The sequence below is a fragment of the Vanessa cardui genome, chromosome 13 (genome assembly GCF_905220365.1).
Source record: "Vanessa cardui chromosome 13, ilVanCard2.1, whole genome shotgun sequence".
Classification (NCBI taxonomy): domain Eukaryota; kingdom Metazoa; phylum Arthropoda; class Insecta; order Lepidoptera; family Nymphalidae; genus Vanessa; species Vanessa cardui.
Window position 1 is genome coordinate 6,119,748 of NC_061135.1, and position 288,358 is coordinate 6,408,105.

The following is a 288,358-nucleotide window of genomic DNA, read 5'->3' on the forward strand; positions in this document are numbered from 1 at the left end:
ATTATTTTATCTTTCGATTTTGATAGGTCTCGACAGCACCGTTGAATTACGCCATTTAGCTACCTCGCCTCCTTAACTATAAGAGTTTATCATTATATATATTTATTTATAATAGAACACACATAACCATTTTTTCCACTTTAATATTACTTCCTAAATTCCGATGACAGTTTCGTCAACGTTCAAAACGCCATTTTTCGCAACATCATAGTGAATATCATAGATTAATCAAGCTCTCAACCAATGATATCGCGTCAATTTGCTGTCAAATGCTGTTTATTAGATTTTTTCTTTTTTTCCATTTATGGTTGGAATAGATTATACGTGAAATAAGGTGTGTTAGCATGGTCACCTTATAATATGCTACAAATATAATATTAGTATATTATATAGAGAATTAAGATTTCTCAAAATCTTAAATGGCAATATTTCGCGGGGACTTTTATGATTATACGACATATTATAATTATAGGGTTATGTAATTTATTTACTCACGTGGATCATAGTTAAAAAGATTTTTTACAGATTTTTGATTCACACAACAAGTCATTTACCAGTGCATGTTTTTGTCAATTATTGTTAAAATATATTTAATTATTTAGACTTGCAACTCTAAACCTTTTGATACTTTGGTTTATTGATACCCTCGGAGGCGGTATTGTTAAAATTTTTTGGTAACAGAAACCGGCTTGAAACATAAGACAGTATCCTCTCATCTCATCCTTCATTTAAACTAAGAAAGTCAAAAATGGAATCCAGAACTACACCAGTCGTTGCAGCTAATGCTGGTAAAATTTACAAAGTTGCGAATAGAGTAGGACGAGGTATACCAGAAATAACTAAGGCTTATACGAAGAAGTGTTCTTGTCGAAGAGAGAAAACAATCGTTTTTTGTCGAGCATGTGGGTACTACTGCCACGGACGTATTCGATTGAAATGTGAAACACACCCTCGGGTAAGATCTAATAAAACAGTAAAAAATGAAGCGGTGTCATTTATTGTTTTGTTTCCATAACATTGCTTATTTTATATTCCAGGTTACATTTTTATTGGATATTGCAGAATGCCCTCGATGCCATTCTTCAGTATTTCTGGATGAATATTTTGGCGAACTGTAATTTGTTATGACTGAAATGTCACCTCTTCATTTCTTTTCATTAATATTTAAACTAAGATGTTGTTAAGTTTGAGTTATCTAAGTATGATTTGAATGACTAAAGTTTTTAAAGGTGTTGATTACCATTCTTATTTGAGTATATTTACTCGTATACTATTAAATATTTAAAACAATTAAGCTTTTATGATAAAAACTCAATTTGTTTATCAAACTTAGTGGTATATGAGTAAATATCTTTTGTTTATGTATGTTAATTAGTGATAATTAATTAGTATTAAGTTGTACCGATGTGGTTAACGGTAAATAAATGCAACATGATAAATTTAAAAAAAATTTTTTCTTGAACTAAATCCAATACCTCATTATTAGATTTATGCTTATCTTTAAATTCATTCTTTCATTCTTGTTTTTATGTATCTATAAGCAACAATATGAATTACTTCAATGACCTGACTCGACTAAATGTAAGTTGAGTCAGATTAAAGTAATTTGAATCTATATGTCATCATTTTACTTTAGAATAAATATTAAAGAAAATGATAAATTTTATAAAAATATATCATTATAGTTGTATGTTCTATTTAGAAGTTTTATTAACTTCTAAATAGAACATACAACTACTCGCCTGATAAAATGTAGACCAAATTAATGTTAACAACATGATGTTATTAATGTTTATTTTGTATATATATTAAATTTCAATTCAATTATTTCAATAACAATTTTAAGGGTTGAATGAGAAGAAAGGGTTTCATTATATTCCTTTAATATAAATAGTATTAGGATCTAATTACAACTAATTTGTTTAACAGATTTTTTATGAGTTATATAGAAAACCAGCTTGGTACATCGGATCTATCCTTGTTACGTTCTATGTAATTTTTAAATGACTTTTTGGCTTCATCTAATGTCTTCATGTCATCTTCACCATCACCTTTTTTCTTTTCAAATATATTAGGGAAATCAAATTTCATTGTTTTAGGCTGAAAATTTAAATAAAATGGTTCCTTAAAAGATGATTACAAAATTTAAATTACTTTCATTATAAGTGAAATTGCCTGTGAACAGAGTAAATAGGTTTGAACTTTGAACTGAACCAAAGCATTTTTACCCACACATGTGCTATGTATGTTTATAACTTTTAAGAAAAAAATTGTTAGTTCTTAATTATTGTATTAAATCATCATTAAAAAAATGACTAAGTAGAAACTATAAAAAGTTGGAAGAGGCAGGGTGACTTTGGTTTAGAATCAACATAAATTTAAGTTATTTTGATCAGTTTCCATATCTGCATAGACAGTGATAGCATAATAACAAGACACAAATATTTGTATTCAATTAAATAAATATTCATTTTATATTTAATACTAACTGTGCCCACGACCTAGTATGCAAATTTATATAAAAAAAATATTATTGTAGCCTAAGTTACTCCTTATTGTATTAGTTATCTGCCAGTGAAAGTCCCGTCGAAATCAGTACAGCAGTTCCCAAAATTAGGCGGAACAAATAGACTTACAGACAGACAAAAATTTTAAATATTTTTATATTATGTGTACTTACCAAAGTAACATAAGCAAATTTGACATCGTCATCTTTAACAACATAGCCCTTCCCAATGTCTTTCCGAAATCTCCCCATTGCAATTCGAGTGTGTACGTCCACTACAGGGATATTATATATTTTCTCTATATAGTTTTTAACGTCGTGTTTTGTCATTTCAATTGAGCAGTGAAATGTTACTTTGTTTGGTTGTTGTCGGCCCTCAGGGCGTACTAATTTCATCCAAAAATTTGGTAAAAATACTCTTAATTGTGGATTTCCTTTTTGGTATATAGGATACCTGTAATTCAGGAAACGTTATTTTAAAAGTGTAACTAATTGAGGCTTATTAAATAGGTAATTAGAACTTACCATCGTGTTGACATTTTTGTCGAATAATTAATTTATTTCTAGATAACTTGTAGGTTTTAAAGTAGTAACCTAGAAACACTTGACAGTTGACACTAAATACAATACAAAAGTCAACAGAGGCCAGGCTAGTAGCCACAGATCAAAATTCTCAGATGATACAAGATAGATGTAGACACCACTTAAAACTTTAAGGATGAGAACATAAAGGATAACTTTTGTCTGTACATTTTCTTATTAAATCTGTCTTATTTGGCGAGGCGAAATCCATTTTTTTATATCTTTTCTTTTCGTTAATTGTTCTTAATTTTATTACAATAACTTTTTTGTTGTTTTTATTTTCATATTTCCCTGCAAACAAATTTTAGACAGATGTAGAAAAATATACGTATTGAATGAAGCTGTAAATGTTTCACGAGTTATTCCTGAGTCAAACAACAAACAGGAACAGGACAGTAAAAAAAAATATTATGTTAAGAACATACAATAATTGTCTTTATTATCTATTTAATAGTTTTTTTTGTATTTAAATAAAGTTAAGTTAATTATTAATTGTATTTAGGCATTTACTCGTAGTAGCGAATTTAACCTTTTATAAACTATTAAAGCTATATAAAAATAAAAGATGAATACACTACTAACTGACACATGGATATTTGTCTGCTAAATAATAAGCTAAAAGAAAGGTTTTATTAAGTATTTATACCTATGTAGTATTATGGTAACATCAATTTAGGGCAAGTCAGACATCTAAAATTGTAAATATAGTAATTTTATTCTTAATCTGTAGGTTTGGGGACACTGGCAGTCATAAAGATGGCGGTGGCCTTGTCACCCGATCAAGAGTTGGTAAGTTTAATTTATAAAATGCTTTCTTTATAAAGTATTGTATTATTCTCTCTGGTTATTGTTTATTTATTTGACTTGTGTGTCTTTTAAAATTTTTGCTATTAGACTTATCATCATATTATTTTAATATTTATAGTCGCTGTACGTTTACCATGTCATCAGTGTTTGTTTTGATTTCGTTTATAGCGTTAGGATTTTGTATAAAAATACATACAATATATTTTGGTAAAAAACATTAAGATATTACAATAAAGCCGGAAAATAAGTATACTTTATAGTTAAATAAGAATGATCCTTTAATTTCATTTTTGTCATGTGTGTACAATAACAATATTAATGAAAGAAACATCTTCTGTATACTGCAATATTTCGATTCGCAGTGATTTTTTTTATGTTTCATAATTCTTGTTTAATTCATAGAAACTTTCAGGGAAGTTTGAAACAAAAATAGTGGTTTGGATATTTTAACGTCCTATTGGAATGTAATAGTATGAGGTATACAAAATAGGATTCCAATAGCCAAAAGATTGCAAAAGTTGTTCGCTTGTTCATTTATCATCTTGGTGGAGCTTAGTTTTTTAATTACTTATAAAATTTTACTTTATAAATTGTTTTCAAAAGTTTTTTTTTTATTTTCACCCAAACTTTGATTTGGATTGATCATCTCTTTATTTATCAGTACTGTTGCTCCGTGAGTTTTTATTTTAATTAGTCATTTAATTGTATGTTTATCAGTGATGTAGATTGTTATGTTTGTGTAGTGAATTTTATCAACATGCTTCAATATCGCAAGAATTAGCATACCGTTTTAATGAAAAATACTCGGGATATTATTATATATCAAAAGCATAAATTAATTGTATTATGGATAATATACATGAACTTGCAACAGAATCTTACCATTACACTTTCATCTGAGGAAAAGAAAAACAGGGATAAAGGTATTACCAAGAAGTTTTAAGAATTTCTTATTTTATTTAAATGGTATAAGCATATGTCAGAAAAATAGCAGAAATACAGAAAACCTACACCACCAGTCGAGACTAAGAGACATGTTTAATAAAACATGACAATACATTTGTTTTGTTGTCAATGAACCACTGTTTATGTCGTGATGAAATTATTTTTCGACAGTAATTTTAGAATCATGTTAAAAGGTGTGAACATGTCATGAATAATTTTTATGGCGTGTAGTTTCCTCTTTTTTGATGTAATAATTAATTTCATAATTAAATGAACAAAAAGTTTGATTATTTTTGTTATAAATATATACATACTAAAATGATATAAATTAATAGTTCTACAACATTAATGATAAAACTTTAAAATGGTTATGTAAAACAATAGCAGCCTATGATTATTCTCAACCAGAGGATGTAAATCCTCTTTTATGAATGAGACGCAGAGTTCAAAATAATAGTGAGTTCAATTTAAGACTATAGTATTAATTATAATAAAGTATCCAAAAAGGCCTATGTAAAGCTCGACCACTAGTATTTTACCATGTTGATAGTAGAATTAATGAAGATAAGCACTATTATAATTGTTAACTGTGTGAAGTAGCAGATGAAGAGAATTTCCTAAAATTTGAATATAAACTTTTTTAATTGAAACCTAATTTTAATCCTTGTTATGTGTTGAAAGTAATTGTTCAGCTCAATGTAGCCAATTCGGAAATAGAATAGACTATCGATTGAACGGTCGACGACCGGTCGCGACATCCGCCTCGCCTCTGTTTGTATCTGATGCTTAATCAGTGTTTGACGGCTCGTAGAAATTATCAAAGAAATTTATATCCTCTGAGATGTACGCGCTTCACGAGGATACAAAGACTTATGAACGTAATTGTTTACGATTGGCTCACCTTTACAAAAGGTATTAATATCATCACTGAACTTAGTTTTTCCTAATGAAGTTACTTTTTTTTCAACGTAATTATGATACAAGTTACAAACTAAATTATCTGTACGGAACGGATAAATTTAGAAATAAAATGAAAGGATACATTGGACTCCCTAGAACATATGAAAATTACTAACTATACTAACACAGGTGTCGATGGAAAATGGTAAATTTAATAAACATACATATCTAATATGTATGTTTATTAAATTTACCATCGGGTGACTTAATTGCACGAATACTTTCCTATATTTATACGATATCAGTGCGCTATAACTAATAAGAAGTATTTTATATAATTCAATAGTTTCAACAGTCAGTTTATCACGTTAAATGTTCTGTAGAATTGTTTACTTGTGGCGTATATTTAGCCACGTGCGAGTACCCCGACGTAGTCTGCCGTAAATATAATCGTTGTTTTCGAAACTTCCGTTAAATCTATTTATGAATCAAAGTCAATAAATTGCAGGTATAAGATGAAATGAAAATTACGTGGGAACGGAAACTACTCGCAATAAATCGCTTGGTTTAAGTGTGAGTGACGGTAAGAGGACGGTATTCAATCCAGTTATATTACTGACTGCATTTATCACACTATACATTTTATATTCACTTATTTTATTTTATACTTTATTAAAATGTATTCTAATTTACCGCATAACTACTTTCAATTTATTGATAACTATTTGCCTCTCGGTATAATATTGTCTGACTATCGAATTGCAATAGCATGATGATTGATGTAAGATTACTGATTACAATTCGATATCAAATAAGTGTGCTAAATGAATAATTGTGAGTGTATCTTAAATGATTCCATTGTTAAAAAATTAGGACAGTTTTTCACGCTCGTTGATAAAAGATGACAATGTGCTAATGGAAGCATGTCCGTAGCAACGGACCCGTCTCACAGGCTCGGTTTGTACCTCCCTTGTCCCACTTTATCTTCAATTCATGTCAATGACAGTTTATTAAATTTAAGTTGTGTCTCTTTATTTTAAACCATTAAATCACTTCCTTATTAATTAAACGTTTATCACACTTAATATTTTTACGTAAAGAGGATTCTAATAGACGTGAAATTGTCGTTATCATTTATCGCATTAACGTATCATAATTTCAAATGAATTTCGCATTATTTTCAATCGAATGTCGTTGCGTCATATTTCCACTCACTCCTATTGTGTACAGAAGGCGTTTCTCAGAAGAATCTACTTGTAACTAGTGGTTAACACACATTCATCAGTGATAATAATATGGAAAATTAAATGTATAGTGAAATATATATTCAATGTAACACTAATATTATAAATACGAAAGTTCACGAAAAAGTTCACTTATATATATTTTTCACATCTTAACTATAAAACCGATCGTCATGCAATTTTGCTTACATGATGGGTATGGGGGAAGGGAGTGTACAGAAAAGGACTTACTGTACCCAATACCTTCCCATTCATGCGGGCGTTTACTTTTTTTGAATTGGAACAAATTTGTTTAAGGATAAAGTTTGATCTCTTATGATCACCTACGCGGTATAACAATATTGTCGTCATCCCACGCAATAGAAGCGGGCGGGGGCGTGTCGGTTGACTCACAATATGTGTTTTTATGATATTACGATGAAGCATATTCATTTAAACTTAATATCAACTTAAGGCTTTGTTAAATTTTAAGACAGATCTAATGTAAATATTCGTTAATAATCGAAATAAATTAAAGATAACCCATGAGAAATGAATATCAAATTTAAAAATTATATTAAATAATTAGTTATTTTTAGCATAAAATTTAAATTATTTATTCAAAAGCTACCTTTAATTTTATATTACAATAAAATTAAAACATATTAAGTAAACATTATTATGATTTTGTCATTTATCTTTCGGTTCATTGTACTACTACCTACTTATTCATTACTTTCCCTTTTCATAGATTTGTGTTTAAATTAACATAATAGTGAAATTAGTTTCATTTCGTTACGTGAATAAAATCCAAGTCATTCACAAATCATTGACAAACATTTGAAGATGTCGTTTATAAGTTACAGTATTGCCCATGCCTAGAATAAATAAATATAAGTATCTGCATACACTAGAATTTAGTATATAATCTTGATATATGTGTGATGATAGATGACTAATGTTTAGTCTAGAGTATGTAAAATTTCAGATCAGTTGGTTCAAAGGATCTGGTTTGCTTGGTGTTAGAAAAGGAATTAATTTACAAGATTTGACATCGGCATACAATACAAGCTTGATGACGTAATAAAAAGACCGTATCGTAAGGTGATTTATTTTATTGATATACTCATTATTCAAAAAAAAATTTAGTTTTCTTGGCTACATTACTTTGGCTAACTACCTTCATCAATAACGACGTATTCTTGATTTAAAGTGCATTTTTATCAACATTTTTTGTATTGATATAATTTAATAATGTAATTAAATAACTTGTGTAAACGATCTATGCAGACTAAATAGGTACCACCGAAGCACTTAGAAAGAACAGATAGCATGTATTCGAAATGTTCGTCGCAGAGAGCAACATAATTACATTACATACAATTTAATTCCATAATTTTATATATCAATTTTAAAGAGAAGGTAATAAAGTTTACATGATATTATTATTAATTAAATTAATGTGTAATAATAAATATTTTATAGTTATGTCTAATAAAGAAAGTGCGTTGTTGATTTTGGACCATTTCTTGTTTACGTTCGACGTTCTGCCTCACTGGTTGATTTTTGTCTATGTTGTGACAGTTGCAATTTGTGGCCGAGTGCGCGCGATCGTGTGTCCACGTTTTAAATATTTAAAGCACATTTCGCGATATCATTATATAAACTTGTTTGTATACAAAAAATGTGTATCTTATCGAAACGTATGTCAAGGGCTGAAAGCGTATTAAAGTGTCGTTAATGTTTCATTTAAAATCTTGTATTTTATCAATTATATATATTTTAATTTCGGTTTTAATATTTAGTAATTTGATACGATGACATCGTGTTGAATAAATGAGGTTTAGTATATTAATTTAAATATTTTTTTTTTCATTTAAATCGTTACATTAAGGTCTAATATAGAAAGTAAATACATACAGTACATATACACATTTATACGGAATAAGTGCTAGAAAAATCATTGCATGTGTTTTAAAAAACCCCCAAAAATTCTTTTTTTTAATGCGTCTTAAAGGGCAATAATAAATTGAAGTAAAACAACGAATCGTATTGATTTTATTAATTATTATCTTATTTTTTTCAATTACCGTTTTTCGTATGAAAGTCGGGGTAAAACTCTCGTGTACTAATTCGTTTTATATAATCGATCGATCTGTTGTTATAATATTTTTAATTCTTACTAAATTTTCAAAAAATAGTGTCGAACCATCCTAAAACTACCACTTTTAATAGTTTTCCGAATATGTTAGTTTTATTCTTGCCTCTAGATCGTCGTTTGTCAAAACAACTCAAATGTGTTTTCTCTATCGTTACGATAAGTTTTAAAAGTTAAAGAAATACTTGTATATTTGAATCTCATTCTTTGCTTTTTTTTCACAAATTGTCATTTGTTTTAGAAGTAACTTGAAAAAGTGCGAATAGTGTCAGTACTCAAATTAGCCTTTTGCTTCTACAGAACCAACTGAGCTTTTACTTTACTTCCTTACCATTACCGTGTCCCTTTCGGTATTACCAGCCAAATAGGTTACAATTGAAGATGAATTAGTTTAGTTACTAAATAATATACTTAGTATTTCTTCTACTAGTGAACGGTTTATCTCGTCTAAACATATATAATGCAATGAGATTTGAGCATTAAAAACACAAATTATTTACTAAATTAATTTTACTATTATTATAATAAATTTATGGTACATAGGACCGTACGACACGTGAAACAATTAATCTCACACATATTTATTTTGTGTACACATGATGGAAGTAAGTAAGCGGTGTGCGACCGCTCATACTAATACGGTCACCGAACAGGATATACATCCCGGAAGAATAAGCCCCTCCCTTTACACACAGACACGTTAAGGTTAGGTTATTGTATTATACTTTAACAACTAACTGTTCCTCGCGGTTTTATTCGATTTTATTTTAAATTAATATACATTATTACAATAATATCATTACAAATTAAGGTTTATGCTTACTGATCAACTTTTTAAAGTAATTCTAGGTTTCTAAAAAAAATATATTATATGTATTATATACCTATCTATTTTTAAATACTTAAAACTTTACAATAAAACAATTTACACTTGTAATTTTGACGATTTTAAATACACAGACAAAAAGTTACCCCGTCGTATAAATAGACAAAAGGGTTTTGTAACTTGCAAATTAGCATATTATATTGACTTTGGAATGGCAGACAGGAGCTTCAATTTTATTTATATTCCCAGATAATTTAGTAATAATAAATGAGCAATGCTGGTACTAGCCCGTTATCAGATTTCTGCTACGTCTGTTGAAAATCTAAAGTAAGGCTTACATTTTTTTGTAATAGGCAGCTATATCTCAGCTCAGTTTATTAAAAGCTTTCTTTGTCATATATTATTTTTTTCATATTCCTGCTTATATTCTTAGCCTTAAAATAACAGTATAAAAGGATGCCGCGTATACTTATTTATACTCGTGTAAGAAGTATGGCTTCTTCTTTTTCATCATTATTTAAACTAGTTTTCAATTGCGTAAAAACCTATAAAATATCAACACACTTCTTATTAATAATAAAATTAAAAGTATTTTATAATGTATCTCTAATGGAAATATATCCACAGAAGATATTTGTAAGTGTTCGTGATTCTAGGGAATTCCTACCTGAGGCAACAGGAAAATAGTCTACTATAATTTCTCTGAAAGCAAAGTTCTCATTTTGTTATGATTTGGTTTTTAAATAGATGATATACATATATTAAGACCAGACCAGATCATATTTTTTTACTATTTAATTCGGTGCTGTTATTTTCGTCGCACTAAATACATTCTATATAAATTAAATTGAAACGAAAATGCTCGTTAATGCATAGTCTATGCCAACCTCAAGGGGCAAAATAAACATTTGACAGCGAATAGATACTTCACCCTTGGTCCAAGAGCTTGAATAAAATCTGTCATATTTATGGATATATATGGATTTGCGGAAAAATAGCGTTTTGAACGTCGACAAAACTGTTATCAAAGCTTTGGAAGTATAAAATCAAAGTGGCTTTATTGAGATAACTTTAATAGAGTTGTATTCATAAATAAGGATGTATTAATCAAAAACTTTTAGTCGTGCACAATATAGCTGCGTTATTTGCAATTCCGCCGCGCATCAGAAACTTAATAATAATAATTAATCAAGTAAATCAATGTCACAAATTTTATTTATATCGAGTTAATTATAACGTGTGAATATTTGTTATTAGTTCATACTTTATTTTTGGAGTAAGTAACTAAATCTGTATGTTTTCATCAACTATAGTCTAATTCCTAAATTATGTGATTTCATGACACAAATATTAAACTAATGAGTAATGACATAGTTTATAGCCATAGGCCGATACCGTAATGATCTGTTTTTGAAAAATTTAAATTAAAATTCAAGTTTTTTAGTGACAAAATATAAAGAACATAATGAACAATTTAATGCCATTTTGTAAAAAGTGTCAACTAGCCTAGTATCCAATTACGACAATCGTGTTACCTATGAAACATTGATAGTACTAATTACTAGGCAACTAGTTTATATATTTAAGGCAGTTATTTCCTTAATAATAATACAATTATAAATTTTATTATATTAAATCATATATGTGAACAATAACATTATATGAACCCATGAAATAAACAATGACATATAGAATTATAAAAGCACAAAGAATTAAAATCAAAAGCTAACAAATAAACAAACAATGTGTTATTAGTTTTCAAGAAATATAGTGCAAACGACAAACCTTGTGACGTGTATGAAAATAAGTGGATATATTATTTACTTATCCTTTGGTAATAAGTTTTATAAAAAAAAATGTTAGAGCTATTACATAGCCTCTGGTCATTCGTTTTTTAACAAGTAGCTATTATTAAAACAATAATTAAAAACTATATATTATAACTTATCATTTGATTCAAACAGTTTATGAATCAAATTATTAAAAACTCAATAGTTTTAAATTCACAAAAAACTTTAAACTCGATAAACAATATTTGTTAGTATTAAGCGAATTATGCTGCGAATTTTCATTACTTTGGTACGATTCAGCCCTACCATTCCACGATGTTCTAATTGAGAAAGTGTGACGAAATGGAGAAACCAACTGTTTACCAATAAAATAAACTTAGCATATAATAAATGCATACTTAATTATTCGCCGGCTTAAGTGCTCATGGACAGACATATTATTTTTGATATGGAACAAATGTTTCGTCGCAATTGGCTGATTTTTCTGCGGGTATTTATTTAAATATATTTTTATTTTAATCTAACAAAAAATGTGTATTTTTGGTCGTCCCATAACATTCATTCATCAGTAAGAGAGAGAGAGAGAGAGAATAATAATATTTTTAATATAATGTTATATGGAAGATTATTTAAACATAAATCATATTACACAAAATTCGAACTCATATCAATACAAAGTACTTATTGATGTATGGTGGTAGAATGAAGTAAATTAAATGTTAATTTTAGCAAGAAGCTAAGTTTTGATACCTCATTTCCAGGCGACGAAGGCGTTCCTTGACGCGTTAAGTGAAACCGGTGCATCGTGTGTTTCGCGAGCGACAGCGATCAAGTTCCTGCTCGCACGCAAGTTCGATGTGGCGCGCGCGCACACGCTGTGGCGCCAGCACGAGGCCACGCGCCGGAGGGAGGGACTCATCAAATTCGAGCCCTTCGAGGATCCGCTGAAGAGCGAACTAGAGACTGGAAAATTTACGATATTGGTATGGTTTCGTTTGAAGTATTTGTCAATTTTGTTGTGCAATAAATCGATTAATTATTAACAAAAATCAATCAAATATAACCAGCTACTTTTAATGCGACGAGCTACTAAGTTTACCGTAAATATTAATTTTAGTTGTGTAAGCATTCAACATTTACATATAGAAAGACACAGTAGGAGAGTTCTTACGGATATCCATGATAAATAAATATCCGGTAGAAATGGAACATTTGTACTAAATTGTAAAATATTAATTTAGTATTAAATTAATAAGAACAGTCCGTCGGGTACATCTTACAAAAAGGGATTGCATACACTTAAAGAGCGCCACGATTAACATCACAATACGGATTCGGTATGAAATTAGGCCGGATGTAGTGATGAAGACAGAACGTATATTTTTTTCTAAACCTGTCATATATTTTTAAAGCTTACTGGATGATATTGGTTTTTGATATTGTTTCGTTCTCGTTAGAGGCGGCGCTGCACATGATTGCATTACGCTTAGTTCAATATACATAGTATCAAAACGCTGACAAACTGTATGCGTAAATTATTACCCTGGACCTGTCCTGCGAGATCATTGCAATAGATAATAAAATATATGTCAGGTCAGTTACATGGTTATTTTTAACCAGTGCCGGCTTGAGATCGACGACGCGACCTGTATTCAAATTTTATCAGTGTTATAATTGATGAGATATTGATTTCTTTGCCTTTTTTAAATTTAGTAATTCTCCAAAATACATGATTATATTTTTTAGTATAATAAATGAAAACCGATGTGTAACGTGTTTGGTTTTCTAGCCCACTCGTGATGCGACGGGAGCAGCGATTGCAGTGTTTACGGCGAACAAGCATTTCCCAGCGCTGACCACACATCAGACAACCCTACAGGTAGTTAGCATTTTTTATCAAATAATATTTAGAGACTGATAAAAGAGGCTAAATCTAAATTACAAGATTTAGACGTTTCTTTGCTAAGCTTATATAATCAAATCGAGACAGGCTAATTACTATGAATTCTGAAAGGAAGAGCCAAAGAGCAATAATACTAATTATTTTTCGGTTTGAGCGGTAGGAAATCCGATGGTTTTTGAATTTTCTAACAGCGCCAATGTTTGAGTGGAGCAATGTGTGATTGTGGCTCGTATAAATAAATTAAATAAAAAAACACGTTTTCCAAAAAGGAAATTAATTTGAAGTATACTAAATTATATTAGGATTTTATTCTGAAGAGCAATATGACTTGCCTTTTATTAAATTTACTTTTTTGAAACTACTCTACTCCATTATCATTAATATGATTAAGAAAATGTATATTTGTATTTAGCATTATTTTCAATGTGGAGTAGTGTGTATATATAGTATAGATATATTAGTCAATCATGGGTAATTTTATATTTAATAATGAAATAGTGTGAGTCGAGATGGCCCAGTGGTTAGAACGCGTGCGTCTTAACCGATGATTGCGGGTTCAAACCCAGGCAAGCACCGCTGATTCATGTGCTTAATTTGTCTTTATAATTCATCTCGTACTCGGCGGTGAAGGAAAACATCGTGAGGAAACCTGCATGTGACAAATTTCACAAAAATTCTGCCACATGTGTATTCCACCAACCCGCATTGGAACAGCGTGGTGGAATATGTTCCAAACCTTCTCCTCAAAGGGAGAGGAGGCCTTTAGCCCAGCAGCGGGAATTTACAGGCTGTTGTTGTTGTTGTAATGAAATAGTAATATGTTTACCGGGAATGTTAGTACATAAGAACAAATTATTCACAAGTATGTGTCAGGGCGTGGTGTATCAGTTGGATGTGGCGCTGCAGTCAGTCGACACGCAGCGAGCTGGTCTCGTTTTCATATACGACATGACTGACTCCAAGTACACCAACTTCGACTACGAGCTGTCGCAGAAGATACTTACAATGCTCAAGGTGAGTCATATAATTATTATGTTTACCTCGAGGTATCCTATGAAAAAGACTACAATTGACCCGATCAATCTTTTAAAGTAAATCAAGTTAGATGAAGTATCTATGATACCAGTAAAATAATGGACGAGTCGATCTTGACGCAGACGAGTGAATGCTTATCATTTATCACTGATAACCGGCTCATTTAAAAAATACATACATTTAAAAAAATTGGCTTACGATATTTTAGTAATATTGTGGAAAGCACAAATTAAGTTAAGGGTGATGGTATGCTAACGAGCTTTATAAGATTAAAACATTTAATGAAAATTATAAGTCCTATAATGCTGAAATGTGTTTCATGGTTTTTTTTTAACCCTATATCTGACAGCTAGTAGGTTTATGCTTGGTTTTTTTTTAACAATACATAGATTTTATTATAATACAACTTTTCATTTTTTATTATTATTACGATTTAGGTACACATAAATATGAATGTAGGTAATTTAAAAATAAAACTGTTTAATCTTACTAGAAAATTTTACGGGATAAAGAGTATATTTTGTTTATAAAATTTTGTGTACATTTGGAAGAGTTTTGCATCGTTGACACGAAAATATCTAACATTTTTGTTGAAAGATAAAGAAGTGTACGCAGTCCTCGATAGATGGCGCTGTAAGGCAAAACTTCTTTAGTCTATGTAACCACGGATACCGTGGTTCTAGGTTCAAACCCAGATCGGGTTGATAAAAGTTTTTGTTATTTATATCGAAACATTTTGAATAAAAGCCCGGAGTTGAGATTTGTGTGTAAACTCATATGCCTCGGAATGTATGTATGTATGTATGTTGGCGCACGTTGGCCCGGGCTAAACTCTTTTCGGTCATGACGGAATTGTTGTCCTATTAGATTATGCGAGTGTATATTCGTAGCTGGACACTTGTGCACTAAAATGTAAAAACATGAAAATGTTCTGTGTAATTAGCTGATCCTCTTTGAGACTTGCTGCCCTAGCATTCGTCAGTCAGGACGCCAACATTTTAATAGTCTAATTTCCCTTCTTAAATTGTCATCCATAATAAGTATCTACACATACTATGGATGTGATGACCGGCTCCAGTAGATTTGAGTACAGAAATCGGAGTGATCGCAAATAGTTTTCGCTTTTTTAATCGGATATACGCAATAATAAAGTAATCAAAACCAATGATGTTGTAGTAAACAGATATGTTATTAACGCGCAAAAAGTGAAGGTTAGAAAACGTCCTAATTGAGACGTTTGCCTTTAGTTGTTTTACGTAGTAATACGTTTTGCGTAATTAAAACATCTAGTTATCCCTGTTACTTATTGTTTTTATCAAGCTATCCTTTTTACTTTTAACGAAATGTAAAAATAAACTAAAATAAACGGTCCCCGGCGCGGCACACTTTTTTCTGTTGTTTAGTATGGATATAACATATGTGTTTATTAGAATATTATTGATCAAAACGAACAACATTATAAAAATAATAAATCATGATAAATGTAAAAAATTATAATGTCGATACCTCGATATCTATAGATATAATCATATAACTATTACTATCGAAATTGTACGCCGTTTGATTTTAGCATATTAAAATGTGTAGGTACCGAACGCTCCATTGTGTTTGATGCAAATAGCCGTAATGTTGCACCAATTAGTTTGCTCGCTGCAATAATACGAATAAAATGCTTTGTAGGTCTGACATATATTATGTATGTAATGCTGTTAACTAGGGATTTATTGCTTTCAATATGTCAGCAACATTTTGCTTCACATTAATACATTTGTAACATATATGGTTTGATATTTCGTGAGCGTGAGCTTTAGTTTCTTCAAGGCATTTTGCTAGTTTTTACGATTTTTTGTTGGTGTAGAAATATTCGCAAGATAATGTTATTATTTTAACCGAAATAAATGGTCCCTATGAAAATTTAGGGCTCAAACTAAACTGTGTATTTTCTCTGCACGATAATTTAAAGTGTAATATGAATTATAATGTTTGAAAATATAAACTTGTTTCACTAAATCGTCTCAATAAATATTCACGGCATGTCGTAGAATTGTTCTAACGACTAATATTCTTGAGTCTCAATGTTTAATAAAATATTAAATAAATACAATATGGAATGTTTAATAGATATCTACTGGTTAATAAACTATAAAAAAGATTGGGACATTCGTTTGTAATTGTAGATAATTAATCATATTGACGACCTCCGTTGTCGAGTGGTGTGTACACCAGTTTTCATGGGTACGCCACTCCGAGGTCCTGGGTTCGATACCCGGCTGAGTCGATATAGATTATCATTAGTTTTCTATGTTGTCTTGGGACTGGGTGTTTGTGGTACCGTCGTTACTTCTGAATTTCCATAACACAAATGCGTTAGCTACTTAAATTGGGATCAGAGTAATGTATCTATGTGATGTTGTCTCATATTTATTTATTATTATTAATTAATTATTAATATCTACATTGGTTTTAAAACAATGCACCCATTTGATTGCTAATTATTCTCTAAAGGAAAATGCGCCAATTTCCGTTAAAAAAACGAAGATATCTGTTACGAACGACGGCTGTCTCATGACGCTAATCAATCAATCCGAATCAATTCTGCGAATCCACGAAAATTGTATACTTTTACTGATGTTTGGAAAGGATCTTCTACTCGTAATAAGTCGTCCAATTTACCACTTATCCCTTCGCCGCTGCGTTTCGTCACCGTAAATTATTCACGCTAAAGAAGTTTCTTCTTAGTTGAAGCTTTCTTTCGGATTCCGAATACAGAGTAGACTACATAAATTGTAAATCATATAAAACCAATTGATTTTCATATATATCGATGAAAAATATTGGTGTGGTGTGTTTGTACGTGTAACAGTTTATATTATTTGCAAAACACTTATTGTTTCTAATTATTGTTGTGGTAGGTACATACCTACCCGTTGTGGTACATACTTTTAAAAACAAAAAATCTGTCAAATTTCCAGTAGAGCTTTGGAAGGTCTGGTTCTTTGTCATGACAAGTTGAATATGAAATATTTTATTAAATCTTATTTTGTTACCTACTTTATTAAAATGTCTTCGATGTGACTTCCAATAATGCTCAGCTCTGAGGGTGGACATATGGACAAGTTTGCGGCGAAGGACTTGCTCGCCTACTTCGGTATTACTTTGTGAAACTTTTTGTAATGTCACCCAATTCTAATCACAATATTTTTACTCGGGTTTAGATATATTTTTTTGTTAAAGTGGCTAGCCTAATTTAAGATTATTTAATTTTTTTTTCTTTTAAAAACATGTTTAAATAAATAAAAAAAAATCCAATCCCTTATGGAAAATCCCTTACCTACCTCCAAAATTATTTTTTTCTTTTATGGTAAATAATTAATTTACTTTCAGAAAATGTTCTACTCCATTTCTAAATATTTATTTAAATTGATATCAACTTTTTACTTTTAACAATAATAAAATTGTATGGGGCATTGCGTAGTTTATCTTTTTCGGATGTATATTACCTTGTATCTAATTTAAAGTAAAAAGTCGTAGTTTGGATTTTCCGTAGCGCAGTGGGCGGATTCAGCCCTGTACGTACTCCGTAGCTGAGGCGGGCGTCCGCGTCGCGGCTCGCCTACGTCAGTCGAGCTCGCGTCCGCGGACACAGCGCACGTGTCTAACTCGCGCTAGGCCAGTCACTCCATATATGCCGATTCATATCCCGTACGGATTATATGTTAATCCGATACTGATACTGTATCTTATCACGGAAACGTAAACTGATAGTGACATTTGACGTTTCCTCTGTCATTCCTCGGATGAACGAACAGGTGGCGACGGCAATAGTGATATTTTTGGGTTTTTGCCGCTCAGTGTAGTGCTTGTGTCTAATATCAAAGTGCAAAAACTCTCCTAGTCTTTATTGTTGATGCCTATCGCCCCATTGTAACGCACTTTACGCTGAAGTGACGTCGGATCGATAGAACTAACAGCTGAGCCGATTGCAGAGTCTACACTGCTTGTAAGGTAAACTCTTGCCGAATGTTGGCTTGTTTATCTAAGAGAACAATCGCTTCGTAAAATTTAATCCGATGCAGCTCAATGTTTATGAAAAATGATTGATTGAATCTTCATCAAACAGGCAATCTTTTCTTTCCGAAATGATATTGATTCATGCAAGGAACGTAAACACAAACAAAAGGGACATTAATTTACGGACAGATTGAGTAAATAACATTAAAATATATATGGTTGAGCATTGTTCTTGACAATTTTCCGCCTTTAATAAAACGTCAAACTTGCATTACAGTCTGAGAATAATACAAAGTAAATTGTGTTTTATTACAGACGTTCTTTATAAATATCGATTTATTTAGCGAACACTGAAAACGACGTATTGTTAAAGTATATTTCGTCACTAAATTCTTGATTTTATGACAAAAAAAAAACGATATATTAATATACATAGTATTTTTGTAACAATAAATTATATTTTGCCGCACCTCTATAGCTAAATCGAGAAACATTCTATAACAAGAATAGATTATAATACAGGTAATGTATTCTCATTCATTGAATAATGCATACAAGGATAGACACGAAATCCTTATAATATAAATACACACACATGAGGCAACGTACACGTCACATGGATTTGTGCGAGGGGTGCCGTTTGAGTGAGGCAGAAGTCACCCTCACCAAATATGACATGATCGTGTCCTTTCGACCGCTAAATTTAGGATACATTTTGAATGTATTTTTTTAATTACATGAACTTAAATTGGTAGATTCCGTCATCTTTAGTACGATCTTTTTTGTTAATGACTTCCAATCGAAAATGTTATTAAATGTAAATTTATGCGACGTGCGATAATATCGTCGTAGGTAGTACATTATATTTCGATGGATGGTTCCGTGTGTGCCACTTGTCGGGTTCGGAAGTATGACGTCGTTCTGTCGTCGACCCGCATCGTGGTTATTGCCAAGACTTCTTTGGCTTAGTTCTGGACTTTTGAGGACTATAGGAGGAGAACTTCATAATTTTGAAGTGAAGTAGAAAAAACAAAACATTTTAATGAATAAACTTAGTAAATATGTTCTACAAAGTAAAACCTCTTCAGATAAAATATTGCTAGAATTTAGATTCATATTGCATTGAATGTCATCTCACGTGTTACATTGAACATCAGTAAAGATCCATGTTAAGTAATATTTTTACCAGTTTTTCATTTATATGTTGTTCTTTAATGTTACTGTATACTGGGAAGAATTTTGAGGCATTGCTAAACGCAATTAAAAATGTATAGTTCTTGTTTATGAGTTACCTTTTTTCAATCTAAAATGTTTAATTTAGCTTTGAGCTTAAGTTTTACTTTAAATATTTCGTCGGATGAAGTAAAGCGACTTCTTTGTTTATTTTCTTCAGTAGTGTTAACATAATTGCTTTTTCAGCTTCTGCGCTTGTGAAAATGTATTAAATCAAATTACAAACTGGACGAATTTTATCAATGACCATTTTTTTTTTAAGTTTATTGTTTTTGCGAGTTCCTTAATTTTCTGGTCACGATTGGGCAGGCGTTGACCTGCAGTAATATAAGTTATGAAACTCATTGTCAACGAAGGACACAAGTTCCGCATCGTAGGTTATTAAATTCCAGTCAGGATATTTCGGTTCTTTAGTGACGATACTAACGGACACTTTATTAGTAACTAAAAATGGGTACATATAATATTCCTTTAGTCTAAAGTATTTTATTATATGTATCTGATTGTTACATTTTGAAAAGAAAGAAATACAACTGTTAAGATATAAGTTCAAAGCAGAGCATTGCGCTCCGAGAAATTTCTTACAAATACATAAGTGTTGTACTTCCATTACTTCTGAAGGCGTGAACAAATTTTATACAATAGATCACTGGAAGTTATTTACTACGGAATAAGTAAACTATATTTTGTATAGCATTTGCATTTAATTAGAGAGAGGGATGTATACTTTAAGACTACAATTAATTGAATGGCTTTCGAAACCTTACTTCGACACCCCATGTGCATCGGACCACGATGATTTGCGTGACATTCGTCTGTCGGATATCGATACGGGAAGAAATCATATATGAAGTAAACCTTTCTCCATACAATTAATTTAGCCTTTAAAGTGTGTTCTAGTATAGCATATTTAATCTTATGTACGGATACAACAGAAATATACGTTTTCTTTCTAGGCGCTCTTCAGCGTTTATGTTTTTTTTGACCAACAGGAAACATTTTGTAGAAATTAATATGTAGAGTCGTAGAGTACAATTTATCGATTTTATATAAGCTTAATGTTTCACAGTGTCTGTCGTTTTCAAGCGTGACTAATTAATATTACGCTGATGAAACAAGCTACAGACTTGAGAGTTTAATCCAAGGGCGTCTGATTGGCAATTTTTCACTACGCTATCATCATCTTGGCCGGGCTGCACTATAATTACTTCATTAGATTAGCTTTCCGCGCTACTAAATTTTACTTTCGCAAGATATGTTTTGATAACAAACATTTACTTACAATGAATGACAATAAATACGTGTTTGTGTACACATTAAACAACTTTATTTAGCAATACCTATTTCTATACAAAAAATTAAATATTTATTAAATACAAACAAGTTTTCGAGATAATATGTATTTATTTAGAAAAACACATTGACTTCAATACATGAAACAGTAAATAGTATTTAGATAATAAACATGCGTCGAGTGGCCTCGGCATTTAAAATTAGACGTAACTCGTAAACGAAGTCTGAGAAAACAGGAAGTTTTGCTTATACAATCAATTTCGCGACGTGTAACACGCGGCTGCAACTCGCGTATAAATCCATTTACTCTAGAATTTCATAACGCATACATTGATTGCATGAAAGGCAAAAATTTAATCGGTCAGGTATTGATCAACATTTAAATCTAACGCTTTCGAAACATTGGATACGATTACTATTGCAAAACAATTGGATTATTTCTCGTGTGATATTTTCTAACGCTATGTACTTGTTTTCGTTGATGCATTTGTTCAGTCGGTGCGAATTACTTGACTCTATGAGCTATTTTTATGTTTTTGTTTTATTACGTTACTATTGAACGTGCTCGTGTGTGTTCATTTTCTGCTTAATAATTTTAGATCAACATGTTTGTTTATTGTTTACGGATATTTTTTATCATCAACTCAATAACTAAACTAGGATGTTATGTATATTAAGTATTGATTGTCTAGTTAAGCTGTGAAATTAAAATTTGATTCGGTTTTCTTCCAAATACTGAAGATATATTACTAAAATTTAAAAATAACATGAAAAGCTCAGTCACCCGTAGCATTCAGAATAGTCGAAAACTCGTGTATACATAAAATAAACTCGCTGCAGTGGATGTGTTAATCCTCCACAAATAAGTTGACTAGATTGCCGATGTTTAGTATATCATTATCTAAACTTTTGTAAAATTCATGATCATTGACGTAATTGTAACTCATATCTTTGAAATATTTGAACAAAATAACAAGTTAATCGTCTTTCTGAAAACTTATTTACTTGTTGTCGTCTATTTGTTATGATAAGATAACACATTTAATACCAATAGAACATTATTTATATAAAGTTTATCAATGAAATAGAAATATTTGTGAATGAGTCACGCTTTTAGTGTATTTGCAGCCTACGATACAAAAATGCGAATTTTATGTGTCGAAACGTATTAGATATTGAGAGGAGGCCGGTGTAGGCGCGGAAACCAGTCCTCAAGAGCAAGGTCAGGTCTAGAGCTCTAGATGACGGAGCCGGCTTTATTGCCCTCTTAACACTGTTTCCTGAACTATTCTATATCGGTTTCTTTATTTTTTCATATAACCTGGCTTTTCTATCGAGATATTTGCCCTTGACCGTTAACGTTGATTATTTTACATTAATTTAAAATATGTATGAGTTTTTAGTGACTGTTTACTAACAATTGATATTTTAAATTTAACGTCACCTGGCAATGTTTAATCAATCCAAATATACTTCAATTAGCGGTAAACATGTACGTGTCACATTATTTAATTTTGTATTCGCGCAAAATTTCGCCGTTTATCATTTAATATTATATTTTGAATTTATATTTGTATATAATCAATTAATTTGGTGGCTACATTTCATATCATGAAATGAGAAGTCTGTCGAAATACGAGTATTAAAATACATTTTTGTAACCGTCCTACGTGTAAAGTCCTTAACATCATATCTAATCCGAATATTCTTACTTGTATGTCACACTTAAGTTGAAAAGAATAACACGTGGTGTTCCCATAAAATTATGTACTTAATGCGTGTGAACTCAAGTTATATATTATAGAGGAGACTACGTATCATTAAGGTATTATTTCGTAAAAATAAACGCGGATGTATAATTATTTGTTTAGTAACCGGTACGCATTTTACACAATAAATCGTTTGTTCTGCGCAATATACTTATACAGTTTTGTAAATACAAGTGATATTGGCCTGAAAAGTAATTGAATAAATAAATATTATGATATTGGGTACGTAGTTTTAATGAGAATTATTTATTATTAAGGGAGAATGAGTCTGTAAGTAAAGTTGGAGGTACCTCGAAGCCTTATCCACTATTCTGCAGTATATAGTATTGCAGGATATAGTTATTGTTTACAAATTATTTTGTAAAACGATAACTTTAGTCTTACTCAAAACAAAGAACCTCAAACTGCTGTCATCCTATTCGTTACCGCAACCGGAAGCGTTTCCGGGTTGGTAAAAAATAACCCGTCCACATTGGTGTTTAGTTTTCGAATAATAGTTTTCGACAGCTAGCTTCTTGATACATAATTAGAATCAGGTATCGGATAAGTAATTCATTTTTTTAATATATCACCACTCAAATAGACTTTTGGTTTCAATTTATATCTATAATAAAATGCGTATGTTGTATAGGATCTGACGCAGTACCATTTTGTGATTCCGTATCGATTTTAAGTAAACATTGGCGTCTTCACTCTTATCTGTGGATGGCAGATGCTAGCCATTTATATCGAGGCGTTGGGCCTTAACTGTAATTCATGATATAAGTTTAGAGTATTACGACTGCGACTCAATCTTAAATGGCATTATTGGAAATACACGCAACATAAATATACCTATTGAAATTTATACCTAACTGAAATATCTTGTCTTTAAATAGCATTGCATCAGCAATGATTGTAAGAATAATGAACATCATAATTAATTTACTTGAGTTATAACTTTTACAAAGGTATATTTGGCGCCCTTGATGGTACCTCGTGGAAGTCTTTATTTGTGCCGGTCGTTCGGGCTTCACCTTGTAGTCACGTGGAACGCCGCCGTGACTCATCGCTGCGCAGCGTAGTCTGTCCTTAAGATTTGCGTTGTACAAGTCTTTTTAAGGCCATTCGTACATTGTCCGCGTAAACAATTTAATAAATAAATATTGTCATTACATCGCAGTAATGCTAGATATTTTATACAGCTCTCATAATCAATTAGTCTCAAAGTTTATATTGAGTGAAGCGGTAGTATTAAGGCTTATATAAAAGTATAAGATAAAGTATTTAATTGATTGCATGCTTGTCTGTATGTACACAACGTGGATTGCTCTTAAACCGCAATCTAGATTAGTGTTCATGGCGTTAAGTGCAGGACAAGCTCTTGTCGCACTCGGCTACTGCCACATTCTCTATTTGCTTTTAGCTTCATGCGACTAACAACAATATGCAAATATACTGCATGACTATTCATAAAGATCCTTTCGGTGCAGCTCAGTGTAAAAGGTATTCAAATATCAATGTATTCTAGATCGTTATCTGTACAAGGGCTTAATTCCATATCTGTCCATTTTTGCGCCACTAAAACTGTTTGCACTGAAAAATGAAGATTTATATAACAGACCAAGTTTAAGATCTTTATTACACAGTATTAAATATTGATTTAAATTCTTACTATCATTTAATATAAATTATTCAGAATGTGGAATAGAAAATTATTTTCTAGTAGGTAAGTTCCAAGATGAATAATCGTTTGTTTACATTGTTAATTATGAATGCTTTGCGAATCGTAGGATATAACTTCAGAATATTAATGGGAGCTATCAATTCCATTTCAATGAGTTATCATGTAGAAAATACATTTATCGCAGACGACTATAATATCCTGTCTAGTAAAAGCTATTAGTCTGCATACTACTACACGCCAGCCGAGTTTTAACTGCTCTGAAAATTAGGAAGAGGCCCCTCGCAGTTGCTTTATTGCGTACCTACTAATTCCAATTTCATACTGGAAAAATACTAATGCGAGTAATGTAATTCAGTTTTGTTAATTGATATTTTGACCGTTTTATATCGATGGTGAGGGTCGAGAAATGAACAGTCAATTTTTCTAATGTGTTACGATTATAACATTCAGTTGTAAGAAGCTGGTGACAATTAAAAACTATATTTATAATTTGTAATATAATTTATTTATAATTAAAAAATATACCTATATATATTTGTTGGACGTACCTTTAGCTAAATATATATTTTCTTATTATTTTTGCACTTAAATACAATAAATAGACTAGGATAAAACCCTATACCAGCTTCAGCTTAAACGTCGATTCCCGCATGATATGTTAAATACCCTTGTTGCGGGACAACCGCCTGCACCATCGACACTGGATGATTAATATCCGCTAGGAGAAGGTCGCGGGCGGAGCTGTGACGTCATCTCCGCAATCACTTTACTTCCGCTCGTGCCGTACGTGGACGGACTGGCGACTATCATGGAACGGTTAACGATTCAATTTAGTTTTGTCAATCGATTTACTTTTACTTTACTATTCATTGTACTATGAAAGGTGACGATTCATAATTCAGTTTCTTCAAAGCGAAATAAATATCAATTATGATTATGTTAGAAAATTATTTCGGTTTAAAATAGTGTTTGTTGATTTGATAAATATAAAAGTGATGATAAAATAGGTTGAAAGAACCTCGAAACAAAAGCTTAAAGTTTCTTTGTATTGTTTTAATTGCACTGCATAATTTCACTTTTATTTCGAACTGAAACTCTCTCGGCGCTCTTTTATGAGTGGAGTAAGCAATCATAAAATAATGTCATTATATTATGATAGTCCAGCAACAAAGTGTCGATATTTATAAGAGCGATATCTTCAAAAATCAGACCGCTTTTTGTTTCGCTGTTGTAAAATATTCGACCTTGTGCCACCGATATGTTGATATTGCCGTACGTAGAACAAAACGCGAAACAATAGGGTTGCTGCGCGTCCCATTTGTGTGCCGTATTTTGTTAGCTGACGTTCGCTTTTCATCACTCTGTCGGCATAATGAGATCGGTGCATTCATGGCTGATGCGAGAGCACTCATTGTATCAGATGACTAACGAGCGCACATAGCGAAACTTTGCTCGTATCTGCTCATTTTATAGGGGAATTATAGTAAGTAGTCTTACTTTATACTAAGCCTCGTAAACCACTATGTAAACTCTGCACAGAGACATTTTATTTAGCTCGTTTATATAGGTTAGCTACATCTGTTATTTCTGAATAGTTAATTTAGGTCGACTTGAGTATTTATATGTATGTCTGAATATGAATGTTATTTATAGCCGCATATTGTTATGTTATTTTTATCAAAGTGCCTAAATTGACATGCTAGCAAAACACGAATCTATTGTGTTTACATAACAACAATACCTATTTGTTGACCTAAAAAGTCGGATATATATGTATATGTATTAATCTGGAATACAAGTTATTTTGCATTGTTCAACTACATACTTTGAAAACAGTCGTATTTTTTACAATATTTTAAATTCGAATGTTAGTTTTGAATATAAATACGAAAATAGTCACCTTAACTCTGAGTAATAAATTGATCGCGTTCTTATATTGTAATGTTCGCTAGGGAAAGAGAGTTCTTCAAATTGAGTAATGTGAATATTGCACCTGGCCCAGTCGGAGCTGCAGCTGCCATCATTTCGTTATTTTTTTTATCCCTTATTCCACTCACCGACACAATCTCATGTTGCAATAATGCAGTGATCTTCTGACCCCATTTTACTAACAAAACATTAAGAGACTATTATAGCTGTACGGAAGTGGGTATATTTTCTACAGCTTGGCTTCTTTCCATAAAGAAATGAGCACGGGTCGCAAGCAAATCACTTTATCCAACGGAAACAGTAGACTTACTTTTTATTTAAGAAGCGCTGCTAATATTATGTTTATATCTTAAGTTAGTATTCGGATTGAATTGATGATATGATTTTAGAGTGTTCTTAAGTTTACTTACTGTGAGCTAAATCATAGCGCTAGCTCTCGGCAGAGTTCACCTGGTAGCGCGGAACGGGGATAGCTCATGGCACGCGTGACCTATATCATATTTCAAAGGGAGCCTGGGACACCGCCAACTCCATTGCTTCAAGGACTTTTTTACTTTATTAAATATAAAATGCATGCCTTTTTTTAATTTTAAATTTTAAAAGTATTTCATAGATGTATTTTCATTATTCGACGATGTGAAATGTAATTTTCTTTTCTCCCCGAATGATGCTCATAAGTTGTTTGTTAAATTGATGTCAGTGATGCGACTCTTAGACGTTGATTTGTTTCTTAATTAAATTGTGTTTTCGACTTGCAAACTTTACATAATACTGTATGTTTGATTGCTTAGGCTTGCGAAATTCAATTAAATTATAATTAATACCGCATACGTATTTGTTGTTACTTATTTTAACACAAAATGCAAACAAATTATAATTGGGTTTAATATTATATAATAATAATGCCAGTTAAACAAAGGTGTTTTATATCGTAACGCGTAATAAGTAGTTTTACTTTCTAAACTTCCAATCTTTTTTGTAACATTGTTTATCGTTTAGTTTTGAAATCCTCTTATTTAATTGTGCTTAACAGTTGTAATTGTGCTCTCGTTAGCAATGTGACCTTGTTTTCAGTAAAGCCTTAGCGATATACACAATGGCAATGGCACAAAAATGTAATCCATTCTTTTGGATATATATGTATATCATCGTATGTATTGTGAATAAGGTATAATGTAAAATGAATGTTCCGTTCATCAGTCCAAAAGTTGTATAATAAATACAAAAATTGAAAGAGGGGTCGATCGATACGATAAAAAAATATGCATAAGATTCTTGTTTTTTTAAAGACTAATGTATTATAAGTAAATCTATGCTCCCAAAGGCGCAACCCTCCACACCAAGTTATCAGTGTGCATTAATATGGGTGACCCTCGTGCTTAGATGGCTTTGATCCTGAGATGATTAATATATGATTAAAGACTGCGAAAATAAATACAAATTAGATTATGTTTGTTAATGCATGTCGATAATTTAACGAAGGGCGCGGCTTCTTTAGTGAACAGATCTATATTACATTATCATTAAATCATCCTGAGTTATTTTCATAGAGATCGATCGTGCGAAACAAATATGTATTATTTTTTAATTTAAGTCTTAAAAGGTTTACTGACTGCCCTGTGTGTCAGCGACAAATCGGAACTTGGTATTCAAATTTAATATCGACGATCGTCAATAACGCTGCTTGGTCTGCTCTCCAGCCATGTTCTATATTCACAAAGTAATGCCTACTTACGTCACAGCAGAATCGCTCTCGAAGATTTTATTTGTCATCACTTTTTATACGACATGCTCTCGTTATTAGACGTACGTTCTAGTAATTACTTTCGTTGGATATAATATAAAATTCTAGTATTATTAACCCAAAAGACTGAGTTTAAATTTGTGTTACACAATCGTACGATTATTCGTTTATAGTGTTTAATTAAATTCTTAATGTTATGTAATCAACGCAAAAAAAATATAAAACACATTTTTTTTATTATTTTTAATTTGTGCTATTTTGAAAAGCCATGTTTATAAATAGATATGACTTGCTAAGTATTTGTAAGTAAAGACGCAAGATCAGCTAGTACTTAGCTAATGTAACCAATACGACTTATTATCTTCTAACCCTGAAGGCTAATGTCTCAATCTTATCGTTTGAACTAAATTATCGCTGACCATCAGTTTGTTACAACGATGTGTATCGTTATTTAGGTCAAACAACTGTTACCTTATACTCACGTTTTACCTTATTCTCAATTTCGGTGTGACGATGAAGGAAACATTGCATATCCATCAGATTGCATTAACTAGCAGTAACTACATTGCAGCACCGTTTGAGTAATTATGTAAAAAAAAAAACATTTAATTAGTACTGTACCAAAGATCTTGATCTTTCTCAAATTGGCACTACATTCTTAGCCAATCATAAAGCGAAGGCCCCATGTCTACTTGAAAGGTATAGCTATAGCCATAGCCTTTGATCTAAGATCAAAGGTGAGCAATTACCATAAAATATTATGTACATTATGTGTATTTTTAAAATACTTATCTGAACTACCTCAGTAGTTGTGGTTTTGGGGTAAAATTTTATGATCTAGCCAACACAAGTTTGGGCTTTTCGATTAAGACTATACGAGTGACAAAAAGGAGATACCACCAATTAATCTTTAATATTAGAAACCAAGACAAATTTTCTATTATATAATTGTCGTATAATTATATTATTTAATAATTGTTGTATTTATTCTAAGTTATCAAGTAATTTCCAAGAACACATAACAAAAACGTTAACAGTTGGACATAATATCTTATGTCTGACATAATAGCTGGACTCGCTTATTATTACCTCAGCACACATTTGTGACCTCGCCCTAAAACACTTGCTAGACATTACCATATATGACGTAATTGAAAGTTACGTGTATAACCTTGATATTGTGTTATAATTTAATACTATCTAACAAAAGTGTTGTTTTGTAAATCGATAATAATCGCATGTATTTATTATCAGCTATGTTCTCAATATTATTATCGTAAGGATGTAAATTATAAACGAACAAATATTAATTTTATTTCGTACTAAGTATAACGTAAATTAATTTCAATTAATCATCTTATTTTATTGTTTCGAGGTTAAACCGGTTACGTTTAGCGAACCCTCCTCAAACTATAACCTTGAATTTAGATAATCTGCTACGGTTTTCCCTCGTAATTAAAACTTGTTGTTTTCCTCGGAAGCAACTGCCTTTTGATGGCTATCATATTTTTTTAATATATCCTTTTGTTATTTTTTTAAATATATTTTTTTACATTTTTAAAATATATTCGTCGAAATAAAAAATATTTCCGTCTGAAATAGAATGACAAAATGTTCAAAATTAGACAATATGAAAATATTAAATATCAAGGCGCCATATATGTAAAGCAGTCATGCGAGCTAACAGTGTGTTGATAGAACATCGTATTCATCGCTCAGCAAAATTCTCAGCGGGATACAGTTGCCACAAACTGTGCAGAGTTACTTAAAATGCAATTCGGTGGTTCCTAGTTCCTACTCATTCGCTACATCCCCGGATTTTAGCTAGAAAAATGTGGTGCCCGTTCAAAATGATTAAGTTTCAGTAAATATTTTATAAGATGATCTCTTTTTTACGATAAAATTGCGCATTACTATTGAAAGATAATTATTTTCATTAATAATAATATGTGTATGAAATGTGAGTAATTAGCAGAATAAATGAATAAGATAAGATAAATATTCAAAGTCATAATATTAGTATAATAAAAGTGCTCAAAATATTTATCATAAAGTTGAAATAGTTATTTTTCGAGGAATTAGTGTTATACTATAGACATAATTATATAGAACACGCGCTTACACACCCTGACACTCGCGACAAGGATTTTATTTATGTATTGGGAACAGTCCGCCTGTTCAACGACCAGTAACATGAGTTACGTCGTTTGCTATTGAGAGCACAGATTTTATAGACGCACATTATATAACCTGATAATACTTATGATTATTTTGTAAACTAAGGGAAATTTTGTGAAATTTAGAAATATTAATTTCACTTTCCATCTGATAGAACCCTTTTTATATTTGTTGTTTTTGATTTACTTATTGTTGTTGTATTTTTATAAAGTATGTAGGCAAATTGGCCACATTATGTCAAGTTGTTCCCGACGCCCCAAAAACGTTGTAAGACATTTTATTATTTTTTTATGTGTCGAATACCTCGCTAACCATGGGTACAAAGTTATTATGTCCCTTGTGCCTGTTCTGCACTGGCTCAATAACTCTTCAAACTGGAACATAAAAATAAAAAGTATTTCTGCTTGGCGATAGGATACACGATGAGTCGTTGGTTGTTTAACCCAGACGGGCCCTACCACCGGGTAAAGCTATCATGTGCCCTTTTTTTGTTAAATGTTTTGTCAAATTTACTACTCATTCCAGTTTTTAAGTGCTATGTCACCGTTACCTAATGTATTTATTATATCTTTGACCTCCAAAAATCATTCATACAAAAACATTTTTTGCCGGGCCTTTTAACGGTTAATGTCCTTAATTGTTTAATTCTTTATACTTACCTGCTTAAATTATTTTTTCACATTTAGTTAATATGAAAAACATTTTTACCTATTTATAGTATGCTACTTAATTTACGTGCATTGACAAGACTAATATTGTTAGCTACGCTCGCCAATAAAACTATTTTGTTTACATCTAATCACAACGTACAGTGCATCTTTAATTACCATTTTATTTTTGTATGCTTGACCTCGAAATGACAACTACCAAGTAAATAAAATGATTCATGTAAAATTATATTTAATGAGTTAGTAATCTAAATTTTCAAAAATTAATAAATATATTTTACAAATCAGGATAAATTCAATGTTCGAAATGTAGATTCTTCTGAAAAAAATATGCATGAAGCTCAGTAGTTCCTGTTGCGATATATGTAATGATCATAATTACGTACAATGACTCCGTATGAAAATTATGTACAATGACTCCGTATGAAAATTAACGAATGCTCCAAGTGTTTTTATCATCAATATAATCTTGTACTGAATAATACGCCTTATTAATGTATTCAACATACATACGTAGATTATTTGCGGTTGATTTTATCGTATATCGAATTGTTAATGTTAACATATCAGAATCGATAAATCGAATCAACTCCTCCGTGTTTACAATTATTCGTAGGCGCTGCGCTAATAAAATCGAACTCTCTGACATTTGACTTAAAGGTCAACGTTGTAATTGGAAATTGAGTGATGTTCGGTCGACGGACCACACGATGACTTTTATAACTAAGAATAAAGGTAAGCTTCAAATGTCGTCGGTCATCTTTACTGCGGTCTCGTTATAAAAATAAACGTGAGAGTTTTAAATTGTAACAGACGGATAAATCGGTGTATATATGTAGGCGAATCGTATGTATAATAAGAAGTGTTATTCTTCCTAATACATAGGTATATAGTAAATCTAATATTTGAATTTGAGTATGGTAAATAAAATAAGATAGAAAAATAAATTTGAGTCCATGTGTTAATGATTCAGTCAGGGGTTTAAACATCGATAATCATGACTTTATTCTAAACGATGTATTTTAGGAGAAGTAAAATTTCGCAAGTGAAATACCATTATTCCAGTATCGGTTGGAACTCGGCCAACGTAGTCTTTGTGACACTTTGCTATTGGCTTAATAACTTCATCAACTTCGATGAAATCTCTTTGACACTGTAATCAGCAAATAGCTAAGAGTTTTAGCTGTCTCTGCATTTTATAAAAAAAAGGTAATTCTGTTTTTCTGATAAACGTTGCTCACACTTGGCTTAAAAGATAATATTTCTTAGTTAAAAAAATATTCAGATTGCTACTGAGCGATTTGAGATGGCACGTCTACCTCCTTTTTCTTGAAGTAGCAGTGTCAAACTTTTTCTGCGACTAGTTGCTATGTACACGAGCACAAGGATCTCATTTAAAGCATGAATGCCTTCATTTTTGTCGCTGAAATGGGATATGACGAACTCCTTTTACCCTTTGACGCTCTTAAGTGGGTGCTTTTACAGAACTATATCATGCCTTGAAGTATATCGCGTTGTTTAAAAATAGGCCATAGAACAGTTTTAAAACAAATTCTATTATTTTATAAAGTTATGAGACAAGGCTGTCAAAATGTTTTCTTTTATTTTTTACTGAGTGGCTTTTGTTTAAAAACGTTAAATATTTAATCCGTATGACTTCAAAATGTTGAAATGAAATGTGTTAAAATTAAAAGGTATGTAAAAGAACCCTGAAAATGCGCTCGTTTCTAATTGTAATCTGAAATCTATAAACGATACTGATTTATTTGTGTACGTAGGTACTATAGATTAAGACTAAAATGGCTGGTGGTATTGTAAGGCATAAATGTTGGCGGAAGAGCATCATTTTGTATAGAAGCACAGCTGCAACGGATTGAATGAATGTGGGTATTTAAAGTGCACACCCTTTTTGAAATAGCGAGCGCTTCGCTCTCGTGATTTTTCTTATTTCTTCATTCTCAGCACCTGCATTAATACTTGAACTTGTATCTGTACAGATAATAATTGTATCACAAAGTTGAAAATAATAACGTAATCGTATTGGTCGCAGATAGAATTATTTATTAATGTAGTAGGTACGGGTGAATTTCGGAACAGGAAATAAAAATGGATACTAGAGATTTGTGAACATGGTACTGCATTAAATTTTTATTTTACACAAGCCCTGCCATTCTACCTCAGGCTATTCTTCGTGGAGTAATGCTTTATATTATTCATTCATTAAATGAGATTTTAAATTTGAGTACTGACGGATACTTAAATAATATATTTCTTTGTCTGTGATGTGCATAAACAAATTATAGTCCTGAAATGGAAAATTTAAGACAAGAGCGAGGTTAAGGGGGTCAGGTTGTTAGGATTTATTATCCTTATCAGCCATCTTGAGGTGTCCTCTTGAATCTAATTTACCTAATAATAACATCAATCAAAAGTTGAAAGTATATGTTTTTAATACTATAATTTCATTCTAATAATATTCACCTAATATTTTTAGTTTAAGTTTTTAAATTAAAAAATATTTAGGTAATTCATAGACAAAAAAATACTCACAAAAATACTACGGAACGAATTTACTGAACCCTTAGTAAAATAAACAAAGTTCAAAGCTATGGCCCGACAGAGTATTAATAGATATTTAAATGAAAATAATACTATCGTCTACATTGCCGTCATCGGGGGATGTCTAGACTGCAGTCTGCCCAACGCGGAAGACTCGGGCCAACGCACTTAACGAATAGGTAAAGTGCATGTTGTTTAACTTCATAACCATATCATCAACCGAAACTTGTACATAACAATTAGTATTTAGTTAAGTAATGGATATGCGATTATTCAATTTACAGTTTTTTTATCCTACTAAAATTATACAATCTCTTAGTTATTTCATCTATTCCATAACAATTGCGTATTACGTTAAATGTTATTTCCGCATGTGCTTAAAATAATTAGTGTTAGTTTTTTTTGTCATTATTACTTAAAATAATTTCTATATAAGATTTGACCAGATATATATTTCATTTTATACAGGACATTTTGAAAGTAACTAGACATGATTTCATACGTAGAGCATAGCGTAATACTGAGGTCATTGACCTGGCACCCCTACCTTTCTTAACATCCCGAGCCTGTCTGACTTCACCCCGAAAGTTTCTTGGGTATATTCCATTTTATTGACCTTAAATGGGTTTTATATCTTGCACGATTTATCTCATTTTCGCTTGGTTCATTTGGTAAAGCTTTGTGTTGTTGCTAAGATTTTTTCCTTAAAATTCAAGGTCACCTATGCGCCTACGGATTTTTACAAAAAATAAACTTTCCGGCTATTTAACATATAATAATATTGGATCGGAGACATCAATATAACAACAAAGACTATATTGCCTGGATAATAATAGTTATATACTTTTTATTTTTTTTGATTTTTTCGCAGTTTTATATTTCGTCTCTTATTTATTATTTTCATATTTATTTTATTCTGTTTTGTGGTAACTCAAATCTACTTTATAGTGCTCTTTAATGATTTGCTTGCTTATCCATGTTTAATAATTCGATACGCTTTACACGTTATAAGTAGCTTTACAGTTAAAAACACTCTTCACTAAAACCAGCTTTTACTCAAATTAAATATAAATTATGAATAAAAATATAATAATGATTAAATGACAAAAAAATATGACTTCAGTTAATAATCATTATTTACGATAGATTAGACTTAGTTTGTTTCAAGAGAGCACGCGGGTCCTTTATTTAAATTATGCGTAGACATGTTTGGGCTGCGTTGACACTTGAAAAATATACTTCTAATTAATTTGATTACATGCTTTGAAGTCTGTACACAGAGACTGACATGTCAGTCACATAAAACAGCCCCCGTTCGAATAGATTCGTATTCCAAAAAAGATCATTTACCCTCGACCGATCGGCGGCATCGTCGAGCGTGAATATTTATGAGCATGGCCCGCTGCTATGGAAGATTCATTACGAACTCTTGAAGCTGATCAACCGCATTCAAGTTTCAAATTGATTTAATTAAATAATGTGATTTCGTTATGAGTACAATAATGTTGTACAGGTTCATGGTTTTCTATATGATAATTATTGTTAAAAGATAGTGTTGTGTCTGTTCTTGTAATAAGTGAGCTCATGAATGCTTCACATAGAATAGCGTAGTATTGCGAAAGCGTACTCACTACGACACCGATCGCAATTGTTTAATAACGTGCTCGTAATATTTATTTTAGAAAGTATCAACAATAATGTCGTATATCATTATGTTGGCTTCTAGTATTTGAATTGAGTTATCGACATTCGAATAGCATAATGCCTTTTTGGCTAACAATAATAGATCAGCTCGTGGCTAGGTTGGGTTTTACGTACGTGAGGTACGATGCTAAAATAATTTTGCCTATTTTAATTAATACTATGTAGTTATATAATACGATTGCCGCGGTTGTAATAAGAGGTAATTAATTACATTTAATATTCTTTCGCATCTGCGCTATTTTGTACATAATAAATATAGAAAACAAATGTATAAAATTGATGATTATCATATTTTATATCATACTTTTGGAAAACTGGAGGACGTTAGAAAGTTTTTTTTTTTAAATATTAAAAATTCTTCAGACAACAATCTGAAGATTTTTTAAATATTTATAAAGTAGCTTGTCAAAATATTGTTATTTCCCATTAGAAACCTTTTGCTACTGTGTTTTTTTTTTCTAGATAAATCGTGGTCTGTAGTAGATACACAAACAATAATCTGTCATTGTCATTCATTAGTCATACGTAAGTTTCCATTCAGACGTAATAACTAATAGACTATTGGTTGTTTATTGTTGTTTCCTCCTATACAGTTTATTAATATATAATTATTAAGTTATTTATAGTTCATGTCTAATATAAGTAGCCTCAAGCTTCACTCGAAATCATATGAACTATTACCTCGTAAAGAGAACTCTAAGAAGAAACCACATCGCTTTATAAAAGCATTTCTAAGAAAGATATCCGACGTGGAACATGAGATTTTCCTTTGCTGACGTATTTGGTACGACGCAACTCCACATTTCCTTTGGAGATCGGAGCTAGATAGCAGCCAGTTCTTTAACTACCTTTTCAAAGTCTGCCAAAGATTACTTTCAATTGGAGCGTAGATTTATAGATTTATTTTATTATATCTATTGGTTTTTAGATGTCCCGTTATAAATTATATATAAATGCTTCTAAATATTTTTCATCCATAATGATTTTTATTAAATACTTGAATAATAATTTTAATATTTCTGTTATTTATTCAACTTGATCAAATAAATCACGGGTAATTTATTTTTAAGTACTTACTCATTGTTTATCGTTTTGTCTTGCGACCATTTTGAATTAAATAATAAAATAAGCTTACAATGTCGTATAACTGTCGAAGTAATTGTAACTCGGCTAATACCTATTTCAATTTATCAAAGAGATAAATAAGTGCTATACATTTATCATCTTTACACACAATTCTGTAAATAAATCCGTGAAGTACAGTAGAAGTTAATATTTTGTTTGATATTATCTATATGATTTGTTCTAGGGTGGTTATCCAGCCAAATTAAAGAAGGTGCTCATAGTGACAGCGCCGCTGTGGTTCAAGGCGCCGTTTCGAATTCTTCGATTGTTTGTGCGTGAGAAGTTACGCGAGCGCGTACACACGGTGAGCGCGCCACAGTTGGGCGTGCACGTGCCGCGCGCGAGCCTTCCGCGACAACTGGGCGGACACCTGGAGCCCGACCACAGCGCCTGGTAACCTCACCACCTATATATGTCATCAACTGTGACGACCAACTCCCAAAAATAATACATTTTATTAGCCAGTCACATTTTTGAATTTGAATAAAACTGTTTCCAATTTATCCTCCTACAATTAACATAATTGGAAATTGGAATACGCCTACGCAACAGACCCCACCATTATCTTCTAATAACGACCTGTTATCATTGTAATTAAATAGGAAGTGCTTGTTCGTAAAAGGAAAAATGAGATCCAGCCTGCAATGAATAAAAGGGTTATAATATTTTAATAATGGTCGAATTTTAGTTAGTAAAGCCAAATTAGTAAATTTGCTATAAAGTATTTTGTAAATTCTCTGTAAGTAACGAGTAAGTGTAATTCTATATCAAAATAAAAGTCACTGCACACTGGGTGTAATTTTGATGATGTATGTCCATAGAGGGCCAAGTTTGTAAGCCGTAGTTGTGAAGCCGGTTGCATCTCCTTTCCTTAATGCGATGTGTACAAACGCTTCGCTCAAACTATATATTTGAACGTTGCACAGTTTCTGTTTTGTCCACGAACTTCAAACTTTGCCAAATCGTACCAAATGACCTAGATAGAAATTTCCAACACATTTTTATTTTCATAACCAACTTATGTTTATCAGTTTCGTCGAAAAATTGTGTGAAAAAATCGATGGCTCTTGTACCGACATGAAAATGAGGTTCGAACTTGACCCCGTTGGTCTATTGTCGTAACCACTTCTAGCACAGCCTTAACACTTGATTGGAAAATACGAATATTAAAAACTTTGCGCTACGAACGGTAGTGCTTCGTGAAAACTCGTCTGGGTAGGTACAACCCGCAAATCGGTCAGCTGACATTGTATTTTCCAATTCTGATACTGGATTCGCATAAAATATTATCAACAGGAAAATCTCTTGTGTCTATAGTGTGCGTGTGTATTGTTGGAATGTAAACACTATTCCATCCATATTAGGTAAAATTATAAAATTTATTTCTATGATAGAAGTCTATTTATGAGTGAACAATTTCCCATCTATGTACTCGTATTTGCTGTAGGCATACTGAGTGTATGAGTTTGATGTTTTGTTATATTATAACATGTATGGGTTTTCTGCAATATCAAGTTGCGGCAAAAATTTTGGCTTCTATATTTATGATAATAACGCACTGTTAGTTGGTGTGGGTTGCAATTGAATTTTAAGTTTGATCCAACCGATTTATCTGAAATATCGGTAGTAGTATAATATTCAATAAATCTTTTAGATCATTAATCGAATAATGTCTATTTTTAAAAACTTTATTCTCTTAAATTTAAATATTTCTTTACTACGTGTATATACTGTTTCGCATTTCACTTTCGATAATGAAATGATATGTATAATGATTAGTTTTTGCAGGTAATACAAAAATCTATTTCCACAAATCGAAACGATTAGCCCCCAGCGCCTAAACGACGTTCGTTAGTGCGAGTTGATCGAATTAAGGACGCTTCGATAAACTTTCAGGTTGGAGTTTTGCAGGAACTGCTACACGAACAACCTGAATACCAAGTTGGACGGCGTCATAGACGACTATGTGATAAGTAATCACATACCTCACGTCAAAACGCAAAATGGTAAGTTTGAACTTCGACCGAGCTACATACATATAGTACGACACAACTTAGATGTCGCATCGGCAAAATTCGTAAAACCGATCACATGCGAATTGAGTACGCTATCCCAAATTATCAATATTTATTTCTCACGCGAATATAATCTTTGCACAAACGTAATAACTTGTAATATCATATGACCTAATATATTCGTCAATTTGACGCGTCGATTTACATGCACTTGCTTTCTCTGACGCGTGAATCTATAGCGACGAATAGCGTCGAATGGCGCGATAGGGAGCTATTTCTATTGGTTGTGTAAATTGGCAGTAATCGGTTTTATTTTCATTCCATTGCATTTTCCGATGCTACATCTAATTTGTGTCTTACTATACGTATCGAGCGTAATTATACAAAGTACGTAATTTGGCGAGCTTGAGCATTTATGGTATTTATTATACTTAGTGTTCGGGCTTTGTGCATGCCCGCTTGGGTAGGTACCACCCACTTATCAGTTATTCTACCGTCAAATTACAGTACTCAGTATTGTTGTGTTCCGATTTGAAGGGTGAGTGAGCCAGTGTAACTGCAGGCACAAGGGACATAACATCTTAGTACCCAAGGTTGGTGGCACATTGACGATGTAAGGAATAGTTAATATTTCTTACAGCGTCATTGCTTATGGATGATGGTGACCACTTACCATTAGTTGGCCCATATGCTCGTCCGCCTACCTATAAAATACAAAACAAAAAAAAATTATAATACCTTTTGTGTAAAAAAATTCCAACTATGAATTACTTTTATAAGTTACACATATAAAGCATTGTATTAAAGTGACGCGCGAATTAAGCTTAGAATTTGTTTCCTACCATATTTTGTAATTTGGCTTTTAAATGCAGTTCTTTAGATGAAAATACTGTAATGTACATTCATGTTCTGTACGAGCAGCTTAATGAATTTAATAACAAAGAATATATTGAAAGTAACCTAAAAGATTAACTAAATTCTTGCATACAATATAATTAGACAATTTTCATTTTCGCTCGCCAAGATTATCACGAAAGCTACTTAAAAATATAGACTATATTATTAAGTAGGTTTCGTGATATGATTTAAGTATATCAACGGATCGCTACGAATTTATCTATTTAAATTATCTAATTAAATAGAAGCGATTTAAACAAATATTGAGATATATTTTTGCCTTGTTGTATGTATATTTCAACGTTACGTAATAATCGGCCCTAAAATACGAGACGAAGATCGATAGTGTCAATGATGTTTTAGTAAACAGATATGTTATTAACGCGCAAAAAGTGAAGACTAGAAAACGTCCTAATTGGGACGTTTGACTTTAGACGTTTTACGTAGTAATACGTTATAGTGCATCATAATTACGTAGTAATACGTTTTGCGTAATTAAAACATCTAGTTATCCCTTTTACTTATTGTTTTTATCAAGCTATCCTTTTTACTTTTAACGAAATTTAAAAATAAACGGTCCCCGGCGCGTCACACTTTTTTCTGTTGTTTAGTATGGATATAACATATCTGTTTATTAGAATATCATTGGATAGTGTACTCGGCGTTGAAAGCAAATATGGCGTCAGGTTTAATAGATGCGGAGGCGCCGTGTGACATGACAAAGCTCGACAACGGCTCCGACATCATGCACATCAGCGACCCGCCCTACGCCTGCGACCCCAGCCCTCTCAGGTAAGCCTCGGCCTTCGCCCCTCTGCGCCATCGTGACCGTGCCTCATACAAACACGGCACTCCATATGTTACAAATAATGCCTAACCTAACCTACGTGCTTTTATGATGTGCTTTACATATTGATTAAAGGTTTTAATAAATATTGCATGTTCTAGAAAAGAGAAATGAATGATTAGTGTTGTGTAATTTAACTGGAACTAATTAGAAATTGATTTTATAGATAGCAATTATCAATGATTCAAGTTATAATTATATTATTAACTAAACGTGAAGTTACGAATTGTTGATTTAATCGAGAATACGACGGTAATTGCTGATACTAAATATACTACAGAATGTATTACAATGTTCACAGATTTTCAGTAATTCTCTACTATATTGTGTATGTATTATATATGTATGTCAACCTTCCTCTTGAATCACATGATCAATTAAAAAAACTCTTTTAAAATCCGTTGTGTAATTTTATAAATCTAAGCATACATAGGGACAAACAGCGGTAAACGACTTTGTTTTATACTATGTAATGATGATACATAACACGTGTATATATAACACGTATATACACAACACGTATAATATATAATCTATTCAATTAAACGGATAAATCCGCATTAGTAAGAAAGATTCATATTTATTATAAAGTAAAAAAAAAAACTTGAACAACCTATAATATCTTTTGAGAAGATAATTCCTTTGAAAGACCGCCTCCTGAGTATACTTGATGTAATTCACTCATACAGATCCCTTTCCAGCTCTATATCGGGTGAGGGTCACTGGAAATTGTTATAAATAATATTACTTTTTTTCAGACACACACACGGCTACAATGGCGACATGAAAGCCGGACACATCAACTCTGGAGACGAAGACGATATAGACTTAATAAGTAAGTAAAGTATTTATACTCGTATTGATGTACAGTCGTACCTCGATTATCCGGCCTAATTGCGACCGAGATTTATTCGGATAATCGAAATGTCGATACTTTGGGAAACTCTATTATAATTGCAGTGTATATTTGCCTTTTTCCAATAATGATTAGAACAATAAAAATCGATGTAGTCTAGTTAATTAAAGTCCTATGTGTTTTTTGAGTGGCAGTGCTTGAAAATTTAAAAGTGTAATTAATTGATTGATTTATTTATTTATTCATAGGTACACAAACATAATACAATCAGAACATGCATTAAAATTACGAAATTACACAATTTTGAGCTAGATTTACCCATAACGATATGCCGATACGTTATTCTTCTTATGCCTATGACCCTGATCCCCTTAAAACTATCGAAAATCCAGAAATTATTTTTGTCACGCGACGTAGATGTGAAAGATATAAATAACTAGCTTTTGCCCGCGACTTCGTTCGCGTATACTTCTAGTCTAGTAATCGCTTAAAATCGCTTCGTAAATAAGTCATTATTTCTCGTACAAAGTAAAGGATAAAAAATGGTTATTGTGGGTTATTCCTAAGAGATAAACATATACCATCACGGACTTTTTTATAGATCTTTTTAAGTTGTACAATACTGTAGTACATCGTTTTGATCTATCTTGTAGGATTCAGTCAGCGTTTGCAATGTAAGCGCAAAAAATGTGGTTTTTTTACGACCTCACATTAGAAACCTCAAAAATTGTAGCCTATGTGTTATTCTGATGTATAAGCTATATTGTGGTAAAGTTTCATTCAAATCAATTCAGTAGGTTTTACGTGAAAGAGTAACAAACATCCATACATACAAACTTTCGCCTTTATAATAGTATAAATAATTAAGTTTTGGGTGTAGAATATACTTATGGTAGTAGTTTCCATTCGACTACCTAAAAACGTTTTTCCGTGACTGTCTTTAGACTGTACATAATAAAAAGGACGTAGTATACGAATATCTGAAGTACGTTACTCAGAATTTGAATTACGTTACCCAATGTTTGAATTACGCTTTTGAAGTCGCTCCTATCTTACTTTAATTATGTCCATTGACATTTTGGTCGCTAGCTCCCTAAATATAATATCTGTCAGCAATATGCCGCACACAATCTCAATGTCATTATTCGTGGTATAGAATTGTATTCTATTGCATTTCATGAATGTATATAACATTCTATTTAGATTATATACAAAATAATTATCTAAATATTGAGTATATAAAAGGTATACGATTATTTATATAGAAGTTGAACGTCAAGTGTTAGGTGTTAGGAAAAATATCTTTCCTTAAACTTGCTTTGTATGAAATTTTATCAAAACCTGGTCAGTCATTCTGCAGTGAAACTGTAGGGGAATATTATTTTTCTATTTATAATGTCAGTAGAGATTCTTACTGCCTAATGCGTTAAACAGTAAAAGAAAGCGCGCTGGCGCCTGTCTCACAGGTTCGGATACAATTTTTGTAGCTATGTATTTTGCTTCTTATATACAATTTAGGAGTCAAAGTATACACGTTGATTTAGTTGATTTATGTTATTATTATTTATTAAAAGTAATGAATATAATTGTCGATTGTTAATATTAAGGAAATTATAAATGTATTGATATATAAAAGTTTTCTTCAATACTGGTCGACTAAATACTTTTTAAATAAAATCTCAATTTGACATTTTAAAAAGTTTACAGTTGTCAGTAAGATAACAAGATGAAATTATTTTTGGTATTGATAAATTTTATAAATGAATTTGGAAACAACTAATACGGGTATGTCAACAAACATTGCAATGCAAACGTTTCAGCAGTTTGTTTGTGTAATATATTAATGGGACGGTATCAAAGTAGACAAAGAGCGGCTCCCGGTAATGAAGTTCCACACTCGTAACTTATATAACATGATTTTTATTATATCGTGAAATAGTTTTGCAAGACATTTTATGCGTTGATATATTATAACTTGTTGCTTGTTTCGAAACAAAAGTTGATACCTTTTATTTGGAATTTGAATTTAATTCACTTAACACGTTTTTTGAATGTTTCGTACTGTTCTTATGATGTTTTTATTAAACACTTTTCATGTAGGTATGTTATAATATTATATAATCAATTTGTTTTGTAGATCAGTTTATGTTTTCTGTTATTTTATTTATTTCTTTTGGGTAATAATTGTTTTTTTTTTTTATCTTACGCATGTAAGATTTAGTTCAGTAGTATAGTTTTCAGAGTATTTTACTGAATTACCCGATGAATACTGGCCTCTGTGATTTGTAACGTTTTATATACAGTTCGTATCGTGTTAAAGTTGCTCTTAATACGGCTGACGACATAATATCCTGTGCATCGAGCTCAATAGACAAGGGGTTTATTGTAGAGCAATCTAATATGGTACATAATGAGTGGTGCGTTTCAGCCCGCGGCACGTGGTCGTCGGGCGAGGCGTCGCCCGGGCTGTCGGACGAGGAGTGCGGCGGCGGCGGCGCGGGCGAGGCGCCGGCCGCGCTGCTGGCCCGCGTGCGCGCGCTGGGCCGGCGCGGGCTGGCCGCCGAGTACGAGGAGATTCGCGCGCGCCCGCCCGCCGGCACCTTCCACCACGCCAAGTACGTGCGCGCTCGCTTACTCACTCCGAAAACCACTGCCCGCCCCTTTTTTTTTTTTTTTCTTTCGAATTGTCTGTTACTGTTGGCCAGAGTGGCCTCTACAGCGTCACCGGGCGGGGTTGCAAGTCACAGAAGACTCTGTCGGATGCCCGCCCCTATCCGCCACGCGCCATTATATACCGGCCGCTTCTCTGCCGCAGGCTGCCGAGCAACCTGGCCAAGAACAGGTACACGGACGTGCTGTGCTACGACCACTCGCGCGTGCTGCTGTCGCAGCTGGACGACGACCCCAGCTCCGACTACATCAACGCCAACTACGTGGACGGCTACAAGCAGCGGAACGCTTTTATCTGTACGCAGGGTGAGTGCGAGTCGCCTTTAATTAAGGAAAAAAATATTACATTTAGTACGAGATCGTTAGTAAATTTGAATGACTGCGCCATTTAAATCGATTAAAAAGAAAATCGTAGACATTTGCGCAATGAAGAATAAATGTGTTCATAGAAATATCAAAAAAATAAATTCCACGTTCAACTTATTATTTGTTCATCAGCTTTAATGAATATTAATTCGTTGCAAAATTTACTGCTTCTGCGAATATGTAATGTAAACTATACAATAATTTCGCGGAAGGTCGTAGCGGAACGCCTACACATGCAGCGAACTGAAATATACTCTTATTGCTGGAAACGGATTTACGGTGAAGTTACTGTTTCTGTGAATACTGTTGTGACCTTCCGACGATATATTAGAAACGATAAAATAGATTCGTGTTTATTTAAAGGTATACGTAGTATAAAAGTCTTGATAATGTGTTTTCTTTTAAAACTTAAGTAATTTATGATGTGATTAGCTCCATATTATTTGAAAATTTCAATTGGTGCCGTTGTCGTGTCGAACTTGCGTTTTCTATTGAATTTTCCGCTCTGACGTCTTGCTCATTCGATAGTTGGCGCAGCGCCAAAAGAGTTTGAAATATCGTCTAGTGCTCTTGGCTACGGAGAAAGTTTGGCACTTTTACAAACTAAAAAAATGGAGTTCAACTCAAATGTTGCTGCTCTTTTTATTTTACTTTTACCTTATATTATTTTCATTTAAGGATATTATTTTAGATTAGTTTATGTTGTTCCGGTATATGGCGGTTTCAGAGATCACTTAAAAAAATAAGTATATAAAACTCTTATAAGAAGCAATTTCACCCAGGCCCGCTACCGAAGACCTTCGGCGACTTCTGGCGCATGGTGTGGGAGCAGGGCAGCCTCGTGGTGGTGATGACGACGCGCACGGTGGAGCGCGGCCGCGTCAAGTGCGGCCAGTACTGGCCCGCCGCGCCCGGCCAGCGCGCTGTGCACGCCGGGTTCGCCGTCAGCACCGAGGCCGTCGACGTCGACGACGACTACACCGTGTCGCACCTGCTGCTCACCGACCTCAGGGTGAGCCCGCCCGCGCGAGTCGCATACACCCCCCCCCCCTCCCCCCTCCCCCTCCCCCGCCCCCGCCGGAGCGCCGCTAATGTGCCGTGTGCCCGCAGACGGAGCAGCGGCGGCGCGTGTGGCACGGCCAGTACACGCGCTGGCCGGACTACGGCGTGCCGGGCGGCGGCCGCGCGGCGCCCGTGCTGCGCTTCCTGGCGCTCGTGCGGCGCGCGCAGCACCGCGCGCGGCAGGAGTACGTGCGCCCGCCACATCTACACGCTAATACAAAAACACATTTTATTCACAAATTATTTAAAAATCGAATCACAAATATATACGTTTGTATTGAAGTACTTCAAAACACTCACCTTTCTTATCACACGCTCAATTGTATATATATATTTGATGTAGTTTCTTATATTTTCCTCCGGTTTCAGATTGGGTGACGCGTGGGCGGGCCACAGTAGAGGTCCACCGATCGTCGTGCACTGCTCGGCCGGCATCGGGCGCACAGGTGCGTGGCTGCCCGGGCGGGGCGTGTCGCGCTGTGTGTGTGCGTGTGCGTTACAGTGTGTGTGTGTGCAGGCACGTTCCTGACGCTGGACACGTGCACGTCGCGGCTGGCGGCGGAGGGCGTGGCGGACGTGCGCGGCGCGGTGGAGCGCATCCGGCAGCAGCGCGCGCACTCCATACAGATGCCCGACCAGTACGTGTTCTGCCACCTGGCGCTGCTCGAATACGCGGTCAGTATTTGCTTATATTACGCTAGTACGTGAACAAATAGAAGACTTGTTTTAATACATTGCCTTTTAAGATGTCAGTTCTGGTATAACATTGTCTTAGCCATGTATGGGTCTTTTATTACAGTTGTTTTTAAAAAGGTTACATACACTATCACGTGTAGTAGTGTCATTGAACAGTAGGGACTGGCCCTGTTAACAATAGAACTTAGTGAACATATTTCTCCGGTATCTTTCGTAGTCTATACTATGCCCCTATAATAAGTTCAGGTAAGTTTTCTCCTACCGGGCCTCCTTTCAATTTAATAAAAAAAGATAACAAATAACGAAATGTACGATGACACCGCCCACCCGTGAAGAAGCGTAGCCAAAATGACCATTTTTTGTACTTCTTATTTAGTAATCGAAGAATAATAATTGATTATAACGAATTCGGTTTCAGGTAATGCACGGCTACTTAGAGTCGGCCGACTTGTCCGGCTTCGACGAGGAAAACGAAGAGGAGTCGGAATGAAGACTGTCGCGAGGTGTCTGCAGCTTGCTGTGAAACACGTGTCCACTTGAACCAGCCCCTAGCGCTAAGTCTCCTAGTGTCTACTTAAACGTGTAAATGAAAACGTTCCTTTAGTAAGAGTAAGGACTGACTAGATCACCCGTCGTCTATTTATTTTTCACGTGCGAGACATCCGTAACCAAAAAGTATAACCTTAATCGTTTAGGTGTACTCTCTATGTTATTTATTTATGTATAAGAAGTATGGCTGTGTGAAGATTTTTCGTCTTTAATTTATGTAGATGTTTATACTTTATTATGAAGTAATTCGGTCGGTAATTGCGCAATCGCACTCGTCGCTCGGCGCCCCTTTCGACGAGCCCGATGTATTTAATGTGTTGAGGTGCTGGTAGGTTAAATCATTAGTGTCTCGAACGGTCGATTCTTCCATTCGTCGTGGCGTCTTGATGTAATTGTCATTTTTATAACGAATTATCATGTAAATGCGCTTATATAAGACAGGATAATAACAGAACGCAAACAAGAATCGAGTTCAACGTATAAATAAATATTATAATATTAATGGTTATAGACTGAATACTGTTAATTTCTCTAAATTTTTATCGACTCCAACGTCGCTATGAAATCGTAAAGTTATAATAACAGGAACACAAGTAAGTAATTGTATAATTATAGGCCCCTGATAAATAGAAAATACATTATAATAGTTACAAATTATATAAATATATAAAATACAAGCTAGTGAAATGTTAGTTAGAAGTCCTTGACTTGTGAAGTTGAAGCAGATATGAATGTTTATTTTTCAACGGATGTATGTATTAGCGACATATCGTATCACAGATGTATATTTTTAATCGCCGTCCTTTCGTACAATTTACATATCGCATAACGCCTCATTATTCCACGATATTTGTTTACGATCGCTTGTAAGATACGCTAATATATCTATTAAAGCATACCAGCTGTCACGTGACGTGCTTCATCTTCAGAGCTCTATATGTTTTGCAAGCTTGTACGATAAATAGACATTTGTGTTCCCATAATCTTAAAACGGGCTTCAGTAAACTTACCGCTTTGAACTGAGAAGTAAATTATAGTATTATAACATTTCATGATAGAAATAAATTAAAGTAATATATCGGTCCGGTTAGCCAAGACTACGCGTACAATAACACGGTATACTTACTGGCTTGCGGACCGTGTGCAGTGCTGCCATCTATCGATCATATCGTTCCTGTACCAACTACTACAACAGGCAGAACACTTAGCACTTTTACGCAATCTATAATGATTTATTTAAGTAATAAACTCAAAATAATTTACTATCCGAAAGTGTAATTAGACTTTGAAAAGTATAAATCTTGAGTTATAAAGCCATGTTTATATTAACGCATATGGTTATCAGTCATCTAAAGTTGTATTCGATATCTTCATATTAAACCAATGTTAACATTAAAATCATTTAATATTTTCTGATATGAACTCGTATGCAATAACAGGAAATAAAAAAAAAACAAATTCAAAATAAACTTTATTTAAGTAGGCTTTTACAAGCACTTTTGAATCGTCATTTAACAATTAAGTAAAGCTACCATCGGCTCGGAAAGTAGAAAAGAAGAACCGACACGAAATGAAAATGTACAAGTAATTCAAAATAAATTTGTGACGATTCACTTGTGTGCGTTTTTATACATATGGCCTTATTTAGCACAAATCTGATACGTGAAGCCCGATTAAGATTTACTGCTTTAACTATTTTTTAACTCGATTGATCTTAATTTTTCATAACATTATGCATTAATATTATATATATAAAACCTCAATCCGCCTCAGCAAGACAGAATTATGTACTTTTTTTCACACTAACCTTATTCCAATCCTTACTGTTTGCACTCTTGAAATAAATATAAAGATGTATATCAATTGAGATGTATAAATTTCTTTAACAATATCTTGTAAGGGTGTAAACAGAAGAATACATACATAGCTTACAAACCCTGCCCCAATCCATAGCTGTAGTGTTTGAATAGTTGCAGAATATATTAATTTATAAGATATTCACAAAAATAGATAAATAATAATGAATAGGAAAATATTTTTCACTTAGCGTACAAATTTTTTTGCCACGATAAGAAAACTTGTAAATATACGACACATAATATCGAATGTAGTTTTATATCATCGCTCGCTTTTGTTACAAGGAAACCAAATTTCTAATCTTTTCGATATTTTCATGTTATTTTGTAATCTTTTAATGAAATTGTTGGTCTGGAACGCCTGTTGGTTCTTGCGTCTGTAAATATATTATCATTTTATGTTAAAATCGTAAATTAAAAATTGTGAAATATGTGTGAAATAAAGAAATACTTGTAATATATTGAAAACGAATTTATTCATTGTTTTTTTCTCTACATATAGTAACTTGCCTGTAAACATTTTTTCCTCAGAAGTATTCATAGTATTTCAATTTACAAAAATAACCAGAGAGGATACACACTTTGAAAGGAAAATCACATCAAATCCATTTTTTTGTCAAACCATACTGCATGAATGTAGTACACTTTTACGAAGCTGAATTAAACTAAATTTTACCATGACATTGAAAATCCAATCATATTAACAATTTTATTACATATTTGGTTAATATGCTATACAACGTTATTTTATATAGAGAGCTTAATACTTCACAAGAGCATTGACCAACTTGCTATAAATCAATATAACAATATGAAAATGTTTGATTATTTATCAGTCTATCAGTGTTCATATTTTATTATTATGTTACAATTGGATGCCATAATTTTTCGGCTAAACATATGTAAACTTCGCTTAGCGAACAACTCGTCACTGTCATGACGAAGTGAAGGACAAATCAGTGGAGGCGACTTGCCGAGTCCAGCCTTTGATTTGTGGGCGAGCAAGCAATCCTGAGTACTGGGCAAAGCAATCAAACGAACTGTTTTGCAACCGTCGTCTGCCAAGGCCCATATCGGCGCAGTGAGGACGAAAATCGGCGAATCTCAACAAATCTATCAATATTTTGTTACATCCCTTCGCTGGGCGAGGCTGTCCACGTAATATGTTATGTTTTAAAAATCCTTATTTGACTACGAAAAAGTATACTCTATAAAAAGCAATATACTTTTTAACAATGTCTAAATTTATTTTGTTAGTATTATTAGCCAAGAACAGTCTCGTCGTTTCCCCTCACGAAAAGTACGGGTGGCAAATCTTTGCTCAACACCTCAAGCCACGACATGTAAAGTGTAGCGGATACCGATCCCTGGCAAAAGAAATATAATGATTATTCGCGCTTATACCAAAGTAAAAACAGTAAAACTGTCAGTTGTCTTGTAATTAAATTTGTTATGTTAATCTTTCAATATTCTATTCAAAGTATTTCTTTACAGAAAATTTCAATGTTGGTTGCGATCCTGTAAATAAAGACATACGAAGCTCTTTTGGGCTATAAACTCGAGGACAATGATATTCTAATAAACAGATATGTTATATCCATACTAAAAAGCAGAAAAAAGTGTGCCGCGCCGGGGACCGTTTATTTTAGTTTATTTTTACATTTCGTTAAAAGTAAAAAGGATAGCTTGATAAAAACAATAAGTAAAAGGGATAACTAGATGTTTTAATTACGTAAAACGTATTACTACGTAATTATGACGTACCTATTATAATGAATTATTACGTAAAACAAAGGCAAACGTCCCAATTAGGACGTTTTCTAGTCCACTTTTTGCGCGTTAATAACATATCTGTTTACTACAACATCATTGCTCGAAGACAACACAAAAATCTTAAGCAACAACCTCTTACAATTAAGTTTATATATTCATTGCGTAATAAAGCCGAGTCGTCCTCCATCTGATACTGTTTGAAACATTATAAGTGTAATTTTCGATGTACTATTCAAATAAATCTAACCAATCTCGGATAGGGAAGTGTGAGAACAATGAAGGAGGCCATGTACGAGTGTTCTATGAGCAACTCTCGCAGTCGCAGGTGACGGTTGGTCTTGTTGCTCAAGCGCTCCAGCTCTGCATCCGATATTAGAATGTCTGTAAATACCGTTCCCTTAAACATACTATAGGCACATATAAATGACAGGTTTTTTTTTATCAATCGAAGAAGAAGTAAAAAAAATACTGTGAAAAGTACAAAAACTTTCGTGAGATTTGCATATTGCTTCCTATATAATGCACTCCGGACAGGTAGGTGCTTTAGTTGTTGTAGGTATATACAATTAAATGAAAAATGTTTCCATTACTTAATAGTGCCTACTAAGATACAAGTGCAAGTCTTATGACTTGCATCGGGACATTATTGTCATTATTGTGGATCGAAATTCGTTCATACAAGATTTTTTTTTTCTTGAAAAAATCCTTTGTTTACTAACCACTTCGTTTTGGACTACTAACCACTTCCGAAATCAGTTCTAAATTTTTTAATCAGCTGATTAAAGTATTCCACGCTAGCTCTTAGAGGAGGTTCGTTGATGCCTTGAATCATGATTAGTGATGAATATTCGATACGAAATTTTTGCAGCAAAGCCTTTATTCTGGAATAAATAATAAAAAATAAATTCAATGATTAATTATTATTACTCTTATTTATATGTACCTAACGATATGTTTGATTTTGTTTTTTGCGTTTCCGACGTTAACGATGCGTTCAACTGAAGTTAAAAGTTTGTACAGTTGTTGTCACTTGCGTGAATATAATCGGTTCGTATCGGATAATAGCGTACGGTATAAAAATATTTATTTATTGTTAGCTGCTATGCGAAGCGAACCGATTTGTTGTATGGTGCTTTAAACAAACGAAACAAAATGTTAAGCTAGCCTTATTTTTATGTGGCTCGGCCTCGGCCATTTAAAAATGTATATTTATTTTTCATGAATACCTCTAAAGAATTTTTAAATTGTATTATATTTGTTTTATACTAACTGTTCTTCAGAATCTTGAACACCGTTACAGTCACGTGTAAGCGCGAAAATCCTTAGCGGCATTTTCTCTGCGAAGCCACGACGTGCTATGATATACGGTAGCAAGATATTTAGGCCTCCGTCATCATACAGCCACCAGGCGTCCAAATCGTTGTCCTTAAGATATAAGTTTCATGAATCCATCAATATAAATAAATAAATGTAAGTAAACTTGAGCTCTGTAAAACTCATGTGGAAAGGAGGTGGACTCTTTCGATTTACATTGTCTCTTTTGTCCGAGGAATTCTTTTACGATACAATGACAAGGGCCCTTGCCACCATCGACGTTACTGAACTTACTGAGCCTCGTGGAATCGTACCGATGGTGTAATACTGTTGGACAGGAACAAAGACGGTCCTAGTGTGGGACGCTATATGCATTGACACTCTAGCCCCGTCTCATTTTCGAGAAACAATTAAGACCCTCTGTGGAAAAAGCTGAAACGAATAAATGATCCAAATATTCGTCTTTATCAAATTATTTTTTGACCATATGCTGTTAAAACACAAAAAGAAAAGTATAACATCTCGGTAGAAAATAAGGATTTTCTCCACTAGTGATGGGAGGGCTGATTCGTTCTTTAGCCAGAAGATGTGAATTGTGATTGAAGCGAGGAAAGACTGCTAGCATTCTTACCACCATTCCACGCGGTCGAGATATATATATATCCATTACTTAAGGACTTAATGTTAATATTATGTTTCGATATATCGGACACATGATTATGGGCCATCGGTACATAAAAAAAGTTAATAAACCTTTTACATAGACAAATTCACAATTGTCAGTCATTATATACTGTCATATCATAATCCATTTAATTACAATTTAAGACATAAAAAAAATTATGTAATCGATTGGAATTAAATATTAAATACATATTTTATACTCACCGGACTAAACGTTAAAGGTTTGTACACTCCAGATTTTCTCATCGAAAGACTCGAAACTGGAGCGTGTTTGTTAGGATCGCTGTCATGAAAAGAAGCGACGTTTTCCTTGACAACTATTCCCAGTTCTGGGTGACTACTTTGAGGTTCTTCTAAATTATATAACCAAAAAAAATCCTGTTAGTAAACTTATATGATATTGTAGTTGTAAATTCAAATAGTAAGCCTGTGGCTTATGACTATTATGATATGAAACATATTTCCTCTTGAATTTCTTTAACCTGTGATTCTAAGAAACGTAAAATTGTATGTAATCTTAAGTCAATATTTAGCATAGTTTATTTACATTACGTGCCAGTGCTTAGGACTTTACATTTTGGTAGATACTTACTACCTATCTGGTTTATGGACGTGGTCCTATACGAGCATGAAATCAATCATTTGACAATATATTATTCAATATTCATAGAATTCGGTCTTCTTCGATGTTTAAAACATTAAATATTGCGTATGAATGATATCTGTATTTCGATAGCTAATAATATTTTCAGAATATTTCATCATCGTTTTAGAGAGATTTAACTAAGTAATTGTGCTCGAGAGGGTTTTAAAAAGATTTTTAATCTTAGAATTTATTAAAGAATATAAAATTTGAATGGGAGTTATTAGCGTCAGCTATTTTCATTGTTTATCACGACATGAGTGTAAAGTAAAGTAAAAAAGTAAAGTAACAGCCTGTAAATTTCCCACTGCTGAGATAAGGCCTCCTCTTCCATTAAGGAGAGAGATTGGAACATATTCCACCACGCTGTTCCAATGCGGGTTGGTGGAATGCACATGTGACAGAATTTCGATGAAATTAGACACATGCAGGTTTCCTCACGATGTTTTCCTTCACCGCCGAGCACGAGATGAATTATAAACACAATTAAGCACATATATATAGTGGTGCTTGCCTGGGTTTGAACCCGCAATCATCGGTTAAGATGCACGCGTTCTAACCACTGGGCCATTTCAGCTCTTATACATGAGTGTAATAGGTTCACTAGTCACCGCTAAACCGCTCATTGTCGTTACGCGGCATGTCTGCGTCGGAGTCGGCGAACAGCAAGTCCTGCACCTGGTGGTGCGCGCGCAGCTCGTGCGCGTTGCACGTGTCGTGCGCCTTCACCGGCCGCGCCGTTTCCGGCACGCGGAGGATAGACACTCCGAGTTGTTCTTCGAACGCTAACCTGTTTACATTCAGGACCGAATTGAATTGCAGCGCGAGTTAATTCTTTTAAAGCAAGTCTAAATATTTATTGTTTAATAATGTTTCACTTAGGTTTAAACTATTAAAAAAAAACTTTTGTCCCCAATGCGCTACTGCTGTCATTATGTTTATTTGTATTTTATTTACTCATCCCAGTCAAAAGAAACACACCAAATAAAAAGTCCAATAGATAGAACAGATACGACATGGGTACCTTCAAGAAAAGAGCATACACCTTTCTTAAAGGGCGGCAACGCACCTGCAAGCCCCCTGGTGTTGCAGATGTCCATGGGCGGTGGTAGTCACTTTCCATCAGGTGAGCCTCCAGCTCGTTTACCACCTATATCATAAAAAAAAGATTGTCTTTCAGTTGCTTACTGAAGAACTCGTACATATGTTCTAACACTAGTGACTGCACATCTTGCCCATCTGTTCATATAGCCGATGAGCATAATGTTCGGCCTTAGACTGCCTAAACCAGTTGATTTAATGACAGCCTGTACGCCCACCTCGAAGGGCAAACCGTCTAAAACTACGTAGAAGCCACGATCTTTCCGTGACTGTAGCCAATCTTCGCCAGCTTGAATTCGACCAACTCGTTCTATTTGTGAAATAGGTGCCTGCAACAAACCATGTTTGTTTTTTTCGAATTCACTCAAATGACGAGATGTCTTATAATTAAAAGAGTCAAATCTTAATCTATGATTGCGAGTTCAAACCAAGAATTCAATGAATTTTCATGTGCTTAATTGGTGATTATAATTCATCTCATGCTCGGTGGTGAAGATAAACACTGATCAGCTTCATATTTAAGATCAAAGTCTTCCATATCTATATACGTTCCGCATTGAAGCGTGATGAGATACACTCCAAGGTTAAAACGTAAAGATATTTATGAGCTGTTATTTTAGTCAAAACCAGGAATTAATCGGATTAGGAAATCTAATTGCTTAACATAATGATGGTTTATAATGTCAGGACGAAAATAAGGTATGCACAGAGTACGTTTGTGTTGTCGATATACTAGCTGCTTAAGATAGATACAGGTAACTTATTCCGTAAATCAATATTGGACATACAGTCAAAATTTTCTATTATATCTACCTCGTTGACATCCGCGACCATCATGAACGAACCCAGTTTTGTGATGAGATGACCCATATCGAGCAAGGCGGGTCTATTGTTGGGTCTCCCGGCTAAGACCAACAATTGAGGGTTATATGATTTGATGTTTTCATGCATGTGGGACATCTGTATCAGAGCTGACACCGTGTCCTTGTATCGTTGTGCGTCTGTACTGCTGCCCCAATTTACATCTGAAACCATTTTATTTTACTGCACATACTAAATAAAACCTTATTATAAACAAATATATTATTATTTTAAGAATAAAAAAGTTATGTCGATGTTTAATAAGTTAATAACAATATTTTAAGATGTAATTGATTATTTGTTACCTGGCTTTCTGTATAGTACTAATAGATACATAGTCATGAAAATAAAAAATGTCATGAGCGCCATCGCCCAGCTGATTATCATCATTATAAAGATACATATTAGGAAACCAAATAGAGATAACCACGTGTTATAGAACTGAAAAAATTTATATACAATTACTAGAAAAAATAAATAAATGAATAGATATTCAGTGATATCGTACGTACTCGAAATGTAGGCCTCCAATTTATCGACTGAATCAAGCCCGCATGAAATGTACAAAAATTGATGAGAGCGTACGATGCCAAGTATAAGTTTGTGATTAATGGAGCTATTGTATTTAAATCAGCTGAAAATTAAAATAAAAAACATACATATTCCACAATTTCTCGACCATTAGGTAAAAATATATGTAACATAGTCATTTTAAAATGATTCACCTATCAGCAAGAACAAGAGCGAGACAAAGAAAGTGAGTACGTATCCGCGATAGGGTTCGCCGTGCTTGCCGTAGGGCTTAGAGAAGAAGATGAGTCCGGGATAGATGCGATCCACGCCCAGCGCCTGGATCAGGCGCGGCACTGACAGCAGGTTGGTCAGCGCCGTCGACAGCGTGGCGGCCCAGCAGCCGGCGTAAATAAAAGTGCTCGATTGCGCCATTAGCTGCATTATCTACAAAAGTAAGTGGCATAGAATTAAAACTAAAACTTCAAAAAACAAAAATAGGTAAATTATCTTCTAAAACATTTGTGTTGAATTCTTTGGAAAAATAAAAAGTCTAATGTTACGAGAGTAACCTTAGCCTTCAATACGGTTTTATGACATTTGATTCTATATCATAATTTATATCACATTATTATTGCATATTATTAATATAGCAGGAGCTATTGAATTTACTTTATTATATACAATTATTATTGTAATTAATTGATCAATAATTTGTAAAACTGTAATTAAATTTATTTTATATGGCATAGCATTTAATACTGGCATGTAACATTATTTCTTATTTTAAATATTATTGAGCTGTCATTATAAAACAATTGGACTAAAGCGTGGGGCATTCTAGAAAAAGATAGAGACATTGAAGCATCATTGTAAAACCATAATATTATTTTTGCCATCCCGAACTACTGAAATTACACTAAATATACATATCTTGGCATTATATATAAATGGTACTATTGTTACTGTACATATGTATAATTCGACGCGTCTTGTTGAAAGAACCTGTATGTAGTTAAAACTGAAATCCACAATATTTTCGTCGTATTATTTATATGAGCATGTTAGTATTTGAATAATTATAGTTTTGCTGAAAAATGCTTTACGCGATACTTCCACGTTGTATGTGGGTAATCGTCGGTGCCCCGGACAACTAGTACACCGGAATACTCATAAAAAACGACGCCACGGCATCGCCTCCGCATGCTACCGTGTTAGTATTTGTCCGTAATTTGAAGACATACGAGTAGCCTTTGTCGTATATGCACATTCGACAAAAAACCTCTTTTTGGGACGTTTGAAAAACGTTACTCAGATCAGATAATTGTATTCCGCAAAGCGTAATCCATGATGTTTCCAAAAACTACACAATTCTTGTTGTAGTGAATTTAATTTAAGACAGCTTGATCGCTGAATGCTAAATAAGTAGGTACCTGATAGTTATTATGCAGCCCGTATTGGCAGTTAGGTATGCAAGCGTCAATAGTGCCTGAGGTGACGTCTGCTATGTTTCCGCTGGCATCTCGCAGAGCGCCCGATCCGCATAGCACCGCCATCACAAGATAACTCAACATTGATAAACCCAACGCCAGAAGTGTACCTTTGGGAATTGCTATGGCTGGATTCTGGTGGGTCAAAATATACTCCCTTAATTTATTCAATTACAATATCAATAACATAATATATAATTTGCTTTTATCTCATATGTGCTTTTCACTCCCAAAGATTTAATTTCATCACTCGTATTTGACGAGTGTAGTAAAGAATGCATCTTTGGCATCATAAATTTGTTAAACTTACTCTCAAATCACCGCAAATATTAGCTCCAGCTTGAACTCCGGTTACAGCAGGGAAGTACATCGCAAAAATGCTAAAGAAACTGTGTTGCTCATTGTCACTGTATCGGAAGTCTGGACCAAGATTAATCAATGCTGTCTCCACTGTGTGCATAAGATAAATAAATAATTATAGAAACTAGAAGACTATAGGTGTCTGATAATAGAATAAGATCAATAATACAGAAATAATTATCATAAATTACGCGTTTTTGAAAAAACTGAATCCTGCATTACCACTAATACCAACGAAACCTTGTGCTCTCTCACTATTGTTAGCGGGTCCCAAACATGCTCCCAAAATGTAGTTCAAAATCGCTACCACAATAATTACAACAAGAAAATTCTGAAAGTAAAATAAAATTTGTTAATGTACATTTACAGTGTTATTTAAGCTTCTCTAGGTTATTTTACATATAAAATCATATTCAACCTGCGCTTTAGTTTCCCAATCCATACCAAAAGCGCAAATAACGCACATTACAAAAAGTGCGATAGTGCCAACGATTCGCACATCATTCAATCCATTATCAATTATTTTCACACCAAGAGATTTTAATAATTCGTTTAATGACTCGCAAAAACCGATGGTATTCATGCTTGCCGCTACTGCGTTTGCAAAAGCAAATATAATTCCAACTGAAGCACCAAGTTCCGCTCCTAATGACCTAGACACGATATAATAAACTCCACCTGTAACAAATGTAACGAGATATTTTCTGTTTTCTTGCAAAACTTGCAAAGGCAATTTAATATATGCAGTTGTACATAAGTTATCTGTTAAGTACCTCCTTTCAAGAGGCCATTCGTGCAAATGGCACTGAGGGATAGCGTGGTAATAACGCACACGATGCCGGATAGAAAGATGATCAGCACAGTTAAACAGATACCAGCCTGACCCACGATCCATGAAATGCGCAGGAAAAGCATCACACCCCAGATGTTTAGAAGGCATGGTATTAATACACCCTGATGGAAAAATCTCTCTTAATTCCTGTTGTTAATAAATAAACAGTAAACGTTGTTAGCATATCTGAGTAATAAATTGTTTGCTTTCTGTCACCTGTATCCATCCTAATTTGATATTATATGTTGTGAGTTCAGGAGTGGGTTCAATATTTCGACCTTGAATATGATTTTCCTAAAATAATATCACGTAATATTTAGTTCTAAGGTTATTAAAAATGGTTTATAAACACTTTGAAACAGGAATATACCTTTTGACATGGTTGCAATATTTACTTATTCGTATACGTACTTACCTCGTCATCGTGACGCGAAGTAGCTATCAAAGCTGCACCAACTCGACCGTCTATTCGGGTCTCGTTGTGTCCGGCTCTAACCGGCTCTGTAAAATTAATTGAAGAGAATTAATGACTTTTCATCGGAAGCCTTTCGAAAGTTATTATCTTAATTCTGCAACTTGCCGCTTCGTCCAAATGATACAAGATATATTTGTGGGTTCATTATTCACTCATCAAAAATATAAAAGCGCTATCAGAATATTTATTAACCGTGTGTCAATATTATACGACATATAAGCTGGTGTAAGACATGACAACGAATAAACAGCTAGTTACTGAATGAGTTCGATTGAACTGCTGCCCATTAGCTGATCTCAGGTTACCGGGCAATAATCTACAGTCATAACACGAGTCTTTTAACACGTTGGAATTGTTTAATGTTTGTTTATTGAAATTTGCAATGTGTTTAGACAATGGTAGATACGCAGGCTACATTATGGTATATGTCAACGTTATGTTTTAAGAAGATTTTGTAATAAAACATCCAGTAGGAGTATAGGTATTGGTTATCCTTAAATTATATATTAAACCTTTTTCTGAATATGATAATATTAAATTTTAACAAAACAGTGCCTTTGGATTCCGCTTGAAATAATGCAGTTATATTATTGCTTATATGGCAAAATATTCGAACAAAGAAGTAAGACGTTAGGACACTCCGGGAAAAATCCTAATTATTTTAAGAAAGGATCCAGACACTTACCTTTTTCAAACCTTACGGCTATCATTCCTGTTTTTGTTTGAATATAAATGTATCGCCCGTACGTGTTCTGTACTTGTACATATTCTATTAGTACTTATATGACATTATTTTAATGACGTCTTTTTTACTATGTATGCGTTCTATAATTCATTGTCTAATTAGACAATATATTAAAGATAAATATTATTAAATACTCATTTAAAAAGAATCAAATATAAAAAACTAACAAACAGAAAATAATTCAATAACAAAAAAAACCGTGAACAAAGTATTTTATTTAAACTTTAAAGAATTTTATAATTAAAAATGACTAGCTTCTTATTAACTCGATATATTAAATACATACATTAAAGGGAACATTCTCGATTTCGAAATTGAATTGCTAAATAAAACCATCCATTATTAATAAAGTCTATTGGATAATCAAAATATAACAATATTATCATAGAATTTTTTATAGATTTTCTTAAGGAAAATGAAACAAATTATTCTTGTTGATGATGAAATATATTCAAGTAAAATATTGTCTTTCTTCTAAAGTATAATACTCGTGACAGTAGTGAATACGATTTACCTCTAATAATAAAGTATTTCATTTAAAGAATACAAAAATGACTACAGTAAATTATTAAAATAACTTAATAGCATCTTACAGAAAAATGTGATATTAAGAATGAATACTTTTAAGTAAAGCAAAAACATTATTTTATTTTATGTAAAAATATTTTTAACATTTATTTTGGTGATTAATGTTACATGTACTTTTTAAAAATATTTTATTTATACATTACTAAATAAACGTTAAAAACAATATGTCTTTAACACAATTTAACATTTTCTATTTACGTGTAAACAAGCATGACCATGTAGATCCAGAAAATATAAACTTAGGGCCTATGAATTTTCTTGTTTAATATTGAGACTTATCCTATAAATAAATTATTTCTACATTCTTAACTATTGTAACTGGAAATATAGAATAAATTAAAATGAATACATTTTTTATTTGCCATATGTAAGATACTTTAACTCTCTTAACTTATTATGCTTTAGAATTCATCAAGTTGACAAAGATCTTCGATCAGATTCTTTTCATTCATATTCACATAACTCAATGAATATACTACACAAGTAGATAACAGTACAATTTGTATAAATATGTATATTCATTTGTTCTATTTCATTAATTAATACACTTTGGTTCATGAAGGGTCTTAGTTGTTCGGCTAATACTTAAAACGAATACTAAAACGATTTTATCTTAAATATTAGTACTAACATACAATGTTTATCAAGAAAATGCTGCATTACTTTATAGGTAACTACTTGTACTTTGCTTAAATTTATTACTTTGGTGTTACTTTGTAAATAATGAGGAAAAATATAGATAATAAAAGCAATTTGTTTGCAATGTAAAAATACAGACGATAGAAACAAAAACCATAATAGTGCTATAGTATTTTATTTCTTTTCAATTTCTTTTTGTGCAGTGTTACTACGCATTTTCCTTCGAAATGTTTAAAAAATACCATGAATACGTTCAGGACACATTTTCACCAGACAAATAAATTAAAGTTATACTCACAATTTTTCAATTGTACTCTCATATATTATATAATCACGTGTTTGTACGTATATGTTACACATCACAACAACATCTTATACATATTTCATTAAGACTTAAAAAATAAATACTAAGACATATAACAGCATTTGATTAATTTCATAAACCATTATAAGAGTCACAGAGTTTAATTATGTTAAAACTTATCCTAATATGATTATATATTAATATATTAAGTAAATTTTATTGGATACTGCCCTTTTATCGGGAATATTTGTTCCTATCGATGACGTCATTGCGTTTATTACATAAAATAACGAACGAAGGATAGAGGGATATTCCCTTTCGATACTCTTGTACCTTGTCAACTGCAATCTTTATATTAGAATATAAATATAATATTCGGTATAAATTAGGTAGTAGGTAGATTTTTACTGTCTGCCAAATGGAAAGATTTCATTTACCGAGAATGATTAAGCATCGTTTCACGTAGGGCCGGTATGATTTAAGTTTAAGAGTAGAAAGTGAGCACGGAGGTGTGGTTGCCGCGCACGAACATCACAGGCGGCAGGTCGCGGCTCAGCACCTCGAGCCACGCCATGTACAGCGGAGCGGACACCGAGCCCTTCGAAGAACAAGTGTACGTGACTTATCGATACTAGTTGCATTGTCGAGTTTGAGAAATATACATATTACTAAACTTTTCATTCACGGCAATTTAAAAACCGTATTGTCACTTCTACAATACGGTGTCACTTATTATTAAAGGGTTTTTGTCCCAATAATCCCTAACAATAGTAATTTTTTTTTATTAAAAAATCATTGACCTTTGATCAGGGAATCAGAAGATTCAAGGTGAGTCACGAACTGTGTAATGTAAAATTGTTTAAAAGAGAGACAAAGACAGCAAAAAGGAGGTATCTTAGTACCCCGTGCGACCTCTCACCTTGCGCGGCATGGGCAGCGACATGACGACGAGGCGCGCCGCGGACGAGTTGGCGAGCAACAGCTCTCGCAGTCGCAGCTGACGGTTCGTCTTCTCCGACAGCGTTGCTAGCTCCGTGGGACTGATTTTGCACTCTATGGAGCAAAAAACCTCTATCACAATGGTCTATAATTTACGTTTCTGTGTCAAAGGACTTATGACTTCTTAGATTACGTAACTTCGCAATACAAAATATCACTCATCAGAAACAAGTTTTGCGCACACTCTCTGGACCAAGCTAAGAATAGCACAAGGATATCTGTACCTCCAGTATCGTCCGTGAACTTCTGAATCAATTCTTCGAAGGTCTTCTTCGTGTCCGGCTGTGGCGGTTCCGTGATGTCCTGCACCATTGTCAGCGACGAGTAGTCGATCCGGAATTTGGCCAGCAAATTCGCCATACTGTCGAATTTATTCTTTTAAACACATGGAACATCTCCACATACTTTAGAAAGTTAAAACTTTGAATAATATATTTCATTCCTTTCGTTAAAAAGGTTTTTGTATTACAATTCAAATCACAGAAAACAAAAATTAAAAATTAACATCACCCAACGGCTAAAATAATAGTCGTATTCAAGTACTTGAAAATCAGGTAACGTATTTGGTAGAAAGCACTTACTTCCGCTCCTCCAGCTCGAGCTCGTGGTGTCGGTTGGCGAGCGCAAAGATGCGCAGCTCGCAGCGCGCCCACGTCGAGCGCTGCGAGATAATGTACGGCAAGAGCATAGTCAGGCCGCCGTCATCGTACAGCCACCAAACGTCAATCGTACCCGGCTCCTGGTACAGATACTTTGAATGTATAATCCTCGACCTGTGTTTAATATCCTTATATGTCCTTATTATCCGTATACTATTGCATCAACCACTCGCATTTGTAAAATTCTGATATTAGAATTATAAATATTACAGCTTACTTTTCACGAATAAAGCATTTTGGCAGAACACACACAATGAAAAAGCTCATTATTATAAAACTTTGTGTGAGAGTAATACGAACGAATCTGTGGTGGATTTACAAATCTGCCGCTATAGTAGGCTATTCAATTTTTGCCGCCCCTCATCATTATTTTTCTCATCTTTTTTTTCCCGTTATTAGTATGATTATAAACTAGGTGATATTTCTGTCAGTTACTAGATTATTTTTCCAACCCGCTAAGTGACGAGTATACGGATTACGGACGTAATGTGTATACATATGATAATAAATTTTTTTTTTTAATTTCTGTAAGGTAATAACAAATTTGGGCTAAATTTGCCGCTCCTCTAAATCTGCCGCCCTAGGCTCCAGCCTACTTAGCCTATGGGTAAATGCGCCACTGCGAACAGTATTGTGATATAATATACTTATTAAATTAAACACATAGATATACCAATACATCTCATTATGTTTTATGCAATAATATACCTGTTTCCTTTTAAATATTGTCATGTGAGACAACTGCTCCATAGACAGCTCGATGCCCGAGGCCGATTTGTAAACGACTTGCCGGTGAATGTCAATTGCTTTCTTATCTTTCTTCTTGTCTTTTGTGTCACTTTTCTCTGATATCGTGAATGAACGCGATGTCGTTAACGTCAATAGATCTGAAATAGTTTAAAAATACTTTATTTACTACATTCACCTAAAATCAAAAATGTAGTAAAATTTATAAACTAAACCATACTGATTCAGCACAATTGATTATTGTAAACAAGCAGTAACCATTATCGGTCATTTCTACCACATATACTCACTTAGGTTGTGTCGGCTAGAAGGTTGCGAGTCCGCACGTATGTCAAGATCGGAATCTGCGTGCATGATAGGTGCGCGTACGCGTAGGTCTCCGCTGCTGGAAGCCGCTGTTAGCCCACTATTAGGCTCCTCTGCGCCTGCTACAGCGCTGAAGTCTAGTCCGCCCGATACGCGAACAATGCCTACAGCTAGCCGCGTTTCGAACGCCGTACTGAAAACAGAGTCTTTTATAGTTAACGATTACTGCATATCACCTTCGGATCGCGTAAAGTAGACGTTCGTCTGTATTCGTAGAGGTATATTGTCGACTTGAAAAAAACTTACTGCAGCACGTTGAAGTAGGATTCAAGGTCGGCGGGCGGCGCTGAGGCCCAGTCGGCTTTGTAGCCCATCAGCAGCACGTTGGGCGCCAGGCGGCCCACGCCCACGGCCTGCATGAGCGCGCGCGCCCCGCACTCGAAGCTGAAGCCGTGGACGCCCGTGCAGAAGGCGCGCACCTTCCTGCCCCGCAGCCACTCGTCGCCGGAGCGCGAGCGATGTGCGCGCTCCTTGTATGATAGTTTTTGCTAGAAAGAATTTAAGTAAAACTATAAGTAAGTGTATTGAAGCCTACGAAAACAATATAATAATAATAAAAAAACTATACTTGACATGAGAAGTTTCACCGAAAAATTATACATCAATATTATATCGGATTGTACTGTGTCGTATTATATCAGAGTTGTAAATGTTTGTAAATATTATGTTCAATCGAGGCACTGACTGTATAGATTTTTTTTATTGTGACTAAATTAGGTAAATGTAAATTTATATGCCCTAGCATCGCCTTGGTATGCAAGTATGGTTGGGTGTGCATGTAAATAAATTCTCATCATTTTAATTTTTCTTTAATGTCTTTAACATCATTTCATATCAACACCTCAAAAAAAAGGATTAAATCAACTGATTATTAGTAGATTAGTAACAGTCTGTGCTGGGCTAAAGACAAATTTCCCTTTTGTGAAAAAGATTTGAAGCTTATATACCGCGCCGGTCCAGGAGTGACAATTTTTTTTATAATTAGTAGAGTAAAATTTAGTCTATGTTAGCAACTCTCTTCCAGATAGATGATGATTTATACTTACTTGTGATATATCGCCTACGATCATAAGCGATCCAGATTTCGTGATGAGATTCCCAAGATCCACAAGTGCTGGTCTGTCTTGGGGCTTTCCAGCTAATACCAGAAGTTGCGGCCAGTAGTTTTTTACATGTTCACCCGTCTTTGCGAGGTTATGAGCACTGGAGAGCGCCGTTTTGTACATTTGCGCTTGAGTACTACTTCCCCAGTTTACATCTAAAATTATTATTGATTCAAAAGATAAATTGACTGATTTTAAAACATAAAGTGCAGGGTAAAATATATTAAGTCAATTCATCTTGCAAAAAACATAATTAGGGACAAAATATTTGTAAAGTTTAATTTAGGATAAAAGAGTTACGCAAATATTCTGAGAATCAATTTACGGCAATATAAATCATGATTTCCGAACAGAATCGCTACAGTAACATTCAGCAAATCAAAGCAAGCTACGAAAATTGTGCAATAATTCTTCGAAGTCTACAGATTTAGCATCAGCCGTAAATTATTCGAGTCCAAGTGCTGATATATTGACGAAGGTTTCATTTCCACTCAATTAATCAATTGTAACGAAACTTTCCCTTCACACAAATAGTTCGTCAAACTGAAATATTAAATATTTTTTTACTGGACAAATTTGAATATGTATAACTGACCTTAGTAACTGGTACCCTATCTATCATTAACAATTCGTTTTTCTTTTTCGCCTACAAACTATTTATAATCTTAGTCCTAGGCTAAATTACGTAAAAAAATCGAGAAATAGGCCATTTACAATATATTTACGATCATATTGAGTATATTATTGTAAATATATTCAAATATTCTATTGAACCTAACCTGCATATACTATCAATACTAGAAAAAGTAACAGTCTCTAAGAAAAACAGAGTTTATGTAAGTTTCTTACCGGCGAAACGGTGGTAGAATTAAAATATTCTCGATTCAAAACTTAATTGGAAAAACTACATTTGGTTTAAACTCTTAAATCCAACTCCCTCCTACAAGGGTTACGTCACATAATGGTCAATGCAAAGCTAATTACACGTATTATATAGAAGTACTTTTTAATAAAGTCTCGTATACATCGTAAGTAAAATTAATTGCGTTTTGAATAAAGTGACCGAACATTAGTCTACCATAAAAGAATACCGTAACAAGCGAATATCAAAAATGTTATCATTGTGAACGCTTACCAGGTTTCCGATAATGCACGATGAGATAAAGAGTAAAGAAGATGGCGAAGGTGACCAGCGACATAATCCAGCTAATGAGCAGCATAATGCCAATGCACAGCAGAAACCCGAGCAATGACACCCACACGTTATAATACTAGAAGAGAATACGTTACATGTTGAGTAGAGAACATTTTTTATTATATTATTTTATTTTTGAAGACCAAATGGGCCACCTGATATTAAGTGGTCACCACCGCCCATAGACAATGGTACTCTAAATATTAATAGAAACATTACACCACTTCCTACATCGCCAATGTGCCATCAAACTTGGGAACTATGACTATGTATTATAGCATTAGTCACGAGTTCTCAATTATTGTATGTTTCACAATTTGTGACTAATAATTTATAAAAAGTGCCGATTCTTAACTTAAACATTTACAAGTTTATTAAGTAATGCAAATACAACTTACTCTAAACGTTGGGCGCCAACCTAATGGACGAACAAGCGCAGCGTGAAAGGTACAGAAGTTAATGAGCGCATACGACGCCAAGTAGAAGTTTGAAATAAGAGGCGCGATGGTGTTCAAGTCAGCTGTGGAAGATAATTTTAGTTAGAAAATTTAATTTAGGTTGATAATTATGTAATTTCACCTTATTTTAATTTACTATTCTGGACGAGAAGTGTTTATTCATAAATTACCAAATATATTTTTTTGTAAATTAGTCAGCATTTTTGAAGGTAACATTTTAATTTGTTGTTAATATAATTAATTACCTATCAGTAAAAACATGAGCGAGACGAAGAATGTGAGCACGTATCCGCGATAGGGCTCGCCGTTCTTGCCGTATGGTTTCGAAAAGAAGATGAGGCCGGGATAGATGCGATCCACGCCCAGCGCCTGAATCAGGCGCGGCACTGACAGCAGGTTGGTCAGCGCCGTCGACAACGTCGCAGCCCAACAGCCGGCGTAAATAAAAGGACCCCATGAAGACATCAACTGCATCACCTAAATAATATAACATATGAAATAATTTGCAAGATAACATACACATTTTGTTATTATTCAAAATTAAAGCATTCTCTAAAAAATGTTATCAAATCCTTTGTACATAGATGATGATAGAAGATATTTCAAGTTTCGGTATCTTTTTTTGAAATTTATAGAATTCTATGAATGCATTCTATTCTACATTACTTCAAATATGAATATAAATAAAATATTCTAGTCACCATAATACACCTACTAAGTACCTGTATACTTATTAAAAATACTTACAGAATAGCTATTATGAAGTCCGTATTTACAACCCGCAGTAGTATTGACACAATGAGAAATGCCACTAAAATCCACAGGAGTATTGTTCATAAGTAGCAGATCAGTAACGTTGCCACTGGCATCCCTTACAGCCCCGCCTCCAGCGAACAGCACCATGAGCGCGTAGCTCACCATTGATATCAACAACGATAGGAGAGTGCCCTTCGGAATGGCCGACGCTGGATCCTAAAACACAGTTTGAACACAAAATAATATTGTACTATCATAAATTTCTTAATTAAAGCATCTTTTTTTGAAAATGGAATATTTTTGATGGACAAGGAAATTGCATTTCAAAATTCATGTGCGTGATTATTTTTAATGAATATGAAAATCATGAAACAAATACTTTGCAGTTCGTTATTACAGTAATATGAAAAAAATAATAACGAAAATGATTGAGCAACGTGAGTGTATGAATCACAGATTTATTATAAGAAATGTATCAATAGTGGGCATGCTGCTCGCATACATTCCTGGAATACATATATTACACGAGTCAATATCATGTTTCATAAATCTGTAAACATTAACTAATGCATAAGAATCTTGGTAGAAATAGTTACATTATTCGATTTTCATAACAACATCTCTGTTACGCAAGTATAGACTACACTTTCCGTACCGAAAAAACAAAATAATGAAACAACATAATCAGTCGCAAAAAATTAAAAACGCAACAGTGCAAATTTCTTAAATAACATAAAAACAATCTTTCTAAAAATACCCATGAGTCATTGACAGCCATGACTTCAATTGGTTTAAATTGATTCCCTGCGCGATCGATTCAGTGATGTTATCCAAAAACTTTGAGGGTCAATCATTTTGACATACTTTTACGACTTTTATATGATTGCGTTTTATTTGCGACTTGTTGATTCGGACGTTATATAAAACTGCCTCGTTTTTCATCAGATAAATATAAATATATAATCTGAAAGTATATAAATATTAGCGCCTATACACCTACAAGACCCAAACTCTTGTACCGGGACCATTTCAATAAAAGTTGAAATAACTACTTATTTAACTACGTAGTAGTTAGAAGTAGAATAAGAAGATACTCCATGTTACGTTCCCCAATTCCCTTTTTAAGTCCGAATGCTCAAAGTTCGAGTCAATTCCCATCTTGTGCCATCAGATTGTGAGATTAAAGAGAGAATGTAATTAAAACCTGCGTGTAAACCTGCAGTCAAAAATTTACATATTTTCTCGGAGGTTGGTTTTAAAAATGTTCATTGTGGTCGAAAACCATTCAGGAAGACAACATTAATGTAAGAACCAAAAATATTCGATCTATTCTGAATAGTTTATAAATTTGTATTTATTAAGTATGCCATTTACCATAAATTTAAAAAATTATGACAGCATCATAATTTTTTGTTCATTGACTAAGAATATACTCATGCGAAAAAAAAAATTGTTTGGAATTTTTAAAATTCTTTACACAATATTGTTTTCAACAAAAAAAACTAGACTTGAGGCCTAACAAGTTTATTTCGCTTATTTTTCAATTAAGACTACAATTAGTGTCAATAGAAGTATACTTGCCAGAGTGTTTGCACGGAATTAGTGCTATAGGAACATAAGATGTAAAGTAAGATTTTTAAATTGAGATTTAATATTTTGCACACATTCTTTGCTATAGTGGTTTAAAGTGACCGTTAAGTAAGGCCAATAATATGAAAGTTTGTACAGTGCATCTGTTTATGTAAACGACAACCAGTTTCATATGCTGAAGTAGACTTTTTTTCTTTTATAATGTAACTGTCACAAATATGAACTTATATATAAAGAAGCATTATACTTGACCATCAAAAGTCGGGAGGAATCTCATACATGAGATAAACCCGTGAAAAAAACGGTGATATTTGGAGAGAATCGAGAAGATTTACTACAATCATATATTTACGATAATTGCATACAAAATAAAACCTATTGTAAAAAGTATGTAAAATTCCAATGTAATTAGAAAGAGTATAGCATAGGTTGTAATTGTATCATCGCTAGGGAGGCGTGGGTGTTGGTCGTGCTTTCCGAACCTCGAGTCGGATTCGGATCAATTCGCAAACCACGTGTACGAATACATAACAAACTCTGAGCAAAATGTCGATCGATCTTTGTTCATTTGTTTTTATTTTGTTCATTGATTTATATAAATGTTATAGTGTGTATCAAACATATAAGTATTAAAATTCATAAATATGAATACATATTATGAATCGCAAAGAATAAAAATATTTATCCTACGTAAACATAAGAAACCTAACATGTACCTACTTTGAATGCCCTTGCATTCAGAGTAATTACTAGTTCGTAAAATAAATAAAACTATGAGGATCAGATCAGATCAGTAATGCTTTGAGCAATAATAAATCACAACATTTATTATTATTTTCTATTTTAATTACTGAAGACATAAAACCTATACTAGCCCATATGCAATTATACGAGCTCACTCTGAAGTAAATTATAATGCAATAAACATGGCCAGTGGGCTAGTGGGTACGTGTCCTACTTCCCGTCCCCTAAACAGGAGACAAATATTGACAAGCGGAGTGGTCGGCGTTTAATTTTGGCGCCAACGTCACTCGTAGCAACGGACAAAGCGCCCAAACGATACATGTACTAATCCATGTTGTTTACGCTTCCGATATAGTTTGTGAAGTAAGTGGTTTTTAATGAATCTACGATTATTACTACGTGAACTGTGATACAATTTATAGGCTTTTTATCCACTATACACAATGTTTACTTACTTTTTATTTAAAAATCGCCCGAGATTGTTAAATTGAATAATTTAAATAAAAATTACGTGGCGGCGAAATTTAAAATAGCAAAATTCTTAATATTCTAGTATTTATCTAAGTTCTGTTATACAACTATTATTATTGTTAAATACTAAAAATATTAGATAAATAAAACGTCTAGAACAGATAATCATTAAAAATGTATGTATGCATACCTTCAGATCTCCAGAGATGTTAGCGCCAGCCTGGATCCCAGTGACGGAGGGAAAGAAAATAGCGAAAACGCTAAAAAAGTTGTGGTCAAGGCCTTCGCTGTAGCGGAAGTTCGGTTCGAAGTTCTGCGACAACGTCTCCGCTACGAAAACAATGCACAGTGTTTAATATCAACGTAAAGTTAAGTAAGAATTGTCCAAGTCGTATTTTGGGCACACTTAATATATTATATTTCAATAAAAAAGTCTCAAACAAAGCATTGGCATTGGATCGTATAACTCTGTTGGTCGTCATAGGAATATCCGGAGATTAAATGTCACAGATAGCTATGTGCGTGTACGAAAAAATAAAAAACAAATTTTGCAATCATCAATAATTTTTAGCTTTTGTATATTCTAATTACCTGCTAAATAAAATAAGTATACTCTTTATGATATCCCATACCTAATAAAACAGTAGCTTTATCACCTTATATTTAATTTTATAAATATTATTATATTTATTATATATCAATGTTTATATTCAATCTTAATTTAAAGAATGCTTACCGGATAGCCCAACGAATCCATTAGCGATTTCATCCAAATCCCTCGGTCCCATCAGTGTGCCTACTACGAAATCAACCATGGCTCCAACAATAATTGCTATTAGAAAATTCTGTGAAATAATAATGTATAATTTAATACAAGTGCTCACCAATACATGTATGTAACAATTTATGTCCCAAACAGAAACAGAATAGATATTACAGTCATATATTAAGTTCAGTTTGTGTAGTAGCTGTTTAAGAGTCCTGGGAATTATTATCAGATACATAGTATAAAATAAAATCCCCTTCCGCTGGCTGTCTGGTGTATGTATGCTTAGATCTTTAAAGTTATACAACAGAATTTGATGTTTTTTTTTTTAATAGATAGATGTACCTTATAATAGTTAACAATATAGAGTATTTAACTTAAATTTGTATAAAATATCCTGCCTGGTCAGCAAGGAGCTTTGGGTTTTTTTGTATATCTATATATTCTCGTCTTGATTAATAATATGTTGAAGTAATGGCTAAACACAGTTTTAACTTATAAGCTAGGGCTGAATTACCAGCAGCATACAAACATAATAGACATCCACCAGCAAAATGAGGAACCACTATTTGGGTATATAATTATATAAAAATTAAGCTACAAATTGTAATTAAAACATCATACGTAGAAAAAATTGCTTTAATTAAATGATGGATTTTCGTCCCCGTTGGGCCGTTTCAATCCACTTATAAAGATAATTAGTTTCGAAGGTCGTAAAGTAATTAATTAAACACCATTATAGATAATTATTTGAAGTTTATATTAGCGTGTTGATTTTTTGGTGATTTTCTTTGGTGACATTAATTTGAAGTAATATATTTATGAATAAAGGTTATAGGCTGTATGTGTATTACTTAATGCTATGATCCTTGAGAGTGGAGGAAGGATATTATAAGCCAACTTTATAAGACAACCATGTTTCTTTTTATTATCTAGATTTAGAACGGTTTCAGTTACGAATTAATATACTGTATTAAGGCTGCAAAAGCCTGTAAATGATTCACCACAAGCTAGGTTCTTAGTTAAAAAAAGCTTTACAAATTATTACACGTCTAAAAGAAGATCAGAGATTTTTATCGCTTTATTATTTTTTCACAAATTTGTTATAATCATTTTTATTTTATTAGTATAAACATGTAATATTACAACAAATTAAGTACATGGAAACTTCAAAAGAATTATCTATATATAAATATTCTTGGAAATGAACCACCTACTGATGCATTACAGATATTCTGGGGCAGTATAAGTCATAATTTTTATACCGAAAAAGATCTTCTGATAAAAAATCTTATACATGTAAAATGAGAAGCTGCTTCTTATGCATATAAGCGCGGTTATGTACATATTATAGAGAGTTATGTGGAGATGAATTCACGCAACATCTGTATGATGTTCTTTGAAGGTTCAAGTTACGTAGCTCACGTGAATCATAATCACCGCAATTAGAATTGTTACTATCAAGAAACGAAAATTATTCTATTTTACTCTTGTCGAGTCTTTTAAATTAGCTTAGTCCATCTGATAATGGATCAAATTTAAATTACCCGTTTTAATATAATTGGCCGCTTTGTTATGTGACAGGCTAGGTTTTCCCATGTATAACATTTAACGTAAAATAATTTATACCTTAATCTTGTTAATTTATCACATAACTTAAGTATTTTACTTTTAATCCGAAGAAAGATTGAAAAGGCTACTAAAACAATTCTTAGGTATGAAGGCTTTAAGGAATCCTAAAGAAATAACTCTGTAATGTTGAAAACCAAACCTGATGAATAACAGTAGAATATACTTAATAAATCACATTTTAAAAGGTCTTATTTACCTGGGCTTTGCTCTCCCAATCCATGCCGACCGCGCATATTATGCACATTACGATGAGCGCCACGGTTCCCACTATTCTTACGTCATTGACGCTGTTATCAATAATCTTCACTCCTTGATTCAGCAGCAAATCGTTTAAAGAGTCGCAAAAACCAATTGTGTTCATACTGGCTGCTACAGCGTTTGCGAATGCGAAAATTATACCAACGGAGGCTCCGAATTCTGGGCCGAGAGATCTGGATATTATATAATAGATACCACCTAAAAAGAAAAAAAAAGTCAAAGAAAATACATGTTATATATAGGTATGTTGTCTGTATCGCTTTAAAGCCATTTAATTTATTAGGTTGTTATTCTGTTGTGTGTTACATTTAGTGTTTAGATCATTTTTAGACATTTAGACCCCAGTAATAAGAAATAATGTTAAACTATATCCGCCGATTGTTATTTAAAGACTTCATAGATAAATATTATTGAATAATTTATTCATGCGTATTAAGTTTTTGTTTTTGTTAGAGTGAGCAATAAATTCATATCGAAAAAATAAACAGTAGACAATAAATATTTAACACTTTGTATAATAAAAGGCATTAATAAAATTTTACTGCTTAAACCGATGCATAAACCATTTATCACGAATTGAATGTGCTGTTGTAATAATTATAAATAATGCACATACGAGAAGTCAGAAACTAGATAAGATTAATTATATTATAAATACAGAACATCTTAAAAAATGAACTATTATTGTTACTGCTCTTGTTGAAAATATTCTATACAAAAGTTAAAAAAGTAGGAGTAATACTCAATCTAGAGGTAGATTGAGTATTAAGAGATGTATCATATTATATACTTAATTATATTATTTATATTGTCAAGTCTATAGTAAAATGACTGACCGACATACAACATAGAGTCTAAATCAGTAGATCTATCAAGTTAAAATTTTACAAAGGATTTCCTTATTCCGAAAAATAAACACTGAAAAGAGGATTTTCCAAAATGAATTCTTCATAATGTTCCTAGAGGGATATCTTGTCGGTCTACACGGCTAGTACATACATAAAATACAACACTTCGTAAAAAAAATTGAAGCGATTGTGTAAGGACGTATCCCAAGAGCTTGGCATGTGTAATGCCGTAAATGAGTAAGAAGTTATATGTGAAACGTTTAATAAAAACTGTAAATATTGTAATGTGTATAAAAATTTGCATGGGTTGTATCTATAAGTATTGTAAGCAGAAAAGGTTCGATTTTTTATTTAAAACGGAAACATACTAACCTCCTTTCACCTCCCCATTTGTACAAATAGCGCTCATTGATAGAGTTGTGATGACGCACACGATCGCAGATACAGCGATGATGACGAGAGTGAGTCCGATGCCCGCTTGTGCCACCACCCACGATATACGTAAGAACAGCATCACTCCCCATATGTTCAGCAGGCATGGTATTAAAACTCCCTACAACACTTTCTGAACTTAATATTTATAGTGTTTTAAATATGTATTTTGTATATAGTGACAATCTTACTTGAATCCATCCTAATTTTATTCCACCAGCTGGAGTTGGAGATTTTGTATCTCTTTGGGGCTGTTTTTCGTCCTATAACAATATAAAGCTAGGTTTATTTCAAAGTGGAAAAATATGCCACATAAGATACAACACTACTGAGTCCTTAAGAACTTAAGTTAAAACTAGTTAACAATTTATTTAAATAGTAATGTTTTGAATTAAATTAGTGTACCTGTTTTGATAGCATGTATACCAATTAAACAGTTACTAAGTAAGTCTCATATGATAAATTTGACAGCTAAATAGTTATCTCAGTCGGTGAGTCACGAGTAATAACAATAATAATTATGCTATTCTATATTATCTTAGCTCATAAACGTGATATATTTCATAGCTACAATGCTAAACCTGGTGAGATGATTGTCACTGTATGTCCATTGTGATTTATACTATAAAACTGAAATTATTACCAGCTGATGAATGATGACAATGTTAACGATTGGCAATAAACTCTGCACATAATCGCCAGCGAGGCGCCCTGCGTTGGAAACTGCAGTTTAATTTTTTTAATTAACCATTTTTGATTTTTAAATCGTTACCCTTTTTTAATTTCAAATAAATATTATAAACTTATTAACACATATCATATTTAAGGATTGTTTATCATAAAAACATCTACCATTTTATTAAGTTATCTGTTAATATTGATATATTAATGCACAATTGTTCATTTAACATTCAAATGTATATGATAAATAGATGGAAAAACGATGACAATTATTGGTCATTTAGTAAAATGTAAACGTATACAAAAGCGACATTGTAGGTTGCGCAATTGCAAAATTATTATAATTTGTATCTCTAACTACACTATATTTAGGAAGCAGAAGGTCGGCAATTTATTTAACAATGTCACAAGTATTATCAGACATGAATATGCCCTAAAAATGCTACGGCATATATCACCTGTATCAGTAGTTTGTAAAACAAACTATTATTTTTCCTCGCTCTTGTTGATTTAAAAACTGTTTATAAGACTACTTTGAGATATTAGGATGACAAGAATGGCTAAATGATATATCGATAAGGCGATTGTCATTGTTTATATTTAAAAATATAGTAACCAATATTTAAAGTTTAAGTGTTACTTGCTTTAAAAATAATTAAATATGGCAACTTACCAGTACCACCAAATAAAAAAAAACGTTCCTATCAACAAGTAGACGTTGAATCTCGATGTTCATTAAGTTGTGGCTATCTGTTAATAATTTCAGGAAACACTTATAATTGTATTGCACTTGATATTTAACACCCCTACTTCATAAACGATATGAGATTAGATACAAGGGCTGGTAAATATACTCAAGGGCTGTTTAGCCCGGCAGTTACCAGTTCGAACTGGATAATTACGGTCTTTTCACGTGCCTTCTAATGGCATCGAGAAAATGACGCATTCCACTTAAACACATCCGTCGCTTGTGACTAAATAAAAAATAATTGCTTTACGAATATTTTTATATCATATTATCTTAAGGCACGGGTCTTATTTGAAGATAAAGACAAAATGTTGATTTAGACGTAAGTAATCTTTATATTGAAGTAGAAATAATGTAAAATTAAAAATTGTTACGCATTTTAGAGTGTGTTACTATAATCACAGTAGAATATCGCGTTTATGGTAGTGAGGCAGTCGTGTTTTTTTTTAAAAGAAATTGGAATGCCTCTCCATGTCAGCGACAGTTATCTAGGATTTAATTAATAAAATATTCATTTAATGTTCGTTAATAACTGTTACCGTAAAATTGTAATACTTTGTTATGGGAAAGAAAATGTTTGTCATTTTTATTAATGGCTTATACATCTAGAATAAATATGACAATAAATAATGGGGTACTTTACATATTTACATATAACAGACGCGTCACTTTTCCTTAAGGTATAAAAACTGTATCAATTCAATATTCAAGTCTGAATATTCTCCTCTGAATATATTTATTTAATTTTTTTTACATTATATTGCTTCATTTTATAGCAATAAAAATATAGATAGTTTTATTATATAGATAGGGAGCGCAAACGGAGTCACTGATTGTAAGTGGTCACCACCATATATGCGCTTTAAAAATTATTAACATCGCCAATGCACCACCAACCCTGGGTTGCTTAGTTCCCGATTGTTTAACATTAAGATGACCCTTGCGCCTTGTGTGAAGTCACTTGCTGTATCAACCTTCAAACCGGATCACAATAATATTAAAATTTTACTATTTTACAGTAGAATATCTGATTGGTTTCGTGCTTGTATAAACCACCAAGCAATGCTAAGTTTTTCATAATAAATTTATAATATATATAGATTCAAAGACTCATAATTACGACAATAACATATAAATACACCAAAGATTACATTCGACTTTATAATGCTTAGATGGCGTGTTTAAAAAAACAAGTAAAATAACGAAATAAGTTTTTCATATAGTAACCGATATTATTTTGTAATTTAAAACAAATAAGGCATGAAATAAGACAAGTTAAATTAACGTGACTGTATATTATGCAATCTTTAACGGGTCTTTATGAATTATGAAAATGGATGACCGACAAATGTATTTTCTTAAAATCCATATAAAAATACGTAGTAAATGTGACCTACCTCTTCAGTAATCAAATGATCTCCGTGCAACTCTCCTAAACTCGGTCGTTTCAGGGCTCTTTTAGAATTTCTGTAGTTTTCCATCCGTGGTAAGGCTTCTCTTGTCAATTGCGCAAGAGATCTCTTCCGCCTCCAGCCAGCGTCATGAAGCCATGTATCTGGCTGAGGATTTGGATCACCTCTCTCCACCATCTCCACTGAAGTGCGTAGGGGTCGGGAGATGATATTGGCTCCCATGTGTATCCCATTTTTTTTAGGTTCCGACTCTACGGTCGAAACTGAAAATCTGTTAATTATTATTAGATTAAAATTAAATTTGGTAACGACAGATTTTAAATATTGCATTTTTTAATCCAAAACAATTAAATATAAGCCGACGTATATGTAACAAATGTTATCATACATACCTCTGTGATAAATTGGTGCATATTAATTATTTTCATTGTGATATTATTAAGTAAGTAAATCATAACATAAATTAAATCGTACCTGCTTTCCGCCATTCTGCTTGATACACTCGTAGTCTACCGGAAAATCGTCTTATATGAACCTAGTACTTTAAAGAAACTTATACGAATATCCTTAGATTTTATCTTCAACCACATAATTTGTTGCCTTGAATCTGTAAAAAAAATATACCTTGAGTATATTGATAGCACTGAAATTATAAATGTCAAAAATATTTTCCTTAAGGAAAATAATATTTTTGTACCTTTAAAAGAATACCTCATATATATTATGTATGTATCTTTACTTCAATTAAATGAATACAAAAATTTTAATTCGCTTAATAACCGCGTGTTATTATTATTCGTGTTATCTAAGTATTTAATCAGGACTATAATGTGTGAGAATCCACTAGAATATCTACACATACCTCGGTGAGTCTCTACAATAATATTTTATTATAAATATAATATTTATTCTATATAAATCTATATAATCTTGCTATTTTCGCGATTCTATAATGGAGAATTAGACAAGCACGTAAGAAAAAAATAAGTTGGTTGAATAATAGATTCATAAAAAATCCTTTAAATATGAATATTTTTTCTGTAAAAAGATTATCACGATGGATGTCTTATTTTCTCATTACCTTTTTATTATTCTATCTAAAAGTAAGTAATCGGCCAAGCCTTTTGATTCAACTTAACTTCATGTTGGCAAATCTACCGGAAAATAAACTATTTTTTTAAAAGTATATTGTTCTTACTTAATAATTTTAGTTTGTCAAAGACTGTAATGCATTAAATAGTAAATAATTGTAATTATATTGTTTATCTTTATTCTTATCAGTGTTCAAATACGTCTAAAGAAATGCGAAGTGCTTAGGATTATAGCATCCTTGATTATTGTCTAAACAAATATAAAGACTTCATTAAGGAAACGATATTGACTGATTTTAAAAAAACATTAATCCATTAAATTTTCACATACACATTACCGTGTTGAGTTGTGTTATTGTCTGTTTATTTTAATGGAATATTCATTCTACCTATAAATAAATTAATGCAATATTTTTATCGAACAATCTAAACTACACTTTTTGCATTGCAAACATTCATATTCAATTAAAAAGATGATAAACTATGACTTATACGAATGGAAATCAGACTTGACATGTGTGTATTATGAACAGATGTTAATAGCTATATCAGATAAAATATGGTAACAATATCTCATTTAAAGATGTATTTTTTTAATAGTATTTTGTCAAATAATAAAGAAGTATGTATATGTAATTTCAGTTATAGAAGTTGCACCTCTTGTGATTACGAGGTGAATACCCTCAAAACATCGGGCAAAATAATAAAAGAAATGTAATCATGCTTAAAACGATCATATATTTTATAAAATTGATAATATATACATCGTAAATATTTAAAATTATTGTTGAATCTGAACACTTTGTGCATCTCTACATCTATTTTTAGAATACACATCTTCGATTATATTTAAATTTTTAAATAAAAAAGACATCAAGTAAATGATTAATGTTTAAGATAACGTTCGTGATAGACAGCAAGACGCGAACTTTTTATGAATAAAAATAACATGCATTTTAAAAAAAGAAATAAGAGTCTGTATGCCAATCAATTATACTGGTTTTGAAGCAATAGCAAAAACTGAAACAAGACGTATGCTGCTATATCTGCATATTATTTAAAACTAATATATGTAGGACTTGACCACAAACACTTTAGTTATACTTCAGTTATACTTAACTCTACATCACGGTTTAAGTGTTATCATGTTTCAATGTATGTATCTAATAACACTTTACAGGAAGTCGAAGCAAATCTTAACAGATTGCTGGATTTTAACAACATAAATATACAATATAATATAATCTTTTTATACAACTCTGAAGATGTATGTTTTTTAAGAATAAGTTTATATATGTAGGTAGTTTTTATGTTTGTTAGGCAAAAATTCGAGAAAATGGAAAAAAGTAAAAAAAATATGCAGAAATTCAAGTATTTCCTTCAAACTTATTATAGTTTTTTTTGTTTTTTTTTTTATGGTTTGTAGCATATCCATAATATTTAGACGATGATCATGAATGATGTCTGCCTGATCGAGTTACATAATCACAAAATATTTGTACACAATTGTATGGAATTGCAACCTGGAGATACGAAGGACTCTGGAACTACGGCTTTAAGTGGTTTCCGAGACATTATAATTACTGCTTACACCCAAATTCTTCACCTCATTAAAATTTACAGATATTCTATTCTGAAACAACGAAGGTTGCAGTTGAAGGTTTTCTAACAATTTACCGAATTCTATAAGAAATGTTTCGGCTGACGCCTTATCATGTCTCATTTATTTCTATAATAAAGTGGTGAATGTGTGACACTTACTCGAATGACTGCCAACGGCGCGATTAGAGCTAATGAGAATTTGATTGATGTACTTCGGAACAGAGCTATACAGTATATATAATATATATGCTGTTAAAATAAATATATTTTGATGAAAAACAAATCTTTAAATATCTATAAAAAGTATTATATGTAATGTATAATATCTTAAAAGGAAAACTGTATAACTGTCTAACTAGTTATTAAGAGTTAAGATGAGAGAGGCGATCCATTTAATTGAAAATCATTAAAATGTTCTTTTACAAGGAAAAAGGCAAAGAAATAACGAAATCGATGAATACGAGAAAACTGAGAACTTTTAATTATGTTAATTATAAAAAATGTTAGTATCACTTCTATTGCTATCAAAGACTTCAATATTTATGTAACTTTTGATATTTTATATAAGCTCATCATATCGATGGATGGATATGTAAGTTTCTATATGTACCAAATTATTATAAGAGATGGTTAAATTATATAATAAAGGGTGCAAAATCAATTACATTCTCCAGCTACTACGTATTTAGAAATCACAAAAAAAATATTTCTATCACTAGTACTCAAGTTAACCAGAGTTATCATAGAAGCCAGTTGCAATAAATACTGTTAAAATAATGTGCCTTTTGTACACATAACATTCTAGCTGTTATACGCTGTCGTCGGACGGTATTTAATAAAAAGGAGAATGATCATCGGAATTCCAAAAAAAATCCTGGTATTTACTGGTACCTGAAGTGAGATAAAATAGGAATTGAAAGTTGAGTAGACAAACACTTTGCTAACTTGCGATGATCATTAATATTCTTTTATTTTATACAATATCATCAATTTGGCAAAACGTGGTCGTGTATGTGAATGACTAAAATAAGAATAATTTAACAATAATTGCGTAAAAGAAAATACCTAATTAATAAACTTTAAATTGTAATTATTAAAAAGTAAATTACTATTTGCATAACTCATTCCTTTTATTTTGAAAGTGTTTGGATTATTTACTTTAGGATTAGGATTGATTCCTTTAGGTACTTCAAATTTCAACGTAACATCAAAGAGAGACAAAAAATATTTAATGTATTATAACAATACTCTATATTAATCTAGTTATAGTTTATTAAACAGTTTACACTTAAGAGCTACTTTATATTATCTATAAACAAAAATGTCATAATAGATTGAAACGTATTATAAAAGAATAATTACATACATAATAAGTTATCCATAAAAACAAAATACTAATAACGTTTAAAGAGAATAAGATCAGTCTGACATTATATTTTAACGTTATATGAATGTAGAAGCTCGCTCGACGAGTATCCGCAGGCTTTCGCGGCAGTTTGATCCAGTTGAAACCAGCCACGGGTAAGTCCGAGTCACGTGTTCGTCGACCGCCCTAACTCGTATGCGTATGTGAATATAAATGCTGTATACAAGGATACGTCATCTAAGCGAATTGTGTTTCGAAATAGAAGATTTAATTTATTGATTTGAGAATAAATTTATGATGTAGGACATTTTAGAAACATTTCATTAATTACGTATTAATTACGTAACAACATGTACTTGATTCATATATAGTTATGTTGACACATCTGTAACACGACAAACAGCAAAAACGTACAACAGTGTGAACACAAAGGTCAGCCCACGGTTTACGTTTAACAAATAACATTTAAACAATATTTATTCGTTTAGGTAAAACCTAAATCACTTATGTTATGTTCTTAGTTAATTTGCTATAAAACGATGAAAACCTCACACCTCTACCGACAAGTTTAGAAACCTTGAGGAAAACACGCGCTGTCATAATTCGAGCGATTAGATCAGTGGATAACAAAAAGGGTACTGTTCGTGGACATCGCATGTCCATTTTAATAAACTCTGTTTACAGGTGTCTTTTATTTCACACTCAATGATGTCGTGAACAGCTCACAATACAAATATTATATACAAAACTAACTATGTTACGCTACAAAAAATACATTTTATATGGATCTGTTTTGGTGTTGTGTCTCAATAAACGAGGCCGGAGTACTATTGTCATTGTAGTATTTATGTTTCGTGTAAAAAATAAAATAATGACCAATTTAATCTGTGAAAATCTTATACTGCTATAATGCGAATCAAATTAAACAGATTTTTGTAGAGACTCTACGAATATGATCCCACTCTAAGTTTCACATAAAAATGCATTATATTAAATAATGCGTTTTGACAGGTGTCAACATGTATCGCATAAAATAAATAACATAAGACACATATTAAAAAACCATAAGCGATACTAAAACGAGCATTGTTACTAAAAAACAAATAACGTACTAATTTTCATTGATAAATATTCCGGAAAGTAGATTTTGGCGTAATCCCAAAGTTTACAAACCGCAAAACCTATATAAACGTGGAAGTTAAAATATTGTAAGCAATGCATTTGCGTTCCTACTTGATTTTCTGTCTAATAATAGAAACTATGTTGGGTACTACTTCTCACAGCTCTCTTGTTTTCTATTTCATTTTATCATCTATAACCGCCCACGCTATCAATAGAACTGGAATAAAATGAGCCTGGTATTACACTATTACTTGTTTTACCTACATAATATTAAGTTAACTAAAAAACTTAATAAATATTTCAGATTTTTCGTATTTTTCTAATGCACAAATACTTTATATGTAATGTTATTTACAGAATTTTTTAATATTATTACACTTTAAGTATGTTTTAATATCGGTATATCAGCGAACAAATAGGCCAACTGATGGTAAGTGGCTACAACTGCCAATAGACAATGCGCTTAAATAATTTTAATAATTTCTTATTGGTTTTAAATAAAAATTTAGAGTATTGTTAAAACAGTATGAAAAGTTATTATCTTACTGTAATTGTAATGGATATAAAAAATCCTAATATTCTAATAATGTTTACTGTAATATCATAATCCTAAGTTAAACATGATTTAATAGAAATATACATTCTTTGAATACGTACAAAAATGAATAAAATATGTTATAAATAAAGTGGGCAATGTATTACTAGCAATATATAAAAAAAGCTAAACCGACTTCAAAGGTATCAGAAACGTAAAACTCAATACGGTATTATATTAATACGTTTTATTATATATTACAAAGCTGTTTGAAGTCGATGCAAAATCTGGAAAAGCATACACTGATGACCGTCTTATAATATGTTTTATCCGACAATTATTAACTAAATACATATGGGACCTGGCGACCTACCTCTAAAGAATAAAGTTACGTACAACTACCAGGCGACATAAATAGATAAAAACAACTGTCCGAAGATATAAACTCCTAAATTTTTTGAAGTTGGAATATTTGATCTGAAACAACATTTATCAAATTTTATAAAAAATACATTAGCAAACAGTTTAAATTCTTATCTGTCTAGCCTTTGTATTTAATGTGATTATTTAAGCTGCGAATGACAAGCGTTTGCTTTGGTCGGAGATAACTGTTTTTTTTTCTAACATGATACAATGTTTTATGACTATTATAAATATTTTTGTTTTTGCTAACTAATCTTAGGAGATTCATTAAGTCAATTTATGTCATCGTATCAAAGCTTCAAAATACTCCTTCAATGATTTAGTTGCTAGTTTATAGGTCTGCGGATGTTAAGGTCAAGTTTTCAAATACTACACCATAATAAAAGTTATTTTCTATCACTAAACAAGCGGGTTAATTCCCATTGGACTATGAGCATAGGGGAAAAAGGTACTCTCTAGGTGCACATCTATGCTTTTGTACACATTTGGGCACTGTAAGATACGCAACTTAGGTCAAATTTAATTCCGAAATTAGATCAAGAGATTACATTACAACAATTATTTTTTTTTTATTCCTGAAGTGTTGCATTTTTATGTTCACTATACATAAAATCGGTTTAAAATATTACTTCACCGTCAAACATTCCCCTTTATATTTTTACACATTGCATATTACCAGACAATTAAAAAAAGTGGTACATTTATCGATAAATCATGTGATTACTTGATTTATTTTATTTGTTCAAAACATATTTCATGTACCAACGCAGCTTGTTGGAGTTTATTTATACGTTTAAATACTTGATACTGTACACATTTAAAAAGAAAAACTTTTACGATACATACTCCATCAAAATATATTTAGTTGAATTGTAATAAAAATATGTTCTCAGATCTGTTGAAGGCTATCCTGTTGTATTTTAGGAATAAAGTAGATTATGTATACAAAATTGATTTACGTTGTTTAATAAATAATAAATATCTTCCTTCACTCAAAGGGATAATTCGTGAATTACTGAAAAGCTGTGCTATTTTTACTTCGTTACATACATTTTAACAAAAACACTTGTACGAGATTTCATAGACATATTTACGTCAAATCTCGCTTAGGATATTTTTGGCAATCATCTAATTCAAGATTTTTATTAATTGGTATTATATGGTCTCCAATATATACAAGAAATGTAGATACTATATGTACATAAAAAGTTTTTATATTGCGGACTTATAAACAATGTTCATTTAATAAAAAATTTAAATTAAAACAAAAGTATTTATTTAATAACGTTTGTTTCTCTCTAACGTCAATGAATCGACAATTAATATTTCGCACAATCGTATGGCTTCATACATTATCAACAAAACAAAAACTATTTATCTCCTTAATGAAAACGAAATTAAACGGCCAAGTTGGTATATTTTAGAAGTGGAGGCTTTTGTTCGACGTTACGCCAAAGAACGATACAATCAACAGGTGCTTGATCAACAGACTAGCTAAAATAAGAATTGATATTAGCTACTCATACTATTTTTTATTATTCTAATGAGTGTTTGTATTCGTGTACTTTGCTTTGTTCTAGTATTCTCTTAGTAATTTGCAAAATTCCACTACCGATCCCTTCCTAAGGCGGAATTTATTTAGCCGTGATGCTTTGGACCGGGTTGGTAGATGAATGCTGTATAACCACATCCAACACCTTCAAGCTTTTTCATAATTTTTACTTACGGAAAAACATGGGATTAATTATAAACACAAATTTATCACCATATTTAAAGCTGTTTCAGATAAATCTCTCCCTTAAAAAAGGGAATACTAAAGTATAATAGGAGAATACTAAAGTATAATACTTAAATGATTGTTTTACTTCTCGTCTAAAATCTATATAGTTACTATAATTAGGTATTTTCAAACGGCAATTAACTTTGCGACTTTCAAAACAGATGTCAGAGCGCTCTAATAACGTCAGTCGGGGTGCGGCTCACGGTTTAATCAAGTAATAGAGACTGATGAAGCTCCCTACGTATGCCACTAATAGAGCAACCTACAAACTACCACCAGAAAAATAATAAATGACATTATATACAGATTACTTCGTAGCACACATAGTGGTGAAGTGTGTGGTTAAAATATTAAGGGATATTTACAATATACAATGTAATTTAATTCAATTGATGAATAACTTGTATTTAACAAATTTTAAACAGAGAATGAGTTTTTTAAAATTATTATTTATTGAGAAAGAAGGGAACACGCTCCTCTATTTTCTACCTAATCATCAACTTAAACAAAAACAAAACACTCTACATATAATCAAGACTTAGGCTTCTTTTAATATCGCGGATTGAGGGGTTTCTCAAGAGTTAAGCAACTGTATATTGTCATATTATTCAACATTTACAAATTGGACGGTTTTGAATACAATTAATATTTCAACAATTCATATCAGAGTTTTATATTCAAGTTTGTAAAACGAATCGATCGTAACCATCAGTTTATGCAAAACCTCTCAGTACACTGTCAAACGTGAATTCTCATTTTTAGCTATTTTTTCTAGCTACCCATAAGGCCTACTATGTTAACATAAAATATTTATATTTTGATTTAAACCTATATCGTTATTCATTGTCTTAACAGGCTTAATGGGTAAAAACTCTGATGATAAAATACGCCTAAGGTTTTCCTGTTCATTTGACCTTTTATTATTTTAACTATAAAAATGTATTAGTATTATTTTACTTCAAGGACCTTTCCGTTTACACATATTTTGATAAGATGGAATATAATGTAAAATCCAACAATTCGATGCTTAAAAGTTATTGTCAAGGTTCTCTACGCTTCAAGGAGGTATAGCTTTTAGGGACGTAAGCGCCAGGCCCTGGCTTCGCAAAGAAAGATTATAGAAAAAGAGGTATTCATGAAAAAATATCGTTTATTCTTAGTGATTAATTAATATGGCACTTGGCTACGAAAACGTCATACAAGGTGGATGCGTAAATTTTACTCCATAGACTTTTATAAAACGTATCTATTATTGCGGCAGAAGAGTGTTAATTCCACGAATGTGAGTGTAAGAAAATATAATTCTTTATGAAAATGTTCAATTCAGTAGTACAGCTATGCCAATATTTTAATAGAACAGTTTTAAGTAGCCAAGTGTCCTTAGCCGTTATCTGCGACATTTCTTATTAGCTTATCTAGACGGGGTAAAGTATTACTCAATGATCATATAATCTAACAATGCTAGACTAAGTACCGCTATCATAAATAAATACTTAAATTGTTAAAGTAACATTAATTTTTATCTTATATCGTGTAACTATCAAGATGTTCAGGTAATAAAGTTAATAAAATTAATCAATTATGTTATATCCAAATCCATTATAGGAAATTAAATATAGTAAAAGTATCAACACTTGTAGCTATGAAGTAAATATACTGACTAAAGTAAGTTCTTAGAGCATTCGGATACAGTTATGCTTTACATATTTTAAACACTATTTTTGATAACAATTCAAATTGGTTGGTACTTCTCTTATTAACTGGATGTTAAAGCATTATAAATTAATTTATTATAATTATCTGATTACAAAGGTTTTTTTTCTCATATAATACATCTTAATTTTTTATATAAATTATTAACATGGTGTACACGATTAAAATTTGCAATAATATGTAATTAGTGTTTCGATAGATTTCTTTCAGCTATCGTTTTATCCATCCCAGTGCAGTCTGTGGTTTACTTCAGGGGATTTTTTTTATAAATACTAATAATGTCAACACATTTATTATATGAATCATACGACTTCATCGTGGCATTTCTTTCTCAACAACCGTTTCAGCGGAGAAATCAAATATTTTCTGCCAAAATACGAACAATATCCAACACAATGTCTGTCCACATAAACAGCGTGACGAATTTATTCATTGACCGTGATTATGTTGTAAAATGAATACGTTATGATAGTCATTTTATTTTTGAACTAAAAAAATGTCATTAGTGTTATATGAATAAATATAACAAAATACCTACATCTATATTATATTGGTCATTTAAAATAAATTGGTTCAAATAAAACAGTATAAATTAAATATAACTGAATAATTTGGAAAATTAATTTCCTATGTTAATAATTTAATATTAATTTAGTTAGTAATCTGCGATAAAATTTTACCAACAAGTAAACGAAAAACCTATATTATTTTATATGCATCCATAAGATTAGATTAATTGAGATAAATGCACAAAACATAAAATGAATGAGGTTTTTCATATGTACTGATAATCATAACGTACCTGTCACTGCTTTTATTGTATATTAAAGTTTATTTTCCATGCGATAATAACGATTAAACTATTTTCACATTTTCACTGGAACACTACATAACAATTGTAAAATTCACAAATTGAAATAAATTATTTTTTAATATTTTTATACAATATTCTTTATCGGAAAAATTATATGAATGTTGCGTGATTTATCATTCCGCGAAAATTTTACAGAAGCCGCGTGCGAACGACGGCAGAGTCGACGCGGCATAGTCGCGAAGCCTCCGTGACAGCTCCTTTTAAACGAGAAGCGCCCTTAACTCATACAAACAATACTTTTAATTACTTCAATTATTCAATCTAGTTAGTACGAGATTTCTTCCAGTTTCAGTGACGGTGTTCGATCGACGTTACCCGAACTTCACAACCATATCTGAACGGATATCGTTTATTTTTAGTTATAGAGAATTATTTACATTGGAACAAACCGAAATGAATCTCATGAAACACTCGCATACCAATAAATGCGGGTAAGCCGCAAATATACGCGGGGGCTGTCTTTGATTTGTAGCACAAATAGTCTGGATGAAAACTGCGCTTCTTGATCTGATTATTTGTTACATTATTGTTGTTCGTAGACCATAATGCGATTAATTTTAATGTTTATATTTCAATAGATAAATGACATGAACGAAACCACGGCAATCGTATTATAACATCAAGCATAAATTGACATAATCTAATTAATTTCTTATTATTACATATTTTTACTGGAACTTTGACTTTTACTATAAGCAAGTCAAAACTGCAATGAATATTAGCTCTACATGTGATGTAAAATTTTTACAAAACACAAATAAATCTGACACTAACTCGTAATAGTTGTACGAATATCATTTTTAGGAATTAGCTATTATTTTATTTCCACTAATATTATGAGAACAACTGAGACAGAACATTTGTTACAAAACCTCAATCGAAGCTTACGAGCTCAATTCCAAGTAAGCCCTACAGAATTAGCAAGAGCTTAATTTTTATTTATATTTCATCTCGTACATGATGATAATGATGTCAACCATTAAAAAATGCCGTGTGAAAAAAAATCTAAAGTCAGATAAAAATATATGAGAATCCATTAAGCCACATACAACAGCGCGATCAAATTAGCAAAAGGAGAGGAAGCTCTTGCCCAACAGTGAGACATGCGTGTCATGGTTTGTACTTCTTCAACATAACCATGGATTAAATTTTGAGCAAATCAATACAGTTTAAGAACAATGCACCGTTCAATAGCACAGGAAAACATAGAATATATGTACTACTAATTTTTCCTGTATATAACCTATAACGTTCAAAAGCGAATTAATCCTCTCCTTGTATAAAACAAGGTTAAGAATCTAGATCTCATTACTTCGTGTATAGATAAGAGGCTGTTGGAGTTTGTTTATACATATGCTTATTTAAAAAAAATATAATTCATCAAATTTTCGCAAGGTTATTCCTCATCATTTATAATACCTATGTACATTCGTTTATAAAGAGACGATGGATCAATTAAATAAATCCTAAAAAAACCAAAGGGCATTTAACTAATTAAAATTGGTAGTTGAAGTGTGAAAGTAGAAAAAATCAATGAAGAGGAAGAATGTCCAACAATAAAAAACATCGTACAACCAATTGTAATTGTGACCTCTATATAGAAAACCGCAACAGCTCTACATTTATTTTCATCCTTTTGTAAGGGAACGTTACCGTACCAATTTTAATAATAAAAGTATAGTACGTCAATTAGCATATTACTTGTTATTTATATTCAGTAAATGAGTCCTGCTTAATTTATCATCCACTGTACATATACTAATCAAAGACAATGATTAATGATTGATTTAGTCACAGATAAATTGACTACTTTTTTAATTTGATTTATTCCTAAGTAGAAGGCAGTATTCTGAGGATTTTAATGAAATTATAAATTAAAAATATATGTATAAGTAGTTTAGTTTTCAATTGTATAAGAAACTATAAATCCGCCCCGGCTTCACACGGGTGCAGTATTGATACTAAATATAATACAAAATTTATTTATTTACGACATTCAATTATACACATCTAAAATTATCAGTGCTTGTTAATTATATTGCCCATATATTTTATAAAAAAGAACCTTCTTCTCGAATCACTCTATCTATTAAAGAAAAGTCATCAAAATCCGTTGCGTAATTTTTAAGATCTAAGCATAGATAGGGACAGTCAGCGTAAGCGACTTCGTATTGTACTATGTAATGATTAGGATTTTTATTGAAATTTGACAAAAAATCTGCAAGCTCATAAAAATTATATTAAACAAAAATCTAAAATTCAGAAAATATTACTTTTATAATAATCCTAGACCTGATTTGGAATTTCAATTTAATTTCAATTTACTACGCTCATTCACATCGAATTCTTATATCAATAACAATAAAAAACTTATATAATATAATTTATTTTTTATTTACACAGAGTTTGAATTTCCAGAGTAGGTAAGTTAGTAAATAAGTTCGGTGTCATAACAAACTTTTAGAAAAAGCTACTTAAAGCAGCTGAAACACATTCAAAATATTGAAGTTATCTCTAATTTGTATAATTTAAATAGTAAAATAATGCTTTATTGTATAAATTATAATACTTAGTACATTCATTCTCTTTCAAACTCTCTAAATAATCTCTGTCTTTATCCAAATGAAAACATTTCAATGAAATAAAATTTCTATAAAATTACCTATTCATAAACATCTATAATTTACTGCATGTCGTTGTGTGTTACGTAAGTAAATTAATCATTGAATATTTTATTTACAATAATTAAATTTCAAACGACAAATCGGCTGGGAATAAACATTCCAAATTGAATTTTTTAATATTTACTAATAGTACCCACTCATATAGCAGTGTAATTAATTTTTTATTTGTTACATATAAATCGGGTACTGCAAACCGCATTTTGAAGTTTCTTAGACCAATAATATTTTTTAAGATTCAAAGAAAATATCACATTAAAGAACATGATAGATTATAAATATTAATCAATACAGTGTGCGGATATAAGAAGAAAAGGCTTCAAGCATTTAATTCGAAATCTGTTTATCTCTAGGTGAATTTAGAAGCTGATACCAATGTGAATTTATTAAATGATTTCACTTTACTTAAACACCTTATTTTATTGCTTATTCTAACCCTATAAAAATTACTAATAAATTATAATCTTTGCATCTCGAGTATGTAAAATTACACATATTATTTTACTGGGTATTTCTAAATAAATAGGTTTATCACCGTTTCTAACGGTCTGCAATGATTATTATTGTATTATACTTACCTACTACATAGGTACCTAGTATTATTATTCTAAGTATAAAAGATATGTGCTTTTTAATAGGCTTAAGTTGAAGGATCCTGTGTCTCGCCAAATATTTTGTATTTTATTCCGAAATAAATGGTGCTGGCCAAACTCTGCCTTTGGCCCTCCTTAACTGATATCATATATCTGAATCTATTAAGAAGAATAATCGATGTGCTTTTTTGTTGATCTAATTAAACACACCTGTCGCACAACTATGACGATGACTATATAAGCAAAACAGTACAAGAGCCAGGAGAGACGTTTGAGTCTGAGTGGTTTCACAAAAAATACGCTCTTTTAAGTTATCTGTTGTTTAAGCTCCCATAAGAAATATTATTTAAAAAATAATCATAATAAAGGCATGCGTTATTAAGAACATCATAGCATGAAATTTTGCCTGTTGAATAATATATTAGCATCATTTCGTTCTTGTTAGTCGTCAACAGAATTAATTAAGAGTTATGACTAATAATTTTGCAAGATCATTTCGCACGCATGCCGTGATGATGAAGTCAGTCAGAAAACCGCCGCCATCTCGAAATTGATAAAGGACAATATAGCCTTCTATATTAAAATAATAATGGTGTAGCGTACGCCTCCCTGATCCAGAAGTCGCTAGACAAAAGTTCAACTAATGTTACAAATTGTTTTCGCCATGAAATAATTACCTACTTAATTGTATAATTTAAAATACGATCATAAAATGTCACTTTTAAAATAATATAATAAAATAAAGCTGATAACTTATTTTTATTACAATGTATCTTTATTAATGATATATTTGTCTAATATAGGCATTACTTTAGTTATTTATTTAAAACTAACTTGTATCAATTGGATTAAAATACATTTATAATTAAAAAATTGTCCTTCTTCATTATCTGAGCTACATTAAAACTACTTTATTACAAATATATTCAACATCAATACATACTCTAGAATAGAATACAAATATATTGACATTTACATCTTTTTAAGCAGTAGTAGGTACGTAGGCAGAAAATTAGGTAATATAAAATACAATATAAAATGGATATTATTTTATGGTAACTTGCTATATAAACATTGGAAAAAATGACATTATCATTCAATAACCTTGGACAAGTCTCACGGGCAGTTTAAGAATATAAGTTACCCAAGCATTGATTTCAGCAAATAGTCAATGTTTACTTTTAATTGGTAAGTCTTTGTAAGGAGATAACGTTAGAATCTAAAAGGGTTGAATTGCAAACAAACATTTTATGGCGACGCCGAGGTCGGTAATCGTCAGATCGAGGCGGCAGCCACCGGTTACAACTCGCAAAATGAACCAAGCACGCTTACAAAGACAATAGTATGCACTCTTATTAACCCGCCTATTATGATTACGCACTGCGTTCTCATTATTCGTGAACTCCTTAATTGGTACTTAATTATGATCCATTAACAACAAACCCAATAAACCTTCTCATTTCATATCAATTTACATGAATCACTTGTAAGTGAATTATACTTTAAATGGATAAGCAAATCCGTAATTGTTTTTTGTAGAACTAGTTACTGCTACCCATTATCATATAAATATTCATCTTTCGTGAGATTCGTCCTGAAGTTAGTGATAAAATAAAGGATCACTTTTCTGTACACAGTAATAGAGCGTCCGACAGAGAAATCCTACCTAAAATCTGAGCTTTAATTCAAACAATCTCTTTTAAGGGTTAAAATTTTTTATTATTTTACGATGAGTTATCTCAAGATGAAATTGCATGTAAGTGTTCTATTTTCTACGATTAAAAATATGAAATTAATAATATGATAGAATGTCAAGATATTTTATTTTCATTAACTTGACTTTAGTCTCTACTTTAGTAGTGGTATTTTACAGATACCTACAGAGTTACATGCACACAAGCTTATTAATGACAAATTGACAAGCGGCAATTGGAACAAATTCTCCTAAATGTTATTCTTTAATTGTAGGCTAAGATCACTTTGAATTAATGAATTATTATTACAATATTTTAAACACTGTTAATATTTAACATATACTTTTAACGCCTCTTCAGAATTTAGGGTTTTAATGAAAGGTATAAGTAGGTACCTATGTCTTATTATTTGCTACGGACATTTTTCAAATATATTATTAAATAGTTTGACATATCCTTAATACATTTACACGATCGGTATTGAAATATTTAAAATTGGTACTCGTAAGAGGAAATAGCGCAACCGTAGTGTGTAGCCATAAAAAATGTAGAGCAGCGTGAAGAGTCAGAAATCGGGCATACTATATAGCATGGCGATAGTTCAATACCTATGGATTCCGTGTCTACAGGTGACAAGCATAACAGCAAATAAAAATGACAAAATCGTCATGAACGTCTATAGAATAATAATTTTAATTAATTACTAAGCAATCAATGCGAGCGCAAAATATAGTTAAGCAATTGTCAATAGATGAAAGCGAAGTTGAAGCTAGAAAAACATGAGTTAAAGGAGTAACCTTTAAACTTATACAAGTAATGACAGGACTCAATTGCTTAAGTGGATATTGTTTAATATTCAAAATGGCAACTACAGCGATATTACCCTGGAAGCTTGAGATAGGATGAGGCACCCACACTTAGCCTTGACGGCTAGCGCTTAAAATACAGAGCTTACCTCCTGAGGTGTGGACGCTTAAGGTCCACTAGAGCCTTTAATATCCTGTTTCAAACGGCCCTAAGTAAAACAGTACTTTGCGATGATGACCTCGCGCTGCCATACTCACTAGCGTTAGACATTTTCGCCTCCTAAGTAAAGTGATCAAAGTAGCGAATCCGTAACTTTTGAACACGAAAAAAGAACTTTAACCAGAGTCAAAATATTTTATATGAGGTTCTACTGAATGATAGGAAAGCTGAGAGAGATCAAAGCCGCAGTGGAAAAAATAAGTTAGTGGAACATAATAGTAATACTTTCCGATACCAAGAAAAAATCTCGATATAGATTACATGCTGTGTTCTCTGTATTTATTTTTCAATTAGTCTTTCTTAATAACTTGTGTAACTTAATTCGACAACGCCTGAACCACATTTTATAACAATGGTTAGGCGTAAATCATCTTAAGCCAAATGAGAAAAAATTAAATTCTAAAATTGGTGAACTAAATTTTGATGCGAAGAGTGTAAAAGATGATGTAGAGTCGATGGAGTGGAGTCAACCAAAACACATGAACTTAACGATTATTATATGATGTTACAAAAGCTTGATGATGATCTTTAAGGCTGGAAGTAAATGCCAGAAAATAATACCCATAACATAATAATAACATGTTAACTTAAAGTGTTTCAGCAGCAACCAGCAGCCTTAAGGATGATGACATTAAAATGGGTGTCCGTGTCTTTACGGACTTACGAACGGATGACTACAATTTTTTGCACTTACTGTATCCCTTATTATAAATAGTCAAATCATCAATAATGACAATACCGTGCGCGTCTTTCGTTCGGAGAGACCTTGCAGAACCTCCAACAAAATCTTTAACATGATAGCTGATAAAATACATTACTAAATTTAACATTACAGTACCATTTTATATATTTTTACTTTCAATCTGAATTTGTTCATCGCTTTTTGTTTGAAACATTATATATACATGCATTACTATATTATATGACATAGGCAAAACTGTAACTTTTACCTAATATATGTAATTCAAAAACTTTTTCTACATAGTGAATATAGTTTGTTTTTTTCTATACATAATAGTAAGATGTAGTTACTGGAGTAATTGTAACACACAGAGATAAGTTTATCTTTTTTTATTCAAATATGTACTTAAAAATTACTTTTTACGAGCAAGTGTTCATAGAAGAGCTTGGAAGATATCTTTTTTATAAAGGAAAATTAATAAAAACTACATACATTGCACAAAAATACTTTATTGTATCATTGTGTAGATTTTGCACTTAACCTAAGTGGATGTCATCATCATCTACTTGAGTGGGATGAACCTAGAGCTGTGAGTAGCACCAATACCGGGCCTACCGTGCTTGACTGGCTTGTATGTCACGGAGAACTCACCAAGGTAGTGACCAATCATCTCAGGCTTGATTTCAACCTGAAAAGAGAAATCACATCTTATAATAATGCGATACATTGATAACTTAACTTTTGTCATATTTGAAAAATATAAAAAAAACAATCCTTTACAAGTTATATAAACTACTTTTTGTGATATATTAAATCTTAAGGTCAAAAAAATTCAAATAAATTGTGCCCTATTCATATACTCTTAAAAAATAGTAAAAAGATTTTTAGTGATTTAGAGAGCTAAATTGATAAACTTCAGGAATGAGAACAAATAGAGCAGAATATTGACTGAATTTAAAAAAAAAACATAAATTATTATGAGAAGAGGTTTGGAGCTACACATTTATATATAAGTGATTAGTAGTACTCATATACAGATTTCAGAAAGGCAACAAATTATAACTACGATATAAACATTACTTGACTTTAATTGTTAAATAACTTTTGCCATTAAAAATATGACAGTATTGTTAACCCCTTAAACAACATGAATGACAATGACATATGTACATTCAACTTTAGAGTTACCTTTTACTTTAAATTCAGAAATTTATTTATTATGTACTCTATATGATGGGTAATCAAAAGATCTTACTTTTCTTACAATAATTTTAAATGTTACTTTTTAAGTCTTATACTGATAAACCATTTGATGTTGTCAAGAATACACTTTAAATACACTATAAGGAAGCAATCAAGATGATTTACTATTTATGTTAGCATAAATAACTCAATTATTTTAATTTATAGTTATTATTTCAATTAATAGAACTTTTGTTTATCATACACTTTAAACAATATTTATAGTTATTAGAGTATTTGCTCAGTGAATTGGTAAAGGAACATGAGGTACTCGAAACATACCTGGTTGAAAGTCTTTCCATTGTAAATGCCGACGATAGAACCCACCATCTCTGGAACAATGATCATGTTGCGCAAGTGTGTTTTTACAATTTCTGGTTTTTCATTTGGAGGAGCCTCCTTCTTTGCACGACGAAGTTTCTTAACAAGTGCCATAGGCTTGCGCTTAAGACCACGAGCAAATCGCCTCCGGGCTCGTGCATGCATCAATTCCATTAATTGCTCACTAAAAATATAAATTATTGTAAATGAGGTTATGTTTTACACCGCAACTATAATTTCAATAATGTCAAAACGAATTGGTTAAATAAACAACGATTCTCACTTTGGCATATCAAGAAGCTGATCAAGATCAACACCTCGGAAGGTAAACTTCCTGAAGGTACGCTTCTTCTTCAGAGTTTCGTCGACCTGAAATATGTAAACATATTTTGTAGTCACAAACAAAAAATAACACCGAAAAACGCGTACGAGATCGACACATTTCCATTTGCTAGGCTTCGTCCAAATATTAAATATACGATTGATGATATAAAACTGGATTGATTATTTTATAAAATCTTAACGAACCTCAGCCATGTTTTATATCCTTTGACAGATCAAAAAGAAAGAAACGATGAATATTTTTGCTGTCTGGTTGACTTTTGACAGATCAAATATAGTATTGCTATTATAAAATAAAATATTTAAAAAAAAACTTATGGTTTTATTTTATTTCGTTTGCATAATAAATAACTTGATTTGCGCCATGATCGAAAGTAGGAAAATTTTTGATTGCAAAAGACTCCTTTTTTTTTACTGTACGCCATATTATCTTTCACAACATCAATTTATTTAGCTTCCGTACTTTTATCAATAAGCAAAACAATGGACATAATGACGCCTATAATCGACACAGTAATTAGTTAATATAATTAGAAATATAACATATATATGTTATATTTCTTACCTTTTTTCCAAAGAAATGCTAATCATTTTGATATAAAAAGCTTATGATTTTAGGATGGACATAGGTTATATACGGGATTATCGTGTTTTTTGAACTAATAATAAAATATGTTTGTAAACATTTTGCATTTAAGTGATTTGATACAATAAACATTTAAATATTTTATTATTTTTTGCCAGATAATCCGTCATATAAATGTGCCAGATATAGTATTCTTAAAATAATTTATTTGTAAGTTAATTGTAATTATTTCATTGGTAAAAATTAATCATTTTAAAGGTCTGTTCAAGATCCATAAAAAGTAAGATATCTATATATATGGATACGGATATCCGGCATATTAGTAGTGGCGAATTTTTATACAACACTATGATAAATAATGCACTCTATTTCAATATTCCTGATTTTTAAAATGTCCAACATTCAAAAAAACTTTATGAAATTTCTTTCTCTTAGGTGATGAAATTTTATAAGTATCTTTAACTCAGGAATGGCTTTTAATAATAAATTAAATACCGCTTTTCCTTATGACGAAATTCAACCCCTTTCAGAAATGAATAATTTAAAAAAATCTATAGGTTACTTACAGGAAAAAATGAGGAAAAAAAACATAGTCCTAATACCTTCTGGTTTACTCAGGTAGTATCACATCAATCTGCTATTTTAAAATCTTATTAAGTATATTGTAGAACTAGGGTTAATATGGTTATCATAAATTGAAAGAGGTATGTATCTTAATTAAAAAAGAAAATTTTATTGAAATGGTAGGTTTTCATAGAAAATTTGATCAAATTTAAGTGCAAATAATGATAAATTTTCTAAAAAATAATGATACTTATAAAAGTATATAATATTTATAGTGTGACTTAGATTAATTTAAAATCAATTAAATTGTCTTTATAAATGTAATAAATTAAATATCCAAATATCTTATATTTCATTTGTAGATCTTAATAATTTAGACAATCGTTTTCCTATTAATTTAGGGTATGTTTTTGTTTTAATTAAAAATTCTTTCGATTGATGTGTAACTGCACCATTATCTAATTGAAATTTACATAGCATATGTAAAGGTTCAAGTAATTGGTCTCTGTAAATGGAATTGTTTTCTAATTGAGATAGAGCTTCGGCAGCAGTCTCCAGTGTACTTAAGCAGCCTTGAGTTGGCTGTGTTCTTATAAGATAGTTACTTGTGCTTGTAGTAGTAAGTTTTACTTGTTTAATTACATGTAAAATAGGGCTTGATGCATATATGGCTTTGGCTTGTGGCCAGGTTCCATCTATTAATATAATATTATAAGAGGTAGCTTCATGTTTTAAGTCCTTAATATCAATGGCAGCTTTACTGGGATATAAAAGCACCGTATTTGGATGTGTTAGTATATCTTCTAGGCATTCATGTCTTGGCTGAGGAAATTTTTTTCCTTTGAATATAAGGCACTTATTTTCTGCTAAGCCTAGTTGTAGCATAGGAGCAGTTCGAAGGCATCTTTTTTCTTCAGCTGGGTGTTGTAATAGAATAACTTTACTCTTAGGATCAAGGCGCTCTGGTGGAAGTGCTGAACACCAACAAACAACTGAAGGTCTCCTAAAAAACAATATAATTAATATTTGATATTTGTGGTCATTTGGTTTAAAGAAATTAGAAACTCACTTGCAATTTTCACATAGCTCTCGCATCAAAGGTGGATCAGCTGGAATATTAGATAAATCTTCCCATACTTCTATCTCATCCATTACTTTCCTATTCAACTATTTCCAAAAGGATGTACAAATTATATCTGAACACTTTATTCATAAATTGTTGTATTTTCGTCTTCAAAAATACATGAGCCTATAATTATGTTACCTTCCTTTGTTACTTAATTTCTATATAAGATAATTCATACTGTTTTCAGTGTTAGTTTAAAAATCTTATAAATGTTAATTCATAATACATTTCGTAATAAATTATGTCTTAGGGTTTATTATATAGTTATATTAAATATGCAACAGCATAAATGAAAAATTAATTTAATATGTTAATTAATGTTATATGTTTATTTATAACTTCAGAGTATCTTGCTTGGGAAGGTTAATTAAGTTTATTGTAATTTTAATTCACAATTGTATAAATTAATGATAAAAAGTTCATTTTTTATTTACTAAAGTACGACTAACCTAACGACTAGGAAAAATACAATATGTACTTAATAAACTTAGTACTTATTTAAAGTCAATATTCAATGTTCAATGATAAAGTACCCTTACTGTTCTGCTACTGTCAAGTGTCAATGTCAGATGTCATCATAATTTTTATTTTCGCTTTTTTCTTTCCTTAGAGGGAAAAGGCAAAGGTATTAACCGTAGTAAGGCACCGTACAGCCAAGTCTTTTGTAATATCATAAGTTATTGTTGTATTCCTTGTTCTTAGAATCGGCAAAAGTATTAACACCAGAGCCTCATTTGCTACCAGATTTTTTCAAATGAAAAAAAAAAAATGTGCTAAAACCACATGTTATAAGATGTACATTATTATTACAGCGTATTATTTTAATTTTTTATGGGACAAACTTGCATAACCATTTTAAAATACATTTATATACACAAATAAACAAATTTATGTGATCACATGTATTTTCTTGTCGTTTATTAAGTAATACTTAGATAATAAACGATGGATTAACGGATTGGATGGATGGATTGGATCTGGATTTAAATATTGGTAATTCGACGTATTCCCGTTAGGAGGTGATAGGGGTGACTATTAGCAATCATTCTTCATTCTTTTGTTAATTTTTAGAAATACCCAGTTTGAGAATTTGTTTTAGTTTAACGATACCCCCGGAGATGTAGACGTAGATACCCCGGGTGACCATTATGTAATTTTAGTAATAATCATAATGATATGGTGAATTGGCTTGGCTCAAAAAACTTGCGACTTAATAATGACTTTCGCTGGAACTAGAAAACCTAAACATACGATTAATTACGTTCTAGTTGCCATTCTAAAGTCGCTGTGTGGAAATGCCTTATGAATGACAAGATCTATTAGTATTAGTAAGTATTAAAAAATAAAAAGCTGACATATTTCACACAATACTGAACAAAACAGAATGGTTTTAAACATTTTTTTTTTATTTTTGACTACACCGCATAAGTCAAAGAGTAATAAAATCCCTTAGGAACGGCCTGACATCTAACTTCAAATTACTTAACTAAGATAGTTAAGTGCCCATTTTTTATATGAATAGTACATTACTTAAATAACAGATGTCATTATGTTAGTATCAGAAGGATATATAGATAACTCATTTGTTTATTTTTAAGTAAATGTACTACATCACTGTGGAATATTAAATCAAACACAGTTACTTTCTGGAGCAAATATTCATAATAGTTGTTAAAGAATAAGCTATATATATTTATAATATAGATCATTGACGCCATTTTGCGCCGCAATTTGAACCTATTATTATGATTGGAATCTCTTTCTTGCACAAGCAATTCACATAAGAGGGAATGAACAAGCTGCAGAATTCACTAGCTTTCTCCCTTTGTACCTACCTAAATTTTTATGCGAAAGATTTGTAAACATGGTGGCCAAGCAATGTAAAAATTAAGTGCTTAGCTGATGTAATTCGTTTTTTTTCGTGAATTTTGAAGAATATTGAAGTGGTTAGTGGCTATACATTTTCGTAAACGTAACCAATGATCATATAAAACCTATCGAGCGATGTAGAGGTTTTATATCAAGTATTTATGTAAACGTATACATTTATTTGGCGCCAACGTCGTAAAAACCGTTAAACTTATTATATTATTACATAAAAACGTTAAATTAACATGTGTTATTAATGAATCTATGAAATTTTATGTCTCTGATGTGGTGTAAAAAACTCAGTTTTTAGTTACACGGTGAAATAAAACTGGTCCAACGAGTGTCGTCAGATCTGTCATTCCGACAAATTAGTATTGGAGTTGGAGGAGAAAACGATACTAATTTCTGGAAGTATTGTACTTCTCCGCTGATAGTATAATATTATCATGTAATCTATCATATATTTCAGATTACGTCAATGTATACACATACCCCATGAGTGAAATGAAGAAATACATAGTATTATATTTTGGAACATCTTGACCAACCTTGAAGTAAGTACCTCATACGTGATACGACTAGTAGCGTCATTAGATATCAATTCAGCTAGTTAACAACTAAAAATTTTTTGTGGAGTAATAAATTAGGAAACGAGAAAACAAGTGTTTTTTTGTTTTGGTACTACTAAACAAATGTCATGCTTGCACTAAGACATCAGTATGTAATACAGTCCTTTAAATAATTTAAATGTTTTGCTTTGTCATTTATGGCAAAACAATAAATAGAATTTATTATTTAGTATTTATAATAATTGTATAAACTAAAGGTTGTCATGTAAAAAAAGTCTGTTATGGTGATGTTTGTTTGTAGTTATTCTTTCAAAATCATTGCAAACAATGAGTGTTTAAAGCTCTGTAAAGCTTATGTTTTGTATATTTTTGTCATTATAGTATAGCTTTAAAATTGATTTCAATTAAAAAAAGTATGTCAAAATAGTTTTATTTTTTAGTAACTTTTCTTTGTTTTTTTTTTTTCTTTTTCTGGTAGTATGAATTCCTTTTATGGCCTGTTGGAAAAAATCTCCAAAATATTAATGCCTACTATATATTTTCCTTTATAACCACTGTATATTATGTAGAATAAATAAATAATGAATTCATATTACCGAAGCATTAGGTTCCTATTACCCAATTTATCTTAAAAATAAACTTGCATTAACTAAAAATGGTATAAATAAGTTGGACACATAAATAAAATAACAAATCTTAAAACTTTTTAGTGTTATAACAGTATGTGAATTTACCTAATTATTGTATTTTAATTTGTTTTAGAGATGGGCACAGAGGTGCCAAAAACGCAAGATTCAAGTGGTGATTCGGATTCTAATAGTGATTCCGAGGTAATAACTTAAATTATTTATTTTTATTTCAATAAATATGAGTCATTTTCCTTGATAATACATAACATAACATCTTAGTTCCCAAGGTTAGTGGCGCAGTGACGATGTAAGGAATAGTTAATATTTCTCACAGCGTCATTGTCTATGGGTGATGGTGACCACTTACCATCAGGTGGCCCATATGCTCGTCCGCCAACCTATACCATAAAAAAAAAAAAAAAGTTATAAGAAAAAAGCAATGTGTATTTAACAAACTTTCTCGTCTACTACAAGTTTATTCATCTTGTGTTTTACAATTTTACAGAACAGCAGCTCAAGTGATTCTTCAGGAAGTGATTGGGAATGTTCCGGTAATAAACAGAGCAACACACGGAAACCACATTTCTCGGTTACTTCTTGTGACACTGGACTGAAATTAAAAATTGCCGCGATTCTTCCAAAAAAATCTACCCCCAAGAAAACTATAAAACCATCAGTGAAAAAGAAACCCCACGAGGTTACACCAAAACCATCGAAGGATAAGCAGGAGAAGAAGAAGGTGTCTGAAAGCAGTTCAAGTTCAGAATCATGTAGCAAATGTTCATCTGACTCGTCCAGCGAAGACGACTTGCCACTGAAAACTGTTAAGAAAAACTTACCAACTAAATGTTCCCCACAGAAGACAGCATCGAAGAATGCAAAAAATGTTATTAAAAGTGATAGTGATGAAGAACTTTGTGAGGCTAAAGACACGTCTAAAAATAAAGACAAGTCCTGTGCTTCAAAGACTAATGTTCATGTGAAAAAAACTAAAAGTGATGATTCCAATAATGATGTCAACGTGAAGAGAGGGCAAGGAAGAAAACGCTCTAAGGTAAGCACTATTAAAGTGATATATTGCATTTTGTAATAGTACATTTTATTACGTTTTGCTTATGTGTTTTTATGATATTTTATACTTCAACATTATGATATTAATAATAATAATTAATAAAGGAAAGGAACTTCAGGATTAGGTCTTGTTCATATTTTTATCTTAATTTAACAACAAAGTCTGAAAATGATAACTTTAGCTATATATTTATCTGTACTATGAGTGCTTTGTTTAAATGTTGCACTAAACTCATTGTACTGTGCCATACATGTTATTTTGTAAACTGTTAATTTAAAAACAAAACAACTATTTATTATGAATGTGGACAAAATTTTTGGAAAAGGTAAGTTATTGTTTAGTTACACAAGAATTCTTTTTTTTGGGTTGAAATTGAAGAGCTGAAGGTCTTATATGTGTATAGTAAAGCTAATATGTTTTACTACACTAAATGAAATTTATAATAAGCCAAACAAGAGGAAATGTTTAAGACAATATATATATATAATAAGAGAAAAAGCTTTGTTTTCTAACACGGAAATCAAAAAATTAAACATTAATACAATATGGAACTCTGAGGGATAATGTCATTAATAAAATGGAGTATTCAAACTCAAACTGCTTTATTCAATATATAAGTATTACACTTTCTTATTGATGGTCAATTGAAACAGTACCACCGGTTCGGTATTAGTAAGGAGAACTGAATTTGGGATAAAGAGCCTTCCGCAAGACCATATTCACACAAAGAGTGTCACTAAATCACTTATCTGATTTTCTCTCCGGTGCATCGCATGGTAATCGCGTATCATCAACAGCCTGTAAATTCCCACTGCTGGGCTAAAGGCCTCCTCTCCCTTTGAGGAGAAGGTTTGGAACATATTCCACCACGCTGTTCCAATGCGGGTTGGTGGAATATCGCGTATCCAAAGCATGAAATAGAGATTGCTGAGCAAATAGCTGTGGTGCCCAGATAACAGACAATATAATCATATTGTCTGTTAGGAGAAAACCGAGGATATCAGGCTTGATGTAACTTTCCGGAGTTCCAGGACTCATCTAATTCAGTTTTTAGGATTATTCTAAGATGTTACGTCCCTTGTGCCTGTATCACGCCATTCTCCCTTTAAACCGGAAAACAACAATACTCAGTATTGCTATGTATGGCGATAGCATATTTGATAAGCAAGAATCAGAAGGGCTTGCACAAAGTCCCACCACCACGTAATTAAAGTAGCAATTCAACATTTAGATAACGCATAACGAAATCTGTTCCAATTTTTGAACATTATTTATAATCACAAAGACAAATAATTACATCTTGCCTGTAAGGATATTCCCAAATAAAACATTGAATCAAGGAATGTTGTTCATATTTGAGACGGTAAATGCCTGTAAAAGACCTGATGCTGGGCTAAGGCTTTCTCTCCCATTTTAGAAGCTAAGGAGATTATTCCAATATGCTCTAATCAGAGGTAGCCGCATACAGATTTTATCACGATGTCTAACGTCGAGCACGAGATACGGCTCCTTTCCAAAAGCTTGGGTTACACTATTATCGTTATCTCTTTAAATTGAATTGGTTAATAAACCATTCAGTGGATAGGGAATGAAGCACTTCGTAAATGTACCTAAGGGCACCGGGGTAGTTTACCCAAGTCAATTCAATTGATTGCTCTCAATTGGTGACTTTTATATTTATTAATTTATTATTAAGTATATGAACTGTACACTAGCCTGAACAGTATACTAGCCTGTACATGAACCACTGTCGGGCACAGGATTATTTTTTCCACCTTCTCTGTTATCTTCTCTTATCAGCAAAAAAATGCTATTTCTTTTTATAAAATAAAATGTTCCAAGAATAGATGGTGGTGTCCATATTGACAAGAGCTGGACATCGATTTATTTTTGAGTCCGGATAATTCTTGAACAGTGTTTCATCTTGCTGATCTGCGCTTTTGTGACTATACTAGTGAGCTTCACACCAGCATCGGTATTGGAGCTCACTTGTTGAATAGTTGTTAATTATAAATAAATTGATAAACGTTCGACACCTGTCTACTTGTGAAAACCAAAGGAGTTTTGCGTTAGATCAAAACCAAGAACTGTAATATGTAATACTAATGTTAAGGCGCGAAGATTGGTCGTTTTAATTTCAGATTTATTAATTGATGTTTTATTTATGATAATAGGTGTTAGGATATCAGGAGAAGTTTAGTAAATAGCAATAGTAATGATTTCGCCTCATAAGGTGAACACTATGTTTTTATTTTCTATTTCGTTCTGCCCTGGCAACTTTTAAAACACGGTGAATACCTAAATTGTTTCAAGTAGACTGATGGGTTGACTGCAAAATTTCATTACTACAAGATTTTAAGAAATAAGTAATCTATCTGAAAATCGTTAAAAATCCTCAGATTTTTACCTAGCCTATAAAAATAATAGCACATCTCACATCTCGCTCTTACGCGACCAAACCAATGAACCGATTTTTATGGAATTTGATTTGGATGAAAGCTACCTTGAACTTAAAGGAAGGACATAGGGTATGGTTTTGCGTAAAACATGACAACCAACTCCCTAAAATGCAAGCGACGCCGCGGGCGACAACTAGTAGCCCGTATGTATAGAAAATATGTTAGTGCTTGTACAGTCTCAATTCTTCGGCATACACAGTCTCTCAATTCTTCTTTCACTCTCATGGTTTTATGAAATGGTAATAGGAGAGATTTTTTCGTTTCGTCGCACGTGATTTTTAAATTGGCAACTTTTTTATTACAAACTGATCTTAAGAATGATAGGACAGAAAAATCGAATCACGTTTATCGGACCTTTTTACTACTTGTACTAATTTTCACTGTATACTCGTAAATTGTCGACGATTAAATACTATTTCATATTTTTTCTTTGTTATGGAATGTTGACTAAAAAGTACCGATTCTGTAAATTAGCGCACATGGGAATGGTTTAGCGCCAGATGGCCAAGTAAGTCGTCTGATAGTAAGTGGTTACCGCGGTTTATAGACATTGAAAAAATATCCCTTGTGCCCATATAAATTACACGCTCGCTCAAACAGAACATAGCCACAATATGTGATGTTGTTTTCTGCTAGAATCTAGAAGTCCTACAAATCTACGTAGTCGGTCCCAAAGTTCTGTCATATATGAAAATAATGATAAAAAGAGAAGTACTAATCCGTTTTTTATAAATTATATATTATATGAAAGAACATTTAATAAGGAATTATATTAACTTAAAATTATTCTAAATGACCGCCCTTATTTTTAATACAGGCCTTTAGTTGCCGCGGCCAGTCGTCTATCGCAGCACGCACCATATTCATGTCTATTTCAGCGACTGCTTTTATTATAGCTGACTTTAGACTGTCCAAATTTTTATGGGGCTTAGCACACACCTTCCTCTCTAAGGTATGCCAAATTTTATAGTTCAGAGGATTAAGGTCCGGACTGGAGGAAGGCCAATCTTCATGTCTTATGAAGTCGATGTTTTGACGCTCGAACCAGGCTTGAGTGGTCTTGGCTTTATGTGCAGGTGCAGAATCTTGCTGGAACACAAAGTGATGTCCTGAAAATAACGTGTTGGGCAGGTCTTTGACATGCTGATCCAAAACCGTCTCTTGGTACACTTTTGCACTGGTTTTGACCCTTTTTTCGCAAAAATGAACCTCAGTTGGTCCGTAGTAGGAGACTCCTAACCAGACCATCACTGAAGATAGATGATGCCCATGTTGCACCCGCGGAACTCTTTTTGCTGCTTCTTCAGAGCTCCCAGCATACACTCTATCATTCTGTTTATTGTACTTTTCTTCTATATCGAAATTTTTTTCGTCCGTAAAAAAGTATATCACGATGTCGATTTTTCGCGTACCGTTTCAACAACACCCGGGATCTTTTGAGTCTTATTGCTTTTAGACGAGCATTAAGTAGGTGTCCACTCTTTTTTTTGTAAGCTCGCAACTTAAGGTCTTCGTTTAACACCTTTTTGATAGTTTTTCTACTGACCCCCATCTGCAATGCCATCAGCTTCTGTTTTCGGACAGGATTCCTTCGTATGCGTGCCTTGATTGCTTTGATCACTGCTGGTGTCGTTGCGGAGCGTGGCCGGCCAGTTCTTTTCTTATCCTCAACACTTGAAACTTCATTGTACCTATTTATAGTACGATACACAAACCTAAGCGATATTTTTAAATTTTTGAGCAACTTGAAAATGGTATTCGGCGAGTGCCCACAGCGGTGCAACGCTAAAACTGCTATTCGGTTTTCTTTCACGGTCCACTCCATCGTGAAAAATCGCGGCAAATGATAACTTTTTGTTTTTTAATACTTGACAAACATTCAAAAATGGAATGCAATTAAACTTTTTTTAAATCGTCTTCGAAATTGGAAAATAATGTCCCAGTGACAGAACTTTGGGACCAACTACGTATTTCGGGCCATTGCTACAACGAAACTACTCAATAACACAAGAAACCCTTTAGTCCAAAGATTATTCACTTTCCTAATTCTAGTTACTTTTTATTGATGGGACCAATAACTCAGGATCTGCGGTCTTAAAAATTAAATACTACACCATCGAGGCGGTCGAGTAGGAGGACCGTGGAATAAATTATGAATGAATGGTTCCAACCCAGAATGTTTTTTCGAAAGCCCACTAACACCAATTTGACAAAGCGACTTCGAACTTAGTTTTCGTGTAAATTATTCAATACAATGTATCAATTTTGATCACGTGACAAATCGAATACATAATACATATCCAAACCAAATATTTGGGTTTTTCTACATACAAAATCGTCAATCATGTGTATTTATTGCCCGATGGATCCATTGTCATTCGAGTCGCAACTCAGATCGTCAGTTTGGCGGTTTTTCGAGCGCTGCTGTGGTGGTAGGAAATTCCGAAAAAAAGTATTGATTTAAAAGAGAAGGCATATGTTTGGCACCATTTTATTACCAATATTCGTTGTAAATACTTAATACAACGCAGATGTTGCTAGAAAGTACATGTCGTGTTGCAAGTGTGAATAGAAACGATTACACGCGAATATGTAAACGATCGCAAATGTTTTGCCCGTTCCACTAATATTGTCAAATTTTTCGTCATATTGCGACTACCCATCTGTAGACAATATACAAGCTACAAGGCACTAAGAAATTCAGTTCCAAAATTCGGTACTTGTTTGTGCATATATGTAATTGTTACTATTTATACATACGTATTGTATATAATTGGTTGATAAATAAATTAATTTAAAATATAATACAATAAAAATAATATAGCATTATAAAAATCACCTTTAATCCTATCTATTTATAATAAAATTGTAATTCAAAATTAAAGTGATAAAAAAATATATTAAAAGCCAAAATATTAAAGGCCCAATTAGGATCATAATAATTTATTATTGCGTTATTCTATTACTGTGAATTTCTTGTCGTTTATTTTTAATGACTTGATTGACATACGTATAAACATAAATTATTCAATCTAATTACATGATTCTCTGTTAAATAACATATTATTTAATATTTAAAAGTTATTAAAGCCCGGCGCAACAGATAATCAAAATTAATTTGAAGTGCCTTTTATTGTTTTTAAAAGCATATATTATATCTGCTTTAAGGTATAGAAGAATATCGCGAGTTCTATTCGAGCGGGCAACGCGCAGTTCCTATGTGCCTAATTTGTGTTTATTACCGCATTTGTTCAAATTTGCAACAACAACAACAGCCTGTAAATTCCCATTTCTGGGCTAAAGGCCTCCTCTCCCTTTGAGAAGAAGGTTTGGAACATACTCCACCACGCTGTTCCAATGGGGGTTGGTGGAATACACATGTGGCAGAATTTCTATGAAATTTGTCACATGCAGGTTTCCTCACGATGTTTTCCTTCACCGCTGAGCACGAGATGAATTATAAAGACAAATTAACCACATGAAACAGCGGTGCTTGAACCCGCAATCATCGGTTAAGATGCACGCGACCACTGGGCCATCTCGACAAATTTGCAAACCGCAGTGCATTTATAGTCTTCTACTTTACATACTTTTTCGGCAACGACTAGTTGTCATGTCCTGAAGGTATTTCATTGATTTGTATTAATGTACGGTCAGAGTATTTTCGTCAGTTTTCAAATTAATTCCTTCATCAAGTCTTTAACTCTTAGTACCTTTAGAATCTAAACATCAAATCATTGCAAAGCAATATGTCATTCTCAATATGTAAATGAGATTATCGCTCATACTGAGCACACGAAATTAGGTCTTAAGGTGACGAACCTTTTCTTACCCTGGCTCTACTTTCTAATAGCTTCATTGCGTTTAATTCACTTATGCTTTAAAAGCCCTATCAGATGCGTAGTAAGATATGACCTCACCCAAAATATTGTTCATACATAAACATGTATCATGTGTAACAAGTATCGCCAACAATATCTGTGAAGTTAAATAAGCGTGTATTTAACTTGTCTTACCCTATTTAATATTCAATCCGGTTTAAATTGAGGGGAATTTTATTAAAATATTAAGAAGGGTATACGAACTTAAAAGGTACCCAGGATTCTTTGTTGTTATTCAAACTTATACATTTTATTGCTTAAGTTATTATACTTGTTTACCACACGTGAAGTGAGGAGTCCATAGAAATGGGATGATTTTATTTAAAGGAGTAAAGGGTACCCTACTTTTATTATTGTATGCTTTAAAAATGGGGTGAATATGGTTTACTTATAAATACTCTTCATAAATATATTAAACTATATTTTTATAATAACATAGATTTGTATCAAAAACTTTTACAAATTATATATCTTAAGGTTTTTAAATTATTAATATTTAATGTTTGTAAAATATCTTAATATTATTATATATAAGTTTAAAACGGTAGATTAGTTTATTTCACAATAAAATATATTTGTTATTCATAATACATATATAATAACTATGTTAAAGATTGAATATTACACAAGGTCGTGAAAATGTAGTAATCAATAGTTAGTGCACGTTTTTTTCCATGTGACCAAATGAAAACGCGCAGTTCGCATTCCAGACTTCGAGATTTATTTTTGCGCTTCAAACATTTTTATTTCATAAATGAAATTAGGTTGTGGAGCAAAATATTTTTTGTTTCTATATTAAATATTCGACTGGAATGATATTGAAATAACGTTATATAGAAACCCCTTTGAGGGTTTGAGGAAACTCTGGCGTTTATTCGCCATCAATATTTATAAATAAACTTTTGATTTGTAATCAAAAAAGGAGGTTTGTGAGAGTAGTTTCTAAAATAATGTATCGATAAAAATATAAGTATTAGTATGAAAATATATTCGTAGTTGAAGTCCGTGGTCTAAGAAGAAAACGGTCCTAAACCTAAACGAAAGTGTCTAAAGATTATATCAGTCCAATAAATTAGGATATTAAATATCTATAGATGGTATATAATATCGTAAAATATAATAAAAGTATTTTTTATTAAAGAAATGCATGTTAGCGTAGCCTGAAAAATGCACAGCATTAGGAAACCATACACATCAAATTATATGTAAGGTAAGGTTGGAAGGAACTTTATGTGTCAGTACACTCGAGTTTTAATCGAGAACTTAGAAACGCGATACTAAAAGTAATTGTGTTAATAGTTACACGAAATAGTTGTAAGAGCCAGAACTCGCGCCCCAGATTGCTATTTTTGCATCCTGCTAATATGATGCGATATGTGAGTCAGATCGCATAACACACCAAAAATTTTCAATATATTTCTATATTTCATTGAAGCATATTGTTATTGATTCTTTATTTTGATCATTTCATTTAAGTTAAAAACGCTACATATCTGCACAAAGTGGAGATTAATATAGAAAACTACTATGATATCAATATACATGTGAGCACCGCCCACAACTAATCTGCGAGTAGGTCATTCACTTCGAGGCCGAATAAAATGCTCATTGTTAGCATTGACGGATCAAATCTGTACAGATTTATTGCTCTGTCTCTCTGAACATTGGACTGAATATAAATTTAAGGTAATTGAGATATTCGTAATCGACAAAAGCTTTCATGATGAATAACTTCTTCTCTTTCACTTAAGATGAGCATCGCGATAGTGCATATTTGGAGAATGTGACTTCGCATCTATCTCTTGTCGCATAATCGCAAACAATAAACGTAAGTGATAGGCGGGAAGGTGTCGTAGTGTGTAGCCTGGGTGGTAGAGCGTGCCGCGGTGGTTAGGGTAGGTGTGCAGCGTGCAGCATTTAATTAAGGCGGTGGGTGCGCTCGGTTCGCGTGCCGGGCGCCGGCCGTGCACTTCCGGTGCGCCCCAGGGGTGCTGCGCTTTTTCCTCACGGGGGACTCCGATCGAGGAAAGCGCGACCGGTCGTCACCCGCGCCGAGGAATTAAAATTTTTCACGTAAACTGGTTTGATAGCGCGTACAGTGGCGGAGTGGGGGTCGTGAATACGCGTCGCGCCGGTCATTAGCTGGCTCGCGGCGAAGCGCGCGCGCGTTTCTACTCCTGCGTGTGCGGTGCCGCGCAAATGCGTACTTACTCGCGTTTTACGTGCCTTAACCATTTCGCAGACGGTTTGACTAATGTGATTTAGTGCAAGTGCTAATAATAAATACATGTGAAACAAATATTACGAAAAGTGATTGAAATTTTATAAATGTAAATAAACAATATGTTGCCTATTGATTAATATTTCTAGTGTGAAAATAATAATTTTATTTTGTAAATAAAATTTTGTATGACTTAAAAATTAATTTTAATAATTGTATATTATTTACGATATAAAATTAATTATTTTTACATATCATTGCCGTGTAATAAGTTCATTAATTCGCCATCACTGAATTGTTATGCATGTCGCGATATTAATTTTGTGCAAAACAAACATGACGCTTCGATAAGCAAGCGAGACAACGCCGCAACCGCCGAATTTCCCTTATCAAACGCTTAGCGACGGCTCAAGGTCACGCGTTATCAGAGTCATTCTTGTGAATCCAATGGATTTGCTCTGTGATTGCGCGCTCTGCTGCAAATTAGCCATTTCTTTCGTCAATCACTTTATGTATTATTACGAATGTTATGTTAATGGTTTTAAATTTTTTATTGTTTATTGCACGAAACGTTATATATCTATTCAAATATAACATGTTCTTAATTTCAATGCTTAGTTTTGTAATGGTAATCGTGTAATCGTATATCTTCGTTAATCAGATAAATCTATCCCAATATTTTAAAACAAAAACGAAGCTTAATGAATTGTTTACAAACTGGAACCGATTTTTAACATAGCTCGTTATGTAGATCGCGACCCAATTGCGCGTGATTGAGGATAAAACAATATAAATAGCTCGTCAACGCTCGGACGTGAGCGTGAGTGTAACTAGTTCGTTCAAAACAGTGTGTGAGTGATAAGTGAGACTAGTGCGGCCGTGTGATGTTGGCATGATGCGGCACGCCGCCACCTCCGCAGCCTGGACCGCTCCCGGCGAAGTCTGGGAGTACGTCAGCCAACTCGTCAGCTCCTACCACGACCAGCACGACTGCCAGGTGCGACACAAACGCCCCTAACATACACAATCAACTCGACCGCATCAATAACATTTATAACACATGTGACTCACGTCAATTAGCTCCTCTCGTATACATTATTTATGTACAAGTTTTTGGTTAGGATCGCACATCGTATCTGGTTAATTTCATTCCTAACATTTTAAGGCGGGGAAAATTTTATTAGATTGACCGCGCTCGTAAAGAATCGCGGTTACGTCAATTTCATTAGATACGGCGTCCAATCGTATTAAAGATTAATGTCAATTTCTGTTACACAATCGATACATATGTTTTATGCGTTTTTATCTATATGTAGGTAATCTAAATAAAAATGCAAAAACTATGCATTTCATTTCTAAAGTGTTTCAATTGAATATCTCGAGAGTATTAGATCTTCATATTCCAAATTGCTGTTGGTGTAAAAATTAGTTATTTTGCACGTTAAATACGTGCAAAAAAATATGAATATCATAAGATTGTATGAATGTAATTGTTTTCGATAGCTTCTGTTCGTTGAACCTACTTATAAGGTAACCAATAAAATGCCACGTAATAGACAGATCAAACTTGCTTCATTTGACCATGAAATTGTGATCGAGCGAGCGTGACAGCGTCGCGTGTTTAGACATGGTGTGCATACATCCATATAAATGCTCATGAGTTATCTTACAAAACAATTGATTTCCCATTTTAAAAACAATTATAATTAAGACACTTTATTTATAGAAAAAAAACAAGTTCCTATGTATGTATTAGAATTTATTGCAGTTGACATTCGCGTGGGCGACTATTTCAATCTACTCATCAGAGTAATCACATTTAATGAATATACCTTACGATCAACCTTATGGTCGTCATATTGTCTGGATTTTTCTTACATTATTAAATGACTCTTAATTATTATTAAAAATGATCTTCTCAATTATTTTAATTTGGCCTTAGATAACGATATTATATGGTCTTCGATGTGAAAGTTGACCTTCATAATTGCTTGGTTTTTTATTGATATAGGTAGGTATTAAATCACGGATCCGGCTGTTAATATGAATACGAATATATTTAACAAAAAATATATTTATAAAATATTCTGTTGTTAATAATAATAGATGTCATTGATCGTTTCAAGGATATTCCATATTAACTGCTTTTCAATATCATCGTTTATCTCGTTTAAATTGTTTAAATATAATAACACGCCGAATGTATTACTGCAGATAACATTGACATTGAATTCTCTATTTTAATAATGCTGTTAATCAACTTCTATATTCGTGTTTTTATAGCGATGAAACTCGGGAGTGACTAATGAATCTATTAATAACGTTGTTTTCTACTCCGTACATTTGTCATTACTCCTCCTGGTAATATGACTTTTTGCTGCATAACTAGATCATTATAAAAGAAAATGGAGGAATGCGATGTGCCGGCAGACCTAAGTCTCGCAACTGATTGATGTGCGTCGCCGTTAAAGCCCTGTAGATCTTATCTTGGTATCTAATAGCTTTAACGAGATTACGGTACCCTACTTGTTCAATTTACATCTCTTCCTGATTATTATCGAATCGTTTTGCGTTATCAATGTTTTCCTAACAGTTGTTGTGGACGTGACACAATAAAATATATTTCCGTAAATATTTCCTTGTTCTTTATTATTGTTTCATTATGCTCATGTAGTACGCCTCTCATTGCGAACGACTTTAATGACCGATTATGCAATACGTTAGTCCCATCTAAAGATGGCGATGATTCAGTTCCATGTATGTATGTAGATATAGATGTCTTAGACATAGAGCTAAAGGTGTAGTTATTTGTTTACGAGATCTTAAAAAAAATAAACAAAACATAATTATCATTAAGTGCCTTTGCTCAAAACTATTAAAATATTTTATAATAATGCAGCATATTATGAACGAACATTCGCGACGTTTATTCAAAAGGTGCGTGCTTACATTAATGTCAGTGCGGCTCGGGCATAGCGGTCGTATTGCATTTTGCGGTATTTGACGAGTGTTGAATTTGCAGACGCTTTTATGACGGCGGCGGGAGGAGATGGAGATGGTAACTTAAACCGGTTGGACACCTTTAACGTGGCGACTGCCGGCTTTTGGTGACATCCGCAAAAAGTGCACAACTACATGCGCAAATTTCGGCACATTCTTAGTCGAAACATCGATTTTCAAGTTCAATGCTAAAGATCGCTTCTAAGTTCAATCATTAGACGATGCATTCATTTTCTTCGCACCGAGTCGTTATCTAAACCGGTTGTACTCTTGTTTGTATATCTAGATGATTATAAAGTCATGTCTTGCAAATATAGCATTTCTACTCGCCAACAGGGACACAGATTTTAATGATTCTATTAAAATAACTGAAGCAGTTTCTATTGGGAGAACTAACTGCCTACATTCCTGGCGTAAAATGTTGGTTATGATTAATATAAGAATAGTGTATTCGTCTGGTATAAAAGATGCGTAAGTGAGACAGGTAAATGTTGTGAGAGAATGCAGTTTGAATGTATGTGAGTGTATTCGACACGTTTGCGCTCACACTTGGTCACATCGATTAAATGCACCATTACTGCATGCTTATATTCAATCGGTCTCCTTTATATGTAATTCGCCGACCCTCATACGGGCCTTTTGTATTAATAAACGCTTTCAATCAGGCTTCTCATGTGCCAATTAAATATTTATGAGGGTCTTCTACTGTATTTAGTGGTGTCTCGGGGTTTATAGTTTTTGTTTTATAAGAATGCCTATCCAAGTCATTGGTTTTCATCGGCCCACGATTCTTATGTAATTATTAAATTTTATTCATCTTGTTTATCTTTTTAAAGGAAACGACATCTAACGTGATTTAAATTTATACCTCCACATGTGAACTTTATGGTCGGAGTGGGCGGTTAATTTGTTGGTCTCAGAGATTTATCTCTTAAATATGTGTTAAGGTGTTATGGATCTAAGTGGTAAAGTTAGTAGAATCAGGGATTATTGCGTATTAACGACGCGTCGAGTAGGCGCTTGGGGAATCGGGATAAGCCGGTCCAACGGCCATCTTAGTTTTGCGTCGTTTAATAAAGCCCCTGCGACAACTGCACGCTTCAATAGGGCTGACAGTCATGATATACCTGTTTGCATAAGAGTACATTCGAGGAGCTTTGAATATAAATCGCCCGTTATCATATCTACGATGCATGCACGATCGCTTATTCATATGATATTGTAACATTTCCCACGCTTATTTTCTAAGTGATATTTTGAATTTTAAAAATTGTATTTTTTTTTGTATATATATACTTTAATAATAATGTTAAATTCATACAATGAACACCTTAAAATGTTTGATAATCAACTCTTTCGCATAAAACTAAATATCTAAGTCGCTCTCATGGTTGGAGCGTGATTTTTTCCAATGTAAAGGAATTGTTATGATTATTATTACAATCCAGCCCTAGCTACTGATCGGGTAATGCAAAACGAGGCTCGGGAATAAATCGTTTACATGGTTGTCGGCGTAAACTGGTCTCAGTATTCGTCGCGCGGTAAAATACTGCGGAGGTAAAAAGCTATCGGCACCATTGCACTTGTCATAACTTTATCTGTTTTGATCTAATAATATTTATTAAATTATAAATACATTAATAGCAAAGGAAAATGATACGCAGAATAATTTCTAAGATTAATAAAATATTTATAAAAAAAGTGACCTATCGGATCCCAGAGTGCCACATCTGATTATAGTGTACGCACAATGTTGGTACATTTGTGCGGTTGGTACAGCTTGTAGCCGTGCAGTGGCGGTCTTATCTTACCATTAGAGTTATTACGGGTCGGTATCTCGCCCATCGCACCGCTTCGATTGTTTCTGAACCCGCCACAAAGCCGGGCGCTACACCGTAATTGACCACTGTTTACTTCCACGGCAAAGTCTTATTTTATGCATTATTCTGCGGTCGCAACGTTTTAAAATATCTTTCCGCTAACAAGGAAGTATTTCAGTTCGATGAATGTTTTGCACTTTTTATGTCCGTCGGTTACCTTGAACCGTTCCAACAGCACTCAATTGCTCATACACTACTCTGTACTCGACATTTTATAGTTCTTATTGTTTATATTTTGTTTGATTATAGTTACGACAATGGACCGTATTGGTATTTATAGCAATAGCAGCTGCCGTTTCGATTTTATCGATAATTCGGTGAGCACTTTATGAATTATATTCATAGTGTGCAGGGTATCAACAATCGAACTAATTAAACTTATCTTTTGCGTATGTATATTTAAAAGTTACAGTAGTTTTCAATAATAATAATATTATAATAAAATGTATACACTGTGTTTCAGAATTTATTAGTTGCTTTCCGTGTAAACTGCGATGAAGTATGCGAAGTTCATTGGTAGATAGTGCCGGATGATTGCCGCCCACTCGTCTCTCAAGTTCAGCATAGTTATATGCCATGTCACTTATCATTAATAGTAAAACTATGGAACGATATGCTATTTATATTTGCTTGTTGAGACTAAACTAGGACCTAGTAAATGTTTACTCATCAAAAACAATGTATTTTTTTCACAAAGCGTATATCAAAATTAGTAGGTGAGTATTATCAATGCATATGCATCGAAGCTGTCTAGAAATAAAACCACGTAAGCGGATCAGAAATAAACTCAGTCTAAATAATAGTAAGATAAAGTATTCAGAAAACACGTCATAGAAGATTTGCTAGAGACAAAATATGTATTGACCCCTTTAATATTGAAATGGAAAATTAACTATTAGTTTTATTAAAGTTTGATAATTTGAGATAATTATGATATATCGTATTGGTGCTTTAAAGTTTGTTTTTACTACAGGAATAGTTATGGTTGTATATTTTTTCTAAATGAAAGGCAAATATTAATTATCGTCGTATTTAACAGTACGGTATTGAAGCGTCCTTGGATGCATCTCCTCAATTAGTGGGGGCGGTGATCGGAACCATCGTATCCGCGTGTGCCGACTGACGCGTGGGAATGCAGTACCCCTACCTCCCTTACCACATAAACAAAGCTGTAGAGCTGTTTCACGTAAAGCATTCCTTTACCTATTATATAAAACTGCGTTTATTTCATTTAGTTTTTATGGTTGTGAAATTCGTATGATCTTTATTTTGTACATTTTTTTATATAAAATTCTGATGTGCGTATTTTCACAATTGTCCTCTTCTTAAACGGCTTGACCGAATTTTTATGAAATATTTATACAGTTTGTGCCGGTTTGTGTTGTCGTTATCGATATTTTTTAATATCGAACCACAATGATTTTATCGACATTTTAAATTTCTCGAAATTAAAAGCGAATAATATAAGCTTTAAACTAGCCCTTTAGCACCCCATATTTTTTATTGATGGCCGGTTACTCTTTTGCTGGTTAAAAATAACTCAGAATAAAATCTTTATTTTCCCCTTAAAAAGGTCGAGGCCCGCAGCTTGTCTATAATATAATCTTTCGTATAGAAAATTTTGTATTCATGAAGTGGTAAGACACCTGATCATTCAAATTCAATTGTGTTGTCATCTGATTTTGTTATTTTTATTCGGCGAGACATTTCCGTATTTAGTTTTAATCAAATATATTTCTTTAGAAACTGAACGCAAAAATAACAATTGTTATTCAAAAGACTTGTTTCGTTCTGGTAGCTTTTTTAATTATTACTATATTGTCATTGGAGGATTAGTTGTTAATGTCTATCACGTTGTATGTATTATGGTAATTTGCGGTCATTACAATTATCCTTTATAATTATTTTGTAATTAATCATTAATTACTTCATTGTTATTAACGTAGGATCGTTGAAGCAATGAGCAATTGAAGGTGTATTAATAGAAAATAATTTAATTATTTTACATAAAATTTGCGTAATGAACGCAAATAATTGGTAGGTTAGGTTAATATTGATATTGAAAGCAATTTTTTTCAACTACTATGTGATTGACATTTGCCGTATTGTTAGTTTAGTTCAAAAATATTACAATACTTCATTAAAATATTATAGAACTAAAATATTTTTTTCTGAGATTAGTTAGATCGTGGCATGTCAGATGTATATGGTTTATAACAGATTCTAGGTGCGACTTTATGATCGCATGGTTCTGCGCGCTACTATTGTTCTAATAGGCCCTCGGCCCTCCTCTCGCACTTCGTAACACCCGGCTTGTTACTCGCCGACTTGAGGTCACGCGTTCAACTTGATCTCGTCGATTCTCCGCGCTTTTATGGGAATTGTTCGGACGGATTACTTAACCAACCATTTTATGCTGAGGGTTCCAACACAGTCGCCACTACTTCTGCGCTTCGCACGTAGATCGTTCTATAATAAGGAATATATTTAACATTTGCCTAACAGGTTTGCGATCACGTTCAAAGTCAGCTTTGAGTGCAGACAACGGTAATCGTGCAGCGACTATCGTAGTCAATTAATCTCAAAATGTTTCACTGTGACTTTTTGACGTGCCGTCCTGATTCCGTGTTACAGTGACGAGGTACGGCAATATTTTACACATGATTAGAACGGCGCGCACCGGCACTGTATGGGTAAGCAAATTGCGCCGAACGCGACGCGCAGTCACGATCTGAACTTCGCGGGAACCCGGGAAATTTCTAGAGAATTCCTTCGTAAATGCTACAGCAGATATTAATGGGATTATCGGTGTTCATATACCAGTCGGCTCCGTACATGCTCTTAAAATGTTTAAATGAGACTTTGCAATTTATTCCGAATGTTATAATATAATCTAATAAACCGACTTGATATTCATTGGAGTTCCTGAGGTTTCAAGCCATTTCGTCAAGGAATATATTTAGATCGGGACTTCTCAAGTCGTTGGTTATTCAAATGAGACAACGTTCTTAGCCGATTATATCGCGTAACGGATAAGGAAGTTGCGGTCTGCTATCTTGTCATCGCCGGGAATACTGCCACTACGTCGTAAATGTTGTGCATAGCACGGTACTTCATTACCAACAAGCTCTGTTATATATAGTCGTATAAAATATGATTTCTCAATGCCCGTTGAGACTTACTCCCTTTTACTGAGAGCGACCTAGGAAAGCAACCAGTTCTAAGCTAGCCTAGCTTTCATGCGATTACTGCTTATCGCAAATCATTATTTGCCGTTTCGAGAATTGGAATGCAGTATCAGTACCTCATAGTATCTATGATGAGTTATAATTTAATGCACCAGGTACATAGTTTGTCATGATGATTCGTAATTACAACAGTTTCAGAGTCGTTATTATAATACTATTCCATAATAGGCAGCTATATGCATGCAACCTTTTGTTATATAATTTCCTTCTTTTAAGTAACTCTTGTTTACAAGGGACGTTTTAGAATTTGTCAATTTTTACAGTTTATTATTTTTTATAACTATAAGCAACAACAAGTCACTCCCCTGTTACTAAAAATATTTAAAAATGCTTGACTACATTAAGGGTACGACTGTTATTAGTATTATTACACGAATGCTCCATCCATTTGCGCCCTAATGTGTGCACCTTAATTAGTTTGGTCAGGATCTGTAGATTATGATCGAAGGTACTTACTACGTTAGCGGGCGCCTAATTCTGAGTCATGAGCGCCGGTGTGGTTTGAATTGTTGTCGCGGTGTAAGGTTGACAAATAACAACAAGTTAATTAATATGTTTTGGTGGTATTTTGTTTGAACTATAAATGTTTCGTATACAAAATACTTAATCCTTATAGTAAATAAAACGAAAATCTAACTCGGAGTTTCATCGCTCCGTAATAATTACCGTAAAGTATTTCAACAATTTTGCTGTAGCTACAAAAATGTCATGAAATATTTGTCATAGCTAGAGAGATACATTCTCAAAATTGGTAAAGCTATTTGTTTAAAGAATTAAATCTGACATTTTGTTCCTTAGCGACGAGAGTAGCGTGAAGTCTCAATTCGTATTCTACAAAGTCTTGTTTATATTATAATCATACAGAAGTTTATTTCAAATATGCATTATTTAAGTATTATATATTTAATAAACGAATTGTCTAGCGATATGAAAATTCATGATGCGTATATTATTTTTTTAAAGGAGGTTATGGCACTAATTAAAATGCCTATCACTCAAAACGAGTCAATAGGTTAGTCGGTAACCATTCTTCAGGTCGACGTAGTAGGTGCGGTGTGCATCGGTGCCTGCCCGCCCGGAACGACCAAGGCAACCCTTCAATCTACACGAGCGTTGTCTACGTGTAATAAACAAATGAAAGGCACATTTCTGTATCATTAGCGAGCATTATAGTAATTAAATCTGCTTTTGGTAATACTGGGAGTAATAATTATTTACGTTATCTATCTAAACTCATATATATACATACTCATAATTGGTAGTATTATGATGCTGCCTAACGTACATTTTAATGTATTGTAGTGTTAGATGTTGTCGCAACTTCTCATGGTGTATTAAAATTTCATATTATTTTTAGTAGTTATTTTAATTTCTTTCTTTTTTCCAACTCGACGTCATAGTTGATACCTAAATAACGAAATAATACAATAGTAACATAATAAATTCTATGTGTCACGGTGTGTCTCTGTTCACGGTAAGATATTTGTATTCCGAACTATAAAATTAACGATTTACTATTACTTTTTTTAATATTATTCAGTTGTTATAAGTTTCCTAAATTGAAATAAATGTTTTAATTAACTTCTTTACATGGACGATGAGCCTATTTTTACGTTCTGAATATTCGGCAGGATTCAGCGTGCTTCTCAGATTTTTGATTGCGTCATTTAGTTTGGTACATACAAAACATTGGCACATGTTTCAAAAAGTCGAAATTTAAGCGACTTGAAGAGGTCGATAATTTAGACATATTTTCGTAACACTTGAGATAAAACTACAGTATGGTCACATAATATCGTTTAGGATAGTGATCATCTTTTGCATCAACTGGAACATTTTTTGCTTCATAATTGAATCTTGCATTAAAAAAATTGCGTAATATATAACCCATCCCGTACAATATTTCAAATTTATTGCATTATTATTGACGATCAAATTGCTGTATAATGGTTTTGATATTTTAGTCGAACTGTAGTGTAATTTTCTTGTTTATTTTTGCTCGGGTCGTATAGATATATCAAATATCTACAGTTATATTAGCTTTAATTCTTGTAATAAAACTACATTACAATAACATATAAATTATAATCGAATTTTACTAAACATATTTATTCTTTGCTTAAAATAAAAATATTTTTAATCGGTTAGTAAAGCTAGACATACCAACGTAAAATAAAATATGTTTTGTTCATTCAAAGCGAGTCACGAGGAAAACCTCGTTTCGATATCACACATGTCTCGATTTTACAACATTGTTTTAAGTATATGTATTTAAAATGGCGGTTGTAACGTCAAGATGCTCTCAGTCATCATCCAGCTACTTAATATTCACGATTGTATCTCGTATAATGTTCGTCGTAATATAAAATACTCTGTTCGATAAAACACTTTCTTCGCAGTTTTATTATGAAATATATTTAAAGTATTATTATTTATGTAATAAATTAAATACATAGTTCATCTTAAATATTTTTTTTTTATCGAAGGTATTTGGATTTTGAAATAAAAGTGAAGTCGAATCGCTGTTCGTTTCATTGCGATTTTATAATATTAATTATTGTGCAAATTATAATCGCGTGGAATGATACCAAGAATGCTAGGAGATTTCCTCGTTGATTCGTAATTTTGATTTTCTGGAAGAAAAATGAATCAGCCGGTCTGTCGTCACTAGTGAAGGAAGTAGGACGAGGTGTTTTAAAAATGATCTACACTATTACTTCAAGGTTTTTCAACATAAACAAGTAGTTAGAGATACGCTGATTGTTAATAAAGTTGTGTTGAAAAATGTATCACAGATAAATTTGTCTACGATATTGAAAACTGCAAAAGTGCAAAGGAGACAAACGCGCAATGCCAAATGCCAGTAATAACAAATTAGTCATTTTTATTTCCAGGAAATAGTTAAAACTTATTTTTTATTTTTTTTAATTATGATTGTGTGATAAACAAACTAAACATGTTAACATGTTATGAATTCATAACTTAAGTAAAATTTAATTTAAAAAATCTACTCATTAGTGCTAAAAACCATATTAAAATCAGTCGTGTAATTTTAAAAACGTAGGCGAAATAATTGACAGTCGCAATTGAAAACGGTTTGTTTTATACTATGTAATTCATAATAAATGCGAGAGATAAAAATTTATTTCAATTATAGAAATCAATACATATATTGGGTTATATGTAGGCACTCATTTTGTTATTAAAAAAACGGATAATTTGTAGACGCCTTAACTCCATGTGTGGTTCCACTTCCATTAATGGTATTAAAATTACAAATAACTTGTATCAGCACGACGTTAAGTACATTTTTTACCTTAATCAAATGCCATACACGACGATCTTTTAATATTTGTGTGTACCTACAAATAATAATTTTAATCTTTTTTTACTCTAAAAAGAGAGCCAACGAGTAATTTGTCTGATTTTAATTGATAACGCTTACGATACGCTAAAATCTTTAAATATAATGAACCCCTTCATTAGGTTCCTTACTTCCTTCCTTATCTTGTTTTTTATTTATATATACCCATGTTTGATGGAACTGTGGATTTCCTTTTAGACACCCATCTCACAATAATCAAAAACCTCCTCCAGAGTAGATGTCTTACTAGGACTCTATACTTGCTTCGGACACGTACAGTCTGAAACAGGAAAAGGTCAAAGTCACATAAACATAAATGTTAGGTATATGAAGGTACATAAAACTTAATTTTATAATTTATGAAATACATTTTAATAAAATTAAAATGTGTCGAACATTACGCAAAAAATTGACACCTAAATGGTTATACAAAATAAAATGATGATATCTTCAGAACATGAATTTAGTTTTAATACTTCATTGTCCTCTTTTTGTATTGACGTGTCCTTTAAAATGATTTCGATGAAGACCGTAAACAATATCATGGTGTTTTTATTTCGTCGTCGCGTAGCACTTGTATTCACAATGTGACAGAGTGACATCACGTCTTATGAATGTTTACCGAGTGTTTTTGTTGAAAATTATTATAAACGGCATTAATAATCGAGTGTTTATAGAGATGACTTGAGAACGCGATGCATTTTAATAAGATATAATTTATTTGTTCGTGTAATTGAATCAACAGTGTTTGATAGTTGGCTCAATAAGCCACTTAATACTTTAACGAGCTGACTATTAGCTTTGTATGATTCAAACATGTTTCACAATTTATTCGTCGAGAACCTTTACCGTTTAAATTGTTCTTGGCACTCGGTCAAAAGTAGGTACATCATATGAAAAGGAAGGTTAAAACTTATAATTGAAAACACATCGCAAGTCATTACTTGGGATGACGTAATAACATCAAAATAATAACATTATATAGTTCAAAGTGAATTAACGTCTAAATACTAAGTTTTATTCCTATAGAATGAAAATAATACCTATATTATACTGAAAGAAATATTTATCAAATTCGATTTCTACTTGATGTGAATAAAGTAAAAATTGTAGCACAAAGTCCGTCGATCAGACAACACGTGTTTTATTTGCGAATTGATGATCACACCAGTTTGGCAGCCCCATTACATTTTTTTTTATATCGTTTGCCTGATCGCTGGCATTAGCGACGGTTATTTATCTTAACAGGTACGCTGTTTCCGATAATATTTATTATTCGGCAGCTTTGATTGTAGTTTTATATCTCAATTAATTTATTCATATTCAAACGACGAATTGGAAAAATAATACCCCACAAAACATTTCTAAATTCAATTGTTTTTTATATTTTAATATACATGTTAACTTAACATTACGATATATTTATATGCTATATATTATATTATGCCCATATTATGTATACTATTATAAGTGTGACATCTTATTGATATAACAACAATATGTGTAATCGCATGTAAAATTGTAATTTATATGATTACATAGTTTATTATAGTATATTTATCAATTAAAAAGTTTGTTAAATTATTTACAGTATAAAGTTTATAGATACTTGGGTGCACGCGTTTCACATACTATTAAGTTGCGGTTTCCAGGCGCAACACCCACTTTGCACATCGTGAACACGCTCGGACATTGCTTTATTTTGAAACCGCAATATGTCTTTCGTGTAATCATGTGTTTATTTTATTATCAAATTATGGACATATTTATGATCTTTAGGTAACTTAGAAACAACAGACAGTCTTTTTGGGATTTTTTCGGATTCATTTGTTAATTTAAAACGCAAAAATATCAACTACAAAAGGATACCTATGTTACCATTATATTATGTCTAGATATTACTGTTGCATATGATAAAGTAATAAATTATATATAATTTTAAATTTAAAGTATTTGTGAGTTATTTTCGAATTAACTTATTTTTATTCTGCTCATTACTTATATTGCTAACGGTAACAACAATAAAAAGTAATTGATGATAGATCAGTAACTTCATAAGTGTACTAGCTTACCGGAGTTAATAATACATTCAATACGCCAAATGTCAATATCATGACTCGGCCGAGCTTAAAAATTACGCTCTCGGTTAAGCAACTGTGTAATTATTACTTATGTTTATTTAAGCCAGCCATACAAGTCATAAAAACGCGATATCCTCGACGTAAATAAAAGTAATTAAAGACTGCCGTCCTCATATGTGCGATGGCTCTGACTGGTAGTCCTTTTGTCCTTGTCCTTGTTTTGTTTTTTTTTTTTCGACTTCGAATGAGCTTTGTTGACATGCCGTTTATTTGCATAGACCCCTGAATCGGATGGATTGTCAAAAGTAACCGCATTGTTCGAACATTGATAATGATCATAATGTGCTAAACGCTAGCTGTCTTTCGGATTATCTGAGATCGAGACGAAAAAGCTGATTGTAATTGTTTACCATCTGCTCAAACACCGTGAACTGGCCATATGCCACAAAAAATGTAACTAGACAATGAGGTTCGCACATTCGGTTTGTCGAGGTGAGTGAACCCTAGTAGATGAACATAGTCTATAGTTTTTGTTGGTGCTACGTCTGTACAAAAACTGATTTAAATAAACCTACTAAGCATTGATACCCGGCACGTTTCGCGGTCTCAAATATTCCAAATCAATATCTCATTTTATTTTAAACATGCGTCCGACACTGTACGAACTTTGAATCTATAAATTTTAGTTCCCATTATCTTAATGTTGCGCAATACTTTTTTTTTAACATTTATTTTTTATCGACTATAATTATTACAATGACAATCGTTCTTTGGGTTATTGAAAAGAAATATTCTTAGTGATGTTTTGATTATAAATACTTCACAACCGTTTTTTTTTAGTCTTCACAGTTTTTATAGGACATAAACTAAAAAATGTAGAATATCAAACTTTAAACTAGCCAGTATTAGAAACATAAGTCCGTTGACTTGACCATTGTTAACTTATAACGAGTACATATTTATCTTTCATAAGATTGACAATAAAACAAGATGGCTTTAGGTTTTCATAACGTAACTGCAGATTCATAAACACGGTTTATAGGGATTAACAGTCGATATGTATCATGAATATAAATGAGTCGAGACAAAAACGAGATGTGTCTGGGGAGAAATAATAAGAGGCGTTCGACAGCAATCGTCTAGCAACCAACGTCCTTGAGTGCAGAAAACCTTGATGAGTACAATCAACCGCCACCGGATAGCCGCCTTCATTCAGGGCTGCCAATTAATAATGTAACCTTTAATCCTGAATGCACGCTTACTACGCGCGCAAACCGACATTGCAACAATGCATATTTATTTTGCGTATATTTTTGTACTTCGAAGTGGATATCTAGCGAGCTCTAATATTCAATAGTAGTTCATAGTCAATGTATTTAAAAAAAAATAATGGAAATGTTGCAATGTATTACAGCCCTGTTCTAATAATGCGTAGGTGCTAGCAACTGACGACAAAAACTAAAACTGAAAATAATCGTCTATTAACGGCGTGGTTTACGATACTCGTTCCGATGCGGGCTATCCGTATATGTAAACCGGTAATTATGTGCATTGCGATAAGATTACTTTATCTTGTACTTGTTACCGCTGAATCTTAAGTAGGAGACATCCGAATTTGAATATCTCGATGTAAATCTATAGCAATAATCGTTCCGATTATATCTACTTCACAGCTCTTTGTCCGAGAGCAATTCAGTGAATGAGTGTGAAGTGAATAACTAAATTACAAAACGAAGATTTCCGGCAGCCGGTGATTATCTGAACGTACCATTATATTATCAAAACGGCTCCGTATATGTGTCACGCTTAAAATTCAACTTTAAATGAAATTTAATTTAATTTGAGGCACGACCTGTCAGCTTATCGAATATAAATTCTCTTAATAATCGTTACCAATTACGCGAGTGTACGGCCTCGCGGTAGAATATAATCATTCGCAGAAATATTGTAACTGCTGATAGTTGCGTGGTATTGAGATCTTTTTGCAGTCGTAAGTAAGATGTAAAATGAAATGTCCATAGAAAAGCTGATTGATCTTTTGGACCTAAGGCTCAGATGCAGTGATTGGTTACTAGCTCGCCGCACTGGCCACCGCAGCGGATTGATATTATGAAACTATCGCAATTTGTGATTGCCGATTCGTATTATGTTCTGATTAATAGATTTTTGATTTTTATTCAGTAGCTAAATGCTGCTTAATTCTAATATAACTCTTATATACTGATTAATCAGTTCGCTCTTGTTAGTTAAAATGTAATGGAAAGCTAATATGGCATAGGCTCACGCAATCGTAACTATTTATTAGTCATTGTTAATGTATGTGAACATCATTAGCGCTTGTGCGGAGAGATTCGATCGTAGTATCGCTTACATGCTTAACAATACGCGCACGCAGATATCACTGATCGGCCTTTCTCTTGCCCTTCCGCTATTTGATATCTGCGCTCGGACTGACGCTCGATTGTCTGTCGCAGTCAAGTTCACGGCCTCTCTTGATCGATCACCGTTCAAACTGTATATTGTTTTTAACCGATTTCAAAGGAAGGAGATAGTTGTATGTTGTTTGATGGGTTTTTTATCATTTGTGTTTATCGATTTGCAATCGGCTCGACCGATTTGGGAGATTTAAACTACTACATATACTATACTAGATATAATATACCGTTTTTTTATAAAATGTAGAAAACAATATTTTATAAATTGTCATTAGCGGTATATTTTTTACGAATTTAGTTTTATTCCTCGATCTTGTAAAATCTGGGATGACCTAAACTCCTTTATAAATATGAAGATTTATATATAATTACTTACTTTTATAGATATCCGTAGTAATTTCTTAGTTGTGTAGAATAAACTAACATTAATGCTCATTTACTGGCGCTCACGCACTTTCCGATAACTTAAGGTCAAATGGTTTGACACAGAATTAATCCTTATCAAAATGAATATCATGTTTATTTTAAACTTTACTGTAAATAAAAAAAAAAATAATATTTGGACTAAAAGTTTTAGATATATTCACGACGTTATCAAAAACGTTCAAGAATAATCGATAGACAATCGATAAGTTCGGATTTCTTATTATACTGATCCTCCTATTCTGTTGACTATATAAATATTCATAACTATAATTATATACATACATATGTATTTCAGTATTTGATGTTACTACCAGATGTTTTGATTAAAAATGTATTTAAAAAAAAGTGAAGCTTACAGTAATAGAAGATACGATATTGGGATAACCCATTTAAAAAAAAAAACCAATTGAGTCATGCTTTACATTACGTTCATTTTTTTGTTATATCATAGTCGGTTGTCTTTTTTTTTTAATATTTATACATAGTACGCATTTGCTTTTTTGTTAAATTAAGTAACTATTTTTATATGCCTCGTTTTTCTATTTTAAATCATCTTTTGTTATGCTCAATATTATTAATTGACTCTGAGTTTAATTCCTCATCGAATGGGATTTAAATTAGTTTATTATAGATTACGTATATTGATAACTTCGATTTATCTTGTTTGGTACTAATTCAATATAATATTAATAAAAGGCATGAAATGTGCGTAAAAATTCCAAACGCATAATTCAACACTTCGTAATTCGTGACGCTGATCGCCGTATTCGTTGTAGATGCTATTGAACACAATATAATTTAAGATCAACCTCGATACGCGATCATTAGAGTGTTCCATTACGAGCGAGTATTGTTTTCGAGATTCGGACTCGGGTTCAATGACTCGTGCAAATAACTTCCAAGTTTCAATCTATGTCGTAGATCACGTTAATGGAAGTAATATATTTTTTTTTAATAGAAAGTAATGGTTAATGTTTTACTGTTCTTAATACGCACACTGACCATGAGATGGCAATATTTTATATTATTGAAGTTATCATAATGATAGGATACTATTATAGAAAAAATTGTTTACGACTCTAGATACGATTCTCTCTTGTTAGGCACTCGTAATTAATTTTTTTTTTTATATAAATATGTTTAATAATAATAATTCTGTTTTAGACATTTCGTTTTAAGTTTGAAAATAATAGGTATATGAACCAATAAGTAGCCATTGGCCAGGCCATGCTTTGTTTTATTTATATTCGTTATATAACTTCAATGAGCGTATAAAGCCTTACTTTTTTGACATAATACATGCGGGCTATATAGACGATAAAGTTCTACACCAGTTTATTTGAAAATAGATTGAATGCACAGACATGATTCCGTTATAGTGTATTCACTTGTATGTATGTATGTATGTAGTTATACTGACATGATTTCATCGTTGAGTGTCCCTATTTTAACAAACAAAAACGTTTTGAAAGCTATTCGATAAACGTTTTGCGTTTGTTTGACTTACTGTCAGATATAAATCTCCGTAGATCACGAGGTCGTTAATGTGATATTCGTGTCGGCGCCGTCTGACTGAGCTACAGGCACTGTTACACTATTGTCGATTCAAATGTGAGAAGTCTCATATAGATTTCATTTTTTCAAGCTCTAAATTTTATATTATCATTATATTTTACTTTTTGAAGTTGTACCTAATAGATACACACAAATTATAAGATAAACTATTACTTAATTAATTTATATATTAAGATTTTTCAATATTTTGAATACCTAGTCATTTTAAGTAGCGGTTTTTCTATAAATTGTATTATTATCTAAGTGGTAAAACTGTAGAATTTGTGTACGCACACTAATCTCTGGAATTTCCAGTTCGTTTTGAGTAAATATTTTTCAATTAGATACGTGTTTATGGGGGAAGGTTATACGTGTTATGATTTCATGCAGTGACCATAAACGGCAAACAATTTGGTAAACTAGACGCAAGTACTATTTATGTCTACCATCATAAATCAGGCACGGATAATCCAAATGTGGTAAAAAACTTATGCGAATCTGACACAACGACATGCGCTCATTTTTTTTTATAATTAAAAACATTGTATTTGTATTTAAATGACGCAAGGACGCTATTATTTGCTTAATTACAAAATCATGTTATTAATTTATACTTACATATTCGATCAATCATTCCTGACAGATCATAATAATAAGAAATGATTAGATGCTAAGCTTAGTATCTAATACCTGCATTCATATTGACTTATGGAAACAAATTTATATGATATAGTCATTTTATTGGTTATATTAGGAAAAAAAAACGTATTTCTTGTATATTTTTACAATTAGTGTGAATAAGGCCTCGTGCCGTGTTAACATGGGGTAGTTCAGGGTGTTTGATATGCGAGCCGTGATAAGGCCACCGGCCACACGACACTTTAGCCCCTTGCATTGCGAGGGCTGCTTGCCCTTCCGCCTTATTGATTAGTGCCCTTCATACATCACCTTATTGCTCAACAATACTTACAAATAACTTATAACTTAATACCTTAAATACATTATTAGCTGCGTTTGATATGACTTGCCTATGGGAACGTAATAATTGGAATAATATGTGTGGCTTCCGCCTGACCACCATGACTTATGACGACATTTCGCATATATATATACTAATAATTTCTTTACGAAACATATTTCTGGTTGTGTTTTAAAATATTTTTAGATTATAACACAATACGCTAACAATATTGTTATGAGGCTTATTTTTATTTCAAAACGTAAATTATTTCATTTGTCTTATATTATTTCAACACAATCATATAATTTTAGCATCATTCATCATGCATTCATTAATATCAATCATTAACAGGTCATGAAAAGATAGTGACTTCAAGAGAAGATAAACTGTTATAATTAAATAAGCCTAAAATTAATTGCAAGAGAACGATCGCAGATAAGTCGCGTTAGACAAGTCAAATAATAGAAGCGTGCTGTAAATCCCTTGCTTTCATTGTGTTATCGAAAGTCGTGAGTTGTACATTCGTTCTTCAAAGTTTCCACTTAGGGAAAGGGAAGAACAACTTGGCGTTATATGCAGTACTATTGTATATATTTATTGGCACATATACGTCTACTTCCACTAATCGCGCACGACCGGCGCGAACGTGCAAACTAAACATCGATATTTTCGGTCATACACGATGAACTAATGTGCAAATAAAACGAAATCCAAGCAATATACAGGAAATGTATGAATGGTCGTTAGATTTAATGCACTGTTTGTGTAGCCTGTTACGAATGTAAAGGTGCAGTATTGCGGCCAGTGAGAGCCCTTGCGAAACAACTGTCGGTACTAGTTACGCTAAATCAATCTTGCCGAGCTAATGGCACCTCTCGCTCAATGTGATTATTGTCGTTAAACTCTGCAATTGCTTCAACATTCCCAGCAAATGCGGAGCTATCTTAACGAATGTTATGTCTCTGGTTGTAAATTGCCTCTCTGAAAAAGTTATCACAATAGTTGCTTAGATTTACTTATTTGTATGTTGCTGAATGATCTTACTTTCAGCAATAATATGCGTAAGAAAAACTTTGAAGTGAATTATATTAAATAGTAAATTATACCATGTTTTGTACCTTTCGTTGAAACAAGTATTTGAATCTGCATAGACACAAAACGATAAAAATATTGATCAAGTTTTGTCTTTTTAAAATGTTTGCACCTTTTTATATTGAACCTTTTTTATTGTTTGTTGATAGTAACAGCATATTGTAAGTAATCTTAAGTGTTATAATTAATGTATCTATATTATTTACAGTTCGCCTCGTCAGCGGCAGAGAGTGGAGCATGCGGTAGTAGTACGTCATCGTCAACTTCGTCATCATCATCGTCATCGTCCTCATCTTCATCATCATCTTCGGATTCCGACACTGCGGATGCTGCTGGCGGTTCCGCACACACGTCGCCCGATGATTCCAACGCTGCTCTCGCCGCCGCTTGCCAATTGCAGGTAATAGCATAGCACAGCATAACATGTAACTTGTAACATGTTTAACATTATACATATTAATATCAGTTTTTATATCAGTATTTATTCACTTTCAAAAGTGACATTATTTTAAATGATGCAATTTTATTAGGAGTGGTTCAAATTTAGAAAAAATAAAAACTTTATTTAATTAGTATTTCTAACGCTGAACATAAATGTCGTAATAAATTATAATTATATAATACCTATTACTTTTCCTATAAACTAGTCTATGACGTAATTAACTTATCAGAAATAAATCCCACAGGTCATCGACGATGCGGACCTTGCGGAACTATTTCCAGAACAAACATCGAGCGCGCCGGCGCAACAGCCCAATTTCTCGACCTTCTCTGTTCATAACGCTGCACCTGAAAACGATGACAAATCTATCGCAGATAATGGTGAGTCAAATGGAGGTAATATTTGATTTGTGTAATTGACATTAAATTTTAAGAAGATTTTTGAATAATGTTTTTTCTATTTTTTATAGGAGATGGCTCAAGTAGTGAAATGGAATTAACGCCACAACTCGTAACAGCTGCAATACAAAGGGCAACTGCAGACTCATCGGGTTCAGAAAATGAGTGTTCAAATTCGGATACTGTTCATCAAAGCACTTCACATTACGCGTCCAGTTTATTACAACAGTTTGTTGCTCAGACACAATTATTAAGTAGTACAGTTCCGCTCACCACTATCAATGCTGCGGCAACTCCGTCTTTACAATGTGGTATCACATCAAACTCGATCGAAGGTGTTGGTACAATCACTGATTGTGTTTTAGGGCAAATAAATAATTTGCCTGAAATACCTCCAATTTCGTCAAATTATTTGAATAACACTCAGCATTTAAGTCCACAGCAGACAGAAGAGCTTTCCCAAATAAACAAAGCCCTTGATGAAATAACTTCCGTCACAGAATCGGTAGCGTTAACAATACCAAGTGCACCAAGCCTGGATGATTGTGTAGATAATAACGATTTCATGAACTTGGATATAACATCAGGTGGTTCAGAACTTGGTAGTGCAAGTGACCTATTAAAAAGTTCACCAATAACAGTTGTTGGCCCTGATGCAGGCTCGGTTAGTCAAATAGAGTCTCAAAAACTAGATACAATTAGTACAAACTCTGTTGAATCTCAGGAAGATGTTAAAAATATCGTTATCGAATCTAGAAGAAAAAGAGGTCGTCCTCGTAAAGTACGAAAAGTGGACGAATATGAGAGCAAAGGTACTGAATCTCAAAAACAAGTTAAAGCCAAGGTTAATGTAATTAACGACTTTCATAATAATAATGACCCGCCAAATGTTTCTCCTGATTCAGGAATTTTGTCCAATCATAATTCACCTACACATTCACCATTGCGAAGGCACGATATCGATGAGAGTAATAGTAGGCATAGTCGAAAGTCTACCCATAAAGAAAATAATATCGGTGAGCGAAAAAGTGCCCGCTCCAAATCAAAAACAAGAAGCAGAACGCACAATAGGTCTGACTCAAGTGATTGCGATTTCCAGAAAAAACGGTTAGAAAATGAAATAAAGCAAATAAAAACTGAAGCACCTTCTCCTATACCACTTAAACAGGAACAAAATAAATATGAAAAAAATAAAAAGAATGATCACAAACTCGATATAGCAGCCTTAGATAGGATGCTATATGCTACTGACAGAGTTTTATACCCACCAAGAAAGAAAGTAGGAAGAAAACCTCAAAATAAAGCAAAAAGTACAAAAACCACACCAAAAACTTTAAGAGATAAAAATCAATTCGATTCAGCCGATAGTGACGATGATTCCTTACCATCTAATAGATCTGTGTTATCTGGTGTTTACGCCAAAAGAAAGGAAGTAAATAGCAAACTGGCTAATTTACCTAAAAATAACAAAAACAGCAAGGCGATAAATAACTCATGGAGAGATCATCAAAGTGAAAATGAAGCGGCAGCTGATGACCCGCTTGACCCGACCTGGAAACAAATTGACCTAAATCCTAAATATAAAGATATTCTTTCTGGTTATAAAAGTGATCACGAATTTAAACCATATAAAAGCTGTAGTAGATTAATAGAATCAGGCTATAAAAGTGATTATGGTTGCAGATCAGGATATAAAAGTGATTGCTATAGATCTGGTTATAAAAGCGACCATAAATCTGGGTACAAAAGTGATAAATCTGGTTATAAAACAGATTATAGTGTCAGAAGTATGCGAAGACGGATGCGGAAGTTGAAGAAAACGCGTTCCGTTAGAAACAGATCCTACTACAAATATCAAAAGCATTTCGTATCTGATAAAGAAATCTTAGTATTGTCAAATAAAACTTTTAGTAGTCTTACTTTAGGACACAGCTCCAGTGATTCTGAATGTGAGACCTACTTACGTAAACCAAACGCTAGTCCGAAATATGTGAGCGTCTGTACAAAATACCCGTTACCTTCAAAATATAACTATGGCTTTACAAAGAATAATCAAAAGCATGTTCTAAGGTTAAATTCTTCGGACCCATTTGCACCCGGTCCTGTATTTAGTGGTTTGCAGAGGCCAGTAACAACATATAATATTTTCAAAGTGAGTCATAATAACAATAATACCTTATTGAAATCCCCTTCAAAGACCCGTTACACTGGAAGCCCTCTGCCATCGCTGAAGCCAATTTTTACTCATAAATTTGGTGTATCGCCAATTTGCACGGGCTCTAAATTGTCTAATGCAAAAAAAGAAGACAACTTAAGAAATTTTACTAGAACACTCTCTCCAAAAAATCGGAAGCAAGTAAAAAAAGATTCTCCAAATGCAAAACGAGAAAATATTTCAAAATCCTTACCTACTTGTTTTGAAAAAGCTAAGAATACCTACATTCCGAATAAATCATTGTCGAGAAATGTTTTCTTGAATTTTAAAAAGCCACATATTAAACCGACATACAACGTTAAAAAACATAGAAGGACAGTTGTATTAGCACCACCTAAAATCAATTTAAAACAAACCGAACGTCCATCTAGAATAACCATTAAAACAGAAAGTAAACACCACAGGCATCGTAGTAAGAGGAGACATCGTTCAAGATCGGTTTCGAGGTGTCGGGAATCCTATACAAATAGAAATTCTGTAGATTCAGTTGATCAAAAATTTAGTCAAGATATGGACAGCCTAATATCAAACTTCATAAAACTATGTCAAATTGCTCCTAAATTTATGACAAATATATCACAAGTTCCGCAAAAGGCAGCAGAAAAAGAAAAGACTACGGAACTGGCTCCAACAAAAGTAATAAAAAGAGCTTCAAAGAAAAGAAAAACGTCAGATAATCAGGAAATTGCTACTCCCACATCAAAACGAAGACACAAAAAACAGTTAACTGAATCTCAAAATAAAGGTAAGGATACAAATGAACATAAACTACCTTTGAAAAAGAGACATTATCATATAAATTCTTCTACAAGTAACTCATTAAGTCTGAGTTTAGTAACAGCTGAATTTGATGAAAATTCTAAGACGGATCTTAGCTCAGACAAATTTTTGTGCACTGAAACTGATTGCATGGGAGATATACATAACAATATAGCAGAAGAATCTTCTAAACAAAAATCCATAGTAGAAAAAGGTAAAAAAGGTAGTGATAATTCTAAAAGCAATGTAAACAATATTCAAGACTCTAAAACTCAGAATTGTGAATCTTCACCTAAAGCATTAAAGTCGAACGCTAATGCAGGAGAGTTGTCTTCTAAACATAATGACACGACTCCTACTGATACTAGTCAGCCCTCACTTTCAAACAATATTGATGATGATCTGACTATACAAAAACCCACGGCTGAACAGTCAGAACTGTCTAAGAAAATTTATGAAACATCAGAAAAGCTTAAAGCTGTTCACAAGATGGTTCATGATTTAGAAAAGAGCTTACCAAAATCCAAAGAATGCGAAGCAAAAACAGAGTCTTCTAAAATGGAACCTCATAGAATATCATCACCGAGATCAGAAAAAAGATTGTCGCCAATGCGTAATTCAGCTCCTATTGCGACACCAAAAAAGCGTCATAGACTAGAAGCTGATAAAGTTATATCACATTCTAGTTTAGATCAAGTTGTTCAGTCATTGTCAAAAAAATTATCCGAAGAAAAATCTGTAAACACAAATGTTTCTAAAGATATCAATCAAAATACATCAAAGGAAGACAGCAAAGAGACGGAAAAGTCATCAGATTTGTCAACAGATCAGAATAATCAGTCTAATGCAACAACTATAGACCCACTTAAAAGTATGTCAGCGCGTTCTTTATATAAAAGTTCAATTCCACCCGCACAAAAATCCGAAATAATGACACGCAAAAAGAATAGACTTGAGGGTTTGACAAGTAATTTAGTCTCCAAAATCAATCCAAGCGCAGCTACTAAAGTCTTAGATACTCTTTTAAATAACAATATAAGAAAATCAATTGAATCTCGTATTCTAGAAAAGGAGAAAAACAGTTATGATGGTGTCAAAAATATAGGTGAAGAAAAAAATAAAGGCAAAGAGTCACCCCAAATGAATACAAGAGCCAGTGTAATTAAATCCCCTGTCTCTAAAGGAAAAGTTTTAGAAACTAAAAAAGCAAAAACAGTTACAACAGAAGTTACTGCAGAACAATCTGTAGTCGTTAATGTTGATAATCCCACGGGTATATTTGAACCTTCGGTTGATTTAGAAGATCAAATACCAAAATCATCAATTTGCGTTAGTGTTTTTGTAGACAGTGCTAAAGGTAAAAACAAAGCCAAGGGAATGGATTGCAAAAGTTCAAATGCATTGTTAGCTCCAATAGATACCGAGGCAGAAATACCTCTCGCGTTGATATCCGAAACACCTGATCCTATAATCAGACCGAAACGAGGCGAGTCCATTGCATCAGTTTTATCTGATAAAATCCAAGAGACAGCTAGTGGTCATAATTTACGTCAAACTAAGAGAAATCTGAATAATGAAAATGATGATACAAATGATAAGAAAAAGAAAAAGACTTCTAATAATCTAATAAGAGAAAGCAAGTTGGTGCTACCGACAAAAGTTATAGTTCCTAAAATATCAACTGATAAAATATCAATTATGGACTCAATTAAGAAATCTGCTTTAACTACCAAGGCAGCTGAAAGTACCGATTCGGTGGATAATAAAATCGTCGAGACTAAGAAAAGAACACGAAGGCGTAAGGCTATTAATAGAACTGGTTTTCCTAGCATTAAAAAGAAGAAGAAGAAAATAGAACCAAGCAGTGCATTGAACATATGCTCCGACCATTTTACATCAGAAGACACTGATCATTCAGCATTTGAAAGGGTACCCAAAGACGGTGAAGCCATGAGCAGTTTTCTTGAACGCACGACAGTTAAGAAACCGGAGTTGAAAATAGTTCTGAATAAAGATGAGCTACCGAAGCAAGGTAGATTGACTGTTGTTGCTCTGGAAAAATTGCAAGGAAAGGATGTTTTATCAGATAATAATAAAGTTTCATCTACAGACAAGAAAACTAGCGAGAAAAGGATTGGAAGTTCATCAATTTTAAGAGCACCTGCCTTACAACTCAAACAGAGTAAGAGCGACAAAGAAATTAAAAATCACATCAATAAATGGGAAGTGCTCAGTGAAAGTGATAGTATCCCTTCATTAACTAGTTCTTTAGGAAACGACCCAGAAGATAGTATCCCATTAAGTTTACTGAATTTGAAAGCTGACAAAAACACTAGTCGTTTAGATAACTTGGAAAGATTGAAAAGAAAAACAAGGGCTATGTCACCATCACATGAAATTGAAGAAATATTTTCAAAACGTAAGAATGTCGAAAAGTCTACAAAAGTTGGCTTGAGGCCGAAATCGAGCTTGGCCATTTTGTATCCTAGCGAACGTAGACTTACTAGGAGTTCTGATAATACAGCTGATGATGGAAAAACGGGGACCAAAAAGATCGAAAACAAGAAATCGACCATAGAAAATGTTTCAGAAAAAGGTGCAAAGCCAATGAGCATAGCCAACAGACGAAAATCAAGGTCTTGTACGACTAGTAAGAAAACTCAAGAAATACATTCCAGCTCACGTGAGAGTTCATTGGATACGGTAATTAGCCGCAGAATAACATCTAAATCTCGTGAACCTTCGTTAGATACCCTTCATGATCATGATGAGAATGATCCATTGCCATTGAATGAAAAGGAAATTGATTTTGAGAAAAGTATCGACGTTCTTTCTAAGAACATTATTTGTAAAAAACGGGTTGCATCATCGCGCGACGAGAGTCCAGTTAATGGCGTCGACGGGCGAGATAAACCTGTAGTATCCAAGAAAAATCCTCGACTGAGAAAAAAGTTTTTGGTAGCTGGTCTATTTTCAGATTATTACAAAGAAGAGTAAGTTGTTTTCTGAGCAATCTTCGTCTTATAATAATTTTGTTCAAATGTCCTATTAATTTAATTATTATTATTTCAGCCCAAAACCAGAGGGAAAAGGAAAGAATCTAGTGACTCAAACAGAATTCCCACCAGGATTGCTAGCACCACCTCCATATTGCGAACGTTGGGTGCGCCGTACACCGCAATATTTTACTCTACCTTACGATATTTGGTGGGAACAACATTATAATCAACCTGTACCATCTTGGAACTATAAAAAGATTCGCACAAGTTAGTATTTAACAATATGACTTTATTCAGTTACCAGAGGTCGTTTAATACATTTTTATAATAATTATTAAATTTTTAGACGTTTACTACGACGTGAAGCCCTCAGCAGATGAGTGCGAGAGTGTGGCTTGCAATTGCGCTCAATCGTCGGGGTGCAATGAAGATTGCATCAATAGGCTCGTGTTCTCCGAATGTTCGCCGCAATTATGTCCTTGCGGGTATACTTACTTTACTTTTATCAACTAATAAATATCGCTAGAATTATTGCTTCCACTTAACCCTTTTTTAAAGAGGATTTGACTTTGTCCATGCTGAACAATAAAATCAATATTAACTGTAAAAAATATCCTTCACCCTTCTTATACTTTTTGTAATATTAAGTATTGAAAACACTAAAATTAAATAATCGTGTTTGTTACTTAATATGTACTTTTTTCGAAAATATTTACTATCATAATACAATTGTTTTTCAGTGACAAATGTAAAAACCAACGAATACAACGTCATGAATGGGCATCAGGATTGGAGAAATTTATGACTGAAAACAAAGGTTGGGGCGTGCGCACAAAGCACATGATTAAGTCTGGAGACTTCATACTCGAGTACGTCGGTGAAGTTGTCTCTGATAAGGAATTTAAGGTAGGATTTACAGTATTTGCATGAGATAACATAATTATCTTATCGTACAAACAAATTAAACTTGTAACTCTAAATTATGATTTTTTAATGTAATAAATTTTTAATGAATTCGAAGTCGACTGTTTCCATATGAAGTTAACACGTAATAATAAGATAATTAGAAACGTTTTTATCGTAATACATTAAAAACTTTAACTATTTTTTTTATGAAGTACAATGTTTCTAGATTTATCAGAATGTTTTTACATTTTTATGATTTATATACAAATGAATGCAATACGAATAATTAATTAATTTTAAGAGCACAGATGGCCCAGTGGTAAGAACGCGCATCTTAACCGATGATTGCGGGTTCAAACCCAGGCAAGAACCGCTGATTCGTGTGCTTAATTTGTCTTTATAATTCATCTCGTGCTCAGCGGTGAAGGAAAACATCGTGAGGAAACCTGCATGTGACAAATTTCATAGAAATTCTGCCACATGTGTATTCCACCAACCCGCATTGGAACAGCGTGGTGGAATATGTTCCAAACCTTCTCCTCAAAGGGAGAGGAGGCCTTTAGCCCAGCAGTGGGAATTTACTGGCTGTTGTTGTTTTTGTTGAATTAATGCCATATTAAATTTATTTTACTTATTATTATTCAGATATTTAACCATACGGTAAGCGCTCACTTATTCCGCTATTAGGTGTTCGAAATCTTACTTACAACTTATCCACTTTCTATTAATTTATCGATCAAATTATTATTTGAAAAGAGTAAAAACATATCCAAATGTCAAACAAACATTAAAAAAAAAAACAGGATGATTGATGATAAATGTTGCTCGATGTTGTCACATGAAATAGGAGCGCATGGCGACTCGCTACGCTCGCGACACCCACCACTACTGCCTGCACTTGGACGGCGGGCTCGTCATCGACGGACACCGCATGGGCGGCGACGGACGCTTCGTCAACCACTCCTGCAGACCCAACTGCGAGATGCAAAAGTGGACTGCTAATGGTAACAGACCATACCAATTATCATGTTTTTTCAACGGGTTTTTTCTCATGCACTTGTGTATAATATAAACCAAAATTATTACAAGACAATTTTGAACATTTTATTTTATAGAATTGCAAAATCGTTTGTCTTGCGGGAATAAATGTCGATTCAAATTCATACCTTTATTAAGTCTTAAACTCTTAGTACCTTTTGAATCTAAACATCAAATAATTGCGACGCAATGTGTCATTTTCGATCGGTAAAGCAGATTATCGCTCATACTTAGCACACGAAAATAGATCTTAATGTGACGAAACTTTTCTTACCCCGACTGCACTAAAATATAATTTAGTATTTACGAAATTAAAAATAGAAAGAAAATCTGATGTTGTTTAACAAAGCAAATTAAAAATTGTTGTTTCAAATGATGTGAATGATTTCTTAATATAATTAACTTGTTGACAGGTACATTTAGAATGGCGTTGTTTGCACTTCGCGATATAGATCCAGATGAAGAATTAACTTATGACTACAACTTTTCACTATTCAATCCTGCTGTTGGTCAGGTACGCATTTCCAATAATATTTAATTTTAATTTTAATAATAACAGCGCATCATTCTTTTTAACAGTACCAGAGTAAGATTGTACTATATAGGCTCGCGCAAACAATAGCTGCGGCGGGCCTCGCATCGCATTGCAAAATTGCGCCAATGCATATAGCAGGCGCACCGCAACCCAATATCTTATAATCAGTCAGGTTTTGGCAATCTAAGAAGATGGATAGTTCTTGTTGATGATTCGGTTTCTGTTTGGTAATTCACGAACAGCACTCATTCAGCCGTCTACTTTTTGCGTCTGCTAACGCACACTGAGACTCAAACTCAAACTCAAATTCCTTTATTCAATATAAAAGCATTACACTTACTTATTGATTGTCAAATAAACACTACCACCGGTTCGACCGCCGGTACCAGACGGGCCGCATTGCAACGCCTGTCTAGTAATGCGCCAATGCGTTGCGATGCGGCCCCTTGCGGCCAGCCTGAGGTGTGCGATAGCCCATACAAAATGTATGAAACTGATTCAGGAGAATTTTTGTTATGCGTCGCGGCCCGCCTCAGTGTGCGCCTATCTTATGTGTTCTAATTATGTATGTTAATTTTTAGCCATGCAAATGCGACTCAGAAGACTGTCGTGGTGTGATTGGAGGCAAATCACAAAGAATTACTAAGCAACCGCTTAAAACACAATCAAGAACACCATCTAACGCCTCCAACCAATCAAACAACTCGAACGGTAATCAGCCACGAGTGGGCCGGCCAAGGAAAGCTGTGAAATGTAATAAAAAGTCAGAGCAGCAAAGCGTTACTGCTTGCGATATTAAAAACATGACGATATTGAAATACCAACAACATTTAAATAAGTTGTGGCAGGAGCCGCAAATGAAGCCTCTAACGGCGAAAGAGAGGACCTTAGTCAAGGAACGTCACTGTTTCCTGTTCAGAAACTTGGAAAATGTAAGTAACTTTATTTTTTGGCGACTTTTTGGTTATAAAAGTACTGGAAACTCTTATATTGCAGAAACAGAAAAAAAATAACTGCCATATAAAAATATTTAAATAAAAAAAAATTACCTGTTGCCTGTAAAGTCGGTATACGGGCGAAAGTTTTACGTGACAACGACTTTGAGTGGTAAAATAATTTTAATGTGAATATTCATTCGTATAGTAGGAAGAAGTATGAAATAATAGTAACAATTTAAAACATTTATTTTTACAAAGAATTATATTTAAAACATTAATTTATACAAAGAATCTCGCACTGAATTTTGTCTGTCTCTCTCGCTCTTAGGCGGGCTAACCATGCCCGAGTGGAAGGGACGCGTGACTCTCACTCGCTCTCATTGTGAGCGCATAACGTGAGCGGGGCGTAACGCAGTTTCTTGAATTGTCACCCGGCAAACCAATTTATAAGACGTTGTCACGTCAAAATTCTTACATTTCTTTTGACGACCTCCGTGGTCGAGTGGTGTGTACACCGGTTTTCATGGGTACGCCACTCTGAGGTCCCGGGTTCGATTCCCGGCCGAGTCGATGAAGATTACCATTAGTTTTCTATGTTGTCTTGGGTCTGGGTGTTTGTGGTACCGTCGTTACTTCTGATTTCCATAACACAAGTGCTTCAGCTACTTACATTGGCATCGGAGTAATGTATGTGATGTTGTCTCATATTTATTTATTTATATTTATTTATTTTTATAATTATAACCATTTGAAAAACTCGTCAGGTTCGCCGTATCCGAGAGCGCCTGTCGCTACCGATCCCGGCCTCGCCGCCGTCGGGCGCGGACACGCCGGCGCCCGCGCAGCCGCCGCCCGCCGCGCCCAGCGCGCCCGTCGTCACCAACGTCAATCCGCTCGCCCTGCCCGACACCATGAACCCGACTGTGTTCCTCAAGCGACTGCAGACCTTGCGCGCATCGAAGGAGGAAAATGTGAAAGAACTGGCGCGTCTAGAGAATGACTCTACGCTCGATGTAAAAACTCGGCTGGGAAGAGTTTACAAAGCCCTGTACAATTCTGTCGTTGCTGTTAAAGGTTGCAAATTGTCACTAAACTCTGTTTTTTTTTTCATTAAATTGGGTTACAATATGAACTATTGAATTAAAATAACAATTATTGCTTTCCTAGATGATGAAGATAAATCTGTCTCCGCTCTTCTGCTGAAACTTAAGCTCAGTCAATCCAAGTCAGACGCAGGATACACATATGATTTGAACACAATAAAAAATAATATAGACAGTGGTCATTATGAAACATTGGCGCAGTTTGACGGAGACATGAACGGCTTTTTCTCCAGTGTCATACGTGAACACGGTAGATTTACTTCTCTAGGTACAGCTGCTACACAGCTCAAGAAGGTAACATTAGTAATTAATATAACTTGATGTCGAATAAATATTTATAAATACAATAACTCATACTATTTAAAAAATTTAAGGTTTACAATGCTACGAAATCAGACTTCGCGGAGTATTTAACTAAAATTCTTGGACCCAACGAGTCTCTACCAACTGGTTTTATACAAAAGACAAAACCCGGTAAGTTATACTTTTTTTTTAATCCACGATTGTTACAGATAAGACTAAATTATTATAAATTGAATAAGTTCCAATTGAACGCATAACTGAATTAATGAACTTGATCAGAGGAGGTGATCCTGTGCATCTGCGGCCTGCACGTGGAAGAGGGGCTGATGGTGCAGTGCGGGCGCTGCGGCGTGTGGCAGCACGCGCGCTGCGTGCGACTCGCCGACGCCAAGCGACAGCACCACTGCCACTACTGCAGCCCCAAACCGGTACACACTAACTATTACCGTATCTGTTACAAACAAAACACGAACGTTTAAAGAACTAAAACGATTTTAATTATGTTCACGGCAGAATCTCGACATTGCGTAAGCGGGCTTTTTTATGGTATAGATTATCGGACGAGCATTTAGGCCACCTGATGGTAAGCGGTCACAATCACCCATAGACAATGAAGCTGTAAGAAATATCAACTATTCCTTACATCGTCAATGTGCCACCAACCTTGGGAACTAAGATGTTATCTCCCTTGTCGTCTGTAGTTAAACTGGCTCACTCACCCTTCAAACCGGAACACAACAATACTGAGTAATGTTATTTGGCGGTAGAATAACTGATGAGTGGGTGGTACCTTTGTTTATTAAAAAAAATCTGCCAACTCTAATAGCAAAAAGCGAAAAAATTATAATAAAAAAACGAGACTTGATTTAGAATTTGAAAATAAAAAGTTAATTATGTCACGTGTTTCCTTATCTTTATTATCCTTTAATTTAATTCAGGTCGATCGTGAAATTCCTCTCGACGAATATACAGAGGAAGGTCATCAATTCTATCTATCGCTAATGCGGGGCGACTTACAAGTCCGCCAAGGCGATACCGTGTACGTGCTTCGAGATATACCAATAGATGACAAACGCCCAGATGTGAGTCAGAAAAATGGCGATAAGAACGAGTCCCCTAAAACCAAACGTTTGGACAGAAAAAAACTCAAGATCGCTAAAGGAAAGGATAAAAATGATGAGACTACTCAGAATAAGGTGTGAATTTATAAAGGCTGTTTTCGCTTTTTTTTTTGTAATTATGGTATAGGTTGGCGGTCGAGCATATGGGCCACTTGATGGTAAGTGGTCACCATCGCCCATAGACAATGACGCTGTAAGGAATATTAACTATTCCTTACATCGTCAATGTGCCACCAACCTTGGGAACTAAGATGTTATGTCCCTTGTGCCTGTAGTTGGCTCTGACACTGGCTCACTCACCCTTCAGACCGGAACACAAAAATACTGAGTACTGTTATTTGGCGGTAACTGATGAGTGGGTAGTACCTACCCAGACGGGCTTGCACAAAGCCCTACCACCAAGTAATAAATTAAATACTTACGCATGTAGTTGGTGTGAATTTGTTTTAAGCTAATTCCTTTTTTTTCTTTCTTAATCCACAGGAAGGGGAAGTGCGTAAACATACATATCAAACAATCGGCGAGGTTCCGGTTTCGGAGTTGGATATATTCCGAGTGGAGCGGCTCTGGAAGCATAAAGATACGCAAGAAAGATACGTGTATGGTCACCACTACTTACGACCGCACGAGACCTTCCACGAGCCGACTAGGAAGTAAGTTTGATGGAAAATATAGTACGCCACAACTTAGATGTAGCATTGGCAAAATTCGTAAAACCGATCACATCCGAATTAAGTACGCTATCCCAAATTATCAATATTTATTTGTTATGTCAGTATGATCTTTGCACAAACTTACTAACTTGTAATATCATATGAATTAATAAATTCGTCAATTTGATACGTCGATTTACATGTAATTGCTTTCTCGGGTGGAACTGACGCGAGAATCTATAGCGACGATCGAATGGCACGATAAATCGGCAGTAATCGGTTTTATTGAATTTGTCGATGCTACATCTAATTTGTGTAGTACTTTACCTATATATGAAATAATTATGATAATATCTTCGATCGATATTGCCAGTCAGACTCGGAGACAAGATAACAGCACTATAATACATATATGTATGTGTGTGAGCCGCAACACATGTACGTATATGCTTATGATCCCAGTTTCATTTCCAAACTCAGTTAATGATATTGAAGAAAAAAAGCAATGGTTTTTTAGCAATAAAAAAAAACTTGGACCTGATCAGATTTTGCTAGTAATTAGATCAATAAACGCATCACAAATCAGCGTAATACATTGTGAATATAAGAGTAATTACGATCCATTAAAATATAATTTGTTAAAGATTGACAGCGTCATTTATTGGATCCTAACATACATATAAACAAGTATATTGTGTGAATATTCAATCCGTCTAGTCGTTCAATAGTTGTATTGGTAATTACCAAAAATAATAATTAATTATTATTTACATATTACGTTTATTTATTTCAGGTTCTTCCACAATGAAGTGATGAGAGTACCACTGTATGAGGCTGTGCCCATAGAACTTGTGATGTCACAGTGCTGGGTTATGGACTTGAATACATATTGCAAGGTTGGATATTTCCTACGAAATTAAAGATAAACCCTTATAAACACAAAGATTAATATCCTTGTTAGATTAATTAGGTGAAAAGTAATAACATGTCTCAAAATCGAAAATGTAATGCCTACATTACAGTCACATGGTTCAAAAGATAATATCTGAAGCCAAGATGACATTGATTGATTATTATTATAAATACGTTATTTTGCTTGAATACTACTTGCTTGTTTATTTATAAAAGATTTGATATATTTTCCTTCCTATATATTAAATATATAAAATTCATTCTTTATCTTAATTTCAATGCATATTTAAAGCTACTTAATATATAATAACGAGATTGTTATGTTAATTAAATCTATAAAGTGTGTTATTATTTGCTTATTGCAGGGTCGGCCAGTGGGTGCATCTGAGGAGCACGTATACATCTGCGAGCTACGTGTGGACCGCTCTGCGCGACTTTTTACACGCGTTTCTAGACCCAAATATCCGCTGTGCACGAAGCCATACGCCTTCGATCACTTCCCTACGCGTCTCAAACTGACAAGAACTTACGCAGTGAGTTTTATAACTTGTGTTCTTTATGAATATTTGTAAAGTCATTTGAATTTTAATAAATAGCATAATAAGTAAATAAGTCCATTGCAAGAATGTAAGGTATACTTAAAAACACGGTGTTAAGTATTAAGTTTATGTATTTAAATTTCAGCCTCATGAAGTGTCCCCTGAGTACCTTAAAGGTCGGGCTGCTAAAAGTGCTGCACCAACTGATAAAGCTAAAAATACTCAAGATGTTAAGAAAAAATCAACAACAACAACAATGTCTACTACAACTTCTAAGGTTTGTAGAAATTATATTATATTTATTTAATTATGTTTATAACAATTCTTTATTTTTGTGAAGGTAACTGACTACTTAACCGTAACTTAACAGACCCCATATATTATATAATATAAAGGTCGTATGATATAAGTTTTAAGAGTATGCGGTGGCTAGCAAACGATTTCATGTGTTTTCATGTAAATCAGTCTGAATAAGTCATAGACCCCATATTGTCCCTGGCTGAATTGCAAAACATCATAGTCATTTTGCGATGTTAATATTTAATGACTAATTCGTCGACTTCTACCAGAAGGTTGCAATTACTTACTCTATATGATATAGAAAATAATGTCTATTTTTATTTGAGGCACCTGAGATTAAGGAAAATTATGTTAACAGGCGTTGACACCAAGTGCCCGTCGCGAACAACAGAAGGAGCGCGTGAACAACATCGCACGGCGGCTCCTCGCCCGCGGCGGCCAGCGCGGCGCGCTCGACGCGTCGTACCTGCTGGCGCCGCGCGTGGCCCGCGCCCCGCGCCGCCCCCGCGCTCGCCCCTCCTGACCCGCGCGCGCCTGTACCACATGCCCCTGCTGAGTGCACCGCCGTCAGGGGCTGCAGTGGACGATGAGTGCTTGTGACAGTGTTTAATGACAAGTGATTGACATAATAGTCGGGCGTAGACGCGATATCGACAACAATTACAATACGCGCTCGCCCCTCCTGACCCGCGCGCGCCTGTACCACCTGCCCCTGCTGAGGGCACCGCCGTCAGGGGCTGCAGTGGACGATGAGTGCTTGTGACAGTGCATAATGACAAGTGATTGACACGATAGTCGGGAGTAGACGCGTTTGCGACAACAATTACAATAGTATTTTAGAAAGTCACTATAATGTGTGCTTCCCCTGTGATGCCGGAGACTATGGCTTATCCTTGTAAATATCTCATATGCGTAGATTAAAAATGTTTAATTCAAAATTTTAACATTACATTTGTAATTGTATTGCATATAATGCGTTTATTATTTATATACGTCGTATAATATATCCTTGTAATATATTTCTTTATATCTTGCAACTGATAGTCTTAAACGATTCTTTCGACATTATTTGAATAACTCATGTGTCAGGGTATTGGATAGATAGGTAGGAAGAAAAGAAAAGACAAGAGACAGTGACGAAAATGTCTTTTGGATATGTAGGATGGGTGTAATAAAAATAAATATCACAGTATGTAAAGTAAAAATTACATTCCTTGGCTTTTAATGGTTTGAGACAATAATAAAGGATCAGCTGGTGTGTGTGTATGTATGTATGTATACAAGTATGCATGTATGCATGTGTGAGATATAAGTGAAGTTCAGATCATGGAATCGAATCTCTGCTAGCTTTTGTAAATACATTTGACATATTCCCATCATAAATAATATTTTTGTAATTAGCTATTAATAAGATAATTGTCATAATTTTAGTATGTATCTAGTTTACTTTTATAATTTATTGTTTTCTAACCATTTGATATTTTTCTAAACTTTATTTTTGTTGTAATGAAATTACATTTGTAATCTCAATTGCTTGATAGGTCTTAAAATTATAATTAATCAATTCACGATTTTGAGTGTTTAATTACAGCTTTGTAATTCAAAAAAAATATTTTTAGTTATAAATATATTTTTATATAGGCTATTATTGTTAAAGTATACTGATAATATAAATTAAATCTTAGAATAATTAAATTACAATTTAACGACCACTGGTGCGAACTGATGTTGAGCATTGAAAGTTTTTATAGAGGTTAGGTACAGTCAAGTTGTTTGGAGGTTGTTAAAGTAATATTAGTGATAATTATTGATTTTATCTAAGAGTAAGCTACTTCTACATTTATTATTTTATATTTTTCTGGTCATTTATTATACCAACAGTGAGCAGGTTAGCTGATGCACTACTGAGCCTTATAATGTGCTAAAAATCTCTCTATTTTTATTTTTAGTTTGTTAAGTTGTACATATTTTTAGTGAGTAAGGTGGTTGGTTGTTTTATTTTAAATCAAGATAATAATATATTGTTTTAAGACCATTTTTGGTCATGAATTAAGTTGCTGTGCGTTTTGCCTAATATGCATGCTGCAAGTATTAATTCGCTAGCCTTGCTAACGTGATTATACAGAACAAATTGTTTTTGTTTCTAATTTATTTGTAAATTACAGTTAGGTTTTTTGATGTTTCTTGACTATTTTTATAAGTTTTAATGAATTAATATTCATCATAACACTTTCTGTAATATTTTATTCAATTTGAATAATTTATAAATGTAAAAAATTACTCCAGATTTTGTATTTAAAAAATGGATGAGAATTATAAATTTTTTACATTTGTAAAATAACATAACAAGATTTAGAGTTGAGCACAATATATTTCAATAGTATTATATTCCTAAGCTTTTTTGATCCTGATATTTATAGACACTACTAAGTGGAGCCCAGAGTACATAAGGATAAATTGATCCCAAAATGTAGTACAAAAGTCCACCGAAATGTCCAATTTCTTTAATGTTTTGTGTCGTTTTAAAAGTATTAGATATTGTAATTGTGAACACATGTAAGATTGAATTACGAAACTTTATAAATGTCTTTAATAATAAAAAAAATCTTTCACAGTACAGAGTAGATCAGTTTTAGACAATTCATAGTTAATGTTGTTGATTATTAAAGTATTATGATATGAATAAAAAGTTTAAGTATCCTTTGTTTACGTATTTCAGTTGCTTGCACGAATGCACTCGTATGAATTATAGATAGTAATAATTAATTAGATACAAAACTCATAACATTTCGAAATATAATAAAAAGGATTTGTTATTATATCACAATTCCATTTATGTACTTAATTAGTGAAGAAATAGACGTCAATAGAATAATATAATAGATTTAGATAATTTACTTGCTTTCTTGTGTGTTTACTATCACCGTTGTTTATCAAAATACATAGCATCTTATATAAAAATATAACTATTTTGGGATCAAAATTATATTACGTGTTTAATTGGCAATCTAAAATTTAACAGTTTTATCCATTTGAGTGTATTTCAGTTATCATGTCAAACTTGACATTTGTTTTTATATCATATGAACTATTACATATTTATTACATGTGCTTTACATATTATTGTATGTAAGTAAAGGATTTAAAAGTTCTTTAGATGATTTGGAAAACTTATCTCTTCTGTTTTTGTCTATTGCTGAAATAATAGATTTAGTCTCCTCCAAGTCATACTACACATATGTATCTATTAAATATATATACAGAATGAAGTTGCAACTAATAAAATTTAAAATATATCTCATTATTTATAAAATATATATATATTTATATATCTTGTGTACTTTTCTTACAAAATCACTAAAACATTGTTACATTTTTAACAAATCAAATGGATAACAACTGCAAATGTATTTAATTCATCTGTTATAATAACTTGAGCAGCTTTACTATTTATATGTAGGATTTTATGTTTAAGATGCCATTTGTTGTAATTCATGTTTTAATATTAAATAAAAATGGAATCAAATAGTTTTTCATTTTCAACACAATAACTATACCTAGAATATAATTGTATATGGCTGAAATCTTATTGTATAGGAAAGATGCAATATTTTTATTTTTGTGTTTTTTTTAAAGAACTCCATATAAGGTAGACCACAATATAATAAAAATTTAAAATACTTTAATTTACAGCAAAAAATGTGGTTTCTAAATGTAAATTTCAAATTTTCGCGCGAAAATGGATCTTTGTTTCCATTTTTTCTCGATTGAGATACTTTTTTGTAAAAATTTAAAATGACTATCGATACTCCGAAAAAAGTTTTGTTGACGTATGTTTTGTGCCAATGTGATCATCTAGGTACTTCAAAAAAGTTTTCAAATAAATTGATTTTGACTGGATATTCTGACACAAAACTGAAATAAAAGTGGTTTCAAGCTGAAAAGAGAATCTGGAGTCTGCTTTGACAAATCCAACTTCAATTTTAATTCGAAAAACTCAATTACTTTTCGTTTTAATATTCACTTTTTTACATCTATAACCTAAAATAAGTAGTCATAACAGGAGTGACATACATAATTGAACGCTAATTACTGTTTTTGAAATACGTTCCGTTTCACGTAACTTTAATTCGTAACTATTTTTAAAAATCAAAATTATATCAATTTTAAACTTTCCCGTGGCCCTTCTTTTATATTTTTTTTTAACATTTTAATAGCAAAATTTTCATAAATATTATATTTGCCTGTTGTATTGTATTTGCCTATTGTAGTAGTGTATGGTGAAATATATATAAAATATTAGGTTTAAAAATATCTTGAAGTATTATTTGTTGTATGTAAACGACCTGCTGCGGTGTAAAACCTTCCGTTTGGAAATTATTTCACCATGCTTTTCCTACTATGAACTCTTGGTCTTCGGTCGAAAGTAACCTACTACCTATTACTTGCTCTACTCGCAGCTATACCTTAATTTATTGTTACCTACATTAAAACAAATAATTATAACAATAATGGTATTAATAGCATCAATAGGACGTAAATTATAATCATTTGAGTTCATGTATATAAGCAGATAATGTTTAATTTCGATTAAAGAATATCGTATGTCTTGAGATTGGAGCTATTAAACGAAATGTAAAATTAAAATGGTTTATTTTTAAAAAATAGTTTAATTTATTCATACATCTATGCTTAGACTAGACAGACTTACGTATCTATAATTAAAAAAAAAAAAACATGATTATAATGTAAAGATATTTATTAGGTCTAGTTTTCATTACTACCCAATACAATGCGAAGTCTTTTTTGTGATTAAAAAATGTATTTAAATGTATTAAATCCATCGCTCAATAAGCTGTCTATATCTCAAGTGCCTGACAAACAACTCAAACAACTACAATATTTGACGATTGGGCAGAAGGGTTGAAAGCGAATTTGTGTGACAGGTATCTAGTTAGTAGGGTTAAGTTAATTGTAGGTATGTTTAGTTTGAGTCGAGATGGCCCAGTGGTTAGAACGCGTGCATCTTAACCGATGATTACGGGTTCAAACCCAGGCAAGCACCGCTGATTCATGTGCTTAATTTGTCTTTATAATTCATCTCGTGCTCAGCGTTGAAGGAAAACATCGTGAGGAAACCTGCATGTGACAAATTTCATAGAAATTCTGCCACATGTGTATTCCACCAACCAGCATTGGAACAGCGTAGTGGAATATATTCCAAACCTTCTCCTCAAAGGGAGAGGAGGCCTTTAGCCCAGCAGTGGGAATTTACAGGTTGTTGTTGTATGTTTAAAAAATATTTTTTACCGTAACTATGTAATATTTATAGATTTTTCCGCATTTTCATCTTTTTTTCGAAGAACCAAAACCTTGGACTCAGTTTTTTCTTTAGAGACGTTTTAATAAAGATTGTAATGAGGTAGGTATATCTTAATTACGTGGAATTTAAAATCAGCAATGAAGGCATAATCGGAAATAATGATTTACTGGTGTTCTTTCTCAGACTATTCTTTATATTGTCGTCAATAAGGAATAATTTGAATCAGCATTGACCTTAAATAACAATTCGTGTTTACGATGCTCTGGCCATCCAGTGGCCCCACTTGCTGGGGTCACCCGCAATGAGAAGATTAGGCCGGCGTCCGCCCGCATGTCGCTGTCGCAGCGCTTACTCGCACCGCACGGCTTAACACCTTGGTAAACTTAATGTTGACTTTTTTGAAGTTATTAGCCTAAAAGAAAATATATTCAAAAAGCCGATCTTTTACATTTGATGGAATGATTGTTGTAATCCATGACAGCCACGGAGTCAGCTTATCATGGTAACTTATAAAAAGTTTCATTGAACAATTGACTCGATAGAATATTCAGAATTTCCGTCGAATAAACCATCTCATAATAGAAGAGTACGTTTCATACTCCTTCCTTTAAACTTACCTGATTTTGTTATACGATAAAAGCATGTACTGTTTTGTTATACTAATCTGTAATTTTATAATCTAGTCCCAAAATATAAACCAAACGCCACCTTTCTAGAAAACTATTACTTATACGACTTACTCTAAAAATAAATAGGTAGGGTAGACCGAGGCGAAATGGATCTCTTTTTCTTTGAGGTTGAGCAAATCATACTAAATTATTATATAGTGCTATTTTTATTAATAAAAATGTTAAAAGTAACAATCAGCTATAAAATAAACATTTGAAAACTTATATCATACATATATTCTCTTAATTAGATACTAAAAAGCAAAAAAACAAAAATATCCGATTCGCCCCAATTTTCGGGGTGAATCGGATCGTACACATTAGTTAATAAAACTTTTAGGTTTCTTAACACTACAGCTTTGGAATCAGTAAAAAATTAATAATGGGATCAATTTTAATTATAGACATATAATTCACATAAATGTGGTCCTTATATCCCCCCCATATCAGCACATTTTTCGTGATACCATTCTTCGCCGGCATTGCACTGAATCCAATCCTCTGAGGGTGGATTCACGAATATTTTGGAACAGTAAATGCACTGCCAGTCTCTCTGCTTTGCAGATGAACTCTTAATTTTTATATTTTGCTTTGCTTTATTCTTCATCTCCATCAAAGTATTTTCTTTGCCCATAAACTTTTCCTTATTTTCCTTGGTTTTATTGTCTACTTTAAATTTCATTTTTGTTTCTTAGAAAAGTCTTATGAAACTTTAAAAAATCTTTGAGAAGCAATTGAAGACTTTAAAGGTGATGGAAAAAATTCTATAATTATTTCAGCACAGATAGAAGGCTGGGCTTCGATCAAATTGTTATGAATTTGTGGATGGCACTATATTATCAAGTGGTTTTGTATTTGTGGCTTGGACACTTGAGGATTGGGCTTGTGGCTGCACCTTTTGGGAAGTCGTAGATTTAACTTGGGGTACTCGACACTCTCTGTATTCTCTGATAAATTCTTAATTTTTAACCCCGGCGTTGCTTTATTCTTCATCTTATTTTGTCCCACATCTGCACAGGTGGAAGACTGGGGTTTGTCAGATTGTTGTGAACTTTCAGATGACACTGTTACAGCTACTGTTTGGGTATTTGTGGTTTTCACTTGTTGGGAACCTGGGGACTGAACTGGGGACTCTAAAATGTCCGACTGTAGATCGCCGATGAACTTGTAGTCCAACATTGCATTGGCGTTTAATGGAAATATTCCAGTCTTTTCGGAGCCTTTTGTAGTATTCCCAACAGTGGAAGAGGTTTGAAACTTTCTTTTGAACATGCATACCATCTACAATGAAAAAAAAAATCAATAATACCTTAAACATTTAATAAATCAATTTAAAAGTGTTATTCAATTCGCCCCCGATGATAAGATCCGATTAGCCCCATACATAAGACTTTTGAAATAAATATTTTAGTCGTTAACCTCTAAGATTACACTTAAAAGAAAATTGGTTCTATAATATAGACACCCTGCTTAACAATATAAACCAATGTAGTTGAGTTTTAACACAAATCTGTAATGTTACACAAATAATTCGTAAGTACGTACCTTAGATGAGGGCCAAAATTGCGACACACACAAACGACCGAGTCACTAACGAAAGGCTTCGACATTGATCCACAAGCGAGATCGAAATACTGCCTATGCTGGGAGGTGCAGGGTGAGAGGAGGGACGAAAAACGCCGGTTGAGTGCTTTCTATGTGAATGCGATATTTGAATTATCAAAAAAAATCTTATTTTGATCCGATTCGCCCTGTGATCCGATTCGCCTCGGTCTACCCTATGTATAAATGATAATATGTTTCGTCTGTTTTATTTCTTTTAGGTAAACACGAAACGCTTTTTCACCTTTTCGATTATTCATTACACAGCATTAATAAAAAATCACATAAAACAAACAAAAAGGTTTGATTCATTTAAATCAATCTAAATTTAATGACAAGATGACTACCCACTCAACCACCCACCCATTTCAACAATGCAGCTATCCATTATCCTCAACCATTTTTTACTACTTATTTCAATCGATAACCATTATATATTATTCTGTTATATATATATATATATTTCATTAACTGTTATAAAACATACTAATTATGATCCTAACTTCAGAGGTATGTGAAAGATGCTAAAATTACATTATCAATTAAAAATATACATTTTATGTCGTGAATCGATTAGGTACTATAAGAATAGAAGTGGTTGTTGTCGATGATATTTATTTATAAAAAGAATTATACTAATGTTAAATATATTTATAGCATTAAAGTATTTAATCTTAACTTTGAAAGTTCCTTATCCTCAAAATATATTCACGTTCGGTGGAAGTTGTACACGGAAATAAAAATTAAGACAAGGTTATAACAGATTCTTATATGGTTATATTTTTGATCTTGTTTATTTAAAGGAAAGAAAAAAATACCTAAAATTAGCTTTACAAAACAAAACTTCATTATATTATAAAAGCTCCATTGACAATTTAAGTAATATTTCTGAAAGGACGTATAGATTGTACCTAGTCTATGTTCATTACTTTTGCCTTTCATAGCATTATGAATAAAAGTGAATATAATACAAGGCATGAAAAATTATCGAATATAGATATATTTTTTTGTTTTTTAGTTTAGTTTATGTATAATATAGGTATTTTTCCCGACCTAAAAATAATAATATAATAATAAATAATTATGTAAATTAGTGCATTATTTCTTTTCTATACCTGAAAAATTTTAAGAACTAACGTTTTGAAATGTGAATAAATTCTATTTTATCGGTGCCAAAAAGACAATTTCTTTGACTTCTAAATTTTGTAATATTTTAATAACAACAGACTGTTTCTTAATCTTTTTTATACTTTTTTAAGTTATCTGCAAACATGTAAACGCGAATGCTTGATTTCGGCTGTAAGATTATTCATGAACAATGCGAAGGAGAATGTTCCCAGATTTGAGTCTTGTAGGACCCTATCAATAACCGATAGCCGGTTCGAAAAATATGTAACTTTAAGAAAAAATAGACTAAATCTTTAACTTTGTCGAAGGCTTTGGAGAAATCAGTATAAATAGCTTTGTCACCTACAAAGCTATTTATACAGATTTCTCAAACTGTGTAGGTACTGCCTGTTAAATGTCAAAGGTAATTTAAAAGGTTTGTATTTGTAGACTGTCTACATGTGCAATGAAACTTTTCATATACATTATACATATTATTAAGATTAATTTTATTTATGGTTCAGTTACTTAATTTATTAAAAAGATTTTAATAAAAATCTGTTTTTGACTATTTGTTGATAGGTACGAGACAATTTTTGATAGAATAAAACCTATTTTCTTACAATTTTTATGGCTAAGCTACTGAAAGGATTACCAACATTTTTTTTATATTTACTCTGTTACAAATAATAAAGATATTTGTATCCGTATTATTGTATAAATGTTTTAACAGTTTATTGAAAGTAATTGAGTAGACATGGTGTAAGCGGAAGTGACTGATTGTCCGCGAATAATGTGTCGCGACAAGTTTTCTTACTCACTTGTGAATTATCGCTTTATGCGCGCTATTGTGTATTCTTTGGATTCAAACACAAATTATCGTTAAAATTTATAAAGTACGTAATGTGTCTCTGTTCATAAAAAAGCGGCTTAGTTTTCCTTAGCCCTACAAACACTCACTCTAAATATAACTGATTAGTTTGTATGATTTATGAATATTGAAATAATTATTTGTAGTAGCCAGTTAATAAGTGTGGTATTTATTTTAACTATGTAGGTCGACGGACCCATTTTAAACGTCTTAAATCAAACAAATTCGTTTCGACAAATTACTGATGACTGATGAGTCCTCTCATTTTTCTCTCTTGCCGATGAATTGTTAGTGGAACAATTAATTATATGCAGGTAATAAATTTACTCAATAAAACGGTGAACGACCAGCAAAGTTATCGAGACGTGTGTGTTACCTACACAGGTTGTAAGGCCTCAAAGCGTAAATAATTTTTTTTTCAAATCAGTTAAGAGTTATAGGATAATTTGATTGATTATCACTCATCATTAAACCATTATTTTTAACGATTAATTTATAGAAGTAATTCCAAACCTTTAATAGTAACATTAATCCATAGGAAACGTAACAGTTTTTAATTACAAAGCGAACACGAAAACAGTGCCTATGCATCATTGATAAAATAGACAATAATACAGGTTTACTGACTGATTATTCTTAAGATATTAAAATCCCTTTATGTAGTGTTTTGTATGAAGTAGAATTAAACAACATGTACCTAACAAACTTAGATAATATTTGCAAGTCTTAATAAATAAATCCTTTGCAAATTCTACCGTAGAGTAACCAAACTTGCTTATAAAATCAGGTGAGAAAATGTTACGAGTTACTAAAATTAATAATATTACTATTATGTTAATTGCATATTACAACGTATGAGGAGTATCGTATGAGTGAGACACGAGGCGACGGATCAGCGAATTGTCGTCACAACCTATGCGATGTGACGCATTAAAAAACCATGTCCCATGCCTTAATACGCATTAACTCAAGAACTTTACACTTAAAAGTTTCAAGACTTATTTTCTGTTTGGGATTCAACTGTTTAGTCTATTTGTATATTGATAGTAGCTTCGAAATGCGGATGATGAAATCAACCACATTGATAATTACATTTAAACAATGACGTTCTGTGTTCTACGGAGATTCAATAGAAATTAGCTTGACTACTGACTACGTCACAACGGCATATACACCATTCTTTATTTATTATCCAATTAAATAAATTTCAATCGTCCAATCATCACTATGAATTAAATAAAATCTTAATGCTATGTTTGCTCATTGGAAGCTTAATTATCTTGTATCCTATGCAATCTTTATACTCAGTGTCATTGTATGTTTTCAGTAATTATATTTAAAAACTGGCTTAACTTTATAAGTCTTATCTCGAGCGCTTTCATCACGCGGACGGTTGCTATCATTTAGTTTCGGAAGCGACAATGAATAACATGTCTGTGAAGCGAAGTCAAGGAAGATACTACTACTATTTACTACAGAGCGATTTGCTTTACTACTGTGTATTACTGCGTGTTCTGCACTTACCTTACCCTTACCTTACCTTAGAATATTTGTTATGAATTTTCAGAGTTAAATTTGCGGTGGTATAATTATCACTGTTCAACCAAGATACAAAATAATATTAATTATTATGGATCGATTATAAAATATTGCAAAGGGAGTTTCTGCCTTCAATATTAAAAATAGACCAATAATTAATTATAAATTATACAAACTAAAATGTACTAATCGAATAAAATCGAAGCCCAATATATATACTAATATTATAAATGCGAAATTTTATGAGGTTGGATGTATGTATGTTTGTTACTCTTTCGCGAAAAAAAATACTGAACGATTTAGAAAAAAAATCAGTAATATAAGTTATATTTATACATTAAAATAACAATAGGTTATAATTTATAATGATTTAATGTAGTTTGGTCATAATATAACAATACATATCAAGTACCCATGCGAAGCCGGGGCGGGTCGCTAGTAAAAATATATTTTGCGAGCGAATCGAAATCTTATTGATCAGTATAAAATATAAATAGCCCTACAATTACCAAGACTATTTTACAGTAAACTTGGTAATTGTCATATAACAAAACCAGGAAATTCACCTGTGTCTAAATGGTAATAAAGGTACCTAGACATATATGACAAATATTAAACGCGAAGAATAACATGTAATGTCATTGGTTTTTAATCCATTTAGGTAAGTACTGTGCATACGTTATTTATACGCAGTCATCAGAATATATTGGCAAGTTTCAATACACACATAATACAAAAAAATTAACACTAGCGTTAACAATATCTTAAAATTGTATTAAGAATGATAGTCTGATTGGATTTCTTACCTATAAACTGATTGATATATTATTTATATATCTAAACGCACTTCGACTAAAACGATTATTTATATACTTTTTAGTTCAAGTATTATTAAAATTATCAAATTAATTAGTTCCACCAGGTACACGCGTCATTAATTTTTTTTTAATGGAAGTAGTTAAACTCATTATAAAAGTTTCTATATATAATAGATGTTACGGCTGTTTGTTCACTTAATATGAACTCATAAAACTTATAACATATACATACACATATATAGTGTATATTTTTAAAATAAGACAAAATATAATTTTACTTCAAAAAGGCATTAAATTATTTATAATTTTTAAACAACCTCTGGGCCATGGTCTCACTTATTTTCATTGTATTATTTGATTATATTTAATGAATAGTTAGGTGGATGGGCAAATGGTTCACCTGCTGGGAAGTGGATATCACCGCTCATAGACATTAGCTCACTAAGAAATTTTAAACATTCCTTACATCACAGATGCGCCATCGTGCGCAACCTTGGGGGCCGAGATGCTATGTCCCGTGTGCCTCAAAAATGTGCCATAATTAGTCCACATCCATCAGGCGATCGTCATCCAATTTCCTAACAATATTTATAAAAAAAAAACTACAATGTCATTTGTCTAAATATAAAACATGGCGATGACGTATATAACATCAAATGTTTCAATTATACTTACTACATGACAAAGGAACTGTTTTTATTGTTGTTTGTGGAGATTCATCATCATTACAGGTCAGTCTGCCGACCTGTAAAAGGACGTGTATGTAATCCCGCGCTATTATTTTGTTACTGGCTTTACAGCACAGTGCCCTCCACAAGTATTCGGCTGCGATCGCGCGACGCACGTTAATCCACAAGTTATATGTAATTTTATCGGATTAATAACGATTTGGTCCTGACTCAACGAACGTTTTTAAGATAATTTCTAAATATTTGTGTAAGTGAGTTAAATTCAAGTATATACGTTCAAGGCATGAGAAAGGTCGTGGTGAAGACTAGAATTTTACGAGATTCGCTCTGCACTCACATTGTCGTCGTTGCAACCATAAGGAATGTTAGCTTCTCCGTAAGTCAGCACATACCTATTTTAATTTATTTTATGATATTATATGGATGCATATTTTAAGTCTGCCATATATGTATAATGTATATGTTTGAAAATCTATAGGAGAATACATTTTCAAACATATACCTATATGACCGTAAATACAAGATATCCCTACAATTATTTATTTATTATGCTAAATTATCATAAATGTTTCTACCTATTGATTTACGATCTTATTTGATGAATTTTTCATCTTTTGTTAATCTTGTCAAGGCAAAGCCGGGAGACATAGTATGTATTTCACTAAAATATTTATATATGAAAATAATAAGGTTGAAGTGTTAAATATATATATAAAAAAAATAAAAGTAGTTGTGATTACATTATGTAATTGATTTATTTATAGCTTTGTTTAAACATTTTATTAGGAATTACTTATTTATGTTAATATTACAATAAATGTCTTGGTTTAATTCGTTCATATACACAGTTACTTAAAAGTATATTTAAGTGTCATATATAACATTAATTCAGAAGTCACACATCGAACAAAGTATGTAAATACCGTCGTATTATTTCGACCGGTGTAAAGCGAAGTGATGATTTACAAATATACCATTGTATGGCCGGTCGGTATTCTGAATAGGATGAATGCGTAGTGATTCGCGAGTCGCGTGATTCCGAGGTAAGAGGCGGACGAGCTGACGGGCATGATGATGGCCGAAATCGTGTTACTCGACAGCCGGAACACTTTATACTGTCGTTATTGATAAATTGCCGCTACGTCAATTTTCTACAGCTCGAGCTCTCGCCCTGAGTGCAGCCTCGATAGACGTAAAACATCTCGTCAGCTCGCAAATAATTGTTATCGTCACAGAACGTCGTGTAAAATAACATTATTCTTGTATTGAAAAATGTAACATGTTACTTTCTTGTTGCGTATTCAATTCTTCTGATTTTAAAAAGAAACAATATGTACCGACTAATTGCATTTAACAATCAAGCGCCGCAGAATGGAACAGCAAATTAAATAATAGTTCAATTGTTCTGCATGTGATTTACAAATACATATACTATACCTTGTTATACACATTCAAGATAATACCAAAATATATGCTGCGTATCTACATGTATTGCTTGTTTCTAAACGAAATGTTATTAGTTTGAAATATTTATATATAAGTATTAATAAACTTGCACGACATAATTATGTAGAGTCACACTTCTACACTTAGTTTTTAATTTTTATTGTTATGGATTTAATATGTAACAATATTAATACTTTTCTTATTTATATTCCACAATATATAACATTCTTTTTTTAATTGACTTTCAATTATGCCAGTGAATTGTATTATTTAAATGTGAAAATATCTTGTAAATGTATATCGTATTATGCAAGACAATGTTAGTTATTAACATTATTAAGTCTGAAGAATCTTGGATATTGATTTCATTATAAACTGTTCCATTGCTTTGCTAATAACCGCTTTATATAATACATTTAAACAGCTTCTCAATGACATGTTTGCAATCCTGCAAATATTATTGACTATTATTACAAGTAAATAAAAATAAGCATCAGAAGATTATTTCAAAGAGATTAAAATGAAATACTGTAGCGATCCATAGTTCAGTTGGAGTTTCGAAGATCATAAATTGACCTAGATCGTTTAATGTGTGCCTGATTAATCACTGGTTTCCTGTTGGTTTTCTGGTAGACTCTCAGTCTGACTTGTTGTTTATTTTAAGTAAGCAGAAATTTTAAATTAAGTTATTAAACAAATAACTAAATGTTTTGAATTATTGAGTCAGTAAGTTTCGTTTACCTGCTATTTACTGATTTTTAATACAAGAGTCCTCCAGCGCAGCGAACGAAAATATTCGGAAAAGTTATGCCGATGCCCGAGCCCTTAGGTAACCGGGCTATGTGTTATTCTTACCCACTACAACCACTGCGATGGCCGGTTTTTTCGGGTCGGATAGGAGAGGCTGCGGGATCGTGTTGATATAATGTTTCCGGTGCTCCTCCCGTACTGTACTCCGCTCGTTGTACGGTGAAGGCGTCTTAGAGGGATAGGTATAGACAAAACTACTTTAACATTATAAAAGGCAATGAGATTTAGTCATAGACAATTATGTTGGTTGTAACAGTAACAGTCACTAACATATGATCTGTTTATAGTAGACTTATTATTGACATAGGATATTGATTAGTAGTAACATAGTCAAATGGTATTTTTAGTCAACCCTATTTAATCAAATAAATGTATCGTCCAAATTAAAAAAATGATTATAATAAAAGCGTAAAAATGTTTACGTATTTAAAATAAAAAGTTAGATTTTACTTGTGATAGTCTAGAAAATTGTATGTGATGTAGAATCATCGATGACTTCAATAGATACTCAAACAAAGATAAGATAGTAGAGGTTTCATACGTACATTTTTAAAATTGAAATATTTTAAGTATAGTAGAAAAGACAATATAAATCTTAGTGTATTTTATACCATTAATTTAATAAAAGTATCTTATATTATAGAAATTACTTTCAATTCATAGCTCTTGATTTTAAACATGTGCTCTCGTAACTTGTAAATAATTGTATAAACTTTATTATTTATTTTGATTTTATTACAATAACCAGTGTGTTATATACTTTGTTGATACATTTTAGTTATATTTATTCATTTTCAGTAATGATTTTGTTTATGGAAACCTTATGTATATTTTTAAATTGATTACACTATCACAAGACTATACGTTGTTTACATACAAACTTACATGAACTACATACATGAAGGTTTACATTATATTGTAATAGCTGCGTTTTAACTAGTGTAGTGTGTATGTTTCAGAAAAAATCCTCTGTTCCCTTCAAAAATATAATTCAAAATATTTAAAATATCCTTACATCATATTTTAGCAGGTTTACTATAATCTAATCTCTAGTTTAATGTTAGGCCCTAGCTACCAGTAAAATAAGCTCATTTACTATCTTTTTAAAATGCTTGAAGTTTTATTTATTTTTTTCCATTGATTATAAATATAGTCTTATACATAATTTAGATAATCTTTTACATAATTTAGTTACTAGACTCTATAGAATATGTTCCAATGATATTTAATTAAATCACATCGAAATATTTATTACAATACGTTAATTTTTTTAAACATAATTTTTATTATTTAATTAATATCTAGGTTCGTTCGTATCTCTTATCGCGATGTACATCTCCCTGTCTAAATAATATAAGTAGAATAATCACTCAATAAATATTTCGCATGAATATTAAAGTACACCAATAGATTTCGAACAATTTAAGAACATAATTCAGAGTAATTCATTGTTTGGAAAGTGACGTATGTAGTTCTTATCAAAATAGCTTAATTTGTTATACAGTTATGTACCTTCTAGCGACCTGTTTTGACCGCGTGTAGATAAAACGTTCCAGGTTAAAAAAGCCATATGTCAAACTCCAACTTTAACTATAGATTAAAGAATTATATACCAAAGGGCAACCGAAGCCTACGTGTTCGACATAGTCTGGTTTCGTATTATGACGTCACCATGACAAAAACTGATATAATAGGTATACATTTTTTTAAATATTTCCCTACCTTTCGAACAGCAGTATAAAGGATTAGCTGAACGAGTTATGTAACTTTGAATGGATGCGTAGTTTTTGAGTATGAGCTAGGTATAAGTTTCGATCAATTCAATAGATGGATGGACTTAAAGATGGAGATCTGATGTGAAATCATTTTGATTTTGTTGAGTTCAATACTAAACTAACATCGTGGCAACTCCATACTGTATTGTAGTCTGATTATAATCATTCATATTAATATCACGGTCTGTACATTTTATCAAGTATCATCAACTTGGTGGTAGGGCTTTGTGTGAGCCTGTTGCGATAGGTACCACTCATCAGGTATTCTACCGCAAAACAGCAGTACTCAATATTGTTGTATTCCGATATGAAGAGCGAGTGAGGCTACTCATTGAGAGTGTAACTACTGACACGAGGGTCATAACATCTTGTCTACAAAGGTTCGTAGCACAATGACAATGTAAAAAATGTTTTAATATATACAGCTAAAGTACATGGGTGGTGGTGACCATTTACTACCAGGTGGCCCACGTGCCCGTTCCTACATATTCTTAAAAAAACCGCAAACTAGAGGTTACACTAACTGGTAACACATGCAGTACCTGATACCTTTATATGTATGCCTCGTGCATGAACTGGAATCTAAGAGATTTTTAGTACAGGTTATAATAGAATTTGCTGCTCCATCGAATGCTTTTGAAAAGCGGTTAGTTACGGCTTTGTTACATCTATGTGATTCAAATGAGGGATTACCACTACTTCGATTATAAAACCAAAACCCAAATTATCTATGTATTTATTTTAGGACTCTTGGGACATCGAGGCATCGAGACAATAGCCGTTTTTTTTCATTAATTATAATTGGTATCACTGGTATAATTGTACTTCTGAAAAGGCCGCCAAAGGATGTGACTCTTTTCTTGCATACTCTTGAATTTTAGTTGCCTCTTCGAAAATATAGATATCGAAGTAAAGGTTTGCTGGCGCAGTATTTGGTTCAGGATGCCATGCATAGTCATCTAGACTTACACATTTCATGTTTCTAATTGGTGTGTAATATTTTTTCACTTACCTATTTCATGTAGTTATTTAATTTTTATGGCTTTCGTCGAAACAGCTTTTATTAATAATATCTAGAGAAAGTGAATAATTTATATAATTATCTACATCGTTTAGTTATTATTCACAATATCAATATCGTTGATGTATATTCACCAATTAACCACATTGTCTTTAATTAAAATTAAAAAAAATATCCAAACTAATTTATAGTTTAACTTAATACATATATATTTATTTCCAGATTTAATAAAACATGTCTTTTAAATAAATTAATAAATTTTAATTGTATACTGGCACTGACAAATTGAAATGAAAAAAAACCTTTGACCTTATCGTGAAACATTGTGTTAGACGTCTGTAACAATAAATAATAGAAGATAACGCGACAGTTGCGTCTATTGCAATCCTCCCCTTACATTTCCCCGGAAAAGCATTCGCCGCGCGTCGACATTTGAAATCCATAATCAAATATTGTTTACGTGTTTTTGCGTAGTATTTACAATGAGATTGCCCGTGTTGACATTTCGAGGCCTGTCGGTTGATATATAGTTTGACACCGAGGTGAGGCTCTCGCACTCTCCCCGGAGTGTTTTCCGACGTAGCTCGTAGTGTTAAGTTCATTTCATCAATCATCTCTCGTTCATAGCCACCTCAGTGGCGGAACGCTCATACGACAAACTACATCAGAAGAGACACATCAGACCGACCGGTAAGTAGATCAGAATAATTAACACGCGTAAACCTTGCGAGGTGATTATCACTGTCTCACAGTCCACTTACACATAGGTGCAGCCAGTTATAGTGCCTGGCATACAATAAATCATCCATAGGTGCTATAATACTTTGCTTCGTCGGTTTAGTGGCTAACTTATAACAGGCCGTAAGATATTGGGTTTTTCCTGAAGCTTTTAAGATTTTCCATCCCATCGAAACATGAAAATGGAGGCTGTACTTGTGTTTTGCCCGTTTTTTTTGTTGTTTTGATTCGTCGGAAAAACCCATTGAAATGTTTACTCTGCGCAATCAATCGGGTCTATGTGGGACGCCTTGTTTATATATTCGAATACCTACTAACAAAACGAGTAGTAACCTCTACGTCTCTTGAGCGGGCCGCTACGCCCATACCCATATTGGCTAAAAGGGCTAGATTGCTTTTTTAATTTTTTTCTAATGAGATTTTTAATACCGTGATATGACTAAATATATTGATGACTATAAATTGTGTGCCATGTGCAAAAGAAAAACATTTAAGATTATATATTTTTAAACTTTCTTTATGTACAGATTCCATGTTCACATAAAAATACAACATTAAATTAAAAAGAACATTCTATAAATATATGTTATATATAATCTACAAATTTTAACATTGAATTAAATCTTTATGCAGGTTTTATAAAATCACAATAGTTTGAACGTGATGACAAGACGTTAATTTTCGCATTATTCAATATAGTTAGTGGTTAAAATTTTACAACTGTGGTTAAAATAATGAATACATTTAAAACGATAAAAAAGATTCATGCCAGTAATAAACAGTGGATGTTATTTTTATACCTTACGGCTACGATGTGCATGAATTAAAAAAAAAAAAAAAAACTAAAATTATCTTTGTATTATGTAATAACTACGAATTGTTTGGTTAGCAAATTTGTTGATGTAGTTATATTGTTGACTCAGTCAGTTCGGTAGTCGGTATCCTTCAGCATCACAATCTGACGTGAGACTCAGATGTTTATATATGAACAGTGATAAATTGATGTCCTCTCATTAACTGTGTCAATACTGGGTTCCGTTGACGCCGACAAGCGTCTTATTGTTTTCTTGTAAAATTTTATGATTATCATTGTAAAGATATGATAATTATATGATAGGAACTCGCCGAATAAATAACTAAGCGTTTTTATTGTCTACGGTCATCTAAGTATTTATGATTAGACTTCGTTCGGGTAGGGCGGATGTCCTTATAACGTATATGTGGAATGTATATGTATGCAGAGTATTAATACATTATCGACACTAGAAACTTAGCGTAATAATAACGTAATAATAATATATTTTAAGAATTAATCTTAATACAGTTCTCTTTTTTGTATAATTTTCATTTCAATTAACAGATATTTATTAAAGTATATCGGTTTATGAACAAGTTACCCTTAGTCTTTATTTCTCACGGAAACGATTTGTGTATTTTTTTTTGTTTTAAATAGTAACAATATACTATTAATAACTTACGATCCCACCAAGTAGGTCTGCATCTTATCTATCAGATGCTAATTATGCTATTTTGAGTCTTCTTATTCTTTTTAATTACGTAACTCAAACAATATCCATCAGATCGATAGTGACATTTTTAAATACAAAATAATATTTATATATGTTTAGATTTGTAATTGTTGTTGAACTAGATAACATAGGCTACCAGATATGTTCTTTTCTACTCCTTTTTCTTTTTTACTTTTCTACTAAAATTAGCTGCCTGAGAATATCTACATTCTACATACATACATATAATTTGTATAAATATGTTCAACTTAAAACTATAAGCTATAACAGGCAAGCATCTAACCGGAAAGATGCAATAAAAGTTGATATATAAGTTCAAACAAAACTCACCTCTACACGATATGAACAACCTATATAAATGAATGAATGGTCATTAAAAAATTTAAATTCAGTCAAAAAGCACTTAATCTTTGTAAAATTTACCGTTGTTTAAATTGGTTGGCAAACATCAATATATTTTAGATTTTTTTAATATTCCTAACATAACTGTTAACAATACTACAAAAAATTGTTATGAGGTATTAATTTATGAAGAAGTTATAACTTTTTTGTTTTGATCAAAATTACTTTACATTTGAAATAATAATAATATTGTATAAAATATATTTTAATATATTCTCAGTGTGGAATAAAATTAATTAACATACATATTATTAAATGATAATAACGTACTATGTTTAAATTCAAGTTTGTATTTATTTTTCCACGTGATCTATCATTTCCTTATATTCAGATTATAACTTGTTTTAAAAGTAAACACGTTTAACCAATTTGTTTTATTTAATTTAAACAAAGTAATATAAGTTACACACAACAATCGATTGGTTTACTGCGTAGTCGTATTCCGTACAATATTATTTAAAAAAAGGGTGAACAATTGTTCAGATGCTATAAATATAATATATTTTTTACCTTAATTAACATAAAAACAATTAAAAGTAGGTCATAGACGAAATTAAGCTTTTATTTGACTTTATGTATATAAAGAGAAAATTTAGGTCATTATCTAGTTACGTTTTAGAAACAATATCTTAACATGTGTAATGAAATAACTTCTCATATTTGCGAATTAATTTTACTACATCAATAATTAAAAATAGTTCTTTCATAGCATGTGTATATACACATGAATCAATTATTTGTAATTGAATTATGTATCTAAAATGTACACAATTAAATTCGTCATTTATCTGTAAATTGTAACTTCATTAAAGCCAGTATTGTTTATACCACTAATTACACTAGTCGGGTGTGGTGTGCAAACGATACACTATCATCATTCAGGTACGTTTTAATATAATTTATTTAAAGCAAAAAATAATACCATGAATCAAATAAATTATGTGGAAGTGAGCATTGAGAAGGATACGGTAAGATTGAGGTTCATTCAAAAATAATTATATTTATTGAGGACGAAAATCCGTTAAATATTTATTCAAGATCAATATTCTACTTTTGACAACTATGACCGGAATAAGCAAAATTATAATCACGTGCGACTTCAAAATATGTCCTTGTTAACATATTTTGATTTTAGTTTACAAACTCAAAATTTGTAAGTAATTAATTATATTAATGTAAAGTTTAAGCAAATAATGATGTCATTCATTGAAAATTAAAAATGATTAATTTGTTTCCTAGAGTCTTAGGAACTACTCCAAGGAACTATTATTATTATTTAAAAATAAGGAATCGAAATATGTATATTAATTGAATTATAATTTTTAAAAAGCACTTCCTGTATCACAATGTCAGATGGCGGCAAAACTTTTTATACTTGAGAGTTGAGGCCTAAGAATGTTGGGACTCGTGAGTGACTCGGTAGCCGCTCTGGCGACGAGGCGCTTATAATTAATAGTATATGAATGTAAGCAGTAGCGGCGTAAGATCGAGTCTTAATGTGGGCAAGATACAGTTTGCGAGGCCCTTGTTTTTTTTCTTATTACTGTTATATCAATGTTATGTTGTACTTTTTCAAATTCAAATTTCGGCCGCGAGGCCCTTTGCACCGTGAGCCCCTAGCTGTTTGTTACCAGAGGCGGCGCAAGATCGAATATTAATGTAGGCAACAGTTTGCGAAGCCCTTGTTTTTTTCAATATTCGGGCGCGAGGCCCTTTCCACCGCGAGGCAGTGTCAGTTTATGTCATTTTAGGCGTTTATTCACCTGAATATTTCTTTCAAATTTTTTTTGTGTGATGTGTGATCATGTAATTCACTCTTTTTACGAGACCTTTGCAATTGAGTGCAAATATAACACGAAACAGTCTATAAATACCTCCTTATTTATATTTAAGTCATACTTAAAATACCTAGTAGGTAGGTACATGAAGTTCAAGATTGCCACTAGGAATTAAAGCAGTACACGTAAAAAGTCGTACTACAGTTTTTGTCATTTGTATCTAAAATTATACGGTATTCAATTGATGTAATGAGTATATACTCGGTCGACGAAAAGTATGAAGTTTGAAAGAATATTATATATTTGGAGTTAAATAATATAAATAAAAATTTAGACTTAAATTCTCTTGCACCAATGTAGTCTTGTCTGACCGGGCGCGTAATATGAATACGCGCTAAGCACGCAAAATGTGAGAGCGACGGCGGGCGGCTGCATAAGAGAGCCTTACTTATCCTAGGACGCGACATGTAGGCCGATTAAAAATACTTCTAAATATGTATATAATTAAACATCGCCTTATAGAACAAAAAAACAGTTGATAGAGAATTTGAAGTTTTCTTTAATAAAACCACAAGGTAGCAACACCTAACAAATTTCCATAAGTTTTATCAATTGGAAGTTACGACATTTCAGTTACAAATATACCAATGTATTAAATATTATCAGTCGTGTTACTTCGAGTCAAGTCTGTTGTATAAAATAATTCACTTGTATGTATTATACAAATTCATTTTTGCATTTAAATTAACTTACGCATAATGGTCATTGATAAAACTTGTACAATTATTTTACATAAATGGATCTTTAGGTTTTGTGATAATGTTAATTAAATTATTTTTCTACTTTTACCTTTACACCGACACTTTTAACCATAATAGGTATTATTGTATCAAAATTAATCATAAAACGGAAAACTAATGCTTTTGAATTTTATTCTAATTTTTGTGTTTATTCTGTCAATTTAAAAGGTATAAGATTTTAAGGTGTAGAGCGTTTGTTTTTTACCTGAGAATACTTAGCAAAATTTGGGAAAACCAAAAAGAAATAATATTTAACTTTTTTTGTAAATTATTTGCTTTAGGGTTCAGTGGCCGAATGTGGAAAGATACGGTGAATCTTCCTTTCTTTCTTCCTTTGTAGTATATTAAAGATGTAGTCAAAAACTTTTCATTAAAAGGGACATAAAAATAGGGAAGTAGATTGAGGGATACTAACTTGTTACTTTCGCCCATAACCATCGGCATTATTTAAAATGCAAAAACAACATACCCCCCAAGTGATATATCCACCAACCACGAGGCACGACATCCAACCCTGTAACGAAATTTTAAAGTGATATTTAAGACCTTATGTATTTAAATGACGTAAGACATTAAGATATTACGGTAGCTTAAAGTTATTTTATCGTCATTCAATGCTTATGTGTCATGTAAATGTATAGTTATTCTTTATTACTGTTAGGTGCTAGTTCCTGCGAGTATTGTACCGAACCTCAGGTGCGCATGTCCCTCTGGCACTTGACCGGCTTTTATATAATTATAGCGGTCACTACGCGTGTTAGTGCACTTCATTTGACATCAACCTTTACCTTGATGGACCGGTCTTAAGCCGGGACACACTCCTCGAGGTCGTATCGAGCTATACATCTCGTACAGTTACACCGTCCGTTCCGTTGCTAATCTATATCATTTCCTCGTTTAACACAAAGCCTGTACGTACTATTTACTTTAATATTGGTATATTTTAATACTAAAAGTATCGTAAGCAGACACATAACATAATAATAATTTTCAATACTGTAAAGAAAACCTAAAAAGTAATTATGGAAAACGTGCTATTTTTTTTTTAATTAACATACATACGTTTTGTGATAATATTTGATAGTTAAAAGCAATAAATTAAACGTTTACAGATAATTTTCGACTAAAAATAACTCATCGATACTGACATTTTTAAGAAAAATTAAGTTTATATTATTTTCTCAATTTCATTATCGTTACATATGGCGATAATAAGTAATTAATAGTTATAAAGTAATAAATTAACCGTTATATATGACTTAAAAACCTTTTATTTAGTTAAATTTACCTTCCCGATACCGAATGCTACTAATGTATTAATTATGACTATTCGTTACGACATCATTCTGTGTTAATTTGGTTAACATTGGTAAATCTTTGTTTGGAAATACCAAGCTGTGAAGAGATCAATAATTTTAATTAATTCAAAATAACAAGGACTATTCAAATTGTTAAAATTTAATATTTTTTTGTTTTGTAATATAATAGTTTTAATTTAATTTTAACATTTTTTTAAAATATCGCCTTGTTTTACTAAGTATTACACTAAGTATTACTTTATACTAATTAGTACTACACCCAAGAGCAGATTTTTTCTCAGACATAGTCCATAGAGGCTTTTATTATTTTTCGCCTGAAAAACATTTTACGCGTTTCCTCTGCATCAAGACGGGGGCATGTGGAACTGGCTGGTGTCCTGGATCCCTAGGGAGTCTTTGTAAATCGGTATACCCACTAAATAACCAGCGGAACACTCTCCGTCTTTTTGGGGGTCATCACAGAATTACTACCACATACTACCTATAGCACATATATACCTATAGCACATATATACCTTTAGCAGACCCAGCACAAAACACAGCCTTCTTTCGATTTACTTTCGATCTAAAAGAAGGCAAGAAATTATAATTTAACTCTTTTTCACTAATTGTTATATTCCTTACAATCTATAATCACTTTTAAAAATGATGTTAAATAACGTTAACCCAAATGTTGGTCATTATTTAAAATATTAATAGATTATTTATAATACGTAATACATTTTTATATTAACAATTACTATGTTAATTTAATTCGTAATCCCGCTATAGCTTTACCTTTGAATTGATGTCATAATGTCAACAAGGAATTTAAAATATGAAACTAAATATCTTGTTACAAGTAGCGTATAGACATGCCGCTTGCATTAATTCACACAGTTTGATTTTCTACTTATTGCATTCAAAAGAAACTACCGAACTATTTTCTTACTAAACAAAATTACGGTAATTTTTCAATGTCTTAATTAATCTATTTATGTATTATTATAGTTCTACTAGTATCCATAATTCTATAGAAAACACAAAAAGCAGATGTAACTAAAAAAAATATATTTTTAATTATATACAGATGTTTATATGTTAAACATTTTTGTCAAGATGAGTTCTAATATTTCCAAGTTATTCACGGACGCAGTATAATAATGTAATAACTAAAATGTGACAGGTTATATGGACATAACATGAAGATGATACCGTTCACTTCCTACACGTTGACGAAACATTTACGGAACTAGACAACAACCTTAGTACTATATAATTGAATAAACAATATCAGCCAAGGTGGGGCGAATACAGTGTAATAGTGTATCGGGAGGTGCAAAGCCGAATGCGCGTGCTTTTTTCCATCACATAACCGCGGGAACTCCTATCGACAACACGTCTAGATATACTTATGAAAATATTTAGATTTTTTTCCGATATTTCCTAAAGAAAAAATTTTTTTATTATATTTGGAGCTGAAAGTTTCGATGCTTGTACTGAATTAAATGTAGCCGTAGATTATTATCACTCTATGCGGACTTTACGAACCCTAAGTGTCGTGCAATGTTTTTTTTCTGTGATATTTGACGACAGTTTGCTATATTTGTTTGTGAATAAAATAAACTGACTTGAAGTAACTTTATGAAACCCATTGTTTTGTGACAACCCTGTTTTGGACAAATCCTCGATTCCTTATTTGCGGAGTATATATATAGGTAAGATTTTTTAATTAATATTCTCAATAACATAAACATTTTTGGTTGTCAAATATTTCATACCTTTAGTGAAATTTATTTTTGTATGTAAAGTTGTTCCTTTGCTAAACGATCTCTGTTTATATATTGTGTTATCTACTGTTAGCGACGTCATTATATTTGCGGTTTTTTTTTGTAAAACAGTGTTAGAATCAACCTATAAAAACAATTTAAGACAGGTTTTTAATTTGAAATATCCGGCTTGCAAATAGATTAAACTCATTATTTCAGAGCCTTTATCTTACAAAGGAGTTTTTGTACCTACGAATTAATTGTTTTTGCGCTCTATCTGTTTTATTTGTAACATTCATGTAGCTTGTTTTATTTTGAAAGTTACAGCTAGGCTGTGAACAATCTTGAAGGACTATTACTTATTTAACGATATAATTCATAAAATACTTTCACGTTAATTTTTTTTTTACATCATTGGTCTAATTGATGGGGTTAAAAGCTGTAGATCCTAAGTCGGCCCGACTTAGGATTCATGAAATACTTAATAGCACCTCTGAGTTACATACTTGTCAATGTTGAACTTTCATGCCTATGAAAGCACGTAAATATATAGTAACTATTTTATTACGAAATCAAAACAATTAACGATCTAAATTTAGATTTAAAACGTTAATAATGAGGTTGCAAGAAGCTGATTCTATTTATAAAATGTTTTTTTTTTATATAGCAACTTTGTCAGTTCTCGGGTTAAGTAGAAAATGCATAAATTCTTATTCGAATTCAAGTTAAAATGTAAGAAATTATCAATAAATATTGTATGTTATTTATAGATAAAAATAGAGTGATTGAATAAAATTTTGTTTTCCAATTAATTATTAATTTATTATTTATATCGGCTGATAAAACTTGAAATTTTTTGAGACTAACTTATGAACGTTGTATAAAACCTATAAACTAGTAACGACTGTTTATTTCTGCGCCAGTCGAATGAATGAACATTACTAATAACAAGGTTATATTTCTTCAATAACATACAATAAATATTTTTGTCATAAAATACCAGAACCCTATTTAAATAATTATTTATTTGAAATACAGTTATATTAATTTTAATATCTTATACCATAGAATAGTTAATATTTAACAAAGACGCCTAGTTTAGATCACAACAATTATCAGATTAGCTCAGGTTAATTGAGTCTAGGTCAAAAGCGGATAATATGTTAGAGCAATAATATTGCCAGCCATTCATGCGGTTTTATATAACGCTTATATAAATCTCAAACAATTTGCTTGCAATATTACAAAACAACTATAATATACCGAACTGCATAAATCGTTTTATATTGTAATAAATATGCGATTTCATCGCCAAAAGGATTTTTATTCTCATAAAGTTTATTGTGTTTTCTTAAATTTCTAATTTCGACTTTTATAAGCATTATTACTAGACAAATTGTTCATGTGTAGACTCGGTAGACTCCCTTACAGCCATGTGTTCCCATCTCAAGGGTGTGATCTATGGGTTCCTAATGGGTATATTTTAAGAAGATAATCATAGAATAGGTATCAAGTGACCAATATCACATTTATTTATTTTGACAAAAATATAGTAAATATTAAAACAAATTTGAACATACTTTACTAGGAATTTTGAAATGTAATTGAAATGCATTATTAAAAAAAAAACTTAATTTATCTCTTAAGGAAAACTTACAAACTCAAACACGGAGTCTCCCATGTTTGTATTTGTAAGATTCATTAAAATATACAAGTACATATTGCTGCAAAAACAGTGAGAAAAAAGTCGCACGTGTGGTCAATTGAAAGCCGTATGCTATATAAAAAATATTTTCAATCACTTATTATATTTTAGTAAGTTTTTTACAGTGTACGTAGTTAGTTTTTATACATCACACCTTTTCTTTTTTGTAAGCTAAATTATCGATAAAAAAAGGTACTCTCGTATTGATTGAGAGCCTTGCCGCTTCTTTACGTCGGAGCTATTTTTCTCCGAACTCATATAAGTTTTTTGTCTATATTTACATTAATAGAATATATGATACTAAGCAAATATTTAAGGGTGCTATAATTAATAAATATACTTATTGTGACTTTGACTAAATCGAATACGTAACTATAATCTGTACCTATATCATTATTAATCTCTTAGAATTCAACAATAGAAAGAGTTGAACTTGTTTTTTAATATTTGTTATTTTACATTTTATCCGATACATAAATTAAAGCACATTTAAACAATTTTGAGACAACAGGAATAAAAGTACACATTTTTTGCTTTATCTAATAAATAATTATGTCATAAGACTTGTTCCTACCAAATTTCATTTGAGCTTTAGAATTTTAAATTAGGTAATAATGATATGCTTTCTACAACCAAACACCAGTAATTAGTATTCTTTTAGTCCAATCTTACAGGTGATTAAATGTAACTACGGGCATAAGGCATCTTAGTCTTAGCCCTCAAGTTTAATAGGGTATTGGTGATATGAGAAATGATTAATGCTTCTTAAAGTACACCACAGACCACTGACCATATATAATCAGGCGGTCAATTTACCAAAAAGCAAGTGAGAGTGAAAAAATATTCAAATTATTATGCAAAGTTTCAAATAATATTAAATGGTTTTTTGCGTTATTTACTGGATCATGATAAAATTACGTGTTCATTATTTGCATTGACATTTACACGTGTCCAACATTTTATAATGTTATAGCATAATCTGTTGCAGCGAAGTTAAGACTTGTTTAGACTTGGTAATTTAAAAGCTTAATTACCCATCATGCGTGTGAAAAGTATTAAGAATCCCAAAATTACTATACGTGAATGATATACGTGCATATAATTTATAGCTTATTTTTTTTACATACAAAGAGCGACAAATTCTATATCCCTCATTCATTGCATGCAATCTGCAAAGGATTCGTTACGATCGTTAAACAATACAACGAAGCCTAATTACAAAATTATTCAAGTGCTTAAAAATGTAAAAAGAAAACGATCGTATTGTTGATTTTATTTTTAAATATCAATGCACATTTCGAAACTGCTTCGAAATAAATTAATGTTCTTTGTTACATATGGAAGTGGCATTAAAAAATAAGAGAGATTATTATTGGAGTTAGTGAACGAAGTAGGCTGGAATCGATTTTTTTTTTCTTTAGCAGCAGACGAAGTTCGCTGCTATTCTGACATTTTATTTTAAACAATATATTTATATAGTCGAGTAACAGGCATTATAGGTTGAATTAGTTCCTTTTATTAAGGTTATCTCTACAATCACCTGTCACAGTTTCTTAGAATTTTAAAATTTTCGCTATTTTCTATAAACATTAGGTACCTCGGTACACGTATACCTAGATAAACCGTGAGATACTGAGAATTCAAATAAATGATCATAATTATAACAAATTGTATGAAAATGATAAATAATGATACTCTGAGGACAAGCTTAAATATATAGAATACTATTTTTCAAATCTATTATGTACATACACACGTAATTTAAAACATATATTAAACCTTATTATAAAATATATTACAATCATCATCATTATTTACACAAATGATATAAATTATATGTGGTAACATTACAATACCTACCTGCCCTGCTTACTTTGTCCTTAAATATACTAGCTGTGCCTGCCGTTTCTCTCGCGCGAAATTTGGAGTATGACTATACGAATAAAAGATATGCGCACGCGGGTATAATATCAAGTCTGGTAGCTCTTTTCTTCTAGCCCGCTCAACTAATGTCATTATTTCAAGCTAAAATGTTATTGTAGCTCATGTTACTTCGGAAAAAAGTGTCTTTCTAATGATGAATGAATTATTAAATATGGTCTCTTACTTTACGTTTATTGATTTCATGAAATAATTTATATTCCTCTTTGTATTAAATAAAATAAATCGTTTCATTCATTTGGAAAATAACTGAGGAGAACCGAATGAACAAACTCAGCGTAAACTGGTAGAGTAGTTAAAAACGCTATAAATAAATATAAAATTAATGGCTAATATATCACATATATACTATATAGGCTACATCTATCTTATAAGAGTAATCATCATGTAAAAAGGTTAATGTCGGTAGACAGAATAAGTACATTTTCTAAGAATTATAAATACGACGTTGCACTTAATCAATAGTTGTTTGTTACTCATATATGAAACGGCGCATATTGTTTTTAATATAACGGGTCAATTTGAATTAAACATAAAACATAAAATATTAGAAACTAATGATATTTTATTCTTTTTATTGTATTTTGAATGCTGCGTTTCCAATTTTCTTATTACACTAACGGTCCTCACAATTTTATGGTGATATACATATATGTACTTATATTAAATAGTAATAATGAAATATAAAACCAAAATTTATTTTTTAATTTAAATCGTTATTTAATTAATGACTTTGTCCATACAAAGGTTGATATTACTATTCAATGATGGATTTCAAGGAAAACAAGAAAACTTATTCAATTACAGTCGAACATGTTCAACTTGGTTTATGTCAAAATTTTGACAATTTTTTAATCTTACAATAATACTCAAACGTCTCGAGGAATTAACAAGAATTGTTCGGGATGACGACCTAATAATATTATAAGACGAATTTAACGTACGAAATTGCGTTAATAGGATGTATCGACAAAGGCTCCTGTCATTACCAACGTTACGTTAATGTTAAGAGTGCTCTTGCGTGAACCTCTGGAATTAGGCGTAATTAGGAACGGATGAGCTGACCCTGACGGGGACGAGCCTTGTTGCGGCAAGCTTTGACATTTGGTGTATCAGGATAATGGCGTTACACTTAGAACCGCGTAAAATGATGAAGTGCAGAAACTCTCTGCCTTTTCTAGATGTATTTGACGTGAATTATTTATGTAACAAAGATCCTTTTTTAAAAAAAACATAAAAAGATTTGCCAATTAATTTATTTGGAACGAATCTTTTTCATTTTAATTAAATCTAAACGGTTTTTAAGTTAGTACTTACACACTTAAATATTTTTCAATAGTAAATACACCAATTTTAACCCTGACCTATGCGCACACCTCAAACCACGGCGACTAATAAATAACAATGTCAGCCTCGCGTTACGCCACATTCGCGTGTATAAAATAAGGTAAAATAATATTATCCCTTTATTGCGATATGTGCTCTACCTTTTTACATGTTTACTTAATATATGATTAAACCCGACTTCTCGGTATTTGACATTTTTTCACCATTACCTCTAAAATATATTCAGTTTTCTTCAATGATTTAAAAATCTAATTAAATACTGTTTATAACAGATTATTAAACAAAAAAAAATTAGATATCATATTAAGAAAATAGAAGACAACGTAAAATAATAGCATCCCCTTAACCGAAGACCTTAAAATCCTTAAAATCTAGATATGTATATATGCAGAAGGTTGTGCAGTTCGGAATGTATAAAAACACAGATGCATTCCTTGCTGTTTCCATCTTTCGACACGTCTGGAAATTAGGCGGATCACCAAACACTTTACGTGCTTTTAGAAGCACGGTGTAACACTGCCAACTTTGCAATTCACACTCACACGAAAAATATTTTTGTCCTAAATCCAATCCAACAACAACATCAACAGTCTGTAAATTTCCCACTGCTGGGTTAAAGACTCCTCTTCTTATGAGGAGAAGGTTCGGAACACATTCAACCACGCTGTTCCAATGCGGGTTGGTGAATCCAATCCGCGGAATCTAAGTTGTAAGTCTGCCACTTAGCCAGAATGAAACATGAGTTTAAAACATTTACTACTCGACTTTCATATGACCCCATACAAAGTTATTTTAAAACATTTGCAATCTAAAATAATATTTACACGCGTCACAAATAAAATCTGATTCTGCCGAAGTCTGCCAAAAGATCCAAAAATATCAGGATTCGCTATATATCGTTACCAAAGATCAAAGTTGAATTACTTAGCAAAAGAAAACCGTTTTATAAATATACCTTGAATTTTATTGATTTAAATAAATCTATGAGTGTACTTAGCGTAATAAAAAATTGGCAAACAGCTTTAATACAATTTTATTGATTCTCTATTTAGATTTTTTTATACGCGCACATATCGCGATCTCGAATTTTGTTTATCTTGGTTTTGTGGTTGGGAATCCCATGATATATTTAGCGTACCTAGGACATCTTGGTGACACTAAAAAGGTAAAATTATGTATCTTTTAAAAATATTGGTATTTTGTCATCAACTTCACACTATAGTTACAAACGTTTTACAAAATAAATATCGTAAAGTCTTAAATACACGATATTTTGCTACTTTCAATATATGTGTATATACGGTAAACTGCATGTATACAATATATACGTATACATGCAGTTTACCGCACTCTGTATAAAAGTTCAAGATTTGATATACAATTGTCTATCACAATTATACGAAGGGGATCTCAGTAAATTGGTTCAACGACTTGCACTGCTCCTACGCATCACTGCGAATATCGGAGCGTGTTACGATGATTTATTAATGCAAGGCAATATAACTGCGGACATCCGCAAATGACTCAAAACTACTATATACTACTAGGCCTATTACACAATTATTTTGAGGAGTCAGCACATATAGCCTCGAATTTAAAGCGAAGGTTAAATTTTTACTGATAAATTGACTCCTATGTTATGTGGTCGGATAATCGTCAATACTTTCTGTTGATGAATTTCAGTTTGAGGACGGAATGAGAATAAGGAGTGATTTATATTAGATCACATAGTTTGCAACGCATTCATGTAAATAAATGTTTATACTGTTTACAACAAATTGATGAAATAATCTCGATTAAGTGACCTATTTTCCTATTTCAATAAAAAAGCAACTAACCCAACTTGTTGGCTTGTTGTTTGTTGGCTTCATCATATTAAATAATTTATGTAAAATATTTTTAATTATTGTATAAATTATCTTGTTTTCCCAATGAAAACTGGCATGTTGAAATATACACAAAAATTCAAATTAAATATCAAAAGCTATACAAGATAAATAGATACAAGGTGTCGAGTGCACCTTGTGTTTATAATCATTAGATAAGTACAAGGATTTATTTACTTTTATATAAATAAAAATACTGTTGAAAATATAACATTAATTTCATTAGGTAATTTGAATCGACCTATTTGTATAAGATTATAGTTGATAAGACTAATTTAGTATAATTCAGATTAATTCAAGTTAATAGGCATGCTATGTTTCGTATTTTAATGCATTATTCTATGATACAATGCCAAGGATCTATTGTATCGTTCTTACTCAACATCACGGTTTGTCAGCCTCCTTTAATGAGGCAAACAATTTGATACTGCGAGAAAAAAATATTTATTTAGTTTTTCACTTATATTATTTGCAAATTTAATGAAAATATCTTATCTATTTAAATTGTTTATTTCACGCGGGTTCTGATGTATCACATAATATATTATTTATTTAAAATATTACATAGTTTAAAAGTCAAAATTATTGTCTATGTAGATTTCAAAAGAAGGAAGTGTTCTTAAAATACAGATTGATACGAACCTACATTGCAACAAGATTGCCGGACAAGATTGTGGTCCAGTTACATAGAAATTTGTCTCACGCTCCTCATAAACATATCCTGTGTTATTTGTTATTGTTACTCACGCGGAAGAACGTAGTAAAAATGCACTTAAGGACGAATAAATAGATACAGCGATACATGCGATCCTGTTAGTACTAATTTACAATGAATATTGTTTACGCTAATAGTTACCTAGGCGAAGATTTATACATGATACGAGAAACACAGACGTTAGTATATATTGTACATTTTGTATTTACAAATTAATAACTCTTTAACTTAAATTTATAAATAACAAACGTCAATACAAAATACAAATTAATTTATATTCAGCTATACAGTACCATATGTTTGTGTAAGTTTTTTTAATCAATCTTATAAGAAAACCATGGTCATATTATTGAAATCGAAACGTGCCTTGCAACGCGTAATCACCACTTAAAATCATTTTTGAAGATTCTTTAGCTTTTCTGATTATGTAATAGTTTATACTTTTCATTAAATTTTATTAATAGGTGTATATAAGACTCCATTTAATGAAATATAAATCCTTAGCCGTTACATGCACTTCGAATTGATTAAGAACCAATTAATTATCGTTCATTTATTATTTCAAGGTTCGGAGAAATTTTTAATTATTGTAAATAGGATACGAAAGAAATATCGATTTCATCTTTAATGCATACTTTTTGAGAAAATCAAGGGCAATCTTGTCAAGTGACGATAAAGTTGCTCTATAATTGTCGGGCAACAATATAATTAATGATCTAAATTGTATCTTCAGAATATTTTAATTCAATAGACTATTAAATTCTACGAAGAATTTTATTAATTTAAATATCTAGATCCATTACAATATCATTGTATAATTACGCGCACGAATTGTTGTGATTATGTCGAATAATAATTATGCTATTTTTTCAAACAACGATAATAATAAAATAAAGGTACGAAAAAGAAGTACGAGCAGAGATGGCCCAGTGGTTAGAACGCGTGCATCTTAACCGATGATTGCGGGTTCAAACCCAGGCGAGCACCGCTGATTCATGTGCTTAATTTGTCTTTATAATTCATCTCGTGCTCAGCGGTGAAGGAAAACATCGTGAGGAAACCTGCATGTGACAAATTTCAAACAAATTCTGCCACATGTGTATTCCACCAACTCGCATTGGAACAGCGTGGTGGAATATGTTCCAAACCTTCTCCTCAAAGGGAGAGGAGGCCTTTAGCCCAGCAGTGGGAATTTACAGGCTGGTACTTTACTACTTTTTTTACGAAAAAGAAAGTATGAATTATTTAACATGCATTAATCTTATAATATATTTCTTCTGTAATTGATAACTTGTCTTACTCAAGAAAACAACGTTATCTTTTAAAATATATTACGGCAATTTTTAAATTCAAAATCTTATAAATCTGAAGTATACTTAATGTTTCACTTTCAATTCGTATTACCTATGTTAAATGACGCATAAACATTCGTAATTATTTATTTTTACTTCAGTTTCATTTTGTTTTTTACATGTGTCTTCATTAAACTATCGTAAATATGATTTTTCTATAAGAATCTTCAATGGACTGTGCAGATTATAGGGAAAAGTACTACATTCCGTCAGATATAATCCGCGCCAAACTAGATCTGCCCGGTTGCTTGCCATGCGGTGATGGCTGTTTCCCGCCCATTGTTCGCACGTTATTATTAATCGGTGGTTTGTGCTTATTCATTTAACCTCCATCTTTTCATATGATAACTACGAGTGAAAACTGAAATGGTCGCTTTGTGCATTAGATTATATATTACATACATATATACATATTATAAAAATTTAATTCACTTAGTAATCAAACAAACAGCATTCCAATCGAAAATATCTATATTTCGTGAGTAAAAATGCAGAAGCAGTTAATGTATAATTTCTTTTCATTATGTTACTATCACTATTTACATTAATATCCTTTTCAAAGCCTTTCTATTTGTCGATTACTTTAAAAAGTCTTATAAGTAGTTACTTTAGGTATCTCCTAACTAGTTTTATACGTAATTTCATTTGAAATATTTCGCAACGTTCACTTCTATTGCTTGTAAAGAGTTGAAAGCGATCTGTATAATTAAGGATGAATTGGTCCAGTTTCTTAGAATACGTGTGAATAAACTGATAATTTCATTTCTATATTTATAGAGGTCTTTATTTTTTAACAAATGTGGCCTAAAATATTTCTAAAGTTTTGGAAACTGAAGTTATTAAATACATCGTTGTATAATCATGATTGAGCATTTTGGAAAGCTATTTTTATATTATTCGTTTTATGAGCGAATGTGCTCATAATATTTTCAATGTTAATGCTATGAAGTTTGACTGATGGTTCTACATTTAGAACTCTTACAGACACTGTTTTGATGTGCATAAACTATGTTGGAAGTTATTTCCAGTTTATTTTCTCTTTAATGTAATTTAATGACTTGGAAGGACTGGTATGGTCAGACGTTGCGACGTCGTCCGTAAAATCATCTAAAACATATTATTGTTTAAAATCAAAACACTTAACAAGACAAAGAATGTTCTCTACTCTATTCTACATTAGAATTGATGTCCGTCAAATCTTAGAAATCATTTTTTTTAACATAAAATCTTTAAATTTTTTAACTATTTTTTTTGCTTACGTCGAAAAACTAAACACTATAATATAAAATATACATCGCACATATATTTTAAAAGTTTTACTTATGTTGTACCGGAGGTGCAATTTTACATCGATATAAAATATTATATTTAAATTAATTAATATTACTGTTCACTTATTATAGATTTATTTTCACTTTTAAAACGTATAAGAAAACATTGTTATTAAACTCATAGCAAGTAATTTACCAATAAATGTCGTAGACCTTTCAGGGATACAAGCCTATTCCTAACAAAGACTTATTTTTATATATAATGAATACAAAAATGAATCATTCATTTATTTCAAGCATTCGTATTTATCGAAATTCTTTGTGATTGAGATTTCTAGAATTCAAAGTCCATAAATATACTTACTATATGCCCTAATAGTGACAATCTTTAAGTTCTATACTCCTATCACTTCAGCTTCTTTCTATCAATTTTAACATGCTTTACGCTGTAAAGATTTGAAGCTACAAAGTTATACGATACAGTTTTTTAAGATGTTTCAAAAAACAAGAGTGACAAACGAAAGTGACAAATTTAATTATTTACTTATAACATATGGAATCGAAATCGACTCTTTCTTTATACACATTTTTTGACGGATATGATCCAATTTGTTTGTACACAATTATGACTCAGTAACTTTCCAATTATATATGTTTCATACTTTTATAAAACGCTTAAAAATGAACGCTAAATTGATCGATATTCACGTATGTTTTTTTCAATATACATAGAAACAAATTGAAATAATTTCAATTTAAAATTCTTAATAACAACTTATGATACTAAATTTTTACAAAACATATCCATTTTTAACTGCAAATTATCTCTCTATGAAATAAGTTTTTTAACTGAACAAATGTTCGACGTTTTTTTTTTCTTTTATATGTGTTAAACATGTTTCGGTTTGTATGACTTTTGAAATTATTAAAAATAGACATTGATCTAAAGGTACATATACTTAATATAGGTAATTAGCTCCGTTTATTTTAAATACAACCATGGTACCAGTGTATATAGATTATACAACGCACATTGACTTGGTGGTAGGGCTTTGTGCAAGCCCGTCTGGGTAGGTACCACCCACTCATCAGTTATTCTACCGCCAAATAACAGTACTTAGTATTGTTGTGTTCCGGTTTGAAGGGTGAGTGAGCCAGTGTAACTACGGGCACAAAGGACATAACATCTTAGTTCCCAAGGTTGGTGGCACATTGACGATGTAAAGAATAGTTAATATTTCTTACAGCGTCATTGTCTATGGGTGATGGTGACCACTTACCATCAGGTAGCCCATATGCTTGTCCGCCAACCTATACCATAAAAAAACATGTTTATTAGATCCAACATCAACGAAATTTATATTTTTGACAGACGAGCCGTGTGCCGTTGGAAGCAAATCCACAATCACTGAGGGAGTTTTAGTCCGCGACACCGCCGGCATACACCGCAGACCGCCCGCATAGGATGATAGAAACTGACCCTGGGCCTAAGAAACCTCACAGTGAGTATTGATCTATATTAATATGTTAAATGTGAAAGTAACTCTGTCTGTCTGTCTGGCGTTCTTTCACGACCAAACCGCTGAACCGAATTAGATGAAATTTATGTATGAAGCAAACTTGAACTCTAATAAAGGACAAGAAGAAAAAAAAACATTAATTATTTATAAGTATCCAATATGTTAAGATAATGTTCCCCAATTTCAAATGATGAAATTATTTACATAAGAGTTATTAAAATAAGGCCTTAATTAAAAGATATATAGATACATAAATTATTTGGTATTATATCTTATTCTTACATTAAAATATTCTATTCACCAACCAACAGTGAAGGTAGAGTTACCGGGCATTGTTTTCAAAAGCAGAGTCCGTGGTCTAACACTGAGGTTACTTTATTCTTTTTATATATACTTAACATGAAGCGTAAGTTACGAATTCGCATTATAATTCAATTTATATTTGTTTCAGATTGTGATGTAAAAACTGAACACCAAATAAACGGACCAAGTTCCAAAACTATTGATCTTGGTAAGTTATCTTAAATAATTAAAAAAGTGCAACACATAAAATAAACCCATATAAATAACAATCGATAAAAAACAATTAAAGAATAAATTTAAAGCTATATCTGCCTCCAAAAAATCCTTTTCAATTCAAATGTGCTTAAGGATATATTATTTTTGAAACATAAGAACAAACTGGCATTAAACAGTCATAAAGCGAAATACGGATGAAGAGATGTAACCGATATACCTACTGAATATGTTATAACTAGTTAATGTCTCAATATTGAAAGAGGTCGAACCCTTTATTACCCGTAAGATACGAGTCGAGATTAGAGCCAGGTCTCTTTTGCCGGCTTTTACGAGTATTTAGTTGAGTATCTAAATAACAACTTCAACATTTAAGCGGTATTATCGCTACGTTCACTCTACCTAGCGTATTTTAAATTAACTTATGGTTAAAGAATCCTTATTTCCAAGTGATCTTTATTATTTTATCGTGGACCCCAAATTATTATAAACAGCTTATGGTTTTACTTATATTTTGAATTACTTCTGTTCATTTGCCAGGCGTCGTGCCATCGCTGAAAACACCAGCAAAGCTCGACCCAGAAAAGTGCCCGAACTCGGAAAAAGCTGACTTCGAACGGGCAATCGAACTCACTGGTAAGTAAAGAACAATAATTAATTTACAAAAAATATGTATTATGACAAGAGATATAACAGACATATTAAAAAAAAAAAATAAGTCACTTATTTAAAACAATATTATAAATAAGAAATATATTGTTGTTTGCCTCCTTGAGCACACAAAAATGCTATTCGACATATTATTCGAGTTGCCACTTGACCCATAATTTTAATCGCCTTTTCAAATTAAATTACAAACGTGGTATGTGTAACAAGATCTTCGACGTAGCTTTTGTAAATAGAGTAGTAATTCGAACGAAGAAACAGTAATGAGTCGATTTATGAATGAAGATCGTCCGTGCAGCATATTTTCATAGTGTGGTATCTCGCAGTAAACACGCTACTGCTTCTGGGAAGTTTGTCGTATGACAAACAGATTTGTTTACGTTCGTACAGGATATGCGGCTGTGGCAGCTAAAGTGTGAATATGATATTTAAAAAATTAAATTAAAAAAAAAATTATTGCCCTTTAAAATCACACCTTTTTTGTAAGCTAAAAAGTATTTTAAATACGATTTTACCTTCGCCTTCCTCAGTCCAGTCTAGCCTTTTAGCTTACATTAAAAACATGTGCCTAAAATAGGAATGTGCTAAGTGCACATTCCTATTTTATTTATGACTCGTGTCATGTGTTCAGCTCGGATTAAAATACAGCATGATTATAAGAGTACAATCATACTATATACAATTACAAATACATACATATTTATTATTATTACTCAAATATAATCTATTTTACTTTCAAATAAATACAATAACTAACGGTAAAAGAGTTATGGCAAACTGGTCAATAAATAAAAATATAGATTTATCCAAGAAAAATCCGTAAGCCTTATATGCCTGTCGAAGCCTTATTTATTGAAATAAACTATTTTATTTTATTTTCAGGCTATGGACGCTTTCACTACTTGTTGCTTGCCGTGTGCGGTCTCGTCAGCACTTCAGAGGAGATGGACGTCATCTCCATGTCCTTCATCCTGCCTTCTGCGCAGTGCGACTTAGAACTCACCACACAGACCAAAGTAAGTATATAATAATAATAAAAATATTTATGCAGCTACTTACATTTATATTTTAGCAAACTTAATTTGATAGTTACACAGGTCATTTTTAAAATAATAGTCGAAATCATAACACCATACAATACAAACACTGAAATTGCGTCACGGTTATTGATCTTGTCTATAAAATTATATACAATATTATGTATGATACAGTGATGACACAAACATTTCACACAGTGCGAATTTTGAGAATATAATATATATACACATAAGTTCAGGTTGAGGAGGAAAATTTCATGCAATCAAACATTTTACATCAATATTTGTTTATCCTCATTTATTTATCAGTAATAGGTTATTCCCATTTTTTGTGAAAGACATCTTAGCTCACAATCTTGGAGTATTGATTGTTTATCAATTCACTACAGTTGGCACCAATTAATTTTATTGTATTTCGTTGTTTTGACATTGCGAAGCTAAGTATTTTAATTTGCATATTTATTGACTAAAATAATTAACTTAAATTCTTTCAGCTCCTATCACCTACCTTAATATAACAAAATTCTATCAGTTATCTGTTTACCAATCTTATGACCATAAAAGAGAAGAATATATTGTTTTCTTACAGTAGTTTGTTTCTTACAGGGATGGCTCAACAGTATAATCTTCATCGGGATGATGGTGGGCGCATACGCGTGGGGCTCGGTAGCGGACTCGTTGGGACGCAAACGCGTTTTAATCGCCATTTCCATCATCAACGCTCTCGCCATCGTCGCCTCCTCATTCAGCCAAAACTATGAACTCTTTATGTTTTTCCGTTTTATGAATGGCGCAGCGTAAGTATTCACACAATAGTTATATCTTTTTCGAATTTTCCATATTTGTATATTTTTTTACATGACCCTTACAATTATTTCTTTTACAGTTTGGGAGGTTCAGGTCCAGTTATCTGGTCCTACTTTGCAGAGTTTCAGCCAAAAAAGAAACGAGGTGCGATGTTGAGTTTCATGGCAGCTTTTTGGACTCTGGGAAATTTGTTCGTAGCTGGCCTCGCTTGGGTCATTATTCCAAGTGGTATGTTTTTATACATATAAGTAACTATTAATTATTACCTAAATATTATTTCAATAACTCTTGACATTTGTCGTTACAGAGATCGGAGGCGTAACAGGCGGTTTCGTCTACAATTCTTGGCGTATCTTCTTACTGGTCATGTCACTACCTTCCTTTTTGGTAGCAGCTTTGTTGTTTCTTCTACCAGAGTCCCCAAAGTTCCTCATATCTACTGGACGCCATGAAGAAGCCTTAGAAGTATTTCGTGGTATTTACATGATGAATACCGGCCGGGATAAAGATCAATACCCAGTCAAACAAATTTTGGTAGACGAACCTTTACATACGAAACCAGAAAAACAAATTGAAGCGAAAGAGCCTAAGTCCAAATTGAGAAGAATGATGAGTGATATCGTGGAACACAGTAAACAGCTGTTCGTTCCACCAATACTGAAATTTACCACGATCTCTATAACAATAAACTTTACATTCCATATAGGGTAAGTCTAAGGTATTTTTTTAATTTATTTGAAGGCAAAACTTACATCGCATGCTAGTAAAGCATTTATGGACGCTTAAAATTATTATCTCTGCATATCTGAGAATATATCGTGAGATACGTAATTACCATTTACAAAATTTCAGTTACTACGGTCTCATGATGTGGTTCCCTGAAATGTTCAACCGTTTCGACGAGTGGTCGCGGACGCACGACAACGCCGAAGCGGATATCTGCCAAGTGACGGCCTACGTCACCAAGTTCGGCACGCACTCGGCGGAGGCGCGCTGTGACTCGCACATACACTCGGACGTCTTCATGGAGTCGCTTATTACTGTGGCTGCTGCTATTCCATCAAACATCTTCGCGGTACTTGGAATGGACAGGCTGGGCAGAAAATTCTTTTTAGGTGAATAAGCGATTAAAATATAGATGTTCACTAAGAACATCAATAAAACGATTACAACTAGATAATGTTCTAGTCTGCCCGGGTGCCCGAACATGAGTCTATTTTTTGTAAAAAAATCATTTACAATTCAGGCTATTACGCTCTAGAACAACCTTCCTTTAAATATTCGGGAGGCCAAAACCATATATATTTTTAAAAAACTTTTAAAAAATCACTTTCTGTCTCAAATGCCTTTACCAATGATTTATTTTTTTAAATTTATAAGTAAAGCACCACCTTATATTCTATGACTAGATCACTATGTAGCGATAAGGTCGCCAAAATTGTACGCTTGTTATATTTAGGCCATATCTTTGTCATATGTATTTTTATTTCACTGTGTGGTGTACAATAAAGAATAAACTAAAGTAAACTACTCTGCAACTAGTAGCGTTGTAGTTCAATTTAAAGTTGCACCGAACTTTTTAAAATCTATTATTATACAAATGCAAACAATTTCAGTGTTCGCAACATTTTCGGCGGGTCTCTGCTCGGCGGCAATGTACTTTGTGTACAACAAGACTAACAACCTTATCGTGAGCGCCATCTTCAGCTCCGTCATCTCTTGCGGAAACGCCTCCCTTGACTGCCTTATCACTGAAGTCTTCCCTACTAACTTACGGTATTTATTGCTTTAGTAATTAAATAAATGTGTACCAATCCTAAAGTCATTCAAACTTTGAATTGAATGCTAATGCAAAAAATGGTAATTCTAGTGCCACGGGAGTAGCTGTATCTATGGTGGCGGCCCGTCTCGGTGGTATCATCGGTAATGTGGTCATCGCGGCGCTGCTGGATCAGTACTGCCCCGCGCCAACGTTCATCGTCGCCGTGCTGCTCGCCGGCGGCGGCCTGATGTGTCTCTTCTTACCCAACACTACGAGACAAGCTTTGCAATAACCAAATAAATGCGCATAAACATTGCATCACGTTCGCTGTTCCCGCCAAATACAGATAAAAAATGTTATTTTTATAGACTTAAAACGTAATTGCATGAAAATCTATTAAACATTTGATTCAATTCCGAGCCTCGAGAACTGTGTATTCAGTTTTTATCTTATATAATTGATGTAGATAGTTGCTTATAAATATTGTAATATATCCTTATTGATGTAATCATAATAAATCTACTTTTTTAAATGGTTCTTTTAAAAATAATAAGACTATAAAGAGGTTGTCATATCGCATTAGGATGCAAAATAAGAAATTGCGTATTTTATTGAAAGTATTGTAGGCTAAGTTATCGTCAATTTAATTTATAACCATTATTCTTAGCAATTGTATTAACATGTTACGAATTTATAAATAAAGAGAAAGTTAGAGTATCTTAAATATTATTTTACTAGTAAGTATGTACACTATACTAGTAGGTTTAACTGAAAGTGTTTTTTTAAATACAAGCACCCGTACAACAAAGCAATTTTATTGAATTTTATTCCGTCTTGTAGTAAATATTTTAAGTCACAAAGTCAGAGTAAATACATTTTTATCGAACTTTTAATAAATATTTATTTGAAGATTTAATTTTAAGATAATTATTAAAATAAAAGATAAATTTGAATAAAGTTTATTTATTAAAACCTTAGACTACACAAAAGTATATTACCAGACTCCATTTTTATAGTTTGATCTAGATTCTGACGTAGATCACTCAAACAAACAAATATGTGCCTTTGACATAAACATGAAAGTTATTTCAACAAGTATTGTACTTAACTTTAAACTCTAACATATAGTATTACATTCATTTTACACTTAGCTTGCCACCAAAAGGCGTAAACTAATGTTTATGATTGTCAGTTTCCAAAAACTGAAAATAACATAAATTGCTCATACATAACTCAAATAGCACGAATTAATCATGTACAAATTTTGTGAATTGTACCTAATTAATATTTTATTCAAAAGATTACTAAATGTTATAAAAATATTATAATATACCTAACTTTTAATATATTACACATCGGATCCAACAATACATAATTCAATTTAAATTTACAATCATAATCCTTATCCTATTTGCTATGCAGTATTGCATATTATGATATTTGTTTGAATGAAAAATTCAGATATAGTTCAGCACAGCATCCTTAGAAGTTTAGTTCACACTCTATTATTTACACTGTCACCTACACGCGTACGTTCTGAACGTCAGTATAATTTCTATTAGCTTTCAGTAACTTTATTACATTTTAAATAAAAAAATAATAAATCACAATAAATTTGTGTACATAATTGTACAATTTCCAAACCTATTGATAACGTAACTGTCAAAACTTAATCTATTGCACGTTTTTTAACAGTTATCATAAAAGGGTAAATCACTAATAAATATTTATCGTGATATATTATTTAAAAAAAAATTAAACTTTTTGAATTAAGATACTTAGCTGTTTTCAGATAAATCGCTTACGGATAATTGCATGTTAGGTTGTAAGGGTATTTCAGCAGAAGTTTCAGATGTATCAGAACAAGGCGTAAGTAGTCGTCGAGACCACTGTCCACTGTCCTCATTCTCAGACTCTCGCACATCAATTGACGAAGGGGAACCTATAGTAGATTCTACTGATGAAATAGTTCTATCAGCAACATCATCTGTTAAAATTGGCATTGATTTTCCACCGGCCTCTTCGTCTGTAAGTAGAGGCATAGAAATTGGACCAACAACAGGGACATCTGGCTCCTCTGTCGTGGTAAATGTCATTTCTGTATTTGGTGATGTTAATAAGGATGTTCCATAATTATTATTGCTCAATGGATCTGTTGTCTTCGGCGCTATCCGAGGATCAGTAACTGTAATCGGTAATTCCAAAGACGTTGGTACGGTTTGAGGAGTAACACCAATAACAGCTAAACCATCTTCCAAATTAGAAGGCACTGTTGGTTCACTGTCACCTTTTGATGGAACTTCTACAGGTGTCATTATTGGTTGGTGGAGTGTTGTACTAGTTTCTGACACACGACAATGAACTGAAACATTCGCATTTAGGTCTCTAAAGTCAGGTGCATCATCCCGTGTAGTTTCTGCGTGAAAAACATCACTGTTAGCCAAAGCTGCTTCTAAAATATCTCTACGTTCTGGTTGAGGAGCAATTACTGGTAATGGTTCAGCCATAGGTACAAGTTGACTATTTTCAAGAACTAACGGCCGATTGTCTATAACTGTAAATGTTCCATTTTCTTCTACACAGAGATAAAACGATCCTGTAGGTCCTCCAAAGTGTTCTCCAGGTACCGCCAGCAATTGTCCATCAGAAAGAGGAGCAGGAGAGGGCTGTGCCGCAATCTCCGGTTGTGCCAACAATGATTCTTGTCTAGCAATCGCCGTCGATGGTAAGAGCTCTTCAAAATTATCTAAGTCGGAGAAGTTGGAGGCGGATGCATTATTTGTTGTACTGGAAACGTTAGGAACCTGAGGAGGTGCTGTTGTATTAGAAAACGGAGCCAGCGCTGGCATTGTTGATATTGGTGCGGGCGCAATTACTATTTCATGCTTAATTTTTTTCGATGGCGTTGGGGATTCACTTATTTGCTTTCTCACTCTCTGCTTTTGTAAGGTCGGAACGACTGTTTCAGTAGGAGATATAGTAATTGATTTTTGAACTATTATTTTATTTTCTTGGGGAGGTGTTGGTGTTTTCTGTATTATTTGACCAGTTCTTTGTAAATGTTCAAATTGCGCTGCAGTTAACTGCATCACTGCACCAGATTTTTGTTTTAAAAATATCAATGGTTCTGATGAATTCTTTTGTATAGCTTGAACAAGTTTTTTGGGTTCTGTTGATAAAATTCGTTTCGGTGCCGGCCTTATTTCTGGCAAAGGAGCTATGTTTTGTGATGTCGTTGCAATACGTCCCCCTACTATTAGTTGTCCTTTAGAAGTTATAATAGCACTTTTTTGTTTCGGCACAATTCGAGTTTGTGTTTTCGTAGACGCTCCTGTTGAAACTAAAGTCTTTTGAACTGATCCAGAATTCGATGTAATACGATGTGTAAAAGTTTTAAGTTGTGATAAATTGGGTTGTTTGTTGGGAAACAATATTTTTTCATGTTCCGGTGTTAAAACTATTCGTGACTGAGCTCCTTCAGCATTTGTTATAATCATTACTGTATTTCCAGGAGTATTAGCACCTGAAATAGATGGTACAAGTTTTGCGGAAACAGGTTTATTTTCAGCAATAGTTGTGGGAGTGTCTGGTCCTTTTCCGACAAGTACGTGAGCTTTTCCAGTTTGTGGGTCAATAACAATTTTTTGTGTTCTACTTGGACGAGGAGAACTCGGCGTTGGCAGAATTATAAACTTTTCTGTTTTTGGAGTATTTTGGGGGACTGGCTGTATCAATGTTTGAGGTTGTTTAATTTCTTTTATCGTAGGTTCAGATTTTGTCATAATAATTTTTTGTTTACCAGTTGTTTTATCAATCACTAACATGGGCTTGGCACCTCGCAATTTTGATGATTTTGAGAGGATATTGGGAGCTGTAACTTTAGTAACTTCATTATTTGGGTTCATCAGTAATGTTTTGATATCGGCTTTTGATGTCACTGTACTGATAGGAGTTTTTTCATTTTCAACTACTGTTGGTTTTGTTTTTACAAGTTTAGGCGGATTACTAGAATTTGTGATTATATTACCGTCTGACATCACGATTGGCATTTTTTCGATATTTTCTGGGGTTAAAATATCGTCAGAAATGACTATAGGCATCGAATTTATATCAAACAAAGCTTCTTCTTTGCTCTTGGTTATCTGTACGGTTTTATTTTCAGTTACAAGTGAATTTTGATTAGGTTTTATTTTCTGTAATTTAGATACCGGCTTTGTTATTTTACGGATTTTTGGTTGAATTATTATCGTATTTGTATCTGCCACATTCTGCGAATCTGTTGTTGTTTGAATTGTATATGTTTGTACCGAAGATCCATCTTGTGTAGTCTTGTTCGAACGAGATAATATAATTTTATCAGGTGTAGTAACTTCAGTGATATTATTTAATAGATTTTTATTAGGTGTAGTACGGCGTATAATTATTTTTTGTTTAGGAGATTCTGGTTTGGATTTTATAGGCGACTTTCCGACATCGAAATTCAAAATTTTTTCTTTTCCAGGAACAATAATTTGTTTCGTAATGGTTTTTTTCGCTGTAGTTAATTTAGGTAAGCATGGTTCCTCTAAAATTCTTAATAGCTTTGATGAATTATTTTCTAATTCTGGAGTTTTACAAGGTGTCACTAGATCTATTTTGCAATCATTTGTTGAATTCTTTTGTTCTACTTCTAAAGAGCTTGCTTTCAGTTCATCGTCGTTGACTTTTACACTTACTTTATTTGGTAAATCTATTTCGGGAATTTTTATATTGTGGTCAATCGTTTCTGACATCTGAACTAATGATTGTGCTGCATTTAAGTTTTCACATTTTTCTTGTTCTGTCTCAAAACGTGAATTAATATTTTCATTATTTGAAGCAATGAGAACATCTGGTGGAACTACTATATTCACAGCATTATTCATATCAGCTATAGCAACAGTATCGTCTTTTTGCAAATTTACCTCTTCTTTATTATGAATGGGGCTTTCTTCTAATGATGTGTCTAAAGTTCCACCCTCATTATGACTTTTAATTGGCACTTTATTCAGAGTTGTTGTTGGTAAATTTATAAGAGCTTCTGCTACTTGTAAATCTGATTCAGATGGGGTATTTTCGATAGGGAACGTGTTACCTGTTTCATTTGATTCGACTTTTAAGTTGCAATCATGATTAGAAAGTAATTCACCTATATCAACTTCATTAGTAGTATGTTTATCGATCTCAACACTTTTACTGTTTGAAGGCTCGGAAGTATCAACTTCATCTTGTACAGCTTTCGATACTTTATCAACATTTTCTTCTTGTGTCTGAATGGTTATGTTTTCGGTTCGGCGATTTTCATCTTCTGTATTAGATGAATTATGTAATTTTTCCTGCTGTTCATCTATTTCCTCACCTTTGTAATCTATTTCATTGTAACCATTCACATTATTTGAAATATTATTGTCTTTTATATCATCTTCAAATAAATCTTCAGGAGGATCATCACTTATTACCTTCGTTACTCTATCAGCTTCTCGAGAAACACTTAATAATGCATCAACGGCAGATGCGGTAGATTCATTCATAAAAGGTTCATATGGTTTTTGAAGATTAGTATCTGGAAATTTTATTATTGGTTCAATATCCTTCTTATTTGAACTTTCAGATATGGTTGCAATTAAAGTCTCTTTTTTGTCATTGTTTATTTCTTTTTTTAGTTCTTCAATAGTATTACGTTCGATATTTTTTTCCTCCGTTTTATCTAATTCATCTATGGATTCAAGATCAGAATTCGTAGAATCTTTATCAATATGTTTACTACTACAGTTGACATCGCTTTTGGCATCATTTTCAGAATTTGGAATCTCAACGTTACGTTCTGCAACATTGGCAGTCACATTTTCAGAAATATCGGATAAGGTAAAAGTAGAAATCAAATCATCTTTTGATTTATCCACATTACACTTTTCTAATTCCCGTAATTGTGCTGCCTCAGCTTTCATTTTTTTAAGTTGTATTTTTGGTGCTAGACGAGCAACTTTAACATTTTCTGCTGAAGGTGAAACTCTGATTTCAGGAGTAGGAATAACTTCAGTACCATTTATTTCATTGTCTGTAATATCCATTCTCTCCGCGGCATTGAGTTGTTCTGCTACATATTTACCTATTGCATCTTGACTTCTAGAGTGTCGACTCCGAAAAAAAGTCTTCGTTTTAAATATTGTTTTTGGAGGTAATGGATCATTTAAATTTTTTTTTTCGTGTGCATTTTGTTCTTGTAAATTCTCTTGTTTTTTATCTGGGGATTTGACGATCGAAGGTTCCGGAAAATTTTCCTCGACTTTTAAAGGCTCAGGCGCTGATGGTAGCTCAGGGAGAGTAGTTTTATTAAGTAATTCAGCAACTTCTCTAGCCATTTCATCTTCATCAACGCTAACACTTTTAGTTTCTCCCTTTCGTTTTGACGGGTTTTTTACACGAGGTATTTTTCTGCCAATATCGGCTTCGATTGGCCAGTCTTCATCCTCACAGAACTCATATTTTGAATCGCTTGAGGATTCTGGCTTCTCCGATCCAGACATATCATCAGACTTTTTCTCATTTGGTAATATTACTTCTACAGGGACTTGAGCACTTGGTAATTCTGCAGGAGTTGGTACTGCTGGAGATTCTGCTGCTATGGGAACTTCCGGGGAGCCCGCAGTTACCATAGCAGATTCATCTGTGGAATCATCATCACCATCATCCCAATCAGCTAAAAGACTGCTTTTAATTTCCTCATCAGTTTTAAGTTTTTTTACATCAGGAGTAGAGCCCGCCTCTGCAGCTCGCTTATTACTAGGGGATTTTTTTGTTGCTTTTTCTGGTTTCTCTTGCCGTGGCTTTTTTTGTTTATGCGTTTTACTTGCAAGAGGCGTTGAATTTGGTTGTTTTGTATTTTTCTTTCTAACTGGAGATGGTGTATATGAAGAAAATGTAACACTATGACTTTTGTTATGTAAAATTAAAACATTTAGACGAGTGGTTGTAAATTGACATGCATGACAAGCATATATCCCAGAACTAGACATGGTTGGAGTATTCAATGTTGAAACTGACTGTTGTTTTTCTGTCTGTTCATTTTTAATTTCTTCTGCTTTTTCAGTCGTCTCCAAAGGTTCAGAGCCTGCTCGACTAGTGGAAGGCGTTGAGGCATTCTCGTTAGCTTGAACAGGAGTTTTGGATCCTTGAAGCAAGATATGTACCTTGTAGTTTGTTTTTTCTTTAAACTGAAAATAAGAAAAACAAGAAAATTAATAAAAAAATCAAATTAATTATTTTAATATTAAAAAGAAGATGCCTTTTACCTTTCTCATAGGTGTAGAAAGCTTAGATGAATCCGGAGGTCTCCCTCTTCCACTTTTACCTATCAAGCAAACAATAATATGAAGACAAGAAGAGATATCAATTTAATTACATAAAAATTTTACAGAAAAAAATAATTTACAGGTAGAAACTGTATCCTGAATGCAATAGATTTAATAAATAAAAAATAATGTAGAATAATATCTATACAAATACACATGGAAAAATAATTTTATAAAACATATATTTTTATAATAATTTTCACAAGAATGGTGTGTATTATTAAAATATATACTAGAAGATCCTACTTGGGAGTAATATTCGCAATGCAAATATGCATTCATGCCCTATGACATGTATCCTTATGGTTAAATATTATAATATATAAGTTAACATCTCTTTAAAACATATTTTATAGATTTAATGTATTGTTTAAACTAATCTTACTCCATATATTCCATATTTCCAAATAATTAAGAAAAATCAAAAAGAAAACTTTTTAATTTATACTTTATGAACAATGATTTATAATTTTACTCTGTGATTCAATGAAACTTATCTCAGTCAGTTAGTTATGTTAGAGATGAAAGTAAATTAATAGATATAGATTTGAATAACCTTTTTTAATAGAGCCAGGTGATTTCTTTGATGGCTCTCCAAAAAGTCCTGCATAACTTTCTTTTTTTGTTTCTTGAAACTCGTCTCTTGTAAGAATTTTTATGTCCCCACCTACGGCAGTTTCAGCTCGTATAACATCTTCTGGGAACTTTTCCATATGTCCATGTTTTGTCCTATACATATCTGAAAAAATATATGTAAAACAGTGAGTTAAGAAATTTCATAAAATGCGATATGCATAATTTTTTTAGATATTAGTTAGAAACTTACATAATCCTTTATTGATGAATTCATTTTTGCGACTGCAGTTATATTTAAAAATACTGCTTAGACTTTTCACGTATTCACTGAAACAAATAAGAATAGATCAGTTATACTTTTATTGTTCAATTACAGCTTTAATAGCAATGGTCACAATTTTAAGCAATAGCAAAGTATTTTATAGGGTCATTTTAAATGTAAATATTCATGAAAAAGTATGAGTAGTAATAAATAAAAACAATTTCTTGTTGCAGTTATATGAAAGAAACACATTTAGTGGAGTACCATAAACCATAATAATATGTAAATAAAATCTGTACATTGGTTTAACATACACTATGTTAAACAATCATGTATGTGATATAATATTAATGTTGCATAGGTTATATTTTGTAAACTTACTAGGTATCTTCTTGGAAGAACTTGACAACTGCAATAGGTGGCTTTCGAAATGATGGCAGAACATCGGGTGGTAGCTTCTCAGAGCCCACTACCTCTCCCGGCCACCAGCATGAGCCCAGTTTCACCCATACTATATCTCCGTCTAAATAGTTAATTTCAGTCTGTTCACTCATCACTACTATCTGTTTAGGCAACACGCACGACCATATTTTATTCTATAGTTACTATAGGTCGAAAGGACCTGTTACCATAACATACCAACAACAAAGAAATAGCTTTTCAACTTTGTCACTTCACTTTGTTTAGTCAATTTCAGAAATATAGTTCGGCAGATTGTATTCTATAATTGTCAAAGTAGTTGCAAAATAGTACTTGTAAATAAATTCACCGACTGCGTACGAAATAATTTCATACGGCACTACAGGTGGTAGCCCTGATTCTTATACAAAATTTTATGAATACGTAACTTATAAGACGAGGATAGTTATGAATAATTGTAATCATAAAAAACTTATATTAAAACAATTTTCTTTAAAAAAATCATTACAAAATATTATATAAAAGTTATGAATTTGATACGCCGGAAATACATAGGAGTACAGCGTCAGCAGCTACCAATATTAAATACCTAATAAGTGGTCAATGTTACAAGTAACAAAATTTAAAAATATATATATTTTACGTATTATTATAAATAGTCAAATGGAGATAAACAAATTTTAATTGATATTTTGAACAACAATAAATATTTTGCATCGTAAGATAAACTTTTTCTTCTCGTGCGTTTATTTTAATAATTATGGTTTCCATTATTATTCCAATTATGGCATGCATTCACTACGGACGCAAGGATAATCTTTATCACGTTTGTCAATGAGACGCTATGGGATGCTGCACATAATTAATATGTGTCTTTTTATTTGTCCAAACTGGGTTTAAGCTCAACAAAATGGCTGTAGTGTAGGTTTTAGAAATTTACAGGTCAATTATTAACATTAATAAAGATTTTATGAAATTCCAAATTGTTAAACATAATATTTATTTTTAAAAGTTTTTACCATCGTTTCCGATTGATATTACCGATTTAGTTCGATGTATAAAATTCAGTTATATGAAGCGATTTATCACGTTTTAAATTTAAAATTTAAGGAAAATAATTTGAAAGAACGTAATTTTATGGTAATATACTTTGTTATTTTCGTAATTTCTTTTTTGATATCTCAATTTGTTGATTTTAAAAATCTAATTCACAAGATCCCTTTAAATAATAATATCTAGACACGCGGTAGCGTGTCAAAGCCAACTACTAGTAACAGTACTGGCTAGCAGCACCGTGTGTAATATTACACGAAACATTTGGAGCCACTTTTGACCCCCTCATAACTCAAAAACTATTTGAAATAAACAAATAAAAATTCGTATATGGGGACTAGCTATATATAAGTAGTTATAAATATGTACATTCAGGACTGACTATTGTACTTGACACCTATTTAGATCTCACTTCTTTTGTTAATATTGTACTTGGCTCTCTTTTTACATTTATTTTTTGATTGGTTTATGTATCAATAATACAAAGTGAAACTCAAAAAAGAATTTATATTTTTAAATATTGGATTACACTTTGTTATTAAGCTGAGACTAATGGAGAGTGAGAGTTACAGAGAAGCTTTACTTTACACATTAGTAATATTTTTCTAAAATTGCATTTACTGACGTGAAATACAGTATTGCCCTAGTAAGCATACCGAGCTTTTTTGATATCAGTTTGCCTTTATCTTTCAATTGACCGCGGAACTGAGTAAGCTTTCCGAAAACTACATGTGACGGCTATCGAAATGTTCTCAAATCGCGTAAATAGGACAAATGGTGACTTTTATCGGTAAATGTTTCTTTTGGGGTTGTATTGGTCAATTAAGAGCCCACCTCAGTCCGAGAATATGTTAAGCAAGTTTGTGCCGGTTTCTGTTGTTGTCACTGCTCATTATCAAAAGCCTACAGAGCCATATTTCTAAGATCAGAACTGTTCAGTGGGAAAACCTCGCGGTTGAAATAAATGATTTGCATTGTTCATTATTTGTTAATAAATTAAGATTGATTTAATTTAGAAATTATTGGTTTTTAATTATTTCATTTGCCTTTTAATTAAATTGATATTTATGTAATGTTATAATTGACTTTTGCTTTTTAATATAAGTACTTACCTACATACTTATTGGCTGTAGCCCAGAGCTCTAGAAATTGCAACAAGGGAAATCAATGAAACCTCGGATCTGAATTTGTTTTGATGAATAATGACCTCACGTTATAATTGAACGTTATTTGTTTACAAAGCTGTATAGAGCAGGTATCACGAAATACCTGTTCTTTGCAGACCTCTTAAGAGGCCATTTCTTGAGGGCTTACCAAATGTTACCTTGTAAGCAAGCATTATCACCAGCAAGCTTGTCGATAGAGGAACCACCTCCACTCGAGTCGCTGGGTGGAACGAAGTAACAGCACACTCACATTCAGACTGACGCTGGTGCTTACCAGACATCGTTACTACGCTAGGTAACTGCACTGGATAGCGAAGCGGAAGGTTATACTCACCTGCCACGAAAGTAGCTCACCATTGAACTCGTTATGTAACGCCTTGATAGACTATGTCGTGTGCCCCAGAAATATTCTCTCAGATTTCTCCCTGCTTGTATGACAAAGGTGAGGCAACCGTAACGATTAGGTATGGATGACATGACTTGACGCAGTTTTCCAAATGCTGCCTAGTTCAACAGCTAATTTTAACTTAATTTCTATGTCAATGTTATTTATAAATGCCCTAGGCATATGTACTTGGTAATAACTTCGAGGGAGACTTATAATACTATACTATACCCATTTTTACCAAACATCTCGACTGTTTATTTAATATACATTGGTAGCTTTACATTTAATTTATAAGATGACGATTCATAAAGGTTTTTAAAAGTATTGTGGAATAAAACAGATATTGATTGATACTTCAATTAAAACCGCTGGTATTCAGCATAAAAACTTGATTGCTTTTTTCTTTTTTCTTTACTCTTTCTGTACTGCATTATAAATGAAAGTAAGATATAGTTTGTATTATTTTATTGTTTACAAAACTAATTTTATTTATTATAAACAATAATAATTATTGTAGTTGCCACTTTAGCTCTTTGAAGTTCTAAGGATGAAAGACAGTATACATTGCTTGTAGTAAATTATGATTTTTTTTAAATAAATTTATGGAAGTTGTTTCAAGAATTCAAATATCAGATAATAATTCTTTTAATAATATAATTAATTTTTGAGAACCCTTTAAGGGCGAACAAGCAATATTTTATAATAAAATAATCTAGACATACATAATATCATAAAACATTTACTTAGAAATAAGCTAATTAAATACCTTATTATTTTAGACAATATTTACAATATACCACTTTAAAGTATACGCTCACGTCCAATTAATTATTTGAAAGATAAATGATGATGTTACAAGGACTAATATTACTAACTATTACCGATACCTCACAACACATTAAAAATATTGTCAGTTTGTATGTGTACAGTAAAACAATTGTACCTTTACAATAGGTACTTTCTTGAATGTACTAGGCACAAAAATAAGTACAATGAGTATACATCGTCATTGAAAGGTAACAACAAAGTATCTTATGAAACTGAACGCAGTGATTGGTGCGAATACTTATCAAAGTTAAAGGAATTATGAAACCCTTGAACACCAAAAATATGAAATAATGTAATAAACATTTGGTGGCGTTTTACTTATTTTAATTAATTTCTTTGAATTATATAGCCTTTAGGTTTAAATCAATGTTTAACCGGAGTACTGGCGCACTATCTTCGCCCATTGCTGTGGAAAATTTCTTTGCACGTAGGATAGGGTGCGTTGAATTTGTTTGGTTTCTTGTGGCGAGCACTGTGGACATGCTCCTCTCAGAACTAACGGCGCGAGAGCTGAAAAAAAAAATAACAAAGTATTGAAAAATGAATATTAATTTCAATTGTATAAGGTAAAGTAAGGCTTAACCACAAATTGGGAAAAAATAGAGTAAATACAAATGGAAGTGATTTTATATAAGAAAAGCATAAGGTTATTTATATCTGATTGAACAGTTTCCCAATATAATTAACTGTTTTTATCTAATATTGTTCATTTCGTATTAAATCAGATTAATCACGCTTTTTCTAATCGACCTACTTCATGACTAAAATTAGATTTCAGTGGACCATAAAATGATCATGATCAATGTAAATAGATTGTATCAGTGTTCGAAATTTATTTTATTTACCTCATAAGTAATCGACAAAGAATGTGTAGTTATAAACTGTGACAAAAGAATATTTCTACTATAATTTAAACGAACAAAATTGTGTTTAAAGCTGCGCCATATCCAAGATAACTGTGCCACGTGTGATTCACATTTTTCTAATGTTACCAACTACTCATGTTACATTTCGACATTAATTCGTGATAATTGCGAATCAAATTATGGCTCGTGGTTTCATAGTTATCATGTTTTTAAGCGAGATAGAGCAGCGGGGACGTAGTCCTGATATTTTTAGTAGTTTAAAGTTTAAAAAATTGAAAAATGTTACCATTTTATTCTCACCGTGAAAGTATTTTCAGACTACCTATATCACAATTTAGTTACTCCACTTATTATATTTTAAATTAATAACCTTATACGCGAAAGCATATACTTAAATATTTTCTCTTCTTTAACATGCAATGATATTACGATCTCTTTAGGTTACGTAAACCGTGAGAAAAATTTGCTGCTATAGAACAACTTACTTTTCAATCGTTTTCCAATTGGATCACACGGTGCCTCTCCGAGAGCACATTTGAGTTGTCTCTGAATGAATCGCTTATCATTAAGGGCGTCCTCCAAAGCTGTGTCTGATACTTGCGGCCTCTGGCTCTGTGTAGCACACACGACCACCATAGCACACAAGACCAGAGTGTACGTTAACTGTAAAAAAAAGTATATCTTAATATTATTATTCTTTGTAACTTCAAAATTATGTATAAAGTATAAACAAATAGAAGAGTACATCGCGGCACTTATAAGTTCATTGCTTTCTGAATATATACTTGTATTATTATATCTGTTAATATAAAATGTTTAAATTTACCTACTACATATCTACATACAATTAGGCATATAAAAGAGGATCATCGCGACCGGGCAAGACATCTTCAACAAAATAAAACACTTTGAAAAACAACTCGTATGTTTTATTAAGGCCAAGCAGGGCCAAATAAATAAACATTCAAATGATTAAAGAAATTATAATCAGTATATTATTAATGTTGTTGTGATTAAAGTGGAATATGAATAAATCTTAATTATTTAAAAAATAAACATGTATGTTCTTAGGCGACCTTGTTGCTTAAATACCAGTAAATCATGATTGTGTAGTGAAGAAACTGTGCCGGCTGTAAGTCATATGTGACACGCGATTTTAAATAACACTGACACCATCGCGGAACGTGATCAGGAATTAAATTATTAACCAATCTGCAACAATCGACGATAATACTCAGCTGTCGTTTTAGTTTAATGATTTTTCATTCTAACATTGAACTGCCTCTTGTATTTGTCATTCGTTAAATAAGCAACAAGTTTCAATTTCTTCAAGGTTGCCAATTGTTAAAAACTAGGACAAAAATTAGTATCACATTAAGTACACTAAATTTCTAAGTCTGGATTATGTATAAAAGAAAATAAAGTTAGTAAGGACAAGATTTGAAATATCCCAATACGCTCCTTCAATGTAGGTTGGCTATCACAAATGGCAAACATTTGTTTGACTCATGCAGGTTTCCTCACGATGTTTTCCTTCAACGCCGAGGACGAGATGAATTATAAACATATGAACCACGAAAAAAACGAACGGGTTCCCCCAGGTTTGTGTATTTATTACTACGGAGTCCTCTAAAATTACGATTTTTCTAATTTTTAATACTTTAATATTTTATACTTCAACAAATCAAATTCAAAATTCAGTGATGCTTTTACAAACGTTTATCACGCCGAAATATCAGTTCTATCAGAAACTATTATTGCTTTGAAACGAAAATTTTACTTAAAAAGAGCTAAAAACAGGCCTTTTACATTAAAATTTTGGAGATCTATAGGAACATGCAAGACATCACCGACAAATGTAGAATATTGTATATTTTTATTTTAATGAAAACTAAGGATAATTACAACTTTTAATAAGTAAGCAGTGTCTAAACAAAACAAAATTTTCATTTATTCTTTGTATGTTAATGCAAAGTTTTACTATTTTATAGTGCAATGTTACTTTTTCAGTTTCAACATCGAAAATCTATAAAATATTAAGCAAATCCAAAATGCTCATGCATAATCGCTTTTTTATTTAAATTAACATTTTAAATAAAGTGGGCTGTTGTTTACAATAAGTTATGATTACTCATCCTAATCATAATAATAATAATGAATTTGTAACTATTACTATGGTTACACATCAAATCATCTTTTATTGCTATTGAATTTTATAACCAATTTCTAAGAAGTTATTTTACGTGTTCAAATTAACCTCTCCTAGCTAGACGAGCATATTTCATCTATGTAGTAAGTAGTGCCGTATATTTATTTATTTAAAGCAATGCTTGAAAACATATTAAAAGTAAGACATTTGATTGTATATTAACTGTTAATAACCGACATTGTCAATAACGTATTATAAATTTAAATAATGATCTATTTTAATTTAGTTACATCGAGTAATTCGTGATCATAAGAGTCAGAACCTATTAACCTCCTTTTTAAAATTGATTTAACGATTGACAAAATACACTATTTACATGCAATATTAATCTTTAGTCTTGTGTAACTAATAATTTAATACTATTAATAACTATTAATTACTTATTACTACTTATTCAAAACGTTCCTTACTCTCAAATGTCAAATATAAGAAAGACACCTACGACTTAAACATATTACGATTTTACCAAACAGTTTCCTAATTTTAACTAAGGAGGCTAAACAGCAATATTTAGTATTGCTATGTTCCGGTTTAAAGGGTGTATGATATTAATAGGAGATTTTAACTGATCAAAATAACCCATTGATAAATTGTAGTAAAAGCCAAAATAAGACTTGAGCTTCGTGTTTGTAATAACTGACTTATTTTAGTTTAATATCTATCAACTCTATCCAATATCGAGTATATCGATATTACAATCTCATAAAGTCCTGTATACAACAAACAAGAGCGTAATCTTTTTCGGTGAATCAATTTTGTATTTACTTTCGATGGAGTAAACACTAATTTGTTGATAACAACATAATGAAATGAAAAAGCATTTAAAAAAACAGACTCTACCTACATTCAATCTTTACAGAGCTCTTTAATCATTTATCTTATTTTATAGCGTATTTCAGAATTTAGATACATTATTTTACAAGAGAAAATTTATGCCAAATGTTTATATAAACAGGCGTAAAACTGTGCACACGCATATACTTGTATTAGTGTTATCAAATATTTTTTGCAATCTCGATGATTCAAAACTTAAAAGGATGTCTAATGTTTTAAAACTAATTTTTCTTCAAAATTTTTAAGAAATGCTATCCAAATATATGTATAGTACATTTTATTAATTAAATATAACAAAAAGCTAACAAGTATTTTTTTAATTTAATAATAAAAAATAAAAAAACTATTAAGTATTTTACAAAATATATCTATATTTAACTATTAAAGCATATTCAAAAATAATTTAAGGACTCTATCCTTATATATAAAGTATTCGCTAAAAGGCAACAATAAGTAGGAAAAGGTTGGTCTCTATGCAAGCCTGTCTGTGTGAATACCACCCTATTATACTATATTCTACTGCCAAGCAGCCATTCTTAGTAGGTTTGGTTACCTACTGTTGTGTTTTGGTAAGCCAGTGTCAATTAAAGACGCTTGAGGTTCCTGCTAATATTTCAGTTATCAATGTTTTATGGTTTCAATATATATCCAACGGTGACCACCTATAGGTGGATAGTACCACTGCAAACGGGTTATAATAAATTATCACGGTAAGTTTTTCAACACCACCATTATTGAATGGCAATTTTATTCCTTAGAGAATAGATTTGCTGGACCAACCTTGTATAAATACGGTTTGAGTCATGACACGAGGTACATAAAGATGACCATGTAATACTTAAAGTAAACCAAAAATGAGGATAATTACCGTCAAGTACAAACTGATTAAAAAAATACAAGTATATATTAATTTATTGTACTGTCTGACCTTCACCTATTAACGTAGAAATAACAACAGCGTGAAATAGGAATCTTATTTTATCCCAGAAGTTTATACATAGTTTATACATATAGAGAAAAAAAATGTTTTCTGATGAAGTGTTTTTCATGGGGTTTGAGTTCGTTGATGTCTTTAATATGCGAAGAAGTACTTTCGTTATCTTTAATCATCTAGATGCTAGATTATGTATCGTGTGTTTATTACCTAATATTATATCCGATAAAATAATGTTGATAAACTTAATTTTTATTTGAAATTATAATTTAAAAAATTAATACTTATAAATATACTTCAATCGTTTCTTAGACATTTTATCGAAATTCACTAATTCAAAAATAACATCTAATAGTAAACAAGACAATCAAGCAAGTGAAAAATTGCGCCCTTCGCGAGTTCAATAATCTACATTCGACGAAAGCTTCACAACGTGATGCGAACAGGAAAATTGACGTTATTGTGAAATCATAAAGTAATATTCTTACCTGCATCCTTATTCGTTCTGGTATAGCTTGGTACACTTTTACTTTCCGTGAGTCCCAAATGACCCGGATTTATAGAGTGATTTCTAAACTGTTTCGCGGTTCGCGTGCGAATGCAAACTGGCTGCGTTGCAACGAGCGCGCGGTCGTAGAGAGAATGCTTCGAAGGTAATGCCGTAACCGCTTACTTAACAAGACCCCCTCTTTCCTTACCAATTTGTATATGTACAGTTCATTCACATAGAATTTGTCAAAATAATAACATTAAAGAGAGACAAATCATCAGTCTATAGATATATTGATTATGCTATGCATAAATAAGTTTTTATTTCCAATTTTAAATGAAAATAATAAAAATTCTATGAACATAGGGGTGTTCAGAACGTTTCAATATTCATAATCATATTTTAATATTTAAAGAATAAGAAAATATTCATAAATTTGACACTAAATAACAAAAAACGAAACAATAACTTAAAATTAAACGAAAAAAACGCATTTGTGAATTGAAATATTTTCATAGTGATTTGTATAAATTCTCTGGAAATCGACTGTAGCTATACTACTACGCCTCCGTTACGTGACAGAAAAATGACTAAATAATATAAAACAGACCATCCGGCACAACGCTTTATTATATAAACAAAATTATAGATAAATAGACAACTCAAATTTTCTTCCTAAATATTGTAACCTATAATTTAGGTCAATGTTTTACAATACAGAAGTTCAATTTTATCGCGTTTCCGCAATTATTAATAAAAACTTAAACAAACTTTATTAACGTAATCTATGTTAAATAATGTTAGTAGTTTATTATATTTTGTTATTGAGACCATATATTAATTGTTTGTGATTAATGTTTACTAATTAATTAGGACTATAAAGTGCAAATAGTGTACTGAAGCAACATTAATTGATTATAAGCATATCAATTATATTTAAAAGATCCTAATTATGTTTATTAAGTGCGAATTTACTCTAATTACTAAATTACAATATATCATATACAAAAAATATAATTCTAAAGATTTTTTTTCAATGTCGTTCATACGACTATTCATATTTATAAATATGTATTTTAATGTAATTGTAAGTTATGATGTTCTTTATGATTATTGATATTTTCTTTCTCTCAGCCGTATTGACGAACAATTTTTGCCCATTCCCACGGATAGTTTCTCTGGACGTAGGCAAGTGTACGTCGGATCTGACGCGTCTCTTGCATAGAACATTGACGACACGAACCGCGCAACACTAGAGGGGCCAACGCTGAAAAAAATATACTGTTAACTCCATATACACTGGGAATTACAAAATTGAATAGAGTAAATAAGAATCCATTAAGAAACTATACACTATTTTAATACAAAGAATTATTATACAGCACTATCTAAACAGAACAAACAAGTCTGACTAGGTGACTCAACCAAATAAATTGCTCATTACAAATCTTAAATATTTTTAAATATGGAATAACGTAAAATAATCTATTCTTAATTTAAAAAAAAAAACATATTTATTTAATTTTACAAATGTAGACGTAATTACTTTTTTATTTCGTAGGTATAGCAAAGAAATATTTTTATAAAACCGTAACTTTCGTAAAGTTATCGAAATTGAGTTTATTATTAATTTCTGTTTATAATTAAGTAAAATATAATATAAAATACAATATGCTTAAATCGAATATTAACAATTTTGAAGAGCATGGTAGAGCTTTGTATGCACTGCGCCAGTCTGGGCAAATACCCAACCCACTCATCATTTATGTTACCGCCAATTGTTAATACCTCATATTGTGCTGTTGCGGTTTGCAAAGTGAGTCAGCCAGAAACAAAAAGAACTAAACGTCTCAGATTCGTGGTTTAGCGGGGCATTGATGTTGTAATTATTATATTATTTTCTTTATTATACATAATTATTTATATACCAATAATCGCGCGCATCTTAACCGATGATTGCAGGTTCAAACCCCGGCAAGCATCAATGAATTTTGATGTGCTTAATTTGTGTTTATAATCACGCGCTGGGCAGTGAAAGTAAACCATCTTGAGGAAAACTGCATGTGATTAATTTCAACGAAATTCTGTTACATTGGTGCAGCGTGGTGGAATTAGCTCCAAACCTTCACCTCAAAGGAAGAAGAGGCCTTAGGTGAGAGGCCAGCAGCGGGATATTTACAGACTGTTTACTGTATAATTATGAATACATACTGGACCACTATGCATTGGACTTAGGAAGGTATATAAAAATAATTTTAAACAATACGTACTTCTGAGTCTTACACCAACGGGGTCACATGGTCCCTCTCCTAGAGCACATTTAATGTGCCGCTGCATAGTTCCACGGTCAGTTAGAATTTTCTCTAGCTGAATATCAGTCATTTGTGGCAATGCCATTACCGAAACCCAAATGAGAGTCAGAAAAATGCCCGACAGTAAACCCTGAAAATAAAATAATTAAGTACATCAAGCTGACTCGGAACACGTTTTATCTACTCCTGCGAAACGTCAGTTACATGTATTATACTTTTGTTTTCAAAGTTAACATTTAACCTACAATCTAAATGAAGACCTGTTAAAAGTCTATAAATATTTTATAAAAACAGGTTAGATTATACAGCCGGTCATATATTTATCACAATATTAACAAATATCAATCAATACTCTATACCTACATTTTTACCATTTTTTTTATTTACATAAAATATTAAGTGGTATTAAGAATTATGTTTTTTCTTTTACTTTACAGGTTTTAAGTTTGAGATAATTCAGACGAGCTCTAGTAATTAACGCAATTTTTTTTTATTTAATATGCAATTTTTACCCCAAGTGTTTTTCACTAATCATTCATGAATTGATACCATTTTATTAGTTGAATTAAATATCACGAATTTAATGTAATTTTAATACATAATAATAACAAAAACGAGTCAGATATTATATTTCGTTTTTTTATGAACTAAACTAAGTATAGAATACATTGTGTACCTACATTTAGAAGAATGTATTAAACGACTGCGATGTCATTTTAAATTTTAAACTAGAACATATCCAATGTGTAGGAAACGCCACTAATTGATTTGAATTTAATCTTAAGCAGTTATTGTAAAATATAATTTAATAATTTAATTCCTTTCATAGCGGAATAGGCTGAGCTAATTTAGTCCAGTCAAATTACGGCTAAAAACGGGTTAAATAAACATGAGCGAACACAGTTTGGGCATTTTGAGGATTGAAAGGGGGGTGCACCCTGAGCTTAAATTCCAATTTGAGGGGCTGTAGTGAGGTCAGCTCAAGGTCATTTCGACCGAAACGCGTTTAATTCGATATCTCGAGAATGATCACTGTTAGCCAAAAAATTATAGAGACCTTTTCTTTTCCAAATTAAATTTACCAACTTTTTTATTTAAAACTTTTTTTTCTAACATTAATATTTTTCAACTTATGACTCCCGCAAGGCAAAAATTTCATTTTTTTTCCTATTTTTCGTCGTTTTCTCCCCAACCATTGGATTTTATTGAATTTTACCGATCATCAACGTAAAGATCTTTTAATTATGAACAATTTTGTTCTTAAACTTTTTTCTGTAGTGCCAATACTTTCGTAGTTATATATCATTTTACCGAGCGAATTCCGCGCCATTGTCGCAACGTGTATCCACAGACACACTGTTGCGTGTATTAGTGCAAGTAAGGAACATCTGTCCTCGATTTTTATACCTGGGGTAACCCTCGTCCCATGAAATCTATTTTTAGCCTAAGAAAGGGTCGGGGTAAAGGGGAGTGGAAGTGAGCATAACCGTTCAGTTGTTCAGTGTTTTCTTGGCTTCTACGCAGTGAGGATCAAAAATCGTGTATTTTCGGTTTTAGAATGTTGTGCTGCTGTAAAAAATAAAAATGGAACATTGCTTTATATGCAGCAAAACGTTGAGTGAAGGAGAAGTTATAACGGTGCAAAAAAAACGGATACAAACACTTATAAAAGCCAGCGTGATAAGGGGAAATAAGGAACATGAGCGCATGTTAACCTCTCTATCGAGTATAAGGTAATATTCATTATTTTTTGACCGTTATAAAAATTACTTTTCATCATCACAAAATTTTCCAGTATTTACTCCTGGTATTAATTATTTATTAGGGTGCATTCTTCGTGTCAAAGACATTATGGAGACGAGAGAGCTGCGGCGGCTGTTGTACGGCGAAGTCTGTCGTCAGACTCTTCGTCGTCATCGCGGACACCGACACCTTTACCCGTGCCACATGAAGAGGAATTCGATTTCAAAAACTCGTGCTTTATTTGCACCGAAAAGATTCCGGAAAACGTTCAAGAAACGAACCAACGCGTTCGCCTCAAACAACGAATTCGTATAAGTTCGGTAAAATCATTTTCAGCGGTGAAAAAATCCATATTGTCGATATTGGAGGGCCGAAATGATCAAGTGTCACAGTCGGTGAGTGCGCGTATACGAGAAGTTTCTGATGATGTTGGTGCTGGCGCAAGATACCATCACAAATGCTGGCTCGATTTAAAAGTTAAACCGAAAAGGGGAGTAAAAAGAAGACGCAGTTGTGAAAATATCGAAGACATTGTCGACGCAATATACAATTACATGCTATCGAATGATGATGATTGTCAATTTAAACTTTCCGACATAACCCACCAAATCGAGGGTGCTGAAGAAGTAGACTTCCGTACCATAAAAAAGTACTTAATAAACAAGTACCGCGATAATATCGTGATATTCGAACGACCACGTCTTGGCACATTTATTTGCTTAACGAATGCAGGTGCGAAAATTTTGAGCGATTCGTTTTATAAGGCGAAAAAAGGAAATCCAGCAGAAGAGAGATCACGTGTTGTCGAAGAAGCAGCAGGAATAATACTAGAAGATATTCGAGGCCTTTTGCTGCAAGACGAATTTCCTCCGATCGACGATTTCATGAAAAATATTGAGTCGACAATTCCACAATCGCTCAAAGTTTTTCTTCGCACTTTAATAATGAAATACAAGTGTTCAACGACCAATAAGTGGGAAACTATCTGCACTACCATCGCACATGCCATCATGACTGCAGTTCGACCTCGCCGATTTCATTCTCCCCTGCAATTGGGAGTTGCAACATTTCTGTACAGGAAATTTGCGTCAAAACATCTCATCGACATACTGTCAGCTTTTGGATTTTGCTCTTCCTACAATGAAGTGTTATTATTTGAATCATGCTGTATCCAGAATCATTCTCCAAAAATCGGGGTATATGGTTTTTCCCAGTTTGTCTTCGATAATTCCGATTTCAATGTTAATACAATTGATGGCCACAATACTTTTCATGTAATGGGGGGTATACAGTGCGTTACTCCTTGCGAAGCCGTCTCTTACGAAGCACCTGCCTCGCGGAAATCTACGAAATTAACTGCGGCGGAGATAGCAAAGTTCGGACACATCCCTATCGAGACATACGAAAACCGTTGTGGCCCGAATGAACTTTGTGCCCTCAACATCAATTCCATTCGTCCGATAAATCTGACGATTTCTCCAACGCTTGCCGACTTTTTATGGTTGTATGGCAAGTGGACTGTTCGACCCGATATTGGTGGATGGAATGGCTTCATGCAGCAAGTGATAGCTGAAAGATCATTCAAGAAAACGAGGGTGATTCCATTACCAGTCATCGATGCTCCTCCGTCCAAAGAAGACACTATTTATACCGCGTTACGTTTGGCTACCGAAAAATGCAAAGATGCCGGGCAAAAAGGATGTGTTGTCACTTTCGACCTTCCGCTTTTCATGAAAGCTCACGATATTATATCTGGCGTTGATTCGACTTCACCTGTCGGTAAAATAGTCCTCCGTTTGGGCGGGTTTCATTTATTGATGTCCTTCTTAGGCTCAATAGGAAACATTATGGATGGCAGTGGCCTGACAGAGCTTCTACAGACGATATACGCTGGTAACAGCGTCGTCCATATTTTGTCTGGACATGCATATTCTCGGGCTGTCAGAGGACACACACTGGTTCACCAATCGCTAGCCAAGATGATAATTGACAGCATGGAGAGCGAATTTACGGAAGAAGAGCGAGAAGAACTTGATTCGATTTTATCCGGGCCCGAACGATCCTACATCCTCGCAGAAGCCGAGAATCCTGTTGTTGAAGCCGCGTATAAGAAATTCGAAAATCAACTGAAAGTACTTGAAGAGCTGAGCCCGACCGGAAGACTTTGGATACAATACTTTCGTATGGTTACGCTCATGAAAAACTTCATTGAAGCCGAAAGATCGGGAAATTGGAACTTGCATCTTGACACCATCCAAAAAATGTTGCCATATTTCCACGCTAGTGGCCATTTCTTGTACGCAAAAGCAGCACATATATATCTGCAGAGAATGATGGATTTGCAAGATAAATTTCTTGATTTCGAGCTGCAAGATTTTGTTAATGGCTTCTTTACGATGCACTTTACGGACAAGTCGTGGTCAGGAATTATGTCCGACATGGTAATTGAGCAAAGATTAAATCGACCTATGAAAGTAGCTGGTGGACTAACGCAAGGACGTGGGATAAACTCTCACACAACATCCAGATGGATTCTAGGAATGATCTCAATGCTACACGTCTGTGACGAAGTCGAAAATTTTTGCGGCGTATTCAGCGCAACTACTGAGCAGCATGTTGATGCTAGACCGTCGCGCATTGTGCGAGATAACAGCGACTCAGAAAAACTGGACAACTGGTTGAGTGAGCGCCAACCTTTCATCGAGGCATGCAACTTGCGGTCACTAAGTACTGGTGCCATCGGCGACTCGACAATCAACTGTCATCTTTGCGATGAAGTTGGCGCGAAAATGTTGAACGAGATGATCGGAAGACCATTCGCGACGTACAAGTTTCAACGAAAAAAAAAAGTCCTTCCATTAGCTGCAATTACCAACAGCATCCGCGTGGATGACAATGCGCCAGTTGTTCCAGTTCAGCCGCTGTTATTATTCCAACGAATGACTCTGTCTGAAAATTTGCCAACGGAATTAAAAGAAATCTTAAAACACGAGCTGGCACCTTATCCGATGTCGTTATTCACACAGGAAGGAATGCGCCACGGCACAAAATCTACGTTGTATGATTGCTTCCTGCCGTTAAAAACACCTCCGGACTTAGGGCCGAACCCAAAATTCATTATTGACGGTGGATTTCTTCTACACAGGGTTGTGTGGGGCAGCAACGTTACCTACTCCGATATATGCCAGAAATACGTAGCATACACAAAAAAACACTACGGTACAGACGTAGTAATTGTATTCGATGGCTATCCCGAAGATATTTCCAACTTTGGCACCAAATCTGCCGAACGACTGCGCCGATCCCAGTTGAAGCCATGTGTGGATATAATTTTCACCGACAATATGACCGTCACCGCAACTCAAGATAAGTTTTTAGGCAACGAGAGCAATAAGACCAGATTCATCTCACTACTGAAAACGGTTCTCATCAAATCAGACATAGAGGTGGAGCAAGCCGTAGAGGATGCGGATGGTCTAATTATCAGTACGGCTAAGAGAATTTCGCAGGAGTATAGTGCTGCGGTTGTTATTGGTGAGGACGTGGATTTGCTGGTTTTGCTGACTGCAACAGCCGGCGCGTGCAACAACATTTTCTTGAGAAAACCTGGCCGAGGCAAATCGACGGACGCTACATATAGCCCACACTGCCTCAAACCGATATATGGGCCGAATGCCGCAAAAAACCTATTATTTTTGCACGCCATTAGTGGTTGCGACACAACGTCGGCACCATTCAACCTAGGCAAGCTGAAAACAATGACCGCATTGAAAAAATCTCCGGATTTGGTTTCGTTAACTGAAGTTTTTCTGCAAGACAAAGCAGATAAAACAACTATCGCTTCAAACGGCGAACAATTCATTTTGAATTTGTATCGCAAGGCGGGTGACACGAATTGTACAAATCTCAACGAGCTCCGATATAAGGGATATAAAAAAATGGCAGGCAGTGGGAGGGTTAAATTAGAATCCCTTCCTCCTACCTCTGATGCGGCATTTTTTCACTCGCTGAGGTGTTTCTACCAAGTACAATACTGGCTGGAAAATTATCTGGAACCCGAGGAGTGGGGCTGGCGTCGCACCCCCCGTGGATTGGAGCCAATAACGATGTCATTGCAACCAGCTCCGGATAATTTACTGAGATCGATTGCGTGCAAATGCAAAACCAACTGCGGCAAAGCGTGCGGATGCAGAAAGGCCGGCCTCTTTTGCTCAGTTATTTGCAATAATTGCCAAGAGAACTATTGTTCCAATATGGCCAAGATTACCGACGATGATGATCTTGACGTAATGGACGAGGACGACGTATGCCCCGATACCGCCAGGGCCTTTAATATTCACGAATCACTTCCATCGACCTCGGGTGCTTAACTTTCCGAATTTTATAACCTATTTTTTTTATCAATAAATGTGTGAAACAGTTTTAATTGTTAATTTACTTCTTACCCAAATTAACCGAAAAATTTACCCAAATTAAATACCCTATTTTTAAATAGTTTCATCGATTGACCTTTTTATATTGCGACAGTGGCGCGGATTTCGCTCGGTAAAATGATATATAACTACGAAGGTATTGACACTACAGAAAAAAGTTTAAGAACAAAATTGTTCATAATTAAAAGATCTTTACGTTGATGATCGGTAAAATTCAATAAAATCCAATGGTTGGGGAGAAAACGACGAAAAATAGGAAAAAAAATGAAATTTTTGCCTTGCGGGAGTCATAAGTTGAAAAATATTAATGTTAGAAAAAAAAGTTTTAAATAAAAAAGTTGGTAAATTTAATTTGGAAAAGAAAAGGTCTCTATAATTTTTTGGCTAACAGTGATCATTCTCGAGATATCGAATTAAACGCGTTTCGGTCGAAATGACCTTGAGCTGACCTCACTACAGCCCCTCAAATTGGAATTTAAGCTCAGGGTGCACCCCCCTTTCGATCCTCAAAATGCCCAAACTGTGTTCGCTCATGTTTATTCATTTCGTAATTTGACTGGACTAATTAGTTATTAATTAATGACGAATAATAAGCTAGCAATCTGCAAATAGTTTACGAAAAGACGGAAGACTGTATTAATCTGACATGGCCAGTCATGAACCTTGAAAGTTCATTTCCAGTAGGTGTACCAAAGTTTCTTGTTTTGTCAAGTAACATTTGAGATTTTAATAGTTTACCGTTCTTTGTTCGTATCATTTTTGAGTCAAGCGATTTATTTTGGATTTTTGCTATTCGTAAATCAAATTATGATAAATCTTTTTCGTTATATTGTTATTATTATTAATTATTATTAACTTATTGTTATTGATATAAAGTAACATTTAAAATGTAGAGATTAATAATAATGTAAATATTTACAGAATGGCCGAGCTATGTAGGTACTAATATTTTATATAATGTATCGATAATATTATCTAATAATAATTAATACATAAGTAGTTATAACTTGGAATAACCTTTTGCTGTACTTGAAATACTTTTAATATAAGAAAATATCGATATGGAATAGAGAGTTCATTCAGGTTTTATATATTCAATAGCGTAGGTACATAGTGATTATTAGTATTTTTTAACCTGGGAATTTGTATTTAGTGACAATTACTACTCATTGAATACATTAATATAATTGATCCAATCCAATTCCAATTCTCACTTACTTTCCAAGAAATCCTTTATTTACGTATGAAAAAAATATATAAATGCAAGCGGCCAAGAAGGTAAATTTTTATATGGAGGCTTAACTTGATGAGATTTCTTTGCATTCTTTCCATTTTGAAAAACGGGTTAAAGTTTGGGTTTTTCTTACGATAAGTCAACTCTCCGCTCGATATGAGAATTGTGATTATATGTATTGAAAGCAACAGATAATTTGATTTTATTACGCTCTACAATTTAGATCATATGCATTTGTACATATTTGAAATATATTTATATATATTTATTAGTGACTGAACTAACCATATGTATATTTTATTAGACTATTTATACAAGAAATTTCTTGTGCATTAAATTGTTATAAGTACGCCATAAAATGTTTTGTTATGTTTTCAATGATTGATTTATTTTATCAAGCGAAAAATTCATTCAGAGAAAACGGTCTTTCTTCGGTATGATATAAGTATATATCACAATGTATGAATATCATAAAACGTTGTTTAATTTATTAAAATGATTATAAGCTGTACTATACCAATGTATTAGATTTCTTGGTATTTGATGATAGTAATATCGCTTATGTATTTTAATAGCATACAAGTTATCGACCACGAGGCTACCTTTTCATTAAATGTATTGAGCGATTTCCGTGTACCTATTGCAAATATGCAAATAAAAAAAAACTTTAATTTATTACTAAATTAAATATCACGCACGTGTTAATATTTTTAAAAAAATTTTTAAATAGTTTTGTCCTTGAATGCAAAATACTATTAACTTTGGAATCAAGTATAAGTTAATTTATTTATTAATAAACCTCGATACATTAAGTATAATACTGACTCTATGAATAATACTTAAGACACTGATAAAATTTACATTATATTATGTATTTTTTTTTAACAGATATAATCAGTACAGGTACCGTCATAATGTATAACATAATATATTTAATATCACATATCTTTAACAGGAATTCATCAATGTAATATTTTAAAATTAAAAAAGTTTTAATGTATACTGTATAAAGTAACTCCAATTCACGTAGTCAGTCTAATTAACGCATTAAGCACTTCCCGGAATCCCTTGTCTTGTGTGCCACATAAGCTGTTAATCTCTCAACGCCAACAAAGGGACAAAAATATTAAAGTAAATATTATAATTTATAAATACCTTCATTATCACTATATAAGCTTCCACGACCTTACGACAATACTTCAAGTAGATCCTTACGATGACTGCGGATAATTTTCATTAAACTTTTATGTTGCGGCACCAGTATTTGGGCAACGTACGGACGACGCATAGGGACAGACTGCCCGTAATCATCGTATTAACTAATCTGGACTCCCTCCCCCTGTTTGAGGTGATTAGGCGTCAATGTCTTATGATAACTCGTTAACACGAAATTCGACCGGTATTTGTACTATTAGTCAATAAATACGCCGATGGATACAAGGAACTTGAAAGATTCGTATAGTTATTGGCAAATAGAAGAGGAAATATTATATTTTTAAATTATATTCTTCTAGGAACCAGTTGATATTATAATTAAATGACTCAATTGACTTATTGACGTGCATTGGATATAGGTAATTCATTTTGGAATAACTAGACAACATAATCTAATTTAATTTATTTGTTAGGTCTGAATCCGTAAGTATACGTTGAATAACATATAAGCCAACAGTTATCTCAACTAATTCCAGTTCATATTTTTCATACTTATGTCGACATAGTTTCTGCAGTAAAGTTTAAGTTCCGATATATGATAAAAAAATCGTTCGATCATCGTGGACATCATGAGATGCAGCGCGCTTGAAAAACGATACCTAACAACTCATACTTTTCTGCGTATTACGCACTAAATTATGTTATTTTTTTTGCGATTAAAACGCAACGATCAATCTAAACTTATAAATAATGAAAATAAAAGTTATCATTATATATTTTTAAGTATTATTCAGATTTTATGATCATTATTTCATAGGTTTTATTTAATTTTATTTGCATTAATGTGAATAAATGTATTGTGGGTAATGCAATAAACATTTTAGGGTCAATTTAATTAGGTTTTAACGTTTGCATAAGCTTATCCAAAAATATGTAAATAAAAAATATTCAATATAGATATGGTTGGTACTACTCAATCGAAAAAATTAGCTGGTAGTGTTTAGTGTTAACATATTTTTCATATAAATTTCGTCCAGTTAAACCTCGTTAATTAGAATCATAGTACCCAGGATTAACATATTTTGTTTAGGCCGTATGCCTACTGACGACAATTGTTAGACAAATTTTATATATTTTTTTTTAGTCACAATTTATGTACGTGCATAATTTATATTAAATAACTTTTTTTTGTTTTTACAAAGGTTTTAACAAAATGAATGTGAATTATTTGCGTAATGCAATAATAAAATAGCAAGACTTGCATGAGGAAATGTCCTTAGTGAAAATGTCAATCTCGATTTGGCACAGACTATATAGCAATCCAAAGTAATTGTGCAACTTTATACAAATTCACACAATGAATGTCGTTCGATTAAACACTTTCTATATTTTATTTGCAAAATAATCGATTTCTAAATAGTTTAAATAGTAAACTATATTGATTTTTACTTACTGTGAATTAATTGTGATTGTAAACATGAGAAATACCTATAAGCTGCCTAATTAACGACTTGTCAGTCAATCATATGTTAGTAATTAATTATGTCAGTGTTTGTTTACTAATGACAGTTTTGATAATCATAATACAATGAATCTTCCTGGAAATGCTGGAGAGTCGTCGTGTAAGCGACAAGAAAATGGCGACGCTACAACAGAACCTGACCGCCCACTTAAGAAAGCACGCTTTGCTTGGGAAGTTAAAGGAAAATATCATTTGAGAAATGAAATTTCAGATGGAAAATCTAGTACCCTAAACGAAACTGATAGAGCCGGCTCCTCATCGGAACACGATTGTGAGGCGAAATTGGTTGGAAATACTGAACAAAACCTTGAAATTCTGGGCGATTATCTGTTGAAACAAGATTTCAATTCCTTAGATTCTATCACTGATACTAATGCATCAATATTGCCTAATTCAAGCATATCAACAGAAAAACTGTCATACCCGAGATATATTAGTACATATGAAAGTAGCAGCCGAGACATCAGTGAAAGTAGCAGCAGTACTGGTGATCGAATATCAATTCCTAAATCAATGGTTTATTCTAATAAAGACATAGAGGATCAGTGCATTGCACGATGGCAGGCAAGACAGGTAACTTTGAATACTGAACTATCAATATGATTTAAAGGATCATTTAATTTTTTTTCTAAGTTGATAACTTTTTTTTACAAACTGAAAAAATTCAGATCCCATTAATTGTTCTACTGACTTATTTTTTATATTATATACTACATTAAAATATTATTATAACAAAGTGATTATTTCAGATGGCAAAATGCTTTGTTGACAATACAATAAACCGTGTCCTAGATAACTGGATGATAGCTCCGTTGCCCGCTGATATGGACAATAACAGAGTTCTTGCTCTAGATGCGGCAGAATTTATTAACAACTTGCCGGGAGACAATAGTATCGAAAACGAGGCTATACTTATGGCAATATCTGCACATGGCTTACAAAATAATTCAAGTTCAAGTAGTAGCAATGAAAATGAACTATCACAAAATTCAAGCAAAGATTTATTTTTATCACCTCCTGCAAGTCCCCTTCTATCAGATGACGAAACAAATTCAGAGCCTAAACTTAATAACAATGAACAAATTAATCTCGAAGAGACATCCACCAGTGGATTAGACATGTCATGGAACTTTACAAACGATGTAAAACAGAATGCCAATAGTAATTTACCTTTGTCATTTTATCCTGAAACATCCAGTTCATCTTATCCATATTATAATGACTCTGATAATGTAAATAGTAGTAATAATGATTATGATGGAGATGAAAATGTAAACTCTAATGATAATGACATAATGACAAATCATTATGATTTTCTTGATGCTGCTGTTTCATTTGCTATACAATACAAGGGTCTAACTTCATATGGGACAGATTATGGATAATATACAGGAAAAAAATAGCATAGATATTTGCTGACTTAAATTTATTATAAGTAGTTTAACCACAAAAGATTTTCGTTTGTAAGATGTAAGTGGTGCAAAATAGGTTAACAATTTAATGTGGATATATTGTCATAGTGCCGTGCAAACTGTCTGTTACCATGTTTTTAATTAATTTAAAGTCTCTACTGCACAAGACACAAAATCTTATGCCATGCCATTGTTTTTTCATTCAACTAAAAGCTTTAGATCTGATATTGTACATATTTTATTTGATAAAAGAGCACTGATGGATCTAGATTCTTAAGAAAATGTATAATAATTTTATATGAGTTGATCATGTTTGAAAGCAAGGATTTGTTTTATATAAAGTTCAAATATACAATAAAACATAGGTAGACCGAAATCTATTAATATTGAAATTGTGCACTCATTCAGGGGTGACATGAAACTAATTTATTGATGTATAAATATCTTTACAACTTGGAATACTCACAAACCTTTACTGTCACAAAACCCCATTAAAATATTATACATATACCTATGTACGACTATGATGCTTAGATTTTGATTAATATTCCAATATAATTTGAAACTTGCTTTAAAGTATGAGAGTTGTTGGGGAATTGCAAATAATTGTGATATTATTTTAAACTAAACTGAAGTAAAAATCAATTTTATTAGAAAGTACAAAGTATTAATATAAATTCATATCAAGGTGGATAGTAAGGTTGCAGATTTATTAAATGATTATGATTTACTTACATATAAGTTATGATTTATTATATTTTTATACACTCATATTTAATGTATTACTTATTTTGCAGTTTATAGTGATATACTTACGGATGTAATGTAAAAGGGCTTATTCTGATAGACATAGCTGGATTGTATGCCATACTGACATGAGTAATTATATTGTCAATAAAAATATATATGTATAGCCTATATATTCTATTACTAAATGCCTGTAACATCTCATGTACTCAGAATGTGTTAAAGTAACAATGCTGCTGAAACTAAATTGTGTTGTCATTAGCACGAAGTGTGTAAATAGCATTACACTGATTACACATTTCCGTCTGGGTCGAAAGACTCATGAAAACAAGTGGAGTTATCAGCTTCTCACTGGATTAATTTATGATATTCACATGAAAAATGGCCTTTTAAAAATCAAGGAAACTTTTATCGCAATTTTTGAAGTAAAATAAAAGTGGAAATAAGTTGTTAAATGTACGAGGGGTGATCCAAAAATAATAAGAGGGTATTTCTAGACTTCATAAAAATCCAAAAAAAAATTGTTTAGTTTCTTTATATACCCACTAGTTCAGGATAAAAAAATCATGTAAATAGGTCATCATTCCTTGGAGATACACCCACCGATGAGCCCCACCGATTTCGTTCTGAGCCGAGGTGCGATCTCATAGGAGACACCCTCAGGACGAACTTTAGATTTAATCTCGAGCCCCGCGCTCAACATTAGTTCTCGCCCGAAAGACCGGTGACGCTGTAAAGGCCAGTAGGGCCAACAGCCATACAACACACATAAAAAAAAATGGAGATACAATCATTTGAATAGCGACGGTCGACAATAATTCATCAATATGGAGAAAAACGAGATAAGAGCTGTCATAAAGTACCATTGTTTGAAGAAAATGTCTACCAAAGACACACAGTGCGACTTGGTGGAAACATTACGGGAAGCTGCTCCTCCATATTCCACAGTTGCGCGCTGGGCCAAAGAATTTAAGTTGGCTAGAACATCCACAGAAGATGAACATCGCGAAGGACGCCCATTCACGTCCCTCACTGAAGACAACGTCAAAAAAGTCGAAGATATCGTATTGGCAGATCGAAGAGTGACCATCAGGCATGTAGCTGAGATCACAGGGCTTTTTGTGACTATGGACGAGACCTGGATCCACCACTTTGATCCTGAAACCAAGCAACAGTCTATGACATGGAAGCGAGCCTCATCACCGACGCCGAAGAAATTCAAAGTGTCGCGTTCAGCGGGGAAGGTTATGGCGTCTGTTTTTTGGGACGCTGAAGGAATTATTATGGTGGAGTACTTGGAAAAGGGGGCCACTTATTATGCAGACCAAATAAGAAGCGGGATGCCATCAAACAAAAAAGACGTGGGAAACTGCGAGCAGGTGTGTTGTTCCATCAAAACAACGCTCCGTCTCACAAAGCCGCAGTTGCGATGACTGCCATCCAAGAATCCGGGTTCGAAATACTTGAACACCCACCCTATTCCCCTGATTTGGCCCCCAGTGACTTCTATCTCTTTCCTCGGCTCAAAGAACACCTGCGAGGCAAGAAATTTGAAGACAACAGCGAAGAGATGGCTGCAGTTGAAGAATTTTTGTAGAGTCGAGAGTAAAGATTATTTTTTGAAAGGAGTTCTTGGTTTAGAAAAAAGATAGACCAAGTGTATTGACTTATTGGGAGACTGATGTTGAAAAATATTTTTTTTTAATAACATTATTCACATTTATTATCAATTATCATTACTTTTGGATGACCCCTCGTATATTGTGGAAGTGTAGTGCACAATATAGCTGAGCTATCAAAAAATGACATGATCTTAAAGGTTTGTTTACCTTTCTTTCTACTTCCAATCGTATATGCTATAGCTAAAAGGATATAATGTGATCAATCGTTTCGCATTGAAGAAATACCCATTTTTGAATTTATTCAAATAATTTGATTGTTATTTTTGGATATTATGCGTTATTGCCGCTTACTGTAGATTCAAAATGTTCTATCCCAGCAGCATTGAAAACATAATACTAGTTATGTCAAGTTTAAAAGAAAATATTTCTTCTGCAATGTTCCGTCGTCGGTTGTCGATTTTAAAGTCTTTTTTTGTATAGATATATTGTATAGACCTTGGTTGTGACTACCACCGCCCATGGATATATTATATAAATATATACAACTCCGGGGGAGCTTGCAGGTGCGTTGCCAGCCTTTAAAAAATGTGTACATTCTTTTCTTAAAAGTTCCCAAACCATGTTGGTTCGGTAAAACTATCAGCGAAAGCTGGTTGTAAAAAGTAGTTGCGCCAGGCAGAAAATGCCTTAAAATCGCGCTGTTGTGAATTTTTGGATATCTGGGTCGTGCGAATGAAACTTCGAATTTTGACGTGATACCCAAATTTGCTTGAACATTTCCCCTGAAAATTTTGGTGAAAGATACATTGTGACCAATATCTCCAGGCTTAGGCTTCAGACCAGAAGGGGCTTAACCTTCGATAATTCGAATCGCTTTGCGAAAAACACAGACAAATGAAAGAATTGGGCAAACCAGAGATGAGAGCAATATTCCATGTGAGGCCGAAATTGCGCCTTATAGAATTTTAGGCGACGGGCCGATGTGAAGTACCGTCATGCCTTGCTGAGCACACCAAGCTTTTTAGATACCAATTTGGTTTAACCTTTCAATTAATCGCCAAACGGTTAAAGAGAGAGAGAGAGAAATATCAATGCCAAGTGTTCGGATACTAGTTGCGGTAGCACTGGGAATGTTCTCAAAATATTGAAAATACGACAAATGATGATTTTTTGCTGTTCACGCGCAAAATTGTGTCTTTTCAAGCTTGAATTGAGACTAGGTTTAGCCGGTCCCAGTCCAAAACTTAGTTAAATTTGTTTGTTACACAAATTTCTTACGGATTCTGTCAACGTATTCGCGAGTAATATTAGCATGGCCTGTGTATAAGTTGCCTACAATACCTACTGCCGTCAATGACAAGTCATGGATATGCCGAAAGTCGTCTAATGTCGGACTAAACCAAGAATGGTTGCTAAAATTCCCGGTTACCTCGCCGGCTATAATCCTCGTCGTAGGGTAACAGACCCTAGCAATGAAGCGAATAAAAATCATTAGTAGAGTTTGAAATCGCCAGAATGCTGCCTGCTTGCTGCTATATAGTACGACACAAATTAGATGTAGTATCGGAAAATGCAATAGAATGAAAATAAAACCGACTACTGCCGATTTACACAACCAATAGAAATAGCTCCCTATCGCGCCATTCGACGCTATTCGTCGCTATAGATTCACGCGTCAGAGAAAGCAAGTGCATGTAAATCAACGCGTCAAATTGACGAATATATCAGGTCATATGATATTACAAGTTATTACGTTTGTGCAAAGATCATATTCGCATGAGAAATAAATATTGATAATTTGGGATAGCGTACTCAATTCGGATGTGATCGGTTTTACGAATTTTGTCGATGCTACATCTAAGTTGTGTCGTACTATACGTTGTGTTAAGGGAAAGAGGTGGGGAAATATGACTCGCACTTCATATGTTCTGGCTTGTACATTCAGATCATACTTAATGGATCCGTATTGAAATATCCACCATTTTTATACAAAAGCTGAAGAACCAAAACACTATTAAAGGTAACTTAACATAAAATAAAAAATCCTCAATAACAATTTTATTATTGCTTGTTATTATTCACATAATACAAAATAAACTATGCACAAGTTTAAGACCACTGATGTAATTCTATTTGACTTTATAAAATATTCTGAAATACAACTTGCTATCATTCACAACAGTATTGTTTTTTGTACGATGGGCTAAACGAAAGTATATATTGCGTTTTATTTTGATCTCGAAGTCTAATGTTGAAGAACTACACTTAATATATACATCGTAAGGCCCATTGTACGCAACACATAACGTGTTTAACTAATATACATAGCAGCAGTCTCCCGTAAATAATTGTGATGCTCACACGACAATTAATATTACATTACATTCATGGCCGCATATCCTAGTTAATAAATTTCTAATTATCAGTAACTGTACAATTGTTTATTATTCGTCGATTTATTAAATATATATACAAAATTAATTAAAAAAAATCATCTTCCGCCGAATCTTTAATCTATTATAACTACTTACTCATTTTATTTTATTGAAAAAATATTATCAAAACAATTTAAAATCATAAAGGTATGATCAAATCAGATGTTAATTGTATGTAAAACAGTAATGATATAGTTTAAATCACGTAAGAAAAAGCAAATGACTAATTCGGTGGATATTTATGTTAAGAAATTTTAAAAAGAGCATCATCAATCCACAGTATCGCATTAGATACTAAATTACATTATTTTATGTATTTTCTTCACAATAAAGAACATTCTTAAACATATAATAACTGACAAAAATAAATGACAGATGTGACCATACCTTTTATATTGTTTACCAATTAAGTGAGTATGGTCTGGTAAAAAAAAACACCTGACAACAGCCGCGCCCACTCAGTTGTTAAGTGGTCAGGTAGGTTTACCTGGAGATACATATTGTGCTAAAAATTGTTTGTTAATCTACATACATAACAACTCATATTACTTAAACATGTCATGGTATTTATGATAAAATAAATAAATATGTTATTTCTCTCAATCTCATTGAATATTTAAAAATAAAAATAAAAATTGTTATCAAAAATCTTGTGTATATAACTTAGGCACTAGTTTGCTGCGTTTTTTTTTATTGTACATACAAAATGATGCTATACAGTTATTGGATCTATGTACATACATTTTTTTTAAAATAAAGTTAATAAATTGTCTTATGGTTAAAATGGTACGACAGTTACTGTCTCAATGCAATCTCTTAACGGATCTCGGATATAGTTGAACACTACGAGATTTGTTTTTAAACAATTGTAAAACTAAAATTAATTTTAAAGTCACAGATAAAATAAATCATCACAACCGAGGGACAGCGTTCCAAACACTAATTTCAATGAAAACAAAATGTAAGCTAGTATACAAGCTGCTCTAAAACGAATATTTAAAATCTATTACAGAAAATGGCACAAGATGTTAGAGGGCACTAAATAACTTCAAAGTAAAATACAATCAAAATGTAAGTGGGTTACAAACATATTTTATGACCAAGGACAGTAAAAATCGACAACAATATTTCAAACTCAGATTAAACAGATACCTTGAACTAAGTTTGCACTTCTTACTGAGGCCAGACAAAGGATATTGCGGTTGATGAATAGTAAACAAAAATAGTATGTTTCAATCTTAGTCACAACCGCTCAAACTTTCCCAGAGCACTCTTCAGTTTTATATAATCTCAGTACATTATTCGAAACACTACAGAACTATTTACAATTCTTATGATACACACTTACAGTTAAAAAATCTTCAAAAGTTAAAAAATTGACAAACACATTTTAACACTCTTATATTTAACAAAGCGTATGGATTCATCATATTTACAGTTATTTATGTAAAAATAATGCGTAATATTACATGCAATTTAGGGCACCAAACTATAAGTAAGTAATTATAAATATAATGAAAGCACATTTTTATATTCATTGTTTTAGTACCACAGCTGTTAGGAGCCTTTTAAAAAGCTAATTGCATGTTTATAACTAAATATGTTGCATTAAAAAACATTTGAGAAGTATGTAAAATTATAATGTAGCACATAAAATTATGTTAAACACTTAAAAATGTGTATGAATTACAAACATTTGAAATATGCATGAAAGGCAAGCATTGGTTTACTTATTATTTCCTTGTAAGTTTTTTTTGTTTTTATTTGATTTAAAATAATAGCAAATATTTCATTTAAAGGATATAGTTCTGTTATTGGGCTATTTAGTAAGAAGGCCCTTTTTCATCTCTTGTAGTTTAGTTTTGTAGACTTTAAGACCTGCATAAAAAATATTCGAGAACAATGCGGAAGTAACTTGCGAAACTCATTATTTTAATTTATGGACAAGGACCCACTTAATTTCTATTGAATATATTCTGATCTTTCACAATTATTATAAGGCGGAAGTTTAGACTTAAGTTTATTCTAAAAATATTTACAATATGCACAAAGAATAAAGCGACACACGAATAGCCGCTAAATAATCGGCCAGCTTTATATTGCTTAATCCAATTTAACACCATGTCACACTCAGCTGTCAATTTTAATTTTTAATTTTTAAATATACAAAGGCATATTTTTTTATTTGTAAATGGCAGCTGCATGTGATATGATATTCATTAGTATTCTGATATAAATTTTCTAATGAGAAATCACATTACATTGCTTTAACAATTATGCCTAAGCATGAACAGGCTCAAATTTAGAAAACATTTTTAAATTTCAAAACTTATATCACATTCTTTAAATTGAAAATACAATTAGTTAAATTTTGATCAAATAAGTGTTGTAGAATGAAGAATATTGTTTTACAATAAAAAACAATATTATTTTAAATAAATTATTAGATGCAGTTCATCCGCAACTTACTAATAAATAAAACAGGCTAGTTATTTATCTGCAATTAAGTAGTTTAGCTCCAATTGCATTACTTCAAGATTAAATAGTTCTTGAAGTTGTCCATTCAATAACACAATTCTAAAATTCTATCCATGAGATCCTTCATAGTGACTCTAACCGAAACAATCCAATAAATTACTAGTCCATATATGAAAAAGTGAAATAAATACTTGTGATGTGTGTAGGTGAGCTAGTCGGCTCATACGTGTGGCAGGAGAGGTAAAGTGGCACAACACTATGGTTTAAACTTTACAAGGGGTATGTTTTTAGAATGTAGGCACTTGTCGCAAACCCACTCCGCATACACTTCTGCCGTTAACAATTGAAATGCTGGCTCTGTCAAGCCAGTGCATCCTCTGAAAATAAAATCAAATTTTTAACCATTTTTTTCTCAAACAAATAATTTTAGAGACATTTTAAAAAGGTTTTAACTTATGTTTAAAACATTTTCAATCGGCTATAATTAGAATTATATTGATAAATAATAATAATAAAATTTAAGCAAACTTTTTGAATGTATATATTATGCTTATTTATACATTATTCTACTAATGACAACAATAATTATTTAAGGCTTTTTCACCAGTAGTGTCTATTTTGGCTACTGGAATAACTATCATAATTAGTTATGTTAGAGATTAGTACAAAATATTTTTTTTGTTTTTTCAAGTGTATATCATAAATATCTACTGGTAAGTACTAAGTACTACTTAGTTAAAAATTGTAGTATTAATTACCTAAATGGTCATCAAAACATCAAACCAAAATAAAAGTTACAAAAATATAATTTTTAAATGACTTCTCACCTGTGGAACCAAAAATTACATCCAGATTCGCATAATATAGCTTGATCATTATCATGTACTTCCTTGTGACACACTCCACAAGGATATATTGGGGGAGCATTTGGATTCTGAGGGTTAAACACCATAGGTTGGTCAGGGGGGTATACTTTCCCTGCACTCACTGGCATTGGTTTAGGTCCAAACATCCCCATGTTTTGACCCATAGGTCCAACTCCTTGTCCTCCTGGCCCTCCCATGGCCATTCCACTCATACCTTGTAGTGGGCCACAACTTCCCATATTTCCTGGCCCGGGACCCATACCCATTGAACCACTTCCTCCCATTCCCATAGGAGGGCCATGACCCATATGGTTTCCAGAGTATGGTGGTCCAGGACCCATTGATGACATAGGCCCATTACCTCCCATAGGTCCACTTCCCATACCTGACCCCATTGGACTTCCATGTCTCATAGGACCGCAGTGACCAGGGCCCATTCCTCCACTTTGCATTGGACTTGGTGACATTATAGAACTACTGGGCCCCATGGATCCATTTGAACAACTAGGACCCATTGGTCCATTCATGCGAGGAACATTCATACCTGGTCCACCTCCTCCCATTGGTCCATTAATAGGCCCATTCATTGAACCTGCACCAAGTGGACTATGCATTGGTGGGCCCATTGGGCTGTTGCTCATGTGGCTTCCAGCCATAGATCCCATATTCATTGGACTGCCCATTGGTCCTGATGACATAGGTGAGCCCATGGGCATGGAATTCATTGGACTCATTGGACTTCCCATTGATCTTGACGTAGGACCCATACCTGGACCCATACTATGATTACTCATCCCCATATTGGGTCCTCCCATTGGAGACATACCACCCATATGACCCATTGGACTCATATTACCCATTGGACTTATACCACCTCTTGTTGGCATTTGCTGATTCATCGGACTCATTGAGTGGGGTAAAGGGCTCATGTGTCTCATTGGTGGCCCACCCATACTATGTCCCATTGGACCCATCATTCCCATGGGGCCATTTTGACTCATCATCGGTCCATTCTGACTCATCATGGGACCATTGTGTGACACTGTCGAGGGTGAGTCATCAAAAGGGTTGGAAGCAACGATTGTGTCTCCATAGCCTGTCAATGGTGGGGGTAGTAAGTCTTGTGCTGTTGGTGGTGGCTGAGGAGTTGTTAAGGCATTATTAGCATTTGAGGTTTTTCTCCGCTTTTTTGGATTACTCGGTGCTGGTGCTGGGGGTGTGGGTGTATCCATTGGCGGTTTAAAATCTGGTGGACCTAGTCCAGGCCCTGGTAGCCTGTATGAGGGCATACCTGCCAGATTGTGACTCATGTTGATATTATACTTTTCCAGCTCTAACAACCATTATGAGGAATTTCAGTCTAAAATAACTTCTTTAGAAAATATATTCACACTTAAGGCACCGCATTGTCACGAGAAAGCGCAATAACGTGCCGGAAGACTGGTTGAGTCTATTTCTGTAACAAGAAAAAAAAAATCATCCTCCACAATAAGCTATCAAACTAAAATATAATCACATTTAATTAAAACTGTTTTATAACTTGTGTTTGCTAATAAAGTCCATGGGCGCCAATGATTACGTTATGAAGTAGAAACATTAGTAACCTTCTCATTATAAATGCATAAAAATGCCGAGGACCATATAAATTGTTAAGATATATTCGATATAAACTAGATAGAGGATACATAAAAAATTAAAACTTACTGCATTATCAATTTAGCATCGGAATTACTGATTATTTTTTTGTCCTCATCAAGACCCCAAGGCAGGCGTGCAACATATGACAAAATACCAAAAGAAAACCACTTCTTAACTCAAGTTCTTGCTGTTCACAGTAGGATTTTAGACTGATTATTGTTTTAACACACATCAACTACACTTAGAATAAGTTATAACATTTCTTTGAATGCATTTTTTATTTACGACTCACGATATTCCAAACAACACACGCCACATTCACGATGTATTTTTATCAGAGAATTGCCGCTAGGGGTCGTCTTTTGTTTTTTGTGTGTTCATTTCTAAGGCAAAGGAATATTTCATTCAAACAAATAATTGTTTTAAATAGTTTATTCTTAAATAAGAAGTTTCTTTAAAACAATATCCATAACTGTATATTTTAAAATATAAGACATACTTATTAAAATGGCAAAATAAATTTATAGATGCCTTAAACAATTTCCGTTCAGAAGATAAGCTGTCATTTAATAAAGTGACAATTCTTCATAAATATTTTAATTTTTAGGTTATAAGGATTACAGAATATCAAAATAGGAAAATATATATGATTATATCATTTTAAAATTATCTGCGATGGCTTTGAACAGGTTATTCGCAGGATTAAGTATAGCCGTAACTCCAAGCGTGCTAGGTAGACGAACAATCCAAATAGCTGCAGTAAACTATGCCAGTAAACCCAATCTCGTTAAACCAAAGCCTGGATTTGGAAAAAGTTATAGAAGAATAGTTCATTTTCCAGAAGAGTATACAGTAAAACCTTTAGAAGTAACAAACTTGGCTGGCCGGGATCCGGTGTCAGGTAGATAAGTCTTAAATATAATAATATTATTTTACGACATTTGACTAAACATTTTTCTTTTCATTAAAGGTAGGGTTGTAGCAAAAGGAATTGGTGGAGGAATAAAACATAAATATCACTGGATTAATTGGATTAGAGATGGTCCAACAGAAGGTCCTCCTCAGGAGGAAAAAGTTATTCAGGTACAGTTAAATATAATATCAATATATTGGTACATGTTTTGGTGAAGTAATTTATATCATGTATATATGTTTTAGATTTTAGAATGCGGTTGTAGAACTGCCCATGTTGCCTTAGTAGCAGTTGGTGATAAATTAAAATACATACTTGCAACTGAAAATATGAAAGCTGGTGACATAATTAAAACATCTCGTCATCTACCCAGGATACCAGGTTTGAAAATATAGTAATCCTAATATAATAATATGGATGATTAATTAATTATAAATAATAAATATAAATATGAGACAACATCACATACATTACTCTGATCCCAATGTAAGTAGCTGAAGCACTTGTGTTATGGAAATCAGAAGTAACAACGATACCACAAACACCCAGACCCAAGACAACATAGAAAACTAATGGTAATCTACATCGACTCAGCCGGGAATCGAACCCGGGACCTCAGAGTAGTGTACCCATGAAAACCGGTGTACACACCACTCGACCATAGAGGTCGTCATAATTGAAAGAAACTTTAACCAGAAAGTCATTTTAAAAATTATTTAGTTTTTAAATTCACTTGCAAAGACATTTTCTCAAATCTATACATTGCTTACATAAGAAATTAAAACTTGATTCTGGAAAAGATTCAGTATACCAAAGTCTTCTCTTGATATCTTCAACATATATTGTGTTTAAATAGATTTATAAAAAAAAACTTAACAATTATATTTGTTTCTACAGTAAGGGCGAATGAAGGTGATGCATATTTATTAGGAGCTCTTCCAACAGGAACACTAGTCCACTGTATAGAAAAAGAACCAGGTATGTAACCAGACAAATATAAGTTTTTGTTTCTTATTCAAATCAGGCAGTCTTTTTTAGATTGCTCACTTTTACTGATTTGAAATTTTTATACTATTTAAAGTAGAATTTATTCATTTATGATAATAATAGAATAAACTTTTATTTGGACATAAAATGCAAAAAAAAATAGACTAATGCACTACACACATAAATATATTATTGAAAAACAAACAAAATTAAAAATCATTATTTTTCTTACTAGGAAAGTTGAAAAAATTGACTTTTTCCTACTGATTCAACTACTTATAAACCTTCCTTTTGAATCACTATTTTAATCAATGCAAAACCCATTAGATTTCATAGCATAGTTTAAAATATTTAACCATCTGGTTAAATGATGAGATGGCGAGCAGTGAATTAGTTTTATACTTAATACATTCATTGATTACAGGTCAAGGTGGGCTGTATATCCATGCAGCGGGGACTTACGGCACTATTTTAAGAAAGCAGGATGATCGTGTTATTGTCCAGATGCCATCAAAGAGGCCATTCAGTTTTAGCCAATATTGCATGGCTGTTGTTGGTTTGTTAAATTTTATAATTAAAATATTTTTTCACAGAAATATTTAAATATTCTCATTTTACTTGAAACATACAATGGTTATTTCATCAATTTGGTTATATTGTTACATTATATGTAATATACATTAACATAACATTAACATTATACTAAAATTCATGAGAGAAATTTAAAGGACCACCTTCAATTTAAAATAACAGGAATTAAATATACCACAGTTGGTAAATTGAGAAATATGATCAATTTTGAAGTATAAATTTGCAATTAATGGAATGTTTCATGTTATAGGCCGGTTATCGAACATAGAGCATGGTACAACACCAATAGGTTCTCCACAACGCAACAGATGGCTCGGCAACCGCCCAAGATCGGGACTTTGGCGTAGGAAGGATGGTAGACACGGAAGAAAGATCAAACCTCCAAAGCCAGTGAAAGAAATTCGTCATCCGACAAAGTTCCCATTGCCAACTATTCAAATGAACATGAATCCTTAAATATGTAAAGATTAAATAAAGTAAATATTAGTAGAAAGTTATTTTTATTTTTCTATTTTTTTATATCTGACAAGTAATTCAGCAGTAACCCAAAGAAAAAAGAAATCTTATTTGTGGCCTTTAAGGTATACACATATACTTTGCATATGCTAGGTCTTCATTGAATTATTAATTCTTGTATTTCATTTCGCGAATTCAAATTAATTTCCATTGATACTGAAGGATGTTTAAAGGTATATAAAAACACCAAAAACTAAATAAGCTTTATTTTATTTGATATTTATAATATTTAAATAAATTAACACTTATGAGATAATAGCAACTATGGTTCAATATAATGTGCCAGTAAATGCCATCACTACTAAATTAATATATTTTGGCAGATTATGAAGCTTCAATTGAGATTAAATTGTGGATTTTTTTAGTATTTTTCCTTTATATACTTGTAGTTTCTTGATCTTCGTCAGATAATGTTAGTATCTAAAAAAAAACGAAACAAATATTACATATTTTTTTTATAATAGTGCATAAACAGTGTCCGCCTAACTGGTAAATGGTAAATGTTTTCTTCTGTAAGTCAGAACTGTGATTCCTTTTTAAAAAGGTATTTGTATTCTTATGCATGCAATATTTTGTACAGTAAATTAGTAAAAGATTTTAAACATACTTGGCATAGAGATAATATATGGAAAATAACTCAATTGTTTTTAAAAGCATGTCAAAAATTTTGACATAGATTTTTACACGACTATCCCTAAAGAAGTTCTACTAGACTGTTCCGATAACCAGACAGAATAATATAGGATAAAGATATCTTCAGTTTTTTGAAATAATCTTGGGAGTGACAATTAATAAGTGCTATACATATTTTGTTGTTATATTTACCTCAGTCATTTCTGCGGTCAATTGCAGTTCAGATAATCCCGTAACATCCTCCAAATATGTTCCACTATTGAAAACATTCATCAAAAAGTCTAAGCCTTCTTCTTTATATTTGGCTATTACTACGTCAGAACAAGCGATACACTGTTTGAATTTGGTGCACGTCGGTAGCACCGTCTGGTAAGAGTGAAGAAAGCCTCGTATTGAATGAGGAATGGGGCCGAGGACACCTTGAAGCTTTGGGTCGAGTTCTTCGTCAGTAAGGTTATATACAGCTGGGGCTTTTACTCTGTAATATAATATAAATGAATTTGAAAATTAAAACTTATGGATTTCAATATATAGAGCTCACTTTCACGTATTCGGGTACGTGAAAGTTCACCGTTTTATCCTTAAGTGTCACAAGTACTTTTGACACTTTACCTCAAATCAAATCAAATCAAAATAAACTTTATTCAAGTAGGCTTTTACTATCACTTTTGAATCGTCATTTTACAAATAAGTGAAGCTACCACCGGTTTGGAAAGTAGATTCTACCGAGAAGAACCGGCAAGAAACTCAGTAGTTACTCTTTTTTAACATTTAAAAAATACAGAGTCATGTTAGTTAAATATATGTGGGCAGATTATGAAACCAAAAATGAATAATTTGATAAATGCTATTCTCAATCAAACATCCCCGTGATTTTGATGCACTTATGTAGCTTTCAGCACCATGCCTTGGCAGGGGCTAAACTTGCTATATTGCTACATTTTAGTGGATAGTCTGATACACAAGCTAGCAGCCTCACACAAGCCTCAAAGTTAATGTAGGGGAGAGGGGGGGGGGGTAGTGTCGTGCTTGGGTTACCGTAGTGGGTGCTGCAGCATGCCCACTAGTAGCTCGACGGCCAGGGCGGCGGCGATGGCGGCAGCACCGGCGCGACTCACCGTGCACTGCTGGTCTAGAGTCCGGTCCTTCAGCGACTGACGGATTTTATCATTAGTTATAATATTCCATCAAAAAGTATAAGTAGTCGTGTAAGTCACAAAGAATATCTCATCTATTAATACAGCTTATTTTACTTGGTGGTTTGTGCAAGCCCGTCTGGGTAGGTACCACCCACTCAGCAGTTATTCTACCGCCAAATAGCAGTACTCAGTATTGTTGTGTTCCGGTTTGAAGGGTGAGTGAGCCAGTGTAACTACAGGCACAAGGGACATAACATCTTAGTTCCCAAGGTTGGTGGCACATTGACGATGTAAGGAATAGTTAATATTTCTTACAGCGTCATTGTCTATGGGTGATGGTGACCACTTACCATCAGGTGGCCCATATGCTCGCCCGCCAACCTATAACATAAAAAAAAAAATTATTATACGATGGTACGGTAGCCCAACATAAGGGGTAACTTACATTTCCAGGTGCCGTGACATCATTGCAGAAGTAGCACCCGAGTTGATCTCCGGACACGAAAGCGCTGTTAATTGAAGTTTCTTCTTGAACTGAACTTATTCCATGTCGCATTACCAGATAACTATCAAAACCGAGCGCTGCGTTTATTGTTATCTGAAAATAGTTTTTTTTTATTAGATAATAGGTTTTTTCAAAATGTAAGGAATTAATTGAGAACAGACGTCATATTAAATACAAAAAAGAAATTACTCCAAACACTTCTTGATAAGCATAATTTGCAGGATTTTTCATAATTTTATTTTAGCCATTATGCTGTCAGTTATGTTACTATCTTACCTATATTAAAAATAAGTATATTTCATTACAACCATTTAAAACATAAAGTATATAAATTCTGTTAGAATACATATAATAGTAACTTTGCATTTGTACCGTAAACGAAAATAAGTTTACCTTCCCATAGTATGCGGATATGAGCGTCGGTAACCACCTCGCTTCTCTGGTGTCCAAAAGGAGGAAAATCACATCATGCTCTTTTATAGCCTCAGTTAACAGCTCGATGTTGGTAACTGTTTCATCTTTAAGGGACTCGCCAATCGGATGACCGGGCATTGGAATGTGGAAGACTAGACCTTTACTTTGCTGAAATTAAGCAAAGCAATACTGCTGAGAAAAAATATATGTTGTCTATTTGAGAAACATATAAAATTACAGCTTGTTAATAACCCACTAATAGGTGGCCGCCTGTCGAGGAAAAGGTCTGGAAGTTTTAGTGTGTAATCACCATGTTTTTTGTGTGTAAAGTGCACTTATATGTATTAAAAAAAAATTTATAAACGTCGAGATTTTATGTTTTTTATGTCTATCGAACTGGCACTTATTGGTGGGTATTATGGGTCACCTAATGGGAAGTAGTCAACAGTACTCTGGGCTTTTGGATTAAGAAATATTGAATTCCGCTTTTCTTAGCTTTAAGCTTTTTTTACTTTCGTAATCTATGCATATAGATAACTATCACTAATATCGTATCAATATAACAACAATTCCTAAATAAGATTTCTAATTAACATGGTTATTTTTAATACTAAAGTTATTAATTTCGGGAATGGTAAATAATGGTTATTTACCAAGTTTTTTTATTTTTATTCGGTGTAATAATGTCGAAATATCGAGCTCCACCGAATAAAAAACATGGTAAATATCCCGAAATTAATAACTTTAGTAACAATTCCTAACATTTAATATTTGAAATGATATCATAAAAATGAGATATAGTTACCACAGTTGGTAGGATGAGCTTTAAATTATCAGCTGCTGCTTCCGACTTTCTTCTGCCACCATTGAGACAATCTTGATAAGTGTAAAGTACTTGACGCGTCGGATTAGAATATGATACTTTGCCACTATCTATGAAAGTTATGTGACGGAATCCCCAAGCCTGTTAAAGGAAACCAGTTTTATAATTACATAATTCTAGAACTGAAACTTTCGTGATGTATTTGTTACAACTGTAGTGGTCAGCTGTGACCCAGCTAGGTCGTATTGTCAATTAATCATACTTTTTTTTAAAAAATCAACAATTCTCATTCTCGCCAAACTTGTACAACTGTATCTTATTCTATTATTTTGTATTCTTTAACATGGACCATCGACTTAGAATTTAGAATTATATTTCAAATGATATCTGATGAAATACTTCATGAAACAAATAATTAACATTATAATAATGTGTACTCTTAGAAATAATTGAATGTGTATATTCTAACATAAAAAATATATTTGTAAGATTTACACATTTAATTTCTTTAAGAAAAATCAATTTTAAATTACTTACTAAAAGATCTCTTGCCACATGACAACCCAGAGTGCCAGCACCGAGCAATAAACATTTTGTTTCCTTCATAATAGTCACATCTAGATCAGGAACAAGACGCCATTTCATTAACTTTATATTAAGATCAGAAGATGTGTCTGCCAATCTGAAATTTTGCATTATTTTCATAAATAAAAATTATGTAATCATTTCGACTAAAAAATTTCTACTTTATACTACCCAATAGCCACCATCTGTGTGGAATAAGTATTATTTTGCTTCCAAAACAATATTTTGTTAGAGTATTTTGTAGAAAGAAAATAGCTTATTAGATTCTGCATTCAACAGCAAATGAATGTTATAAGAAGTTGGTTTATATATCTTACAGTACCAGTATCTATTGTTGAAGCTCACAAAAATAAATGCTGCTTACAACTGGATGGATGATCCTTTTACTCATTCGCCCCAACATATATTCAGAAAATTTGGGCTTTCATAGCTTTATTAAATGGATGTTTCAGAAAAACAATAATTGATTTATACTTACTTGACAGGATCCATTGATGATGACATGTTGGCAAGTTTCGGTCCAAAGTTACCTCTTTCATTTCGTTCCCAACCTACCCAACCAACATTCTGAGGTGTCTGGATTTTCTAAAACAAAATTACTATCTAAAATAAAGTTATGGTCCATTTTATTATTCATCTTTATTGTGATAGTTCACTGGGTTAGTCACAAGGAGGTTACAAACAGATAGACAAAAACTATTTTGATATTTAAAATATCGTAAATTATAATTAGAAAAGTAAGTACTGACCTCAGGTACTGTTATGTTATAAATTTGACTATTATTAATGGCACCATTCTTGCTGCATCTTATCCCGATAACTTGTATAATCTTCTTACTTAAATCTGGACAGTACTCAAATAAAGCTGCCAAGAATATTCTTAGTGGCCATCCAGGGTTTTCACAATTACTATGATCAGCAAAAGCAAACAATGTATTGGTCAGATCAATATTTGTTTCTTCATCCTTATTTCTGTTTTTATCTAAGATCTTTGATAGTGTCACAACATTACATGAGTCACCATCCTTAACAATTGCAAAGAAACATTTCTGTGAAATATCTAGATTTTGATAGCTCTGTGAAATATCTTTTATCTGCTTCTCGTTGAAACATGTGCTTATATTCTTACATTTTTCTTTTAAGCACACAACAGGCTGACTTGGTGCAGGAAATGCAAACCAGTAGTAATAGTGGAACTTTTTGAGATCCTGTAATATTAAAAATGTTAATTTTATATCTCACCAACATGTATGGTAAATTAATTTGCTTAATATCTATTTTTTTAAGTAAATTGTCTCTCATGATATACCATTAAAAAAACAATTCAGCTCATTGAGGCAATTATTATTAATATATTTTTATTAATTTATGGAATCGACATGTGCTCATATTGTAAAGATAAATCAATACAGATTAATCCATTGCTTTTAAGAATTAATTTCATGTGATAGAAACATAAATAACATCAAAAAGTCCACATACATTCCTGGCCAACTACATATACTGTAAGTTTGGTTTGGTTAAATATGTAATTACTTAGAACTAGGACCAAATACTTACAATAATTCACATTATACTTACAGCAAAAGAAAGTACAAAAAAGTTTAATAAGCTATTAGGATTGTCTATCCACGACTTCATTTGTAAATTGGCTCTCATAATCTCACCAACACTATTGATTAATGATGCTTTGTCAATGTTTTTGAAGTCTTCAATTGTATTTTTATTCATTAGAGTACCAGTAACATTAATGTAGTGGAACTCTGTCTCTGGGTCCCTTTAAAATAATGTTAAGATTAAATAAGTGCCATAGTGAAAATATGCAACTTCACGTGTAATAATTTAGTATTTAATATGTAATAATTTAAATAATTTTTTCAAGATGACTTTAATAGTATATTACTATTTCACATGTTATTAACTTACTTGTTGAAAGAAGTTCCGTCGACCTCTAATACACTTACAATATCATCCCTATACGAATAACGTCCATAAATTTGTTTCGTATTCTCATTTAATTTATCAACGTTCAATTTCATTTCAGTTAAACTATGCCAAAACGATGGATGAACGAAAGACATAAAGGGAACATATTGAATAATATCTTGCTTATCATCCATTATTGTTACTTTTGGTGCTTTTATGTAAATAATTAAAATATATGAGAAATCTTCAATTCAAATTGTTGTTCGCTTTTAGCTATCTACGACATGACTTTGAACTCTTAAATAAACTTATTAATTGTGATTTCCACTCAGACTAATTCAAGACAAGCAATTAAATATTATATTTGAAAATAATTTTTCTTGCTATACTGTAGTTAGAACATACGATGAGCACAAAGATAAACTAAGTAGTACCTAAGTTTATTTTGGCATTGCCAAATACGCCAATGTCAAAAATGAATTTAGTTGAATGACGGATGTCAATCTCGGTATGTTATTAAAACTTGAATAACAGATATAAGGCACATACGTAAAAATAATGTAACCCACAAAAATTTAAAAATTATATTTACAAATACAGATAACGCTGCTAAAGCTAGAGGGTGAAATTATAGATACTCTATATAATAATGTGGGTTTAGACGGGGAAGAATCATTTCGAATATTCGAATCGTCATCGAAATTTTCTGAACGAATTACACCAATCTAAAAAAAGAGTGCGGTACACAGTAATATCACAAGGAAGAAATAACAAATATAAACTTGTAACTCTTTTTTCCTGACCTGGCCTGACTATACAGGGTAATTCCTATCTGGGACAATGTATACGAGTTTACAACAGGATCCAAGAAAACATATTTCTATTGTAAATAAACATCAATGGACGTCTGTATGCTAAAGGCTCTTATGGCTTTTGTGTGCTAATGACTTTATGGTAAATTTGTCGTGGTTGATAGCAACATTTAGATACATGCATTTCAATTGTCTTCGTGCTAAAAGCTTGCTAAAAGGAGATAAAATGCCCCCTCGGAATATCCAATACCTTTTTTGTACTGATCTTTGGGGTGGGAACACTTTCAAAGTCTCGGACTGGGGCCGGCTAAACCGAATCACTTCAAAATAAAAAATCGCAAATTGTCGTATCTCTATGATTGGCGTACATTCCGATAGCTCACCTAGAATCGAAAAACTTGATGTTGATGTTTCAAGACTCTTACAAACCCGAGGTCAATTGTATGGAAAAATCAAAATGTGACCTTATCTAACGCAACAACTTTAACTATCGGCGATCACATACATTACTCTGATCCCAATGTAAGTAGCTGAAGCACTTGTGTTATGGAAATAAGAAATAAACGGTACCACAAACACCCAGACCCAAGACAACATAGAAAACTAATGGTAATCTACATCGACTCGCCCGGGAAATGGGAATCGAACCCGGGACCTCAGAGTGGCGTACCTATGAAAACCGGTGTACACACCACTCGACCATGGAGGTCGTCAAATCAATCAAGTCAATCGCGATCAAGGCGTTTCTGATCTGCTTGATTCTCAAGGTTTGTGTAAAAATGTTGGATCACTCTGTATCTTTTAAGGATTTTTTCCGGGGAATGTTTTGAAGAAATGTTTGGATTAATCCCGATTGTTGTACTTTACTTTCGAACATCTCATCAAAATTCCAAGTTTCATCCACACCATCTAGATTTCCGAAAATCCACAAGAGCATGATTTTTAAGACATCTTGTCTCGCACAACCACTTTGTGGAACCGCCTTTAGTTTTTCCAAACCGACTTGTGAACCTTCAAGATAAAAGTGTACTCATAACTTAAGTTTTCAATAAAATATTTTTCATTCGACGAATCGTATTGTCAGTAAAATGTTATGCAAAATTTTTCACAAGTCATTTCATTACATAAAGTTGACTACGTATGTAAATATGTACCTTCTTTATTCGCAAATATAAATAATAACTCATTTTTTTGTTGTTTCCACATTACGAATCGGTACATTACTTTTTGACTGATTCAAAGTAATAACATTACAACAGTCAAAAATGTAATTACATTACATTGAATTAATCAGAAGTAAGAAATTATGCACTTTGAAGTTATTGTTTATGTACTTGAATATTTTCATGATTTCTTTTGAATAAATACTTATTAAATGTTATTTCTATATTAAACCTAAACTTCGTACATACGACCGAAAAATAAATTAATAAAAATAAAACTCTCCGTCATTTATATAATTATATCTCATACTTCTCCACTGTCAATGGCGAAATAATTTTAATAATTTATTATAGCTTTATTAAACAAAATATTTTTGTATTTAAATACGTATAATTCAATGTAGAAGTATTGTAATTTTAAAAAGGAGTTTTCGAAATTATAGTGGTCAAATTTTTGAGTATCACAAACAGAATAATCTAAATGATAATTGGTAACTTTTAATTATTTTTTTATTATTAGTTTTAAAAGTTTTCTTATTTGCTTAAACAATTTATAAGATCTGAACGACTATTATTTGTCATTTTACTATTTTTATTTCATTTCATTTTCATTATACTATTTATTATTATTTATCATTTCATATTGTTTTCAACCGACTTCAAAAAGGAGGAGGTTATCAATTCGTCTGTATTTTAAAGTAATATAAAATCTTTAATGCTACACAATAATTAAAAACCAAGATTATTACGAAAACAGATAGTTTAATACGTAACAGCAATATCTTTTCCTTCAATGTTTAATGATGAACTATATATACATCTATTGACATTTTACAATTTGAATTAATTACAGGTGTTGTGGAGATACTGTAGTGTGAGAACATCTACGATAATGGCAATAACATCATTTGATTTATTTTTCGACAAAAATACAACCAAGTCGTCTTGTTCAAAATCCTCAAATTTAAACACATTTAGTTCAATGAAAATCGATTATACAACAAACACGAGTTTGGCTAGCAGTAATGTTAAACATGATAAATCTAAAATCGATAAATACATATCACCTTATATTTGCGAAGATAGAGTTCAACGTGTCTCTCGAGTCAATGAAAAGAGATTTCAAAACAAAAATAACGGTTTTATGTCATCTTTCCCTTTGGCTATAAATATATATAAAGCCAATTCTGATGAGTTTAAGTCTGCAAAAAAATGTAGTAAGAAAGTAAAAAAGTCGGTTTTGACTTTACCCAACGAGACAGCCCCTTTACCGCATTCATGTACTGTTAGTGACATGAATGATTCGGAATACTTCAACGATGATAAAGAAGAATTAAGGCCAAAGATGAGAAAAGCCATTCAAAACAAAAGAAAGTCACGCCTGAGGAGTAGACCTAATAATTTACACGATAAAGACGTAAAGTATTGTTCAAAACTAGATATTCAAATGGAAAAGAGCTTTAAAGATACGGGCACTAAGTTAGCTGGTGATGATAACAGAAATTTAAAGAGAACACAAAAAAAGCCTTTAAGAGCTAAATCTGATTTTAATGCTCATGATGTTTGGTCGCTCCTTCGTAGGGCAGAACACTTTAATTTTATACCATCCCCACCTTTGTCCCAAGATAGTAGCTTGGTATCAATAAAAAAGAATAAGAGAAAAAAAAACAAGCAGCGTAGCAATCGCAACGATTCGAGGTTAAACTTAATTTTGTTGTTGTTTGTTTTACTTTATAATTATATCAAATAAAATATTATTCATTTTAGATTCATCGAGACTCGGACAGAAGAATTCGCATACATAACTAGTTTTGTTGGTAATCCTCAAAATAGCTGTTCTTTATCCAGTTTTGATCGAATTACTGTAATTGAAAAACAAAATGAAATTCAAACAATCAGTAATGAAATAGAAAAGGGAGAAGCTGACAAGTCCACAATTCCGTTTCTGTTTCACTGTGATAATGGAAAAACTCAAAACACCAGTAAGTCAAAGAAATCTAAATCAAAACCAAGTCGTATTCAAATAAATAATTCTGAAAAAAGTAACGAGCACTGTTCTCATAACAAATTACAAAGGCCAATTGCAATACAAAGGAATGATGTTACCTTAAAGGGTAGAGATAAAAAACATCAAAGTAATGAAATAGATATGCAAAATAATATTGAAAGCAACAAGAATAGTTTCATAGAAATAAATCTTAATAATGAATTTAATATGACTCAAAGTAACCAATGTAATGATTTAGATAATTATTGTAATTTATCGGAAAAATCTGAATCTAGTAATGAGGATATCATTGAAATTAACATAGCAAATAAAAATATACATGAGGACGAATCAAAACAACATATTACGGGTATCACAAAAGTCGTTTTTAGTAAAGGTCAAAATGTGCTTTCAACAAAACAGAGTACAGTAAGCAAGCCTGATTTTTTAAAGAAGGCTCATTTATCATCATCAACTCCCGTTAATCCGATTAACTCTAAAGTAAATCAAAGTTCAATAAAGTTATCTGAAATAAAACGGAAATTAAATAAATTAAAATTTCCTTTAGTTATTTTGGGCAAAGATCAACTTAGTTCTACAATTACTGTAGAAAATTACGATCCACCGCAATTCGCAGGTTTAGATGATCATATTTGGCCTTTTATGCAAAATTGGTATGCCATTGATGGTCCTAATCTAGTTGATGATATTATTAGCAATGTGAATTATAAATATCAAAGTTTAAATCGGAATAACGAAACTACAAATACTCGTGGCATCAATAATAGTAATATAATATCTTCGAGTTCAAAAGTTGAAAACAAGCGTAATGATTTGCTAAGCGACCGAAATGATACAAGTTTAAAGAAACCTATACCAAATGAAAAACCCATACACAGAATTAAAAACAGAATGATGCAATTTATACACAAAAAAACCATCCCTGAACATGAAATTTACAACACTAAAAACTTTGATCAGAAACCAGACAGACACATCAAAGTTTCTAGCCACAGGATAGATGTTGGTACAAACACAATTAACAATTTAGTACTTTCCAAACAACATCTAATGACCAAAAATGATCTTCACATATTTAAGAATGTTCCACCATTAACCACCATCAGTATTAATAATAATGGGAAGACTAAGTCTAAATGGGCAAGTGATTTTATTGAAAATGTCATTAGAAAAATAAGAAATGGGGTTTATTACTGTCAAGAAGAAAAAGACAAATTTAAAGAATACCGCAAAAGTAATTATATCTAAAAACTTTTTTCTAATTTAAAATTAAATACGTTAAGAAAAAATAATAAGTAACATTTGTCTTATTTTTAGCTACCAAAGACGAAGGAGTGCAAACAGAAGCAGAAAAAAGTCAAATAATTAATTATTCAGTTTCTAACCAGACTAGTACGGAGGAAAATACTGTTTCTGAAAATAATGATTCAGATTTACCGATTCCTGGATTTGATAACAGATTTTCCGACTTAGAAATTGAGACATTGAATAACTTCAATCAAGTTGCAGTTAAGCATTGCTTGGCTAACATTATAATACAATTTGATGTAGCTTTGTCATTTGAAAATAATCAGGTTCTTCAATTAAAACAGCCATATACTTGTACACCAATAACACTGATCAAAAATCAACCAACGGTATTCAAATGTAAAACGTCTATTATTAACGCAATTCTTCCTGCAGAACTTTGTAGTATTTTGCCAAGATTAATGAAAAAGATAATGAATCATAATTTGTCGTTGTCAACACCTGTTGTTGATAAGGTTAATTCTAATTTATCTACAATATCGGAATTTAGTCGATTAGAGAGCGATGATTTAAATGGGTCTTTAATGCCAGTTCAAATAAATCAAGTAGCCAAAATAAATGTGGTCAATGATGGACAATTTTCATCGAAAATGATTTCAAATAATATTTCAAGAAATTTGAAGATAAAATATCATAAATCATTTGATTTAATTGATATTAGAGGAATTTTAACAACAAATATAAATTTACTACCTGTGGAGCACATAAATCACATACATTTGTGTAATTACTCACCAAAACCATCAATGGTTGATAATATTATACAAAGTCCGAAAAAGCTGCCTAATACTTGCAGGACTTTACAACTTTATCAGTTTTCTTCCAAAAAACTTTTGCATTCTAGTGATAATTATAGTTTTATGCGTATTGTAGAAACTATATTAGGTTCTAGAAATATTATATTTAATTTAAATATCTCGCACAAAAATATTTTAAAAGTGGTGTTTTATAAAAATCCGTTTATGATTGCCTTTGGAACAACAATGAATCCTGATATTAATGTACTTAATTTCACTAACACTGATATAAATATTCACGATCTACATTCTGATAAAAGAAATGAAAATGAAGACAACTTTGTTGTAACGTCTCATTTAAATAACTTTTATCCTGCAAAAGCTAAAACTGATAGAAATGATTATTCACACACCTCTAAGCCCGAGAAGCGGAAAAGTGTAGCTGAGTTTTGTATAAATAATACTAGAAATAAAAAGAGAGGATTTGTAAAATTGTACAAAAAATGTAAATCTATGTCTAGTATATCGGGAAACAGGACTAGCACCAATTTAAATAAAATTACTAATTTGGAAGAATTTTGCCTTGCTTTGGGTTCTGGAAAGATGTTATCTGCCGTTTTAGACGGAAACGCAGAAAGGAAGATACTATCTGCAATAAAAGAGGTAGATATAACTATTATTGAACTCTACAATATGTATTTATAAACCTTTGTGCATTATATTTTTCTACGTTTTAGATGAAGAATTGGATAAATGACATAACAGCTAGACAGGCTTTATTAGTTTTATTGCTAGCGAATAAAAAGGATACACCGAATTTAGTTCGCTATCGCCCTATTATATTACAAGGTATAGCAGTAAATAGGATAACGCGAATTTCAGAATTGGATATGGAAATAGAGGTTATAGAAAGAGAGAATCTAAACAAATTCATTCAGGTATTTCATTTTCTTATTGAATACTCTATAGTTACAACCGTACTGCATTTATTTTTTATTTTCTTAACAGTACGAAGGAATAACTTATTTACCAGCATCTGAGGAAAATCAAGATAGTCTTTTAGAAGAGCTTTATTGGATAGCAAAAACTACTGTAAGATAATAAATATAATCGACTATGTAGTCATTAAAATCAGCTACAGCCTCTCATCTTCAGTATGTATGCAATGTTAAAATGAATCAAATTTAGCGATTCATCTTTTAAGTATCTCGAATTAACATTTTATTTAATTTAGTCATTATACGTTGTTATTATTGGTCCCACTAGTTTACATAATATAACTTTTTGGCTGTTGTCGCCAATTCTGTACTTGATAATGTTCACTAACTACTTGTTTTTTTTCTTTATATATCATTTAAGCGTACCTACATATTAGTCCAAAAGAGGTTTATTTTACTGTGTTAATATTAGTATCTAAAATTGTTCCGTCATAAGTAGTTAAAGGAGATGTTGTCTAAACAATCCAAATCGTTTTTACTATATATGCGGAGAATACGTGTTGTGAATAAGTCTTGGGCTCCCAATTGTGTTTGTATATGGTGTGCCTGTTTAAGACTAGGAAATGTCATAAAAGCAGTGCCATTTAATTTGGAACACCGACTATTAGGCGAGAACTACCAAATGTAATGTTATTTTTATAAAGTAATAAATCTAAGTAAATGTACAAAGTACTAGTTGTGTTGTACAGTAAAAATACATCTGAACCCTTAGAACAAGATATTGAGAGGCAGATAATTAGCCAGAAAATATTAAATTTGGTATTTTTGAGGGCTACCAAATTAGACTACTTAAAAAGATACAGTTATAAAAATTATGACTGAGTTAGAACTAAAGGCTTGGGCAACATTCGTCAGTTTCATGCAGAATTATCTTGGAAATAAAATTCTGAACATTATATTGAGATTGAAGAACTTCTGCTACAATTAAAAATATGGAGTGCAATATAAGCATAAAACTTACTATTTTCTCCAAAGTCATCTGAACTGGTTTCCATAAAATCAAGGAGAGCGAAAAGCAGGGAGAGCGTATGCATCTTACGATTCATAGAAGAGCGCTGTCAGGGTTTTTGTGATAGGAATATGAAATCTAAAAGACTTTCTGACTTATTGTTGGTCTCTGATACATCATATTTCAAATTTTAAAGCAAAGTTTTTTTAGAAATAATAATTTTTTTAGTATATTTAGTCTCCGTAAATACATGCTTTTTTCTGTTTTATAGCTGAAACTTAGAAATTAGAACTGATAAAAATATTTTGGTTACATTTTTGAAAATAGCATATCACATAAGGTATGTAGTCAACAACAGCTAAAATTTCTTGGGCAACAGATTTACCGTAAACTAGTGTTAATTATATGTTTAAATATGTATTCATTGCATTATACTTAATTTTAAAACATTGAACAATCTTTTTAATATTTGTTGGTAAAATTGCCTTATTTAAAACCAGGATGTAGGTATGTTTAATTAATCCTTGGATAGCTTGTTTTGTAACATATTTTTTTTATTTACTTCCAGGCGTCGGATTATCAAAAACCTTTCGATGAATCTTCTGAGCGTCTATTAAAGTCTTTGTTAGTGAAAAGAAAAAAGTTGAACCCTTCATATCTACGGGTAATGGCTCGTTATGTTGGTCTCGGTCTTCTAAAGTCTTCAAAATAGTTTGATTTATATATTACATGTAAAGTTATTCTTTGCTTATTGCACAAACTGATACATAAATGATGATGTAATGACAATAATTTTGATGTCTCTTTGATTGTTTTATAAATTATACTTACTATTTATTTTTGTACAATAATGATTTTAAATTATAATGCTTTTTATAACAGTTGTATAAGTTTATTGCATTTCTACAATCGCGTAGTGGAGGAAATTGACGCTTATTAAATTTTCCGCCGTGGCTTCGCTCGTCTTTTGTAATAGGATGGAGAAGGTGCTAGAACAGCATCTAGGTGATATACGAGTACTTAGTGTGTAAATTATAATTAGAGGAAAGAAAACTGGGGGCTTATAATTATTCTTTTCAACCATGAAGGTAGTATTCAACATTTAGAATGCCCGGGACTTCGGAGTAGTGTACCCATAAAAACCAGTGTACAGACTATTCGACCACGGAGGTCGTAGATATATTAACTCTAACTCTATGCAAGTAACGGCCTGTAAATTTCCCACTGCTGGGTTAATGGCCTCCTCTCCCATTAAGGAGAGGGTTTGGAACATATTACACCACGCTGTTCCAATGCCGGTTGGTGGAATGCACATGTTGCAGAATTTCAATGAAATTAGACACATGCAGGTTTCCTCACGTTTTCCTTCACCGCCGAGCATGAGATGAATAATAAACACAAATTAAGCACATCTACAGGGTTATTGGTAACTCGGCGTATCGGATATACGTCGAGATACCAATAACCCTTTTAGGAGGTGATAGGGGTGACTATTTGCAATTATTTATAACCTCCATATGCATAATCTAAAAGTAAACAATTTTTGAGTTATCACTTTTTTTTACATTGGTTTTTATTTTTAGTTATTTTTGTGAGAATTTTAAAGAGCTACCTTTAGTAAGAATTCGTTCATGTTCGAATACGAATGTCCACCAGCGTACTTTCAGTGATTTTATTTCGATTGATTTGAAATACTGTCCTTCTTTTTATATATTTTTGGAAAGCTAAGAAAACGGTTATGTTTTTAAAATAATCTGCAGGCCAAGTTTCATAATTATTTTTTTGTTTTTAAGGCATTTTTAAGGAAAACAAAACAAAACAAAAAAATATTGAAATAAATTCGTTTTCCGTCGCGCATTTTTAAATTTGGATCGATAATTAATGTTTAAATATTGACAAATATCCAGTGTTCAATCGTTTTTATAAAAAAAGAGAAAAAATACATTTTAATTGATACTTTTTTTAAATAAATTTTTGAAGTTATGTTTTTGATAAATTTTGAAAAAAGCTAAAAAACGTGATAACTCAAAAATGGTTTACTTTTGGATGCATATGGGGGTTGAAATTATTGCAAATAGTCACCCCTATCACCTCCTGATGATGGGTCATATGAACCCATGAAATGGTGACGTATATAGGACGATATAAGAAAATAAGATACAGCTCTATGTCGTCAACTGAGTGCTGGTGAGATTTCAAAAGCGCAGGAGTGAGTACCTTTTGGGTCATTTATTTTTGTACGGCATTTTTACCATCGGTAAATCCATGAAAATTAATAAGAAAGCGCGCAGTGGCGTAGAAAATTGGTTTTACTGTTTCAAAAAAAATGCATCAGTGTCGTAATTAGTAATCTCAAAAGTGTTGAAGGCACTACATTTGTACCATGGGTAACTAGATTTGCATATAAATTGTTATCAATAATTAAATATTATGAGACATTGACAAAAATAAAAGATGTTTCTAGATTTTAATTTTTATTGGTAAAAGTCTTTCACTTTTGAGGTGCACTCGTGCTGGAGCTCTTAGAATCACGCATTGAAGCTGAACGCCTGCGTTTGATTTCCTCTTGACGACGCACCTACAAACGAAAAAAATAACAAATATATTTTATGACGTTGAAAAACTTAGAATGTGTTTACACTTTTATTTTAATAGACTATTCATACTATTTGAAATTTAATGTTCAATGATTCATAAACACATCAAAATAAAAAGATTCTTTTAAATTAAAGCTATTTCAATGATTTTGTTGATAAGTAATAACTTGTTGCTGATCTAATACCTTAGTCAATATCAAAAAGAGACAAAGGGGTAAGTTACAGCACCTTATTCTTACAGCTTAGTAAGATTCCTATAAATTATTTTATAGTCATATGTTACAAGCTGTTACACTCATATGAAATAAAAAAAATAAATAAACGTATGATCATTCGTAATATTTTTACCTTGGATTCCTTCTTTCTTTGTGCAAGCAGTTTAGCATATTCAGCCTCAGAGGTCTTGCGTTTGGCCAGACGCTTCTTCTTCAGAGCAAGTCTGTGGCGTCTGCGTTGGAGTACCACAGGGGTAACTAACCTCTGGATCTTAGGTGCCTGTTAAACATAAGTTTGTTTTTATTTTAAATGTACCGTAAAAATATAATATAAAATTACACATGGACTTAATAAACTGTATTGCTCACTGTAAAAGTAGACAGACACAAATCTGAATCTTCTGCTCGGAGCTACTTTGATTTCCCCTGATAAGGTAGTTTACTGGGTATGAATGCCCAGCAACAATTCATATTATAATCAGGGTTTCAAAAACATTTCCCATACTTTCTGGAGTATTAAAGACTTATATGCTTAATATGTAAAATAAATCAATATTTTATATTATATAATAATAATAATGTTGACATTAAAACATTTTTTTTATACTCAATGAAATTGTTCCATACCTTATATCTTGGTTTGGCATTCTCCTTGCCTTCCTTAGCGGGCAAGAGGCGCTTGACAACATAACGACGTACATCATCCTGTTTGGTCAAGTTGAACAATTTGCGAATCTTGGAGGCACGTTTGGGACCTAGACGGCGGGGAACATTGCCATCAGTAAGTCCGGGAATTTCCTATCATAAAAAATAAAATGAATTAAGTTTTGATATTTGATTTCACAAATATTTTATATCATTTCAGTAACTGGAACATCTATTACCCTATTATTATGGTTTTTATTTAACTTTTACTTACAGTAAAATGCAATTTTAATAAAAGTATTTGTATGATGTTCAAAAATCCACAACAAAATATAAATGAAGTGGCATATTTATACATCATTTTTTCTACCCTGTCGCATATAATTACACAGATTTGAGGATCTGAGAAACAGTAAGACCAGGGATGCACTATGAAGGCACATATTTAGAATAGAATATTAGTTTGTTTATGGTAGCATAATTAAATACTTTTGTGAAACAAAGATGGTTTAAATGAATAAAGTAAAAAAAAATCAATCAACACTTTTTCTGTTGTATGGTTTAAAATGCTGGTTACAAAAATATGTAAAATTCATTAAATACAAGTGGAAAATTGTTTACCTGGGCTCCTTTGCGGACAATTACAAGAGCGAGCACAGAAAGATTAGCGTCGACAATGCAGCCACGGACTGATTTACGTTTTCTTTCACCATCACGGCGGGGTCTGTAGCAAGAATGACCCTTTGACATCAACAAGCGGACACGACCTAAAAACAACACAATATATAATTAACTGAAGAAATTTGACGAAGTGAAAATAAACACGAGATTTATTTTTTAACTAACCGCATCTAATGGTCTCAGTATACTTAACCTAACAATATTCATCTTACAGAATTTCTATGTTCTTTTAAATTATTAAAAAGTATTAATTTAAAAGTATTTGCGTCAATTTTGAAGTTTAAGAGTTAAATATGACTTACTGTTAGTGAGGACACCCTGTTTCATGGGGAAACCCTGCTTGTCGTTACCGCCTGCTACACGAAGGATATAACCTTTCCATTCATCACCTAGTTGATCAGCCTCTACTTCCGCGCCCATGCGCTTCTCGTAGAAGATACGGAGCTTGTGTTCGTCTACTACTTCGAATAACTTTTGACATCCCGTTGCCGGGTAGGAAACGTTCAGCTAAAAACAAAACGAGGTTATAACACACTTTCGAAACACAACGTAAACTTTTGCTACTGAGCACAAATTAGAAAACGTAGCCGTAACAAGTAAACACTATTTTTAATATAACCACATTATAATTTAATTTGTATTTATATAGGCATGAGTTTCACTCTTGGGGACAAGGCTGTTTTTATCAAAGTTTTTCAAATTAATCACATCACGTATTTACTAAAACTCGTTTAAGGTAAATACTTAAAGATGTAAAGAAAACAATTAGTTCAATATTTTGTTTTATTAAGGATTATTTAGTTATTTAATAAACACTTTTTAAGCACCTTCATGACTGCAGTTAGCTCCTTGGAACGTCAGCCATGAAAAAGAACCAGAGATATTGTAGATCAGCCAGCCGTCAATTTTTTTTTTAGAATGGCTACATTCATGTCCACAATAATATTAAAGTTTACAAATAAGTCTAGAGTAAACTATCAGGTTTTATCTTTAAATAATTATACAAGTCCAAGTAAAAATTAAAAATAGGTAAAGTAAATTTATAAAATTTTAAAGTAACGTCGCGTGGGTGAAAGTCTATATCATTTTAATGGAATAATAATGTCCCTTCTCTGCGCGCACAAAATGAAAGTCTTTCCATCTAAACAATTGAAATTTGCAACAGTTTATTAGTTTGTCGCGATCACTACTTGTCCACTAGCAAATTGATAGTTTTTTTTATTTCATAGAAAAAATTTTTTATTAAGTTAAGAAATAATAACAAGAAATGCTTAATGTAAACAAATACGAACAGGGAACATGCAAATATAATTACAGTGTAATTTTTAATATAATTATGATCTATCCTATATGGAGTTCTTTAAAATAGACACAAAAATAAAAAAATATCATCTTCCCTACTAAAACTAGTTACTGTATAAATCTTTACCGCCTGGAATGGTGGCACAAATACTAGCAGTAGAATCGTAATTATAATCCTCTGGGCAAAAAACGAACCAGCCCTCCTGTCACCAGTGGGGGCAATGAGGCGAGGTGTTATACTATTGAAGAAGCTTTTTGCACCACTGCTCCAAGGGCCACGGGTTTCGACAGTAAAAGAAAAATACAAGTAATTTGATATAAGACACGAATATTTAGATCATTTTTTGCTTCAGCTTTTTCCGCAGCGGCACCGGCTATTGTATTATATTATTCTAGGAAAAAGTAATACAGAATAACATTATTATTATGTGCCAGTCACGATGCCCAGTAAAAATAAAACATCTACATTGATGATCTTGAAATAAAATAAAATTGAAGAAAATAACAAAAAGTGCAGTTTTTTTATGAAAATAAATATATTTTCTTGCTCTTATCTATTGGTAGCAATAGATGGGCGTACAATTTTTAGCTTAAATTTTTAAAACATAGATAGAGAATTTTCAAAAAAATCGTTAACGATTGGCTTTGACTCGTTAACCAGAGCCTAAATCCAAAATTGCATATTTTTAAGATGATCAATTTTTAAATTCTTGATTTGACTTTATTTATGTGTAGGTAACAATTATACTATATAATTATAAAGATTTTCTTCATAATTTCTTGCCATCATTCCACGCGGTCAAGATTTATATAGTAACTAGGTTTAGTTCATATTTGTATTTTAAGCATTTAATGTTATTAATTTTCATGTTAATAAAAATCTTCATCATGATAGCTTTTCATTTTGTCAAGTGACGTTAAGGTTTATCGTGACATGTCACATGTACATGACAATTGACATCCTTACTTATGTCATAGTAGGTACTAAATTACTTTTTGATAATAGATTTCAGTCAGTAACGAAAAATTATTAAAGCTTACATGTTATTTGTTATTTGGACCTCATTTATAAAACAGTGATTTATGTACATTAATGTCTGAATGAATGTTCAATTGTATTCATAAATTTATAAAACAGTTTTTATCTTAAAGTTTTAACAATTCATTTTATAATAATTTATTTTTATAAGAATTTAAGTGGTCAAAAATATATTATTAATTATGAACAACGAGGAAAACAAAATTTTGGCGCACAGACAGCACGTTAAATACTTTATGAGATTCTTAAATGTTTTACCATCATCTCTGTCATCGCATGATACAACCAGGTATATATTAATTGTAATATTTTGAAAGGCATTTTGACCTTAGATAGGTACCTAGAAAGTAGCTTGAGACTATTGAGGTCAAAACCATACTAGAATGCTGTTTTTATGGATCATTAAGTTGTACTAAAATTTTAGAGAAAAGTAGAATTTATTATTTTATTTTACTGTATAAAATACTTCAAACCAAAATTATATGAGGAATGATATTTTGATATTGCTTAGGTTTTTAAGTAATGACTCTTTTTAAAGTATATATCCCTGTTGTTGAAAGTACTAAAAGTTACTTATTTCTGGTTTCAGGGTTACAATAGCATATTTTTCAGTATCAGGCTTGGATGTACTGGGCTCAATAACATCAATATCATTAGATTTGCAATCCAGAATAATAGAATGGCTTTATCAATTGCAAGTGGAACCCAATAAAGAAAGTAAGTGTTTTAATTTGTATCATCATAATTATTGTAACAAAGGTTCTTGTTATTGTATGCTCTATAATATAGTTTTATTGCCGTGTCAATTGGATTGGTCTGGAAGTAAATACTTACAGGTACATCAAACTACAAAAATCTAGTAAATACTATAAATATCTCATAAAAATAAGGACAACATGTCTGGTGTTTAGAAAGAATACTTATATATAATATCATTTAATTTATGTTACCTTAAAATATCTAGATTATTCTTATACCTTTCTATAATAGATAGAAAGAAGTAGATATCAACCTATGCTCAATCAATAAATGCAGAAGGTAATTCATTACTAATGCTATGTTTTATATACATTTATTTTTTCATGTGATAAATGGCCACCACTGCCCACAAAAATTGGTTCTCTAAGAAATACTAACCATTCCTTTCATTTTCAATACACTACCAACTTTAACTGATATGTTAAAATATATATTGAGTGGTTGGTACCTATTTAGATTGGTTCCCAAAGAGCCATTCCAGAAATATTTAAGTTAATTATAACTTTATTAAGTACAAAACAAGCAGTTATCAATTTTTAAGACATTGATGAATGTTTTGTTATAGATAAATGCATGAGTAACAACTGAATGTATTTCATATGATAATTTCCTTAATGTATGAGTATTTAATGTATCGAAAATAAATTTGGTTTGTTGACATTACATCTTAAATATACAGTTGTATTTTATTCTTTGACTTCGTCATCAATGCCTTGTTTAAAACATTTGACTTAACAAGCTGATATTTTGCACTGAAGTTCTCTTTATGTAGAAAAGTAATAGGTATATATCTGGTATTTCAATAGTGTTACTGTTGGGAATAAAGATAATTTATATTTTATCGTTTATTTATATTAGTTAAATTGTCTTAATATTGTAAGCATAATGAAGGTGCAGCCACAATACAAAACTAGTGTATTATATTTATACAAAATTCTAGTAAGAATAAAGTTATTTGTATATAAGCCACAAATAATTATTTAACATTGTGTTTTATCAAAAAAAAAATCTTTTAATGTTCTTTTATTATTATAATATTAAAATGAAGGCTACACACAAAGATTTAAATCTTTAAATCTAAGTCGTTAAAAAACTAAATTAGTGGCAGTTAATTATGTAAATAAAATTTGCTACCTGTAGTTGTTATCAACCAGAACATGATGATAAGTCATTATTTAGATGACAATGATGTCAGATACTTAAGCTGTGTACACATAGCTGAGGTTGATGTCACATTAATGTGTAAAGTGAACTAAAATCAAACCCTTAATTTAAGTTCTGTTCATACAGATGTTCGCTTTTGCTAATGATTAACTGATTTATTGTGTTTATGAAAACACAAATACAAATGCAAAAGGCCTACAAAAATATACAATATATTATAATATTAATAAATCATTAGCAATTAGTAGTTTTTTAATAGTATAACTATTTTCTTTATTTTATTAAATAACAGTTGACTAAGAGAGCTAGATCTTTAAAAGACCTATTTGTGACCTCAGTGTTGCAAAACAAATATAATGAAATAAAACAATTGCTTATTATTTCGATTAATGAGTTGATAAACATTTCTTCATTTATTCGCATTATCTTTCATGCATTGTATAAGTTTCATGATATTGTGTAGTATTTGCATAATTTATATAATTAATAATTACTTATAGGAATAGGCTTGCTCTTTAGACTGTATTATTCTATTACTACCTATTAAATTATGAGTTAATTTATATCTAATTATTTTTTTATGTTAATTTTATTTCGTGTTTAATAGTAAATGTATTAACTACAAATGAAAAAAATATCAATTACGATACAGGCCCAGGCATTAGCATGTACTAAATTTTTGTAGACTACTCAATTAGTTCACATCAAAGAAATGTTTGTACATTTGCATAAAAAAATATATTATAGCTTTAATTTACTCATTAATTATAATTATTATGCATTTAATATAACCCAAGTTGCGAAAAAAGTATATGTTTTTTACATATATGTATCCTTTTTGGATTTGTGGAATAGTGAAGAAAAAAAAGTAAAATTGATTTGATAATATGTTTTCTGAACGACCATTGGAATTCAACACAATTATTTATTTGACTCGTGTTTGTATTGTTACAGATGGTGATATGTCAGCATGTGGGTTCCAGGGTTCCTCTACCATAAATATAGATTTCGAATCAGGCAACAATCACTATCGCTGTGGTCACCTGGCCATGACATATACAGGATTATGTATTTTGTTGACTTTGGGTGATGATCTATCGAGGCTTAACAGGAAAGCTTTAATAGAAGGTAAATTGTGAAACTTTGTGCAGATTTATATATCTGTGAATATTTCTTTGTTCCTTTATTTAATAGCCAATAAAGTTGACCAGTAGTAGATGCTTTCTGACTACTTTCATTGTATGTGTTTTTCTATAGTGAAATAAATCTCTCAGTTGAACCATGCCATATGTTTATTACTTGTTTTTACTTTTATAGAAAGAGAGCAATTAATCTCATATATTTCGGCATTTCTACTTATTAGTTGTAATTTTTGTGTTTAAGTGATAAATACTTATTATAAAACAAATGGTTTGTCTCTAAGACATGGTATCTAAAGTCCTTAACTTTTTGTATTATATTATTTTCTTATGTATTCTATGTTAATGCAATAGTTTTACTTTCAAGATTTTTTTGTTTGGAATTGATATGCAAAACATATAAAATAATAAGTGTACAACCTTGATGAAGGTTCCAGCTAAAATTACATATTGAAATATTGCTAAATGATAAATGTGGTCCAGAATTTTCCAGTTACTTAAAACCTGTTTTGATATCCATGTTATTGTTTTAGGTGTGAAAGCACTGCAAACAGAAGAAGGGAACTTCTCTGCGACACTATCGGGATGTGAGTCAGACATGCGCTTCGTGTATTGTGCAGCGTGCATAAGCTATATACTCAACGATTGGTCCGGCTTCAACGTGGAACGAGCCACAGATTACATTATTAAATCTATAGTAAGTTTTGTGGTATCTGTAGCATGTATTATATATTTCTCCATATTGCCTGTCATAGTAGTTGGTAGAGAGCCAAAATGACATTAATTTATTTAAAAATTTCCCCAACATAAAATTAATTTCGCACTTGGCTGTGATAGTTAGGGAGGCGAGGTAGCTAAAGGGCGTAATTCAACGGCGCCGTCGAGGCCTATCAAAATCGAAAGTTAAAATAATTTCAAAAAGAAAAGCTCGTATGGTTAAAACCATTTTAGCGGTGGGTTTGGCGTGTACGGTTTTTCAAAAATGTTAAAAAAAACAGTTACTTGGGCATTTTCGAGCGCGTCAGATATTCATACTACGTATGCCCCAAGCGCCTCTGATAACAACGGTATACTAATCTGCCGCTTTGCGTGGTGGGGGTAGGCATATAAAGTAGTCAAAAATGCAAAAAAAAAAAAAATTTACTCGAGCGCGTCAGATTTTCGGAAGGGGTGTTAAGTAGGCCCCAAGGAAGCTCCCTTTAAAAAAACTGACAATTTCGGCGTGACGATAAGTTACGATGAATTTTTGAAAATGCAAAAAAAAAAAGTTTTTTTGAAATACTCGAGCGCGTCAGATTTTCATAGGGGAGGTTTATCTCGGTATCCTGAAAGCATATTTTCTTAATCTGACAAAAATGTTGGTGGGTTCTCTTAATCTGACCGAAAAAGGTTTTTTGGTTTCTTTTTTTTCCTTTCTTTCTCCTCTTTTCTCTCTATTCCCTCTTTTTTACTTCAATTCTTCACTTCGTTTTGCTTACGGTACGGTACGGTACTATTGAATAATATAAATACATGAAACTGTACATGTTAATAATATTTTTGTATACAGATACGCGTAACTTTTTCCGAGTTCACGAAAATTGTCGAGAAGCTTTAGAAAAAAAAAAATTGTGATATAATAAAAGTCACATAATTTAATCATCGTTATTTCATATCAATTTTTTTTAACACCCTCAGTTTTCGAGATATACTCAAAAAACCGGGAGTTTGAGTTTTTATGATGCTTCAAGTCAAAAAGTTTTTACTTTGGACAAAAATGTAAAGAGACCTTTTTTGTGTAAAATAAAATTACCTTTTTTGTTTATTTAAACTTTTTTTTTTGCAAAATGTATCATTCGCGAATTATATGCCGCAACGCGTTTTTCGGAAGACGAAATGGCTCCTCCACACTTCCGGTCATGCGGAAACCGGATTTTGTAGATTTTGTATTTTTAGTAAGTTTTAGATTATATTCTTCAAAATAAAAAAAATATAAGTCGCGCTCGAGAATGCCGGATTAACGTTTTTTTTTACAAGTTCGCGACCCTATAACTCGGCGGCGTCAAGGACTTATCGTCAGATTAGTTAAATTTAGTCTTAAAACACTAAAATTACAGATTAAGATATTGGGGGTTGACCCCCAATATCTTAATCTGACGCGCTCAAATATTTCAGACTATCTTTTTTTTTTTACTAATCTGATCGTCTATTCTAGGCGCGCGTCACTACATATAGAGCTAATACTTTACAAGGTTAATACTTAAACTGCCACTCTCGAGTACTACCGAAAATTCCCCTATTCGCCTCCCTAACTATCAAGATTAACATGGGGGATAATTACTGTATGTGTCGGAAGAGATTCTGTCACATGGGTTTCTTAAGAGAAGCATACAGGAATAAGCTCCAAAACTTTACTTTTAAAGAAGCTTTGTCGCTAATCAGTAGTTGGACATTTATACACAATAGAAGAATATGTTTTAAATATAGAACAATTTTAAGTATCTAAGTATCAAATAATTTGTAACAAAATTAATTAATAACAATAACAATGTTACAGGGTTACGACTATGGAATAGCCCAGTGTCCGGAATTGGAGTCACACGGTGGTACTACATTCTGCGCTCTGGCTACTTTGAGTTTAACGAACCAGTTAAACAAATTAACCGAATATCAAATAGAGCGTTTAAAACGTTGGCTACTTTTCAGACAGATAGACGGCTATCAAGGCAGACCCAATAAACCAGTGGATACATGTTATAGTTTCTGGGTAGGGGCATCATTAAAAATTTTAGATGCATTACAATTATCAAATTACGCAAACAACAGAAATTATGTGTACGAGACCCAAGACTGTGTCGTTGGAGGATTTTCAAAATGGCCCGACACTTGCACCGACCCCATGCATACATATCTAGGATTAGCTGGTCTTAGTTTAATCGGTGAAAATGGCCTGCTAGAAATAGTACCAACCTTAAATATCAGCAAAAGAGCGCATGACCACCTAAAGGCATTACACGAAAAGTGGGACAGTGAGTCATAGCTTTAAATTTATAATCTGTACCATAGATAAAACATGTCTTTAAGGATTTTGTTGCCATTTAATAAAGATTATTAGACTGACGGCGTCTATGGCCTTCTTTGTAAACTTCAAATTATAATTAATATTCTACGTTTATAACGGAATATTGCTGTCATTAATTCTAAATTGCAATACATATATAAAATGTTAGTACTTAAAACAATTTTATGAAGAACAGGTGCTAATAGCAAATGAATGAAAGTCAAATGTTGAACAACGATTCAGGATTAGCAAATAGTACAATATTAAATCTCTTATGGTGCCATGTTATTGTAAATATTGGCGTTTACAGCTGTGTAGCTAGGCGTTTTATGAAATTATTGCACAAATATAAAATTTTAAGTCGTTTTGTTGATAGTTAAGGTCAATAGAATAAGTAACAGGGACGCAATGGGCTTAATTAAGAAGGTTCATAAAGAACCTTTTGATATTTTAGTCTAGCACTGATTTAATAAACGGGTATGTTTCGGTATTTATAAATTCATATCATTAATTCTAGTGCACAATCACATTCTATGTATGAATTTAACTTTTTTTGAATTGTAAAAAAATAATAATTATGATATACTTTTTTAAATGTTTTTCAATGGTAACAGATTGTTTTTCATGTGAATATTAGCAATTAGAGCAAATTTTAATAAGTTCTTATGGCATCATAAGCAACGATTGATAAAATATTAACAATGTTTAAGTATGTACTGTGATTGAAGTCAATATTGTAATGCAGTTTGTCGTCCTTTTTCAAATTATAATATTAAAAAAAAGCAAATGTTTCGATATATATTTAAGGAAGAACCTTCTAAAATAAAAATTGATGCTTATATTTTTGTTTCTGTAACTTATTCTTAATTTAAAAAGTTATAAGTTTTTTGTTTAAGATTATCGAGTATTACGTTTTTTATCTGTGTATGTGGTCTCTGTCGTGTGTTTTCGCCGAGTTTGTATGTAAATCAATTAGCCCCATGCATATCTTCCTACGAAAATATTTTTAAAATCTTGAACAAATAGTATAAAGGAGTATTTATTGATAAAATTGCTATATTTATTATTATATACATTTTTTCTTTTTTTTTTTCATCTCATCGAATACTGTGAATTAAATTTTGTTACGTTTTCGGCTAAAGATACTTTTATATAATAGATATATAATAGCAAAGCGCAAATTACATTTTAATTAATACATTCTGTATGAATTTTATATATAATTAAAACATACGAATTATGCAATGTAATCCTTGATGATTTGGTTGATTATTGCCAGTCATCAATATTTGTATTTTTGTTTGTTTATTTTGTAGCTTATTGTTTTCGGTATTATTATTTAACTTTGTATATAGGTATTATCCAGTAAATTGGAAGATCATTATAATATGTTTTGTTTTTAATACTTTTATGAAAAACCATGATCATTGAGAACTTTGTAATTGTTGCAAATTATTTTTTGTAAATTAAAAAAAAAACGCAAATAAATTTTAAGAAAACATGGTATTGTTTTTACTTTTGACACACGTGTAAACCCTTCTGACCAGTATTATAATGTTTATTTTTCTTCTAGCCAATCCTTTTTTCTTTAAAAATCAGATACACTTATCTTACTCAACAACAACAGCCTGTAAATACCCACAGCTGGGCTATAGGCCTCCTCTCCGTTTGAGAAGAAGGTTTGGAACATATTCCACCACGCTGTTCCAATGCGGGTTGATGGAATACTCATGTGGCAGAATTTCTATGAAATTTGTCACATGCAGGTTTCCTAACGATGTTTTCCTTCACCGCTGAGCACGAGATGAATTATAAAGACAAATTAAGCACATGAATCAGCGGTGCCTGCCTGGGTTTGAACCCGCAATCATCGGTTAAGATGCACGCGTTCTTACCACTGGGCCATCTCGACTCATCAGTGTTTTTTTACAGAACATTCATTTTTTTTATAACATAGATGGCAAACGAGCAGGAGGCTCACCTGATGGAAAGTGACTACCACCGCCCTTGGACATCTGCAACACCAGGGGGCTTGCAGGTGCGTTGCCGGCCTTTAAGAAAGGAGATTTTTTATTTTCAGTAGCATAACAATTTTAATTTCATTTTAAATTATGCTATATTTCTTTGATTGTAGTCGTAAGAACTACAATTGTTCACAATAATACAGGATGTTATTTGTTGGTAGTGTGGCAAGATATTTGTTCCTGTTATTCAATTCTGCAGATATATTAATGTTCCTATGTATTTATTAAATTTGTATATTAATTTAGAAAACATTATTAAAAATCATACCTACTTATTAAATACAATTAAGATGATAAAAGCGTAGTTAGCGTTTTGTAAATTTAGTTCATGATACATGAATTTAATTATACTTAGTTGATAAATAACATTTATTTGATTTATTTGGTTGAATATATGGCTATTCAGTTCATTTTTGTCTATATTATTAAGGTTTTATCGATATTATGTAATGATGAGGGTGTTTCTTATTTAATTTAATAATAATAAACTATTTTTGATCTGATCTGTTTCATCCCTTCGACAATTCAAATACACAATATTTTTTCATGGCGGCATTTTTTGGATTCTTTGTATTGGTTATGTTTTGTTTGCATCCATATACATCGTTAGTCCCTTACCGCCGTATTTCCTTATGTATGTTTAGAGGAGAGTTGAGGCTCTTGAATAAAACTCTTGATGAGTGGTCGAAGGAATGATTTTAATGAAAAATTGCACCGGTATATATACAAAAAATAAAAAATGAATTAACCAATCAAAAAACAGTATAAAGAAATAACAAGAAATAAAAGAGACGGAGGATGTCGTTTCGTCTTGCTCGCACACGCTGACGTCACGCGCCGAGCTTCGCGCGCCTCATGCTGGGTCGCGTACTCGCTGCCGCGATGTTATAAATATCGCCCCCGCACGTCGCGTCGGCCATTTCGTTCGAGCGCCGTGCGGAGAGAGGACGACTGCACCGAAGATCGCCGTGTCGACTTGCCATGTGTTGTGTAGTGAAGTGTTGAAGAAAGATGAAGATATGAAGATAAACGAATCTAAAAACAGTCCTTTTCAGGACTAATCTTGTTTCGATACGACTTGAAAAACAGTCCTTTTCAGGACTAACCTTGTTTCATTACGACGCAAAAAACAGTCCTTTTCAGGACTAAACTTGTTTCAACGACGACGCGAAAAACAGTCCTTTTCAGGACTAATCTTGTTTCAATACGACGCGTCTTAACAGTGCTGCTACAGGAGTCCCCCTCAAGTGAAACGTACCGGCAGTTTGATGTTGCGGCCTGACCTTGATGTTTTGATGTTGACAGGCTGTGACGTCAAGTTATTCGATACGTTAGGTAACTGGTTTTCTATGGTAACGGTTTTTTTGTGGTAAGGTAAGGTAATGGTAAGGTTTGTATCTGGTTGAGTGAGGTTATTTTGTTCTTCTGGTTCTTGCAGCACGTATGCAGGTTTCAATCGGTCGATTGATATGTTGGTTTGACGGTCGGGTAATTGAATTGTAAACACCTTATTCGATCGTTGTACGACTCGATAGGGACCTTCATATGGTGCTTGAAGTGGCGTTCTTAATGCGTCGACTCTAATAAACACATGACTGCATGTACGTAGGTCTTGATGCACGAAGATGTGTTTATTGTTTCGATGTGTTTCGAACGGCTGAGGCTTATATTGAGCGATGTTCGCGCGTAGTTTTTCGACGTACGTACTATCCATCGTAGATGTAGGTATGGATGTGCTTGCGTCGAAAAAGTCGCCGGGCAATCGTAGGTTATAGCCGTAGGTAAGCTCAGCTGTGCTAACGCCGGTATCGGTGCGTAGTGCGGCTCGCAGTCCGAGTAGTACTGTAGCGAGTTCATTGCTCCACGAACTCGTGTTCGATAGTTTCGCTCGCAGTGCAGTCTTCAATGTACGATGCCAGCGTTCGACGATTCCGTTGCTTTGCGGATGGTATGGCGTAGTACGGATTTTGTTTATTCCGAGAATTTTCACAAGGTTATTGAACAGGTGACTTTCGAACTGTCGACCTTGATCGCTTGTTATTGTGGCGGGACATCCGAATCTTGCTATCCAGTGATTATAAACGACTTCTGCGACTGTCTCAGCTGATATGTCGGCGGTAGGTATAGCTTCGGGCCAGCGGGTTTGTCTGTCTATCATCGTGATTAAGTAGCGATGTCCTTGTGCTGTAGTAGGAAGCGGTCCGACGATGTCTATGTGGATGTGTTGGAAACGGTCGCTTGGCGGGAATGCTTCGATGTGGCTTGACGTGTGACGTTGTATCTTACTTTTTTGACAGTTAATACAACTTTTCGTCCATTGAGCGATGTCCGAGTTCATTGAAGGCCAAAAGAATTTTTTCGTAAGCATCTTGCGCGTTGTTCGGGTTCCGGGATGACTTATATTATGTACGCTGTTAAAAACTTGCTTTCTATATTCTTCGGGTATATAAGGTCGAATTTGAGATGTAGATATTTCGCAATATATTTCGCTGTCGGTGTTCGGGATATTTATTTTTTTGAAGCATAAGTTGCTCTGTTGTAATAATTTTTGAATGTTGCTGTCTCTTTCTTGAGCGTTCGCTATTTCGCTGTAATTGATTGTGGATGGGCAGGCTATTGCTTCGATTCGGCTTAAGGCGTCTGCGACGATGTTATTTTTCCCGCTTATGTGACGTATGTCCGTGGTGAATTCGCTTATGTATAACAGCTGTCTTGTTCGCCGCGGAGTTTCGTTCGATGTTTGCGTCTTGTTCATAGCGAATGTAAGCGGTTTGTGGTCGGTGAATATTATTATTTGTCGTCCTTCGAAGATCTTACGAAAGTGTTTAACTGCCATGTAGATAGATAGGAGTTCTCGATCATATGTTGAATATTTGATTTGTGCGTCGGAGAATTTCTTTGAAAAGTAAGCGATAGGTTGCCATTTCTCTTTGATATATTGTTGTAGGACGGCTCCTGCGGATGTATCGGATGCGTCGCAGAATATCGCAAGCGTAGCTTGATGTGAAGGGTGAGCGAGTAAGGTGGCGTCGGTTATGCTCTTCTTACACGCTTCGAAGGCTTGCGTTGCTTCTTCGGTCCATTGAATGACGGTTTTATCGCGCTTCTTTACGTTGTGTAGGTATGAGTTTAACGGAGCTTGTAGTGTAGCTGCGTTCGGTATGTGGTCACGGTAGAAGTTAAGCATACCGAGAAATCTTCTTAACTCTTCTATTGTTTTCGGTTTAGGGTAGTCGACTATTGCTTTTACTTTTTCTTCAGGCGGTTTAATTCCCTCTTTAGAAACGATGTACCCGAGGAATTTGACTTCAGACTGGCCTAGGTTGCATTTGGCGGGGTTGATAGTGATTCCATTCTCTTCGAGTCTTCGTAAAACTGTTCGGAGATGTTCTCGATGTTCGGTTTCATTGTTTGAAGCGATGAGTACGTCGTCGATGAATGGAAACACGTAGTCTAATCCTCGAAGTACTTGATGTATAAAGCGTTGGAATGTCTGTCCGGCGTTTTTTAATCCGGGACACATTCGGGGAAATTCGAATAAACCCATTGGTGTTATAATGGCGGTTTTCTCGATGTCTTCTTCCCTTACGCTTAGTTGTTGGTATGCTCGGTTGAGATCGATCGTTGAAAATATTGTTTTCCCGCAGAGATGATACGTGAAGTCCGTGACTCGCGGTACCGGATAGCGATCGGGTTTTGTAATCGCGTTGAGTCTCCGGTAATCGCCGCATACTCGTATGTCACCGTTTTTCTTAGGAACGATGTGCAGTGGCGATGACCATGGGCTTTTACTCGGTCTGCAGAGTCCTTGTTGAATCATGTTTTCGAACTCTTTCTTGACTTTTTCATATCGATGTGGCGGGATCGGTCGAGCGCGACAATGTATAGGCGGGCCTTGTGTCTCGATGTAATGTTCGACGTTAATCTTCGGTTGTAGTTGCATCGCAGTTAGTCGCGTAGTGCCGGGAAACTCTGCTAATATTTCGTGGTAGGCGTTGCGGATATCTATACTGCGGACTGTCGGCGTGTCTGTTGATGTTATAGGAGCGTTGATCTTGAGATTTGTGACGGCGTCAATCAATCTTCGATTTTTTAAATCTACGATCAATTGATGGTGGTTTAGAAAATCGGCTCCTAGTATAGGCTTTGACACGTCAGCAACGATGAATTTCCATTTGTACGGACGTCGTAGGTTGAGATCGAGTTCGAGTGTTTTTTCGCCATATGTTGATATTGTCGTGTTGTTCGCAGCGTACAGTTTGAATGGTAACGGCGTTGTTTTCTGGCCTTGTCTTCTTGGTAGAACGGATATGTTAGCCCCAGTATCTACTAAGAAAGATAGTTTCGTCTTCTTGTCTGTTACGAATAGGCGGTATGATGTAGTAGGAACGCCGGATTCCGCCGCAGCCAACGTTCTTTCTAGTTTTCCGATGCTTCTTTTTTATAGCTGCATGGTGTTGTGCAGCGCCTCGCTTGACTACCGAAACGACGGTGGTAGTAACAGTAGGGTGATGATGATGATTCTTCACGTGTGCGGGATCGGGACGAGCTTCGTTGGCGGGACCGGAATCGTTGACGGTGATGGTTGTATGGCGGTCTTGTATTCGGTCTTGCTTTTAACTCGGCGATTTCGAGGGATAATTTTCTGATTTCGTTTGCAAGAAATTGTGTGTCGGTTTGATTGGCTGACAGCATCGGCGATTGAATTGTAGATGGTTGCGTGGAGACGGCGGCGACCTCTTGTGTCTGTTCCATCATCTTGTCGGCGAGGAGTGCGAGCTCTTCGAGTGTCGTTTTTGAGCTGAAGGTTTCGCTGACGGCTAGGACAGAACGGACGTGTGCTGGTAGGAGTTTAGTCCACATCATACGCAGCGTTGAGTCCGAGACCTTGTCTCTAGCGAGATTTCGCATGCGTCTGAGTAGCTGTGTAGGTTTTTGATCGCCTAGCTCCATCTCGGCGAGAAGTTTTTGGAACTGACGGCTGTCAGATTCCTCGTAGACGGAGATGAGTCGCTCCTTGATGGCCTGGTATTGCTGTTCCTTCGAGACGTTGAATAGGATATCGGATATTTGTTCGATATCCGCCTTTTCTAATTGTACGAGGACCATCTGTGTGAGTTGAGCCTGGCTCCTCTTCAATTCCTCCGTTGCGGCTTCGAAGCTGAGGTACCACAGCCGTGGGTTTTCGCGCCAGAATGGTGGTATTCGCATTGACAGCGCAATACTCGATACTTCTGGGGTGCTTGCGAAGGCTTGTGGCAGAGCTTGCTTGTTGTCTTCCATGGTGTCGAACAGGGATTCACGTCGGGCAGGGATTCGTCGAGCAGGGATCCGTCGAGCAGGGATTCGTTCCAGCAGAAATTTTTTGTAGGTAGCTGGGCAGAGATTCTTCTTCTTCGATAGCGCTCTTGTCCGGGGTCACCACTTTAGAGGAGAGTTGAGGCTCTTGAATAAAACTCTTGATGAGTGGTCGAAGGAATGATTTTAATGAAAAATTGCACCGGTATATATACAAAAAATAAAAAATGAATTAACCAATCAAAAAACAGTATAAAGAAATAACAAGAAATAAAAGAGACGGAGGATGTCGTTTCGTCTTGCTCGCACACGCTGACGTCACGCGCCGAGCTTCGCGCGCCTCATGCTGGGTCGCGTACTCGCTGCCGCGATGTTATAAATATCGCCCCCGCACGTCGCGTCGGCCATTTCGTTCGAGCGCCGTGCGGAGAGAGGACGACTGCACCGAAGATCGCCGTGTCGACTTGCCATGTGTTGTGTAGTGAAGTGTTGAAGAAAGATGAAGATATGAAGATAAACGAATCTAAAAACAGTCCTTTTCAGGACTAATCTTGTTTCGATACGACTTGAAAAACAGTCCTTTTCAGGACTAACCTTGTTTCATTACGACGCAAAAAACAGTCCTTTTCAGGACTAAACTTGTTTCAACGACGACGCGAAAAACAGTCCTTTTCAGGACTAATCTTGTTTCAATACGACGCGTCTTAACAGTGCTGCTACATATGCTTAGATTTTTAAAACTACGCAACGCATTTCTATGCGATTTTTTTAAAAGATTCATTCGAGAGGAAGGTTTTTGTATATAATACATGGACAATATACTTAAGAAACACCGATACTTAGAAGTTTCTAATGTGATGTCGTAAATATAAATATTGTGTAGTATATTTAGTATCAGTATTGCCCGTGCGAAGCCGGGGCGGGTCGTTAGTTAATATATATAAGCTTATATTTTATAAAATTCGCTTTATCGATAGTACAATATATATTTTTTAAAACTATATAATCGCGACTCAAACTATTTTTGTATAAAAATATCGATACATTTTCACATGTCTTAAATTTATGTTTATGAATCGAATAGCTTTACTCCCGTCAGGACATGCGGTAGGGAAAGATGAATTTAATTAGGAACCTATACGTGTTCGTTTTTGGTAAGAGGTTTTAGACGCTACGCCAGTGAGGTAAAGTAATAAATTATTAATGTTGAAAAAACCTGTGCTTTAATTTTTTAATATTTCGTAAACGCAAAAGGTTTTAATATGTATGTATATTAAACTTTTTTAATTTGGTATACTTTAAATTATTTACAAAATATATAAATTTAAGTTACTATTGTTAAATCTAACGTTATGAAGGTAACGGAATAACAAATTATTTAGTTCATTACGTTAATTTGAGATTTTTTTTATCTGAGTGGATTTTTAGTGACGTTCATTTTTGTTTAAAATAAATTGTAAGTAATATAAGATCGATACGTTTGCTGTTATTATAATAATATAAATTTTATGCGTTACTTTTTTTTTCTCACCATTTATATTTGTAAAACTTAAGTAGTTAAATAGTCGTTTGGTGCGATACTTATTTCATTACAATAATATTTTTGGTGATAAATATGACTAGCATTACACATACGGTAGATTTTTTAATTTTAAAATAAAGACGTAATTTAATGAAGTCGAAACAATAATTATGTACCGCACTACTATTTATCTACTTGTGTATGAAATAAATGTTAACAGTCTCCGTCCTCTGGGAGTAATAGCGGTCGAGATCTGACCGCAGCTTTATTGTATTAAGTACATACGTTAAAATATAGTTATACTATGATAAAAAGTAATTTAAACTTTCCCTGACATTTTCCAGGTAACAAATTATTTTACGATGCATTAAAACTTTGCATTTTGTACTTTCTATTGGGTTGGCTACAATAAATCGAGTGGAGTATTAAATTAAACCCAATTATATTATAAAGGTGACAGTGTGTTTTTTGCACAGTCTTTCTTTTATGGAATATCAGAGTAACGTAAGGTCCAATAATTAAAAAAAAAATGTATACAGATACGAGTAGGTATGTGTTTTGGAAAAATGCTCGGTACCATGACGCAAATGTTTTCGTATAGGTTCCTTAGCTGAGAATTTCTGCGGCTGAGGGTGACACCCTCCTGCCACGAGTGTGGTACGCCAGTCGACACGGGGTACCACACCCTGAGTGTGCCGCGTGGGGGCCTCAGAGGCATGCCTTGGCGGCGACTATGGGCGGAGACCTATGTGCTGGTCGGAGATGCACTCATTCTTCGAAAACGTGATGTCGCAGAAGGAAGCGCGTAATGAGAATTTCTGCGGAATTAGGCCCGAATAATTTTTGCCGTCTCCACCTGTGTTTCTTACCTCGGGATCATTATAAGTTCACTAGACCAAGGGCCTCCAGTCGAAAAAGATCTCAATAACATTTAGTTAGAAGAAACTTTATATACCAGGACCTTGTTTCGGCGATCATATTTCCAAAAAACAATTAAACAATTATTTATTATACCTTATAAATAAATAAGTTCATCAATGTTAGTCTTTTAATTAAAGTAATAAGATAACAATGATATTGCTTTAAACAATAGGCTATTCAGAATTCTATGCTTAAGATCTTCTTTCCATTAATTAAACAAGAAAACAGATCGGCTAGATAAAAGGACTATAAATCTAAATGATGAATAGGTAAGCTCGTTCCGCGGATCAGAATTGTAAATTGCTTATTTGTGCGTATTTGCGGTGGCTGCCGATAGCATGGGCTTACTGATAAAATTTATTTTCCAAGCTGACAGTTCGAAGTGAGTTCCGGCAGGCGAAATCTCTGTTGTAAAGTATCTACTAATAGAATTAAAATTATATAAAAAAAACAAATGGTTAAATTTAGTACAATAACTTATTCTGATACAATTAATATCTCATTGATATAAAATAAAAAGATGTAACGAATTAAACGGTTCCAAAAACATTTTGATTTTTAATGTTAATATTAATTTTATTATAATATTTGAAAGGGATTATGGTAATTGTGTTTCCTTAGCCGACTTCGGCCAATGCGGCTAGTCTAGGCTAGTTGGCTACTCGAAACAGAGATTAGGCAACTGGGGTGATATTATAGTACACAATTTCTTTTGCTTCACTCCTATGATCCGATAGAGCTTAAAACGCTGATTACGGAATTTAAAGTTTAAATTCCGAATAAATCGATAGAAGTTATTACGTATTTTTACCAAAAATTTACCAATAGTAACCCGGCTGACATGACGACGTGTTACATTATCATACTTCAGATAGTACATAAATTGTTCTTCCTGTGTCTGATCTCTTACCGAGGTATTGTTGAATTTAGCAATGATTATAAGGATAGAGAGTGTATATATTTAATAATTTTACATATGGAACATATTTTACTTTGTTTTGATATAAAATTTAAAAGAAAGTCCAGTGTAGTTTCCTATATTTATTTCTTTTTGTACTATTTGGGATTACTGATAAAATCGGCCTTCGTTCCCTGACAATTCCGGATTGAACCATATTCCGTCGTTGATTATAGATAGCGGTATTTTAATATATATTTAGGAGGCGAGTGGTTGAGTAATAAAACTTATTTTTGTAGCGAGTGGAATTTTGGAATATGTATGTTGAATGCATACAGAAATTCAATATGAAATTAAGCAATAACAATACAAGAAAATCTTAAGTTTTACAAGTATAAAATCAAAAACCTACACGACGAGAAGCATTTTTTTTATGGTATACGTTGGCGGACGAGCATATGGGCCACCTGATGGTAAGTGGTCACCACCACCCATAGACAATGACGCTGTAAGAAATTTTAACTATTCTTTACAACGTCAATGTGCCACCAACCTCGGGAACTAAGATGTTATGTCTCTTGTGTCTGTAGTTACACTGGCTCACTCACCCTTCAAACCGGAACACAACAATACTGAGTACTGTTATTTGGCGGTAGAATAACTGATGAGTGGGCGGTACCTACCCAGAAGGGCTTGCACAAAGCCCTACCACTAAGTAAAATTATACTATATATATAGCTATACTGATAAGCTTAAAAAAGTTACTAGTTGTTTCGTTCTCGCGCTTTTTCCTTTCTCTCTGTTATCTACATAAACAACAACACTTCACTCACAACCCCAGCGACATCAAACGGAACCAGGGCAAATCGAGGACCTAACACTTTTCGACTAATCCATACCACCATCATAAGGAGAGAAGTAGTGTAGAATCATGTTGTGAGTTTCTACGGAAGTGACGATGTTACTTGAGGTAGTAAAGTAGTTCAGAGTTTAAATCATGTTTCAAAGACATCGTGTGCAGCCTCTTGTTTCCAATAAATAGTTTTTGTTAGTGCTTTTTATCGTTTCAAATGATGACGTCATATTGTGGCATGCGCTAGACGTTGCTATGGACGTAGTCGCACTGCTACAGATATAACGTTTTTGCGGTGTTCTGAGCGCCGCTCGAACCAGAAGTTCTTCTCAGGGTTACAGTGACGTCCACCTCCTCACTAGTTCGTGTAGCCAACTAGGTAATTCTTCGAGATTGCCTGAATTACGCTTTACTAACGCTCTATCATTTAAATTGCAGATGTTAGGGTTCTGAAAAGTAAATAGTGTGAAATTTCTGATTGCTATGCGGAATTAATTCGTATTATAATATAGATATCAAAATATACCTATAACTTACATTCATTACTATGGGGGCAGTAATGAAACTTAACATAAGTTATAAACTAATCGAACCATTCATTTAGAAACTTAGTTGAAAGTTCTTTAATTTGTGGCTTGTAGAATTTCCGATCTCGTTTGTCTAGTTAACCAAATATTCTCACACATAATTTGAAATGCAGCTCCTCAGTCCAGAATGAATTTTTAAATCTTAGGTGTGGGTATATTTAATAAAATGCTTACGGAGTTTTATTACGGTTAAGTGAAGTAGATGTTTTTTTGATTGAGTATGAATTTTTAATGGCGTTTATACGTGCTAAGGGTTGCTATAAATACTTATTGAACTACGATTTTATCTTTCGGTCATTTAATTCCAGACTCAAGGTTGGTGGCGAATTGGCGATGTCTCGTTAATGTTAGAAATAATTAATGGAGAACTACGATTACCATCTGTTACTTATGCGTCAGTCAGCTTACCTGTCTTAAATTATTATTAAAAGAAAAAATCATACGATATTTATTTTTTTAGTACTGTGGCTTGAAAATATTGATACTTAACTTCCGTTATTTTTATCTGATAAAATACCAAAGTACCACAAATATTTTGTGTTTAATTTTTTCGTTTACTATATAGGTAGTTTCTAATTTAAGGGCGTTGTTATTTTTCAGTTTACAGGGCTGTTACTCTAAATATCAAAGACTGGACTTTAATTGATTAGATAAAATCGATCTCCGCTAAATAATTTATGAGAAAAAAATGAATACTACAAATGTCATGAGAAGTGTATGTAATATGTAAACGATTTAGGTGTCGCTAGCAGAATTAAAAGGCATATTGGATAGAGGTAAACCTTAGAAAACAAAACAATTAGAATAACCATGTTTTTGTTACAATATATGTCAAGGTCAATGACCGTCAGGATAATCAGTGGGCGCGACTTCTCATTAACATGGCCACCGTAAGAAATTTTAACCATTTCTTACATCGCCATGGCACTACCAACTAAGGGAAAAAAGACGCTATGTCCCTAGTGCCTGTTTACACTAGATCACTAACTCAAACCAGAACACCATGACACTTAGTATAGCATATTTGATAAGTGGGTTTATGATAAGTGGGTGGTACTCTTTCTGCACTTTTTCAATAAGTAATCTTTAATTGTTCCAAACATTCTCCTCCATCCGAGTATTTTTCTTTAAATTAATAAGTTGGGCGTCTGTTAAAACTCATGCGATTGTTCGCTTTTGCGAAATACCGAAAGCAGCATGTGACGGGGTTCACGTGGCAGGTGACTTATTTCTCTAAATCATTGTCGGCTTTTAAGTCCGAGGCGGGCATCCAGCACTTCCTTGCACTGCGCAAGTTTTAGTAGTAGTTAAAAAACCATCGAGTGTTATTTAAATGAAAGATCGCTATGTAAAGAAGGCCACAAAAAATATTGTACGCTTCTTTAATTTAGGATTCGTCTATTATTTATTTATTTTCTCTTTGTGATAAACAATAAATTATAAAGTAAGGTAAACTACAGGAATGCCCATGCATTTTATTATATGTATGTGTAAAAATGTGCATATTGTCCTAAGCCAAAAGTTGTCTGGAAAAACGACTCATAAGATACCTGTAATTTGACACACATTAGTACAAGAAGTAATAATTTAATTTAATTTTGTATAAAATATTGTTTGATAATTATTCTGTAGATGTATGAGTATTAAAATAAAATAGAAAACGATGGTACACATCATAACCGCATGAATGATAGTATGGTAAGAATGTAACCAGTTTTTCTTTTCTCTCTACTTTTTCCTTCTAAATCACAATTCTGATATCTCTGACAAATAAACCAGCTCTATCACCAATGGAGGCAACTAAACCAGGTGTTTAGTTCCCAATGTTTTATATCATTTCGACGACGTTCTGTTCTGGGAGTTACTCTGAGGCAATTTCACGCCCTCTCATACGGCTGTCAGGGCTATGTTAATTTCCTTGTTCCAAGGCGGTGCGAAGTACTGTGACGTACGTACTCAATTAGAACAGTCACGCTAATTGCCTCCTTTATCGAATTAATTGATATTTTATATCATGAACTATGTACTGGAGTTTATAAATTTTGTTTCTTATGGTTTTATATATGGTTATAAAATTATAACAAAACTTATTTATTTTACAAGTTCACTTTTTTATGTAATAACTCGGCGGACAGACGATGGACAAATGTTTTACATTTATACCTATGATTCCATATCTGATTATTTTACCGTCACGTCAAAAGGGAAGTTAGAAATCATAGTTGCTTAGATAGGGCGTCATATAAACTTTTCACATAAGTATATGAGTGTATCGTAGAAAATGTACGTTTTATTATATGTACCGCTTAACATCGATTCAGTATATTTATTCAGTAGTTCTAAGGGCGATCAACAGAAAATTGAGTCGTAATCTCTTGATGTGCGTATATAATAGAGTCATCATCAACCAGACTTCATAATTTGCCGACTGCGAAGTTCAAAGTGTACTTTATATGTTAATTCGAAGATATTTAAAGATTTAAAGCAGCATTCTGAGATCGTGGAGAATACACTTTAAGTTTGAATGGTTGAATTTAGTTAGATTTGGAATGCTAATTGCTTGTGGGTGACTTTGTAAAATAGTAGGCTGAGGTATTTCTTATAATATATTGTATATGTAAGAGCTTGTATAGGTACTTTTCAATGCTAAACAAAGGACGCCTCTAATCTCTACACTGGGGATTGGTGGATACACAAATATACTTCTGATATACATTACATTTTACTTAATTATCATCTGCTTCATAAGTCATGTGAGAATGAGTTGAATTAATTTATGGAGCGCATTCAACTCTGTCGCACTTGCGTTTAATTTAAAGCAATCTTTGATTAGGATCTGTGTTTACTAATTATAATAACTAGTAAGTCAAGATTTAACTCAAGTCTCGTACGGAGATATATGTAGGTATTTCGTCGTTTTTTTGCGCTTCTAATAAATGCGTGCATAATTTTCTTATTCGTTACTTTATAATACAATATTTTTCGGTTTTATAAGGTGCCTGTATAACAATGGTGGCGATCCGGTATAGCCGGTAGCTTATTTTAAGGTATGCCTCTAGTATCAAATTACATTCAATCTACCCCAAATTCAAATACGAAAACAACAACAAAATAAATTTAAATACTGAATTACATTGAGAACTTAATCCTTTCTTAGAATTATTTAGCTTCTTCTTAACTTAAATTGGTTCATGTACAAAACTTTCTCTATAAATAAACATATAAAGTAGAAACATCTTTAAATATCGTTGAAATAACACTCCCAATGCTCTTATACCTTGATAGCGAGTTTGAAATGGGAACTATAAATTGACAAAACAAGAACATATTGGTACTAACAACATTTGGAATCAGGTTGGACTGGAATCCAATACAATCTTAAGGATAGGTTAATGGGGGCAAATCGAAACGAACAATTTACATTCGTCTTTATTAAGGAGACAACCTAACCTGACTACTGTTTACACTTTAAGTTTTTAAAAGACCAAAATAGTTTTTCTATTTATATTTAGTTAATGTGATTAAAACAGTTTCCTTAATAGTAAATTATAAGTTAGTGTTGATATTTAATCATAATTTATTTTAGACGTCAATTTAAACATTAGGGCATTATTCTTCCGAGAACAATAGATCGTAATAATTACAACGGAATTGCGTGTAATGGAATTAATAACGGTAATTTGTAGCATAACAAAGCTTATTATCAAGGGGATATGATTTACACAATGGCTTGATTAGGTTCTATTCACATGTCGCGGTTACAATCAGCGACCTATAAATCAGTTTGGAGATAACACATGTGACGTGTCTCCGTCACTACTCACTAGGCTTTGGACTAAAGATTCTATAAAATCGATAAACAAAAACAAGAGTAACTGCTGGCAATGAAATGTGAGTTCTGGATTCGAAAAGTATTCTATATTTCTTTTCGGTCGTTCTGATGCCGTTATGTCAGGATATAAAGAGTTCAAGCCACAAGGATAACCTAAATTAAATTAATTAACTTAATATTTAAAAAAAATCTTTACCAGTTCCACCATGATTTGCTATTTTTCGACGATTTTCCTTGAGCCACGGGCACACGCCTCAACAATCAAAAGAAAGAAGCGATACAAGGCCCTTGATTGACCCAGTATATTATCGTATAAAAGGTATATAGATATTTGTAAAAAACATATGTATTTCTTAAAGTATTCTCGTATTGTTTTTTGATAGACGTATTTCAGGGTTGGCTGACACCGACTCCAAATATAGTAATAATTATAACTACATTATATAATCGTAAATCGACTTTTAAGTAGTCTAATATTTTTCTTTTCATTTTAACTAGGATGACTCTAAAACTATGTAAAATGTGCAATTATTTTTATTACTTTTCAATGCATTTTTATTTGTTTTAAAATAGTGTTGTGTTTGAAGTCGGTTTTTCTTTTTGTTAAAATTTTATTTATTTTTTGATTTTAAGTGAATCTGATGTAGACTAACTAATTTTTCTTATTATGAATAGATTAAGCGTGCCGTTTATATGAATCCGAAACTACTTTGGGGACAATTTCAAAAGAAACTTTCGAATAAAGCAAAAATAGACTTTCGAAAATGCGGCTTTAATACGTCATGCGGCATAAACTACAAGGTACCACCCTCGAAAGAGCTATAATCGACCTCAGTAAAAAAACTTTGCTAAAGAGCTAATATATATCGTACATCATATGGCATCACATTATATACACAAAATTGGTTAAAGACAGTATGAAATTCTGCCCCAAATCGCACCCTAATTGTAAGCCGTTTAGGAGTTCCATCACTAGATAGCATAAAACAAAGTCGCTCTCTCTCCCTATATCTTTAAAACTACTCAACGGATTTTGATGCAGTTTTCTTTAATAAATAGTGTGATTCAAGAGGAAGGTTTGTGTATATAATACATGAACAATATAGTAAAGAAACACTGATAATTTTAGAAGTTTGCAATATGATGTCGTAAATAAACAAGTTCTGTAGTATATTTAATATCAGTATTGCAACCGTGCAAAGCTGGGGCGTGTCGCTAGTTGATTATATTATTCGACTATGACAACTACATGAACATAACCACGTTACGGAAGGTGTCTCAAATATCGAAATGACATATACTTAAATAAAAGATTCGGCCGTAGATCGCTAACGTGCTCCTCAGAATTGCTCCGTTCCCTTCTGTTCCGTTACTTTGTCATGGATCCTATGCTCAGAATCTTACCAAACTTTCACCAAACTACCCTTGAAGTGTATTCTTTATAATAAAAAAAAGCATCATCAAAATTGGTTGGCACAATTTTGAGTTATTCACATATTTGTCGCGCATATACATAATGCAAATTTAAGACTTATATCGTTTTCATAGGGATACCATCATCGGAAAAAGATAAAATTAAAATGGGACCCCACGAGAAGCACTACCTTTCAACAAAAAAAAAATATCAAAATCGGTCCACCCAGTGAAAAGTTATGAGGTAACAAACATAAAAAAAAATACAACAAAGATAGACTCCTCCTTTTTGAAGTCGGTTGAAAATAATGATTTTTGATCGACAATATTATGTATCGGCATAAAATTCACCTAATCGAGATATTTTGATATAAAATTTCAATGACATGGCAGTTCAAAGGGCGGCGATGTTTGACATTTGAAAATAGGTTTTTCAAATAACAATTTCATGCAGGGGTACGGTAGAATCGACGGAAAATTGTCCACAATAAATTAATGCACTAAACGAATACTATTTAGTTTTATTTTTATTTTATCGAAACAAACCCATTTTTTAACTAATTATTATATTTAGTATCACGACGAATTATTCAGTTTTTGTGCCATCCCGTCTAATTGATGAACTCATGTGTATTAATATTCATCTTTACTTTTTAAGTTCTAAAATAAAAACGATGCCCTCTATACATGCTTTCTTAATGAGATTTAAGTAGGAGCTAAAATTTAATGTCTATGTTAAAGAAGGCTACATTTCTAATACGACAATTTACGATGTAAAGAAATTGACCGGCATTGTCGTAATTCAAAATAAAATCAAGTTTCATTGTTCGTTTTAACTTAATAATTTAAATTTTACGATTAAACAATCGAGTAAAAACGTATAAAACTTTGTAATAACGGATACTTTAAAATTGCGGATACAGTATTTTAACTCGAACAGGAAATATTATTGTTCAACAACGCAACAAAGCTACTTAGAAAAATACACCAGAACAGCGATCGTTTTAAACGTAAGAAGTTTTTAAAAGTTTTTTCATTACACTTAGGAAGCAGAGTATTTCTTTGTTTTTGAAAACGGCCACAGTACAAATTGCAATTAACGGAGTATGCTCCACTCCATCGAATGTAACCTCGTAGGTTATCTGATTGTATAACACATCTTTAGACTTTTGTAATTCACTATTTCGTCTTCAATGTCGGTTAATCGTAGCAGTTCCATTAGTAGATTTAGATCAGATTTCTTGGCCTTGTCTTTTAAGTAAATTGTATTACTTAACTTAATTAACAGATGAATAGAATCCAATTGATATTACTTTGATTGAACAACAAATTTCGAAGTTTGCTTCTTTAAACATCTTAAAAATACTAAAGAAAGATTATTATTAGAAGAGTCGAGATGGCCCAGTGGTAAGAACACCTGCATCTTAAAGCAGCGGTAGCGGTAGCGGTAGCGGTAGTGCTCAGCGGTGAAGGAAAACATCGTGAGAAAACCTACATGTGACAATTTTCATAGAAATTCTGCCACATGTGTATTCCACCAACCCGCATTGGAACAGCGTGGTGGAATATGTTCCAAACCTTCTCCTCAAAGGGAGAGGAGGCCTTTAGCCCAGCAGTGAGAATTTACAGGCTGTTGTTGTTGTTGTATTATTATTAGAAACATTATAAATATAGCAACGTCTTTATTTGCTAGTTCTCTTAGAACATAATATTACATAATATTCCATTAACTAATAATAAATTTTGTTCTTGGCTAATAAAGAAATATACAATATTTACTGTCGCCAGCATTGGAAAACATGTCAAGCCGATGGTCATTAATTTTTTCCAGTAATTTCGAATGGCTGTCCCACAGAGTGAGAATGGGAATTAAGAATGACTTCTTCTGAGTTGATGCTATGTCTCTCTTGAGTATAACCTGTCTGAAACTAAAAATATTTTCCAATAGAAGTTTAGGAACAATATTCACTATCTCTCATAAGGCCTTAGATATTTATGTCTTTTATTCAGCATGAGTTAATTAAATAAAATCAATAAAAGGCAAAATCTTTCCTCAATATTGTGGTATTATTAAAGATCAAACACATCTGCGCAACCGAGCGAATGCGACCGCGATATGCAATTATCTGTAAGGTTATGCCACACTATGCGGCCAAGCGCGATAAAATAGAACAAATAATAAATAGTGATGAGTATTTTGCAGTGACTTTATAACACATAAATTGAATTAGTATTATGTCCGTTTTCGATTGCAAAATATATCGCCTCGAAAGTCAAACATAAGAAACGAAACAGAAATACATAATCAGTGAAACTGGTGCAAGCAATCGTGTTAACAATATTTTTTTATTAAAAACACAAAAATGTAAAAGTCATTTTTTTTCATAACAACTCACAACCTATTAATTTTATTTTGTATATATTATACTAACGTACTATATTTATGTGATGAATTATAAGTTTAAATAAGTTGATGGATTGCTCCGTATTATTTTGGCCTTCGAATTATTAGATTAGAAAAAAAAAGTTTATGCACTACAGACAAAGGCGAGGAACGTATATATGAGAACATACTTTTATGCCTAATAATTTAAATTCCATAAGCATCCGACCGTTATTTAACGAACTGAAACCAACTAACATTTTATCTCCCACAGTCGGCACTTTGGTCGATCTCAAGGGTACAGTGGGAAGAACGCCAAGCCACTGCATCTAGAAACTCGCTAACTTTGTTTTAACCGGCTAATTCCTTGTTGGACATTCCCAACTAACTATTTTAAACTTTTAAAAAGATACCCAATTGAATTTTTTACTGGTGTTTCTTTTTAACAAGACTATACTTTTAAATGGTGCGTTAAAACAAGATTCACCTTTTATAAAATTAAACGATATCTATGTGTTCATTTAAAAATCAAAGAGAGTAATAAATTAGCCTAAGACAGAGTCTTACTGAAATATATGAAGGAGGTGGTTTGAAACAATAAATAAATAAAAAATCCTAAAACATAAATTATTAGCTTGCTTGGTATTAAAAAAAAATTCTGATTTCAACACGCTACCCAACCGCACTTCTTATACGTTACTGTCAAGGGTTTTGATTCCAGGCCAAGTACAAGATAAATTATAAACAAAAATTGAATACGTGAAGATGAAGTACTCAATTTAGTATGCTTTATCAACTGACTGCTTTTTTCTGTATTTTCGTTTGAATTAAATACATACAAAATATGTTTTATGGTACATGATATAAACTCAGCTTTACCAGAAGTCTTATAAAAACGAATATATAATATCAACATGTAACAGAAATATATGTTTAACTAGCTGAACCTACGGCTTCACCCGTGTGTAATTTGTAAAACAACTTCCAACAACATCCTTAAGGGGGCAAAACGGAAGTTGGTGTAAAATGGTGTTGCACAAAATTCGTTCTTAGCAGATGACTAAACCATATAACTACTTGCCAAATTTCGAGTTTGTAGCTGTTATATTTTCTGAGATATCGTCAGTAATCAATGAATATTTCGCTTTTCTATTATTAGATTATATATATTAAAAAATATTGTATGATGAAATTGAATGAGAAACCTTAATATTGTCGCACATGATTGCATCGCGAAAGGCAGAAATACTTAAAAAGGAACAAAAGCGAAACGAAGCATTTAAAAATACCGGCGCAGTCAGATATCGGAGAACGATGTATGGAATGAATATAAAGTTCGCATGACATTGTGAATATTCTTGTACTATAAAGTTTTTTATTTAATATACGATACGACGACATTTGCTACTCGAAAATTCTACGGCGATACGTTGAAATTGCAATTCATTTGTTTTAAATTGTTTATATTGCACAAAGTATATCATCATTTACATTTGGTTTAAACTTTTAATAATAACAATAACGGGCTGAGAATTTTCCACTGCTGGGCAAAGACCTCTTCCTTTAAGGATAGTTAATGCGTTTCACAATAATGAAAAAAAAAGTGAACATTACAATTCACTTTCCGTTAAAGCTCCTTCAGAATAATATTGCTTATTGTTTTGCATCATCATATGCTATGCATTGCATGTATGCTTTCATAACGATGGAAAAAAAGAGAGTAAAGGATCTTCTTTGAGTAGAGTTAGATTTGCGAGTTTATTTCACAGTTGATCCGCTGCAAGTCACTTGAGAATTACTTTGAAATTGTCAGCAGCAATGGAATACTTGGTTAAAATGGACGCGTCGGCACTGGACCACCTCGGCTAAAAGCCTTAGTATGAATCACTTTTAATTATGTTATCTGAAATTCTACTAACAATAACTTGAAAATTTTATTCTATCGGATTCTCTTACGTACTCTACACTATCAGGGTTTCAAAGAATTTTGAGAGAATTCTGTCGATTCGCTCGATATCTTGTAATTATTATTTATAGATGACATCTTATTTATAATTTTAATAATAATAACTACACCAGTCCCCTACTCATTACACATGATCACGATAGGCACGAATACACTTTTTCTTAGATTTACACGTCAGCATGTGCGTGTATATACTACTGTGGCATGCTAACGGACAAAAGTAATAATCATTAAAGTATAAATCATTTTTATGGTGTTGGTAGGCGGACGAGCTAATGTTGGCCTTCTACCTTTTGTTAAGTCATCACCACCGCCCAAAGACAATAGCGCTGTAAGAAACATTATATATAACACTAGCTGACCCAGCAAACTTCGTACTGCCATAATCGAAATGCTTAACTTAGTCCAAATGTGATGTGCATAGAAACCATCGCACGTAGCGAGTATATAACTGCATTTTTTAAAGATTTGTTAAATAAATATTTCTGATACATATTCCATTATAAACTTTAATATAATAAAAAAAGTATTGCGTTATAATACCTTGAAAGTGGGCATAAAATTGTCCTGAACCATATGTGTTGCGCCAAATGATGTCATGTGGAAACAACTGTTATATTTTTGAATGTTGGCTAAGAAATGCTTAGAATCATTTCCCATCCCAGAAACTAAAGAGCGTAAGGGATCTGGTGGTGGGACCAATTGTGGTAATTTTACTTTGCCTCCAGCACAACATAATCCAATAGATTCACCACTGTATTTGAACGCCTCACAGTATTTACAAATTATTGTCATTTAACCAATTGTTATCAATTTGTCGGCACAATAATCTATTGCCGGATCATGGTGGAATGCAGCTCATTCCAGGATCACAGGAGCACGCCGTCTGCGGGATTTCTCAATTCCATTAAGTCGTGCTCGCTTTTGTTGCGTTCGATGTGGCACACCTAAGCCTGTCTAGTTCATTGTCAGTCACTAAAGAACGCAATTGTGACATAGCAATACAACTATTTTCTCGATCTGTCTTTCTCTGGTCATCAGTGCGGTTGGCACGTGAAGTAGCTCTACGCATACTTGATTGACTGCGACGACCTAAGTAAGGTCGTGTTCTCCTCGTCATCGTAAACAAAGTAAGAAAAGTTCTCAGGCACACACTATAACTAAAGTTTAACAAAATAGAGCAAGTAACTTGAAATAACACTGTAACGTAGCGGTAATCGTCAATTCACAAAGATAGAAGCAAAGAATATATATAATATGTAGGGGGATAATAGGATGCACTCTTTGTCATAAGATCAATCGATAGACGATAAAGGATCGATCTGTTTATTGGTTGTCAAGTGTCAAATATTATGGTTACGTTCATAAATGTAATATGTGACAAAACTTCAATCAATCCATCAGCCCATTTTCGTTCACTACTGGACATAGGCTTTTCCATTGCACGCCACTGTGATCGTTCTTAGGCTACTCGCATCCAGCGATAAAATTAAGGTTCTTTTGGTACCTCCTGTGAATTAATATGTAGTTATAAAGATATAACTATTCTTTCAATTTGATTTCTGAATAACGGGGGAAACATCAAATGTTTGACAATGTAGGGATTACCCATGTTACAAAAACATGATTATGGAGCTGATAATGACATCAATACCGAACATGTTTAAGAGGCTCTAAACATCGATGTTAATTGATAACATCGGCGTTTTTTTTTCTGACTGAAAGAAATTCGAGAAATAGATGTAACGAACTCATATGTAGCTCACCGCATGGACCATGTATTATATTTTTAATGACAACGTGAAATACCTCTGGATCAAGAGTTTGATCGGGAATTTCAGCTATGATAACGTTATAGATTTGATCCGGAGTTATTTTATGTGTCAACCAAATTAATACATGCACAGATTTCCACATGCAATGTGCATGTGGAAATCTCCTTTTTTGCCATTCAATGGAGTACATATTGCAACGCACCTCTCCAAATATACAGAATTCTACAATTAAATCCATAAGTGCTTTCAATTTTTGCCGAAAAACACGTGCTCTTATGTCATGTCGACTGTTCTTCAAATAAATTGTTTTAAATATCATCTTACTGAGGATTACATGAAACAGATCCGGTCGCCAATTTTTCGTACATAAGAAATTGCGTCTTGTGCATATTCGTTCATATGCCATGGGCAACCAATAAACGAAGATGGCAATATAGTCAATCGCCCGATATCATTTACATTAGCATCATTCGCTATCGCATCTTGCAAATGAATATATTCTTCGGATCTTAATTTTGCTTGGTTGAAGCGATTAAAATTAAGACATTCAGTTTCTATTTTGGCATACATACCAACGATGTACTGATGATATAGTTTACCACATCTCGAGATATAATTTTGTGCTTGTGAACGAACCATCAGTCGATGTGAATAAAAATTAATGGCACAAACTTTTTTCTGTATATTTAAACATGAAAATAAACGATGTACTTTTAAATGTTTTTTGGAATTAATAAATTAAAATAAGACGTTTTATCAATTGAAACTGGTGGATGAGTGTACTCATTTTCAATTAATACTTACTTTTAATTTGACAGTACAATTTTCCATCTAAAAATCTCCATTAACAAAATGACCCGCCATTTATTGAATTCATTTGATACAAAAAATGTAATAAATGAAGAACCACTCGACCGATTTTGTGCAAACTTCACATAAACCATCTACTAAATAGTCCAAACAACCCTGATAATTTGGTTTGGATAGGTGAGCCCGTTCTTGAGTTATAGAGTGACATAGAAAAGTGCCACTTATTTTTATATATATAGATTCGAAAAATAGATGTAATGATGTTTTAAATAATGCAAAATCAATTTTGAAACATCAATGTTTTATTGTCTAACATCGATAATCATAGAAAATCAATGATAATTCTCTATTAAATCTATTTCTAAGGAAAAACAAAGTCGTTGTTTTTATTATATTTCTAGAATTTTTATCATACTTACTCACCTTCTAAACCTTCCCTGGACTTCCACAAATAATTCAAGACCAAAATCAGCCAAATCGGTCCAGCCGTTCTGGAGTTTTAGTGTGACTAACGAACAGCAATTCATTTTTATACATATAGATAGATAGATTAAGCTTTCCTAGCATCGCCAATGCGCTTCCAACCTTGGGAACTAAGATGTTTTGTCCAGTGTAACACTGGCTTACAAACCGAAATAAAAAAAATACTGACCACTATTATTTCACGATAAAATATCTGATGACTGGGTAGTACTTACCAGTTGGTCTAGCAAAAGCCCAACCAAGTAGGTAACTACATATATATATCGGTAAATAGTCTTTTTATACATAATGTTCAGAAACGCTGGGCCATAAACGATAACCAAAAAGTAAACTACGAAGACGACTTGATATGTGCATAAATAAACTATTGGCTTTCCGCACTCGACTGAAATATGAATACCAAACATGATTTTATTTTCGCAAACAAAGGAAAGCGCATCAAAATTTCAAATATAGTTCTCAATAGATCGAGGTCGACAGAATTCTCTCAAACTTGTGTTGAATAAATATGTTACGTAGAAAAGCTGTCGCACGCATTGTGCACTCCGAATCTGAGCTCTCCTTTAGGCTGGAAATACTACAGAATATCATACAAAATACTAATGCTACACTACACACAGCCTTCTCCCATGAGAGCTGGAGAATTATAACTATTCTAGTATACGAACCAAAGAGTAAAAAATAATATACTTTAAAAATAGTCTATTCCTTCTGTACGATTATTAAGTAAAACCAAGTTTTTAAATTGACTCACATTTCTTTTATTTTATACTGAAAAATCCTAGAATAATAGTAAACACTACGTCCTTACAGACTATACATATAAGACAAAAACAAAAGGATAGTGTTGTCATGGTAATATATTGACTTATACCAATACTTTTATAAGACAAACGAAATAAAAAAGCTGTGAATTTATAAATTTATGCATAACTATAAAAAAATTACGATATTTATATTTTGATTCATTTCCGTTATTAAAATATATAAAAAAAAAATCATATCACTGTGTCTTTTTGTCATAGACAATAAATATTTTTTCTGGCAATAGTTGAACAAAATGAAAATCGCGTATATTATCTGCAACAAATTAAGTGTTGTAAATCATTTGATCATAGTCGTTCAATAATGAATACAATAAACAATGATGTTCATGTCGTCCGATTTCGGTCACGGTGGCTAATCTCACGGGAGACCAACCAATCAAGCAGGACATATACATATATGGGACCGCAAATCCCACACGAGTCACGACCGAAAAAAGTTCAGGTCAAGGACAAACAAGGCCAAGGGCTTTAAGTGCTTTCCGAGGCACGGTGTAAAAACATTTCCAACAAATATTTTTTATAGAAAAACTAATAACTGTTTTTCGACCCGACGAAGTTGGATTCGAACTCAGAATCTCGAATTATTTGGTCTTACTGGAAACCACTAAACCATAGCTTACTAAAAATATTTATATCAAAGCTTGATATTAAATAAATAAATAAATATGAGATAACATCACATACATTACTCTGATCCCAATGTAAGTAGCTAAAGCACTTGTGTTATTGAAAATCAGAAGTAACGACGATACCACAAACACCCAGACCCATTTTTTTTTGTTTTACGAGGAAGAAAGGCATTTACGTCTGCCGCCCGGCCGGGGGACCGGGACGGGTATGTGGGACTCGACCGGGGCCATAAGGGCCAGGGCTGAAGGCCCTGTCCTACCCACTAAAACCATCCTCGGGTTTCCACCATGCCGCCGAGTGGTGAGGCAACGGGATCGCCCAGGGCATGCAACCGCGACCACACCAGCGGCAGCCGCCGTGAGGCGGCTGAATGACAAACGTGGAAAACGCGCCTAGTGCGGGCCTTCCTCCTCATCCTCCACGTGCTAAACACCCAGACTCAAGACAACATAGAAACCTAATAATAATCTACATTGACTCGGCTGGGAATTGAACCCGGGACCTCGGAGTGGCGTACCCATAAAAACCGGTGTACTCACCACTCGACCACGAAGGTCGTCATATTATATTATTAGATTGGTGTTTAAGGATCACGGTGGTAATTTTGTGGTAACAAAAACCTTTATTTATTCCTCGAAATTGAATACAATCGATTTTTAATAATTTCAATTATATTAATGGGCTGTAGATTAGTAACAGAAAACTTTAAATTTAATAAAGGTACCCAAAACAAATTTAATTCACGTCGATATTGAAATTACCGCGTGATAAGCTGGGCTGGGAATTAGTGTATAATTTTGAGTTCGTGTTTGAATTATTTACAAAAGGTGTTGTACAGTCCAGTAATTACGATATCCTAAATTAATGTACCGTTGACACGAACTCATTACAATGTTCGTGACTAATATTAACATAGTCGTCATCAACAACAACAGCCTGTAAATTTCCCACTGCTTGGAAGGTCTTCCTTTTGAGTTCTGAGCATATTCCACCACGTTGTCCAATACGGGTTAGTGGATACATATTTGGCCGAATTTCGTCGACAAATAATAAATGAATAAATATATAAAATATGCGAAGATGGCGGAAAAGCCTACTATGAATATATCATAATTACACTCACGTTTAGTAATATCTAAATATTTAATTACATAAATTTTAAATGCATATTGTAAATATCAGTACTTACTTCCAACTTTTAAGGAAATCAAATTGCGCTATATTTAAAGTTGTTGCTATTATTATCTAAGCTCATTATTTTATCATACACTATGTTTCATTTTGTATTTATAAAAGTAATAACGAATGAATAGATTAATTATTGAAATTGCTGGAAATGTAAGATATTGCGCCCACGTATGTTTGTATACGGACAACAAAACTTAATTTACGAAGGGACAATATTTTTGAATGTGCTTGATACACCGTGAAATGGAATGGCGCACTGCGGGTCGTCGGTGCACTTGACAATAAAATAGAATTAAACAGTTCCTCTTGGACGTTTATGAAGACTGACGTCAACTTTTATTGCTCGAACGAAGCCCGAGTCATTACTTTACCTCATTCCATAACAGAAAATACAATTTTAATATTAAATTTTTATGGAATTAGTCGGCTCGCACACAATCGCACATGAATATGACGATGAAATTATTCGACTATCATACAGTATAATAATAGAAATTTTATTTATAAAAGAACAGTAAAATTTTAATCATGTTCGGTTAAGGTGATTAATGTATATTTGATAAATAAATATATACAAGGTGTGTATAATTAATTATCATACTAATATTATGCGCGAGTTTGTAGGTACAGATGTTTGTCACGCAAGATCGACTAAACGAATCTGAATGAAAGACACTGATTTTATAGATTATTATTATAGTCTAAAAATAAGTTACTATTTTTTCGTAACAGCTCTTAGTTCACACTCGGGGAAAACCTAGGGCAGAATTTTGTTTCATATAGGTTACAAATAAATTATGTTTATTACGGTTGCTATTATATAAATATTTTATAAATACTGTTAAGCCAAAGCTTAATTAAAACGTTTGTAACGTTTCAAATTGGTGGGGATATTTTTATTTACCATAACGTAGAACCCAAAGATGACTTTTTTTTTTTCACGCAGGGAAATTCTTCATAGATACCCGACTCCTGGCGGGGATGTCGGGTTATGTGAGATTGTACTCACTAAAAACCCTGCGATGGCCGCCATCAGCACAGAAAACGGAGATGCTGCGGGATCGCTTTCGCAGCGATGCCCCTCCCGTGCATTGCTCCGCTCGTGGTTGGCGGAGTACGACTCAGGAGGGCGAAGAATGGTCTCACCCTCCCCGCACCCCTCGCTGGTGCGTACACCAGCAGTCCGGGGCCAACCCAAAGATGACTGGCTTTTAATAATGTCTATCATGGTTTTACATGACTGTAATCTTCCCAATGGACAAAGATTTAATTTTTTATAATGAATTTTGAAATTATACAACCACGCCATCGTCATAAAACGTAATAGCGGTACTCTTACCTCTTGCATATTGTTAAGGAAAGTATCCTTTATACTATATGTATATACATAAAACTAAATGAATATAAGAAGATTGAGACTCTAAATAACAATAACGTGGACTTAATGAAATTGTATGAAATATTATTTGATACGTGTCGTATTTTATACTAATGACAGAGATTTCACTTAGAAAATTCTGATCAAGAAACTACGACTACTAGCGCTCTTATGGCTTTTAACTTAAAAATAGTAATCGATGTTAGACTTTATTCGACAATGAACACAAATAACACCCCTTCAAAGACATATCAAGTAAATGAAGAGAAAGTATCGCATACAAATACTATATTTCGTATCATAAAAAAAATAATCCTAAATGTTCAATTGTGATAAGAAAGGAAATTATTTCTTTGTAATTTTAACAGGACGTAATGGTAATCTCTTTGTAAAGTTTCGACGAATACAGTCGTCAGTGCGAGCGTATCGTAATTAGAATGATGTCGTCACAAGCTTTAATTTATTATTTTAAATGAAAATATTTACAAAATCAAAAACATTCCTCCCGAATTTACTTTAGCGTCTGTCTCGGACAGTGATCGATTGTTTGTCAAAACAACGTGTTTCTGCAAAAGTATTTACAAAAGTTCTCTAAGATGTCCCATACCGATGATGACTTTCGACCTATTTACAGGAAAGTATAACGCTAACAAAATATACCAAC

The 288,358-nt window shown here is 32.7% G+C and overlaps 17 protein-coding genes across 24 annotated transcripts; 7 read left to right on the plus strand and 10 right to left on the minus strand.

Moving 5' to 3' along the window:
* Nucleotides 1-1,866: 1,866 nt before the first annotated feature.
* LOC124534686 (probable 39S ribosomal protein L23, mitochondrial) lies at nucleotides 1,867-3,190 on the minus strand. The gene is made up of 3 exons (XM_047110666.1): nucleotides 3,032-3,190; nucleotides 2,681-2,960; nucleotides 1,867-2,100 (listed from the first exon to the last, which is right to left on the minus strand). The coding sequence occupies exons 1-3, from the start codon at nucleotides 3,043-3,045 to the stop codon at nucleotides 1,942-1,944; spliced, it is 453 nt and encodes a 150-aa protein (XP_046966622.1). The 5' UTR covers nucleotides 3,046-3,190; the 3' UTR covers nucleotides 1,867-1,941.
* A 596-nt stretch (nucleotides 3,191-3,786) lies between these two features.
* Nucleotides 3,787-48,008, plus strand: LOC124534601 (tyrosine-protein phosphatase non-receptor type 9-like). 2 transcript variants are annotated; one of them, XM_047110530.1, is made up of 16 exons: nucleotides 8,589-8,804; nucleotides 12,038-12,227; nucleotides 12,499-12,720; nucleotides 13,527-13,616; nucleotides 14,514-14,654; nucleotides 36,739-36,947; nucleotides 38,451-38,560; nucleotides 40,153-40,258; nucleotides 41,072-41,148; nucleotides 43,598-43,784; nucleotides 43,985-44,145; nucleotides 44,988-45,217; nucleotides 45,316-45,452; nucleotides 45,637-45,713; nucleotides 45,785-45,942; nucleotides 46,382-48,006. In XM_047110530.1, the coding sequence occupies exons 2-16, from the start codon at nucleotides 12,162-12,164 to the stop codon at nucleotides 46,451-46,453; spliced, it is 2,043 nt and encodes a 680-aa protein (XP_046966486.1). In that variant the 5' UTR covers nucleotides 8,589-8,804; nucleotides 12,038-12,161; the 3' UTR covers nucleotides 46,454-48,006. The 2 variants fall into 2 exon arrangements, with proteins under 2 accessions (XP_046966487.1, XP_046966486.1); XM_047110531.1 differs by lacking the exons at nucleotides 8,589-8,804; nucleotides 12,038-12,227 and adding an exon at nucleotides 3,787-3,877 and having other exon boundaries at nucleotides 46,382-48,008.
* Nucleotides 48,009-49,590: 1,582 nt separating this feature from the next.
* On the minus strand, nucleotides 49,591-58,459 carry LOC124534939 (bumetanide-sensitive sodium-(potassium)-chloride cotransporter-like; the record flags this gene model as incomplete). Its single annotated transcript, XM_047110979.1, has 18 exons — nucleotides 49,591-49,735; nucleotides 50,389-50,522; nucleotides 50,883-51,022; nucleotides 51,412-51,566; nucleotides 52,344-52,492; nucleotides 53,394-53,572; nucleotides 53,971-54,212; nucleotides 54,697-54,908; nucleotides 55,050-55,185; nucleotides 55,257-55,378; nucleotides 55,470-55,701; nucleotides 56,688-56,879; nucleotides 57,055-57,194; nucleotides 57,327-57,435; nucleotides 57,523-57,782; nucleotides 57,878-58,058; nucleotides 58,153-58,230; nucleotides 58,352-58,459. Coding segments are annotated over 18 exons (2,874 nt in total), but the record flags the coding sequence as incomplete, so codon positions are not given.
* Nucleotides 58,460-61,069: 2,610 nt separating this feature from the next.
* Nucleotides 61,070-87,239, minus strand: LOC124534653 (bumetanide-sensitive sodium-(potassium)-chloride cotransporter). Its single transcript, XM_047110615.1, has 20 exons — nucleotides 86,987-87,239; nucleotides 77,027-77,159; nucleotides 76,538-76,823; nucleotides 73,903-73,974; nucleotides 73,652-73,832; nucleotides 72,370-72,629; nucleotides 70,512-70,620; nucleotides 69,966-70,105; nucleotides 66,962-67,186; nucleotides 66,460-66,691; nucleotides 66,155-66,276; nucleotides 65,697-65,832; nucleotides 64,505-64,716; nucleotides 63,705-63,946; nucleotides 63,383-63,591; nucleotides 63,054-63,232; nucleotides 62,268-62,425; nucleotides 61,911-62,047; nucleotides 61,607-61,740; nucleotides 61,070-61,285 (listed from the first exon to the last, which is right to left on the minus strand). The coding sequence occupies exons 2-20, from the start codon at nucleotides 77,038-77,040 to the stop codon at nucleotides 61,172-61,174; spliced, it is 3,162 nt and encodes a 1,053-aa protein (XP_046966571.1). The 5' UTR covers nucleotides 77,041-77,159; nucleotides 86,987-87,239; the 3' UTR covers nucleotides 61,070-61,171.
* Nucleotides 87,240-94,226: 6,987 nt separating this feature from the next.
* Nucleotides 94,227-95,911, minus strand: LOC124534834 (40S ribosomal protein S15). The gene is made up of 4 exons (XM_047110861.1): nucleotides 95,826-95,911; nucleotides 95,581-95,666; nucleotides 95,259-95,481; nucleotides 94,227-94,422 (listed from the first exon to the last, which is right to left on the minus strand). The coding sequence occupies exons 1-4, from the start codon at nucleotides 95,832-95,834 to the stop codon at nucleotides 94,297-94,299; spliced, it is 444 nt and encodes a 147-aa protein (XP_046966817.1). The 5' UTR covers nucleotides 95,835-95,911; the 3' UTR covers nucleotides 94,227-94,296.
* A 1,134-nt stretch (nucleotides 95,912-97,045) lies between these two features.
* On the minus strand, nucleotides 97,046-98,459 carry LOC124534643 (tRNA-uridine aminocarboxypropyltransferase 2). Of its 2 annotated transcripts, XM_047110598.1 has the most exons (3): nucleotides 98,365-98,459; nucleotides 97,859-98,038; nucleotides 97,046-97,792 (listed from the first exon to the last, which is right to left on the minus strand). In XM_047110598.1, the coding sequence occupies exons 2-3, from the start codon at nucleotides 97,939-97,941 to the stop codon at nucleotides 97,135-97,137; spliced, it is 741 nt and encodes a 246-aa protein (XP_046966554.1). In that variant the 5' UTR covers nucleotides 97,942-98,038; nucleotides 98,365-98,459; the 3' UTR covers nucleotides 97,046-97,134. The 2 variants fall into 2 exon arrangements, with proteins under 2 accessions (XP_046966554.1, XP_046966553.1); XM_047110597.1 differs by lacking the exon at nucleotides 98,365-98,459 and having other exon boundaries at nucleotides 97,859-98,203.
* A 1,120-nt stretch (nucleotides 98,460-99,579) lies between these two features.
* Nucleotides 99,580-146,995, plus strand: LOC124534600. Of its 4 annotated transcripts, none has more exons than XM_047110526.1 (23): nucleotides 99,580-99,861; nucleotides 100,254-100,338; nucleotides 101,116-101,183; nucleotides 101,488-102,036; nucleotides 130,865-131,056; nucleotides 131,343-131,493; nucleotides 131,568-137,463; nucleotides 137,543-137,736; nucleotides 137,816-137,954; nucleotides 138,210-138,375; nucleotides 139,223-139,379; nucleotides 139,827-139,927; nucleotides 140,530-140,880; nucleotides 141,651-141,960; nucleotides 142,054-142,283; nucleotides 142,364-142,463; nucleotides 142,572-142,720; nucleotides 143,231-143,488; nucleotides 143,897-144,066; nucleotides 144,860-144,962; nucleotides 145,344-145,511; nucleotides 145,663-145,794; nucleotides 146,176-146,995. In XM_047110526.1, the coding sequence occupies exons 3-23, from the start codon at nucleotides 101,118-101,120 to the stop codon at nucleotides 146,338-146,340; spliced, it is 9,747 nt and encodes a 3,248-aa protein (XP_046966482.1). In that variant the 5' UTR covers nucleotides 99,580-99,861; nucleotides 100,254-100,338; nucleotides 101,116-101,117; the 3' UTR covers nucleotides 146,341-146,995. The 4 variants fall into 4 exon arrangements, with proteins under 4 accessions (XP_046966482.1, XP_046966483.1, XP_046966485.1 ...); XM_047110527.1 differs by having other exon boundaries at nucleotides 99,582-99,861; nucleotides 131,343-131,478; XM_047110529.1 differs by lacking the exons at nucleotides 99,580-99,861; nucleotides 100,254-100,338; nucleotides 101,116-101,183; nucleotides 101,488-102,036 and adding exons at nucleotides 110,529-110,724; nucleotides 111,277-111,612.
* A 17,032-nt stretch (nucleotides 146,996-164,027) lies between these two features.
* Nucleotides 164,028-189,042, plus strand: LOC124534626 (synaptic vesicle glycoprotein 2B-like). Of its 2 annotated transcripts, none has more exons than XM_047110567.1 (11): nucleotides 164,028-164,176; nucleotides 183,390-183,519; nucleotides 183,989-184,048; nucleotides 184,594-184,689; nucleotides 185,602-185,735; nucleotides 186,363-186,553; nucleotides 186,643-186,791; nucleotides 186,871-187,270; nucleotides 187,416-187,678; nucleotides 188,180-188,339; nucleotides 188,434-189,042. In XM_047110567.1, exons 2-11 carry the CDS (start codon nucleotides 183,483-183,485, stop codon nucleotides 188,615-188,617), a joined length of 1,674 nt encoding a protein of 557 aa, XP_046966523.1. In that variant the 5' UTR covers nucleotides 164,028-164,176; nucleotides 183,390-183,482; the 3' UTR covers nucleotides 188,618-189,042. The 2 variants fall into 2 exon arrangements, with proteins under 2 accessions (XP_046966523.1, XP_046966524.1); XM_047110568.1 differs by lacking the exon at nucleotides 164,028-164,176 and adding an exon at nucleotides 171,513-171,749.
* A 226-nt stretch (nucleotides 189,043-189,268) lies between these two features.
* LOC124534625 lies at nucleotides 189,269-197,463 on the minus strand. Its single transcript, XM_047110566.1, has 5 exons — nucleotides 196,915-197,463; nucleotides 196,522-196,598; nucleotides 196,252-196,434; nucleotides 195,636-195,694; nucleotides 189,269-195,557 (listed from the first exon to the last, which is right to left on the minus strand). Exons 1-5 carry the CDS (start codon nucleotides 197,085-197,087, stop codon nucleotides 190,104-190,106), a joined length of 5,946 nt encoding a protein of 1,981 aa, XP_046966522.1. The 5' UTR covers nucleotides 197,088-197,463; the 3' UTR covers nucleotides 189,269-190,103.
* Nucleotides 197,464-200,013: 2,550 nt separating this feature from the next.
* LOC124534551 (ejaculatory bulb-specific protein 3-like) lies at nucleotides 200,014-216,746 on the minus strand. The gene is made up of 5 exons (XM_047110449.1): nucleotides 216,599-216,746; nucleotides 207,992-208,163; nucleotides 206,870-206,988; nucleotides 201,740-201,917; nucleotides 200,014-200,898 (listed from the first exon to the last, which is right to left on the minus strand). Exons 1-5 carry the CDS (start codon nucleotides 216,602-216,604, stop codon nucleotides 200,759-200,761), a joined length of 615 nt encoding a protein of 204 aa, XP_046966405.1. The 5' UTR covers nucleotides 216,605-216,746; the 3' UTR covers nucleotides 200,014-200,758.
* Nucleotides 216,747-217,907: 1,161 nt separating this feature from the next.
* Nucleotides 217,908-220,450, plus strand: LOC124534761 (probable myosin light chain kinase DDB_G0279831). The gene is made up of 2 exons (XM_047110773.1): nucleotides 217,908-218,693; nucleotides 218,870-220,450. The coding sequence occupies exons 1-2, from the start codon at nucleotides 218,187-218,189 to the stop codon at nucleotides 219,503-219,505; spliced, it is 1,143 nt and encodes a 380-aa protein (XP_046966729.1). The 5' UTR covers nucleotides 217,908-218,186; the 3' UTR covers nucleotides 219,506-220,450.
* Nucleotides 220,451-223,944: 3,494 nt separating this feature from the next.
* On the minus strand, nucleotides 223,945-229,673 carry LOC124534589 (protein pygopus-like). The gene is made up of 3 exons (XM_047110510.1): nucleotides 229,385-229,673; nucleotides 227,642-229,136; nucleotides 223,945-227,191 (listed from the first exon to the last, which is right to left on the minus strand). The coding sequence occupies exons 2-3, from the start codon at nucleotides 228,988-228,990 to the stop codon at nucleotides 227,071-227,073; spliced, it is 1,470 nt and encodes a 489-aa protein (XP_046966466.1). The 5' UTR covers nucleotides 228,991-229,136; nucleotides 229,385-229,673; the 3' UTR covers nucleotides 223,945-227,070.
* A 229-nt stretch (nucleotides 229,674-229,902) lies between these two features.
* LOC124534649 (39S ribosomal protein L2, mitochondrial) lies at nucleotides 229,903-232,306 on the plus strand. Its single transcript, XM_047110609.1, has 6 exons — nucleotides 229,903-230,219; nucleotides 230,289-230,401; nucleotides 230,477-230,612; nucleotides 231,129-231,209; nucleotides 231,643-231,774; nucleotides 232,060-232,306. The coding sequence occupies exons 1-6, from the start codon at nucleotides 229,994-229,996 to the stop codon at nucleotides 232,263-232,265; spliced, it is 894 nt and encodes a 297-aa protein (XP_046966565.1). The 5' UTR covers nucleotides 229,903-229,993; the 3' UTR covers nucleotides 232,266-232,306.
* A 207-nt stretch (nucleotides 232,307-232,513) lies between these two features.
* LOC124534650 (ubiquitin-like modifier-activating enzyme ATG7) lies at nucleotides 232,514-238,816 on the minus strand. The gene is made up of 11 exons (XM_047110610.1): nucleotides 238,351-238,816; nucleotides 238,006-238,201; nucleotides 237,174-237,632; nucleotides 236,903-237,009; nucleotides 236,377-236,521; nucleotides 235,822-235,980; nucleotides 234,996-235,184; nucleotides 234,543-234,695; nucleotides 233,997-234,112; nucleotides 233,151-233,436; nucleotides 232,514-232,745 (listed from the first exon to the last, which is right to left on the minus strand). Exons 1-11 carry the CDS (start codon nucleotides 238,542-238,544, stop codon nucleotides 232,701-232,703), a joined length of 2,049 nt encoding a protein of 682 aa, XP_046966566.1. The 5' UTR covers nucleotides 238,545-238,816; the 3' UTR covers nucleotides 232,514-232,700.
* A 1,840-nt stretch (nucleotides 238,817-240,656) lies between these two features.
* Nucleotides 240,657-247,260, plus strand: LOC124534552 (putative uncharacterized protein DDB_G0291812). Of its 2 annotated transcripts, XM_047110450.1 has the most exons (7): nucleotides 240,657-240,816; nucleotides 241,179-242,023; nucleotides 242,093-243,567; nucleotides 243,651-245,041; nucleotides 245,116-245,316; nucleotides 245,387-245,470; nucleotides 246,894-247,260. In XM_047110450.1, exons 2-7 carry the CDS (start codon nucleotides 241,218-241,220, stop codon nucleotides 247,035-247,037), a joined length of 4,101 nt encoding a protein of 1,366 aa, XP_046966406.1. In that variant the 5' UTR covers nucleotides 240,657-240,816; nucleotides 241,179-241,217; the 3' UTR covers nucleotides 247,038-247,260. The 2 variants fall into 2 exon arrangements, with proteins under 2 accessions (XP_046966406.1, XP_046966407.1); XM_047110451.1 differs by lacking the exon at nucleotides 245,387-245,470.
* Nucleotides 247,261-248,786: 1,526 nt separating this feature from the next.
* LOC124534756 (40S ribosomal protein S6) lies at nucleotides 248,787-251,402 on the minus strand. Its single transcript, XM_047110767.1, has 6 exons — nucleotides 251,291-251,402; nucleotides 250,766-250,970; nucleotides 250,404-250,549; nucleotides 249,765-249,935; nucleotides 249,271-249,417; nucleotides 248,787-248,903 (listed from the first exon to the last, which is right to left on the minus strand). Exons 1-6 carry the CDS (start codon nucleotides 251,294-251,296, stop codon nucleotides 248,817-248,819), a joined length of 762 nt encoding a protein of 253 aa, XP_046966723.1. The 5' UTR covers nucleotides 251,297-251,402; the 3' UTR covers nucleotides 248,787-248,816.
* A 1,337-nt stretch (nucleotides 251,403-252,739) lies between these two features.
* LOC124534710 (geranylgeranyl transferase type-1 subunit beta) lies at nucleotides 252,740-260,409 on the plus strand. Its single transcript, XM_047110696.1, has 5 exons — nucleotides 252,740-253,093; nucleotides 253,394-253,521; nucleotides 255,682-255,855; nucleotides 256,400-256,563; nucleotides 258,403-260,409. Exons 1-5 carry the CDS (start codon nucleotides 252,987-252,989, stop codon nucleotides 258,883-258,885), a joined length of 1,056 nt encoding a protein of 351 aa, XP_046966652.1. The 5' UTR covers nucleotides 252,740-252,986; the 3' UTR covers nucleotides 258,886-260,409.
* The last annotated feature ends 27,949 nt before the right edge of the window (nucleotides 260,410-288,358 follow it).

Excerpts from the sequence above, each read along its gene's own strand:
- LOC124534686 (XM_047110666.1), bottom strand. Across the intron at positions 2,101-2,680 it reads AATTTGCTTATGTTACTTTG|CCTAAAACAATGAAATTTGA; the intron begins GTAAGTACACAT and ends TTAAATTTTCAG.
- LOC124534601 (XM_047110530.1), top strand. The coding sequence starts at position 12,162 with ATGGACAGACATATTATTTTTGATATGGAACAAATGTTTCGTCGCAAT. Across the intron at positions 40,259-41,071 it reads TGCGACCCCAGCCCTCTCAG|ACACACACACGGCTACAATG; the intron begins GTAAGCCTCGGC and ends ACTTTTTTTCAG. Across the intron at positions 45,453-45,636 it reads CAGCACCGCGCGCGGCAGGA|ATTGGGTGACGCGTGGGCGG; the intron begins GTACGTGCGCCC and ends CTCCGGTTTCAG.
- LOC124534653 (XM_047110615.1), bottom strand. Across the intron at positions 66,692-66,961 it reads GACTTCATAATAGCTATTCT|GTGATGCAGTTGATGTCTTC; the intron begins GTAAGTATTTTT and ends TATATTATTTAG. Across the intron at positions 62,426-63,053 it reads CAATATTTAAAAGGAAACAG|GAGCCGGGTACGATTGACGT; the intron begins GTATATTATTGC and ends TATCTGTACCAG.
- LOC124534834 (XM_047110861.1), bottom strand. Across the intron at positions 95,482-95,580 it reads CAGCTTCTTGATATGCCAAA|TGAGCAATTAATGGAATTGA; the intron begins GTGAGAATCGTT and ends TTATATTTTTAG. Across the intron at positions 94,423-95,258 it reads ATGGAAAGACTTTCAACCAG|GTTGAAATCAAGCCTGAGAT; the intron begins GTATGTTTCGAG and ends TTCTCTTTTCAG.
- LOC124534643 (XM_047110598.1), bottom strand. The coding sequence starts at position 97,941 with ATGGATGAGATAGAAGTATGGGAAGATTTATCTAATATTCCAGCTGAT. Across the intron at positions 97,793-97,858 it reads GAGCTATGTGAAAATTGCAA|GAGACCTTCAGTTGTTTGTT; the intron begins GTGAGTTTCTAA and ends ATTGTTTTTTAG.
- LOC124534600 (XM_047110526.1), top strand. The coding sequence starts at position 101,118 with ATGGGCACAGAGGTGCCAAAAACGCAAGATTCAAGTGGTGATTCGGAT. Across the intron at positions 137,737-137,815 it reads CTATAAAAAGATTCGCACAA|ACGTTTACTACGACGTGAAG; the intron begins GTTAGTATTTAA and ends TTAAATTTTTAG. Across the intron at positions 139,380-139,826 it reads GCAAAAGTGGACTGCTAATG|GTACATTTAGAATGGCGTTG; the intron begins GTAACAGACCAT and ends ACTTGTTGACAG.
- LOC124534626 (XM_047110567.1), top strand. The coding sequence starts at position 183,483 with ATGATAGAAACTGACCCTGGGCCTAAGAAACCTCACA. Across the intron at positions 184,049-184,593 it reads TTCCAAAACTATTGATCTTG|GCGTCGTGCCATCGCTGAAA; the intron begins GTAAGTTATCTT and ends TTCATTTGCCAG. Across the intron at positions 188,340-188,433 it reads GTCTTCCCTACTAACTTACG|TGCCACGGGAGTAGCTGTAT; the intron begins GTATTTATTGCT and ends TGGTAATTCTAG.
- LOC124534625 (XM_047110566.1), bottom strand. The coding sequence starts at position 197,087 with ATGAGTGAACAGACTGAAATTAACTATTTAGACGGAGATATAGTATGG. Across the intron at positions 195,695-196,251 it reads ACCTGGCTCTATTAAAAAAG|GTAAAAGTGGAAGAGGGAGA; the intron begins GTTATTCAAATC and ends TTTGCTTGATAG. Across the intron at positions 195,558-195,635 it reads TTTCTACACCTATGAGAAAG|TTTAAAGAAAAAACAAACTA; the intron begins GTAAAAGGCATC and ends TCTTATTTTCAG.
- LOC124534551 (XM_047110449.1), bottom strand. Across the intron at positions 201,918-206,869 it reads CGTGGGAATGGGCAAAAATT|TTAACGTACACTCTGGTCTT; the intron begins GTTCGTCAATAC and ends TTTTTTTTACAG. Across the intron at positions 200,899-201,739 it reads AATTGGAAAACGATTGAAAA|CTCTCGCGCCGTTAGTTCTG; the intron begins GTAAGTTGTTCT and ends TTTTTTTTTCAG.
- LOC124534761 (XM_047110773.1), top strand. The coding sequence starts at position 218,187 with ATGAATCTTCCTGGAAATGCTGGAGAGTCGTCGTGTAAGCGACAAGAA. Across the intron at positions 218,694-218,869 it reads CACGATGGCAGGCAAGACAG|ATGGCAAAATGCTTTGTTGA; the intron begins GTAACTTTGAAT and ends TGATTATTTCAG.
- LOC124534589 (XM_047110510.1), bottom strand. The coding sequence starts at position 228,990 with ATGAGTCACAATCTGGCAGGTATGCCCTCATACAGGCTACCAGGGCCT. Across the intron at positions 227,192-227,641 it reads TGTAATTTTTGGTTCCACAG|AGGATGCACTGGCTTGACAG; the intron begins GTGAGAAGTCAT and ends TTTTATTTTCAG.
- LOC124534649 (XM_047110609.1), top strand. The coding sequence starts at position 229,994 with ATGGCTTTGAACAGGTTATTCGCAGGATTAAGTATAGCCGTAACTCCA. Across the intron at positions 230,220-230,288 it reads TGGCCGGGATCCGGTGTCAG|GTAGGGTTGTAGCAAAAGGA; the intron begins GTAGATAAGTCT and ends TTTTCATTAAAG. Across the intron at positions 230,402-230,476 it reads AGGAGGAAAAAGTTATTCAG|ATTTTAGAATGCGGTTGTAG; the intron begins GTACAGTTAAAT and ends TATATGTTTTAG.
- LOC124534650 (XM_047110610.1), bottom strand. The coding sequence starts at position 238,544 with ATGGATGATAAGCAAGATATTATTCAATATGTTCCCTTTATGTCTTTC. Across the intron at positions 234,113-234,542 it reads ATGTCACGGCACCTGGAAAT|TCGCTGAAGGACCGGACTCT; the intron begins GTAAGTTACCCC and ends AAAATCCGTCAG. Across the intron at positions 233,437-233,996 it reads ATGCTGCAGCACCCACTACG|AGTAAAAGCCCCAGCTGTAT; the intron begins GTAACCCAAGCA and ends ATTATATTACAG.
- LOC124534552 (XM_047110450.1), top strand. The coding sequence starts at position 241,218 with ATGGCAATAACATCATTTGATTTATTTTTCGACAAAAATACAACCAAG. Across the intron at positions 243,568-243,650 it reads ATTTAAAGAATACCGCAAAA|CTACCAAAGACGAAGGAGTG; the intron begins GTAATTATATCT and ends TCTTATTTTTAG. Across the intron at positions 245,317-245,386 it reads ATCTAAACAAATTCATTCAG|TACGAAGGAATAACTTATTT; the intron begins GTATTTCATTTT and ends TTTTCTTAACAG.
- LOC124534756 (XM_047110767.1), bottom strand. Across the intron at positions 249,936-250,403 it reads TTGTCCGCAAAGGAGCCCAG|GAAATTCCCGGACTTACTGA; the intron begins GTAAACAATTTT and ends TTTTTATGATAG. Across the intron at positions 249,418-249,764 it reads ATGCCAAACCAAGATATAAG|GCACCTAAGATCCAGAGGTT; the intron begins GTATGGAACAAT and ends TATGTTTAACAG.
- LOC124534710 (XM_047110696.1), top strand. The coding sequence starts at position 252,987 with ATGAACAACGAGGAAAACAAAATTTTGGCGCACAGACAGCACGTTAAA. Across the intron at positions 253,094-253,393 it reads TCATCGCATGATACAACCAG|GGTTACAATAGCATATTTTT; the intron begins GTATATATTAAT and ends TTCTGGTTTCAG. Across the intron at positions 253,522-255,681 it reads AGTGGAACCCAATAAAGAAA|ATGGTGATATGTCAGCATGT; the intron begins GTAAGTGTTTTA and ends GTATTGTTACAG.